Source organism: Macaca nemestrina, chromosome 11 (assembly GCF_043159975.1).
Source record: "Macaca nemestrina isolate mMacNem1 chromosome 11, mMacNem.hap1, whole genome shotgun sequence".
NCBI lineage: Eukaryota > Metazoa > Chordata > Mammalia > Primates > Cercopithecidae > Macaca > Macaca nemestrina.
Window position 1 is genome coordinate 72650515 of NC_092135.1, and position 288358 is coordinate 72938872.

At 38.8% G+C, this 288358-nt stretch overlaps 2 protein-coding genes and 2 non-coding genes across 15 annotated transcripts in view; 2 read left to right on the forward strand and 2 right to left on the reverse strand.

The window, feature by feature from the left end:
* LOC105483205 (cholinergic receptor nicotinic alpha 1 subunit) overlaps positions 1–8988 on the reverse strand; it is a 17921-nt gene extending 8933 nt beyond the window's left edge. The window contains exons 1-5 of the mRNA XM_011743926.2: positions 8833–8988; positions 8022–8143; positions 3159–3304; positions 3002–3046; positions 1232–1341 (exon numbers count right to left, since the gene is read on the reverse strand). Of these exons, the coding sequence (XP_011742228.1) occupies positions 1232–1341; positions 3002–3046; positions 3159–3304; positions 8022–8143; positions 8833–8888 (479 nt within the window). The 5' untranslated portion in view covers positions 8889–8988. The remainder of the gene's footprint in view (positions 1–1231; positions 1342–3001; positions 3047–3158; positions 3305–8021; positions 8144–8832) is intronic.
* Positions 8989–43431: 34443 nt separating this feature from the next.
* LOC105483204 (chimerin 1) lies at positions 43432–242627 on the reverse strand. Of its 12 annotated transcripts, none has more exons than XM_011743917.2 (14): positions 242440–242626; positions 242116–242314; positions 191683–191721; positions 184075–184130; positions 159923–159954; positions 156437–156550; positions 121206–121494; positions 89149–89226; positions 67032–67116; positions 56093–56266; positions 55294–55371; positions 52757–52894; positions 45632–45737; positions 43432–44242 (listed from the first exon to the last, which is right to left on the reverse strand). In XM_011743917.2, exons 2-14 carry the CDS (start codon positions 242132–242134, stop codon positions 44071–44073), a joined length of 1380 nt encoding a protein of 459 aa, XP_011742219.1. In that variant the 5' UTR covers positions 242135–242314; positions 242440–242626; the 3' UTR covers positions 43432–44070. The 12 variants fall into 12 exon arrangements, with proteins under 12 accessions (XP_011742219.1, XP_011742220.1, XP_070929070.1 ...); XM_011743918.2 differs by lacking the exons at positions 242116–242314; positions 242440–242626 and adding exons at positions 164645–164671; positions 169057–169109 and having other exon boundaries at positions 191683–191726; XM_071072969.1 differs by lacking the exon at positions 159923–159954 and having other exon boundaries at positions 242084–242314; positions 242440–242627.
* An 18183-nt stretch (positions 242628–260810) lies between these two features.
* On the forward strand, positions 260811–260916 carry LOC112426972 (U6 spliceosomal RNA). Its single transcript, XR_003018379.1, has one exon. It is a non-coding gene; the product is annotated as a U6 spliceosomal RNA (small nuclear RNA).
* An 8121-nt stretch (positions 260917–269037) lies between these two features.
* On the forward strand, positions 269038–269146 carry LOC112426990 (U6 spliceosomal RNA). Its single transcript, XR_003018393.1, has one exon. It is a non-coding gene; the product is annotated as a U6 spliceosomal RNA (small nuclear RNA).
* The last annotated feature ends 19212 nt before the right edge of the window (positions 269147–288358 follow it).

Genomic DNA, 288358 nt, shown 5'->3' on the forward strand with positions numbered 1-288358 from the left:
GCACATCATAGCATATGTTGGTCCCTCATGTCATAAATCAAGAGGTTTTCTTCCCGTTGGTTTTTCCTTGGGACTGAAGTGGGCTCTGTACCTGGAAAACTGTGTGGCACTGGACCCACCCAAAGCAGCCCGAAGGGCAGAGTCATAGGATTGTCTCAGTCTCTCCCAGTAAGCAAGTAAAACAGAGTTCTCTCCTCACCAGGGTGTTCCTCAGTGAGTTTGGCAAAAGAACCAAAGGATTTTAATTGCTCTTCTCAGATTCCTACTGGAAGAGGAACTGAAAGATACTTTATCAGCCCATTTGTCCAAAAAGGTTACACAAATGATCGAAAAATTTGGCTCAAACTTGAACCCCAGGTATAATTGGACAACATGTGGCAGAAAATCGAAGCTTGAAAGGGCCTGCCTTAAAGGGTATGGTTTTCATCCACTAGCCCTGTCACCTTCCCTGAGTCTGCTAGGACACACAGCTTGTAGACCCCCAACACATGTTGTATAATGTCAGACCATAAATCCTCCGGGCCGGTGTCGCATGCTTCTGCCGGGGAAGTATGCTTTTTGAAAATGAGCATTTCCTGACAAATGAAGGGCGTATGCTAATGAATGTGTCATTAGACTAGTACGTCTTGAATAATATTATAATTTCACAACATGCAGTCTGTCGTGGGGCCCAGTGGACAGGCAGTGAAGGTATCCCAGGCCAACAGCAGCAGTGGGTGTCAGGAAGGCGTTCAGGATGTGATGAGTAACAACCCCAGTAGGCTCAGAAATATTTGGTAGGGAGGACACTGGATTCCAAGGAACTCAGCGATAGGGCATTTGGGTGCCTTGGAAAGTTGCCACACGTGCTTCAGGGGCTCTCAGGGATCAAATGTCCCCCACGCTCAGCCTGGATTCAATTTGGCTGCAGTAATCCTTTCTCTTTAAGTCATGAGACACCGTATGGCATCCCTAGCCCATCAACTTGGCTCTTGGTTTAGAGTGATTTATTTTTTTAATTTTCTAGAGACGTTGTCTTGCTACGTTGCCCAGGCTGATCTCAAACTCCTGGCCTCAAGCAATCCTCCCACCTTGGCCTCCCAAAGTGCTGAGTTTATAGGTGTAAGCCACCATCCTGGGTGATTTAATATTAGCAGTGGTGAGAAGCATTCCGAGCGCGCAGCCCTTCCATTAGGGCACTTTACTCCACCTGCCCCAGGAGCGCCCTCCACCACCCATGCAGTTTGCTCACTTGTTATAGAGAACAAAGTCTGGGCGCCAGATCTTTTCTGAAGGAATGTGAATTTTTTTCACACCGCCATAGTCATCTGGATTCCATTTTAGGTTGTAATCCACCCATTGCTAGAAACAAAGACATACAGCTAATTAAAAAGTCAAAAACAGGAGATTATTAGATTTATTTTTAAAATCTAAGATTATCAAGAGCCCTGATGTGCATGGGAATTCAGTATTGACAGAAATTGTGCTTCCATAAGAAAAGTTGGATTCAGAATTCAGCTTTCACTTCAGTAAATAAGAACAGCAAACAGCACTGATGATGTGCTCACCCTGTTTCAACCACCTTACCTATATTAACTCATTTAGTCCTCACCACAGTCCCATGAGGGAGGGTGATTACTGACCTCATTCTACAGATGAGAAAACAAAGGAACCCCCCAAGTCACGCAGCTGGGAGGTGGCAGATCTACCATGTCACCCTGTCCACCCCCAGGAAAGGAGAAAGATCCTAGTGTGAACATTTTCCTCAAGCAGGCAGCATCATTTTTAAAAAGTACCATATATTTTTCTACATTATAAAAGTAATGGCTGGGCGTGGTGGCTCATGCCTGTAATCCCAGCACTTTGGGAGGCTGAGGCGGGTGGATCACCTGAGGTCAGGAGTTCGAGACCAGCCTGGCCAACATGGTGAAACCTCATCTCTACTAAAAATACAAAAATTGGCCAGACGTGATGGTGCACACCTGTAATCCCATCTACTTGGGAGGCTAAGGCAGGAGAATTGCTTGAACCTGGGAGGCGGAGGTTGCGATGAGCCGAGATCATGCCATTATACTCTGGCCTGGGCGACAGAGTGAGACTCTGTCTCAAAAGAAAAGTAATACAGGTTGAGGATCCCAAATCTGCAATCTGAAATGCTCCAAAATCCAAAACTTTTTGAGCACCAACGTGACACTCAAGGAAATGTTCATTGCAGAATTTTGAATTTCAGATTTTCAGATTTGGGATGTTTAACTGGTGAGTATATGCAAATATTTCAAAATTAAAAAAAAATCCAAAATCTGAAACACTTCTGGTCCCAAGCATTTTGGGAAAGGGGTACTCCACCTCTATGTGCCCATTGCAGCAAAACTGGAAAGCACAATGCTATGGGTTCAGTTGTGTCCCCCTAAAATTCACGCTGAAGCCCTAACTCCCAGTATTTCAGAATGTGACCTAATTTGGAGATAGGTTCTTTAGAGAGGTAATTATGTTAAAATGAAGTCATTAAAATAGACTCTCATTCAATATGACTGGTGTCTTCATAGAAAGGGGGAATTTAAAGATATATACATGTATTTAAATATACATATATATCATACGTATATGTATTACATACACAAGAAAAACGCCATCTGAACATGAAGACAGTCATCTACAAGCTGAGGAGAGAGGCCTAGGACAGATTCTTCCCCACAGCCCTCAGAAGGGACCAACCCTGCCAATACCTAGACTTTGGACTTCTATCTTCCAGAACTGTGAGATGATAAATTTCTGTTGTTTAAGCCACCCAGTTATGGCAGCCCTAGCAAACTAATACACACAGAAAAAGCCCTAAAGTTTTTTTTAAAAAAAAAAAAAAAGCAAAACTGAAACCAAACAGGATCCATGCTTTCACCATCTCAAAATATCTACTTTCAACATTTTGGTATATATCCCTGTTACCCAGATTGATTTCCTCTGGGTCCGGGTTTAATTTCAGGTGAATAAAAGTGACATATATGCGATTATCTGGCTAAGTTACCTGTTTCAGACGCACATTGGTTGTCACGATCTGATTTACTTCATCCTGGAAAAAAAAATAAGGCATCATTTTTTGGGGGGAGAGAGGGGACCCAGGGGAGGAAACCCAGGGGTGAGAGGTCCGGGTGTGTGGGCAGCCCCCAGTGCTCTTGTCTCACCACATTGATGAGCTGTATCAGCTGCAGGCCCACGGTGACCTCCACGACCTGGTGGTGGTCTTCCACTGGCCGCACCACGCTGCTGTAGTCTTTAAATAGCTTTGCCACCAGACGGGTCTCATGTTCGGAGCCCAGGACGAGGCCAGCTGAGACAGCAGATGACACCCACACTGTCAGATTCTGCTCCCCACCCTCCAAACACATGAACATGAGGAACTGAGGCATGAGCCTCAGTTCCTTCTAATGGAAGGCACACAGCCCTCCTTGTTGAAAGGCTCCCAAATGCAGCCGTTATTGCCTTAAGTTGTTTTCCAATTACAGTTACTGGTGCAGTCCCTTACCCGGTGACAGTGGGGTATGCCAGATAATCACAACACTTGTACTTTGGACAGGTGACATTCCTAAATACAGCATGGCTGAATCAAGTTTGCCAGGTACACACACACACACACACACACACACAGGCACACACACACACGAAAAAAAAGCCCACAAAAAAGCCAATCTTGGTGTTTCAGAGCAGTGTAATGAAATCTTGTACTGGCTGCGTCAGATCTCATGATGCCATGAACAGCCAAAACTGATGCTGGTTCAAACCCTCTAGAGTGGCCATAATTAACAAGTGGAAAATAACAAGGGTTGGGAAGGCTGCAGAGAAACTGGAACCTCATATGTTGCTGGTGGGAATGTAAAATGGCAGTTCCTCAACAAGTTAAACACAGTTACCATACGATCCAGCAATTCCACTCCTAGGTCCACACCCAAAAGAAGAGCAGCATTATTTACCATAGCCAAAGGGTGAAAACAGCTCAAGTGTCCATCAACAGGTAAATGGATGGACAAATTATGGTATACATATGAACTATTATTCAGACAAGTAAAAGGAATAAAGGAATGATGTACTGACACATGCTACAACATGGATGGAGCTTGGAAACATTTTGCTAAGTGAAAGAAGCCAGACATAATGGGGCAAATATTGTATGATTTCATCTACATGAAGTATCCAGAATAGGTAAATCCATACAGAGAGAAAGCAGAGCAGGAGTTACCAGGGACTGGGGGGAGAGAGGGATGGGGTGAGACTCCTTAATATGCATGATGTTTCCCTTTGGGGTGATGAAAACGTTCTGGAAATAGATAGTGGTGATGGTCATATAACATGTGAAGGTACTTAATGCCACTGAATTGTATACTTTAAAGTAGTTAAAATGGTAAATTTTATGAAATGGGTATTTGACCATGATTTTTAAAAAATACCACTGCTGGCAGGTACACGTCCTAGTTAACTTGTTAAAGTAGAGTGAAAACTGTGCTTTGTTGACCTGGGTTTGGGGCTCCTACTTGGAACACGAGCGATTCCAAGGAATCTTTACTACATTTCCTTCAGGATAGAGAGCAATATCATCTAATACTCTCAGAACCCACGGCCCCCTTTTCTATCTACAGCTCTTTTCAATCTTCATCAGCCTCAGATGAAGCAGGCGGGCAGATATCCTCACCTGAGATTCAGGGAGGTTGGACCACTTGTCCAAGGTCATGTGATCAGTAAGGGCAAAGCTCGGTTTAGAATCCTGTCATTCTGCGCTGAGCTCCTGCACTAACTCTTGATACTAACAGTGTGTTGTAAGCTGTCCTGGAAACTCACAACTGCAAGTGCCACTATTCCTAGGAGAAAATGTGTTCCAAATCCCAAGTGTCTTATGAAGGATCTTTGTAACTCAAGCCTTCCGTGCATTGGGGACTGTGTGTTCAGAGCTGGGAGAGGAAGTAGACACATGATGCATTTGCCTTCATTCACGTAACCAGATCTCCCCTTTCCACAGGTTATTGCTGAGGCTGCAGTGCAGTAGCACAATCACAGCTCACTGCCGCCTCGACCTCCCAGGCTCAAGCAATCCTCCCACCTCAGCCTCCCCCAACCAAGCAGCTGGGACCCCATCTCTATAAAAAAATACAAAAATTACCTGGGTGCGCACCACCACACCCAGCTAATTTTTGTATTTTTTATAGAGACGGGGTTTTGCCACGTTGTTCAGGCTGGTCTCAAACTCCTGAGCTCAAGCCATCCACCTACCTTGTCCTCCCAAAGTGCTGGGATTACAGGCAAGAGCCACCTCACATGGCTAGTTTCACAAATTTTCTGAACCCAAAATGTTCCAAGGGCACTCAGTGCCCAACCATGCAGAGATTTCACATGACATTTCCCCAAAACCATCTGCATCTGAGGACTCTTGAAGGGAATATGTTGTTTGAAGATCCAGTTTTTGCAACCACCCCATTGAGCCCCTGGGACTTGATAATCCTTCTGTCCTCCATGCATTTTCTATCCTGGGCCTCATCCCTCCCACGGTGGGGTTGCAGACTGGAATGGATTACTGAGCGCCTTGGCCACTGAATTTGAAGCTGTTGCTTTGGCCTTGCCTTGGGCTGCTTATTTTTAAATGACTGTTCACTCCAGTTTGACAGGAAGAACATATTAGAAAGCAGAGGACAGAGCAGATGGTCAGCATTATGTAGCAGGAGGACTACGCAGAGCAACCCTATGGCCCACTAAGAGGAAGGGGAGGATGACAGAAGCAGGCATAATCAGCATTTCAGCGACAGTCACCTCCTCCTCTCCCACCCTAGCCAATAACAAGGTGTCTGTTCCTTCCTTAAGGAATTTGTAAGGAAGGAGGGCTTCATTTCTTAGATTGGTTCACTGGTATTCTTTTCTTTTTTCCTCCCCAAAGCAGGGTAGAGTGATAGAAAACTCACAGGACTCAAAGTCAGAACTCTATGATTCCCTTCCCAACTCCAATATGGCCTGGAGAGTTGGATTAGTTCTTCACGGATTCAGTGAATCACAGTAAATACTTTTGTAAAAAGGTAGGGCATAAATAAACAAATATGCAGATAAAATATTAAATAATGTCAAATCTCCCTTTTTAGCAAGATTATATTTGTAATCTTTAGTCAGATGATGGTAACATTAATTTATTCATGAACTATTTATTGAGCGTTTACTGTAAGCAAGGCATTGTTCTGGGACCTCTGAGATATTCAAAAGTGAATCCTTCTTCCTACCCTCATGGAGATTGACATTTGTCATTTACGTAAATAACTGTGAACAAGTTGGAAAGTGATATGCCATAAGAAAGATGGCAATGAGGTACTTGGGATTCCAGAGGCAAAGAGAAGAAAAAGTTGAAGTGAAAAGTGCTGTATAAATAGAACAGAGATCATGCTGTGTTAAGCTAACACAAGAAAAAGGTCCCTGATATAAATGACAATTTTGTCCACAAAGGACTGATTCTAAGAAGGGAAACTCAACCACAATTTCAAAGTGTTCCTTTTGTACCACACTGGTTCCGTTTGTATTTGTCTGTAGGAAATAGCTCCCCGGGCTGGTCAAAACAAAGTTTGAACTGTTACTAGTCCTTATTAGATCATTATTATCTTAGATCATTATTATCTTAGATCATTATTATCTTAACCTGATCCTGTATCTCTTGCTACCTTTGGCTAGTTCAGGCTGTGTTTTCTGACTGTGAATGTAATAAACCGAGTCTCCAACTGACCACATTCCAAAATGTATAAATTAAGTGACCTTGGGCAGGTCAGCTTTAGCTTCCTTGTAATAAAAAATTGAGGATGTTGGACTGCCTGATCTAGCTCTAAATTTCTGTAAAACACCCATGGAAATCAATGCCAGCAAACTCGAGATTTGCCCTAAATACATATCACATACTTCTTTAACAAGCTAATCATGCATTTTTGGTTAGCAATAACCAAAATCCTAAGAGCTCTCTTAAGGATTTTTACATTAAAGCATATCATTTAAGAATTTTTCAGTGAGTGTCGTTTTGCACACACACACACACCAAGTCAGCTTTGATTGGACAGAGTCCAAATCCCACAGGATATAATTTATCTGAGTTTAGGCTCTTTCACTCAACTCTGCTATTTGAAAAAATTAATAATAAAGCTTTTTGCCTCTTGCCCAGAAGGCCTGTGTTTTTCAGAGCAATATTGGAAATGAAAAATCACAGGATGTCAGCCACCTTGTTTCTCAGTTGGGATGATATCACCAGTAAACTTTTATGTGAAGCAATCAGCAAACATCTCCTGTTTCCCTCTAGCGGAAGTCTGGGATTCAGGATGGTGTTTCAGCTGCTGTGTTAGGACACATTCCAGAGTAGAATGCAGGTCAAATGCCGTGCAAGGTTTTATAGTTTCAATTCAAACCCAAACCTATATATAGTAACATCCTTTAAAAAAAAAAAAAGTAGATAGGAATGCATTCATATGGAATTTCTTTTTTATTTCACAAATTCAAAAAAATTACAAAATACTTCTGTCTCTGTGGAGAGAGTTTAGTTACGATTATTAACTGGTTTCTATCTCCAGCACATGTAGCTGTCAATCAGTCCTCTTTATTATTAGAATTCTCCTGGGGCAGTAAAAGGACTTGTTAATTCCATTGTGTGTGATTATAAGGCACTGTTCTAAGTCTCTGTCGTTGTTTAAATATGAACCCCAGGACACTACCATGGTCCACAAGTGGTCCAGGTCCTACAAGTGGTGCAGAGTGTTCAGAGGGATGAGTTGGCTGCCAGGCATGATGGAGGGAGAGACGTGTGTGTGTACCTTGAAGTCTTTGATCAGGCAGTTTCTATTTTAATTAGATAACGCAAACTAAAAATCTTTATCCAAAAACTCAATCAAGCTAACATCAGGAAGAAATTGACAGAGCAGCCTCTGGTTGGGGAGGATCTGCCGTTTTGTGGTCTCATCAAAGAAGCAAGACTTTGATTGGGGGCCTCCAGGACTTTAGCCTCAAAGGAGAGCCCTCCCCGATCCCCTGACCCCAGCACTTACCTGAGCAAAGGCTAAAGAGCAGGAGGAGAGGCCAGGGCTCCATGGGCCACCGGAGCTGGTGTGGACCAGGGCAGAGTGGTGGCCTGTACTTCTCACTGGCACTCTGACTGGGCGCTTGGCTGCTGGAGGGTTTGGAAAGCAAGTCGGCTCACTAGAGCTATTGTTTTACACCACCTGTTTGCGGGAGCGACAGCTGGGCTGCCCTCAGCCCTGGAGCCCAGGGAGTTACTGGCACTGTACACCATTACAAATGTGCCTCGCTTTACACAATTGCTTACCCTTGACAAGCTGAGTATGAACTGCGTTATATTTTAAATGCACCAGGAGTCAGATCTTAATGAAAAAAAAAAAATGTATAGAAAGGAAGGAATTATTTTGAATGGTGAGCAAACCGCCTCCCTTTTGTGTAAACCAGAACCTCCTCTCTGTGGGTTGATTTGATTAGGGACATTTGGTCTGAGTAGATAGTCAGCTGTTTGTCCTAAACCACAAAAATCCACATTCTGCAAACATGGCTTCAGTTTCATTTCCTCTGCCTCAGTGTTAGGCTGAGGGTGCCGGGGGGCTTTTGTGACTGCCTGGATTTCAGAAGAGTGTAGCTGGTGTTGAGTCCGCTGCTGGAGAGCCCCCATGCTGATTGGGTTTGGTTTTTAACAAAGACGGCTTCTTCCATAAAACTGACTTTACTGGCCCCCAGAGTGGCTGTTCCAACCCCTGCCTCTGTATCAGGCAATACCTATCCCACACGAACCATTAGCTGGAGCAAATTGCCCACGTCCTGTGCACTGTGATTCAAGTGAAGAGTAATTACCGGGAAAAAGTGTCCCACCGCATCAGCAGTTGTTCCGGGTCCCTGCCTCCTTCCATCCGTTCCTCTGCCCACTCTCTCACTCAGGGAAGCAGAGAGCAGAGTGGTTCCGCTTTTCAATTCTTTTGCTTGAAAAACATCCTGAAAACCAGCAGTTAGTAATTTCTCAGTCTGAGAAGTATTGTTACCCGAGCTGCGCTTCTTTGCAGGGCGTGAGGTGGGTTCACAGAAGGAGACAGTTATTTAAAAGTATCCTGCCTGTCCTTCCAGGCCTCCTTCCCACATGGAACTAGGTGAGAAAGGTCCTCTCACCTCAAGCCCACGACAACATCCTGACAGATCCTCTCATTCCAGTGGATTCGAACAAATCATTAGAGAAGGGGCTCGGAGGGCAGAGGAGAGAGCTGCAAGCTCATACTATTTATATTTTTTGTTTAAACTGTGGGAGATCAGTTAACTGTTTGCTAAAACAAATTTAGTTCTCTCCCTTCCACGGAATAGCCCTGTGGGAGAAATACAACCCCCACCCTCTGACCAGCCCCTTCCATCTAAATGCAGCCATGAGACTGACCTCTGGCCAGTGGCATGAGTGGAAAAATGTTCTCAGACTCAGCCCTGCCCTTCCAGCTTTCTGACCGGCTAGAATGGACATGGTCCCCGGGGCAACCTTAGAAACCATGTTCTGAAGGTGTGTGTTGCTTTTGATATTCTAAATCCTTGAACGACTGCATGGAGGGGGACCCCCCCTACCCACCTGGTCACCACCCAGCACTATTTCAGTGAAAACAAAACATGTATTGTGTTGAGCCATCAAAATCCTTGGGTTTATTTGTACAGCAGCTAGTGTTCCATAATTAATAAAAAGTTTAGCCCTTTGCACTAGTATCCTGAGGTTAAAAATAAATTCTAAAATATGTAGCACTGCAGCAGAAGGCAAGAAAATTAATATTGGAGGCTGAAAAGATGAAGACCCACGTTATATAGTACCAAATAATTTCATAAACTGTTGTCCTCAATTACTTGGTGAACAACGTGTCTACTGAGCCCGTAACTCCCGGAGAAGAGGTTGGTAAACCCAAAGTTAGTGCACGATAGCTCTTTCTGGCTTTGTTTAGCAAGTCAGTACAAGGAAGAGCTGAGCTGAGGCAAAAATGTGCTGGTTCAAGAGCAGAAATGAAAAGAAATAGAATGAGTCCAGAAATGTGGAGTCTTCTGTTTTGAACTTCAAAGAGTAAGTGAAAACATGGAATAAAGGCTTTGAGCAACCAAAGCCCTTTAAGATTTGTGTTTAAACAGGCAGCTTCATCACAACAGCAAAGATCACTTTAAGGATGCTTTCTTCATAGCCTAGCTTATTTTTTTCAGATGGCTTCACGATGGCTGCTATTAAGTTGAAGGAGAGAGGTATAGTGGTTAGGATGCAAATAAATACATCCGATTGGAAAGGTGTGTCCAGGAAAGAAGCCCATGTGTATATAGGCACGTGGGAATGTTGGAAACAAATATTGCAGAAGCTTACTCAGTATTTGAAGGAATTATATTGCCAAAGAATTCACTAACCCAGGCTACAAAAGTTTTGGTTGTTCAAGGTTTAAAGCAGTCCTTGAGTTCCCAAACACGCACAGCCTGAAAGCAGGCTCCAAGATCTGCACAGTCTTCCAAAAAGGGTGCTCTCTCCATCCCCTCCTTCAAATGTGGCAGTGAGTGAGGGAAAGTGGGCAAGGAAGAACCTCCCAGGGGCATAGCCAGGAACCTCAGACAGCAACGGACACGGGAGTCTCACCCACACAGCAGAACTGGGTCGAACTGAGGAATCTGTTGAGAACTTTTCTGTGCCCACCCAGGTGCCTCTGGCTTTCTGCTTACTGCCAATGCCTGCAACCTTGTAACTGAGGGATTTTTTTTTTTCTTTTTTTTTTGGCGATGGGAACACATGAAACAAGCCTGAGATGCAGAAGTGTTACTGCCTACAGAAACAGGCCTCAACCAATGTTGGAGTATAAATATCCCCTCTCCCTCACCCCTTGGACTGGGTCACCCCCAAGCGTGCCCTACGATGTCTCTCTGTGGGAGTGAGTCCCTGTTGCCCATGACAGACATGCCTCAATAACCCTCCCTGTATTAGCTTCCTCTCCTTCTCTGTCTCTTCTCTCCAATCTGCCACCTCTCAAGTCAACTCCCTACAGGGTCAGGGGAACCTCAACTCAGGACAGAATTTCTCCCACTGCCTGGCATGGGGTCTTCACAGTGATATCATTGGAGGCTTCCCCCCTCATTGCCACTAGCTTACCAAATTTCTTCTAAAGGTGAACAGTTGAAACCGTAGACTAAAATAAATTACTAAAACTGCTATTAATATTATCCTCAGGAGTAACCTATTTTTTATTTAAAAGTTTATTATTCAAGTAATTTGAATTTATTATAGAGAAATTAGAGAACAGATGAATGAAAATACCTGCTCTCCTTCTACCCAGAATATTTATTTTAATGTTTTAGTTTGTGTCTGTTCAGACCCATTTTCCATACATTCCATTCATTCACTCACTAAAAATTTTTTCACTGGGTTTTGCTATGTGCCAAGCAGTGTTCTAGGCGTTTGGAATACATCAATAAACCCAGCAGACAAAGATTCCTGGTGCTCAGGAAAAACACATTCTAATTGGAGGAGATGGAAAATTAAAAAAATATATATATTTTACAATTTATTTATATATTATATGTTATATAATATACAAATAAGATATATATCCTTTAAACAATTTTATATATCATGTTATATAATATATGGCTATATATTATATATCACATATGTTTATATATGTTTACATATATTATGTAATATATGTTTATATATTTATGTATATATGTTTATATATGTTTACATATTATGTAATAATATGTAAGCATATATAATATATAAATGGTAAAAAATATGTATATATCTTTTTTATTTATATATAAATATATATCTTTATATATCTTTTTCTTATATGTTACATAAATAACATATATGTAATTTATATAAGTAAATTGTTGTAACTAGAAAGTAAATTGTTTAATGTGTCATCAGGTAAGAAATGCTACAGGAAAAAGAAAAAGCAGAGCGGGATAAAAGGGGACCAGGACAGCTGGAAGAGGATGGCTATTTTAAACACAGCAGGTAGGGTGGGCTTCACTGAGGAGGTGGCATTTGAAGGAAATGCAGACAGGTATCTGTGGCAGGAGCATTGCAGGCAGAGTGAGCAGCAACACAGTCCCTGAGGGGAATGGGACTGGCGTGCTCGGGCATAGCCAGGAAGCTGGCAGGCTGGAGCAGGGCGAGAGTGGGGAAACTGCTAGGAGATGAGGTCAGGGAGCAGCCCAGGGAAGGGGGACGCAACATGCATCCTCGACTTTCATTCTCTGTGAGATGAGAAGCCTCTGCAGCGTTTTGAGCCAAGGGGTGACACCATCTGACATATGCTGTCAAAGGTCGACTCTGGCTGCTTTGAGGACACCAGGCTGTCGGGGTGTAAATTAGGAGCTACTACTGCAGTAATCCCTGAGGTAGATGGTGATGAACTGGACAAGAGTGGTTGCAGTGAAGGTGGTAAGAAGTCGTTAGATTTGGGAAATGTATTTTGACATGAGGGTTAATGGGATTTCCTGAAGGATTTGATCTAGGATGCAAGAAAACGGCAGGTGTTTAAGATGATTTGCAGGGTTTTGGCTTGAGCATAAGGAAGGATTTAAATGCCAACAAGTGGATTTAGGAAGACCGTGGATGAGCAGGTTTAAAGGGGGGGAAATTGAAGGGTTCTGCCTGGGACGTGATCAATCGGAGGTGCCCATTAGAAATGTGAGCAGGCAGTTGGATTTCTGAGTCAGTAGTTTGGGAGATCTAGAGTAGATGTTGCTTAAAGCCACAACAGGATAAGGTCAAAGCAATCAGTATAGGCAGAGAAGAGAAGAAAACTAACATTAAAAAGTTGGAGGACGGGCGTGGTGGCTCATGCCTGTAATCCCAGCACTTTGGGAGGCTGAGGTGGGCAGATCACCTGATGTCAGGAGTTCAAGACCAGCTTGGTCAACATGGTGAAGCCCCGTCTCTACAAAAATACAATAGTTAGCCAGGCATGACGGTGGGCACCTGTAATCCCAGCTACTCAGGAGGCTGAGGCGGGAGAATCGCTTGAACCCGGGAGGTGGAGGTTGCAGTGAGCCAAGATCATACCATTGCACTCCAGCCTGGGCAACAGAGTGAGACGCCATCTCAAAAACAAAAACAAAAACAAAAACAAAAACAAAATACAGTTGGTAAGTAACTTGGGAGGCTGAGGCAGGAGGATCACTTGAGGCCAGGAGTTTGAGACCAACCTAGGCAACATAGTGAGACTTCATCTCTATGAAAAATAATAAAAAAATTAGTCGGGCACTGTGGTGTGTGCCTGTGGTCCCAGCTACTTGAGAGGCTGAGGTGGGAGGAGCCCTTGAGCTCAAGAGGTTGAGGCTTCAGTGAGCCATGATCACACCACTGCACTCCAGCCTGAGCAACAGAGTGAGACTCTGTGTCATTAAAAAAAAAAAGTTGAGAAGAAGAGGAGAGTGCAGCGAAGAAGACTGAGAAGGAGGACACAGTGAGGCAGGAGGAGGTCCACAAGAGGGTAGAGTTCTGGAAGCCTGGTGAAGGCCAGTGCAGGAGGTGGGGGTAGGGGTGAGCCCATGAGATGAGGACAGAAACGGCTATGGGGCTTAGCACGATGGAGGCCACTGGCAACCTCCTGTGTGTGAAACCTGACTGAAATCGGCTTAAGGGGGCAAAATTGGAGGTTTTACTGCAAAAGGTAACAAAGAAATTAGGTGGGAGCTGGTGGGAGCAGAGTGAAAAGAATTTTGTTGTTGTTGTTGTTTTGTGCCTTTTTCTGAGTAGAAAAAATAACAGCATACAGCATATTTACATGATGAATGTAATGAGCTAACAATAATATTCAACAATAATAAATATATAATGTTTTGATCCAATCAACAACATTACAAATGTTCCAGAGAGGGCTGGGCCCAGTGGCTCATGCCTATAATCCCAGTGCTTTGGGAGGCCGAGGAAGAAGGATCACTTAAGGCCAGGAGTTGGAAGTTACAGTGAACTGTGATAGCACCAGTGCATTCCAGCCTGGGCAACAGAGTGAGACTCTGTCTCGAAAAAAAAAACAGTTTCAAATGGGATTTACTATATATGCTTTTCTTTTCTTTTTCTTTTTTCTTTTTTTAAAATTGAGGCAGGGTCTTGCTCTGTCACCCAGGTTGGAGTGCAGCAGTGTGATCTCAGCTCACTGCAACCTCTGCCTCCCAGGCTCAAGCAATTCTCCTGCCTCACCCTCCCGAGTAGCTGGGATTACAAGCGTGAGCCACCATGCCTGGCTAATTTTTTGTATTTTCAGTAAAGATGAGGTTTCACCATGTTGGCCAGACTTATCTTGAACTCCTAACCTCAGGTGATCTGCCCACCTCAGCCTCCCAAAGTGCTGAGATTACAGGTGTAAACCACTGTGCCCTCCCCATTTTCATTTTTAATGCCTGAGAATGTTCTGTTTTTTGAATGTATCATAATTTGTTTAGCCAATTTCTTATTGGACGTTTTCATTTTTTATTTTTAATTTTTGCTTTTATAAATAATCATGCAGTGGACATCCTTATACATATAAATCAGCCCAATTTCCTAACTATTGCCTTAGGATGAGCTTCTAAGAGTAGAAGTGCTGGGTCAGAAAATGAAAACATGTTAAATAATTTTAACGCATATCATCAAATAGCTAAATCTCCATTTTAGAATCAACCAAAGTCACTTAGACCTGCTCTTCTCACAGTTATATTTTTCTATTATACCTGTCATGGGTGCATATGTTACATTTATTTGTGTGATTATCTGATTAACATCTGTTTCACCCACTAGATTGCAACCCAGTGAGTGCAGAGATGGCACCTGTTTCTGCTCACCGCTGTATCCTTAGCTCTTGGCTGACAGCTTGTCATAGAGTAGGCAGTCAGTAAATAACTGCTGATGAGGGAATGAATGGATGTAAAGCTTAATTCAATGAATAGGGTAGAAGATCACACTACCAATGAATAGGGTAGAAGATCATAATGTCATTTGGGGATAAAATAAAATGTGACTATCAATCACCCCCAGTGCCATGCAGGGTACCTGGCATGTAGCTCCAAAAGTGTTTGCAATTGACTGATTAATGCATGAATGAAGTATATCTCTTTTATAAAATCCACCTTCTTGTGTGGCTTAATGAATGGAATAATTGTGGATCCTCCCAAGGTCACTTCTTTGGAGAAAACACAGTCTGTCTACATTTGGGTGCAGCTCCCTGGGGCCTGGCTAACGCTTAGCCAAACTCCTGTTTCCAGCATGGAGTGCCTTGGTCCAGTGGCCAGCAGGTGGCAACAAATGGTTATTAAAGCAGCAGCTGAGCGCTAGAGGCTCTCTCCGGACGAGGTGTCTCTCCTGCTGTGCCCCCCAGGGCCTGTGTTTTGGAAACTCCAGCAAGCCAGCCCAGCAGGCCGTTTCGGGTGACGAAGGCACCTCAGGAACTGCAGGTGCTCCTCAGAAGAGTCAAGAAAGGGGGTGGGCCGCGGTGGCTCAAGCCTGTAATCCCAGCACTTTGGGAGGCCGAGACGGGCGGATCACGAGGTCAGGAGTTCGAGACCATCCTGGCTAACACGGTGAAACCCCGTCTCTACTAAATAATACAAAAAACTAGCCGGGCGAGGTGGCGGGCGCCTGTAGTCCCGGCTACTCGGGAGGCTGAGGCAGGAGAATGGCGTAAAAACCCGGGAGGCGGAGCTTGCAGTGAGCTGAGATCTGGCCACTGCACTCCACCCTGGGCGACACAGCGGGACTCCGTCTCAAAAAAAAAAAAAAAAAAAAAAAAAGAAAGGGGGGTCAACTTTCAGCCCCTGAAAGAGCCTGACTTTGCATTTCTATTTCACAAGCTTACAGTTCTGAGTAATTGTACTGGAGGGCTGAAGAGTCAAAGGCAATTCATGTGCAAATCTAGGCTTCTTCGGGCGTGAGATTTCATCCGGTTCACACCAGATGACCTGCCTCTGTCATGTCTCAGCCTGTCTGCAATGGTCAGTTTCTTTTGTTTTTTTCAGCCAAGCTCAGTGCCATGCAATCAGGCTGACAGTCTGTAGTAATGATTGGGTTTGTTAGCACTAGATTATACAAAGGCTTCTAACTACATACAAAAAGGTTACTTGGCCGGGCGCGGTGGCTCACGCCTGTAATCCCAGTACTTTGGGAGGCCGAGGCGGGCGGATCACGAGGTCAGGAGATCGAGACCATCCTGGCTAACACGGTGAAACCCTGTCTCTACTAAAAATACAAAAAATTAGCCGGGCGTGGTGGTGGGCGCCTGTAGTCCCAGCTACTCAGGAGGCTGAGGCAGGAGAGTGGCGTGAACCTGGGAGGCAGAGCTTGCAGTGAGCCGAGATCGCGCCACTGCACTCCAGCCTGAGCGACAGAGCGAGACTCCGCCTCAAAAAAAAAAAAAAAAAAAAAGAGGTTGCTGACCATCATTATGGGTCCCCCCAACCTTGGTGCTGTTTCTTCCAGGGGCAGGAATGGATTTGCCCCCGTCCTGCTTCACACTCTCCCTTTTCCTTTGGGTCTAAGGGTAGAGGGGAAATCACCCTGTACTGCAATCCTATTACCTATCACCTCATTCTCGCAACAGCTCAGCTGTGCACGTGACATATGTCATGTGTCTGAGCTCACTTAGGTACAAGTACCAGGAGGGGAATCTGATATTTCTGACCCCAAACACGATGCTCTCTCCACTACACTCATGGTTCAAATTGTGCTCCAAGAAACTCTTCTGAGGTGGCCTTGAGAGAAGGGAAGGAGGAGAGATAGCAGACGGGGAGGAGTGGCCAAAAGGGTGGTGCTCCCTGCTTCCCACCCTTCCTTCATCTAGAACAGCTGTGCTTTGATTTTTAAAATATACATGTGTGTACATTAAATTATATATGTAATCTTTCTCTTAACTTTCCTTTCAGAAGGAGGAGAAAAATCTGCGCCTCTTCCTCTCAAGGGATAATTTGCCTCTGGGGTACTTTCTGACCCAGTGGACCCCTGGCAGAAGTAAGCGTGGACTGTGGCTACACTTCTGCACAGAGTCAACAGGAACCGAAGCCAGGCCTTCGCCACGGCAGCTCCGGGGTCCAACCACTTGATCAATGCAGGAAATGCTTTGATGAAAGAATTCTTCCATGGCCAGCTTCTCATATTCTCTGGGACAGACACAAACCAAGAAAAATGAGTGTGGTGCAGAATCCGATGTGTCCTTCCTGTACCCCCTGCTGGTAGCAAAAAGTATGTTTTGAACTTTTCTTTGTTATACACAGTCTGGGTAATAACAGACTGAAGGAAAATTAAGGAAGCCTGGGAGGCTAAGTTCAATGAAAAATGAACTGAGGCAGAGAAAAAAGAGAATTGGAAAGTATCTGGGTGTCTGGAGAGGTTGGGGGAATAGAGAGGGAGGAGATATAATTGGCCAGATAACTTGAGAGTGGGAGAGGAGTGCAAACATTATTTTTGAGGCGCTTTGTTGGATATTTAAAATGCACTCCTACCTTTGGCATTTTCTCAAAAGGCAGGAAAGATTTGTTTTCAATTCTATTTTTCTGCTGGACTGAACCAGTGCCAAGACTGGACCATGTAGGATCCTGGGTTTATTTCAATTACATAAGCAAACGTTACTGTGATTTGGAATAGTCAAAGCCATGAATGTTTCTCAACTTCCATTTTGTCAGCTGCTTGAGTTTCTATTCTGAGAGGTTCTAACTGTTAACATTGTTATTCACTTGTGTTCCCTAAATAAATTTTAATTAGTTTTAATTTGAACCAAGAATGTTCTACTGTTGACACTATGTCAAGAATGATCAAAAATGAAATTAATAAAGAATTCACTTCAGAAAAAAATTTGCACTAATATTACAGTATTTTATAATATCTATTTCAGCAGAGTCACAGATAATTTAGAAATTTTAATTTTGTTTTTAAGTGATTTTCCTCAAAGCAGTAATAGCCTTGGTAAAGAGTTTAGTTAAACATTATTTTTCACCTCTCATGCATTTTGTATAATGAAATTTTTCTATCATCTTCCAGTGGAATTAATTGCATTGGTGCAAAAAATGCAATCGAATCAGCGACTGAATTTAGCTTTTGAAACCTCATGTCTAGCTGGGATAGTTACTATATTCATTACACACTGAAAAATGATAAGCAGTAATCTTTTCTCCTAAAAAACTGCCAAAGATAAGTTTTTCAGGGCTCTCAAAATATCATAAAGCTGACAATACAAGAAATGTTAAAATATTGTTGGAGTTTTTAATGGACTCTTCCCTCTCTTCTTTTCCTGTTCTTTAAGACAATGGTAGTTAGTTGTCCACTAATCGTTAATACATGATTTTCTAACAAAGACTTGCATATCTTTTTGGCTAAAAAGTGGCCAAATATCAAAGAGCTGGAAACTTGGGAGACAGCCTTTAGTCTTTTCCAAAGCATGTAAACCATTTTGAATCCTTTTGGGTAAATGTCTGATGAAGATCAAACAGAATTCATAAAGGGTTTCTGATACACAGTGAAATGTGCCTGTGAGGACTCTACACATGATAATAATCTAAGCTGCTCTCTTTTAGTCCTAAAATGTGTAGAGTAATGTTACGTGACATTGATAGGAGGCCATTGATTTGGACTGAGCTCCCGCACTAGGCCTAGCCGACCAAACCAAAATGGAGTCACTCAGGCTGAAGTTCACACCCACCAAGCCAAAACTAAGTTGTTTATCTGATCTTCCAAGAAATCAAGAAAGAAAGGGAGATAACAGCCCAATCCCCAAACAGGCCAGTTTTAGCTGGCATGACAAGGAAGGCCCCTCTGCTTCAACCTTTACAAGGAAAGTAACTTTGAAACAATCAATCTGCTTTTTGTTCTCCGTTTCTGCTTTCCTCAACCCTTTTCTGACCATAAAACCAACATCCTCTGCTCGGCTCACGGGAACACTCATTCTATTTTGTAGAATGAGGTATTGCCCGATATTCTAGATTTGCAAATACAAGCCAATTAAGATCTTTAAATGAAATCTGTTGTAACTTTGTCTTTTGACACTAATAAATGCACGAACAGGTTTCTTTAGAGAAAGTCCGTGATATGCAGGGTACATTTGACAAGTGCTGTGGTCAAATGTGATATTGTTTACATTCTCATTTTCATAATTTTCTTAAGTACTATGTAATTTGGTCTTGGGAATGCTTCGCTAATTACGGGTGAGGAGGATGGGCCTTGTATGTGACAGAATGATTTAGTGTTCTGCAGTTCAGTGGAAAGAGTGTAGATGTGTTCAATATTTATGACGTTTTACCTTCTCTCTTTGTTACAGAGGCCTTACAACAAATTAAAACATGTGTGTCAGCTCCCTAATTATCTAGCTAGACTTTTAAAGATTGGCTAGTTAAGGCTGAATTTTATTCAAACACTACTTCATCTGTCATACTATTTTAAGTACATTAGCCTTGTTAGCCTATTATATGGCCATGATCAGTACTATTTAAACTGCCAACTTCTACGAGTTCCTTCTGTGTGTTCTGGCTCAGTCAATGCATTAGTGGCACTAGCTTAGTTTTGTCACAATTCTGGGCACATTGGCAGTCCCTGGGTGGGAGGCCTGGAGCTCCTGGGTAAACATAGTGCATCTGCCCGGAGCTTCAATTTTACTTGAGGATTTGGAAAAATATAAATTAATCGATTTAACCATTTATATAATATGCTCCAATTCTTTATTTAATTTGCTGCAAAGCAAACAAAATTATTGCATTAGCTATCTTATGACTAAAACCCAAATGTTGTTGAATACTTTCAGGGATAGAATAACAACTTGTAAACCCAGAAGTATGGCTGCTTAGCTGTTGGAGTTCCAGCCAGAAACCGGCTGAGAAAAAAATGTGCTGACACTCATCCTGAGAAGTGTTGGGACAGAGCCCCACCTGGCTTCCGGGTGAGGCAGTCCAAAGCCTATTCCTATCTCATGTCAAAGTCCCCTGTCATTGCACAGGAACTCCAGGGACTGTTCAAGAAGGAACAGGAAGCCTCCAACCCAAGGGAACGGGACTCATCCTGTTGTCAGGTGAGATCCTGAGAAGCATGGGTGAGCTCAGCATGGGCAGGGCCATTGAGGAAGTTCCTCCTTCCTCAGCTAAGCCACACTGGCCAGGAGGTCCCCGAGTCCTGAGAGCATCCTCCCAGAGCTGTCCTCGTTACTCTCCAGACCTGGCCGTGGCACCTCCCAGCTCCTGGTGCCTGAGTCCCTGCCTTTGACTGGGATTACCATTTATCACCCCCTACTGCACGCTTTGCCCCTCCCTGCCCACTGTGGTGACACAGTCTTGCTTAGGTCCAGTCCTAGTCCTGTGAGAGAGTTTCTGCCCTTGACCTTGGTCCAGATTTCCAGTTCCTGTCTTTATGTGGTCCATTGCCAGGACTATAGATGAGTTCAACCAATGAACAATATAAAGTTTGATTTTTCTGTGAAAATAAATATGAATGCAAAATGCACATGAATGCTTAAAATACCAGACCTCAACGATGAGTGCTGTCTGTCTGTGGCCCCTTTGAGCAATCCCTGCGCCCCTGGGGGATGCATTCATCCGCTGCTGTTACAGCGCCACCAACAGTCACTTTTGAGGAGTGCAGCTCCAAGGGACGACGGTACAAGGGAAATAATTCCGCCAATGTGAGATGTCCTCCAGCAAAATCAGAGACAGTGTCCTTCAGAGGGCACGTGTCCTGCTGGAATCAGGGGAAATTCCATACGGTTCCGGATATTCATCCTCCTAACTGAACTCTATGCAATGCCTTTATCCCCTCCTCCCAATCTGTGCAACATATCAAAGGAATAAAACCTGTTTTCTTTCTTAGTGGTTGCGCCAATTTTGTGCAGTCTGGTTCTTTTCTGTTTTTCCATAAAATTGTTTTCAGAAGTACTTAAAGTTGTTTTGGTGAAAGTTGACTTTATGATGCTTGTTTTTCGTTTCAAAAACAACAAAGGCAACTTTGGCTGGTGTTGAGAACCTGAGCTAAGAGAGCAGGAGATAGGATTCTGGGGACTTTTAGCCTTGGCTCTATCCTCTTGCCACCCTGCACCTCCTTTCTTAGAAACATGGGGAGCCCAGGCAGGCATGAGAAACCTTTCTGAGCATGAGACTCTCACTGAACTGAAGGCTCAGAGGATGACTGGGCCCCCCTTGTCCTGGACGAACAGCTGCTGTCCTGATGTTTTCCCCCTTGCTCCTAGGATGGGGGCTTTCAGGATACATTCTGGGTGGGAAGAAATGCACCACAAGGCATCCCTAATTTGGGTTGGGACTGTGACGGTCTTTGTTTTAGCCAGGCCAGTTCCAGACCTGATGCAGTTAAACCTGCATTAAGGTCGGAGCTGCTGACCCCTCTCAGAGGGCCCCTCAAGTTCTGCCTCTTAAAAATATAAATATCAGTCCCGGAGACTGATCTTTGGCTCATGTTTCCTAGAGAAAAGTACTTGAAAAATTTGTAGGCATGTACTTCTGTGCTCATTTCTATTCCCAAGGTGAATTGGCATGGTGCTGGTTAAGGAGGACCCTGTCATTGATTAGAATGGTCACCTTAAGAACTTGTTCCTAGTGCCTGACTCTGTGACAAGCATCCCCAGCCTGCCAGTGACACAGCATTTGTGTATCCCTTTTTGTCCTAAACCAGAGCTTATTCTTGTACCATATGTATAAAGACCGATACTTTGCAGATGGAAATTCCTCCCTGAGACAGAGACAGATCATCTGCCCCCTCCCATATGGCTTAGGAAGGGCACAGAAAGAGCCAGAGGAAGCAAGCTTAGAAAGTGAGAACAAGGGAATAGGGAGAGAACAATTCAAAGACAGAACTGGGAAGCAGGTTTTAGAAATAGGAGGTTGTTGTCAGAGACCCAAGGGAGACATTCCAGGGAGCTTCCTGGGAGTTTATGTGGCCTGAATCTTTACACTGGACCTGGTGTCTGGGAGAAAGAGCCGTGCCTTCAGGGACGAGAGGCTGAAGGAAAAAAACTGGCTGCCTGCTGTGGGGATGCAGTGAAGATGTGGGGTGGGGTGGGGGCTAGAGAGAGAAAGCAAATTGGGATTAAGGAGCGAAAGCAAATTGGGATTAAGGAGAACATTCAGCCAGCCAGGCAATGCTGGGCTCTGCAGATCTGGGACCATCTCTGTATTTGGTGTCTGAATGTTCTCACACTTTAATTAGGCAGTTCTTCCCCCTGTATCGGAATAGGGTAAGTGCACACCCTTTCCTTCTTCCCTGCCACCCCCAAGGAGATGGCACAAGGATACCCCACTTTGGGACATAAATTCTAACATGTTTGATTTTTTAAAGATCAGTGTCATTACCCAAAAGTTATGCTTGTTGCGTTCACGGTCTGCATTTATGCTCTCTGAATTTCCCTTTTCAAAGCCTGGCTTTTCTCCAGAATCCCACTATGGCAGGAGATCAAGGGAGGGCCTCATGCTCTCCAGCAAATGATAAAATTCCACAGCGAACCTTTCCCAGCATCACCCAGAAAGAACCCAGAATTAGCTGGGTCCTGACAACCATAGCACATGTCCCCACACAGGCTGTGCACCTTGACTGAGCAACACCCCTGTCCTTGGCCAGCAGAAGACTCGCTTGGCCTGGTGTGGGCAGACAACACGCCCCAGGCTTTTCTCTTGGCACAGCTTGCTTGGAGACCTCTTTGCTCCCCCAGAGCCACAGCCCTGCCCCTCGCCCCAGTGACGGTGCTGTGGTTTGCTTATTTTGACATATTCGTTCCTAACACGCTGAAGATGAAAGGCAGGAAATGTGCAGTTCCAGTTCCCATGGCAGGGGCGGTTGGACCACGTTGCATCACATTTACAGAAAGGTCATGGGATCCAGAAGGCAAACACAGCATAGGCTGACCTCAGGCCCAGGGGCTGGCCTGGCAGAGCACATGCTGGGTGCTGCCCACCCCTGGATGGAATCCCTCCTCACCACAGACTGACCACAGCCTGGCTCACTCCCACCACTGTCTGTGACTGAAGCCACCTCCTCACAAGGTCACTCCTCTTGGGGCTCCCCACTATCCCGGAGAGAGCCCACTTCCTCTCAGACCACTCCCAGTCCTGGCAGTGTGACTGCTGCTGAGGGATGAATATGGAACTCTCCCTGCCTTTCCGCTTCCCTTCGAGCAGGAAGTGCCTCCAGATCTTTGGGGCAGAGATTGGAGACTCCCAGTATTCTAAAAAAAGTGGCAGAACTTGACCCACCAAGACCCAAAGGGGAAAAAAGCTAAGGCCTTGCTGGTTTCCCTCAGTGGCCATTGGCCCTTCCTGCAGTCCCCAGCCAGCTAGATGATTCTTCTCTAAAACATGCCATCTTTTCCATAAGATACAGCTAAGCATCACTTCCACCCACACTCAGGTTGTTAAGACATTTGAAGAATAATTTGTTCTAGACCCAAAAAAAACCTTGCAGGAAGAATTCCACTTCCCTTCCTCCAGGTGTGTGCCATGTGGTTGGGTTACGGGGGCAGTGGGGGTTGTAACTGGCTTTGTATGTGGTCATTTCCTGCCTTTGGTGCAGTTAAACCAAGCCCTCGGTCATTAGGCTGCAGGAATACCATTTGTGCATTTCATTTCCTTGGGGATGATTTTTAAAAGTGGCTCTAATGCACCTGATCACATTCAGATGTGTTCCCAGGGAAGCAGGCGATTTGAGAGTGCAGTAAAACCAGCTTGCATGTGCCCAGATTCAGCTCAGTTTCTTGTTCAACAGAAGCCACTAAGGACAGGCACTCAGGCATGATAATGTTCTTCTGTGCCTTTGTCTGGGGCAGTTCATTAAGGCAGAGACACCTCAGCGCTGACAGGACAACGCCTTCCTGTGTGTTCCAGGGAAACCTAATTGACTACAAAACCTTTTTTTTTTTTTTTTTTTTTTATGTCACCACTGCCAGATACAAATCCAATTAGCAGCAGAGTTAACTCAGATGAACCCTGGGAACATGGAAATACCATATTCTACAGCTAATCAGACCCATGGAATGCTGACACATCTGGATGTCGTCAGGAAGGTGGGATTCTGAGGACAATAGGGGGCTGGATGCTCTCAGAGCCCACATGTTCCACTGATTTCAGAGCCCCCCTCTGTGGGTGAATTACAAGGACTTCGAGGTTTAACAATCAGAGGCCAGCTTCTGTCTGCTCAAGGCCTCTGGGCCTAGGAACATCATCGCTTTATTCTGAGGCCAGAGATATTCAAAAGAAGTCACTCAGGTCTTATTTCCAGGAGAGCCCCTTGGTCCCTCCGCAAGTCCCTCCCCACAAATCTAGATGGATTTGAGAAACGCTTTGTTTCTTGTTATGTGACCTTCTCCCAGAGACTCGGGAATCCTGTATTCTGACTCTCCTGAGAGTAGAAGCAAACAAGTCATTTCCAGGCACAGAGGGATGCTCTGGCCTCTCTGACCTCCCTTTAAATAATTAATGTTGCCAGGCAGGTGCTAAAAGGCTAGGCAGAGAGAAAAATGCCAATGCAAAAGGGCAAGTGCAAAAGGAAGTACTCGCCTGACTTTTGAGTGATCATCATGGTGATTATTCATCATTGCAATGTGGATTGTAATGCTGGAAGACACTCCAGGCTCTGAGAACCTTGCTTTTAGTAATAAAAGCTCCATTTAGAAATAATCAGGTAGCTAGAACAGCAGGGCTAGAATCAAACCAATCAGAAGCCATGCAGGAGGCTTGTATGGGGGCTTCTCAGGACATCAAGTTTCATCATGATTGGTGGCCTTGCTGTTTCAGAAGTCCTCACTTGCCCACAGAACAGGTTACTCCTCGACCTACTCGCCTGATTGGTGGGAAAACCCCCACTGGTAGAAGTGGCAGCTGTCAGGGTAGGAGGGCAGGGGCTGGTGCAAGATTTGGAGGCTTTTATCCTTTTTATTTGGCATGTGATATGCTTGGTTCATCTAAGCGTAGTGGGTCTACTCTGGCCTCAGACAGGCGGAAAGCATTTGGAGATAAGTAGGGTGGAAGTCTCTGGAACCAAAGCCCAGGGGCCTGGGAAATCAGCTGGAGCTCTCAGATGTAAGCAGCAGAAATGAACAAGGGCTGTTTCCAGCAGGCAGTGTCCATCACAATTACCTTAGGTATTTACTTTACCCTTCTACAAGCCTCAGAATATTTCAAGGCCCCCTTTACTATCACTGGTGGACTGTATGGCTCAACATTCTTCATAGCCACAGGCTTTCATGGACTTCATGTTATTGGATCAACGTTTCTCACTATCTGCCTTTTCAGTGGAAAAGGAGCGTATTGAATGGCTATGGGGTGGCTCAGAGTCAGTGAGGGCTGCAGTGTGAGCTTGGAAAACAGCAGGAAGCCTCTGACACAGGTTCATGGGCAGAACCACACCAGAAGCCTAGGGCCGGGAGGGCTCTGGGACGCCTGCTGTGGGTTGCTGAACATCACAGTCCCCTACGGGTACCACTGGTGCTTGGCCTGGCCACCATGGGGGAATAGCTACCTCCAAGGCCACTGAGGACACAGGGTTCCACCCCCCGCACTCCCCTGCCATGGTGATCTCTCGTAGCTCCTACCACTATCAGCTCTGGCACCTCTAAGTCTGGGTGTCCCTAATTGGCCCAGCTCAACCATGTGCCTATGCCCCACGGCAAGGTGGTAAATATCCACCATGCCCGAATTCCGATGCAGATCCCACACTCTCCAGGAGGAAAGCTACTGATTGCTCCTTGTATCACCAGCGGAATACAATGAAGACCAAATGAGACAAGAGCCTGACCCTCGTGAGGCTGTCCTTCCCTGCCCCTACCACCCAGCTCTTTTGGTCCAAGCACCATATTCTGCTTGGTGGATATCCAGGCCCTTCACTTCACTTGTCTTTCTTCCTTAGTCTGTTGTCCCTTCTGTATCTCTCCTTAGGGCCTCCATAGGGAGGGAAGGGGTTATGAGGCAAAGTTCAGTGCCGCTGCTCGCCAGTTTACAGCGAGGCAGGTGCAGGTAGTGGCCAACTGATGGCCACAGCAAGGATAATAACTGGTTAGAAAATGCCAAACACCTGCCTCAGAGCTCAGTCCCCACCTGTGAAATAAAGCTGCAGCCAGGGTCTGAGGCTCACACGGAGGAGGAGGGTCTCCTCCAGCAAGGTCACCCTTCAGCTGCAGAACAGAGCGGCAGAAGCCAGGCGGAGTTCCACCCTAAGCAAGGTAGGAAGAAAATGAAGTGGGCTGTAGAGCACTGGGAGATTTTTGAAAAATTATAACAAGACTTCTTTGTTTATCTTCTCCCTGGCTTCCGCAGCCGGTCTGAGTCGGGATAAATTCAGCACAGGAGGAAAATGTAGCATTTCCTCCCCCTCTCCTCCCATTTTAGGTGAGAGGAGGAGGTGGCATGGGGGATAGAGAAAGATCTGGCAAGCTCGCCAGCTGGCACTGCGGCTGGGCTGAACACAGTGAGCTTGCTCTGCGCCCCCACAGAGCGGGGCCCGGAGCAGAAACGTGGAGGTACCCTCTCTCTTTGCTCCCCTTCCTCCAACCCCTTAGAAGTCAGGTTGGTCTCAGGCATAGAGGGGTTGGTAGCCCCTTGCCCAGTATAGTCCAAGGGTCCGCACACCTGCAGGCCCCAGCAGAGCCCCACCAATCAGGCTTACAGCATGCAGCTTCAGAGGCGACATGTGTTTAAGAGCGTTGCTTTCAGAAAGACCCATTTACAATGCAAACCTGTAGCCTGGGAACAGCAATATATGACCAGCTCAATCCCCTCACAGAGTTGACAACCACATTACTAAGGGATGGCTCAAGGGGCAGTTCTAAGGATGGGAGCTGGAGAGATTTTGATGCAAGTGAGGACATGCAGTGGTGGGTGCCCTGGGTGTAGGGATCACATGAGGGGCTTGGATAAGAAGGGGCACTAGGAAAATTAGAGTGAATAAGGAATGAGATTGGAGACAGGGATTGTGAGCACGAGGCCTCTTCACCCCTTAGGCTTACACTTACAGAGCCTCGCCTCTCCCTAGCATAGGGAAGAAGCTGGAAAGCTTTGGATCCTGTTTTCCAAAACCTTTCACAAGAGCCTGGGTCTGGACAACATGTCTGGTCTCCTGATCCCTGTGCTGGTGGTGGAGAAGGTGGTGTAATGCTGGAGGCCAGTGCACTCTGTAGGGGAGAAGAGACTCCCCTAGGAGCTGGATCTAGGGACAGAGTTAAGCAGCATTTTATTTTTTGTATCAATTTCATGCATGGTTTGTTTTAAAATCTGTTTCAAGGCATTGTAGCTATGGAGACTCAGTTATTATTGAGCCGACCCTGGGTGGGAGGATGGGGAGGCCTGCGGGGCTGCTGTTGCCCTTTTGAGTAGGTCCATCCTGGTGCCCAGAGGCCGGCATCACAGGGAGTCCTTGGCCCTTGGCCACTGAACAGAATAAAGACTGAAAAAGGGACCATGGAGGTAGGTGACATAGGTGCATTGCTAAATATTACATTGTATTTTGTATTAGTCTGTTTGGGTTGCCATAATATACTACAGGCTGGATGGATCACACAACAGATGTTTATTTTCTCACAGTTTTGGAGGTTGGAAGTCTAAGATCAGAATACCAACAGGGTTAGTTTCTGGTGAGGGCTCTCTTCCTTGCTTGCAGACGGCCACCTTCTCACTGTGTTCTCACACGACCTTTTCTCTGTACACACATGGAGAGAGAGAGAGAGAGAGAGAGAGAGATAGAGCTCTGGTGTCTCTTCCTCCTCTTATAAGGATATCAGCCGTATTGGATTAGGGGCCTTATGACCTCATTTAACCTTAATTCTTTAAAGGCCTTGTCTCCAAATACAGTCACGTTGAAGATTAGGGCTTTGACACATGAATTATGGGGTGATATAATTTAGTCCATAACATACCTATATACATACGTATGCATATATGTTAACAATAATCTTCTGGTGGTGGAATAGGAGTGCATTTTTTTCTTTGTGTTCTATGATCTCCAGGTTTCTTCATTAAGAATATCTTACTCCTGTACTTACAGGAAGAAAGCAACAGGTAATAGTTTCTAAAGAGAAGGAACACATTTTCAGTTCAAAATAACATGTGCTATAGGATTATTTCTAGAATTACATCTATAACTTGTGTGCCCATCTACGGACTCACCCGCCTACCCATCTGTCTGTCCATCCGTCCATCCATCTACCCATCCATCCATTCTTCAGTTCGTCCTTCCTTCCATCCTTTTTTCCATCTGTATATTTGCACTGAGAGATATATGGAATGATAATGAACAAATGTTTGTGATGGTTGTTTCCGTATGGTGGAGTTTTAAGTGATTTTGTATTCTTCATACTTATCTCTTTTGCTTGAAATTTGTAATAAGGAGGTACATAAAATTTTTTCTCAATACACGACATTGAACTTTTTATTTGCTTACACACATGATCCGAATCACTTGATTCCAGAACAGCAGTTGGTCTAACACAGCAGCTCTGCTCTATTCATAGGGTGGGTCCTAATCACCAAGCCTAACTGAGCGCAACTCTGACCCCACAGCCCTGGTCGTGCTGAGGTTGCCAAGCTCAGCGTGTAAAGTGGAGGTGTAGCTCAGTGGGGGAGAAAAGAGAGAGTTTGCAGGCTACACCTGGGCTCCATTTAAACCCACAGCCGGGCATCTCAAGCCTTTGATGTATGCTGTGCAACTGGCTGGCGGGTCTGTAGCGGGCGAGGCCCTGCCATTTACAACTCCAGGGTGGCTGCTAAGTGCCCTCAGGGCCTTCCTGCCCAGCTGCAATTGTCATCTCTGTTCCAGTCTCCCCTGACTCTCACTATTCTGAAATTGGGACAGGAGCTCCTGTGGAAAGATCTCCAAGGTCAAGGATGTGACTGTTGAACATTTTTAGCTCCAGTAAAAGAGATAAGCAGCCTTCTGTGTTCATGGATTTGCAGAGCATTTTCTGAGTGTTGGAGAGCAAAGGAGTAGTAGGCACTTTCCCACCTGTGGTGGGAGTGAGAATGACACAACGGTTTAGGAAAACAGCCTAACATTCATTATCTAGGAGAGGCGAAGATACACTGGCACCGTGACCTAGCAACCCTGCTCCTAGGCACATGCTTTGCATATGGAGATGTGTAAGGATGATCACGAGAGTGTTTTTTCTAATAGCCCCATGCTAGAAGCAACACAATGCCCATCAACAGTTATAGACGGCCTACATAAATTGAGCTATATTTGCACAGTGGAATGCTATCCATCTGTAAAGATGAACTAATTACAGCTAGGGCAACAACATGGTCGTAACCCACAAGCATGAAGTCAAGCGAACAAAGAAAATCGAAAAAGAACATATACAGCATTATATTGTTCTTGTGAAGTTCAGAAACAAGCCATATTTTTTTTAGGGATGCATTAAAAAGTAGTAAAAATATGGAAAAAAAAATTTATAAAACACAGGATAGGGATACCCAGGAGGAAGGAGAGGAATCAGAATCGACCAGACTTTCTTTCCCAGGGTGGACAGGGACTTCTGGGGTGCCTGGCAATGTTTTTTTTCTTAACCTGGGTGGTAGTGACAAAGATGTTTGCTTTATAAATTATTCATTAAACTCTTCCGTTATATGTCTTACTTTGAATATTTTATATTCACTATGAGAATATGAAAAAGAGAAAAGCAAAATCCAGTCTCCATTTCTAGAAATGGCTGCTTCCTTTACCCCAGGCTTCCTTCTGGGACCTCAAGCAGCATTGGTCCAAGTCTATGACCAGGGTCATAAGTCAGTGTGCTCTTACTTTCCAAGTTCTATGATGAGCTTAGCCTTCTATCTGGGACTGTTGTATGTGTGGAAGTGGGAGGGATGGGAATATGCTGGCCCAAGAAGACAAAACATTAGGAATAACAGTGAAAACACGAGAACACGGTGTAGAGACTTCCAGTGTTGTGGAAATTTGGAGAATGAGTCCAGAGAAGGAACACTCCACTGGTACTGAGGATGGACTGGGGGAGACAGAAGCTGGGAGTGGGGAGGGTGAGAGAGGATGTTGTGATGAAGGCCCCTGCGAATGACCAGTGGAAGCCAAGTATTGCTGGATCCACAGGAGGGTTTGGAAAAGCAGGAGGATGTTTGCTCCACCCCACCTTGTGGCTAGTTTTGGTTCACCAATCAATCAATTATCAATTCAGTGGTGCCCCCAGATATGTTATATCTAACAGTCAATAGGAGAATCTTGGACAAAGAAGACATGCAGAAACCTTCAGAGAAAAATAGAAAGTGAATAAGAGAATTAAAAAAATAGATTCCATTGTTCTCATTGCCAAACTCCATTGGAAAACAATCCTCAGCTGCTCCAGGAAACGCATTCATCAGAAGTCTCCGGGGCTTACTGTGGAAAACAGTTTGGTAGTTCCTTACAAAATGAAGCATAGAATTACCTTAAAATCCAGCAGTTCTACTTCGATTATACATCCAAGAGAACTGAAAGCAGGGACTCAAACAGACCCTTGTGCACCATAGCATTATGCACCATAGCCGGAGGTGGAAAAACCCAAGTGCCCACCCACAGATGAATGAATCAACAAAATGCAGCATGTCTATATGATGGAATATGATTCAGCCTTAAGAATGAAGTATTGAGACACGCTACAACATGGATGCACCTTGAACCCATGCCAAGGGAAATAAGCCAGTCGCCAAGGGACAATATTATAGAATTGTTCCATTTCTATTAGGTACCTAGAATAGGCAAATTCACAGAGGCTGAAAGTAGAACAGTAGTTAGTGGGGGCTAGGAAAAGAAGAGCATAGTTATTGTGTGTGTGTTGTTTGTTTGCTTCTTTGGGACAGGATCTCACTGTGTTACCCAGGCTGGGGTGCAGTGGCACAATCTCTGCTCACTACAGTCTTGACCTCCTGGGCTAGGGTGATTCTCCCACCTCAGCCTCCCGAATAGCTGGGACTACAGGCATGCACCACCATGCCTGGCTAATCTTTGCAATTTTTGTAGAGACTGGTGTTGAACTCCTGAGCTCAAGTGGTGATCTGCCTGACTCAGCCTCCCAAAGTGCTGGGTCTACAGGTATGAGCCATCATGCCCCTTGAGAGTTATTTATTTATTTATTTTTTGAGACAGAATCTCACTCTGTCACTCAGCCTGGGGCACAGTGACATAATCTCAGCCCACTGCAACTTCTGCCCCCTGGGTTCAAGCAATTCTCCTTTCTCAGCCTCCTGAGTAGCTGGGATTACAGGCCTGTGTCACCACCCCCTGCTAATTTTTGTATTTTTAGTAGAGATGGGTTTTACCATGTTGGCCATGGCTGGTCTCGAACTCCTGACTCCAAGTGATCCACCTGCCTCATCCTCCCAAACTGTTGGGATTAGGGGCATGAGCCACCACGCCCAGGTGAGAGTTATTGTTTCACAGGTACAGTTTCTATTTGTCATGACTATAAAGTTCTGGAGATGGATGGCAGTCATGGTTGCACGATATTGTAAATATAATTAATGCCACTGAATTGTACATTTAAAAATGGTTACAATGGTAATGTTTATGTATATTTTACCATATTCCAAAAAGAAGTCCACAGGAGCTCAAAAAGTTGTTCCTGTGTGTTGAGATAGAGGAAAGAGGCCTGGGCTGCGGAATCATTTACTGAATAGCGAGAAAGATAGAAACAAGGTAAACTTTCCTTGTTGAAGGTTGAAGAAGAAGAAAAAAATGCTTTCCTTGGCCTATCCCTAGAGCTTCTGCTACTGTTGGGCCAGCCTCTGGCAGCAGCACGGAGATGTTAAACACTGCGGGTAGACCTGGGTGCTTCTGGAAAAGTGGACCCTGCCCCTTCCTCCTATCCTCATCCATCCCTCAACAAAGGCTGAACCCTAGCTACCCTCCAGAAGGCTGTTTTCTGGGAAATTGCCTTTTAGAATTTTTCTTTTAATGTATGAATCCACCCTGAATGCTATTTGAAAAAGAAGAGGAATTTAAAAACTAAAGATGTTGCAGTATGCTTACATATACACAATGGAAAAATTTGCTTCTCAAACAGCCTGAGTAGAAAACCTCGCATTGCCATGGCAACCAGATTCCACTGTGACCACACATCATTGCCAGGTCACCCACCCATTTGTAAGCCTGGGCTTTTCAGCCCTTCCCTGAGAACATATGGGGCCCAGATGATACCACCCACTGCTGTAGGGTGCTTGAAGCTCCAGGATGGCTGGCTGAGGGCTCTGTTCTAGTCACTAAGGGGATATTCCTGGAGACCCATCTAACCTGGGACAGGGAATTGGCTCTTCCTAAAAATCATAGAGGGGGAGGAGACGCTCCCTCAAGCCATTGCCCCAGGGAAATGCAAGACCCCTGTGGCTACTCAGGGGCTTGGAGTACTAGGATGAGTGGTTGGGATTTAAAACAATTGTGTGCTGCTGACCAGAAAACCAGGCCCTTGGTAACACAAGAACTGCGAGTCCTGGATCAGTTAAAAACCTAAAGAATAATCAGATCCTTAATGCTTCATTTCCTTGAACAGACATCATGACCTTTTTATAGAGTTTCTGTGTCATCTTGCCCTTTGATCATTCGGAACAAGTACTTCTTTCCAAACTACACTCTCAGTCCCTTTTTCAATAGCATTTTGGAATGGCTAGCCTATGATAACGCCACCTTTCTTCCTGTTGAGCTTCCTAATGATACCGAAGGGAAGTGCTGGAGGGAAGAGCGTGGTCCCTTTAAACGATACGGAAGGCAGGGGGAAGGGTGTGGCCCCTGGCTAGGGCTCCACCCCCACGAGCCTAGGTGAGGACAGGCATTTTTGTTTTCCTGCTCAAATGTAGCATTTCCCAAGACCACTCTGGCCTGCCACGCCCCCATCCTGTGCCTGTAAAAGTCCTGAGGCCCTCGCAGGCGGACATACAGATGGCAGGAGGTGGAGAGGAGCACAACGGCAGAGGAACACACTGGCAGCTGGACTTCGAGAGGAGCACATCAGCAGGCACCAGCAGGCCACTGACCGGCATAAGCAGAATGAAGCTGGGGCGGTCCAACTGCAGGGGGAAACCTTCCCACTCCACCTTCTGACTTCCCCCATCTGCTGAGAGCTGCCTTTACTCAAAATCTTGCACTCATTCTCCAAGCCCAGGTGTGATCCGATTCTTCAGTTACAGCAAAGCAAGCACCCAGGAATACAGAAAGCCCCCTGTTCTTGCAACAAGGCAGAGGGTCTAATTGAGTTGGTTAATACAAGCTGCCTATAGACAACAAAAAACTAAAAGAGCGCAGGGTAGCGCATGCCCACTGGGGCTTCAGGAGCTGTAAACATCCACCCCTCGACACTGCCGTGGGGTTGGAGCCCCATAGCCTGCCCATCTGTATGCTCCCTAAAGGTTTGAGTAGTGGGGCACTGAAGAAGCGAGCCGGTCCCCGTGTCGCACGCCCTGCAAGGGCGACAAGTGAACTTTTCCCATTTCACTAAGGTCTTTAACGAAATTGATATATAATAGTTGTACATGTATATGAGGGTACATATAATATCTTGATACCTGTATACAATTTGTAATAATCAAATCAGGTGATTGGGAAATCTATCACCTCAAACACTTTTGAGCTATGAGCGTCACAATTCTAGCTATTTTGACATAGACAATAAATAATTGTTAATTATAACTTCCCTGCTATACAATCGAATACTACAACTTATTCCTTCTGTGTAACTAACTGTATTTTTGTTCCCATTAATAAACTTCTCTTCATCCTGCTTCCCAGCCTCTGGTAACCACCATTCTTTCTCTACTTCTATGAGATTCACTTTTTTTTTTTTTAGCTCCCACATGTGAGTATATAAGTAATATATTATTTTACTTAATGTCCTCCAGTTCCATCCATGTTGCTGCAAATGACAGGATTTGTTTTGTTTTGAGATGAAGTCTCACTCTTTCCCAGGCTGGAGTGCAGTGGCTCCGCCTCTCAGGTTCACACCATTCTCCTGCCTCAGCCTCCTGAGTAGCTGGGACTACAGGTGCCCGCCACTGCGCCCCACTAATTTTTTGTATTTTTAGTAGAGATGGGGTTTCACCGTGTTAGCCAGGATGGTCTTGATCTCCTGACCTCGTGATCCGCCTTCCTTGGCCTCCCAAAGTGCTGGGATTGCAGGCGTGAGCCGCTGTGCCTGGCCAGGATTTCATTCTCGTGGCCGAATAATATTCTGTTTTGTATACATCACATTTTATTCATCCATCTGTCAATGGACACTTAGGTTGATTCCATACCTTGGCTATTGTGAGTAGTGCTGTGATAAACATGCGAGTGTCTTTGACATACTAATTTCATTTCCTTTGGATGTATATCCAGCGGTGGGATTGCTGAATCATACTGTAGTTTAGGTTCTTGAGGAATCTCCGTACTGGTTTCCATAACGGGAATAATACTTTACATTCCCATCAACAGTGTGTGAGTGTTCCCCTCTCTCTATCCTTGCCAGCATTTGTTATTTTTTGTCCTTTTGTCTACGACCATACCATGTTCAATGTGGCGATCCCATCTGAGGTCTTTCCTGTGGGAGTGGTTGGAAGGCCATCATCCTTGCAATCGCCCTCCCCTGCTGAGGGAAAGCTTTGCGGGGCTTGTAGATATCAAAGCAAGCCCTCGATTTTGATATTTCAGGGGCCTCAGCCCCAGACTGGCTAGCATTCTCATCTCTCCCACAATGCGGTTTTTATAATTGGCAAGGCTTGTCTTTACATTCCAAGCCTGGAGTCTTTTTCCACAACACTGTAGAAGGCCTTGGGCATTCTGAGAACTAAGCAGCTTGCTTTTGGCATTGTCTTTGATTGGGCCAGGCTTTCAATGAAGGAAAACACATTGGGAAGAAAGGAGCTCCCCATGTTGCTGACGGATCACAGATATTTTTTTTCTTTACTAATTTTCTTTGTGTTTGGCCAGGTATAGAGTGAGGGTGGCAGTTGGGGAGGCCTCTCCTAGCAGACTGAGCTTTTCTGCATCTTAGGCTAAGGCTGAGCGGGTCCAGTCCTCTCCTGGCCATCTCTGAGACTTCTTGACTCCCCACTATAGAGGAGTTCAGGGGCGTTGGGCATTTCTTCCTTGTGTGAAATTTTCAGCTCCTGTCAGAATGACCTTCCACCAAACCCTTCGCTTCTTCCCATCATAAAGTTGGAAGAAGAAGAAAAGTGGTTCATGGCATGTAGGCAGGTAAAATATTTGATATTTTAAGTTGTTGCAACTTTGCCATAACCCATGTTCAGTTCAGTAGACTTGGAACAGCATGAATTCTGCAAAGTGAAAAACTCTGGCTTCTTCTGTAGATGCATCGCTCTGCAATCTGAAAACTAGCAGCAAGCCAGAGTAATAAGAGCAGGGAAGCGGGAGAGGGAGGAAAAAGGGAGAGGGGAGACCGAATCAGTGTCCTAGGGCCTAGCCTGAACAATTTAAGGTAATGCCTATTTATTAATATATTTTCTCCTTCCTTCCTTTTTTCCCCTTCCTCCCTCCCTCCCTCTTTCTTGCTGCCTCCCTTCCTAGTGACATGATGCTGCTTCCCTCTGGCAGCTCTGTCTTATTTGGCTATACCCAGCCAGAGCTTATAAGGATTCAAGCCTGTCTTCACAGATGTTTCCTTTTAATCACTGTAATTACTATTAGTGATTAATCCTTAATGGGGACATACTAAGAAACACACTTGCAAAATGCTCACTGGCAATTGGAATAACCTTGATTTTGTGAGCCATGCATCGTCTTTGCTTGGCCACCGGTTCCACAGACAATGCATCAGATCCTAGAATTATCTGATCATTTATTATTTTCTTCTCCCAGACCTGGGACAAAACCAGGGGGTTTCCAGAGTAGAAACAACAGGGAAGTCAGCTGTCCTGACTGAGAGACTGTGAAGGTTCTCAGTGAGGATTTCCTCTGATCTCCCGGCATTACCATCTGAAATGGGAGTGGGTATCGGGTGGGTGTTCACTGAGTGCTGGTTCCGGGCTGGGCCTGTGTTAGTGGGCAGGCTGCTCAAGTGGCTTTGGGAACTTGGGGCAAGAAGGCGTCCTGGCTCCTCCTACTCTGACAAAGTGGGTGGGTGCCTTGCTGAGGGTGCCTCAGCGAAAGGCCATATGTTGACAGATCCAGGGATTCCAGTCAAATCGAACTTATTAAACACATGGAAACTCGCGGCATAGGGCAGGCCCAGCAGAGGCTCTGCTGGTGGACTGGGGACGTTCTCAGTGTGGGGAGCCTGGGCATCTTGTCACTTCCCATTAGCTGCAGGATGCCAGGATCCTTCATTTCTGATAAATCATTCATCCATTGACCTAAAGTAATGTTTTTAAAACTGACGTTAGGAAAAATAATGTTCTTAGAGAAGTTAGTAAGTTTGCGGGAACAACAAGGCTTCCCACACACAAGTTGCCAGTTTGTATAATCTCAGCTTTTTAAAATGCAGAACTTCTCAGAAGCTTTATTATGCTAACAAGATCATAATTTCCCACACAGGTGGAATTGGTATACAGTATTTCCCAAGCTCATTTAACTGTCAGTCTCTTTGCTCTTGGGATACCTGTTGAGCTATCTAATGCATCACCAAACCACCTGCTGATAAAGCAAAACTAAGTTAACAGAACTCAGGAAGGGAGAGAACCACAGCATGTAAGCCATGTCTCAGGATGAGGAAGACAGGAGGATTTTATAGGGTCCCCATTGGTTAAGAAGCTTTTTAAGGCAGGGCATATAGTAGTTAAGACTAGCCAACCTAGCAGGGTCTGGCAGGGACTTTTGATAGATAAGCTGTTGTTTGGTAAGCAAGCTGTTTGCTCAGGTGAGCAGCGTGCTGTCTCAAGTAGATTGCTCTGTAGGGAGTTTCTGAAGCAAAAGTGAAGTTATTGCTTCATAGTCTTATCTGCCTTGGGCAAAGATTTCGTGGACCAAACAACTAAGTCATGTTGACACAGGTGGTCTCAGTTCTTAGGACCTATAGCTGTGTTCGATTGATGGAGGTTGTCGTAGTTCTCAGAACAATTCGTATTTCTCACATGTACAACAGACTAGTACATGGGATGCTAGTCTTTTCAAATGCACTCTGAGAAATACAGAATCTTTGAAGTTAACATTTCCAACAGAAAGTCCTTGAGTTTAGTGCCTATTGCATAAAAATGACTTTCTGTGTTTCTAGGGAACCTCCCTGGTCTTCCTAATTAAGGATTTTAGTTAATAAGTGTTCATATGATTCATTCTCCTTGTGATTTGTGATTTTTATAAAATTTGATAAAGTCCCATTTCCTTTTTCTAAGAACAGCTAATTTAGGTTAAGTTATGCAATTTAGAATAAAATTTGAATAAGAAAAGAAAGTATTGAGGACAGAGTCAGATTTGAGTCAGAAACTGGGAGGTGGCTTTGAAGGGAAGTAGGAACAATCAACTGTATGGAATATAGTTTCCAATTTTTTGTTTTCTTAATGCTCTGGCATTTGAGGCCTTGATGGTGGAGAGCCTGCTCCTCCCAGGGCTAGCTAAGTCCTACAGAGCAAATCCCCCTTTGAGGACACCTTTGACATATAAACCAACCCATCCAGCGCGCGCATCCCCAATCATCTCCTTTGTCAAACTCACATACCAGACAACATGCTCCCTGCTTGAAATCACCCCAGGACCAGGTACCCAGCAACTGGATACCACTCCTGTAGCCCAGAGCCTGCTGAAATATTCAAACTAGCCAATGTAGCTTACTCAGCTACCTACCCTGCCTCATGCATCCTTCCCTGGAGACCCCAATAAAGGTTCTGGCCATGCTCTGCCCCCTTCTTCTGCCTCCTGAGTGACTGTGGTTCTTGCCATGTAATCCTGCATAGTCTACCGTGCCTCCTGTTTCTGGGGTCTGTATGAACTTCTTCCTTCATGACAGTCATTTCCACATCTGCTGTCTTACTATCTCTGATTAAAACAAATTCCAGGAACATTTTAACGCACCAACAGGAAACAAAGCGTAATGTAGTCGGTACAATGGCAGCGCATCAGAATCACCTGGGGCGCCGTCTGCCCAGGCCTTGCCCAACAAGTATTTGATTTAATTGGCCTGCAGTAGGGACTCAGGTGGTTCTAATGGACAGCCAGGGGCAAGAAACACAGTCAGCGATCCCCAAAGTGTGATCCTGGGACCAGCAGTGTCAGCCATCACCTGGGAGCTCGTTAGAAATGCAAATGTTTGGCCCCAGCCCAGGCCTCCCAATTCAGAAATTCTGGAGGCAGGGCCTGGCAAGCTGCTTTATCAAGTTTTTCAGGTGATTCTGAAAGATCTAAAGTTTGAAAACCACGGCACAGACCTAAAGCAGAGTAGAGTCAGAGAAGCAGAAGCAGGTCACTAATGGATTAAGGGCCTGGAGCTTCATGGCTACAGTTTCTGCTCTCTGCTAGTGCTGATCAAGCTTCTTCCGGTTCTAGAATCTTAGGACAGAAATTCTGCTGCTGATGTAGCTAAACATTATTATTATTTTTGAGACAGGATCTCACTCTGTGGCCCAGGCTGGAGTGTAGTAGCATGATCTCGGCTCACTGCAACTCTGCCTCCCAGGCTCACCTGATCCTCCCACCTCAGTCTCCTGAGTAGCTGGGATTACAGGTCTACTTGGCTAATTTTTGTATTTTTTGTAGAGATGGGGTCTCGCCATATTGCCCAGGCTGGTCTTGAGCTCCTGAGCTCAAGAGATTTGCCCGCCTTGGCCTCCCAGAGTATTGGGAGGCATGAGCCTCCACCCCCAACCTGAACTTAACCTTTTTTATATGCCCGTGTCATCGCCTGCTCACAGTTTGGATACCGTTTTTAAAGAACGTGAGCAAAGTATTCCTCCCTATTATGTATATTCACTGGTAAGAACTGTCTTAGGGAAATGTTCACTCATATATAGAGGCTTCCAAACATCAGGCTGGATTTTTTTTGCACGGACAAGCCTAGGGTTGTGCCCCAGTTGTACCTATACACACATCAGAGGAAACCAACCGGTCAAAGCTTGAGGTAATGGCAACCAAAGATTGGTGTGTTTTAAGAACATCCCAAATTTATGGCATTTTACCTCTAGAAGGCCCTTTTTGCTCATTTCCTTCCTGGAGTCTTTGTAATCTCTAAAACATGACCTCCTCGGCTTTTTGTGTCTTACCACAGTGGCATGGGCAGCTAGGTGGTTATGTTTCAGAACTAGAAAAAACAATCCTAAGATTTCTAGCCTCACATGCTCATGTTTCCTGCTACGATATAATTGAGTGGATCTGAAAAACTGTAAAACCCCCAAAACTTCCAAGGGTTCGCTAGAGCTCCAAAAACTAGGTCAGCCACGTGGCACTTATACTTAACTCTTGGTGATGTTTTGTGCTATTGAGTTGAATAAGCAATAGAGGAAAACATTTACATTGTGAAATAGTCTATGACCAGAAGACTGTATGAAAATATAATCTCTTCAGTAGAGAACAATGAAACTCATAAACCAGGATTTTCCTTCCAATATGTAGTGATGAATTATAATTTTTTAGCTTAGCTCTCTCTTGATTTGGTTTCAATATGTATAAATATCAATTGAGCAGTATCCTTGTATGAGATACAAAACTAGTGAAATATACTTTAAAAATTATTTAAGCATTTGCTGAGATACCTAATGACTTTAATAAGGCAGAACAGTGATGAAACCAACAAATGTTTGAATTTGTAATGAAAGTATTAATACAACCTTCATTAACAAAATTGATAAGGATTTGGTGTTTTAATTATAACTTAATTCCCTGATTATATAAAACAAAGGGAAAACAGCAACTTTAGTTTTTTTCCTTCATTACTATTTGGGAAATGTCAAGATGGTCACAGCCTGTTTTAGATAAATGGTGAGTGGGATATTTTTACTCAGAACACTTCTAAAACCAGATGTGTGGGTTTTTTCCACACCAACTTCTCTCTCCAGACGCCAACTAGGTGTCCTACAATTCAATTCCGTTCTGACGCTCTCTACCTCAAGTTAGTGTCAGATCCTACAAGTTACAAAACTCAATGCCACAAAACTGCCCCAATGCAGACACCAGTTGCAAGTCCCAGGGAACCACCCATACTTGTGCTGAGCTATGACTCAGGAGTTCCTATAACCTCCTCTTCTGGTTTGATAATTTGCTTGAACAGTCCACAGAACTCAGGAAAATACTTCGCTTATGTTTACCAGTTTATTAGGAAAGATACAACAGGAACAGCAAATAGAAGAGACGCATAGGACAAGGTATGGAAAGAGGTGGGGGGCCTTCTATGCCCTCTGGGATGTGCCCCCTCCTGGCGCTTCCATGTGTCCACCCACCAGAAAGCTTACCAAACCTAGTTGTTTCAGAGCTTAATCTCTGGACCTCCGCCTCCCCTTTCTGGTGCTCAGTGGAGAGAAAGTTCCAAGCCCCTAATCACTTGGTCTTTCCTATGACCAGCCCAATTGTGAGGCTATCAAAGGGCCCCAGCCTAAGCCACTTCATTAGCATACAGTCTGGTGTACTTACAAAGGGTCATTATAAATAACAAAAGACTCTTTTCACCCTGGAAATTCCAGGGGTTTTAGGAGATCTAGGCCAGGAGCCAGGACAGAGACCAAATATATATATATATGCCATGGAGATTTTGAGCTGTCAGATCGAGACCATCCCTTGCGTCAGAACGACTGCCAACTGCATGGGATTGGTTAAAATGATTAAGTATGCCAGAAGGCAATGGAACTGATAGCATCATCATCTATCCTCATCTGATGCCTGGAAGTTAGGGACTAGTGAGTCCATGGCAGAGAATACTGTAGCTCTTTCATGTGGTGGTGTCCCATCCCAGATGACACTCACCCAAAGGCACGGGCAGCTAAGCATTAGGCTTTTGATTTTTCCAAATAGACTTACACTGCCTCTGTCATTTTATTTCTGTGTTTTCCTTATTGGTCAAATGAATGTTTAAGGTCAACTTCAAAGTATCAAATGGAATTTTAAGGGTATGACTTGTGAGTTCACATTTTTCCAAAGAAACGCAAATCCATCCACGCTGTCTTGTAGCTTTCTATTGACATCTAGCACTGAGGCTTACAGTACTTTAAACTCTGCCTAGTCCAAATGGATCTCGTGAGTTCCTCAAGAATCAGAACCAATCTTGTTCCAAGTTCTAGCATAGTGCTTGGCACACAGGATCTGTGTATGGAGTAAGTAGCAGAGATGCTACAAGGGATGCAGTTTTCTTTCTTTTTTTTTTTTTTTTTTGGAGAGAATGCAAGTGAGAACTAGATCTCTAAAAATTAGGCTGACAGATCCTTGCTGATGCCAGACTCCTTAGCATTCCCCTCTACCACAATGCATGCCAGCTAAGGGGCAGAACCAACTTGGATGTTCAGTGGGCGTGTGATGCATGGTGATGACATACATGAAGGGCACTACCACTTCGGCTCAACTCTAATGGACCAATGTGAGTGCCAGACAGTTGTTACGGACAAATCAAGCTATAAAAACACTTTTTGCTCTTTAAGTGGACTTGCCCATAATATATAATCAGCTGTGGGGCAGTAGCCTCTAAATAATTTTATTTAAAATGATCAGAACCCAAAACAAAAGATATAAAAAACAAAAAACTCACAAAAGGAAATAAAAAAAAAAAAAAATGATCGGAACCCTGAACCTAATTTATTCAGAGGGCCTCTATTTGACCTTATCAAGTAACCAGAAACATCTTGATAAATATCCATTCTTCCAATTACAGAAACGTTTTAAATCTCAATTCAGTGAAGGACTAGTTCTTCTGGTCAGCTGATATAACTGGCATTTAAAGACAAAAAAATGTAAAAGGGAAGTCTTTGGTTTCCCAATATATAAACAAAAATGATATCCAGAAAACTGAGATGATGTAGAACTTAGCATTCAGGGCAAAGTATCTGTAGTGCTGTCAAACCTGTGGGTGATGGTGGAGTGGTTTATTGGTTCCTTCTCTCACTCCTGATTGTGTTAGAAATAGAAACATCTGCCTCATCATAAAAAGTCATGATTTAAGAAATCTCCCACTGGTCATAGAAAGATATGTGTAGAAGATCCTGGTTAATCATTGGGCAAAACCCTCCCTAGGCAACTGGGAATTGTTTCTTCAAGGAAGTGTCACCCAACAGTCCAAGCATGTTCACAGATGAAGTAGCTGTTATTTCTTTCTATACATCCTGAGGGTATGAACCACGCATCCTTCTGTGTAAAAACATACTAAGCACATTCTTCACAGAGCCAGTAAGGAATAACTGTCTGAAGACTTGCTCAGAACTTTCTCTGAACATCTGCTTCCTATTTACTATGACCTTCTGCTCCAAATATACCTCTAATTCTAGTAAGTGCCTGCTCTAAAGTCGAACATTTCTCTCAGGAAAAAATGGTGAATCCATTCTAATAAAGTATACTCCTTTACAACCAAATTTCTCTTTTAAAAGTAAAACTTTGTAGAAAACTGACTTCAGCAACGAACACATAGCAGTCCAATTGGTTTACTTAACCCAGGGACAGATTCGTTTGATCAGATTTCTCATATGAACTGTGTTTGATGAAGCACTGCCTTGCTGTTTAGTGCCTTTTAGTGGCCTCCATTTAAAAAAAAATTCAATGCTATACAAATCTCTGTATATTATCAATCCATGTATTTGATGTTGCTCAGTGCAGTGGTGTTCTTCACAGGAGACTGGCTGACTGGAGAGTTGAGTTGGAATATCTACTGAATAAACCATATTTTTCTCAATATCAAGATTAATGAAAGCATACTATCAATTTCCTACTATAGCCTAGGGGCAAAAATATGGAAACAGTCCATATTTTCATCAGTTCCCATTATTTTTGGAATAATCTTAAAAGTTTGAACATGTGTCTTTTATTGTTAAAAATCTGAAAGCAGGATGGAACTTTTGTTCTAGAAGGGCGTTCATCTGATAGGCACAGAAACGTTGGCTCCAAGCCACACAGGTGGCCAGTGACAGTACCAGGCCCAGAATCCGGGGTCCTGGCCCCTAGCTGCAGACCCCTTCTCTGGCCACCAGGCTGCCCTCTGGGGCTTATCTCTCAGGCAGCCTTGTCAGCTCAATGCATGTTGATGTCGTACATTTTTGACAAATCAAATGTTTAGAAGAAGTCACTCTTTTTAGTTAGCCTCTTTCTTCTTCTGAGAGCTCTGGAAGGAACTCCTGCCCAACCCCTCGTTAAAAAGTGTGAAGAAAATATTTTCTAGATTTCTGCCAGAGTAATACAAGAAGAAAAATAAATATAATTAATGATTGTTCTAACTGTAAGCAGTTTTAAATGATTATTTTAGGAGCTTATCACTTTTAACAGTAAACAAAAGAGGTCAGAAGAAGTACTCGGTATTTAATAAATGGCCAAACACATTTTCCCGAATATTCTTCCAGAAAAAAGTAAGCTATCAATATTTTTGATTTCTAAAGGCCAATTTAATAAATAAATGCATGCCAGAAAAAATACAAAATTACAACTGAAAACCAATAATAATTTAACAGAAAATGCTGTGTTGTACACTTTTTATTGGTATGGATAACTTATTAAAGTAACAAATCTGAAAACACCTTTTGCTTTTGCTGGAAAGAAAGTACTATGTTAGAGAAGAACTAAGAGAAACCAGAAATCATTTGCAAAATGTAGGCATGTGATATGGCCTATGGTAATGCAACAGCCAGAGGTGCTGTTTTATCCATTTGTGTGTGCATGTTTGTACAAGCATCAGAAACCAATGACATAGACCCCAAAAGCAAAGTCACAACAGGCTTACTCTGTGAAACATGCTGGATTACAAGCACAGACTACCCAGGACGCAGAGGCGGTGCAGGCGCAGGTTTGTTGTTTCTTCTGTATGGGGTTTCCTTGCCAGATAGGGGGCTAATCATGCAATAGCTTGAGTTTCTCTGAACGTGATAAACACCCAGGATTACTAGAACCGGAAAGCGTGTGTTCACTGTTTTACAAGACAGCTGAGCGGTGCTACAAAAACAACAGAAAGTTCCTTCACTTTAATCTGGTTATATGCCCAAACCTCTAATCAAGAAATAATGCAGCTACAGGAGCAAATTAAATTACTATAAAACATTCCTTCATCTGTAAAACATTTCTTTTCCCCTCAAATTAAAAATTTAAAATAAAATGTCTTCGTTTTTGATAAGCAGCTCCACCACCAGTCTCTGATATCGTATATCATTCAATGCAGCCATGGCATCTAGTTCTGGAGATCTCATAAGGGTGGGTCCAAAGACGATTCCAAGGTTCTCTGCATTCATAAGATTCTCCTTTTCGTGGAGGGTCACTCTGAAAAATGCAAGTATCAGGAATAAATGACTTTGTGTAAGCCATATGTTCTTCATTGTGCTTGAACACTAAAACAACAAGATTCACAATAAAAGTTTGCATCTACTTATCAACAGGTTATTTCTCTAATATCAAAGTACTGACTTTCCCTAAAGTAAACGATGTTAAGAGATAATTTAAACTTGTGGTGATCACTGAGGCTCAAGCCTGTGTTAATGTGCTGGACTGTATGGATTCAGTTCTATCTATGGATCCTCCTGCCACAGCCCACAGCCCACAGCCTATAGTTCTAAACCTACATTTGCAAATAGCTGAGAAGGAACTGGGTCACCTTGATTTAATCCACCCACTCTCCCTTCACTCTGGCTGTCTTTGCTATAGAGTAGTTTTACAAGTAGACAGTTGAATAAGTGTCTAGGGAGAGAACAGCAGCGACAGTAATAAGCAATGGCTATGGGTAGGCAGCATCGTCAGGGAGGGTATGTGTTTATATGCTTTTTACCACTGCGCAGTAGCACAGAGAATATCATTTGAGAGTTAGTCCTTTGTTTTAGCGTGGAACACTTAATTACATCCCAATAGGAAGCAAACCTGAATTTATAAGTGAAGTTGTAAGCACATTAAACAAAGGTTTTAAATGAGAGGAAAAATTTAAACATTCATGAGTGACTAAAATATCATTTTTGTATAACTCATGCCTTTGGCCACAAATGTATTTTTGTTTCTGATTGGTTTTAAATTTTGAAAACCTAAAACTACCAGAACTTGGTCATATAATCTGGAAACCTTTGCTTCAACTGATAGAGACCAAGGGTGACCGAGTAAGGGAGTAAACTGCATGACTATCAATCGCCTGAAAACATCAAACCACAACTAACTGAAATACTTTTTCTTTCCTCCCTTTATCCCTTACTTCTTTACTGCACCACTTTTTACATCAGTTTGCAGTATTGGCAACATTAATTCAATAATCAAAAAATCCCATCACCAAGTTTGAAGTGCTTTCTTTGGAGCAATAAGACAGGAAAAGTGAGCTGCCTTGCAAGTTCTAAGTTGCTTTCTTCTTGCTTTATTATGCAAAGGTCTCTGCAGCCACAACTCTCTCCACAAAAATTAGTGCACGTCCTTGGCAGAATATTGGTATTTCTAGCATATCTGCAAACATATACTGAAACTGCAAATCCATTCATAACAATCAAGTCTGTACTCAGCATTGTAGTGTAAAATATTTTTAGCATTCCTTCTCAACTAGTACAATTTCGCAAAAGACAATATAGCTATGCATTTATTCATTCAATAGATCATTTGTCCTTTCTTTCACCCTTCATTTCATTTTGTCCTTAAAATTTGGATGCAATACAAGTATAAGACTCAAAGTCTGTAACTTGCCTCTTTAGATGTGCCATGAGGTACCGGAGGGTTTCGCAGTGAGCAGGTGGCAGTAGTTTCAGTGCTTCATGAAGGGTTTCCAATTGCTCATCAGGATCCATAATTTCTAAAATGGCAAGTTGAATACCAAGAAGAAAAGCATTAACACAAAATTGATACAAATGGTTCACTGAATTCTATTCTTGTGATAATCCTCTGAAACTGGTAAGAAATGCTTTCTTATAATTCCTTGTCCAACAGCTTTGGAAATTATTTTTAAGGTTCAAGTCCAGATTTCCAAAGGCTCTTAGTTTCAATGTGGCAACACTATTTACTTGGACTTTTGGGGATGGAGGGAAAATCTAATTTTGTCACTTGAGTGTCTTGGAGTCTGACAACTTCAGAAATTGGACATTGAATACAGGATGTAACTACAAAAAATTCAGACATGTCGACACAGATAAAAACTTATACATGCAAATGAAGTAACCTTAGAATAATACTTACGGGATGGTACACTGCTTAAAATATCCATTTTCAGCAATGGTATACTAACCATGTCACTCCATTACCCACTCTGACCCCAGGAAAGTCTTATTGATATTCATACTTTTTTCTTTTTAAACCAAAACATGTACCATCCAACATTTACTTGCTTTATTCATTATGTTTAATTTTAAATTACTTTGTATAGAAAAATCAAATCTACCTTCAAAATGCAAAATTTTCTATGACTCAGACATTCAGAAGAATGCACGGCAGACTTTGAAGGCACTTCCAAGTGTTTTGCCTGATGGCGGGAGCCCTGAAATAAATGTGACTCTTCCAAAGGTGTAAATTTTGAAGGGAACCATCTACATTTGAATGTTTTAGTTCCAAATGAACAAAACCCCAGCACATTCCTTTGAGGTCAGACTGCATTCAATTCATTAGTCATCTATATAACTGAAAACAACGTATTTGGAATTCTGTAATCTCAAAAAAAGAGCACCACAGTACATTCCTGCTTCTACTCAAATGTCAAAGGATGGGGTGCTTTTAAAAGTTGGGTTAGGCCGGGTGCGGTGGCTCACGCCTGTAATCCCAGCACTTCGGGAGGCTGAGGCGGGTGGATCATGAGGTCAGGAGTTCGAGATCAGCCTGGCCAACATGGTGAAACCCCATCTCTACTAAAAATTAGACAGGTGTGGTGGCGGGTGCCTGTAATCCCAGCTACTCGGGAGGCTGAGGCAGGAGAATTACTTGAACCTGGGAGGCAGAGGTTGCAGTGAGCTGAGATTGTGCCACTGCACTCTAAGACTGGGTGACACAGCAAGACTCCATCTGGTGGGGGAAAAAAAATTGGGTTTCAAGGTAATTTCAATGAGACTACATGCTGCTGAGTCCTAATCAGGATGGCGGCCTTGAAATGCTATGAAGACTACATCTGACCAGAATGCAACATCCAAGACACAAGACCAAAAATCCTAGTGTTTCCAACTTATAAAACAAACCAACTCAATGGTAATGAATTGAAGTCAGGTAAAAATTGGTGTAAGATGAATGTGAAAATTTCCTAGCATTGGTAAAGCAGATGTGATAAATTTCAGAAACTGAACAATGACTGAAGCTTTTTAATTCAAACAAACTTTGACCATTTTACAATCTCTACCCAAAATTTCCTCATAGTTCCTGGCTCATTTCTTTGAATGAAGAATGGATTTGCTTTTTGCCATGATAAATGATGTATGGTCTCTGAACTTCGGGGCCTTTAAAGTGCCAATTTATAACAGTGGTGCCAGCTCAGATACTGAAATGTAATCATCGAATTTCTAGAATAAAAGAATACTCCACTTACTATAGCAATCACTAGTTAGGGTTTTTGTTTGTTTATTGAGACAGCTCTGTCACCCCAGCTGCAGTGCAGTGGCATGATGATGGTTCACTGCAGCCTTGACTTCCTGGGCTCAAGTGATCCTCCTGCCTCAGCCTTCCAAGTAGCTGGGACTGTAGGTGTTGCCACCACCATGTCCAGCTAAATGTTACTCTTTTTTTTTTTTGGAGACGAGGTCTCACTATGTTGCCCAGGTTGGTCTCAAACTCCTGGGCTCAAGTGATCTCAGCCTCTCAAAGTGCTGGGATTACAGGTATAAACCACTGCACCCAGCTCTAGTTTTTACTATAAGATAAATTAAATTAATTTGAAACTACACAAATCTGGAAATTAAAGAATAACCGTTTCCTTTTAATTTCCACAGTTAATCTCTGTAGGGAGAACTGTGAGACAGTGTTACCGGGCGAGCAAAAAAAAAATCTGCGCATGGCGAGTTTACTTGCTACTGAGGGTGACTGACAATAAACCATGAATATGACATATTATAGTTACACGATTGGAATGAGGCAAGTGCGATGGGAAATACAGCAGGATAAAAGCATCGGAAGTATTGGGGCGTTGCAATTTTAAGTGGTGTGGTCAGGATAGACCTCAATGGTAATGAGCCATGTGGAGATCTGGAGAAAGAGCGCTGGTGGAGGAGCAGCCATGCAGCGATCCTGAGGGGAGAGGATGCCTATAATGTCTGAGGAAAAGCGGGGAGCCAATTGTGGCTGCCAGTTGAGTGAAGAGGGGGATATTAGCAGGTATGGTCAGAAGGGCAACAGGGCACTTGATCATGTCAAGCAATGCAGGCTATTTTAAGGATTTAGCATTTACTAAGATAAATGGGAAGGTTAGCAACAAAGAAAGGTCATGATCTGACATGTATTTTTCAGTTATCTGTACTCTGGCTGGCCAATGGAAAACAGACTGGAAGGCAAAGAATAAAAGCAGAAAGACCATTCCAGTAATTATTAAAAACATCCAGGTGAAGAATGACAGTAGCTTGGACCAGCGGGTATCAGTGAAGGTGATAAGAATTTGTTGGATTCTGGGTATATTTTGAAGGTGGAGTTCATTGGATTCCTGACGAAGGATGTATGAGAAACAGAAGAATCATGAATGATCCGAGTTTTTGGCTTTGGCAGCTGCGAGGACGAGGCCTCTTAACTGAGATCGGAAAGACTCCACTGGGTGGAGGAGGTTTGGTGGAGAAAAGTTCCATTTGAGATGTTTGTCAGGCATTCAAATGAACATGCTGACTGTGGATTAATCTGGTGTTCAGGGAGAGGACATTTACATCTCCAGGCTGGAGATATACATTTGGAAACAAATGACAAAATGCACTGAATATACTGAGATCAAATTGGCAGACATTCTTCCCTGGAACTCATTTCTCCTTTTCTTCCACTTACTAAAGTATTACCCATTACCATTTTTTAGAGAACACAACTCTTTAGCCGTAAGAAGCATAATTTAAGAGAGAAATAGACAAAACGGAATGTATTCAGAGATGAATGACCATCAATTGTCAAATATACAAAATACACATGGAAAAGGGTGAGGCCAAGAACACTGCTAATGGGAGGGAGTTATTAAATAAAAATAGGCAGATTTCTGTTGTACACAGAAGGGCTTCATGACTGTTACATCTGTCCACCAGTGAACTGGCTGCCTCTGGAAGCAGTGAGTGAGCTTGCAGGAACTAAATATTTCAAAAAGAATGTTTTATAGAAGAGAGTCTAGCTGCATGACCCCTTAGAATATGTTCAAACTCTAACATCCTACAGTTCTCAACATAAAATAAGTTGACTTATTCAACAAATATTTATTACACCTATTATGTAAGTAAGGGACTATCACAGGTACTGTGGGAAAAGGAACATGAGCGAGAACTCCTCCCTTTAAAAGGGATTCCTGTGAAGTAGGAAGACAAAACGTAATTATAACCTTCCAGCATGAAGGAAGGAGGCAGTAAAGATATCCAATTAGAGGTGATGGGAATCAGAGGAAAAAGACGGTCTGCAGCTGAGAGGTCCAGGGAAGAGCAGATGGCATTAGAGGACAGCCTGGAAGGATCTGGAAAATGTGAACACTGTCGGAGAAGGAAATAAAGACTCTAAGCCCATAAAGATCTAATTAAAAGCTCTTCTACAGTATGTCTAGTTAATTTTACATAGAGAAACTTGAATACAAGAAGATTAAAACTTAGCAAAAGGGGTGGCTCAGTGGCAGGGCTGAGGAAACACTAACAAGTTCTCCTTCCCAGGCTTCTCTTCCAGAAATTTTAAGTTGCTTGGGACCAAGAACCCTGGGTTTTATTTGAGTTGATCTGACTCACTCAAGGTTACACACTGAGACAAGTAGCTTTTCTAAGATGCTCTGGGAACAGAGCTCTCAGAATCCTTGGCCAGAGGAAGATTTCTCCCCTCATTACCATGAGCGCAACTTTGGTAGTGCTGTTTCCATCGTGACCAGGAAGCATCCATAATGCTGGGTTACTGGAGGCTCTGTGAGAAGCACCTGTCTTTTTATGCTAGGGCAGCAATGTCTTAACTGATGGGGAGAGGGAATGAAGAACGGGGGGGTTAGTGAACCCAGATTTCAGGTGGGTTTATCATGGAGTTTCCAGGGGCTTTGGAAGAACTTCCAGCTGTAGCATGGGATGATCTGGCCTTCTCCACCCTTGCTTTCCTTTTTTCATTTCCTGCGGTCACTCCCTTCCAGCTTTAAAGTTGCAGGTTCCTCCAAGAAGGCAGCAAAAGCAGAGCTCAAACAGCTTTTGTAGAAGAAAAGTTTAATGTAAATTCTGTTTTTTTTGTTGTTGTTGGCAAAGGATGCTAATAAACGCCAGAGACATTTTTAGGAGCTGAGAGAGAAAAAAATTTTGGAGACTATATCTGCATTAGGAAGGATCATTTAACCCTGTCTCTCATTTGAAAGGGGTTCTTTCCTTCCTTCCTTCCCTTGTGTAAGTCTCATTCCCTGTTCTATCAAGTGAGCCAGGCAGTGTGACAGAGTGGGTTAAGCAAGGGCTCTGACCTTGGAAATGTGTGTGAATGCCAGTGCCACCTCCCCTAGTGAGCAATGTGACCTTACACAATTTACTGATACTCCATCACATCTCCTCCTTTCTAAAATTACATCATGGATGTAAAGCGCTCGTCTATGGCACCTCGTCTATGCTCTATAAATGTTAATTTCTCTCATCTTTCTTATCTGCCTTTTAAGAGAATGGCTGTATCTGCACATCTAAAGAAAGAAACTTACTCTACTGCCAGAAGAGAGTGTACAAGGACACAATGTTCCACAAACAAGATATTGCTATCAAACATGTACAACAAACATTTATATTATATATCAATATTATGCCAGGGTTTTTGGTGTCACATAAGACATCCAAATAGCTGAAATTATAAGGAGAAATTTCTACCTTGATTTCCAAAAGTTTCTTTCTTATGATGTGGTTTCCAGAGTTCTCTGAGAGGTGAGATAAGGGGTGCTAATTTTGGACGGGAAGGCTGTTTCAGAAACAAACTCCACAGTGATGACAAATGATTTGGAAGGACAATAAAAAGAGATTTTTTTCAGCAGCTAAGGTGGGTGTGAGGAAAGGAGAGGTCATTTGGAATTGTGGGGGCAAAGGCCTCAAAATCCAAGAGGAAGCTTGGCTTTTACTTCTTCCTAGATATGGCGGTATGTGGAGTTCAGAACCTGGGTTTGCATCACTGCTTTGTCCTCTGCTGATCGTGTGCCCTGGAGTTAGGCATACAGCCAAGCTTCAGTTTTACTTCCAAGCAACAACAGAGTGGGAACTCACCCACTTTCAGTGGGATCAGAGTCCTGGGGATCACAGCACACCGTGGACCGCACAGCTTTTCACAGGCTCTGTGTGTGTGTGTGTGTGTGTTGCTTTCTAGATGAGTGGCAAAGAGACTTACCCGTCTGGAGAGGAAATGTCTGCCCCATGAGACAAGGATGTGTGAGATCCCTCATACAAATTTTCATGATCAGCCCTGAGTCCATAAGAGACCTAGAATTTGTCATGCTTTCTAACCTAATGCTTTGAAAGAATTCAGTGTAATTCTCATGGCTGTTCTCTACATGGGAGCTTGAGCTGACCCACAAGAAATCAGGGCTCCATGGAACTAACCACAAAAATCCTCCATAAAAGCCCTGAAAGGGAAACTAAAATTTAGAACAAAGAAAGACTGTACTTCATGAAATTCCCAAGTCAAAAAGCAAATTAGTGTTACTAAGGAAGTGATGTTATCATTTAAAGATGAAGACAACATATGGTTTTAAAGAGAGAAAAGCAAAGTGACAGAAATAGCCTATCTTTTCCAAAAAAACTGGTAATGCTAATACTTAAAACCATTAAGAACTCCCTTCTTTAAAAAATGAAGTGTGAATTACAGGTACGATTTTTACAGCATAAACTTTGACAAATAAACCTTTGCTTTTTCTCATTTTCATTTCAACTAGAATTTAAAAAAACTTCTTGATATAAAATAGTGCTTTTCAAAGTATGATCTGTGGGCCAGTGCCAGTGCCAGTTTGCTGTTAATAGTCTGCATTAACTTATATGAGTACAGAAACTGAGAATAAGAATTTAGAAACATATAGCAATCTGACAAATCTTATGCTTGCTGAATTTAATAAAAGATAGTTGGGTTTTTGTTTGTTTTTATTTATTGAGACAGAGTTTTGCTCTTGTTGCCCAGTCTGGAGTGCAGTGGTGCAATCTCGGCTCACCACAACCTCCGCCCCAGGTTCAAGCAATTCTCCTGCCTCCACCTCCTGCGTAGCTGGGATTACAGGCATGCACCACCACACCTAGCTAATTTTTTGTATTTTTAGTAGAGATGGGGTTTCACCATGTTGGCCAGGCTGGTCTTGAACTCCTGACTTCAGGTGATCTGCCTGCCTCGGACTCCCAAAGTGCTGGGATTACAGGCATTAGCCACCACCGGCCTGGTTTTAATTTTACTTTTCCAGTTATTCATTTTTATTTTATTTTACAAAAGCATTGGCCTACGTCTAAAGAGCACTGGTATAAGCCTTATTTTGGAAAATGAGGTTTAGCACATTACAAAGAAGCTTCTCATGGTATTAAGTTATAAAATAATCTATGTTACAGAACAATGCAAAATTCTTGTGAGTATATTAACCATAGAGAGAGGCAAAGGGGAAATATTTCAAAAATGCATTCAAGTTAACCAGAAAACCAGGAAGAGTGATTACCAAGAGGAGGTTGTCAGGTTATTTGAAATACATGCATTCATACTTACTGGCAGATTCTATAAACTTAGGGTAGGCATCATATGTAATGAGTGGAATTGGCAAATCCCTGAAGTACAGTTTAAGTGCACCAGTGATAATGTTGATATCTTCATACATGTTCACAGAAATATCTGCCTTCTCACCATCTTTTAAGGATGTTGAAAGAAACAAAAATAAATATCTGGATTCACAGCACTGTTTTAATGAAAGACATATCTGTATATAAATCAGATTTTAAAGATTAGCAATGCTTCAGTTTTTAACATAAAGTTTAGTGTGCTACATGTCACATATTAATGATTAATTTTCTGTGAAAGAGCCTCTTCTGATCTCCAGCATGCCTCACCTGCCCTACCAGACAGGTTAAGCTCCCCAGTTATTAATATTTTCCTTTATAGCCCTTATTAAAATAAAATCAATAGCTACTGTGTGATTATTATTTAAAGTGAGCCCTCCATGAGTGCAAGGACCAAGACATGGTTAACCATCATATCTAAAGTAAAGAACATGGTGCCTGGCATATAGTAGCTGCTTAATATTTTTGAGTTAACGAATCAATGGAAAATAGATTTAGACAAGCTAGGAGCCTAAAAGAGTAACATGCCGGGGCTTCCTATGTATGTTGTTATTAAACTGGTTCTTTTAAAACCTGCTTTTTAGTAAGTATACACAAATACACAAATACATTCTTCCACCTGTATTATCTATTTACTTATTTTCTGTTTTGAAATAATGCAAACAAATCCTGGAATCTGATATCTACGTACTACATTCTAAGTAGGGCTATACCATATCAGCACAGTCTATAATATCTGTTTCCTGATTGTTTCTTTACTTTCTGCTCTTGCCACCACCAGACTGGGGCTCTTCTGGGGTAAAGCTCATGAGATTTTATTTGCTTTGACCATGGATCTCTCACTGTACACATAAGTATCTGTGATTCCACCAAAGGACAAAATGTAGCAGAGGTATAATGGCAGCTGCTGATGTCAGAGTAGTCAGCTTTCCATTCAGTGACTAAGCTGGGGAAGATTTTCCCAAACTTGCCTTTTTACCTTGGCTCTTAAATGAGTTCATTCCAGCATCCTAAGGATATTGTCTTCTTTCTTGGATCTCATTACTTGAGGTTTATGTCTCTCAGAAGTGATCATCCTTAATTATTCCAAATTATTTTGCTCTGTTTATTTGATATCCTATTCCTTTGAACATGCATGGAATTGGGCAGTATTTATATACAGAACTGATTTTAATGATCTGAGTCACTGGCTTCCTGTAACTCTTGTTAAAATCCTTTGCATCATTCCTACAGATCTTGCAGATGAGTGCTGGTACACTCATCTGCAAGATCTGGCCTTGGGAGGCCAAAGACTGGCCCCCAGCAGTGTGGCTACAGGGAGCCAAGGTGAGCTCTCCATGAATTTTAAAATCTGTCACTGGTGTTTTCAGGTCACATAATGGTTGTCTTATATTTTCAATAGAGGAAACTGTGCCATTTCTTTGTTCTCTGGGGTCCATAGGAACATTCAATTTCTTTGTCAGTGTGAATTTAGTTTTGAGACTCGTAGCCAGAGGCTGGGAATGGACATGCTCAGCTGTAGAGCTTCCAGAGTAAAGAGATGCTTCTTCCCGTTCAACCTGTCAGGGATTCAGGACTGCTCTTCCTGATGCTTATTCGGAGTGAATACACCATTACTTCACCTCCCTTTCTTTGCTCTTAATCAAGTACTTGGGCTGGCCTTGTTTCCCTCAGGTTGGTAATGAATATTTAATTATTTTTGCTTTCTGCCTCTGTTGCTTACAGGAGGTCTGTGAAAGGGAGAGGTTTCTGTGATAGAACTGGAATACGTACTTGCAAAGGAAAGTGGTTCTTTAAAAGATCACTAACTCTTACTCCTTTACTTCCTGTATTCAAGGCTACAGGTCTTCTTTGGAACCACCTTGTTCTAGTCCTTAAAGCAAAGACAAATTGGAGAACCATGGAAGCAAATCTTAATTTAAATGTTAGCTAAGAAAATTAAGCTCCACTGAGCTTTTCTTTGACTAGGCCCCTTCTCCTACAGTGGCGGATGGGAGCCCCACGGAAGGCCACTAAAGCTGCTTTCAGCTTTCTGGCCCCAACACACGAGTCCGGGCTTGGGTCTCAGCTCATCGAAGATGGTGATGAAGATGCCAGGGGGGCATGGATGACAGGCAGGGTGAGGTGGGTTAACTCAAGCCTGAGAAGCCTGAGATCTGTAATGGTATAGATCCTACTCTTTATTCTATGGTTTTTAGCGAATGTAATTGCTCTCTATTTTGGTGAACATGGACCAGCCTTGGATACTCAAATATTGGTAACATAGTTTTATTTTATACTTCTTTTGCATTCTGAAATTTGACTGTTTAATAATTACAACTCACAAAAAAGAAAAAATTATAAGCTAAGTTTTAAAATTTGGTATAATAATCATCGATGATTTAGAAAAAATAATGCAAAAAATACCTCATAAAAAATCTGGCAAAGAGTATTATTGTCTTAAGTTATGGAACATTGTGAAAAACATACCTCTGTCGAAAGCCATCTTGACATCTTCAATTAGGTCACTAAATCCTGATACTCGGTATAGTCCTTCAGAATTAAGACCTGACAAATAAAACTAGTTAGTTTCTCTGAATTATGTCTTTTCTTCAGATTTTAACTTTTCACACTTTAAGCTGGGAGGTAATGTGTCAGAAGAAATAAAATATACATGTTTAGAAATCTTTTCACACTCTTCTCCCAAAATAAAATGATTTCACACACAGTTCTTTAACTCTTACCTATTGTCACCTGAATATCATCTGGCTCATCATTTGGTCTAATTAAGTCAAATATATTAAGTCTTAAGGGAAATAATTCATCACCCCATTACATCATAAATTCTTTTACATAACAGCAGACTAAGATAAAATATAGGCCTGTTTTTCCCAAGTGGGAAAGAATAATTAGGATGCAGCTCTGTTTTTGGCTTTAGATAGTTTCAGTAGAGCATTTACACTTTTGCTTCTTGAACCAAAGAAAAATATAAAAACTGAAAAATGAATTTGTCTTTACCTGTCAACTTTTGCAGACTGGAAGCATCATCTATAAATATATGTTTATATAAGCATATTTGCTATACTTGGTTAAATGTACCTTGAAATCAAGCTATTTAATTACTTGTTAAATTAATTCATTTCAGTCTTTGAGATCATTTGACATATGAAACCATTCCCCTCCAAATTACAGAAGACAACCGTATTGTGCAATGAGGTACCCAAAAGGCATCAGGACTGGTACTGGTAGTGAAAGGAGACCACTGCAACCCACACTGCAAATGCCTCACCTCTAGACTCAATCTCTCTGATGCACATGTCTACTACCATTGGCCGCTTAGTGGTGTGTGCTTTCACGAGCGTTGTAAGGTCACAGCTGTACACCTTTTTGACATGCTTCAAGTCTGGTTTACAGTCATTTGGGACCATCTTGGAACACTGCTTATGAACATTCAAACCACAATCTAAGAAAAGAATAAAGAAAGGAAACATTCAATATTATTTTCAGAGTTTTGAGCATTCTGGAGTGTTAATTTGAGCAAAAGGCACTCCAGCTTGAATTAGGTTTTAAAGTGGACTAGACTCCAGCAGTTCCTTCTGGGTGGGAAAACAATATTCTCATCTTTTTTCTTGGAACGATTTGGTTATAAGCCAGGAGACCAGAATTCTTGCTCATGCTTCATCATTTAATTGCTATATGATCTCAGGAGAATACAATGAAAAATCAAAATTAGTAAGTGTTTAATTCAAAGTCCACAAAATATGTCAAATAGCCAATAAAAAATTAACCCATTTCTTTAAAGTTACATAAAAAGTTTATTTAATGTGGGGTATAATTGTATTCTAAGTATATGTGATATAAAGTGGAATTGGACCTCCAAAAGTAGGAGTATCCAGGGCCCTCTTAAAATGGTGCTGCTCAAGTTTATATCTATCCGTAATCCTCTCTATATATATGATAACTAACATATAAATTCCTCTAGTAGCTGGAAATAGCTGTAACTATTATTTATTGCTATACTATTACCAGCTAACATTTATTGAGGGCTTACTAGTGCCAGGCACTATTCTAAGTGCTTTACATTTATTATTTCACTTAAACTCACAAAGCTCTATGAAACAGGTACTTTTTTCCCTCATATTATACCTGAGAAAACCAAGCACACAAGTAATAAGTAATTTACCCAAGGCCATGCATTTAGTACACAGTGCAGCAGAACTCAAGCCTATGGATGATTCTAGAGTCCACATTTTAAAAATGTTTACTGTTTAATTACAAAGGATATAGCTGAAAAGATGTACAGAATGAGGAATGGGGAAAGGAACGTGGTGGTTCCAGCCCTCCCTGGGTGCATCACCCTCTAGGAACCACCGCATGTTCAGCTATCTGGAAGCCCCTAGAGTCAGTCTACAATTTTAACACCTAGACACATACTGCCTCTACTGAAGTTACTCTTTTGCTTTGTAATTTTACTTAGTTATAACTCCTAAGATGCCAGAAACCAAACATTTTCTAGTTAATATTGTGAGACACTTTATTTTTCAACAAGAAAAGCACAAAGACATTTTAGATGGGGTAGAGAGGAATACAAATATTTTGTTAAATTAGACTGCAGAGTGAGAAACCATACCTAAATAATTCAACTAAAATAAATGTCATTTTTATGTTTTAAAAGAACATAACCTATTTGTTTTTAAGTTCATAAAAACTCGATGTTGACCTCTTGTAAATCCAGTCCAAGTGGCGAATATATGATTTATAGCCAGGTCTTAAGGAAGTCAATTTGAAAATCGTACAATGCCATTCAGTTTTGCTTGCTGTTTCTGGCAGAAAAGGGATCCTAATATTCACCTCACAAAATTGTTATGAGAATTAATGAGCCAATGCATTCAGGTGCTTTGAATGTTATAAAATGCTAGACAAATGCTGGTGATCATTATCATGACTTTTGGTAAAAGTTATTAGCTGTGATCTAGTTATATATAGCGGTAACAGTTAACAGAGACAAGGAAAATTAGCCAAAACTTACAAACAATATCATTGTTTCATTAAATGTGTAGACACTGACAACTTGAAGTAAGAACTTAAGGCCTGTGGCAACTCTAGGGAAAGAATTCATATGAACTGAACACCTCCAGGTACAAAGAAAGGCTAGGTGTCAAGTGAAGCTGGGTCTCTGCATATGTGTGGAAGATGGCATCACCAGTGCTAATGGTGCCAAAAGTTATCACCCCTAAGGAATGTCAGCTTGTGAATACAGAATGGCTTCCAGAACAAACAGCTCAATCTGCACTATCTGAACAAATGACCCAACACTATTCCATATCATTAATGTCCAAATGACTTCAGAACCAAGTCCCAAATTCTTCTTTATCTCTGTATTAGAGAATACATAAGAGATCTGATTCAATCATAAGGCAAACCAACTGTCCACTTAAAAGATCTCCTGTCTCCTGAATATTTTAATGTTTTGGGTAACTTTTATAACTTAGACTTCAGTCTAGAATTTATTAGCTATGTGATTTTGAGTGAGTTGCTCAAATTTTCTGTACCTCAGTTATGTAAAATGGGAACAATAATAGTATTTATTAGAGTTCATGTGAGGCTTCAATGTTAATATATGTAAAATGCATACCTGCAGTAAACTGTGTTTACCATAACTATGTTGTTGTTTAGAAAAATGAAATAACACTTTGAGAGGCTTTTTCTATGTAGTACCTCAAGGTTGTCAATCAGCTTAAGGTTAGAAGCTAAGTTGAACTCAAGGCTAAAAATTTCATATTTGTCAGATGTGAAGGCCAGGTCCTGAAAAGGAACTGGATAACTGGGGATACAGATGCTTCCATATCTACACTGTTCTTAATGTATTTCATTTCAATAAAAGGATCCCCAAGTAAGTAATGCATCATTTCTCTCTTGACTGCTTTTGCCATATTTGGGGAGTTTTCAGCTATTAATTTTTTCAAATATTTTTTCAGCCTCTCATTCTTTATCTTCTTTTGGGATTCCAACAATACAAATGCTTAAAAGTTTTGTTATGGTCCCACTGGTCTCTGAGGCTCAGTTCACTTTTTAAAATCTATTTTCTAAGCCAAGCATGGTGACTCACACCTGTAATTCCAGCACTCTGAAAGGCTGAAGTGGGAGAACTGCTTAAGGCCAGGAGTTTGAGACAAGCCTAGGCAACATAGTGAGACCCTGTCTCTACAAAAATTTTTAAAAATTGGTGATTGTGGTGGTGTGTGCCTGTAGTTCCAGCTACTCAGCGGGCTTTGAGGTAGGAGGATTGCTTGAGCCCAGGTGGTCAAGGCTGCAGTGAGCTATGATCACACCACTGCACCCCCGTCTGGATGACAGAGCGAGACCCTCTCTTAAAAATAAATAAATAAATAAATAAAAACTACATATTTTCTCTTTGTTGTTTGACTTGGATAATTTCTATTGATCTTCACTTCAAGTTCATCTTCACTCTGTCATGTCTGTTCTGCTACTGAGCCCATAATCCAGTGAGTTCCTTTTAGTTATTATATTTTTCAGTTCTAAAATTTCTATTTGGTTCTTCCTAATATCTATCTCTTTTCTGATATTTCCTTTTTTTTTCATTTGTTTCAAGAGTGTTCATAATTGCTTGTTGGGGCATTTTTTATGACAGCTGCTTTTCTTGTCTGATAGCAACATCAAGATGACACAGATATTGTAGTTATTGGTGTCTGTCAATTGTCCTTTTTTATTTAAGATTTTCCTTGTTATTTCCAGAGTAACTTTTGATGAGTAATTCTGAACTGTATCCTTGATATTTTGAGTATTATTTGACTCTCGTTCCTACTAAATCTTTAAAATTGTAGCCTGTAGTCAATCTGTTTGGATTTAGAATGCCCTTGTGTAGCCCGTGATCCAAATGTCAACCTAGTTTACAAAGTTTTTTTTAATACTACTGCAGTGCTATTGTTTCTGCCCCACTTGTCTATTACTCAAATGGCAGGACTCTGCTCCACATTCTCTGTGGCACTGGGTGGGAGGGAGAGTACTGCAGGTAGGGTTGAAGTCAAAGCTGTGCCCACAAACTTGGTTGGGGAATAGTACTATTTTACATGTAACTGCACGGTGGGCATAGATGATAGAGTTCTCACCACTCTCAGCTGCCTCATTACTGCAGGTTAGGGATGAAGATACAGCTCTCCCCATAGACTTGGGCTGAGAGGGTGCTGCTTCTACTATAGGGTGGGGAAGAAAGTCAGGATCCCACTCTCAAGCTCAGCAAAGGAGGGATACCAGTTTCTGCAAGGCAGGAATGGAAGGAAGCTAGGGTTCCACTCACAGGTTTGCAGTAGAGTGCACCACTGCTATTGCAAGACAGTGGTGGAAAACTAGGTTGTACCTACAGATTCTGCTGCTGCAGCATCCACTGACAAGGTGTAGCAGAAGGGTCTCTGTTTACCTAGAGAATGGAAGGTATGGCTGAAAGGTTTCTGTGTTGCTGGGCTGCCCTTTTCCCACTGCGTTAGGTAGAAAGAACAGCCTTTTTTGGGGATTATTTTTAATCTCTGCCAGTTGGCATTTATGGTTCGTGGGCTTCTCTGGTGACCAGGCTGGGATGCATTGGAGGTTAAAACAGACAAAATTAGCCACCAAGGAACTCACTGCTAGGCTGTGGAATCCTGAGGTGCTTAGTCTGCCTTTCAACTTTTACAGTCTTCTGATAGTTGATGTATATGTTTTGTCCAGTGCTTTTTGTTATAATTATCGGGAGTAATAAAAGCATATTTATCCACCTTGTCCAGAACTGGAAGAACTCTTATAACAATGTTTTAGAAGCATGAAATTCAACAAGCTTCAAAATCTAATAATAGTGTTGATATACTTCATACTTTAAGTGTAATACACACAGGTCACAGATTGAGTCAGAAAGGGCTCTTGGTAAAAAGCTATCCCAATATGTTCATTTCAAGCTGAAGACAATGAGGTTGAGAGAGGCTAACTGACTTGTTCAGGTTACTCAGCCAGAAAGTGCTAGAACTGACTTTGAAATGTTAGATTGCTGATTCCCAGCCTGTCCTCTTCCCACTGGGTCATACACACCACTTTTCCCCACGTATACCATACAGTATATCATGTACTCGTGGTTATATTTTCCATTATTGAAGATGAATTTGCTATTTTCAACCTCTTATTCAAAAATGTATATTGTACTCATTATTCATTGTATAGATTTGAGTTTAAAAAACCCTGCTATATTTTACCCAAATGTCCCCTTATAGATATCTATATATATAATTGATCTGGTAGGGTTTTTAAAATGCAGTGATAAAACTTGTTTTGTTATATTCTTTCCCTATGTATAAAAATCCAGTAGAAAGCAAAAAAGTAAAATTGTGATGCATATACATAAAACATCTGAATGGCACTAATGGTTTGGTATTGACTTTTTTCCTTTGAATGTTTGGAGTCATCCCCCAATTTTTTTTTTTTTTTTAAACAGGGTCTCACTCTGTCACCCAGGCTGGAGTCAATGGCGCGATCTTGGCTCACTGCAACCTCTGCCTCCCGGTTCAAGTAATACTCATGCCTCAGCCTCCTGAGTAGCTGGGACTACAGGCACGCGCCACTATGCCCAGCTAATTTTTTGTATTTTTAGTAGAGATAGGGTTTCACCATATCAGCCAGGCTGGTATTGAACTCCTAACCTCAGATAGTCCACCTGCCTTGGCCTCCCAAAGTTCTGGGATTATAGGTGTGAGTTACCATGTCCAGCATTCATCTCCCATTTTAAACATCAGCAGGTTCCTAAGTTTATTTGTGACTCAGTGAAGACTGGATAAAGTGATGAGTGAGCTCAGATTTAGGTATTTAAGAGGAGGGAAATGTTTTTTAAACTGATGTTCTCTCTTTTATTTAAATAAGATAAAACTATGTGAAAATATTAGTATGTTATGCTCAATTTTAACAATATATCTCAAAGGCTAAATTTTTGGTGGACTGGATATGAAGTCTTTGCCAAAGACGGCAAAGTCATTAAAATCTGCTTTTTATACACTTACATTCACAGTGCAATTCACTAGCCCTGAGCTTGCTCTGAAAACTACTGCTTCAGGGACTAACAGTATATCAAGATTTCAGCTTGCCATTAAGGCTTTATTTGGTTTTCATACTTATTTATTAAAGTCACATAACTCTTATATAGTTCCATTTCTCTCAGGGAAGCTCTATACTACAAATAATAATAGTAATCAAAGGTCCATAAATGATTTCATTTGTTGAATCTCTTGGTTTGGTAGGTTATTTTTATGTTACTATTAAACCACATTTCTCTCTTCCAATTTCTCAAGTTAATAAGCATAGAATAAACATATGAAAGGAGGAATAAAAAATTCAAGTCACATTTTATTCTATACTTTCTTAAAAATATTTCTATTACTTAGACTACCAACTTTAGGTTACTTTCAAATCTTCTGGGGCTTGATTTTGCTAAAACACAGGTTTTATATCTAGAGAGCACAGAAATCAATTTTTTGAAAGGAATAGCTGATATTTACATTCTATTGACAGGATTAAAGGATAATATAATTACGTTAAGATTTGAAATTATAATCATTCTCTCTGAATGTTCATATTTTAAATAATGGCAAAAATTTGTTTTGAAACGTATCTGTTTTTTTTCCCCCAGGAAAGTGGAATCGTTTGTATTTTAATATGCATCAGAATTATTTTCATAAGCAAAATTAAGCAGAATGCTTTATTCTTTGGGATATTGATGAAAATATTGTTTCCAATTAAAAGGGACTCCACGAAACTTAAGCAAGTCTTACCAATTTCTCACTGGCTTACAAGGACAAACGTAACTCTTTAGGTACAATCAATCAAAACCGTAGTTAAAATAAAAAACATTACTTCCACTTATTTTCTTCAACCTAAAAGGGCTTGTATACCTGAAGTAATAAATACTTACACTTTACTATTAGGAAAACTCCTGCCATTTCCCTTTGGAGGCAGCAAAGATAATGATACACTGAAAATAGGAAGTCACTTTCATAAACAACCCACATTAAACTGACATGTCTGATTTGAAATAATTATCTTTCTTAATTTCTTAGAATATTCTGGTAAGGCTAAGATGAAAACAATTCAGGAACGCTGCTGGAATAATCTTTTTTTAAAGACAAATGTTTGACAGTCTCAATGATTACATAATAACCTATAAGCTTTCCTTTCATAAATTAAAAAAAAACTATTCAAAGGAATTATTCTAAATGAACAACGACCATCCTTTGAACTTGATTTTTAAAGGCTAGCTACTCGGGTCATAAATATTCTAGCCGGAGGAGCACCGTTTCCAATCTGCAGTTAGCTATGCCCTTGCAACATCACTTTCTTCACTTCAGAGGAGGCTACAGGAAGGGTGACTTCAGTGGGTCAGACTGTGTAATGCCTGCGATGTCACCTTGCACTGCGTGGTTTTGAATAGCCCATGTAATGTAATGATTAGCATTCTCAGGATTGTCCCTGCTGCTCCCTCAGTTGTCCTTATCACTGTGGTGTGCTTAGCAGCAAGCCAGCGTTTTCAGTCCTGAAGGGACAGCTTGCCTGGTATTAGCTGGATTTAGTCTGACTCCTACAGCAACTTTGCCAGCCTGGTGGTTGGAACATTACCCAATACCTTTACATGATGTTTAAAAAAGGGCTGTGGTGAGGGCTACAAAATTGCTGCTTTTGGCAAACCCTCCTTTAAACATTCCTGACAAACTCTCTTTTGCCTTGGTGGATTTTGAAAAAAGAAGGCAGAACAAACCAAGCTGTCTCAGGAATCAAAGGCAGATATACACATTTCTTTTCTGACAGCCTGCCATTTTTCTTTGGAAAGAATACCTTTAGTGTTTAGTGGTTAGTGCATTAGTTTACAATTGCTGCTGTAACAAATTATTAATACCACAAACTCCTGGCTTGAAACATCAAGCATATATTACAATTCTGGAGGTCAGAAGTTCAAAATCACTTTCACTGGGCTAAAATCAAGGTGTTAGCAGGTCTGCATTTCTTCTGGAGGCTTAGGGGAGAATCCATTTCTTTCCTTGCCTTTTCCGGTTTCCAGAGACCACCTGCATTCCTTGGCTTGTGACTCCTTCCTGTCTTCAAAGCCGGCAGCATAGCATCTTCTCTTCCCTTTGACCTCTGCTTCTGTCCTTATATCATCTTTATCAACCTCTCGCTCCCTTTTTTTTTTTTTTTTTTTTGAGACGGAGTCTCGCTGTGTCGCCCAGGCTGGAGTGCAGTGGCCGGATCTCAGCTCACTGCAAGCTCTGCCTCCTGGGTTTTTACGCCATTCTCCTGCCTCAGCCTCCCGAGTAGCCGGGACTACAGGCGCCCGCCACCTCGCCTGGCTAGTTTTTTGTATTTTTTAGTAGAGACGGGGTTTCACCGTGTTAGCCAGGATGGTCTCGAACTCCTGACCTCGTGATCTGCCCGTCTCGGCCTCCCAAAGTGCTGGGATTACAGGCTTGAGCCACCGCGCCCGGCTCACCTCCCTTTTATAAGGATCTTTATGATTGTGATTATACTAGACCTCCCTTGACAATCCAGGGTATTCTCCCTGCTGTGGTTTGAGAGTGTCACCTCAAAAATTCAGGTGTTGCCAATGTGACAGTACTAAGAGATGGGACCTTTAAGAGATGATTCGGTTATGAGGGCGCCTCCCCTGCGAATGGGATTAGATGCTCTTATAAAGGGGCTTGACAGAGGGAGTTGGCCCCTTTTATACTCTTCTGCCACCTCCTGAGGACACTGCATTCTAGGCACCTCCCCTCTGGACGACACAGTTTTCTAGGCACCATCTTGGAAGCATAACTTGTACCCTCACCAGACACTGAACCTGCTGGCAGCTTGATCTTGGACTTCCTGGCCTCCAGAAATATGAGAAATAAATTTCTATTACTTATAAATTACCCACTCTGTGGTATTTTGTCATAGCAACCCAAAACTCCCCATCTCAATATCCTTAATTTAAATGACATCTGCAACATTCTTCGTGCCATGAAAGGAACAAGGAATGTTGTTGTGGGAATTAGAAGTGGACATCTCTGGGGACCTATTTTTCAGCTGATCACAGCTAGTGTACACTCTCTCTTTAAATTCTCAATTCTTTGCATTTGGATTTAGATAGTCAAAGGCCAGATGAGCCTCAAAGCCACTTTAGACCTAAGAATCCCACTATCAATCCAAATATAATTAGTTGTCATAGAAAACAGAACGAATTCAAATCCCAACCCTCTGTGTTTTCAAAATGAGTTGATTCATGCTTGTATTACACATTAATATGGTTCAAATCACACTGAATATAATGCTTTTAAGGACAAGATATAACATAAAATGAAAAATCTCAAGGCTTTTCTTTCAATTCCTGACCTTTACTCACACACAATAAGAGGTAGAGGCTATTAATGTGGGTGGCTGGGGAGATGGGGATGATTTTTTTCTCCTTTCCCCCATATTATTGTCATGATAAATGTTCCAAAACATTTCTTTCCAACATGATTGGGGTTGTAGCATATTCCCAAAGATTATTCATAGGTGCTGTACCTGTTCTGTATTAATAGCTAAGAATTCTTATGTAGATGGCCTTCACTTTTTCAAAATGGAAATGATATACACCCTTACTCATGAAAGAAAAGCTTTTGTGACAGCCATAAAACATTTAAAAAACTGTTGCAGAGTATCAGCTGGTCAAGACAGTCTCATAAAGGCAAACTAGGCTCATTAAGGTCATTGTTCTCCAGTAGGTAATTTGTGCTTTGGAAAGAGTATTCCATATGCCTTTGTGAAACTGCAATGCAGACTGCCTCAATACCTCCACTTTACCAACACTTTCCATTCTACTGTTTCCCTCCAGAGCAAAGGCACAACCATAGCCTTCTTCATGATGGTTCCTCATCCCAACTCTGGATAACCACCAGCCACAGCAAGGCTTTCCTCATACACTCTGAGCTTCGACTCTGAGCTGAGGCACTCCCTGACGAACACCTCTGCACAGCTCCAAGTCCACACATGTAGGATTCTTATCCCACTCCCTGTGGCAGGAAGGTCCTTGAATGGTGATATATGCCTGGAAACTTATAACATTTTAGTGATACTAAGGGAATAATAACTGAAAGAAGAGTGACTTGGAACATTTTCATGCAACACATATACCTTACTATTCAAAGGAAATGCAATTTAGAAATAAGAACCCAGAAATTCCTGCACATAATGGACAACAAAAATATTCCATTTAAAAATCATGCCACAAAAGAATTGATGTTTATAGTGATAAATCTGACAGTTACTATAGTTACCATTTTGAAATACTTAGTATATTTTTTAGTGTAAAGCTTCATGCTAAAAGACACATAAGAAGACATTTTTTAGTTTTACAAATTAAATAGCAGAAGGAAACTTTTATGACCAAATACTAGACATTTAAAATTTACATGATTATTTTTAAGCCTATGTCAGAATTTAGAGTAGTTTGGATAAATGGCCAGTATTCAGTATAGTTGCTCTATACAAATGGATTTCACGTATATAAACAAGTACTTTATTTCACAAAGTATCTCAATACATCCTTGTGTTGGTTATTTCTGTATGTGTAAATCTCATGGTTTCTAAATTTATATCTAAATATTCATGGTCATATTTTACAAAAAGTATTGGATGTATTTGATTTCAAAATGTCACACAAAATATTAGTGACTAAGTGGTTTTTCAGAATTTGGTAACCATCTTTGAAGATGAATTCACAGATTTTTAAAGCTTCAATCTGATTTCACAAAAATTTAGTAAGGACAATCCAGCTTAACAAGTTATCTTTAAAATTCAGTTTCCAAGGCAACAATCATAGGTCCCTGTACATTGCTTTAAAAAAATCATTTTTATAAATTTAGTTACTGCAACATCAAAGGCAAGTATTAAATATAACTGCTTTACTTTTATCTCCTTTTATCAGACTTTTTGAACAAGCTGACTTTTCTCTTTTCAGTGGACTAATGCCAGATCCCTAGTGTGCTGTCCATCAAGAGCCAGAAGGTTAAGAGCAGATAAAATATCAAATTTCCAAAGTGGCTGCCTGAAAATCTGGCCTACTGCATGTGCATAATACCAAACCAGGATCCAGCCTACTGGATATGTATAACAACAAGTCTCCTTCTATCTTACCTCTTATAACTTCACAGCTGACTCAATCCAGAGACAAGAGCTCTTACCTGCACATTTCACTCCCTGAGCAATGAGACCCCACATAAAGTTGGCACAGTATTCACACCAGTGTGGCCCTCTGAATGTATGGACCTGAAAAAAAAAAGGGGCAAATTCAGGACAGGGAAACACATGGATGAGAAGACTGTTTCATATCAAAGCACTACTACACAAGCCACATATTGTATATATACATGAGAGAGAGAGACATGGGGTCTCACCGTTGCCCAGGCTGGGCTGCAGTGGTGTATCAGCTCACTGCGGCTTCCCTCAAGTGATCCTCCCACCTCAGCCTCCCGAGTAGCTGGGATTACAGGCACACACGACCACACCCAGATATTTTTTGTAGAGACGGGGTTTCACCATGTTGCCCAGGCTAGTCTTGAGCTTCTGAGCTCAAGCATCTGCCTGCCTTGGCCTCCCAAAGTGCTGGGATTACAGGCGTGAGTCACCGCACCCAGCCCACAGTTAGTAATGAAGGGGCAACATGGCTGCATTTAGAAGAATCTTGGTTGAGTGAAACTGACAAGCAGTTAACATTTTTCTCAGAGCTTGATTTCTTCTTTGTTTTAGGAATGATAAATCAGACCAATATTCTGTAACTTACTTTTGAAAACTATATAGTGGAGTTTTCCAATGTCCCCTCAGGTGCAAGCACCCTAATCTATACAAATACTGGCATTTCTATGTACTATGCTATTTCTACAGTACTATGACATGAAAAGGCATCAGCAGCCATATAGAGTATGTCTTGGGTCCTGTCAGGAGCTTTTCAGATAATTTACCTTCTGTGACCATGAGTAGGATCACAGATATTAAAGGAGATAATTATTGATGGGTCACATCAGAATCATTAAAGGCCCAATTTCTGTTTAAAACTTTTGATATTTATTATGTTAGCAAAGAGAATAAATGTATTTTAGAAACTGCAGAGCTACAGTTTATCAGAAACATTGTTTAAGTAATTACTCGCTAACCATTCCAGCTCACAAAGGTTCTTTCTACTGTATTTCTTTTCCTTGAAAAAGAAAGGAATCCCCAAAGAAGAAAGGATTCAAATGTTAAGATACCTATCTCTTTTAAATACGGGAAAGAGAAGGCATTCTACGTTAACTCCGATGAAAAAATATTGGTAGAATATTTTGCAGAAGCAATGAATCCAAACTCTAAACATTAAAAAATGAAAAAAAATTTTAATATTATCAGTAAATTACAATTTGATTCTAACATAAATATCTGCCAAACCACTACTGTACATAATAAAATTCACAGCTAAGATTGTCATTTTTACAACTGCTGTATTAATGTATTGACTAAGTCTTAGAAACCAAGTAAATGATTTTTAAGATACGAAACTTATTTCTTCAAGTGAAAATACCATAAATGTAAGACATACCATTATGTATTGCATTTAGAAAAACCATACCAATTAAATTATGACAAGCCATTGGTTGTAAGATAAATCCCAAATTCAGAGACATTAAAATGGAAAATAAAATGTGCATATAAGAATCAATGAAATATAGTATATCAGAATTCAAAATACTACATTGGCCCAAATATGCATATAAAGCTGCAATGGATAGCCACGGGTTCACTCAAAGCAGGTATGTGCTTGTGACTCTTTGTTCTTGCCAACTGAGTCTGAGTACAAAATTTTATGTTGATTTTGAAAAGAAGGCCATAATCCCTTCTATGTGTTTTATGGAGGAGGGTCAGGAATGCAGGCACAGTTGCCTCTGGATTGTTCACGATGTTCAGAGCCTGTAAACTCAAAGTATTTCCTGGAGTTGCTGAAGTAGAGCCCAAGATCAACATCCAGATACTCTGTAATGTCCCTGTGTTCTTCCAAGTGGATAAAACTGGATAAAGCATGCAATCGTGCTTTCTTCTTATGGGAATGAGTGAAGTAGACAGTGCTGATTCAGAAAGAGAGTTATATAATCATGAAACAGCAACAGAATTGTGAAGCTACTTTTAGAGAAAGTCTTTGGGATGCAAACTCACTTATAGGTTGCCAAACCTCAGGATAATCAGTATCATTTACTTGGTAAGGTGACTAAAGATGCAATGAAAGTATGAAGGAAGTCCCAGGAATTATTTTGTGCCTATCAGTTATCTCATGAGAAAGCGTCTGAAAGTTACACAGGGAGAGCAAAAAGAGTAGATGGTGTTTTGTTTGTTATTAAACAAACAGGCATTTGGGAAACAGCACTGGCTACTGAGCTGTTGTAACAGAAGCAGTCCTTTCCTCACCTTCGGGAAAGTAGCAGTGAATGTGGCGTTTCAAAAAGCCTGGGATATTTCTTTGTATTAGATACGCTGAAGGGAGGATTTTAACTGTTTAACTGTCCGAGCAGACCCATGTTCTCCAATGAAAGGGTCACACATTGATCTCAGAAAGCAAACTTTAGGAGATTGTTACTTATTTACAGTTCATTCTTGGGCAGCTTTTTAATGAAGGCATCCTGAGTCATTTGAGGCTGGGTTTTTTTTTTAAATCGTTTAGAAGGTAGCTTATGTAGCTCTCCATGAAAACGTTCTAGAAATAGGCCTTGCAGAACCAGCAGCTTACAAAACTGTATTTGTATAACAGGGCTTAACTGGATTCCCTTTTGAATTTTTATATCTAAAACTCACTAGAATTTTTATATCTAAAATCCATATATCTCAAGTTTCCTTTGTTCTGTAACCTTTATGACTCTATGACACTGGATTATAGTTGTAAAAAGTTGATTACTGTAGCCTTTGAGTCTTTTTTTATTCCCCTAAAGGTCATCAAAACAAATACTGATTTTATTCATTAATTAGTCATTTTTATTCATTCATAAACATTTATTAAATGATGGCCTACACAAAAATAAAAAGGGGTTTCTCCTATTAAACACGGTGTGAAAATACTCTAAATCAAAGTATTTGCAAAGTGTGAGAGAAGCTGGGAAGAGATGCACCCCGTGAGCTAAGTCCCGAGTTGAAAAGCAAAGATACAAGGCATGAGAGAAACAATGTGGTGTTTAGAGAACTGCAAGGAAGTTCAGTCTGGGTGGAGTGGAAACGACTGTCCTGGCAGGAGACAGGAGAGGCAGACAGGGCCTTTTCAACGCCTACAGATTTGTATTCTGTCCAGTGAACAATACAGAGCCACTGAGGATCGTTAAGGAGAGTGACACGGTGAAGGGGACAAGGCTGAGGGAAGACAGACTAGGTAGGGTGGTGCTATGGCAGTCACCCAGACAACGGACGATATGGATCTGAATTCGGGCACTGCTGACTGAGAAAAAGGGACAAACTGGAGTTATTTAGGAGGCAGAATCAATAGGGCTTGGTAACCAATTGAATCAGAGGCAATGGAGAGGGAAAGACACTGGTCTGTTAGGGTTTAAGGTCTGGTGACTGGGGCAGAATGACATTAACAGAGGTACAAAAGTAGAGAAACTGGTTTGGAAGTGAGGTGGGGAGGACTGTGGAAGGGAAAGGGAAGGCTGACTCATAAGAAAGAGAGGGTCACTGATGGAGCAAGGCTCTGGAGAAGTCAAATGTTGGAGACAGAATCCAGGGCAGAGCAATTAGGTTTGAATACAAGGAAAATCACTTTCCTCCTCCCTGAGTTGGAAGGGAAGAGGGTAAGAGGAGAGAGGGCTGGACTCTGCAGGACTGGTGGTGGGGCCTGGGGTCAGAAAGCTACAGGAATTCATGCCTGGCAGTCTACAATCTCTGAGAATCAGGAAGTAAGTTCAGTTGTGGAGCAAATGAGGAGTTTTGGCAAAGTGGGGAATAGGAACTAGAGCTAAAACTGGCCAGGAATTCAGAGAAGGGTTGCTGGACATGAAAGCAAGTTTCCTTTTTGGGTGATACATTATAAAATCATACTATACCAGCCAGCGTCAAGCACATTAAAGAAAAAGTGATGAATATTTTCTTTTTAAGTGGGTGGTTATGCTTTATCTAAATGTTTCACTTTATATGCAGTTTTACATGATCGGTGATGTTTACATCACATACTTTGCCAACTCAGAAAAAGATATCTTTAAAAAATCAATTGCACAAATTATACAACTTAGAATAGCTTTTCAGTTGTACTGTACCATCTAGCACGATGGTAATAGGTGCTGTTTCCTATAGATAATTCTACAGGCACTGACATCTGCAGACAATTTTGTTTACTAGACATTGTTGTATTTTAATTACCTCTTTTAAAAATGATGAAATCCGAATGTAATGAACATTCAAAATATAATTAAAAGGCCATAAGTTGCATCTTGAAGACTATTTGTGTGTCGCAGGATGCTAAGGAAGAACTAGGTGGGATATGTGGGAAAGAAGGCCTGGAGGGGCTCACAAGGGTGCAGGGGCTTGGGCCTGAAGCTCTAGATCACAACAGAGAGCGACTTTTGCCTAGAATTGCCACACCCCCTAGAAATCTGCAATCCATTCCTTTGGGTATGGTGCCTGATAAGACATAATTCAAAAGAACAATCAGTTTCAGCATATTACATTATTAGTGAAGTCAAAAATGGTCCCAAGAAAAGCAACCTTATAAGTGGGCCACATATTTTTTTCTAGGCCACCTCCAAAGCTTTTGGTCCATCTTGACAAATGAAAGTGACAGAGTATAAGGCATGAATTACACTTTAATGAATAAAGGGCAAAATGAACTAGTTTTAAAGCCCCCTTATGCAACTGGAAAGAAGACCATTTTATTACCATGACATTTGAGGTTGCTTTTAACCTGTGAACAACTCCTTTCACATTAACCTCTCTGTGAAAACAGAGATGAAAGACTGGATTAATTAATTGATCCCCAGTACAGTCTTATCAGTGAAGGCATTGGTCAGAAGCAGGCTGCAAAGGACAGGGTGGGAGAGGGTGGGCTATTGAGGGGCCCATATGGCACAGGCCAAGTGTCATGTGTCTCTTGGGCAATGACTCAGGTAAAAACTGAAGTCATTCTCAGTTGGGCCTGCCATTATTCAGACTAAAATCCTGGCTTACACAAGGGAACAAACACCCTGCTTCTCATCATGTTTATAGCATTCATATCTCCAGTTTGAATGCCAGTAACAGAAACTGAAAAAGAAATCCATGATATGGGAAGATAAAGAAAAATTCACCATTAATCTTCATTATTCCTTTCAAGTCAAAACAGTCTCTTTAGAAATAAGCATGGATGCAAATAGCCAAGAAGCATGCCAGGAAAAGCTTGCTGCAAATGTAAGCCACGTTGGAGGTGATATGATCATTATGGGAAATAAAATTTTGCTTGGGAAGGTGGCAATGACATTTCAGCTGCAGCTTCTCATTTGGGACTATGATGAGTCAGTTCTCCAGCACACTATTGGGCAATGAGGGGAGAGAACAGATGAACAAAATCGAAACAAAAGGAATGTAGGTAGGCAGGCAGCTGGGCAGCAAAGTTTTTTCTTCCCTCATTTTTATGTTTAGGGTAACCAGAATGCACTCTTTTAAGTGACCAATGTTTGTCTCACCAAGATGGTCTTAAACTTTTTGGTCCATATGATATGGAATTTAGAAATCAAACCTTAATTTTACTACTTCAGTTTAAAGTACTTTGATTTATACTATTATGCCATGAAAAGAAAATACATAATACTGGCTACAATCATTAGCAAGAAATACATAGAGGAGTACTTAAATTGGGAGGAATACTTACTATAGGAGTATCTTTAGTATCAAGGTAATACCTTCTTGCCTTGTTGTTTAGTTATATCTAGTCAAAACTACTAACCACTCTATAACTCTGGAGTAATAATTTATAACAAAGAGCAAGGTTTTGGTTCAGTTAATCACCATGATAATGTCAGTTAAGCACTGACATTATGCTGGCCATTCCTAGTCTTCTTGTCCTGATCGAACGGATGTGTAATTGATGACCATGGCAGGAAAGGCAGGAGAAATGCATCAGGCACTTGCTGAAACATAGCTTTAAGCATTGGCCAAGGCTAAGTGCCTGGAATAGAGGGGCATGCCCACTGGCCAGCAGCAGGCAGGAGTCAGAGGCACTAGGCAGCTGGGGAAGGGGCCCAGGTGCTAATGGCCTGTACAACCAGCTGCTACAGAGGTGGTCACACGGGGGAGAATGTGCAGGGTCTTTCTGAGCCACATACTTAACCACACAAGTAGTCAACACAGAAGCATCGTTTCAAAGAGAATGACAAATGACAGAAAATTGGTGACCTAATTTTAAGGGTAAGAAAATTGTTCAAAATTGAGAGAAATACCATAAAATCCTACTAGACATACACTGACCTACCACAAATAAACGATGTCCCTTTAACTGTGAGCAGTAACTACAGGAAAAAGCTAGTAAAATATGGTCATACTACAACAAGACTGACCATTAGTAGGACAGTCACCAGGGCAATATAGTAATTTAGTTCTGCTCTCACATGAATGTTATAAAAATGGTTTATGTTAATTGGTATACAAAACAATATTTTAAATATGTGCAGAAAAAATAAATTATCAATTCTCATAAAAATACATTCACCACAATTCAATATAGGCCTTATTAACAGAGCTTAAATTTTTTTAAAGTTTCCTTTATGATCTATACATTCCCAATCACCACTATGTTTTTGAGTGAGAAATATATCTAAAATTACAGAATGAATGCAAAGCTTGCACAGAACTTGCTTAGAATCATAAACAACCACATTAATGCTAGAACACAAACACAACTTCTGGTGTCAATGCTCTGTGCTGAGCTGAAATAGTGGCCCCTCGCACAGAACCACCAATCTGAAACCCAGGAAAATATCAAAGTTCTCAAAGCAATCCTTTGATTATTATATGCTACAAGGTATAGTTTGTATAATAATAAAAAATATAACCATTAATTCAAAGACACTTTCCATTTCAAAATATGAGTAGAGTATTATAAAATACACAATTTTAATGTTTAGGCTTCTTTTAAGTTTCAGAAGCAACTTTCTTTTTAATTTCTTTTCCCCTGATAGCTTTCCAAAGTGAATCACGCTCAAGGTTCAAAAATGTTAAATGCCATAACCTAAAACACTTCTACTTAGAAAGTTAGCTTCATTACTTAGATGAATGAGTTTGTATTCAAATATCAGTAGTAAAAATCAACTCTTTGAAATACCAGTCCCCTAAGGTTATATTATGTAGGTACAATAGGAAAATAAGTAAATGGTTGTGCAGTAAAAACCACTTACATTCCACAGCTGAGTGACAGAAAATCTCTATACCCACATTATAGATAGGTAACTGAACACTGACATACAGAAAACCCTCAGACCAGTGTATAAAATGTGATCCACAATTCTTTGAAGTTAAGTCTGCATTAATAGATTATTTCCATACAACCAGGTTTCAATTTCTTTTTGAATTGGTTATAAAAGTAGTCATCTAAAGAAGTACTGTTAACATATATTATAATATGAATGCAAGTATTCCTATAATATACTAAGAAAAAGATCTGACTAAAATGCACAGAAAGTTATTAAAGTATGTAGTTAAAACCTTTTTTAAAATCCCAGTACATTCTTGGATTTTAAAAATTGTTTTTCTTCTGTTTCACTGATTGCTGCTTTTACCTTTAATACTGCCTTTTCTCAAGTACTTGGTCTAATTGGTTCTTTTTCTAGTTTCTTAAGGTGGAAGCTTAGCTCTTTGACTTAAGACCTTTTCCCCCCCTTTCTAAATATAAGCATTTAATGATATAAATTTCCTGACAAGTACTACTTTAGTCACATTCCACGAATTTTGATATGTTGTATTTTTCTTTTCAATCAGTTCAAAATATTTTCTAACATATCTTGTGATTTCTTCTTCAACCCATGTATTTAGCAGTATGTTATTTAATTTATAAGTATGTGGGAAAATTTTCAGATATCTGTTACTGATTTCAAATTTAATTCTGTTGTGGTTGGAGGATATGCTTTGTATGATTTTAACCCTTCTACCTTTATTGATACAGTCATGTGTCACTTAATGGTAGGGACACTCTCTGAGAAATGCTTCATTAGGTGAACACTATAGAGTGTACTCACACAAAATCTACATGGTAAAACCTACGATGTGTTAGGCTCAATGGTCTAGCCTATTGCTCCTAGGCTACAAACCTGTACAGCATGTTACTGTACTGTACTGTATGTAACAGTAACACAATGGTATTTGTGTATCTAAATGTATCTAAACATAGAAAAGACAGGGTAAAAATACAGTATTATAATCTTATGGGACCACTGTCATAACTGTGGTCAGTTGTTGACTGAAACAGTTATATGACACATGGCTATATTTGTCTTATGGTCCAGAATATTGTGTATCTTGGTGAATCTTCCAGTTCACCTGAAAAGTATGTGTATCCTGCTGTTGTTGAGTGGAGTACTCTATAAATATCAATTAGGTCAAATTGGTTGATACTGTTGTTCAAGTCTTCTATATTCTAATTTTCTGAATATCACTGAGACAGAAGACAGACAGGTTATAGTTGAAACTTCCAACTATAACCGTGAATTTCTCTATTTCACCCTCAGCTCAGTTGCTGCTTTATGTATTTTGCACCTTTTATTAGGTACATATAAATTTTAAACTGTTATATCTTCTTGATGAATTTTACCTTCTTCATTCCTAACAATATTCCTTGTTCTAAAAATTATGTTTAAAAAAGTACAGTCACTCCAATTTTCTTTGAATTATTGTCTACATATACATATTATTTGCTAGATATAGAATTCCAGGTTAATAGGTTTCTTTTCCCTCAGTTCTTTGAAGATGTTGCTCCATTGTCTTGCATAGTTTTTGATGAGAATTTTGCTTTTTCTTTCACTTCTCTGTGCCCTTTATATTTAATGTGGGTTTCCTGTACACAGCGTATCACTGGATCTTGCTTTTTTATCCAACCTGACAATCTCTGCCTTTTAATGGTGTGTCTGAGTCATTTTCATTTAATGTAACTATCAACATGTTTTCTATGCATTCCATTTGTCCTTTATTCCTTTTTTTTTCTGTTACATACTCTGAATTAACTGCATATTTCTTATGATTCCATTTGTCTCCACTGCTAGTTTAACTATATCAATTTTAGTTTTGTTCTAAGGTCTAGAACATACACATCTTTTTTTTTTTTTTTTTTTTTTTTTGACAGTGTCTCACTCTGTCACCCAGGTTGAAGTGCAGTGGCACAATCATAGCTCACTGCAGCCTCACACTCCTGGGCTCAAGTGATCCTCCCACCTCAGCCTCTTATGCAGTAGGAATCACAGGCATGTGCCACCATACCCAGCTAATTTTGTCTCTCTCTTTTCTAGATAGAGATGGAGTCTTGCCATGTTGCTCAGGCTAGTCTCGAACTCCAGGGCTCAAACACTCCTCCTGCCTCAGCCTTCCAGAGTGCTGGAATTACAGACATTGGCCACCATGCCCAGTCTACAATATACATTTTTAACTTGCAGTCTACTTCCAAATAATATTATGTCACTTCATGTAATGCACAAGAATCCTATACATGAAGTATACTTCCACTTCCCCCATCCTCTACTCTACATTATTGTTGTCATACATTTTGCTTGTATAAACTACATAATATATGACCATTTTTGCCTTAAAGAGTCAACTATTTTTTAAAGATACCAAGTCAGGAAAAATATCTTTTAAAGTTACCCATGCTTACTATTATTTCTAGTGTTCTTTATTCCTTTGTATAGTTCTAAATTTCCACCTGATATTATTTGCCTTCTGACTCAAAAACTTACTGTAATATTCTTGTAGTACCAGTCTCCTGGTGATGAATTCACTCAGCTTTTGTTTGTTTAAAAAATAAAAATTTATTTTATCTTCATCTCTAAAAGATATATTTGCTAGATATAGAATTCAACGTTAATAGGTTTCTTTTCCTTCAGTTCTTTGAAGATGAAGCTCCATTGTCTTGCATAGTTTTTGATGAGAATTTTGCTGCCATTCTTTATTTATTTTTATGTAATGTGCATCCCCCCAACTGCTTTTAAAAAAAACTTTGTAAGATGTGTGAGTACCAGTGAAAAAGGAAAAGAATTTGTTTCCTCAAAGTTGACGTATTTGTCCTACACTAAAGTAATCCTTAAAGATATTAACAGAGAAGAGAGTATAAAAATAATTTCTATTCTTTTAAACAAATGTGCATTTATATTCTTGAGTGTAAGTGTGCACATTTAAGATTCTATAAAACCATAAAACTATAAACACATTATGAAACTGAAATGTGAAAATAAAACTTAAGACAAACCAAACGTATGTATAATTTCTAGATCTAAGAGACATCCTCTATACACTGTGTGGGATGAACAATCTTGACTCTTAGGCTGAGGCAAAGTATAGATTCTCCTTGACATATGATGGGGTTACATGTCAATAAACCCACCATAAGTTGAAAATATCATAAGTTGAGAGTGGGGTGTCTACTTGTGATATTTTTAATTTATGATGAATTTATCCAGATGTAACCCAATCCTAAATCCAGGACTGTACTGAATGAATATTGCTTTCAGACCATCATAAGGTCAAAATCATAAGCTGAGCCATTGTAAGCCAGGGGCCATTGGTATCACTTTACAGTGAAAACTGTTCTTTCCCCAAATTTTCTCACTCTCTCTGGCTGCTTTTACAATTTTCTCCTTAACACTGGTTTTCAGCAATTTATCATGTGCTTTGATGTTGCTTTCACCATATTTTTTTTCTGTTTAGTGTTGACTGCACTTTTGGATCTGTGACTTTTCATCAAATTTATACAATTTTTGGTCACTATGGCTTTAAATAATTGCTCTGTCTCCTGGTTTCCCATCACTGTTCCTTCTGTGACCCAAATTACACTTATGTTAAGACTGCTTGCTATTGTCCCACTGGTCACTGATGTTGTATTCATTTTTTTTTTTTTTAATTCTCTGTTCTTCATCTTGGATACTTCTATTATTGTATTTTCTGGTTTACTAATCTTTTCTTCTGTGGTGTCTAATATGCTGTTAATATAATCCAGTGTATTTTTCATTTCAGATACACTTTTCACCTCTAGAGATTCAATTTGGATTTTTTAAAACAGCTTCCATTTCCTTCCTCACTACAACCTTTAGTCTACTGTTAATTTTGGTCACACTACTAAGATGATACCCTCTTGAAGAGTCTTAACCAATGCTCCATGTGTTGTGACTTCTTTCTGTTTCTACTAGTGGGCAGAATGAGTCTCAGTCTTCAGTGAGTTTCAGCCATTGTTTAGCCTATTGCTTTCTGCTGGTTTCCCAATAGTTTCTTCCCACGTATATACAGGTAAGTCATCAGCAAAAGACTCAAGAAGGCTCCTCTGCAGATCTCCAGAATGCTTTTTGTGTGCAGCTGTCTCCTCAGGCAGCCTCTGCCCCATATATATGAGCTGCTTTACACCTCCCCCACAACCCCACCCTAATCTCTTTGTCCTTAACTGGGGTAGACCACAAGACTCTGGTTCGACTCCCCCTCTATGTGTTGTGGCCTGGGAACTGCCTCCAAGCAGTAAGAGTGATCTTAAGGATAATTTTTTTTTGTGTTCCTTCTTTCAGTTATCACAGTTTTATACTACCTATTGATCAATGTCTGGCTGTGGTTTTTATATACTTCTTCTGGTTTGCTAGTTGTTTAAGATGGGAAGGTAAATGTAGTTCTTCCATCATGACTGAAAGTAGAAATTTTGTTTATATTCTTGGTTCTATTGATTCGTTCATGTGAGTGCCAACCAGTGACTTCACTAGGCTTCAGTTTCTACACATGTAAAATAAGATTAACTTAATCAGTAATTTTCAACCCCCTTTATACAGACTGAACTGCTTCAGGATTCTTCTGTAATCCATGTTCTATGAGCACATCTCACCCAGCAAAGTGTTACATTAACACTGTCATATTCAGTAGGCTGTTCACTAAGATGTTGCAATGGGTGATTTCATTTGACATTTAATCTTGTAGAGGGCACTGCTTATTTTTCAGTACACAGAACAAGTTTCTTATTTTTGCATAAAAGCTCCCAATCCATGTGAATTATATAGAGCTGACCTCTTCCCCAGCTGCAGGGGAAGACCTGGATCTAAGCCAGTACATTCCCTTCTCCTGACTGGAGCTACTGGTGCAGAGATGGGTATATGATATAATTGGTCAATGACTGCCAGGCCCAGAACCTTTGTTCCAACAGTCTGTCTTTGAAGCTGACTAGAATCTGGGAGGATATAGAGCTGAAGATTTTGACAGTCATCTTCTTACCAGAGGGAGCCTAAAAATGAAGAAAGAGTTGGGAGATGGGGTTCTAGTGGCATTTTAAGCCCCTAAGTCAAAGGATATCTTCAATTAATGCTAGACTTTTTCTACTATGCGACACAACAAATTTCCTTTTTTCTTAGTCCAGTGTGGGCTGGGTTTTCTGACACTTGCAATAAAAGTCTCTCAACTGTTCCATCAAATAGTAAATGTATTCACGGTAACAGATCAAGAAAAACACACTGAAGTAATACAGTTGTGGAGTAATGAGCTGTAACAGCAACCATCAAAGCAAATTAGCACGCCCCCTAGAGATGGACTTCTCTTTAAGAACAAGGGCATGTGTACCAGGCAGAGCACAAGCAGAGATCAGTGTTGTGTCACATGCAAGAGGTGAAGCTCCAAACAAAGGTAGTTCTAAAAAGAGAAAAAGGGAATATGATATTTTAGGCCCGATTTGGGGAAATCCATTCACACGGATAGCCAAAACGTCACCTCTAATACAAAAGACAGGAGGGTATCACCTAAAGTGACAACAAACCTCTGACTACTATGACCTAAAAATAGATGTGTTCTTTTAATTTTTAAGTCTGGATAATATCTTACAAAACACGGCAGTTCTATTTTTGCTCCCCAAAGAACATAAAAATATAGAAAATAAGCAGCTGATGATATAGTGGTTCTTCAACTGCTGGGCTACTGGCCTTTTCCTTTATAGTTTTCCTATTTTGTAACCAGAAGAATCTCAAGATAATTTAAGAAGAGCGATTAGAAAACTGAAAAAAAAAAAATCTATTAGTATGTTGCTTGTCAAAAAAATAATTTACAGTGGTTTTCAGCTACCAGGAGTTCTTGTGTAGCAAAAATATTTACAAAGAAAAATCATTGCTTATCTTTTCTCTTCACTTACTTTTTAACCTATATATTCCACTTCCTTTGGTGTACAAGGAAGTGGAATATATAGGTTAAAAAGTAAGTGAAGAGAAAAGATTCTATTTTTTTTTTTCTATTCTCTATCTCTTATTTTTTTTTTTTATTCTCTATTCTTTGGGATATTTGATGAAGGCAATGGTATTTTTGTGTCATGTACTATTACATAACAAATGATGAACACTGACTAATGATACTAAGTTTACTGAGATATGGAGTACTTGACAACATAGACAATAATTGAGGCAAGATGATAAGACATGTACGTTATTCTTTAGGCACATGCTTTAACTATCCTACTAACAGTCACGGTAAACCTTACTCTTTTTTTTTTCTTTTTTGAGATGGAGTTTTGCTCTTGTTGCCCGGGATGGAGTGCAATGGCATGATCTCGGCTCACGGCAACCTCCGCCTCACAGGTTTAAACAATTCTCCTGCCTCAGCCTCCCAAGTAGCTGGGATTACAGGCAAGCATCACCATACCCGGCTAATTTTGTATTTTTAGTAGAGACAAGGTTTCTCCATGTTGGTCAGGCTGGTCTTGAACTCCCAACCTCAGGTGATCCACTGTGCCCAGCCAAACCTCACTCTTAATAAGACTTTGTCCTCTAGGGAATGTTGACACAGTGGGTCACAAAAAAGATGAAGTGTGATAGCACAATTTGTCAGTTAAACAAGGCTTGAAACAGACATGAAATATTACATATGGTATTTCTCCTATTAACTTACAAAATAAGCAAAAGAGAATTATTACCCAATCCTCAGTTAAATTTGGAAAGGGTGAGTGAATATAAGATAGAAGAGACTATTAGAAGGGGCATTAGAGTAGCAACATATCTCAAATGGGGGAAAAACCAACCCCTGAAGGTTGGACTATTGTATGAACATGTAAACTGAAGTATTAAGAATTTTACAGGCCAGGTGCAGTGGTTCACGCCTGTAATCCCAGCACTTTGGGAGGCTGAGGTGGGCAGATCACCTGAGGTCAGGAGTTTGAGACCAGCGAAACCCCATCTCTACTAAAAACACAAAAACATGGTGTGGGTGTGGTGGCAGGCACCTGTAATCCCAGCTACTAGGGAGGCTGAGACAGGGGAATTGCTTGAACCCAGGAGGCAGAGGTTGCAGTGAGCCAAGATCGCACCACTGCACTCCAGCCTCAGCGACAGAGTGAGACTGTCTCAAAAAAACAAAACAAAACAAAACAAAACAAAACAAAACAAAACAAAAAACAAGAAAAGAAAAAAATTTTAGAAGAGGTTACTTAAAAAATTTTTTTCATTTTTAATTGACAAATTATATTGACTGTCTACAACATGATGTTTTGAAATGCAAATACATTGTGAAATGGCTAAATTGAGCTGATTAATGTAAGTATTACCTCACATACTTATTTTCTGTGGTGAGAACACTTAAAATCTACTCTCAGAGAGACTTTCAAGAATATGTTGTTAACTGTAAGAGATGACTTTTAAAAATTGTGTGTTTTTCCTATGCATTTATATCCTTAAAGAAAGTATGGTATATATGTACAATAGAATATGTATTCAGCCTTAATAAAGGAAATCCTGCCATATATGACACCATGAGATGAACCTGGAGGACATGATGTTAAGTGAAATAAGTCAGTCACAGGAGGACAAATATTGCGTGATTCCACTTATATGAGGTATCTATAATATTCACACTCAGAGAGAGTGGTTGCTGGGATGGCAGAGGGAGAAATGGGGAGCTGCTGTTCAATGCATATAAAGGTTCAGTTATAATAGATGAGTACCTTCTAGAAACTTGTGAGCAACACTATGTCTTTACTTCACAATACTCTGTTGTGCACTTAAAGATTTTTTTTTTTTTTGATGTAGGGTCTTGCTCTATTGTCCAGGCTGTTTTTCAGTGGCACAATCACAGCTCACAGCAGCCTTGACGTCCTGGGCCCCAACGATCCTCCTGCCTCAGCCTTTTGAGTAGCTAGGACTACAGGCATGTGCCACCACACCCAGCTAATTTTTGTATTTTTTATAGAAACAGAGTTTTGCCATGTTGCCTAGGCTGGTCTCAAACTCCTAGGCTCAAGTGATCTAGCCTATCTCGGGCTCTCAAAGTGCTGGGATTATAGGCATAAGCCACTGCACCTGGCCTTACTTAAATATTTAAGAGGGTAGATCTCACGTGACATGTTCTTATCACAAAAAAAATCTCTCCCCAAAGTTTAAACTACCCTCTGCTGAATTATACTTTGCATACTCACTTCTGACTGTCATTCCATTTCAGGCAGAGATGTCTTTTATATTTGTATATGAAATATTTGTATATGAACCATGAGGAATATGGCATTATTATACATATGTGGCACATAAAATTAAAGGTATTTTGCCAGTATTTATGCATAAAACCATTCTTTCTTTCTTTTTTTTTTTGAGATGGAGTCCTGCTCTGTCTCCCAGGCTGGAGTGCAGTGGTGTGTTCACAGCTTACTGCAACTTCTATCTCCTGGTTCAAGCCATCTTCTCACCTCAGCCTCCTAAGTAGCTGGGACCACAGGTGCACAATATCATACCCAGCTAATCTTATAATTTTTTTGTAAAGATGAGGTCTCTCTATGTTGCCCAGGCTGGTCTTAGACTCCTGAGCTCAAGCAATCCTCCTGACTTGACCTCCCAAAGTGTGGGGATTATAGGCATGAGCCACTGTGCCTGGCCCCAAACCCTTCCTATGTCCTTCTGATCATTCCCATTATATTGACATTTGCTTTCTTTTCAGTCAGTTTGCATATATCCAGCAGTCAAGGACTATATATTGCATATTACTGTGTCTCCTCCTATATCTAACAGAGTGGTCTGCACACAACAGCTGCTTGATAAATACTTAACGGATGAGCAAGGGGGAAACGGAGTACATGCATGCTAGGAAAGCCTGGAGAGTCTTGTTTTAGGTTAGAGAATACTGTGGGCAAGATGTTTCAACACTGTTAAGGGATTTTTCTTTGAAAAGATTGAGTTAATATGTTCAACAGCAACTTTTCATACGTATATTGAAAGAGCCAATCTCTTCAGGGCCCACATGGACATGAAACAAGAGGCTAGAAAGGAAGGTGTTTCCGAAACATGTCTTCCTTATTTAAAACATTAAAAAAAGATATAGTAGAAAGCTTGAATGGAAGACATTAAAAACATACTGTTAAGTAAGTTGTATAATGGGCAGTATAATAGAGAGGCAGTATAATAGAGAGATGCCAAATTTGGAACTTGGGGAATAAAGACAGATTATAAAACATCTCCAGAATAAAGGGCCATGGTCTGTGAGAATAATATGGGTTTCTCTTAAGTATAGCAATTTAAATTCTCTAGTCAGCTACAAAGAAGTATATGCAACTATGTGCAAACCAACAAGAACCTTGTGAAATGTTTCTTTTCGGATTATTAGTGGCAGGTAGTAACCTTTCTGATAACCTTAATGATCTGAATGACTTGCACTCGGGGTGTCATACCAGTTCCCCAGCCTGCATGACAAACTATAAGAAGGCCAGGCAGGGTGAGGCCGAGAGGGCCGCAGTGCTGAGGGGCAGTGCACAGGTTCTGTGGTCCTCCTCACCAGCAGCATTGGCAGAAGCGGAAAGCGGAGCAGTGGCTGTCATTTTTGACTTCCGCAGCATCAGATATGTACTATACTAGGCAGCAACAGAAATACAGGGACCTTAAAGATGATTCTGACCAATTTCCTAGCTTCTCGTCATTAGTCCTCTCCATGTCCGATTGCCTTAGGCAGACAGAACCTACACTACATACTGATCTGCGCTATTTTTGTCTTCTCTTGCAAGTGGCCCACATTAAGAACTGGGGAAAGAGAGTGAGTGTGTGTGTGTATGTGTGCACGCGCGCACGCAAGGAATAATTCACATTATTCCTTTAAAATGTTTATGTTGGACACTCCTTGTTCATATCCACAGGAGCATAATGAAGCATTCTAGATTGTCATTTCCATTTTGTAATATTGCATTTACCTTCATTTATAATACCATTAATTCAAAACACTATTAAAATTCCTGAACATTTAAAATACATAGATTCTCTAGTCAAATATCAGATAACATGATGGTATCTTGGGTTTTATTTCATTTTTAAAACTCACATAAATCTGATTAAAAGAAAATGTAACAATATAGATCTTAAGATCAATAGAATAATCTATTTTTGTGTTTAATATCCTGCTGTCATGAGAAGAGGTTTTCAAGTAACAACAACCAAGGTCCCTCCCATGTCACACTGTGTACTCATTTAGTCATTTATCAAATGCTTCTTGAGCATCTGTTAGTTACAGGCATTTTACCAGACATGGGGAAAGGGCAAGGAAGAATGGAGGGAGGCAAGGTGTGGTGTTGTGAGAGTTGGTGGGGATAATATGAAAGAGGTGACAGGTACTGTTTCTGAATATTACATTTCACTGCTGTTAATATAAACAGTTTTAAATACTCTTTCATATATAGTTAATTTTAGTTCCTTTTCAAATCAACATATTGAAAATTTGTCTCTATATGAACTTCAATAAAATTTTAATGAAAAATGGAATAATTCAATCTGAGAATTTTAGAGCTGTAAGAGAACCCTTAGACTATGTGGTTTAACTTCACAGTTCATATTAAAATTATTTTTATTTGTTCATTCACTTTGTATTTATTTTATTATAAATGTGAATCAAATAAAGACCAAAGGGGGCTTGGATTTGCCCACGTCCTTGAGAGGAAAGGAAGGACTACCCTCAGCAGGAGTGCCGGCCACTGCCGCCCTTCAGTTCATCAGACCGCACAGCGTCCAGTCTGTTGGCCAGGATTGCTGGGTTCAGTATGATCTCTTTTTCCTAGTAGGTCTTGAATCAGTAATTTTATTAACTATTATAAGGTTCACATGACAGTGTTATTTTAATTGCAGTATCAATTCACATTTCAGGATTCACTGTTTGCCTGTTATCTTGGCAACATTAAATCTATTAATATAATATCTCATATCTTTCATTTATATGAAGAATGCAAGTACCTGAAATGAAAATTGACAACTAATTCAAGACTACCTTAAAAAAATTAAACTCATATTTTTAGTATCTACTCACTATAATTCTTAATGTTGTTTTCTTTTAATTACTTAATTTGCCTAAGTAGCCTAGCTTCTGTTGTTATTGTATTGTGCCTGCTCTTGATTTTATTTTACAGAGCTATCTGAATTAAGCAACAAACCAAACGAAACATTTAACAGTTTAATTTGAAAAGAGTAAAATAAATATAGAGGATTTCACTGTATTCTGTAGTGCATGAAAAATGTAGCTTTTATTTATTTTTGAGATGGAGTTTCGCTTTTGATGCCCAGTGCAGTGATGCGATCTTGGCTCACTGCAACCTCCGCCTCCTGGGTTCAAACGATTCTTCTGCCTCAGCCTCCAGAGAAGCTGGGACTACAGTTGCATGCCACCACACCCGGCTAATTTTGTATTTTAGTAGAGACGGGGTTTCCCCATGTTGGCCAAGATGTTCTCAATCTCCTGACCTTTCGATCTGCCCACCTCGGCCTCCCAAAGTGCTGGGATTACAGGCATGAGCCACTGCGCCTGGCCAAATGTAGCTATTCTTATGCAACATCTAACTCTGCCTGAGAACTAGGCACAGCCCCCACAATCATGCTAAGGTTTTCAATCACATCATAATCTCTACATCATAATCTCTGCAACTGGACAGGAAGAAGAGGATTCAGATGAACCCTTAAGTATAAATAAATGTCAGTATGGATTCAGGAAAAAAAAAACCACTTAGGGGTATTTGTAGTAACAAAAATAGTGGCTACCATGTATCTACATGTACAGGGAACTCAATTTTTCCGATGTAGAGAGAGATTAAGTAATCGGCCCAAGGTGGTGCATACAATAAGCAAGCTCCTGAGGGCAAAGGTTGGGACTTCTTTTATCATTTTACTCAGAAGGCCTCAGAATGCAGGGCACAATCATTGCTGGAGGGGTGCCTGAGTTTTATTTTTAATGTTAGAGGTTGCTTTGTTTTGTTCTCTGTGTGTGTGTGTGTGTGTCGTATGTTGTATTAGGATGAGATAGTTCTTAAGAGGTTGATCCAGGGGACAATTAAAATTATTTTCTCTCTAATTGATGTATATAACTTTTAGTGTAATAGTTTTTAGAGGATTTGGTGCATTTATCTGTAAAATAACCTCCCTAAGGGATATAAGTATCCTTTTTGTGATAGAAGGTTTCTCAAATCCTTATAAGTAACAATAGAAAAAAAAAAAAAAAAAGACTGTGTTACATAACATAGCAAAATGGAAGCCTTTCTGTTTTATTCTACTAAAAAAAACCCCAAAACTGAAAAACAAACGCCTGTCTGTAGGCTGAGGTTAGGTCCAGTTGGTTTGTTTGGCTTTCACCTTGGTGAGTGCTTTCACCAAAGGTAGAAGGCATTCTTGGCTTCACTCCCTGAAATAAGGTTTGACAGCTGTTCGACTCCACAGAGCACTATTACATAACAAGGCAGTTCAAGAAGCAAAAAGAAAACCACCTTGAAATGAGGCTTTGGTGAGTGGGCTTGTGACAGAATACACTTTTACCACCATAGAAAAATAGTTAACAGCAAGGACACATGAATGATTATCATCATGGAAATGCTATGGTTTTTCCCCACATAAATTTCCGAACTGTACACATATAGATGTGTGTATCACAGTGACCTTCTAAGCGAGCGTCTGTGTGGGAGAGAACTGCGCCTGCCACAGAGTCTGGGATGTTCCTGGAAGTCAAGTATGACTTTCGTCCCTTCTTTCTTTTTTTTTTTTATAATGCCACCCCACAGAAACAATTTTTAAAAAACAGAGTAATTTCAACGGAAAGAGTCAATTCTGAGATTCCTGACCTTATTAGCAGCTCTAAATAATATGTAATGCAACTTATTGTCTAAAATGAGCTCTTTCTTGAGCATACTCTTTTTTAAAAAGTCCAAGCTGGTTTTCATCATTTTTCAGCTCCAGAGAATGAAGAAGCTTTCTATTTTTTAAGGCTTAAAAAAACACACAAGTATCTTTAAAGCAGTTTAGATACCAAGGTTAAGAGTCACAATTGATTGCAGGGTCAGAACTTTCTGGCTATACAGAATTTATTCATTAAAGTCATGTGTTAAAATTGAGAAACAACTGGAAGATACAACCACAAAAAGAGTTTGTTTATGCAAATTCTTGAATAGACCTCCTAGTTGCTCTTAATCAATATTGATAAAAAGTATGTGTAAGGAACTTGACTTAGTACTCAAATGGCATTCTTAGTAGGTTTTTGCTGAACAAATCAGAGTACATCTTTGGAGATATATTTAAGATCTCAGCCATTTCTAAACAGTGTACCTATAATTTCTTCTTTATTAGTAACCTAAAGACTTCTTTTGTGGCATAACTTCATACTGGCAAAAGGATTTATTTGGGGTCATTTTCCTGATAAAAATCCTGTCAGACCAGGTTGTATATCATGCAAGAAGAAACTGAGGCCTAGAAGCCTGCATGTATTGTTTAGGTTCCTAAATGAAAGATGTAGTGAAAGCTAGAGACACATATGATATCTGTTTTCTATCCGGTATTTAATTTACTAAGTTGCCTCTTTTTCATTTTAAATCAAGATATTGCTTGAAAGGTAAGGTCCTTAATATGTTTAAAGAAGAAGAAAATGTTATTTATTTTAAAATATTAGCAATTTTTACATAGCCCACATACTTAAGAAACATTATTAAGTAATTTCTCCTTTATCCCAAAATGATCTGAAGAGCACAAAAAACCTATTCCTCACTATGGAAAATGCAGAGCATATGGGTGGGTGGGTGGGTGGGGGGGTGCTGGTACTTAGCAATTGAGTAAAATAAATACTGGTGTTAAAAATCAGAATAAATTGTAAATGTAGAATGAAATTATCTAGTTCAGAGCCTGGTGCATTATAGGTGCTGAGTAAATGTTGAATAAATTAATAAATAAATGAAAGATCACGATTTCCAGCTTTATCACATTTTGAAACCAAATTATTCCCTTTCTAAAATAAAACCTAATGATATTTTGTCTAAACTAAGAACATTCATGTCTCAAGAACCGCATCATAAAGTTGTCTAACTATTGGGAAGTTACTGTAGAAATGCCAGTGCATCTACCTATTAAATGTAACTGGGTCTCCTTATGCACGACCTCACGTTGTTTAATCTCTGAATTAGATTGCAAAGGACAGAAATTCAAGGCCTTATATCATGCTATAAATACAGACAAGATCTACATACAGCTCGAATCAACACACATATCACCTTGAAAGAAAATTCAAGTATAGTTGATAAACCACATTAACACAATAATTAAAAACTACACATACACACGCATACATGGTGAAAGCAAATACTCAAAAAGTGAAGAGAAGCTGCTAGTGTCAGCAGCATCAACAGTCCCATGGTAGCCATCCTCCTTTCATCATGGTCAATTCATTAACAGGGGAGAATAGACAGAAACTATGAGAAATGCAAACCATCTGCTCAATCCAGATGCAATAGCACATGCCTCTTATATCCAAAGCTCTTTACCAGAAACACAGATAAGATCTAATCCTCTCATAAGATCTCCAACAGAGGTATTCAGACACATTTGTATCACAAATAAAAACAATGCCAAAATCATCATTAACTGAGACCTTTTAAATATCGGGCAAGACTTTTACCAGTGAGTACACATTGATAAAACAGTATTAAACAGCATTAGAGAAAAACGGGGTTGGATTTCTATTAGCTTTATTCAGCTATTCCTTAAGTAAAATCAGGCTGAAAACATCTCACTCCTTAAATAGCAAGAACATTTTAGTCAAGTCATCCTAGTTTTAAAAAGACATAAGAAGATATTCCTTTAATATTATATATTGCAAGTAATGTGTATTTCTTAAAAGACTAAAAGCAAATATTCTTACCTTGAAATTGTGAATCTTTTCATATTTTGGAATTTGCTCGTTTTCTTTCAGAGTTGCTCTTCTAACAAGTGATGTCAACTGCGAATAAGCAAAGAGTTTCAGAGGTTGCCAGATTGTCACAGACGACTTTGGAGAACCCAGTTTCATTCCCAAGGCTGCTATCAATAAATCTTGCTGACGGCCCTCTTGTTTTGATTTGTGAACTGCAGCCCTATTAGTTTTCCTCCCCGACCAAGACTCTTTGGATGGCATTTTGGAATTCACAGGGAAAGAAAACCTATAGTGGTCTATGTCTGTCGATGAAATCTATTCAGCTAACACATGAGCATTCTGCCAGGCAGCACGGAACCCTAACCTACAGAGAGCTGCAGAGAAACACCACGGAGAGGTGGAGGAGGAGGATGAAGCACTTCTTAAACAGAGGTCGACTAACCAGCAAATTCTTCTTTCTTCCTTTTTTTCTTAAAGGGATCTATATTCTAGCTTCTAAAAACTTGAGTATGAACAGAAATAAAAAGAGTCGATGCTAACATACAAAACACTCAGCATCTCTCTCTATCGCTTTTTAAAAGGCATGCAATTTTGACAAATGATACATTTCTAAAAGCTTTCTTCTCTATTCAAGATATTAATGTCCATTCTGAATGAAAGATGCCTACATACTGCCTGCAATCAGTTTCTAGCAACAGACACCCTGTGAAGCCCCTAGCAGGGAAGGTGGGGGGAAGGGAAGGATTTCACAAGGAAGGCTGCATTAGACTGGCCACCGTAAGAAAGGAGATAACCAATGAAAATCAAGCAACAGTATTTAAGTACTGTATTCCTCAACTCACTCTGTCTCTCTGTTTCTCCCTCCTCTCATGTAAGAGTTTCTTGCTGGCTCAAGGCAAAAAAAAAAAAAAAAAAAAAAAAAAAAAAAAAAAAATCAGTGGGAAGGTAATGAGAAATGAATGAGTCATGCATTACTGCAAAATGGAATTTTTTTAACCTATTAAAAGCAGAGGAAAATTAACATACATACAGCACTAGGTTTTAGAAATAATGCACCACTGCCACGTAAATTATGAAAGGCTAATCTGTATCCTTTGCTCATTATGTTAGCTAACCAAAACCCAAGTTTATTAAAGATGAGGAAAAACTGGTGAATATTTTGATGAAAAATATTTAACTAGGTATCGTACTATTTTCATGCAGAACAAGGAGCATGCATATCACATTGCTAATAGCTTGGAGTGGTCAGTTTTGTCTGTATTACGAGTAGTTTTGTTGTGGGCTATACTTACATAGAAGAAACCATTATTTTAATTCTCTAGTCTCAACATTTTTTTTTTTATTCAGAGAGCTTGAGGCCAGGTCATAGTGGAAGCCAGTTGGGAAAAATTCCTTATTTGCACAGGTCCCAGTTGTAGTGTAACTACTTATAGGACTCAGATATATTTTGTTTGCTGGTGTAGCAACAGGGTGGCTAGGTGAGAGACTTAGCACAACTTGATTTAGGAGCAATACCCACATTTTTTCACTAAGGTGCTACAGGATGCTTAAATTTCCCATTTTTGTTCCCTAACTACCTCCCATCATCTATTTCTCATGCTATAATAATAAACCAATAATCATGCCAATGTTACACTGTATTTAAAGCATCTAAAATTCTCTATACATTTAAATGGATTCAGTATATTTATAGTGTAAACACTTTAATCTCAGATTTCATAATCTACAGGGGGTATGTGCCCAGTGCATATTCTAGTTTAATTAGGGCATGAAGTGGTTCTTAAGATATGCTAGACATGGAAAATAACAAATGATTGATTTTCTAAACATCCTCAAATTATTTTTGTTTACTTGAGTCTTTAGTCCCTTTTATTCTTCTAAAATTATGTCTAAGTAAATAAAAGGCAAAATGTATTTACATAGGAGTTTCAATTTCACAAGTTTGTATACTTAGATAATTCATATGAGACATAAAATGCTCCCACTGCAAGAAGAAATGCAATGGAAAAAGTCTCCTTCCCTAGCCTAAATTGCTTTTCAGATTGGACCTATTTTGTCACATGATGACTAAAAATATAAAGGCCAACCGACTCTAGACATGTACAGCCTAAAGTGAAGTTTAACTAGTTCTCAGTAGGAACCAGAAAAAATAGCTCCAAAGGCAAGTTGAACAGTAAATTTTTTTCTTCAACAATGTTTGATATCAAGTTACTAAGTTAAAACAATCACACATGTAACCAAAGTAGCATCTTTTTTCTGAGTATTTTTGATCAACATCCTATTTTGTAGATCATTCCTGGTTCTTCAGCTAGAGTTACTAAATTCAACCAAGCATAAAAATATTCATGATAGTTACCCAGAAAATTTATAGCTAGGTAAAAGTAAACATTTTGTCATTCAGAGGTAAGGTCTACTGTAGACTCCACAGATTGTACTGTATTTCCTGAGTAATGTTCTATTTAGTCAAGAAATACTGGATTAACTGCAATCTGAACAGCTACCTAGGGCAGTAAGGAGATAGAAAACAATAGCTCAGGATGAAAACAGCATTGGCTACTCTCAAATGGCTAAGGGTTTGGTCACTATTATGCCTTCAACATGGCAGTAACAGCACTTCTGCATTAATTTTGGTGAAGAACTTGTAAATAACAAAAATTGCTAACTCTAAAATTCAGAACCAATATAATCAATAGTCTGACATTCTAGACAAATGTGTATCACTCATGCTTACATTATCTAGTACATTTCCATCTACTTAGATATAGAATCTATTAATTATGGTTATCACTTATTAGTTATTGAGCACATATATTCCAGATACCCAACTAAGCACTTTATATATAGAATCCCACTGAATCCACAGATAAACCCTATGAGGCATAAATTATCTTAATTTTACAGTTGAAAGAGCTGAGACCTACAGTTTACTTCCCAAAGTTGCACAGCTAGTATGTGGTGGGCTTGGGCTCATAAATACTATGCTATATTCACCCAGATGAGAAAATGGGAGGAAACCATGGAGTCTTCTGATTCTATTCAAGGTGGTTTCTCTAGTTACGTTCTTTCAATTTTGAGGAGCTGCAATAGATGGTAAGACAGACTAGCGGTAATTATCAAAGGATGGTAAGAAAAATGTAGTAACCGAACTCATCGTGCGCTCTCTTGTTCCTTGGGCGCTCTCCTCTCTCGCCCTCTGGCTTTGCCATGCCCTGCTCTGAAGAGACACCCGCCATTTCACCCAGTAAGCGGCCCCGGCCTGCAGAGGAGGGCGGCATGCAGCTCCGCTTTGCCCGGCTTTCCGAGCACGCCACCGCCCCCACCCGGGGCTCTGGCGGGCTACGACCTGTACAGTGCCTATGATTACACAATACTACCTATGGAGAAAGCTCTTGTGAAAACGGACATTCAGATAGCGCTCCCTTCTGGGTGTTATGGAAGAGTAGCTCCACGGTCAGGCTTGGCTGCAAAACACTTTATTGATGTAGGAGCTGGTGTCATAAATGAAGATTATAGAGGAAATGTTGGTGTTGTACTGTTTAATTTTGGCAAAGAAAAGTTTGAAGTCAAAAAGGGTGATCGAATTGCACAGCTCATTTGCGAACGGATTTTTTATCCAGAAATAGAAGAAGTTCAAGCTTTGGATGACACCGAAAGGGGTTCAGGTGGGTTTGGTTCCACTGGAAAGAATTAAAATTTATGTCAAGAACAGAAAACGAGAAGTCATACCTTTTTCTTAAAAAAAAAAGTTTTTGCTTAAAGTGTTTTGGTGTTTTGCACTTCTGTAAACTTACTAGCTTCGCCTTTGAAAAGTACTGCATTTTTTACTTTTTTTTTTTTTATGGTCAAGGAAGAGATCATAAAAAAATAAAACACAAAGCTTTTTGTGTTTGGATCAAAAAGAAACTTTGTTTTTCTGCAATTGATGGTTGTATGTAAATCTGCTTTGTGGTGACCTGATGTAAAGTGTCTTCTTAAAATCAAATGTCAGATTTAAAAAAAAACAAAACCTGTATTTAACTCAAAAAAAAAAAAAAAAGAAAAATGTAGTAACCAAGATCTTATGATCTCAAGTTTAGCATGTAGTAGGAAATGCAGACTTCAAGGCTCAATTCAAACACCCCCTCCTATGTGATGGCTTTGATAATCCACACCAATTAGAAGTGATCTCATCCACTTGTGAACCTCACAGTCTTTCACTGGTTCATTAGTTATGAGACTACCACGTTCTACTTCATATCAGTTATCTGTGTAGCTGTTTATATAGAATTAGGCTTTATGTATATTTCTACACACCTTGAATCTAGCATACAGCTTACACAAAGGTTCAATATATATTTAGTTAAAAAATAAAACCAAATGAAGGCAGTTATTTTTATTGTGGGGCAGTGTGGTATGAAGAAGAAAATATGATTTAAAATCAGAGAAACTGAAGTTTGAATACTGACCTTGGGAGTTCTGCTTTGTTTCTTGGTTACCTCATCTACGTAATATGAATAATAATACCTGTCTCACAGGTTTCTGGGAAGTTTAAAGAAATGACCCAAAAACAAAACAAAAACAAAAACCACTCCCTGCAGATACAGGGAGTAAGTAACCAATAAATGATAGGATTACAGGGTTGCTGAGCCCAATGTTAGCTGTAGGTATATAGTGTAAGTATAGGACACAAGTGCCTGCCCTCAAGGAGTCTGTAATCTGCTTTAGGTCTATACCACATAAGCATGCCTGGAAACGCTGCCCTTCCCATTGTGTTTTGTCCCTACCCAGTTACTCATACTCTGGATCTAATCCTAATTTTTAAAAGGCATATAATGACATGTATGCCTGCTGAGGAAGCAGGGTTAGGCGGGAAGTGGAAAGCGGCAAGAAAAGGAGATACTCAGTATTGTTAAGGATCCAGGAACACTGCTTGATGCTTCCCAAGGCTGTCTTATCTATTGTTCCCACAGCCATCCTGGGAAGTATGTTGCATAATGGTCACTTTAGAGATGAGGAAACTGGGGCTCACAGAATGAGTTGCTCAAGGTCACACAGTCAGGATGTGGAGGTCTGAGCTCAGAATCCCCATCTTTTGTCTTCAAAGCCTAACAGCTCTTTCTGCTACCTTATGAGAGTAGTATATAACATAAGGTGTTAGGCATATAGTACCTCTCATATTCTGGCTCTACAAAACAGAAGAAATGGTTTAACTGGGTGGGAGCCTAAACTGGTTGGGCACATATCTCACAAGGTCATTCTTGATAGAAACATTAACAGTATCTAGCTTGTTATTTTGACTGGGAATCTTTGACCTGTTGTCAGACCTGATCCTGCCCATCCTTTTTTTTTGAGACAAGGTCTCACTCTGTTGCCCAGACTGGAGTGCAGTGGTGTGACTACAGATCACTGCAGCCTCAACCTCCCGGGCTCCATTGATCCTCCCACCTCAGCCTCCCGAGTAGCAGGGACTAGAGGCACATGCCACTACACCCAGATAATTCTTGTATTTTTTTTTTCTAAAGATGGAGTTTTCCCATGTTGCCCAGGCTGGTCTGGAACTCCTGGGCTCAAATGATTCATTAGCCTCAGCCTCCCAAAGTGCTGGGATTATAGGCGTCAGCCATTGCAACCAGTGATCCTGCCCATCCTTGACACAGATATCAATTCTGTAGGTTCATCTGAATGAGGCCTGGAAAATGGGATGGAGAATGGGTGAATTCCACAATCCTCTGTTTCTACCTTTGTCCATACCATCTGCAATATAGAGAGGAGGACTATAAAAATGGCAAGGAGGAAGTCCTAGTCAGAACAATCAGGCAAGAGAAAGAAAGAAAAGGCATCCAAATAGGAAAAGAGGAAGTCAAACTATTTCTTCATTGACGATATGATTCTATACTAAAGGAAACCTTAAATTAGACTCTGGCAAAAGGCTACCAGAACTGATAAATGATTTTAGGAAGGTTTCAGTTTACAAAATCAATGCACAAAAATCAGTAGCATTTCTATACAGGAATAATGTCCATGCTGAGAGTCAAATCAAGAACATAATCCCATCTGAGCACAGTCGCTCACACCTGCACTTTGGAAGGCTGAGGTGTGAGGATCACTTGAGGTCAGGAGTTTGAGATCAGCCTGACCAACATGATGAAACCCCGCTTTTTTCTCTACTTAAAAAAAAAAAATACAAAAATTAGCTGGGCGTGGTGGCGGGCACCTGTAAGCTCAGCTACTTGGGAGGCTGAGGCAGGATAATCACTTGAACCTGGGAGGCGGTGGTTGCAGTAAGCCAAGATTGCACCACAGGACTCTGGCTTGGGCAACAGAGATTCTGTCTGCAAAAAAACAAACAAACAAACACAAAAAAAAACAAAAGACACACACACACAAAACAAAACCAATAACGAAAACATAATCCCATTTAAAATAGTCACAAAGAAAATAAAATACCTGGGGATACGGCTAACCAAGGAGGTGAAAGATCTCTACAAGGAGATCTACAAAACATTGCTGAAAGAAATCAAAGATGACACAAATAAATGGAAAAACATTCCATGCTCATAGATTGGAAGAATCAATTCATAAAAATGGCCATAATGCCCAAAGCAATTTATAGATTCAACACCATTCCTGTCAAATTACCAACATCATTCTTCACAGAATTAGAAAAACCTATTCTAAAATTCATATGGAACCAAAAAAGAGCCTGGCTACGCAAAGCAATTCTAAGCAAAAAGAACAAAGTTGGAGGTATCACACTACCTGACTTCAAACTAAGTTATAAGGCTATAGTAACCAAGACAGCAATGGAAGAGAACAGAATACCAAGAAATAAAGCCTCACACTTAAAACAATCTGATCTTCCACAAGGCTGACAAAAATAAGCAATGAAGAAAGGACTCCCTAAGAAACAAGCAACGAGAAAAGGATTCAATAAATGGTGCTGGGATAACTGGCTAGTCATATGCAGAAGAATGAAAATTGGATCCTTACCTTTCACCATATACAAAACTTAACTCAACATGGATTAAAGATTTAAAGACTTCAAACTATAAAAATCCTAGAGGAGAACCTAGGAAATACCCTTCTTCATATCAACTTTGGGAAATAATTTTTGTGTAATTCCTAAAAGCAACTGCAACAAAACAAAAATTGGTAAGTGGGCCTAATTCAACTGAAGAGCTTGTGCACAGCAAAAGAAACTATCAATAGAGTACACAGACAACCTACAGAATGGGAGAAAATATTTCAAACTATGCATCTGGCAAAGGGCGAATAACCAAAGTCTGTAACAATCTATAACAAATTTAAACAAATCAACAGGCAAAAAACAACCCCAATAAAAAATGGGCAAAGGACATGCACACTTCTCAAAGGAAGACATATAAATGGCTGACAAACATATGAAAAAATGTTCATCATCACTAATCATCAGAGAAATGCAAATCAAAACCACAGTGAGATACCATCTCACACCAGTCAGAAATGCTATTACTAAAAAAGTCAGAAAACAACAGATGCTGGCGAGGCTGTGGAGAAAAGAGAACACTTACACAATGTTGGTGGGAATGTAAATTAGTTCAGCCACTGTGGAAAGTAGTTTGGGGATCTCCCAGATAATTTAAAACAGAACTACTGTTTGACCCAGCAATCCCACTGCTAGGCATATACCCAAAGGAAAATAGATCATTATACCAAAAAGACACATGCACTTGCATGTTCATCACAACACTATTCACAATAGCAAAGAGATGGAATCAACCCAGGTGCCCATCGGGGTAGACTGGATAAAGAAAATGTGGTACATACACACTATGGAATACTATGCAGCCATTTAAAAAAAAATCATGTCCTTAGCAGTAACATGGACAGAGCTGGAGGCCATAATCCTAAACAGATGAATGAAGGAACAGAAAACCAAATAATGCATGTTCTCACTTACATGCAGGAGTTAAATGCTGAGCATGCACGAACATAAACTTGGGAACAATAGCTACTGTGAACTACTAGAAGGCGGAGAGTGGGATGCATCTAAAAACTACTTGTTGGGTACTACGTTCACTGCCTGAGTGCAATATACCCATGTCACAAACCTGCACATGTATACCCTGTATCTACAATCAAAGCTGAGTAAAAAAACAAATAAAAATTTAAAGTACTGTTAATACTTCAAAAAATATGATCAAATTTTCATAGCAGATCTTTGCATTTTACAAGAAAGTGTTTAAAATACTATATTCTATTTTTCTCATTTTAATACTGTTTTGTGATTATAATTACAATGATCAATTTTACTCAGTGCCAACCTGAGAACCACTTTTCACCTGTTTGTGAAGAGACATGCATTTTAAGCCACAATGTACATTGCCTATGTCACTGAAAAGAAAAAAAAAAAAGGTAAGGGGTGGGGTAGAGGAGCAGTGTGAGGAATAAGAAATAGAAGGTGAAATAGGTGACCTTGAAAAGGAACACATTCACTGTTTTTCAAATAAATTCCCACTGATCTTACTACCCTGTTGTTTGTCCAATAAACAAAAATCCACAAATACTGGATTTGCATTGAGCTAGCCTCTCATTTTCACCAAGTGTGGTAAAATAGGAAACTCAAGGGCTCTGGGGCCAGACAAAAGCGCTAACCTTAACTCTGTCATTTACTCGCTGTGGCACCTCCTTGGTCAAGTAACTAATTTATTTCTGTCTTTGTTTCTTTATATGTAAAATGAATTGAAAATACTTATGGTATAGAATTATTAAGAATCAAATGAGATACTATGTGGGAAGCATTTTTGCATTATTTCTGGCACAGAAAGTAAATCAATAAATGGAAGTTTGCCTCCCTTCCCTTGTGTCAAAGGACCTACATTTCCAAGATAAGAGTTAGCATAATTTGTGACTATGATATGGATTAAAGACCTACGGTCATTGCTCTATGCAATGTGAGCTCAGGTCGAATTATAACCAATAGTTTAGGGACACATTATCACATTATAAGCATCACTGTTCTGCAATTTTTACCTTACCTTATTTCTGGCAATTTTATAATTAAAAGAACATCCATTCTCAAACTCAGTAATCCCATCAAATCCTGCTTATAGGAAAGGGTCTTATCAATTCACACTAAACTACAAATGACCGATTATACTCTCTTTTCCACAAATATCTAGTTTTTAATGTGGAATCGAGACTTAAGCCAAAGAGATAATTCTCCAACTATTGAATGTCAGTACTTATTTATAGTAAGAATGTTCTCTAGGACACTGGAAGGACCTCATGTAACACAAACAGCCACCTCCTTTGTAACATCAAGGTGATACCATAGAATCATTAGCACAATGCTCCAGTTATCAAAGCTAAGTCAACAATCCATCCAAAAAGCACCACAGAGGAATGTTCTAGCTGGCATGACCCTTATGACTCGGAAGGTGCTGAGTAACTGGATTAACTCTTGGGTAATATGAGTTTCTGGTTCAGGTTTAGCGAAATCCTGCAATTTCTATAAAATGTTAAAATTGAGGCACAAACACAGCTTTCCTGAAACCTCCAATATCAAGTTATAATATAAACATTTATGGATTCAAGCAAATTCAACTCACTTTAGATACACAGATTATTCCTACCTTCATCCCCTGAATTATAATTTGTAACCTATTTTTTCTCCATTAGAGTCAAGAGTGAAATATATTCCAAGGTACTTAACAACATGTCAGCTTCCATTAATTAACTGACAATTGCATAGCACTGTACTAGTAAATGCTTTACATGTATGATATAGTTTAGTTGTCAAAACAACCAGTAAGGTAGTTATTACAATTCTCTTTTTATAGATGAGAATTGTATACTTAGAGACTTTTAAGAATTGTATACTTTAAAGACTTAAAGAAACACTATTGTAGATGAAGAAACAAAAGTTCAGATAAATTAAGTATCTTGCTGAAGGTCACCTAACTATTACATGATGAAAGTAAGACTTGAACCCATGTCTATTTGATATCAAATTGTCTCCCTCCTCTAGACTATCCTGCCTCTCATATTATCTATTGTTAACACGCCATTTTTGAAAGGCTGCCATTTGAATAAATTTCTGGAGCATTTATATTCTAGTGCCTTTCAGATCACTAGGCCTTTTACTACTGCTGTATTTGAATTTATAGTAACTACCAGATTCAACAATCAAGCAAAAATTTCAAATGTATTTTAAGTCAAACATTAGAGACTTCTGTATCAGAACTCTATAAATTCCTTAAATTATGTTGGGATAAATAAATGTTTATGTTACACAGAAAACTCTTAACATTACGCTAGGACTCAATTTTTATGCTACTGGCAGCAATCACATAATAATTCCTAACTCAGTTTTCATTACATAGCTCCTCTAGCATTAATATAATATCCATCTAAACAGATAACAATAAGGCACACCAGTGCATTCATCTCCGTATATAATAAATTTAAATCACACTATACTAACACTGCCACTACCAAATGTTGTATACTCTGACCGATTCACATGCTCCCTGACCGATTCACATGCAATAAGATTTAAACATAAGACATTTGAAAACAATGCAAACAAAAAAGGATAGCCCTTGCATTCTTCTTTCAAGAAACAACAGAAATATGAGAAATTCTCCAAGCACCAGCTGAGCTGTGAAGGGAGCTTTTTCACACTACATGAAGAACATTATGCCCAAGGAGGAGGGGGTGGAATAGCACACAGCCTGGCTTCCAAGCCTTGTTCTTACTGCTATTAGACAAGCCACTTAGCTTTTCTAAGTCTCAGGCCTGGGGACTAAATGAGCTCAATGGTCTTCTCTATATTTTTAATAGAAATTCAAAAGAAAAGAAAAGGTTCATACTCATTTAGTACACAAGTATGTGCTGAAAGATCTGGGGATGTCTATGAGAGAAATGCCTGCTGGCTCTTTGATCAAGTGGATCTTCAGAAGGTAGCTCTGGCAAATTTACAATGGGCTTTTGGCTGGTACCCAATCAGACAGGCTCAGAAATGGAGTTTGTCAGCACAAGGAGATTATATCTATTTCTTAAGGGGAGACTAAAAATACCAAGCTCATGAAACTCATAGGTAAATCAAAATGGCATTCGTCTAGTTTATAACAAAATACGAGATATAGTTATTAATATCATAAAGTAGTGACCAACATGCTCTTTTTGGTAGCACACCTACACTGCAAACAAAACATAATTAGGAAGTTGGTGGGAATGGAATTGGAGCAAGTGGAGTGAGATAAATTGAACACTTAATATGTAGAGTTAGAACAACCTTTACAATTAGGATGACCTTGCTGATGGACTAGAATACTCAGCATCCATTTCATGGGTCTCCCCTCACTTTAGGTCTGTGCTTGAATGGGCATAATCAACTTCTACCTATTTTAGTCTCCTCTTTTAATTATTTCTTTATGATTTTACATATCATTGCTCACATATCTTAGGTAATCTTAAAGTTAATTCATAAGATACAGTCTTATTTTTTCACTTATAAATTCTTGGAGGGTGGCAGATTGTGGTCCTGATGTATTGGTAACAACTTATACAATAAATCGAAGATGTCCTTATTCTGAATTATGTAACAGTATGTAAATATAAACAAAATTACATAAGAATAAAACGTTCTAATCTAACACTATCTAATGTTTGGTTACCAGGAGTGATGGTTGTATAACAACATTCTTCCTTGGCTCTTCCTAATGAAAAGCTGAAACTGGGCTTCATGAGAAGGTCTTCTTGATCCTCCCCCCAACCCCCATGAATCTCAGGGGATACTCGGGGAAATGTGTCATTAAATTTTTATTTTTGTAATTTTTGTCCAATTTTTGACACCTATTACCTGCGAGACTTAAAGAAACACTATTATTGTTATGTAACAATAGAGAAGGTGAAATCAGAGAAGGTCTAACACTTTGTCAACAATGAGGAACTTTAAATCTAGTGCAAAATTCTTTAACCATAAACATTTTCACTTTTTCAAAAAGCTTTTGGATATAATATACATATAAAAATACAACTAAAAGGCAGAATCAGATTGATATTATTAGGAGTGTTTTCTGATTTTAAACTGCTATATGAGGTTATTTCAAGTTATTGCATCTCAGCGAACATTCCATACTGACTAATTTAATGGAGGCAATCTAGTATATCAAAACAAAAGCTAAGTGTTATATTTTTAGTTTTCTCATTCTTTTAGTGACTTCTGTTGATTAGGCTAGGATGAAGCCTAAGTGATTTGGTTATTTTAAAAAGGGCCTGTTACAGACTTCTATAAACTTCAGTTAGAAAAGCTAATTTCCTTTATATGGCAAAAATTAACTACAGTTTGATTAGAATATGTCAATTGTAATTTATTTAAAATATTCACTTTAAGCCTCAATAGAGATATATATTGATTCATGGTATGAGGCAGATTTGTGATGTTCAAACATACTTTTGAAAATTTGCTTTTATTTTGAAAATGGCAACAGTGGCCTGAAGACAAAAGATTTAACTTTCATAACTTTACCCTGGGAAGAAGTACAAGCATGGGCATAATTCACAGATGTGTTAATTGTCCACTGTACCACCACACATTCAATTTTCTTTGTAATGACTCTGCTATGCAACTCACGTTTTATAAGATGATGATGTTTGAAAAGTAAAAGTAGCTTGCTTTTGGGCATTTTCTAAAACAAACTTTTTATATCGTGTCCATAGCATTTCACTTATAAAATTCCTGTTGGTTCAAAGGATCCTAATAAAACTAATAGAGAACTTAACAACCCCTAACTTATATGTTCTTCATATAAGAGATAGTCATTAGGTTCTTATTTTTATACATACTGTGTCTCACATGGAACTCGGTATATTAAAAGTGATTTGAGGCCGGGCGCGGTGGCTCACACCTATAATCCCAGCACTTTGGGAGGCCGAGATGGGCGGATCACAGGGTCAGGAGTTCAAGACCAGCCTGGCCAACATTGTGAAACCCCATTTCTACTAAAAAATACAAAAAATAAGCCAGGCGTGGTGGTAGGTGCCTGTAATCCCAGCTACTCGGGAGACTGAGGCAGGAGAATCGCCTGAACCCAGGAGGTGGAGGTTGCAGTGAGCCAAGATTATGCCACTGCACTCCAGCCTGGGCAATACTATGAGACTCTGTCTCAGGAAAAAAAAAAAAAAAAAAAAAGAGTGATTTGAGGCATCTGGACAAGGTCCACATGTGGTCAGTATGTTAGAAGGAAGACACAGAAAGTCAGACTGCAACAAGTGGCACTTGTGAGGAAGAAGAAAGATTAAAGGATGATTTAATATCTTTCAGTGACATTTTAATGGACTGAGAAGAATCTACCATGCTGATTTCCTCCTCCACCGGAAAAAAAAAAAAAAGGTTAAAGTGAGACAGCAATTGAAGATTTTAGGTTGATAAGGTCAAATGTTATCTCAGAATGTACCTAGGCTTGTTTAATATAAAAATATTTTCAGTCCATTACTACTGAGTAAAATTAATGCTCTAGGAAGATATGCCATATTTACCTTTAGGTTTAGCATATCCCCGCCAACTAGCAGGAAAAACACAGTTTCAGGAGAACAGGCTTGGGTGCCCAAAGGAGGCCTTAGAAAACCTCATCCAGGCCTAGGCCTGATTCTATAACCATGTGGCATATCAAGAAATAATCTGTGAGGTAACTGGTTTAATAATCTGGTACTAATTCTACTTCACAATAATTTTAATTACTGTAGTCTTCTGCCAACCTGGCTAAAAAGTAATCCAGGCACACTTACACTGCCCCCAAATCGGTAGCACTTAGAAAGAGCTTTCCATTCCACAAAGTGATCTGTCATACACACTATTTCACTGTAACTTCCTATCCTTGTTTTTCAAAAAGGAAATTCACTGATGTTAAGGTATTTGTTCAGGGCAGATAATCAGTAAGCAAAGCAGCCAAGATGGAAACCAGGCCTTCTGACTTCACACCCTATCCTCTCTCCACTTCACACCCTATCCTCTCTCTACTCTACTGTGTTTGCCTGAGACATAGGGATATAATCACTTAACAGGCTGACTCTTAACCCTAAGCAAGGCTCAGCTGTCACGAAGACCCAGAACCATCAGCAAACAGAAACATTCACAACTAGAAATGACCACTCTTAATTCACTTCTCAGCCTGACAATTGGTTTACAACATATAGAGAAGTAAAGTCAGCCTCGGTGATTGACTTGAGAATTAAAAAAAAACTTTTCCATTATTTTGATGGTGGGGGATAGGGGGTAAAGTGATATGTTGATCTCATTTAGATACATGCAGTTCTTTGTCAGATAATGTATCAGGGCTTCAAAGAGAGTCATTGAGTAGCATGTCTTTTTGTTTCTGTTAATTTTGCACTGGCTTTTCCTGATCCTTAAATTAAAAACAAACAAAACTACCTCCAAACCAATGAAATGAGAGTGTAGTCTCTTGAGCAACTAATTAAACTGTTTTTAGAAATAGCTAATTAAGCTTTCCATTAAAATCCACCAAATAGACATACATAATTTACAAGGTGGAAAGCCATTTCAATCTTATGGGTAAAACAATTAAACAAGTCTTAAATTTATAATAGAGATTGCAGATTGGCTAATTCAGTGAGTAATTATATAATTAGGACACATTTTATCTTTAAAAGAATATAATGTAAAAAAACAAAAATTTCTGGGTGCTAGACATGTGGCCAAAGTGTAAAAACTTTATAAAACCCACAAATTCATTAAATGAAACTACTGAAATGCTCAAAGTATATATGTACAATACTAAGTGCTCATAGTTTTCACTCAACATACATTTTATTGAGTATCTACTATATGCTAGGCACTAATCAATCTACAGCTTCATACCGGAGACTAGGGTGGTATACTATTTTACAAGGACCAAATATTAAATACATATTTAATAAATAAATTATAATTGAGATAAGTGCTACATGAATAATGTATTTTCCCACCCTATTTTAGTCCCATAATCACATTTTCTAACAAAAGTTGAATTTGTCTATGAAATCTATGACCACGCCCTCCTTCCAAACTGCTCCCTCCTCTCACGGGCTTTCTGACACTCTCACAGGTGACTTCTACACCTCTCTCCATCCCAGCTTTCTCGCTCTTTCCAATAGGGATGTGTTTTTAAAGAACTCTGAAGTCCAAACCACAGGGTAGTTTTTGACCATCTCATACAATCCTTTTATCAGAAATAATACAGACAGGGAGCTGAAGTTTATAAACTCTCCTCTTCAATATGCCTAATCCCTCCTTCCATAAAGCGTTTAAAAAATTAAATTGTTTTAAATTTAAAAATTTAAAATTTTTAAAATTTAGTGTTAGGTGGTTAAAAGCTTGGCTCTTGAGTAAAGACTATCTGTAAAAAAATCTTAGCTCCATTTACTAGTTATGGGATCTTAGGTAAGTCTCAGTTTCTTTATTTGTAAAACTGGAATGAAGACAGTACCTATACTTCATGGGGACTGGAAGGATGAGATGAGATAATATAGGTAGGATGTATGGAATATACATAAGGCATATATTTTTAGTACCCAGCATGCAGAGAGCTCTCAAAACTCTCAAAGACTATGTGGTGATGCGATGTTGATATTGTTATCATCATTAGCATCAGTCTTATAGCCTAACACAAGACTTGGGACAAAGTAGATGCTAAATAAATGTTAAAAGAATGAGCAAAATTCATGGCACATTTGTAAGCCTCACTGAATTCTTCAGACTCATAGATGAGTGCCTGTCTGAATGATTTCAGTCTCCTGCCCTTATGCGGTCAGAATAGATTTAATACAAAGAAATGTATAAACCTTTTGTCTTTTATCTAGGTTATTCAAAAAGTAATGGCAGGTGAGAGGTGCTAAGAAGAATGGCATTTTAAATAATGTTTCTTCATTTGGCAGTCAAAATATATGCAGAATATGAACTAAAAACATGTTAGAGAGAAAATTTTGATAACATAGGTATCTTAGCAACATAACTGACTAAAGGAGACACTGAATTGAAAACATTTGTTTTGCTGAGAGAACATGTGCCACCTGAAATAAGAAGGATGTTTAGGATTCATGAACTGTAGTTTTCTATTCCACAGGTTGTTGAATCATTGTGGTTTAAACTAATCTGCAGGACCAAAACAACTATTACTGGAGGAATAATGTAAAGTGCCATGAAAATTTTGGATAAATAAAAACCCTCTGCAATAAATTCCAAGAAAATATTAGAAGGAAAAGGGAATTTAGGCAGTATCTACCATTCTTAAGCCTAAAGTCTGATCACTTTTCCTTCTATGAACTCAAACCCATAACTTGCTATAAAATTGCAAAATGAAGTTATTTTCATTATTTTAAAATGCATGTCTTAATAACAGAGACATGAAAATAAGAAGTATGTTGTTTTAAAAAAAACTTGCCTAAAATATCTCCTCCTGCAGGATCAGCTGTAGAAAGGTTCTTAAAGCATATGCTTTTGTTATGTTTTCACTATCAAAATATCAAACCATGTCCTCAGTTGAATAATGTTTCTTTGTTGGTTTCATTTTTCAGGGTCTTTGAGATACTAGGTATAGAATTTAATACATTATGTTATACCAATGATACTTTTTTTTTTTTTTTTTTTGAGACGGAGTCTTGCTCTGTTGCCAGGCTGGAGTGCAGTGGCGCAATCTTGGCTCACGGCAACCTCCACCTCCTGGGTTCAAGCAATTCTCTTGTGTCAGCCTCCCGAGTAGCTGGGACTGCAGGTGCGTGCCACCACGCCTGGCTAATTTTTGTATTTAAGACAGGGTTTTACCATGTTAGCCAGGATGGTCTCAATCTCCTGACCTAGTGATCCACCCACCTCGGCCTCCCAAAGTGTTGGAATTACTGGCGTGAGCCACTGCGCCCGGCCACGATACTGTTTTTAATGAACAATAGCATATTAAATTAGTTACTGTAGGCTTTTTGTTTGTTTTCATTGTCTCTTCTCCTGTAGCTTACATTAAATTTAGAGTTTTACACTTCCACATTTGAAAACCTCTCCAAAAGAGAAAGTTAGGTTCACATCACATAATATAAAAGGTATTTCTGGGTTCCCTTTAGAGCTGGTTGTCTTGAGGAAAAGTATTCTTTGTTTTAGTAGTAAGCTAAGCTAGCACCTTTCTCCACAGAAGTACCATTTTTTACTTGAAAGAAAGTGTAAAACAAATTTTGGTTGTTCAGACTTGGATGTTTGGCATTTTTTTTTTTTGAGACGGAGTCTCGTTCTGTCGCCCAGGCTGGAGTGCAGTGGCGTGATCTCAGCTCACTGCAAGCTCCGCCTCCTGGGTTCACGCGATTCTTCTGCCTCAGCCTCCGGAGTAGCTGGGACTACAGCCGCCTGCAACCATGCCCGGCTAATTTTTTGTATTTTTAGTGGAGACGGGGTTTCACCATGTTAGCCAGGGCGGTCTCGATCTCCTGACCTCGTGATTCCCCTGCCTTGGCCTCCCAAAGTGCTGGGATTACAGCCTTGAGTCAACGAGCCCCGCCAGGTGTCTGGCATTTTCTATAAAATGAATGAAGTGCTTTGGCTACCTCAAGGAAAACAACTGACAGTCAATGATAACATTAAAACTTTCAGGTAAAATTAGAATTTTGGAAAATCTGTATCTGCCACCCTAAACTTGACAGCTTCCAGCTACTTAAGTGAGTTTTCTGAATATTAACAAATGTGACTTTTTTATATTGTATAAAATATGTCAACATTTGGAAGACCTACATAACTCAGTGAACCAATATTTTCCAAGTGACCAATGCATGATGTTTCAAAATCATGCACAGTTGAAAGATCCAAAATTCAATAGACCAATGGGTTTCAGTGTAACAAAGTAAAAAAATGGCTATTAATAAGGTTTCAGACTCCACATTACAAGTAACCTTTAATAAATTACCACTTGTCTAGTTTTGGCATGGTATCAACGAGGAATATCACAATTATTTGAAAAGGCTATTAAAATACTCCTCTCTTTTCCAACTGCATGTTTATGTGTGGCCAGATTTTCTTCATATACTTCAACCAAAACAATCTATCACCACAGACTGAATACAGAAGCATTTATGAGAACCCAGTTTCATTTCCTTAAAATTAAGCCATTAATTAAAGAGATTCACAGAAATGTAAAACACTGCCACTCTTCTAAATTTTTTTGTTTCAAAAATTGGTTATTTAATAATATTGCTAACATGTAATTTTTATTTCTTAAAGATATTTTATACAATCTATTTTAATTTCCCATATAGTAAACATCAATAGATATAACCCACATAAACAAAAGCTCTTTAAAGTCTTCTGTAATTTTTAAAGTGTAAAGGGGTCCTAACTCCAAAAAGCTTCAGAATCACATATCTAATCTATTAGTTGTAAATTCTACTGAGCAACAGAATCACACATGTGATATAGATGTGTACATAGAAAGATAAATACACTAATACAGATGTTTAGGCTCCATGTTGATTATACTGAATCAAAATTTCTGCAGACATCTCAATTTTATAGAAAGCTTCATTGGTGAGAACGTTGATCTGACTTAGCACCTTAATAAAAAATTATTTATCATTGCATGTTTCAGAACTTCCCCCAAATTTAAAGTTTTATTCTACTTATTTTATTTTTCATAAGTACTGTCATTAGTAAGACCATCTTTAATTTTTTTCTTTTATAGTTATGAAATGCTAATCCTTCAGTGTTATTGATTTCTCTTCTTCTGAGAGGTAACATAGAAAATGATAAACTGACAAACTGTGTTAAAGATCTGAGAGGGTTTTTGTTTGTTTCTGTTTTCTTTTCCTTTTTTTAACTTCTAAATAATAATAAACTCTCTAGAGTAAGTGTTACATATAGACTCTAGAGTATTTATTTGGAAAGTACTTCAACTGTCTTAAAAATCTTGTTTATTTGGGAGGTAACTGTCAACTCAGAGGTCTTTTGTCAGTTTCAAAGAGCTAGGTATGCTTCAACTATGACAATGAAATGCTAATAAGCACCTTGAAGACTGAAACGATGAAAACCTGAAACTGTCAAACTGAGTTTAAGTCAACTGTTGAAGATGTAAATGTAAGCTGACTTATCTAAAATATAATAAATGCAATATGCATTATATTATACATCTTAGTTATCAGATTTCATTAATATGCAAATAAATTAGGTTAATCATTTAATATGGCTCAATTATTTAAAAAATTTAAAAGTTTACCTGTATCTATCCTTATACTGCTATTTAAAATTCACATGTTCTGGCTGGGCACAGTGGCTCATGCCTATAATCCCAGCACTTTGGGAGGCGATGCGGGCAGACCGCTTGAGCCCAGAAGTTCGAGACCAGCCTGGGCAATATGGCAAAATCCCATCGCTACAAAAAAAATTAGCTAGGCATGGTGGCGCATGCCTGTAGTCCTAGTACTTTAGAGGCTCAGGCGGGAGGACTGCTTTAGCCCAGGAGTTCTTGAGGCTACAGTGAGCCATGATCACACAACTGTAGTCCAGCCTGGGTTGACAGATGGAGACCCTGTCTCTAAATAAATAAATAAATAAAAATAAAATAAAATTCACTTGTTGAATTAGTGCACACTTATGTGTAAATTTACACAACTACTAAGTCTAAATCCTTTCTTATTTATTTATTGTTGTTGTATGTTGTATTTATTTGTTTATTGTATGAAAGGAACAAGACTATCTGAATCTGTACATCTGTGTGATACTTAATGAAGAGAGGACAGCATTTGACATAAGCAACTAAGAGAGAACTAAGCTACACTTTAAGAAATGATATTTTATTTTTCTATATTTAAAATTCGATATCATAGGTTTTCTTATTCAATGAATTGGAATCTTCGTTCCTTCACATTTGGTAAGAGTTTATTTAAAAAACTGAACATAAGAGATGCAATTCTAGAGTGACATTCTTTAATGATCCGTCTGAACCATGCTTCAACTTCCTTTGGGCAGCTCTAGAGGTACTACTCCCTTTTGGTAACCTAACTACTCAAAAGATAGTGATCTACTTAGTGTTGATTCAGTCCAACAGTAAGTCTCTACAGTGATACTAAGGGGCATTGTGTGGAAGGGTCTGGCTGTTCTCTATGATTTCATTCCCAAAAATAGAGGATGCACTATTAAGACAGCCCCTAAGAATATCTTGATAACTCACCATAAATCTATCACCCCCAAAGATCTCCACGTTAATACCTATCCCTAAAAGATTGCATTAAAGATTAAAGGAGATAACCTGGTGAAGTACTTCGCACAGCTTCTGATACACCATGCTCAATAAATGTTAGTTATTTCTGTTACAATTCTAAGCTTTACAATTCTTAGAAAAGTACAGTAGGGAGCTAGAAGAGACTTTCAATTTCTTAAGGCCAAAGGGAATGGTTTGATTGGCTCAAAGATTTATAATCCTAGTCAGTAGCACATTTAAGTATTCATGTCTATACTTAAACATGTATATGTTCAGCCTATTCTACCTCTTGGAGTAAGTTGTCAGAAGTACAGAATCTTTAATCGGAAAAACCTCTTAAGGGTTAACGAAAAGAACATATGGGTAGAAAATTATGGCAGTTAGAAGGGACCTTGTGGTCATCTATGAAGCTGAGTCCTTCATTTTACTACTGAGACCCAGAGAGGTTATTAAGACATGCTTAAAGCAAAAATCATTAGCTAAAGTGACAGACTAGGATCCAGATCTCTTCTTCCAAGTAGATGCCCAATTAAAAAGTTGGTTATTTTCTGTGTGTGAGGGAACTGCTGGATAAATAGGACATAACATGTAATAAAGCTGCTTTTGAAGTGTTTCTGTTTAAAGAGTAAAGGTGGATCTTTATGAAAAACAAATCTCAAAAAGTTAAGAAATTAAGGGAGGAAAAGAATAGCAGAAAAAGAACCAGATACTGTGGATCACTCCAAGCTATGACCAAACACTTAGCATACAGGATATAGAAATTCTTTTAGGAGTCTTAACACCAGATAAAACATTAAAGATCCATTACTATTTAAGTACCTTGTTCTAAAGAAAAATAAATTAGTTTAAAAGTTTAAAATATTTTTGTACAAAATCAAAAGTGATGCAATATTAAAAACATTTATAATCAATGTCGGTATGATTTTTAAAAACAAAATATAGAAAAATCCATCCCTTTGCAGTAACACTGCTTCCAAAAAAAAAGCATTTTCATATTCATTAGTTAGGGAAAGGCATTTTGGGGGGGGGCTTTATCTGTAAGGGGACAAAGGGAATTCACTATTCACGTTGAAATACGTGGTAATTAGAATGTTATAGCCACAAGATAGCAAAATAGTTCTGGTTTAAATAACAATTTCAGCTAAGCCCCTCTATGCATGCTGCAGATGGAAATTATGGAAATCCTTTCCTCTCAAAATACTTGGTGAATTTAGAACTGGGCAACTCTAAAGTGTAGACAAGCTTGACTATGATTACATATGAAGCTAATGTACAAACTTTCTATATTCAGCAAACTCAGAAAAATGTTTCTCTCATATAGAAGTTTTATAATTTTAAAGATACAGACTATTTCAAGAAAAACAATTTGCACAAGTTTTTAATTATCTCCAAAGGAAATTAATTTATAAATTTAAATTTTTATTAGTTATCCTTATTTATAAATAAATGCTGATTTTTAGAGCATTAAATATTCTGGAAATACATGAAAAAGCCATTTTACAAGAGTAAACAAAATTCTAAACTTACAAAGACTGTTAAAATGACAACTTTTTTTTTACTTAATTTTTCTTTTTTTTTAAAGATTACTTAAGGACCAGGCACAGTGGCTCATGCCTGTAATCCCAGCACTTTGGGAGGCCGAGGCAGGCGGATCAGTTGAACTCAGGAGTTGGAGACCAGTCTGGGCCACATGGTGAAACTCCATCTCTACTAAAAATACAAAAAATTAGCTGACTGTGGTGGTGCATGCCTGTAGTCCCAGCTACTCGGGAGGCTGAGACATGAGAATCACCTGAACCCAGGAGATAGAGGTTGCAGTGAGCTGAGATTGCGTCAAACTGCACTCCAGCACAGGTAACAGAGCGAGACTGTCTCAAAAAAAAAAAAAAAAAAGATTACTTAAGGAAGATTATTAAACATAGAGAGCACAGGGAAAAAGAGTACTGATTACCAATCACTAAAGAACAAAATGTCCTGGCAAAAAGAGTCTCTCTCTCTCTACTCGTTTCCTCATCTTTAAAAATGATGCAAATAATATTTAAGTTTCTTTTTTTGTATTCTGGGTGTGAATGACAAAAATTAACTTCATGAACAGAGCCATGATGGTCTTGTTAATTACATAATGAATATTTAAGTAATGAATGAATAAAAAAAAGTAAGGGACTAAATTCCTGCATATAAAGGAATATTATACAGGCATTTAAAACATAAAGCAGAAATATATATGTATATTCACATGGAAAGATTGTTCATAGCCTAATGGTCAATAAAGCAAATTACAAAGTAGTTTATATAGAAGAAAGATTCCTTGCCCCACAACTCTGGAAGGATAAACAGCAGAATATTATTAGTTATATTTCTGTCAATGGTGTAATCTGGGGTAATTTATATATTCTTATTGTTTCTCATAGTTTTATTATTTTTGTAAGCAATAAACATGAGTTACTTAAAATTAAAATATAAAAGTGTACATTAATCTATGCATAGGAAGACAGACTGAAAGGAAATTCATCAAAACGTTAACATAAAGTTGTCTTCGAATGGTGGAGCTATAAGTAAGCCCCTTCCTTCTTTCTCTGTTTTTCATATCTTTCCAATTTTTTTATAAAGAGCTTATATTTCTTTAAAACTTGGAAAAATATCTTAAATTTATTAATTAGATATATTAGATAATATGATTGGACTTGCTCACAAATATCACCTATACTTGTTGGCATAACATGATGAGTTAGTCAGTGCAAATGAAATATTTCTACAATTTTCTACTACTTTGGTACTCTGGTGCCCTCCGCTCTGCAATACGATTCCTGGTGCTCCCAGCCTTAAGAAACACTACACGTCTAGAATGTGGCCAACAAACCATGCAGAATTCTAAAGGTAGGTCACAAGAAGAGATTGTTGAGCTCCTAATGGCTGCTTCCTTAGAGAACAATTCCAGATCACCGGAGGGCCTACTCCAGTCAAGGTGCATTGAAATCAGTTACTAAAACTAATATGCAAATGATTTAATCTTTTTTAAAGAAATTAGAATGAAGTCAAGGTTCTGCCTATATTAACATTCCTCAAACAATTACATTCCAATAAGTTTTCCTAAAGGTAACAGAAGAAAAGTTATAATCATTTCTCTAGGAATTTTATACAACCCACAATCTACCCATAGGAGGCTGTTACACAAGAGAATGTCATTCTTCACCTGGGACTCAGTAAAGGAGAACTCCATTCTACAGGGCAGTTGAGTGGGCTGCACCCTACATAGTTTCAAGGAGTATAAGGAGAGAAATCTAAATGTTGTAGTGGTGTTCCATAGGAAACTCTGAAATCATACAACTGCCATAATTTTCCCATTTGAGTAAGACTGGGAGAGGGAAATGCAGAAATGATAGTTTTTCTCACTGTGGTACCTGGTACCATGAGGTACAGTTCACACTCAGAGAGTAGGGGGTGCTCTACTTTCCCATCAACTGTGATCATGAGTATCACCTTCTGGGAGACCGGTTCAGGCCAGAAAGGAAGAGCAAAGGTATAGCCAATGATTAAAGGAGGGCTGGCTGAATGACTCTGGCTCAGGTCAAAGATCCCAACAGAGCAGAGAGGCTCTTCCTCCCTGCACCCAGGTATCCTCCCTCATTGGTGTACTCAAATTTATTGAAGCATTTATTACTGATTAAAAGGTGAAGACTCCCTAATGATAAGACAGAAAGATTCAACAAGTTATACTGCCTTGTAATCACTACTATACACCTCTAATTCCTTCGTTGCTCACATTTCCCTAAGAAAAATGACCTGAGAAATTTTACATTCCAAAATCGGAGTTAAGGAAGGTAGATATTAAAGATAATTAGATGATATGCTTATAATAAATAAAAAGAGGAAAAACAAAGAAAGGAGTACTTCAAATATAAGAAACTAAAAATAAGATGTCACCTGTTATGTCAACAATTTAAAATTTTTCTATAAGAAGGCATGAGGGAACTTTCTGGAGTTTGGCTGTAAGGTTGGTTATACAGGTGCATATAGTTGTCAAAACTCATCAAACTGTACATGGAACTGTGCACATTTTACTGCATGTAAATTATACCTTAAAAAGTTGACTTTTTAAAAATTCTTAGAAACATGGAGATACAGGGTCATTTGTAGAGTTTCCACATTATAAAGAAAAACAGAACTTTCTCAAGGGATGAGGACTATAGCTCTTTTTCTCACTATGAACTTAGGCGGCAGCCCAAAGCCATTCTAAAGTTAATAAGCAAACTATACCCAGAACAGAGATCCTTTCCTGTTGAGTGGGTGAAAGGAAGAGGGGTGTAAAATCTCTTTAGAAGGTGCTAAACAATCTGCAGCTTGCATAAAACCCCTGTTTTGGAGGGAAATTTTACCATAAAGATGATCTTCTACTAAACATTGTTAATAAATAAGTACAAGATGAAGTAATGTAGATATTATCAAGGAAAATGTTTACACTGGATGAGATGTAAAATTTAAGAATGTAAATGAAGCCATCAGCAAACCTACAGCATTTAGTGAATGTTGACTGAATGGTGTTAGAAGCTAACGAAATGAAGGTTGATTCCTTCAAGTTACTGACAAACCACAGTGAAAATAATGCAGCATACTTTAAAAGGGACATAAAGACAAGGATAAGATTAGTAGCCATTATAGCTGCCTATAATTTCCTGTTGAAAGAATCCAGTTATTGCAATATAATGTTATGGTTAAGCATTTCTGACCAGTTGTAGTGATTTGAAAGAGGCCCCCAAAGAGTTAGGGACTAATTTATGAGGCCATATAAAAACAAGCGTTTTCATAACTTAAGTAAAGGCTCAGAGGTATGGCTATTGTTTTCCAATCTCTGAGAGGTACAAATATTAGGAGAAAAGAGAAATGATTCCAAACAAAAAAGGAAAATACGATGGAGCAAAACGCATAAGATGAAAATTACAGATCCGGAGCATGTGGTCTAATGTGAGGATTTACAACTGGAAAGCAGATTCTTTTAGAACTGCCCACAAAGTTAGTGAGCAACGTGGCCAAGACCAGGTTAACTGCTTGATAGTCTCATCTTGCTTTGTACCCCAAACGGTGATACTCTTCTATAAGCTACCAGAGTTGATTCCTTTTGAAAAGTTAGATGAATGAAGATTTTGCCACCAATGATTATTTCCTCACCAAAATAAAGACTTTGAAATAGCAGTTGTGTTCGAATTGCTTTCTTTTCTAACCCTCAAATCAGTAATTTAAGTGATTTTGTTTAGTTGGCCCAGATACAGAAACCTTCCAAAACTGCAGCTGGCTTGGAAAATTACAATTTGGTCTTCTGTTGGCCTGGTTCTTTGGAACTGGGAAACTGATGTTTATCTTCCATCTTCCTCTTTCCATCTGGTTTTCCCTACTGGCCTTCAATTACTAATCTTTTCTGTGGGTGATAAGATGGAAGGATGGATGAGATTAACACAAATAATTTCCTGGGCCCCATTTGAGTTTTCTTTAATCATTACAGCATGGGATTCTCTGTTAAGGTATACATGGTCCCAGTACACAACTGACAGCCATGAGCTTGGCCACTTACCATCTTAGCTGCTTTGAACATATCCCTAAAGAGGAGCATCTAGCCACCACCCTCACAAATTATTTCATGTCACAAAAGACAATTGTTTTCTACCTCTGATGCTTTAACCATAGAATGAAGAATGACCCTCTCCACCTCCCAAGGACATTCTAAGGATTCTGAATTCTTTAAGGGAAAAATATATAGTAGCAAATCAAATTGAATGACTGTTTTTCTTTCTCAGTCTCAGGACTGATTTCTATTAGGACCTTGGATTTGGCTGAACTCATTTTTAAAAAGTCATTTATTTAGTCAGTCAACAACTGTTCAAACAAAACTCAAGGTGTCGAGTCACAAATGAAACAATACTGGAGGACGAAAGCCTTGAAACTGGGGTGGAATGCCAGAATCTCATATTAATTTCTTATTCATGATTCTGAAAAATCAGTTTTCTTATCTACAAAAGTGTTTTCTGTGGTCTGCTGGGCTATGATAATGGCAAACTCAAATCAAAGTGAGTCCAACTTAATATTTATTTAATGCCTGTGATAATATAGAGATGATAAAGGCAGCTTGCCTCCTGCTTTCAAGATGCCTAAGTGTTATTAAATAGGTAGAAATAACAAAACATGAAAATGTAAGTTCTTTGAGATAGGGCTTAAATCTTAAACATCTTTTATTTCCTCCAGAGCCTAGCCTGGTTCCTTGCAAATGGGAGGCATACAATAAATGTTGAATTAAGTGCAATTAATTTTGATAGGAGATAAGTTAGTTCAGGAGACTGAAGAAGAGATAGAGATAATATTCCTGCCTTGTTCTTAACTTGTTTAAATTCCAACATAAGGCCAGGCACTGTGGCTCACGTCTGTAATCTCAGCACTTCGGGAGGCTGAGGTGGGAAGATCACTTGAGCTCAAGAGTTTGAGACCAGCTTGGGCAACATGGAGAAACCCGGTCTCTACAACATATGCAAAAATTAGCCAGCTATGGTAATGCATGGCCTGGAGTCCCAGCTATTCAGGAGGCTAAGGCAGGAGGACAGCTTGAGCCCAAGAGGTCAAGGCTGCAGTGAGCCATGTTTGTGCCACCACACTCCAGTCTGGGTGATAAAGTGAGACCCTGTCTCAAATAAAAAAGGATCCAACATAATGTCTGAATATCAAGAAGAAATTATTTGTGTAGATGGCTCATGAAAGACTATTTAAAGAAAATGAAATATAAAGATATTAAACAGACTTACAGAAAATCTGAAAGATTGTAATGGGCTCAACATGGAGTGCAGGTTTAATAAAAGTTCACTGACAGGCATAGCAGCAGAAAGTTTGACTTGTATTATGTTCAGGGAAAGGAGAGTTAAAATACTGTTCAATACTAAAATGCAAATATCACAGGAAAATAATATATTTTGGCCTTAAAAGTCATTAGAGAATTATTGGACAAAGGCATATGTTTCCTGAGCAGAGATAGAGCTATCACCATATTATTAAAAGAGAAACTCTGCTTTCTTGATAAAGCAATTAGGAGCCCTTTGCTCCTAATACAAGATAACAATCTTGTGAACTTAAAGGGCAGTTCAAGCACTCAAAAGATGAATCTTAAAGAGAAATCTGAACATGCTATTCCTAGCAAAAGCTAGGGGGATAGTACTAAGACTAAGGAATGGGCACCTGGTTGGGAACTACTCTGATCCCAGAAAGCAATAATTCTTCATGCAATGCTTCACATTTACTAGGAAGGCCACATTATAAAATCCTTGCAACACTCCTGCCCACCAGTGTAATGGTATCCATAATCCCCATTTTAGAGACTGGGGCAACTTGAGACTTGGGGAGGTTAAGGACTTGTTCAAGACCACACAGACTAATATATACTTTTTAAAAATTTAACTTAATTTCTGAAGGAGGCTGTTTAGAGAGGATAAATGCACTATGAGAAGTTCTGTGCAGAAATTGTAGTCTCTCTCATAAATTACTAAACTGGCTTTTTAATGCAAATCAGTAACCCTGGGCACAACTGGCAATCTCTAAGAGCCTGTTCATCCCAGAACAACTGATCTTAACCTTGAACAAGCCACACTGGAGACTAGAGCATGTAAATTTGGGGGACAGCGAGAAGTGGATTTTAAAAGGCAGGGTTAAGAGGGAGAAGAACAAAAAGAGGAGCACAGCTTGAGCATGAACAAGGAATGACAAAAAAGGCCCAAAAGACTGGGAAGGTACAAAATCAAGAAATCAACAGTTTTCTGCAAACTTCTTTGTGCCATGCACTCCTCTGGTATTGTTACTTTTATTCGTGATTAAGTATCACCTTACTGCTGATTTGTACACTGAGATTACATGGATACAGGTAACGGCCTATATATATATTTGAAGCAAAGTAAAAACATTTAGAAGACTTGCTTTGTGAGAGACTAAGTCAATCAACAAAGCAGACTGACCATGCCCCTTTTGCTATTGCAGGGAACAAAGACTCCTAGCATTTTGTGGAGATATCCAAAGAATTCAAGTAGTTATGGCAGTTTTGGGCAAGGACCCCACTTACATTTCAACTTAAAATTTCACAAGGCTTTTTAATACAACACACAGTCTGGTGATCGCAAAAGAATTCTTCAAAAATGGAACTTAAATGTTAAAGAAATTCCTTAAAAATAAATTAATATGACAATGTATCAAGCATTGCATTCATTCTAAGCTTAGAGGGGAAGAAAAAAATACACAGAACACACATAGGTTATGTAGTGTGTCAAAGTTCCATAAAATAAAAAAATTCATTTTGTACACCCTTGACATCGCAGGCACCCTTACACATGTGTGGGACAGGTTTAGATCTTAGATAACAAAATCCCAAAGTAAGGACATTCTGCCTAGATTCAGAGATCTGGCTCACAGTATGGCTTCTGAAATGTAAATTATATCATGTTTGATAGTTTATATTATTAACAATTATATGAGACATTTTGAAAGCATGGCTTGGGGGAATTAAAATTATTAAGTGTAAAATTATCATAAAAACTATTGCATTCAGCCATTGGTCCAGTATCTGTTGACGTAAACATATTGTATTCACCACTTGGAATACCAAACTATTCAAATACAGTTCCAAGATAAATAAAAAGAAGTAACTAATAAAAGTTGGGTTCTTGGCCAGTCTGGACTACTAAATTAAGCCATTTTAGAAGGGAAGAAAGTCTGGCTTCTCAAGATGCTGCAATTTCATGATTAAATATTTTTATCTGTTTCAGTGTTTTCCAATCGATATTTCAAGCTGAGGAAGCAACTTAAATAGTTAATGAGGAAAATGACATAGCTATCACTTGGAAAAAAATATTTTTCCCTCACAACAGGCTACCAGATCCTAGGGACAAGTAAGAATCTTCAGGATTCACTCTTCATGGTAAAAACCTTCACGGCCATGAAACCATCCTGCCAGCCTTTCCCAAAAGCTCAGATGCACAACTTACACCTTTAGGATTGCAACAAAAAAATAAAAACACTTGGAATTCTCATCTTTCTATTTTAAAACAAAGAAAGACCTTAGGAGATTAGCTGGCTCAAAATTTCCCAAAGTGGGTTTCATGAAACATTATTTTTCAAAAATGTTCTTAGTAACGGCAGGGTGATCAAATAAGTATGAGAGCATTCTTAGAGAGTCATAATCACATTAGGTCATGCATAACGCAGAGAAGGCCTACAGAAAGGATCAGACTTTTAAAAAAACTGAAATTTTCATCAAACCTATTTGAGCATAGAACCCTTTTTGCAGTATTTATTAAAATCCTGTGTAATTAATGTTTTGTAGAAAATACCTTATCTCATACAAAGAAACTGAAATCCAGACAGGTGAGGTGACTGTCCCAAGGTCACACAATTAGTTGGTGAATAAGCTAAAAACAGACCTCACCTCTCAGGACCCCATCAGGTATTCCTTTTGGTACGATGTTGTCTTTCTTCTACAATACCTACACTCCTAAAAGGATCACAGACTAAAAGAACCACATCTTGGAGACCACCTAGTCCAAAGCCCTCCCATAAAGCTAGGGAAATACAGTCTCAGAAAAGTAAAGCAGTTTGCCCAAAGTGACATATAAAATTCATTCTTGTAGAACTAGAACATAGCTCTTAATTCCAACACTAGTATCTTTCCACAACAGCATGCTAATTCCTGCAAAGCCAACACTTTTGGCCTCTGAGGTAAAGAATTCATGAACAAGAGGGGTTTTAGCTATTAAGGGCCCATTAAATATTTATTAAACCATACTTGTGTCAATAGATACTTTAAATCAATTAAACATGATTGTCTTTACTTACAAATGTCATCCATTGTGACAGGGAATCAATGTTTCAAGCTGTTGAACAGGTCATCAACCCTGTCCTGTTGGATGACACCTGTAAATAAAATAAATCTATTTTTGAGTGAGTAGATTTTAAGCCAGCTAGATTTAAGATGCATGCGGTTTAAAGCAAAGAATAATTTTAAAAATGATTCTTAATTATGTACTGCCGCGGAGAGATACTTCCCAGCGCCAGCAGTTTCACTCTCAGTAGCTATTGCTGTCCACCAGCACAAAACAATCCAGGGAATTCAGCACAGAAAGTTGCTAGAATACATAGGGAACCATGACTCCTGGAGCTACAAGGGTCTTCTAGGTATCTACCTCAGCTTACTATCTCTGTGAATATCACTTCCACTTTGATGGGGGGACAACCAAGGCCTGGTGAAGTCAAATGACTTGCCTAATGTTAAACAGCTAAGTGTCTTTAGCTGAAGTCCCTTGGTGTTGGAAAGCACGTACAGAATGCATTAACAAAGGTTATCACTAGGCTGATCAATTTTGAAGACTCACATGTACACATTTTTAAACATTTCACAAATGCTGACTTAGAATGTTCTAGCAAATCTGCAAAGAATATAATGTCAGTATTATTCAAATATAAGCATTACTGAAAAATGCCATAGATGGAAAACCAACTAATAGTGAGAAAATAGGAACTAGACCATGAAAAGAACAATATTAAACACAACAGGTATTTAGGATTTTAAGCTCTGGCTACTTCCAAACAAGATTTGTGATTCCTAGCAAATATGAATATATAAAAAACCATTTTTACATATTTTCTACAGTTTATCCTTTTAAATGCTGATTTCTCCGTAGCCACAAAATGCCAATGTAAGATCTGCCAAAAGCTAAAATTTGAGCTGGACACAAACTTTCTCATTTTCATTCTGTACCCAAATACTCTAAGGTAATGGGAAATTATTTGAGGATGCTGCCTTGAGGTAAGATGGCTGCTATATAATAACATTACCACCAGACTTACACTGAGTGTCTACATGTGCCAAGTGCTGATGGAGCATTTTACACTAGCTATCTCACTCACTCCTCACAGCAACTTGACCATTATCACAATTTTATAAATAAGACAATCAAAAGCAGAGACAAATCAGGTATTACAACTTGCACACAGATCTATTTGGTGATAGAATCCAAGCTCAAGACCTACTGCATTTCTTTGATTTAGCAGTTGAAGATACTTAAAAACATAACTATGAATTAACACAGTTCCAATTACAATACATAAAATGCCCCCAACTAAATGTCACACACTATAAAACATCAGGAAAATCTCTTACTTTTTTCTTAGGGGTGAGTAGGAGGCTGGGGACAATTTTCAGAAGTAAAATAATCTTAATGCCAAGAAATTAAAACTTTTATGTTAACCTGAAATATATCACAATTAAAATATGACAGCTAAAAAACTTAAATTGTCTTTTATAATTAAAGAAAAGTAAAAGTAAATCATACTCATTCAAATACTTCTTAACAGATTATAAAGAGATAAATCGTCCTCCTACTCAAGAATGACTGACTCCCAAAATGTGTGTATATATACACACACACACATAACATCTTGCTAAGAACACAACTATTTATAAAGTAAATTATCTTTAAGGAAAACAGAAAAGTAATTTTGTGAGACAATGCAACCCCCTCAATTACTTATGTAATAGTAGCTATCTTTTCTTGACCAGGAGTTATGCTTCTGACCAATTCCCTGAACTATTTTTTATTAGGGGCCATTTTTCCAACATAGTTTTTAAATTGTGAAACGGATAAAACAGAACATAATGAGGAATATAAAAATATACCTGACATATTTTAATAGAACAAGAATTAGTTATATGCAAAGCTCAGCATCACAGAAACTAGACATTAAGAAAAATGCATATACTTTCCAAAGCACTGTAGAGAAATCAATCTCTTCTGGCAATAATGGCTTTCTTAAAAGAACCCCAAACAGAAAAAGATAAAGTGTGGTTTCATAGTAGCTTACCCTTTTCTCTGACACCCCATCCTGGCCTGTAGAATCTCTCTCATCATGTGTCTCTTTCAGGACTGGCATATGTTTTTTGTATGCTGGCTCTCTGCTTAAGGTTGTGTATCCTATGTGCTCATATATTGGGTTTATCGTCATCTTGGCAATGTATTCTGCTGCCTTGGTTTCAATATAGAGAGTAATCAAGCCATCAGTCACCAGATCGTGGATGGACTCAAAGCGTTTCTCCCCAACAAAGTGCTTGCCATCGTAGTAGAGCCTGAAGTTTCTGGTTTGACTTCCAAATCTGCCTCAATGAAATGGGAAAGATGTTTTTAAGAAAAGTAAGCAACTGAATTCTTTCTGAAAAACAAAACAAAACAAAACAAAAAACTATTGCTTTGTTTTGTGTGTATCTTCTTTGTTTAAATAAGCTGTGGCTAATCTCTCTGAGTCGTCTGGAATATATAAAATTAAACCTTTGAACACAAAGAATGAACTTGTAATAACTAGGGACAACTAGTCAAAAGCATGCCTACCATAGAAGGAAGAATTTTTTATTTATTTATCTTTTTAAACCACTTTATTGTGCCTGTGGAAAAAATGGGAGAAAATAAACCTCACACCACATTAAAACATAGTCAATATTCAATAGGGCCAACTCCATAATAGATGACATTTCTATACTAACATTTTTTCTTCAAGTTGATCAATAAGAATATTCAATGTACTTTAGACCTCAGCAGTCATGTCTTTTAAAAGGAAAGCTCCATTTAGGGCTAACCAGAATATGATGCCAGCAATCAAAGTAGAGCTGACTCCAGAAACCTGAGCCATGCAAGGCAGCATGGCACAGAAACACACTTTTGCTACTTCTAGCCACAAGCCAAGGACTTATTCTTTCCTTTTTAAAAAGTCATTATTCTGTCTGCTGGTTAGGTCTGTGCAAGAAATGTTTGCAATATATATATTGCACATATATGGCACAAATATGGCACAAAAGTCATAAGCTACTGGACTATAGAAATTCTGTTTTCAATTTTATGTTCTGATGATGTGCTCTAACAACTGAAGAATAATGGTTTACTTTTATGATAATTTCAGTATTTTGTTTCCTGCAGCAAGCCTCAGAAATGGATCCAATTTGGCATGATTAACATCAGTGTCCTTGCAGGAAGACACAGGCAAGAAAATGCACTGACTCTAATGAAAGCAGACGTCAAAAGGCAACATGGTAACAAGAGCTGCCAATGTCATGGTCTCCTGAAGGTAACCCTGAGTGAGACTAATTAAAAACTAAACAAGTCACAAAGGATATATGGAAAGGAAATAAAACATTTTTAAAAATAATGGCCAGAGGCATGTCTGTTTCTTTGGTTCAAATTAGACTTTAATAACGATTTAATCTAGAATCCAACATACTATCCATGTTGGCCCTTCTAAAGTATAATTTATCCATCCTTTAGTAACAATCAAATTTTGATTTACACTTAAGTGAACTATCCATATAATTAAACTTTCTTATTCTCCATTTTCCTCTAATGTTAAAGACACATTTCTCCCAAGCAAATTTTCATTATAAAGCCTAAAAAATTAGAAAGGTGAAATTTCTACAGCAAAGTTAAATACAAAAGTTTTTCAGTTTAATATACTGCTTTCATCATTTCCTTTTTTTTCTAATATACAATATCTGCAACATGGAAAGTAACTTCATAGCTTTTACAAGACTCTTACAATAATAAACACACATAATACTGAGTCCCTTTATATTTCAGTTGTATCAGAGACATTTCAGTGAGGGCTCAGACCATTTTACTCCTGCTGGGACTTAAGATTTTACAGTGGGCATTTCCACAGTGGATATAGCATTTAAAAACAATTCAACAATGGTGTCAGTCATTTAAGTACTCAATTGCCTTCTGAAATCTGAGAAGTATAGGGGGCACAGGGCATGAAGTGAAGATGGCTGCACTGGGAATGGTTTGACTGAAGAGTGGAAGTCTATCTAGAGTTAACTTTCTTTCCAATGGACGATGCCTAATTCATCCAAGAAGAGGCCTGGCTACCTGAAAGGAGCTGTGCAAAAAACCCCATTTGTCCTTTTCTCTTTCACAACTCAGTGACTTCAGAAGATCCTGCCCACAATTTCCAATTCCCGCTCCGCCTGTACTTCAGCTCCAGGCTTCCAATTCAATAAAACTTTCAGTCTAAAGGGAGATGATCAGATAACGAAAAAAATTTATAACATGGTTTGATTAAAACTTGGCTTCAAAGGGCAAAAAAAAAAAAAAAAAGAATTTCCATTTTGGAATTATGATTGATCTTTTTAAAGAAAAATTGCATTATATTTTACTAAGAGAACTGTCAAGCTTTCGTTGCCTACTCTGAGCTACTCTCTTTAACTTGGGAAGTTACCTAGGAACAGCACCACAGCAGACTATCAGAGACTTCTCCACTTTATCTGAAAGGCATATTGTGCTTTGTGGGATTAGAAGAAGAGAAAGAGGACAGAAAATCTTTGAGAAAGGTGGGAATGGATGTGCCTATTCTACATAGGAAGAGCCATAAAGGGGGAGATTCCAAATCTAAGGTCAAAGAAAGACTCTTTCCTTGAAGTTCACTGCTTGCAGATTGTCATTTATTCAACAAATAGTTAACAAAACACCCAGGTACTTTACTGTCAAGTATTAGGTGGTTCACAATGAAGTTCCTAGTCCCTTGGTAACCCCAATGGTAAAAAGATAAACATAAAACAGGGTCAATACAAAGGCACAAAATGCTAAATTTAAAAAAGTCCATCTTCAGATTGATTTATTTTAATAACTATATACATATAGAATCTTGCTCTTATGTAGAAAGATTCTGTAAAGTGATTCACAAAACCAAGTGAATTCAGTATCTCCCTCACACCATAAAACCAAGAAACTCACTGCCTAGTACAACAGAGCACAACAGTTAAGCTTACATAAGATCTCAGAGCTACTGCTTATGTCCAAGTACAAAAGCACCCTTGCAGTCTTCTCCTGTAGTCTTGAAATACGATTTGGCCAGGGGCAGGCAAATGTGGGTCCTATATGTTTAAGAGAAAACCTTAGGCTTTGGCATCAGACAGTTGTAAGTTTAAATCCTGGATCTGCCACTTCCTAGCTGGGTGACTTTGGGAAAATCATTCGTCAGATTCTGCATCTAAAAAATAGGAATAACATCACCCTACCCCAGATGGCTGGGAGGATTACATGAGGATATTTAAGTGAAAGCTAAATATATATAGTAGGCTCAAATGGTAGTTTCCTTTCTCCTTCTCTGTTAGCTTAGGCCCCTGCAGAGAATGACAGAATGAGTTACCAACACTAAAGTAAAACAGCAAAAATATTCAATAGATATGCATGGAAGATGGCTAAATAAATAACTGGCAACACTGGCTGTACAGAAACATCTCTGCACTGATTTACTTTACAGTTAACAAAAGGCAAGGAGGGGCTCTTTGTGAAATTTTCTTCTGGATGTCTCTGAATAAGTTTGTATTTGCCACTTGGTTAAATAGAGTGGGAAGACAACAGTGTGCAAAGCGGGGAGGAGAAGCAAGCAAAGAAGGTCTTTCCACTGCGTCCTGGGAATGAGGCCTCTGAATTCAAAGGCGAAAGCCGAGAGATTTACATATATTGAAAGCAGGACATATTAAGTGGACCTAGTGACAACTACTGAACCCTTGACTGCAGAGCACTGATTTGTAAAAACTATTGAGGGCTACTCATATTGCCTATGAGTCCTTAAGAATTGGTTATTAGTTTTACTTACTTTAAAGCACCAGAGACAGGCATAGTACTTGGCATATATCATGTCTCCTAAGTAAGTGGAATAAAATTAGTAAAGACTTCATAAATGGTTTCCCCTAAGTTAGCTAGCTATATGTAATAATAAAAAGAATTTTTAAAAATATACAGAAATTACATATAGCTGCCAAAATCATTTCCCTTTGACTTTTATAGGATAATTTTCTTTTCATCTTTTCCTTTTATTATCTGACTCTGCCCTTGCTTAATAGCTGTTTATTCCTTGGTGAACATACTTGAAGCTGAATAGGCCCAATTCTCATCTAGGTAGAGTTCAACAAGATGAAAATTCATTTTTTCCAGAGTGGTACTATAGTAAACAAATAGAAAAGAAAGGCTTTTAACTGCTACTGTTGTACATAATACCGCTTTCTAGAAAGAACATCTTCCTCCAGTGATTCCAGGTTTTGGGTTTCCTATTTTAAAAAGCTGTTTAATGCTGTGCCCAGATGCATTCAGATGCCTTTCAAGATATATAATTCTAACATCTTTTCCAAAATAAACAAAATCCTTAATATACCATATTTTCTATTTTTCAGCAAATAAATCATATCGGCAACAAATTCAGTCTAGAAGAAAAAAATGATGAAAAAATGTATAAAGAATAGCTTTCAGAATTTTACTTTACTTTGTACAAAACCAAGAATTAATTCTAATTTGAGGCCAAAGTGATTTGAAAGAATCTCTTTGAAGGAAAGCTCCAAGCTAACAGATGTTTTGTGTTAACAAACAGAAAACAAAACACATACAACACACTGGTCTAAGCTAACAATAAAATGTTAGAAGTATTTCCCGCAACCAACATACAAAAACACTTTTATTTATCATAAATATAATTTGTGTGTTGTTTGCCAGAGTCAAAAAAGCTAATCTAATGGTGAAATATAAATATCTCACACATTCATTGAATCATAAGATACTCTTGGAAGAAAAGTTGAAACAGAAATAAGAATATGATGATGCATTCAATTAAATACTAAAAAATAAATTTAGATGAATTCTATAAATTAAGGAAGGCTATGGAAGACAAAGCCTTAAATGATCTCCCATCCAAAACTTTGTTAAGCTATGACTTTTGTCTATCTTGCTATATAATTTTGGATTATGGGGAAAAGTATTAAATTATGTCAACTCATAATGATATTTCCTTGGCCAAATAAATCATTTTCAGAAGAAATCCAATTTGCCTAATTAAACTTCCAAAGAAGCTATCTTCTGAACAGTGGAACTGACATAGCTCTGGAAGGATTAACTTGAAGTCTGTTAAAGAAGCAGTTAGATATTCCTCCTGCCCTCCCCAATCCTGTCCCCATTGTTATCCCTTCCCCACCATGGCAGAAGACTTAAGTTCTGTTTTCTAGGCAGGATAAAACATGGAGATAGGGAACTAAGGGAATACAAGCAGAGGTATCATCTTGAAAACTAAGTGAAAGTTTTAAATACCTAAAATTTAAATACTGAGGAAACTGATACCTCCATTTCTCTTCAACATGAGGTTATCAGAAGGCTTGTACCTTCCCTGATAGGAGACTGAAAGATTCTACTCTTGGAAATCTGATCAACTCAACTAAAAAGACTTAAGAGTAGAGACCATCATCCTATAATTGTCAGGCTTCCCCCAAGCTCTCATAACTACAAGCCAGCTTTTTAGTGTCCCATATGCTTGAGTATGAGCAGACAGCCAAGGATCACCTGACATCCGAGGAAAACTCTCATGAAAGACAAAGACTATGATAAACAAACAGAATCAAGGCAAGTTAGAGGAAACAAAATCATGCATGGGAATGAAAATACGCTCAAAAACCCAAAATAAGATGTTTCCTGTTCCTGTTCTTGAACAGAATTTAACAAAAAAAATTAGAATGCTATAAAAAAGGAATATAGAATACATAGAAAAATAAGTAGAAAAAGGAATATAGCATAAATGAAAGTCTTTTTTAAAAAAGATAAAGTTGAGAAAATTTTAAAGAACAAAAAGACAAAAAGATAAAAATAAAAAAGGAGAGAAAATAATTAAGATAGAGAATCAATCCAGAAAGTCTAACATTTATAGAAAGAGAGAAGAGACAAAATGGAAGGGGAAGGAATCAAAGTAATAACTCAAAAATTTTTATTATAATGGAAGAACACACATTTACACAATGGATGAAAGCACACCCACACCAAGAACTGGTCCTCACAAAATAGTCCAGTAATTGCAAATAAATCCTCAGACTGGCAAAATTTAACAAGCTTAACAATACTAAGTACCAGCAAGGATACAGAGTAGCTAATATTATCAGTACCTGCTATATTGTTTAACGAAGGAGTTTTATATTATTTACTAAAGTTGAATATATACATACCCTACAACATATTAATCCTACTCCTAGGTAATATCCTAGACAATATGTGTGATTATATGTGCCAGCATATATATACATCTGGCAGCAACATCCATAAATAGCTAAACCTGGAAACCACATTAAGTATCCAGTAAAATAGAAAAAGTTATGGGACATATACTGTGATAATTACTATTATGCGTTTGAGGGATCCTATCACATGCTTTTTCCTTCTCGAAAATTGTTAATGGTTTGCTATTACCTGTGAGTCCTTAAGAACAGGTTATTAGTTTTACTCACTTTAAAGCACCAGAGACAGGCATAGTACTTGGCATATATCATGCCTCCTAAGTAAGTGGAATAGAATTAGTAAAGGCTTCATAAATGGTTTCACCTAAGTTAGCTAGCTATATGTAATAATAAAAAGAATTCTTAAAAATATACAGAAATTACATATAACTGCCAAAATATAATCAGATTACTGTAGTTTTGTTGGACATAATTTAAAAAGTGATAATTACCATGATAGAGTGTTTGCCATTTACGCAGCCATAATGGTCTTAGTGTGATGACCGGTATAATATGAAGCTGCTTTTTCTATTGACAGTTGGGAGTAAATAAATGATAAACAACTTGTCTTTTTTTTTCTGAGACAGAGTCTCCCTCTGTTACCCAGGCTGGAGTACAGTGGCATAATCTTGGCTCACTGCAACCTCCACTTCCCTGGTTCAAGTAATCCCGAGTAGCTGGGATTACAGATGTGCACCACCAAGCCCAGCTAACATTTAGCAGAGTTGGGGTTTTGCCATGTTGGCCAGGCTGGTCTTGAACTCCTGGCTACATGTGACCTGCCTGCCTCAGCCTTCAAAAGTGCTGGGATTACATTAGTGAGCCTGGCCTACAAACAACTTTTTTAATGTAGTGAGCCAATTATAGTAACTTCTGCTACCTACTATGTTTCATTTTACTGCTAAACCATAGGACCAATATTAAATATTGTGTCCCGCTACTACATAAATTTATATTTGTACTTACAGAAAGGTATTTTACACATATTCCAATCATTTAAAAACTAGAATAGGCCTAGAAATAATCAATATGTTTGAATAATTAATAATAGACTTGGCTTATTCAAGAGTTGGTGTTTGGTCCCACTAAAAGCTAACTGAAATCTTACTATAAATGAGGCTACTACTATGTCAGGATAAAAAGTCACACTGTGACAGAAGTCTACAAAAGCACAGAGTAATACATAAGTGTGAGCGTGTGTACAAACACAAACCCACAAATTCATATGTAGATTTTTCAGATCCCTATTTAATTCTGTTAAACAATACAATGCTTTCATTTAATCATTTCTATATAAATTACACCATCCTAAGTATCATATGTGGAATACAATTTAACATTTTTCTTGATGACTCAAGTTTATTAACATATTACTGTTTGAATACAGAAACATCCCAGAGACTATTGTAGTGTATTGAGTTGCCTTTCTCTAACCTAAATTGACCCCAATTATTGAACTTCTAGTTCTTAGATCTAGTTTTATATTTTTAAGTCCTCCTTGCAGGTTATTAACTGTGTTCTCCTTCCAATTTGCTTTTTATCCACTGTAAGCTTGGAAACAAGACAAAAGGATTTATTAATTTTTATATAAAACTGTCTTAAATAGACTCTGATTGGGATTATTGAGCACTCTTTTGGAATAAAGGTATGGGTTTTGTGATGGGTATTTAGGCATTTCCCATTTATTTCCAGCTTCAGGACCATATTTTGGAGGTCTGACGCTGCTAACAGTCTGATTTCCATATGGGCAGGATGCTACTATAAATGAGCAGACACAGACCTAAATTTGGTCAAGTACATGCCTTTAGGTTTAGGACTTAGTATTCATTAACAATCAGCAGAGTACCACATTTTTCTCAGAAAAAAAGTCTTACTAAAAAAAAATCCATTTATTAATGTATAATTTACATAGAATAAACTGCTTCCACTGAAAGTGCACAATTCAATGTGTTTTGGTATATATTATTATCATGGTCAAGATGTAGAACATTTCCAATACCTCCAATGGCTTCCTCATGCTTTTCTGCAGTTTGGCCTTGTCCTATTTAACCACTTAATCTGTTTTCTGTTGCTTTAATTTTCTATTTTATATAAATGGAATTATATAACATGTATTATTTTGTGCTTGGAGAGCTAAGTTTTTAAGATAAAAAATTACATTAAGCTGCTGGCTATTCTTATCAGACTTTAAATACAACTATACTAGGATTTCTGACTCTGGAAAAGCAATAAACCATATTTGTATTTGCTACTTAGTTTCTGGGGTTAATTAGCTTTTCTCTCTAATGAAGATATTAGGCATCAGATATAATCAACCTATTAGATGAAAAAAATAATTATCAACATAACAATAGTTACCACTTGTTGATTTTTAATGGCTAAGAAGCAAAAGGCTTAAAATGTAACACAGAATGTATCTCTGTGTGTTTATTTTAATAATACTATCTAACACTTTTTTAGTGTTATATCCTAGGCACCACGTATGTATTATCTCAAATAATCCCTCCAGTATCTCTAGGAGGTATTATTATTATTATTATTATTATTACATCCTCATTTAATAGATAAGGAAACTGAAATTTAGGGAGATACAGTAACTTGCCCAAAGTCATATAGAAAATGTAAAACAGAATTTGAATCCAGGACTGTCTGACTGCAAAGGCATGTTCTGAATAATCAACCACCTATATTTATTTAAAATCACAAGGCCAAAAAGATTATCAAAAGCCCCATAATTAGGCTATGTATTTTTTAGAGCAACATAACAAAGAAATCATAAATATCTGTCTACTTAAGAGGTCCTAAGACAAGAGTGGTAAACAGAATGAAAAATGGATTTCTGCAGTTTCTTATTTATGCCAAGAACTGTATCATAGAAAAGCGTTCTAAGTCTGACAATTTATTATTCAATGCAATTCTACTAAATAAGCCCAGTATATGCCAACCACTGCACAAGGTTTAAGGAAACCAAGATGTACAAGATGTCATTTCTGCCCTGGAGGACCTTAGTTCATTTTTAAAGACAGATAGACTTATAAATATTTACTATAGGTAGTGCCTGCACTTAGGTATATTTATAGAACATGTGAAGATATTTTCAGAAAATAAATTAATAACTATATGATCAAAAGCACCAGGAAAAACCATATTCAATAGAGACTCAAATATAACCTTGCACATTAGGTACCATCTCTAAAAATCAAAACACCTGAGTCATGAAGAGATTTTTTTTTTTCAGTGAACCTAAAAGCCTGGCAGCAAACAGTTATTGGAACCCTTGGCGAAATTTTGAAAGTCCTAGCAGGAAAGGTCAATCTGCAGCTTGGAGAATAACCATAATTGAGAGCAGAAGCTGAGCCAAAAGCTACACAATTGTCTGAAATAAGAGCAGATGGGGAGCAAGAGGAGGGAGAAACACTCACTCGGAAGGATGACAAGAACCATAAGGTGGCAATTGTAGCCTGGGGATAACATGAAGCATTCATAGATCTGTTCTATACTCAAGGAAGAAAGGGAAATATGGGGTGTTGAGGGGAGACAAATCAAAACAAACATTCAGTGCATTTAATAAGATAAGGGTAATATATCAATAAATCAAAATACCTTTATGAGAACTTCAGAAACCAATTAAGAAGTTGCAGTACTCCAGGTAAGTGCAAAGCCCAGAAGAGGTGCATTGAAAGGTAAGAAGAGCCATTTCACTTTATCCACAATAACCTCTTCCCCAAGCTGGCATAGTTAAGCTCTTTTTGCAGCTTCTGGGTGATGGGGGAGAGTAGCAGGAAGAAGAACATGCATGCAATGTTGGCTTTTCAGAGGGTTTCTTGAAGGATTGTTTTTCCTCTTGCCTCACAGAACTCAAAGCAATAATGGAACTGGTAATGTAAGGATGGCGTGCAGCAGCAAAAGAGGTCTTATGGTGCCACAGAGAAGCCAGTGCAGCCCGGTGTGAATCCACCAAAGGTGGGAGGGAGAAGACTGGAGTGTGAATATGGTGTTCCAACTTTTCAGGGAGCCATTCAAGGGACTAACGTCTCACTTGATTCAGGGGAGAGTGGGACAGATTGCTGCTGCAGACCAAGAACCTGCAAAACTACCCACAGATACCAGAGGGAGCAAGAGATTAAAAGCTCCTGAAAAAGAAACCAGCAAATCTCTCTAACTGGGAAATTACACACACAAGGCCAGAGAAAACACATCTCCCCTAAAAGGTTTTAGAGGCCCCTAGAATCTCTACATAGGTTAATTGATAAAGGTTTTCTCCTGTATGAAACCAGTCCATAAAGGCTGAAAAAGGTGGTTATTTTTTTCAAACACACTCAGCTAAAAACAAGAATGAACTTATAAAGCATATGAAGAAACAAGGAAATAGCACAATCAATGGAACAAAATAAATATCCTGAAACTAAAGCCATAGAAATGGGTATCTATGAAACATCTGAAAAAGAATTCAAAATAAATGTCTAAAAGAAACTCAATGATCTACAAGACAACACAGATAAGCAACTAAACAATGTCAAGGAAAAAAATGCATGACAAAATAAAATCAACAAAGACACAGAAACTATAAAAAAGAAACCAATAAATTCTATAGCTGAAGAATACAATAAATGGATTAAAAAGGGGTTCAACAGCAGACTTTATATAGCAGAAGAATCAGCAAACTTAAAGACAGGTCATTTGAAATTACTGGCCCCAAAGAATAAAGAGAAAAATGAACTTAAAAAAGTGAAGAAATCCTAAGGGACTTACCGGATACTATGAAGTGTATCAATATACACATTATGGGAATTCCAGAAAGAGAAAAAGCAGTAGAGCTAATTTGAAGAAATCATATCCCAAGTTTGAGGAAAGGAAATAGAAATCCAAATTCAAGAAGCTTGAAGAATTCTAACCACAATAAATTTGTGTGTGTGTGTGTGTGTGTATGTATATACATGAAATATACAAAAGAAAACGAGAAGGGAATCAAAGCACATAAAAAAAAAAAAGAATGAAACAAAAATGAAAGCAACCAGAGAACAGTGACAATAGCTATAAGATAAGCAGAAAACAATTAACAAAATGGCAATAGTAAGTCCTCCACTATCCATAATTAGTTTAAATGTAAATGGATTAAACTTTCCAATTGAAAGATAGAGAGTGGCTGAATAAATATACAAGCAAGATTCAACTATACACTGTCTACAAAAGACTCATCTTAGACGTAAAAACACACAGGCCAAGAGTGAAACGGTGGATATCTTTATATTCCATGCAAATGGTAACCAAAGGAAGGCAGGTGACCATACTTGTATCAGGGAAAACAGACTTTTACTAAGTAAAAAACTGTTACAAGAGGCAAAGAAGAACATTGTATGATAATAAAAGGGTCAATTCACCAAAAAGATATAGCACGTATAAATATAAGGATACAGGCACCTAGCCAGATGCATAGTGTGTACCTGTCCTAGTCCCAGCTACTCAAGAGGCCAAGGCAGAAGCATCATTTAAGCCCAGAAGTTTGAGACCAGCATGGGCAATACAGCAAGACCATCTCAAACAAGAAGAAGAGGAAGGGGAAAAAAAAAATATATATATATATATATATATATTCACCTATTAGAGCACCCAAATATACAAAGCTAACACTGACAGAATTGAAAGGAGAAATTCATAGTAACATAATAGTAGGAAATTTCCATACCCTACTTTAATAATGAATAGAAAAACCAGATAGACAGTCAACAAGGAATAGGAAGACTTAAACAGCACTATACCCCAACTGAACCTAACAGGCATACACAGAACACTCCACCAAACAGCAGAAGAATGCACATTCTTCTCACATATACATGGAATATTCTCCAGTAGGCCTCAAAACAAGTCTTAAAAAATTTAAGGAGGCTGAAATCATACCAAGTATCTTTTCTGATCACAATGAAATGAAACTAGATATCAATAGCAGTAGAAAAACTAAAAAATTCACAAATATGTGGAAATTAAATAATATACTCTTGGAAAAACTATGGGTCAAAGATGAAATCACAAGGAAAACGAGAAAATATCTTGAGACAAATGAAAATAAAAGCACAACATACTTTTGGGATGCAGCAAGAGCAGAACTAAGAGGCAGTTTATAGTGGTAAATACTTATATTAAAAAAGAAAGATCCCAATCAAATAATTTTATACCTCAAGGAACTAGGGGGAAAAAAAGGTCCAATAAAACCCAAAGTTAGCAAAAGGAAGGTAACAGCAGTGATTAGAGCTGAAATAAACAAAATAGACCCTAGAAAAACAACAGAGGAAAAAAATCGACTATGAGTTAGTTTTTTAAAAAGATCAACAAAATTGACAAGCCATTAAGAAAACTATAGCAAAGACTCATATAAATCAGAAGTGAAACAAGAAACATTACAACAGATGCCACAAAAATAAAAAGTAAAAGAAATGACCATGAATAATTATATGTCAACAAACTGGATAACCTAAAAATGAATTAATTCACATAAATATAAAACCTACCAAGACTGAATTATAAAGAAACAGAAAATCTGAACAGACCTATAACTAGCAAGGACATCAAATCAGTAATCAACAGCCTCCCAATAAAGAAAAGGCCAGGACCAGATGGTTTCAGTGAAAAACTCTACCAAACATTTAAAAAAGAATAATTGTCATTCCTTCTCAGACTCTTCTAAAAATTTGAAGAGGAGGTGTTATTTGAATGTCTGTGTCCCCTGCAAAATTAATGTTAAAACTTAATCTCCAATGCGGGAGTATTAAGAGGTGGGGCCTTTATGAAACAATCGGTTCACAAGGGCTCTTACTTTGTAAATGGAATTAAAGCCTTTATAAAAGAGGCTTCACAAAGGGTTTGGCCCTTTTTCCCTTCTGTTCCTTTCACAATGTGAGAACACAGTGTTCAAATTGCCATCTTGGAAGCAAAGTCTGGGCCCTCATCAGACACCAAATGTGCTAACACCATGGTCTTAGATTTACCAGATGCCAGTACTATGAGAAATAAATATCAATTGTCTATATATTACCCAGTCTGCTGTATTTTGTTACAGCAGCACAAACAGACTAAGACAGGAAGGAATATTTCCCAACTCATTTTATGATGCTAGCATTACTGTGATACCAAAGCCAGACAAAGATTACTACAAGAAAACTATAGACCAATATCCTTGATGAATATTGAAACAAAAATCCTTAACAACCTAGTGAACCGAATTAAATAGCACATTAAAAGAATTACATACATAAAATGAAATTTACCCCGGGATGCAAAATGAGTCACCATACAGAATCAATAAATGTAATATACCACATTGACAAAATGAAGGGCAACAATCACATGATCACCTGAATTGATGCAGAAAAAGTATCTAGCTAAATTCAGCACCCTTGCATGATTTAAAAACAAAAATCAAAAAACAAAAACACCAACAAACTGGGAATAGAAGGAAATTACCTCAGCATAAGAAGGGTCATAGATGAAAAGCCCTCACCTTATATCAAATTTAATGCTGAAAAACTGAAAGCTCTTCCTCTAAGATCAGGAACAAGGCAAGGATGGCCACTCTCACCACTTCTATTCAACCTAGTACTGGAAGTTCTTGGCAGAGCAATTAGGCAAGAAAAACAAATTAAAAGCATCCAAATTGCAAAGGAACAAGTAAAATTACCTCTGTTCACAGATGGCATCATCTTATATGTAGAAAACCTCAAAGACTCCACAAGAAAACTATTAGAACCAAAAAAATGAATTCAGTAAAATTGCAGGATATAAAAATCAAAACTGAAAAATCAGCTATATTTCTATGCAGTAACAATGAACAATCTGAAAGGGTAACTAAGAAAACAATTCCATTTACAAGGGTATCAAAAAGAATAAAATACTTAGAAATAAACTTAAGAGGCAAAAGACTTCTATACTGAAAACTACAAAACATCACTGAAAGAAATTGAAGACGACTCAAATTAATGCAAAGACACTCATGTTTACGGGTTAGAAGACTTAATATTGTTAAAATGTCCATACTATCCAAAGCAATCTATAAACTAAAGCAATCCCTACTAAAACCTCCATAGGATTTTTAAAGATATAGAAAAAAATCCTGAAATTCATATGAAATCTCAAAAGACCACCAACGGCCAAAACAATCTTGAAAAAGACAAACAAGGCTGGAGGCCTCAAATGTCCTCATTTCAAAGTATATAACAAAGCTACAAAGCTACAGTAATCAAAACTGTATGGTTTTGGACACAGACCAGTGAAAGAGAATAGATATAAACTCTCATGTGTATGGTCAAATGATCTTTAACAAGAGTACCAAGACTACACAACAGGAAAAGGATAGTCTCTTCAACAAATAGTGTTGGGAAATCTAGATGTCTATATGCAAAGGAATCATTTGTATACACCATGTACAAACATCAACTCAAAATGGATTAAAGACCTAAATAGAAGACCTGAAACAACGGAACTCCTAGAACAAAACACAGGGGAAAAACTTCATGACATTGGAATGGGCAGTAATTTCTTCGCTATGACACCAAAAGCACAAGTAACAAAAGCAAAAACAGACAAATGGCACTATAGCACAAAAAACTTCTGCACAATGAAGGAAACAATCAACAGAGTGAAAAGGTAACCTAGGGAATGGGAGGAAATATTTGTAAACCATATTATCAGATATGGGGCTAATATCCAGAATATATAAAACATATAAAGAACTCCTACAACTCAATAACCAAAAGGCAGTAATAACCCAGTTAAAAACTGGCCAAAGGAATAGACATTTCTCCAAAGAAGACGTACAAATGACCAAAAAGCATATGAAAAGATGTTCAACATCACTAATCATCAGGGAAATGCAAATCAAAACCATAATGAGATATCACTTCATGGCCATTAAAATGGTCACTATCAAAAATAAAAAGCCAGAAAATAACAAATACTGGTGAGGATGTGGAGAAAATGGAATGCTTGTGTACAGTTGGTGAGACTGTAAAATGGTGAAAAACACTATGAAAAACAGTATGGGGGTTCCTCAAAAATAAAAATGACCCAGCAATCCGACTACCGCATATCTATTCAAAAGGATGGAAAACAGGATCTTGAAGGTACTTGCACACCCATATTCACGGCAGCATTGTTCACGATAGCCAAGATGTGAAAGCAACCAAGACGTCCATTGATGGATGAGTGGATAAAGAAAATGTGGTACAGTAGTCCACCTTATCCATGGTTTCGTTTTCTGTGGTTTCAGTTACCTATGGTCAACCACGGTCTGAAAATATTAAATGGAAAATTTCAGAAATAAATAATTCACATGTCTTACATTGTGCGCCATTCTGAATAGCATGATGAAATCTTGCCTCTTCACTCTCTGTCTCTCCCAGGACATGAACTGTCCCTTTATCCAGCATATTCATGTTGTATAAGCTACCTACCTGTTAGTCACTTAGTAGCTCATTATCATCTGGAAAAAACATAGTATACACACACACACACATACACACACACACAGACACACAGGATTTAGTACTATCCACAGTTTCAGGCATCCACTGGGGTCTTCAATGTATACACCGCAGATAAGAGAGGACTACTGTGTGTATACACACACACACACACACACACACACACACACACACACAGACAGACACACAGGATTTAGTACTATCCACAGTTTCAGGCATCCACTGGGGTCTTCAATGTATACACCACAGATAAGAGAGGACTACTGTGTGTATACACACACACACACACACACACAATGGAGTATTATTCAGCTTTTAAAATGAAGGAAATCCTTTCATATGCTACAACACGGATGAACTGTGAGGACATCATGTTAAGTGAAATAAGCCAATCATAAAAAGAATCCACTTATATGGATATCTAGAGTAGTCAAAATCATGCAAACAAAAAGTAGAATGGTGGCTGCTATGGGGTAGGAGGAAGGTGGAAATGGGGAGTTGTTCAATGGCTATAGAGTTTCAGTCACACAAGAGGAAAAAGTTCTGGAGATCTGTTGTACAACAAAGTGCATAGAGTTAACAATACTGTAATTGCACTTAAAAATTATTAAGTTAAAAAAGATAAATAAGCAACTTCAGAAAAACAGGGGTATAGATTAGAACCAAACGGACAATCCATTGAGACAAATTAATAGCTGCCCTTCCCTCTGTAAATCCAAACACATCTCTTCATGCAAGACAACAGAAGTCATTACCCTTAATCCAAAAACTGAATGGACCATCTGAAAAATTATGCTATTCACAGCAAAGTAGGTCTCTGAAATCTCAATCCCTTCAGATTCTACCATAAGTATTAATTATATATATGCAAAGTTTCCATTTTCTCCTCAGCTCAACTCACAAAAAACTGTTCACAGAGGAGAGCTGAAGGTTCATCAACAGTTTCAGTGAGCAGAGAGAAGTCAATGTGCTTAAAATCAAGACATTGAAACATTTCTGATAAAAGAGGAAAGTGACTTCGGACCAATTAATTAAGAACACCCAAAACACTTATACTGACTCTAAATCCACATCTATGTATGCTTATATGACATTTATAAAGTTCTTAATAATTTTGGGCTTCAGTTTTTTTTTTTAATTATAGAAGCTGGAAAATGAGAAGTCACAAAGACCAAATCTAAAATTAAAAAAAAAACTCCTTTATATATGAAATCTACGTATGTTCATTATAAGCCCCAGTACAGTATAAAGAGCCTGGTGTGTATTCCTGAGATAGAACTGGATACTGCTACATAACTCATTAACTTCTCTAGGTATTAGATATGCTAAAAGTTAAGCTTATAAAAGAGAAAACACAAACCTCTTAACTTCACATATTTATCTGTATTCTCCTCCCTCTAAAAATCAAGTTCCTTATTTTATTTCATACTGTTTTCAAGGCATGTTACCAGCCTGTCACCTCTTCCTTAGCTTTGCTAATTTCTTAAAAACTAAACACTTTTAAATCACAGTTTTCTAAAAAGCATATGGTGACATCTGGCTGGGCTAGAGAGGACAGTTTAATTAGGTAGGTAACTATATGAACTTAATATATATCTTTCAATAAAAGTATTTTAGTAACCAATACATGTATTTGTGCTGAAAATTATGTCAGTCCAATTCAGTTTGTCACATCACGCTTTTACACAATTTTGAGAAAGACATGCAGACAGCACTACACAGAAGCCCACATTTTGTGTATATCATATTCATCCTCTTAACCTGCAAAGTAAATGAGTAAATTCAGATAATGACTACATTAAACATTTAACCTTTAATGGTGATGGGTATTGGTGCTTCTAGTTTTTCTGTTTCCAACACCACTGTACTTAATTCTGTTTATCAACAAATCTTCAAAATTTGTATTTGTTGGTTAGTGAATATCACCAACCATATATATATATAAAATATACATATATTATCTAATGGTATAAATTACCTTTTTACCTATGCTGTAAATATCATATCAACGTTCAAATTATATATATAAATTTAGTGAAATGGTTTATAATTAAATGTGAAAGAGTACAGAGAGGAGGGAAGCAAAGAAAGAAAGGAATTTCTCCTCCCACCTTCTATTGATACATTCTGGCAAATTCTAAAATTGGTGTATTCCAAAATCTGTGTGTTCTGGCAAAATTTGGATATAAAATGCTGGATAACCATTTGCAACCTTGTTCTCTTATCCAGTTTCTGAAATTTGCTGATTTTAAAGACTGAAAAGATGATTATTCCTGAATAAAGCAATATCTTATTGTGTACACTTACTGAATTTTTATTGTTTGGCACATTATAATGTAAGAGAAATGCATTTACTCTTTTGTATTTTGGCAGAGCAGAAGCCTGTCCTTGAACGGTTGTCAGCATAAATGACAGAAGATCAACATTTGCCTTAAGATCACAACAGAATTATCAACAGAGAAAATAAACCTCTGTGTGCTTGTGTGTGTTATACATATATACACATATATATAAACATATATATTTTCAGATACGTCTTAGACGTGTTAGTTCTACTGGCAGGATAGTTTAAAAAAATCAAAATACTCCAAAGTTTAGCTCCATGTAATAAAGTATTCCCCTCAGTTCCTAAGGTAGTTCAAAGAAGCAATGTAGAGTTTCATCAGCCCATCTAGTGGCTAGTTAAGCTACCTATATATGTAAGTACTTTTATTTGGAAAACAAGCAAACTCATAACTCGATAGAAAACACAAAAATAAATACAATGAAAATGAAAGTTGGCTAAGCAAGACAGTTCAGACAACACAGAAATAATAGGTTCCTTAGAACTGATTCACAATCTATTCTCTTCTGGGACTATTAATAAAAAAAGGCCTGCGGTGAAAAAAAGAGGCAGAGAGAAGGAAAGAATGCACTTAAAGTATTTCTGCAACTGAATGACTTGCTCCTAAATCTGACAGAAATCCATCTTTTATTTCTGCTGCAGAGACTACTGATAGCCTCCCAATAATCATTTCTCTCTTTTTTATTAGTGATAGAGTTCTGGTTTTCAGGTGTGAACACGGCTCCCTAAACTAATGACTACATTTCTCAGCTTCTTTTACCTTGCTGGTAGGAGTGACAAATGAGAATAAATCAAAATGGTATCTTCACCCCTCTCCGTCTCATTAGCTGGAATGTGCATGGTGCCTTGCAGCTACCACGAGATAAATTTGGGTGCCACACACAGGAAAAGCAACAAAATGGAACTAGTCTGGGCCTCTCACCTTGTGGAGAGCCACACCAGCCTTGAAGTCACTCCCAATTCTTTGAACATGGGAGAAAAATAAACAACTATTTTGGGAAAGAAATTGTCACTTCTGGCCGTGTGCGGTGGCTCACACCTGTAATCCCAGCACTTGGGAAGCCGAGGTGGGCGGATCACGAGGTCAGGAGATTGAGACCATCCTGGCCAACATGGTGAAACCCTGTCTCTACTAAAAAAAAAAAAAAAAAAAAAATACAAAAATTAGCTGGGTGTGGTGGTGCGCACCTGTAGTCCCACCTACTTGGGAGGCTGAGGCAGGAGAATCACTTGAACCCAGGAGGCGGAGGTTGCAGTGACCCAAGAGGGTGCCACTGCACTCCAGCCTAGCAACAGAGCAAGATTGTCTCAAAAAAAAACAAAGAAATTGTAACTTCTTACCGAGTTACTTGTAGTCAAACCTAATTCCAGTTCTCATTCCTTACTGCAAAGATAGAATAATTTCATTATTTCAAGAGTTTTTTTCTACAAGATCATGTCTCTCTGGGCATACTACGATAAATTTTTAAAAAGGTGATTCTATGTTAACTTTCTCCCCAACAGTGGCAGAAAATTCTTGTCTAAGAATTCTACCATAATAACAAAATTAATAAACTAAAAAAATATATAAACAGGAAGTCCCTAAAATATTCTCAATTACCTATTATTGCCACCCCAAAATATGCTCTTGTCTGTCTGTTACAATGATATAGGAAAAATAAAGAGTACAATTTTAGTTATTTTTATGGGAATTGGGCTTGCTTGGAAAATTCCAAGAAAATCCTGGGGGAGTCACAGAGCTTTAAAACTCCTTGGCTGCCAGTGGGACAGGCTCCTTTGGTTCCTAGACCCCCACACAGCCTTGTTACCTTCTCAATTCCTTTTTTATATACATTTATACCAGTTGATGCTTTTTGAATGAAAAAGTGGTTTAAGAAGCCTAGTCTAAGAAATATTTTGGTAATTGAAAAGGTAGGGCACTCAGGAGAAGACAGACACAATACATATGAATTAGAAAGAGTCACAGTATAGGTAAGTTTAAAAATCATCAGTAAAAAATAATAGCAATTATATGAGAACAACAAAAGCAAAGTGAAAAAAAAAAAAAAAAACACTTACATCCTGTGAATATCTTCTTGTCCCTGTGTTTGCGACTGAGTAAATATGTCAACTCTAGATTGTGTAAAGAGGTCAAAGATTTGCCAAAGATGGTAGCAGTAACAGACAGAGGTCGCCAAACTTTAACTCTAGAGGGAAATCTAGGCCACTGCCTATTATTGTATCACCAACAGGTTAAACATTGGTTTTAAATTTTTCAGTGGTTACATTTTAAACAGCTACACAAGTATCTATATAACATAATATTCTCAATTGGTCTGCAATGCCTAAAATATTTACTATAGGATCCTTTACAGAAAAAGCTTGCCAAAACCTGATCTATGTACCTAGCCATGTCTTTTTGACTAAAATTAAGGACAGGAAAAATAAATGTAACCTCAATTTTGAGGAACTTGTCAAATTCCAAAGTAGAGTTGACAGCAATAAGACGTTAAGAATAATTCCCCAAAATTGGGAAGGGGGACAGAAAGGCCACCAGGATTGAATTTGAACCACTGCTTGGCTATTAGCAAACAAATCTTAGAATTATACCATGTGAAATTCTGTGAGACATTAGTGTAATCTATCTTCAAAAAAGTTAGGGAAATAACAAACTGTCAGTTTTTATGTGTATATGTATGTTCATTTTGTTTCATTGCAAAACTTCTCAGAGTCTTTAAAACTATCCCCAGGTTGGCCAGGCATTGTGGCTCACACCTGTAATCCCAGCACTTTGGGAGGCCAAGGCGGGCGGATCACAAGGTCAGGAGTTCGAGATCAGCCTGGCAACACAGTGAAACCCTATCTCTACTAAGAATACAAAAAATAGCTGGGCATGGCTGTGGGCGCCTGTAATCCCAGCTACTCAGGAGGCTGAGGCAGGAGAATCTCGCTTGAACCCAGGAGGCGGAGGTTGCAGTGAGCTGACATCACGCCACTGCACTCCAGTCTGGGCGACAGAGCCAGACTCTGTCTCATAAACAAAAACAAACAAACAAAAAATATCCCCAGGACAGGGATACAGTATGCAACAATCCCCAAATATATTCTACTTTACTTCTGTGGTACCTATTAATATTTTGAAGAAAGTATTAAATACAGTTGGGAAAATATTTATCTCATATAATATATAATATATATAACATAATATCTCATAAATTATTGGTGGATAAACAAGTTACATGTATAAAACACACCACAAAATCTAGAAGAGAATAAATGTAACTACCAAGGCCAGGGGCAGTGAGTCACAACTAAAATCACAGCACTTTGGGACCCTGAGAAGGGAGGATTGCTTCTCGGGCCAGGAGCTCAGGAGGCGGCCAGTTCAAGACCGGCCTGGTGGCACCCTGTCTCCAGATAAAAATGAAAAAATTAGCCAGGTATGGTGACATGTACCTGTAGTCCTAGCTACTTGGGAGGCTGAAGCAGGAGGATCACTTCAGCTAAGGAGTTCCAGGATACAGTGAGCTATGATCACACTCCAGGCTAGACAATAGAGCGAGGAAGGCCGTCTCATAAAAATTTTTAAAACGTAACTATCAAGGCCAGGTGCAGTGGCTCACGCCTGTAATCCCAACACTTTGGGAGGCAAAGGTGGGCAGATCACCTGAGGTAAGGAGTTCAAGACCAGCCTGGCCAACATGGTGAAACCCAGTCTCTACTAAAACTACAAAATTAGCCGGGTGTGGTGGCAGGTGCCTGTATGCCCAGCTACACGGGAGGGTGAGGCAGGAGAATCACTTGAACCCAGGAAGCAGAGGTTGCAGTGAGCTGAGATTGCGACATTGCACCCCAGCCTGGGCAAAAAGAGTGAAACTCCATCTCAAAAAAAAAAAAAAAAGTAACTATCAAACCTCTTGTGGAAGTGTGCTATCTAGGGCAAAGAAAAATGGAATAAATTTTATAAAATAAAATGTTCACTTAGAAAAAGATTCACTAAAGTGTAACCAGGAAACACTAAATTATGTCAAAGACTAACAAAAATAGAGAAAACTTGCATGGTAAATATAATAAATGGTTGCATAAGTACTATACACAAAATATATAGGGCAATGGACATGAACAGGTTACTAAGAAAAAAGGTAACAAGCAACTTTCTTGTGTTCATCCACTATTGATCTACTTCAGCTGTTTATTCTTCAGAAGCCAAAGGGAAATTCAAACTTGGGTCATGTCACCCTAGCTCTTAGAATAAAGAGCAAAATTCTTAACGTGGCCTACAAGAAGCAGATGTGCAGCCTCACTTCTTCCCTCTCCAACTCACTGTGCTCCTGGCCATCCTCTTCTTTCAGTTCAGAGATGTGCACTGCAGCCCTTGCATGGACATGCTGGTCCGGCTTCTAGGCTCTTTTTCTTTGCCCTCTCACTCACGCTCTTCCTTTAGATCACTCTAACAACCCTTCAGTTCTTAAATCAGATTTTCCTTTTCAGAAAAGTCTTCCCTGACTGCAATTTAGATTTAGAGTTGAGACTCCAGGTTTAGATCAGCTCCTCCTTTATGCACTCATAGTTCCCTTGCTTTCCTTCCACAGCAACTTGCCTCAGTTTTTAGCTTGGCATTTGTGGGACAATTCATTAAAGTCTAATCCTCTCTCTACCTAATAAACTGTTAAGCTCCATAAAGCCAAGGATCTTGACTGTTTTGTTCTTCCTTGTATCTCCAGCACCTAGAAGGAGACTGCAGTTTTCTAAAAACAAAGCAACAACAATAACAACAAAAATACATTTAATAAATGCCAAAAAATAATGTTTGTCTTTGAGGGCCATGAGATTATAGTATTTTTCTTTTCCTACTTTTCTGCATTTTATATATAGTACATTTATATAGTACACATGGTAATAAAAACAAAGTTACTGATAGACCTACATTTAAATAAGTAAATATAAGTGAAAATCAGAATTTTTAAAAAGGGGAGGTGAAACCTGACCTTATGAAGAATTAATTCAAATAGCAAACTTCCCATATATTTATCAACATGGAAAATATTCATGATACACAGCTAACTGAAAAAAAGCATACCATAATATAGTGTACCTGGTATAAAGTCATTTCTGTGTAACTTGGGAAAATGCTAGAATTTCATACAATAGAGTTTTAACAGTGATTATTTCTGGATGGTAGAATTAGGGGTGCTTTTTGCTTTTGTGTTTTTCTACATTTTTAAATATTTTTTGTATTGTATATTTGTCAGGGAAAAAATACTAATCTTTTTGAATAGCTATCTCCTCTTGTGCATTTACAATACAGTTCAATTTGCAACACATTTTCAGGAACATACCAATTTTTTCAAGTAAGGGATGCCTTATGTTAAACTACCCATTTCCTACTGTGTCATATTAACTACTTTCTATAGTTTGCTTTATTAAAGAACACCTGAGCAAGAATACCTTACATAAACTGGAATTATTATATCAATGTTTTTTAAAAGCTTTTTAGCAATAATATATTTTTAAATAAATTGTGCTATCCCCTTCATCAATATTAATTTTCCAATACTGCAGAACTAAATGTTACTGTCATCATGTGTTATCACTTACTCTTACATCTTAAAATTTTCTCATAAAATGATTCATAATCTAAACTAAGAGGAGAAAAACAGTTTTGAAAAATTTTCTACAGAACATTATTTTTCATTTATTCCAAATAGCACAACAAGAAGGTTTGCAGGAGATGGAATGAAACCATGGTAACCAACTGAACCTATCATGAGCTATCAGATCAAAAGAACACACAGTACATTACACGTCAACGCCTACTAGCAGCATAATCCTTCCCCAGTTCCTTTTGATCCTTCTTCTTTAACATGAAAAATGCTTTCAACCAATTTTCATATTTTAAAACTGCAAAAGCCCCTTTATCAATATCTACTATGATTCTCTGGCTTTACTCAGGAACTCTTTGGCTAAGCTCACTTTGTAAGTCAACCTAATGTTTTGAGATTCAGTTATGAATTGTTGGGTGTTTTCAATCATTAGCAAAATTACATTTTTTATTTCAGTGCATTTTATCATTTTCTAATATAGCAGCAATAGTTTCTTCACACAAAATCTTCAGAACTGTAAAGATTATATCACCCTCTCACAGAAATCCCTTGCTTAACGGAATCTTATCAGTATTTTAAACTCAAAGCTACAATAAGTTTAGTTTGGGCACTGAAGCTAAACTCACAGAATCTGGCTCAACATGATCTTAAACTACCAATCAGCCAAAACTAAATAAACAGGTAATGATGGCTTTTGTCAGGCATTAGCTGTTTATTGCACAACTATATAGTCAGGCAGACAACAGGGCAAACCTCCGCAAAGACTAGAGATCATCTTTGCTGTTATGGTTGGCCACTCCTTAACAATTTTCACTTAAAATAAAGCACGATATGCATATATGCCATAAAAACAGAAGTATATTTTATGCATGACCAGTTTCTGGAAGGATAGACAAGTAATTGTGAATGGTGTTATCTCTAGGGAGTGGAATTAGAAGTATGTCACGGTGGGAAAGTACTACAATTTATCATTCTAAACATTTTTATTTCAGTTTTTTTTTAACCATATCTATGTGTTGCTTTTATAATAGAAATATAATAAATTACATAGATGCAAATATGCTGTTATTTTTATAAAGAATTATTGCTGTTTTTCTTTGAAAAAATATACAAAGTTACTATAAAATTATTTTTATAAGTACAAATAACTACCAAGTGATCTTATAATGGGATTTTTGTTTAAATTATTAAACTTCAAATGCACTTAATTTGGCTTTTCTCTTTTGAGAGTGGTGGGGGTGGAAAGTGAACCCTTGAGAATAAGTTGGAATAAACCTTATCCTTAAAGGCTTTAAACAAGGTATATCTGTTTATAAAAATAGTAATGTGCTGATAACTTTAAAATCTTAATTACTAAAATGGCATTGATTTAAAAACTAAGAGTTTACTTGTGTGTCACACCTCTTGACAACTTAGAAGAAGTGCTGCATGTTTTTTGACATATATATATATTTTTTTGTTTGTTTGTTTTGAGATGGAGTTTTGCTCTTGTTGCCCAGGCTGGAGTGCAATGGTGTGATCTCGGCTCACCTCAACCTCCACCTCCCAGGTTCAAGCGATTCTCCTGCCTCAGCCTCCCGAGTAGCTGGGATTACAGGCATGTGCCACCACGCCTGGCTAGTTTTGTATTTTTAGTAAAGATGGGGTTTCTCCATGTTAGTCAGGCTGGTCTCGAACTCTCAACCTCAGGTGATCCACCCACCTTGGCCTCCTGAAGTGCTGGGATTACAGGCGTGAGCCACCAGGCCCAGCCAGATATTGTTTTTAAACAAGTTATATTTCTCAGTTTTTTTGCTGTTTGTTCTTGAGCAAGTTAAGCCTTAGTTTTCTCATCTGTAAACTGGGGAAAATAATAGTATCTACCACATGGTCTTATTTTATAGATAAAACTTAGTTTTCCAACCTGTTGCCAAGAACAGAGGTTACGGGTTATAAGACAGCAAATCTGTCCAGCCCTTTCAGAGGCCAGAAAGCATCTGATACACTGAAGTCCTTGAGCCAGTCACACTGGCCCATGATCAATCTCATACATTTACCTTAATGTATCACACAACATTATCACTTTGTATGGGTGTGGCAGTATGAAAAAAGTTTGGGTTATCTAAAAGATAATTCACATAAAGTATTTACCGTAATGCCTGGAAGAGTAAATATTTGGAAATGTTAGCTATTATTATATTTATAAAACTGTTAAGTCCATTAATAAAATATTTGGTGGCTCCAAATCATTCACAGAAAAGGAATCACATTATCCACCTATGCTAGGACTGTATCTAGTTACTAAAAAACAGATATTAAGAGAATCTAGCATGTCTTCCACTGTACCTTAAAGCAGACACACAAATGAGATTCTAGCTCTTCTCTGCAAAGTAGATAACTGGAGAGACAGCCATCCTCTTTATGTAAAAGTTTCTATTAGCCCCAAAATGTACTTGAAACTCAACTCTACCCTTAAATAATAAAATTTGCTTTATACCATGCCTTAAAAATAAAAACACCAAAAAGACCTTGAAATCAGCTTTTTGGCTTTCTCTGCCTTCTACTTTAAATCCACTGCTATGTATGCATACTTTTGAGAGAGAACTGAAGATTGAATAGACAGAATACTAGTCAATAAAAACCATGCTGGGGATAAAATGTTTTTAAAGATAGCACTTCACATATACTAGGATGTCTATATTCAAAGAGACGTAACACAAGTGTTGAAAAGGACATGAAGAAACCGGAACCTTCATACACCACTGTGGGACTATAATGATATAACCACTTTGGAAAACCATTCCATGATTCCTCAAAGATTCCTAAAAAGGTTACTTTTGAGTTACAATATGACCCAGCAACTTCACCCCTAGGTATATACCCCAAAAAATTAAAACATATGTTTATACAAAAACTTGTACACAATTTTATTCTAATAACGTTGTTTACAGCAGTATTATTCATAATAGCCAAAAAATAGAAACTCAAATGTCCATCAACTATTGGAATATTTTTCCAATATTATTCATTAGTAAAAAGGAATAAAGTACTTATACATGCTACAACATGGATAAACTTTGAAAACATTATGCTAAGGGAAAAACGTCAGTCACAAAAGAACGTATATTATATAATGCCATTTATATGAAATGTCTAGGTTGTTTACATCAATAGAGACAAAAGTAGATTAGTGGTTGCCTAGGGCTGGGAGAGCTGAGGAGAAATGGAAAGTGAGGGTGAATGGGTATAGAGGTTCTTTCAGGGTGATTAAATGTTCTAAAATTGATTACGTCATAATTTTGTGAATGTACTAAAAACCACTGAACTGTACACTTGAAATAGGCGAATTCCTATGCTACATAACTGAAGAAACAGTTTTTAAAAAGTAAGATATGAGAACACGCAAAAGCCATGCTTGCAAATAGAGTAAGAAAAAAAAAAAGGTGCAATTTTATAATACATAGAAACAGTGCTTGGTTGCCTTCAGTAGATGTTTCATGACACTCTTTGGATAGGAGGCAAGTCTTTTTTGGTCCAGGAAAAAAATCAGAAAACAGGAAGAAAAAGGATCAGTGAGGCAATTAACCCTTAACGTTTTTTCTCTATCAAGTTAACACTTTAATAAGCAGTGGTTTTAGGTTCACTGATCAAAAAAGGGTGTCTTTTAAAAAGGGGGAAAAAATGAGGGCTGGGGAGTACATGTTTATCTGAATTTACCAAACAGAAGAAACCTGGTAGATTTTCTTCCTTCTTTTCCTCCCGGTAGTACCAGCACTTAATCTTAATTTGTTAATTGAAAATGAGAAATAATAACTCAAAGGCTCTCAGCACTCAGCCTATATATTTTAAGTTTTCCCACTCTGTAGACAGACAACATGGGAAACCATGCTTGGTGAGCATGAGGTCCAGAGCAAGAGGAACTGAGGGATTGAATGTTGAATGGAACATTTCTCAAAGTGTGTTCCACTGAGAAAGTCCATGGAAAGGGGGTCTCATGACCAAATGAGTTTGGGAAATGCAGTACACTCCTATTAACAATACTCATAGGCTCTGGGAACTACTACTGGAAAAAACATTCAGTTGATTACGTTTAATGGCAGAGAGACCCACATGGCTCCTTCTTCCTCTCCATGCCAGCGACAGCACTGCCAATGCTGGTCAAGACTCCCTTCCCATATAGACCTTGGATGGAACAGAGGCCTCTATGACTTTTCCTTCTATTGCCCCAGGGCTGACCAATCCTTCTTCCAAGGAATTATTTAAATAAATTGATACATTCTGTTTAGTGTCAAATCTTTGGAGATTTAGGAGGTATCATCTTTTGTTTTGACCCAAGGTTACAACTAATGTCTTCATTTCTTCTCAAAATAAAAATAGCTCTTTTGTTTTTTTCTGTTTATAAAATGATACATGTTCATTGTAAAAAAAAAAAAATTAGGTAACTCAAAAAATACAAAGAAGTAACAATCGTGTTTAAGTTAGTCACTAAGCAATAAACACCAAACATTTTGATGATCATTCTTTTAGACACTGTTCTACTTAAATATACACCTATAGGTATGAAATTTTATATAAGTAATATGATACTATATACATACTATTCTGTATAATAAATTTTATTTTTCAGATTGATAAAAGTTATGTTTCTGAATTTATGAAATGTGACATATTTTTAAAAGAAAATATAATTTTCCCAAACATCATGTTTTTTACAGGATTTATCATTTGTTCTCAATTACTAAAATTTTTCCAAATAATTCTTACATTATTGTCAGCATAAAATCAACAGGAAAGTGCCAAGTATTGTAGGTATAAGGCATTCTCTGGAGTATGTCCAAATATGCCCTAAAATATCCAGATACAGAGTTTGGGGATTATCAAGACTCTTGCACATGTCACTTTGTTCCTCTCCCAATTTAGAGAAGCTAAAATGAGTCAGACTAACAGAAATGTCTCTGGAGTTGCCATATTTGGAGTTAACAGTTCTCCTCAAAGTGAACTCTTTAAAATCTATATGGTATACAGAAGACCTTTTAAATATCAGTTCTCCATAGCCAAAGAAAAACTGCTTACTAAATTAATCATCTAAATAATTCTGGTAAAACATAGTTCCTACCACCCTTTCCACTCAGCATTCTAATTCCTCCAGCAAATCTTTCTAAACTGTAAATGTAACCCTTATTGTCTTCTACCAAAAGCCTTCAATTTCCTACAGATAAAGTCCAAATTCTTAAGCATGAAATTCTAGGCTCTCCTGGCACACAAAGTGCTACAATTTCCCCTGCTCCCAGTCCCTCAACAGACTGCCATACACGAAATGCTCCATGGTGTTCTACATTCTGGCACCATTTCTTCTTCCCAAAATGCTTGTTTTTCATCATATTCTACCCTTTTACTTGGTAAGCCAGTCTACCTTTAAGAGTTAGCTTAAATATCTTCTTTCTTGACCCACTTGAATAGTATCTGGCACAATATAAAAGCTCAATAAGTGCTGCTCTTTTGATAATTCAGAATCTGGAGAATTATTTCAATTGTCCAATTTAACAGTGAAGAGCAAGCCCCTTCAATTTCCATGTAAAGGCCTTGACACATATTAGTGACATACCAGGAATAAATTTTTTAGATATTAATAAAAATCTATGGATTTCATTATGCTAAAATTATTAATATAATTAGGTTTTCCATATGACCTTTAAAATATTGACCTAAAGTCAGTTTGGAAAACAACATTTCAAATCAAATTTCTAAAATATTATAGACAAAAGAACATTATCAAAACATGTTTTACAAAACTCTTTGATGCTTGCCCTCACATAAAACTGTCTTTGGAACTCACACCTGATTTTCTTACTACAGTATTTACTAAAGCTAAAATTAGATATACAACTTTAGTAAGAGATTAACCAGAGCTAAAATATTTGAAAAATTACACCATGGGTTGATCTGCCTAACAAAGAAATTGCTTTCTAAGTACAGCCTGTACTTGGCTATGGTTAACTATCTAAACGGTATACACGTTCCCTTCCTTCCTCCAACCTTCTTCCTTCACTTAAAACAAGAAAAGAAAACCAGATTTTGTTTGGTCATTCATTCTTCCTTCCAAAGCCTTATCTTCCAGAAGAAGCTGACCCATTTCCCAGTTCTAGGAGCAGGTGCTAGGTTAGACAAGCAATCAGTACATGCATTTCCCTGAGATGTTATTGGTCCAGGAATGGGAAAGGCAGACTCATGCTAGCCCTATCAACCTGAAGGAAAGGATGCATACTGCAAGAGAGAAGAGAGGTTCCCTTACACTCTCCTGCTGGGCATAAACAAAAAAGCTTACAATTCTGATTGCACTGGCAGCCACCTTTTGACCGCCAGGAAAATCAACCTTAGACTGAAGCTGATGCTGTGACTAGCCATGAATACAAACAGAAAGGTCACAAGTCCCTCACAACATCACTAGAATACTGACCATCTATGTTATTATTACATTTCTGAACTTAGTATGTGAGATATTACCTTAAATAACTTATGTTTAAGTGGGCAGAGTTTGCTTATTTTGAATGTCAGGTAATACTTGCGGCTGAAAGCATCTCAATTGATACAGAATATGATTCTTGAAAGTCAGATGCTGCTAATAACAGAATTTTAAAGGGTCTATTTTGAGATATACTGGGATTATTATCCCCATTTTATAAACAGGAAACTACAGCATGAAAAGGTTAAATATACAAAATAAGGTCAGGCAACTAGAATGCAGGTTTGTCTAATTCTAAAGTCTACACTACAACTTCATTTCCAAAGTGCTAACAGTGAGAGTGGGTAACTGCAATTCTTTTCTGATAGTTTTTTTTAAAATCTCAATTCCTTATTCTCTCTGATTTTCCTCTATTCTTTCAATCTATACATTACATAGAAAGTGTTCCTGTTTAAGTTGTTAACATTTTAAATGTTCCTTTTTCCAGTTTTAGTAAAATACACACAAGATTTATTTTTCTTAGTAAAAATGAACTAATTTAGCAGCTCAAGTCATTGTGAAAAAGGGGTATTTTATATCAAAGGGAGCCAACATTGACAGAGGGCCCAATAATAAGTCAAAGTTAATGCAAAACTTTAGTCTTATGCCATATTAAATGTCCAATAGTGATAAAGAATTCTTTTTTTTTTTTTTTTTTTAATTTCCAAGAAAACTCTTGGAGAGTCTAAGCAAATGTGCTCTGCAATACATGGATGACTTAGGAGAAATAATAGAAAGATCTTAATTTTAGGCTATAATTCACCTATTTGCATTATTTTTGTTAAAGGAGGAAAAGTAAACAGTCATTAGGATAAAAATGATACAAATTTGTTGAGTTAGTAAAGGCCTTTTGGCATTTACAGCAATCCCCCCAAAAATAAAATGTTTAGATAAAAACAGCAGGAAAAAAATTAGTTCTGAATGGGTTATGATTGCATTTATGCCCATAAATTGTTTGGGTTTTTATCCAGGACAGTGGTGACAATGAGAAAGTAGATATCAAATATTTAAAAGATTTCATATATTCACTCATATTAGCTCTCCACAAGGTTTTTCACCTCCTTAAACTTCACTATTTCCAAAAATCAAATGAATATTCTGGAACCAAATAACATAGTATTTGACATTAAAAACTCAATGGATGGGTCTAACAGCAGATCAGAAACAGCAGAAGTCAGGAATAGTAAACCAGAAAAATGGCCCATAGAAAACGTCCAAACTCAACCTAGTATTTTTTTCTTTTAGTGAGAAAAACTAGAGTGCCTTATAAAACATATCTTTTAAATAATTAGTTCTAAAATGATGAAAGCCATGTGTTTTCAATCAAACTGCTTAAATTATTTTAGGTTACTTGTAACTGATATTTGCCATATCTCATTAAACTACAATGAATACAAATGTTGTCAAAATCAGCATACAGAAAATTTGAGAATCACTTTGAAACACTTCATGAGTCATAACCAAGTGCCTGGCTAGCATCTTCTTTACAACTACACACTCTGAACATGCAAATGTCTGTCTATATGCTTCCCTTGTGTGACAAACTTTCACTGAGTCAAAATCATTTTTCCTGAGTCAAGAGATGAATATGAGCATAGGTAGGAAAGCCAGACAAGGCTCAGCCTAAAATTTAGGCTGGATGGGGCATGGAAGAAGATGCAAATGAAGAGCAAAAAATATCTCACCCATAGAACACCTGACATGCCACATGGTGAAAACTTCTTTTCTGACTGCAGATAGTTGGTATTGTGACAGCACACATACAATACACACTTCCCTAAAGAGCACCTCATAGCATTCATTAGGGTCCTCAGTGGAGGGCTAGTCCCTTTTAAGTCAAGGAGAGATGCCAATGTGTGAGGGAGGTGTGTTCTTTGAAACTCTGTGCCTTCCTTAACCTTACAACCTCGCTGATCACACCATCGGATTTTCAGGTGGATCATTTATATTACTGGGGAGGATACATCAGAGGGATGAAGCTGGACACACAGGTATTTCTTAGGCAGTTACTCAACTAGTCCAGGAAGTGGCTTAGGGTTGAAAAGGAGGGGTAATTTTGAGAAATACTTAATAAATAAGATTGTTGGACTTGGCTGTGTGACATGAGCAAGAAAGAAAAAGTCCTCTTAATCATTATCATACAGGTACAGTACCCAGGGCTTGCCAGGGTCTAAGAAAAGTGAGAAATACAAAAATATAAAAAATATGAAACATGAAAGATATGGCTCCAAAACACAAAAAAAGAAAATTATAAAACTAAAGCTAATTTCAAAAGCAATTTACATAAAATCTTTACACAATTTTAACAGCAGAAAATATGTATTTGATATGAAGTACAGTGTGTGGTATAATGTAAGGTAGGGGCCTCTAGATGAATAGTGCCAGGCCTTACAAATATACAATAAAATATACCTAAAAGAAAAAGTGAAAATAATTTCTTGGTTTCTGTTTTATGGAATCGACTGATAATAGTGTCACCAGCTAACAAAGGAAATATAGATACCACAGCATATTTGGGAGAAAAGCGTTGAGTTCAGTTTTAGATATATTGAGATTGAGGTGTCTACGAGGAATCAAGTTCAAGGACTTATTCCTAATTTTAGAGGCCCCAGTTGACACAGTAAATGCATAAAGAACACTGATGGGTATAAAATAGACAAACTGGATACCCCTTAATGGATTATGTGTAGGTTAAAAACAAACTGATGTGAACTGGGAGAATCATCAGGTGAAATGCGAGTATCAGATAAGAATAATACATATATCAATACAACTTCTATTTCAGATTTTGCCTAACACTTCTCAGCCATACAATAAGTTTAAAACAAGGAAACTGTCAATCATATTTGGGCACATAAATTACTCAATGTATATTATGAGTAAAATTCCTCTATCTATGACCATTACAGCCCCCTTTTACTCACTATTATTTCTTTTCCAAGTAATGATTTTATGGCAATTTTCAGTAACAAAAGAAAGGCTGTAAGTTACCCCAGAGATATGAATTTGAAACATTACCATCAAGATTTACTGGGCCAAAGTGGATGGGAAGTGATTATAAATGTAAAGCCATGAGTAGAAAGAGAGAGGGCAAGAAGGCAGGAATGAGAAAGAGATAGGAAGGTCCGGGTGCTACTTTTCTCCAAACTAAATCCTTAGCCTTCAAATATTTGCTGGTATCAGCTGGTGAAAACTGTGTGACAGATATAAGATGATAGGCAATGTGGTGTAATGTGGTGAAAGTACCTGAATTTTGCAGTTAGGAAAAATTGAGTTCAAATTAAAGTTTTATAACTTCTATGTGATCCTGGAGAAATGCAGGGGAAATGGCAACCAAGGGGAAAGAAAGAGAGGTTTCTGTTTCTCATTTTACCTCACCTTCTTCCTTCCTTATTCTGGACCACCAGCATTTACATCAAGGCTGTTTACCATAGACAATCAGATGACCAGACTATTTGGAAATACAGTGGTGAAGAATTCCAGAATTATAGTATGTTAGGAGTAGAAAGATGAAGAAACCAACTTCAAGAAATTCTGTGATTTGCCCCAAATCAGTCTTCTATTTCAATTAATGATAAATTAAATAGGTATTTGAATTACCATACCAGAATTTTTTTTCCTATATACCACAATTTAAACCTGAAAAAAACAGTATAATTAAGTAATTGAAGGGGAATTTACACTTTATAATTTACCATAGAAAGCAAATTTCCATGAACTCCTGTGGCAAGCTCTATTCTCCAAGTATTTAATTATTTCAGCATTCAGTATGAAATAATACTGAATTACATCATTCTATTTAACAGAAAGATTAATATCAAATCTTGTGGACAGGAATCAGAGCAGGCCCTGCTCATTCACACAGGTATAAGTGATTAGAGAAAGAATTAGACATGTTAGTCCTAAACATTAACATCAACTTTCTATCCTCTATTTGTGACTACCAAAAGAAATTTCATATATTTGATCTCTGTCTTCAGAAGTCTCTGCTTTTAAGTGTTTTCCAAATAGATGAATGTATACATGAATGAACAAATAAAGGGATGAACAAAGACAACAGATAATTACTCTAAGCCTTTGGTGAGGCAGCAATGTAGAAAAATTAAGAGCAAAGACTCCGAAGTCAGACAATCTGGGTTCAAATAGCAGCAGTACAACTTATTAAATGTGTGACCTTCACCAAGTTACTCAATCTCCATCCAGGTCGTCTGTTTCCTCATCTGTAAAATGGGGGGTAATAACAATACACAGAGTTGTTGTGAGGATTAAATGAGGTTAGAGGCCTGGCATAAGGTAAGTACAATGGATAAGTATGCTCTTGTATTACTGTTCTTACTGTTGGGTTATTATTGCAGGATTAACAGGAGTATTTGTTTCTGGGCACTGTACTGTAAGCTAAGAACAGCCAAAACACTAAGTGAAGATCAGCTGATAGGGAAGAGCCAAGAGCTCCCAAGAAAAACTGCTCCAACCAAAAGGCAACCTAAGAGAGATGGCACTGACTTTAGCTTTACAAGTTATGAAGATCTTTTCTCTTGGTCTCTTTCCTTATTCAAGAAATTGATGGAAGCTGACAAGCTAGACAAACAGTAAAGAAGGGGTAAGATGGAATGGAAGGAAGCAGCTCCCACAAAATGCTTTAAAAGTTGTTCAGGCCAGGTGTGGTGGTTCATGCCTATAATCCCAGGACTTTGGGAGGCTGAGGTGGGTGAACCACGAGGCCAAGAGATCAAGACCATACTGGCCAACATGGTGAAACCCCGTCTCTACTAAAAATGCAAAAATTAGCTGGGAGTGTTGGCACACGCCTGTAATCCCAGCTACTCAGGAGCTGAGGCAGGAGAATCGCTTGAACCCGGGAGGCGGAGGTTGCAGTGAGCCGAGATCATGCCACTGAAAGCCTGGCAAGAGTGAGATTCCGTCTTAAAAAAAAAAATTTTTTTTAAAGTTTCTCTATTCTTAATCACTGAGTGCTACCATTCACGAGGAATTTTTAAAGGGTCTCAAAGCTATTAAAATGGTAATTAGATCCCAAGAAAACAAGAACCAATTAAATTACATGCTGGATGCTTTTAAAATTGAAAGCCCTCTATTAAGAGAGTTTTAAATAAAGCACAGTAGTAATTGCAGGCCCATGACCAACCTTAAAGCCAAAGTGTAGGTCCCTGGCTGCCGCTGGCTCTCCCGGATGAGGTAGCTCCCCTCAGCCACAATCAAGAGCTGGTCGGCTGCTTCTCTGGAGATCATGCCATGAAACCTAAGAAACAAAGTCTATTCAGAAACTGTGCTTTCTACATTTTTCAATAAAACAAGATAAAACAACATCCCACTACCACCACCTTCTCCTGTTGTTTTCTAGACAAGTACTGCCACATAATGGAGGGGAAGCACTTGGGTTTAACTATGCTTGTGTTTCTCTGGGCCTGGCCCCCAGCCAGCTTCTCTGTGGTGATAAGAGCAGCACCAAAGGACTACCCAATCCAGTTAACAACCATGGAATCAAAATCCACAACCATCTAAGGGAAGATCAACCACCTCTCTCAAGAGGACAATTCCTTTCTTATGTATCCATTTAACCATACGGCTTTCTTAAAAAAAAAAAAAAAAAAAAAAAACACCCAGAAATGTATCCTATTTTCCTTTCTTCCCATTAGTAGCACTGCTCCAAAATTTTGGCTCTGAGTCCATGTTGGCAATTTTCCAGGACCCTGGGTTGTCCTTAATTGGCATGATTGCCCAATAATGTGCATAATCTGCGTTACTGAACACTCAAGCCCAAAGCAAACAAGTATAATACTTGTTTTCATTCCCTGCTAAAACCTTATCTTTGATTAACACAGAAAAATAGAGAAAGAATAAACATAAATAACATAAATAACATGCTCTTTACACAAACACAGATGAATCTATAACAATCTGGCATAAAATACTGAAAAAAATGTCGGTGACACATATTAAAAATAAAAAACCATCTTACATTTGTATAGCGATTTACAATTTACAAAGAACCTATATGTCCTTGTATAACTCAAAGATAATGAAGGAATTCAGGGCATGTCACCCCAAAATATGCCACTTTGCTGTATCAAGTATTTTGAGCTGAAGGCACTTAAAAAATATCAAATGCAGAGACAGGCTTTCTCTGACTCTCCCTATCTACCTAAAGACAGATCATCCAAAAGGAACTCAATTGTTATCAATGCCCTCCCATCAGTTTCAGCAACCAGGGAAGACTGACTCTTATAGAGGAGAGGAGACTAAAAGTCAACAACCTACTCAGACAAACTCTGTCACAAACTACCATTTACCTTCCCGTCAATGGCCAGAAACTTCCCTCCCATTCCCGTTATGATGGCATACAAACTCTCAAATCTCACTTTTTGGAGTGGTATTCACTTTATTTTTTTCTGTGATGCCCCTGTGCAAGTAGTATTAAAAATTAATAAATTTGTATACCTTCTCTCCCGTTAATCTGCACATTGTTTGCTTATTTCGTAGACCCAGCTCTCAAACATAGGAGGTAGAGGGAAAGTCTTCCTCCCCTACAATAACCGCAATGACCCACTGCTCAAAAGAAATTTTGCAGCTTTTACTGGTACTAAAGAAACAATAGTCACTTGAATTTGGAATGATACATTTAAAAGGCGTTGAAATGGCACTTTAAGAATTCAGGAACATTATGAGGGACAAGAGGAAATTTTCTGGAGTTTTTCCTGATAGGGATGGTTCAGTCTCTCAATTTAAGTCTTCAAACAGTTCACAGTAGGCATGTTCAAATCATGACAGCTAGGTTTACAATGGGCTCCTGAATTTCTTATCTCCATAAATTTCCCAATCTTTGAGAACTAGGTCCAAAGGCTAATGCTCTGAATCTGCTGGAAGCAAGGAGATGGTAACCTATCCCTTGCTATTTAGCACATTGGTATATATTTTAACTTTACATAATATCAAATAATACAGTTGGTAAAATATAGTTATCTATTTGTTTAAAAATTCAATTAACTGGCCAGGCACAATAGCTCATGCCTCTAATCCCAGCATTTTGGAAAGCCAAGGCGGGTGGATCAACTGAGGTCAGGAGTTTGAGACTAGCCTGGCCAACATGGTGAAACCCCGTCTCTACTAAAAACACAAAAAATTAGCCGGGCGTGGTGACAGGTGCCTGTAGTCCCAACTACTCGGGAGGCTGAGGTAGGAGAACCGCCTGAACCCAGGAGGTTTTGTAATTTTTAAAACCTCATTGCAGTCGCTCATGCCTGTAATCCCAACACTTTGGGAAGCCGAGACGGGTGGATCACCTGAAGTCAGGAGTTCAAGACCAGTCTGACCAACATGGTGAAACCCCGTCTCTACTAAAAATACAAAAAATTAATGGGGCGTAGTGGCGGTGCCTGCAATCCCAGTTACCCGGGAGGCTGAGGCAGGAGAATCGCTTGAACCCGGGAGGCAGAGGTTACAGTGAACCGAGATCGCACCATTACACTCCAGCCTGGACAACAAGAGCGAAACCCCATCTTAAAAAAAAAAAAAAAAAAAAAAAAAATTCAATTAACTTAAAAGAAAACAAATTCTGAAACAAAACTTGACAATATATTTAAAGAATTTTAAAACTATTTGCACAAGTTAATCAAAAATTTCTAACCCCCCAAGACCCCATGTACTGAGATGTTTCCTATGGTGTTACTTCCAATAGTATAGTTTAAAAGCAACCTATAACACCAAAAGCAGAAGAATGACTATATAAATTACAATACAACTGTACTGTAGAATACCAGTGGTTCTTAATTTTGAAATCACCCTTTCATCAACTCATAGGTGTGCATCTGTAATCCATTCCTACGTCCTGAAAACATATAGAATTTGAAATAATTTAAAAATATTTGTTACGTATACTTTTATCTGATATGATCTCCAGTCATAAAAAACAATTTTGAGGAATGATGAGATTATGAGTGATTTTTATTCTTTTCCTCAAAGTGCTACATTTCTGTTTTTCAATAACCTGAAAAATTAAGGACTTTAAAAATCATTGCATTTTTCACAAAACAGAAAAATGCTCGTTGTCAATTTTAAATGGTAATAATCAGGCTATAAAATGGTATGTATAATATCTCAATTTGGTTCAAATCCATTGGGAAAATATTTCTTCAGATAGTAATACTTCAAATTGTTAACATTAATTGTTTCTCAGTAGCATGAATTATATTTTTCTCATAATAAATGCATACTATTTAAGAAAATCTGAAAAATAAAAATATATAGAATAAATCACTCACATCCCACTGTACATACATGTGTGCATATGTACATGTCTATATGTCTGATATACATGTACAGAAAAACACAAATATGTACATTTTTCTCATATACATCTAAGATTATTTACTTGTATGGTTTGCATCCTTAACATTATTGCATGTACATTTTCCCATGCTATTTTCTTTTTTATGCTTGTCTTTATTGTCTATATTGTTCACCAATTAGATCACATTAGAAATTTTTAAGAAATAAATGTCACTCCACCGAACTTGAATACTTCTTCCTCTTGCTTTCATTTAAAAGCATCCATTTACCCTGTCTCTTTTACATATGCCAATCTATAAAATTATTTCTAATAATTCATACTTACTCTCTTCCATAATACTTTGGTCTGTTTTCTACCTATTGGGAAGGGGAAAAAAGGCATATTTGTAAAAATGCAAATGTGCAGAACATAATTCAACATTTTGTGCATGTGACAAACTAAAGCATATATTAAAAAAAGAATTCAAATAACAGAGTATGGAGTCCCAGTTCTACCAGCAGGTTACCTGTGCCATTTGGACTGGTCACTTCATCTCTCCAGACCTATTTCTTATTTATAAAATGCTGTGTATGTAGTTGGACTAAACTATCTTTAATTTCTAGAATCTAATGAGCTGAAAAAATTTCACTTTATTCAAGAGTAAACATAACACCCCAAAACATATAGCCACAATTGTGACACACTCAATTGTAGCTTTTTCCCCCATCCTCCCCTGCTATTCCTCTCCCTCTTGCTCCAGACTCTCCATTCTGTTAGCATCTCCATAGACTCTTGCCCTTCTGTTCTCCCATCATCTCTTCCCTCACCACAGCTTGTCAGGGCATGCGTGCTGGCTATAGCTAAGAAAAGCCCCAGCAAGATAAATGCCCAGGAATTTTCACAGGAAGATTGAGGGCATGTACCCCACTCATTCAAAATACACTCACTGAACAGCAAATATGTGACAGGCATTGTTCTACCTGCAGGGACACAGTACTATATAAGACCAAAATTCGTTCGGAACTTACATTCTAATAGTGACAGACAGATAATAAAGAAGTTTAAAAAACAAAATAGAAAGTAGTAGTAAATACTGTAATGAAAATAGGAGTGGGTAACAAAAGGGAAGACCAGTGAGGTACTTATTAAGCTGGGTGGTTAGCAAAGCTCTCTCTGAGGTGACATTTAAACTGAGTCCTGAATGACAAGATGCCAACTCTGACTACAAAATCACAGGAACAGCAAAAAAGCTTTTCCCTAGTAGGTATTTTGATGACACCACGTACTATGTTATTGAGCTCTTGCTATTTGCTACGCGTTTAGTTACATTTAAAGATCACTGAATCCTCAAAATAAGAGGAATTATTCTACTTTTATGAAATAGTACTATCATCCTCATTTTATTTATTTTTCTTGGCAAAATTCACCTTTTCTTTTAAATGTGCTTATAATTAACAAATAAAAGGGGTATGTGTGGTGTATTATGGTATATGGCATGATGTTGTGATATTTGTATATATTGTAGGATGGCTAAAACAAGCTAACTAACACACATTACTTCACATACTTATTTTTTTGTGGTTAGAACACATAAAATTTACCCTCAACAATTTTCAAGTATATAATACATTGTTATTAACTATAGTCATTAAGTTGTACAATAGATCTCTTGAACATATTCCTCCAACCTAAATGAAATTTTGTATCCTTTAACCAGTATCTCCTGAATTCCCTCCCCAACCACATTCTTTCCTTCTCCTTCCCTCTGCCACTGATAACCACTATTCTACTTCTTGCTACTACAAATTAAACGTTTTTAGATTCCACAAGTGAGATCATACAGTATTTGTCTTTCTGGGCCTGCCTTGTTTCACTTAACATAAATAAAGTCCTCTAAGTTCATCCCTGTTGTTGCAAATGACAGGACTTCCTTTTGTATTCAATTTGAAATAAACAGTATTCCACTGTATACTGAAATGGAATATACAGTATTCCATTATGTATTTATACACCACATTTTCTGTATGCATTCATTAACTGATGAACACTTAGGTTGGTTCCGTATCTTGGATACTATGAATAATGCTGCAATAAACATGGGAGTGCAGATATTTCATCAACATATTAATTTCATTTCCTTTGGGTATACACCAACTAGTGAGATTGCAGAATCATGGTAGTGGAGAAACTGAGCATCCGAGAGATTACGTAACTTATTCAAGGTTACTTGTTCAAACAGTGGGACTCAAGGCACAATTGGGATTCTTAAGAATGGCAAAAAGGGAACACGCCCTCTGTCTATTTAACACTGACTCATGTGAATTTGGTTAAATATGGCAGTTCCCAAAGCAACTCAAAGCCTATCTTTTCAGTGATCTTCTCCCTTAGTTCTGCATATAGCTTGCGTGCCAAGTCTGGTATTGTTTTCAGCAAACTTGATATATTTACTCACAGCATAGAAAAACTTTTGTTTCAATAAAAAATTGTTCTTCATCTATAGCAGTGATCCCCAACATTTTTAGCACCGGGGACTGGTTTTGTGGAAAACAAATTTTCCACGGACCGGGGCAGGGGTAGGGGTATAGTTTCAGGATGATTCAAGCACATTGCACTTACGGTGCACTTTATTTCTATTATTATTATATACTCACCACAATGTAGAATCAGTGGGAGCCCTGAGCTTGTTTTCCTGCAACTAGACGGTCCCATGTGGGGGTGACAGGAGACAGTGACAGATCATCAAGCACTGGATTCTCATAAGGGGCATGCAACTTAGGTCCCCTGGCATGTGCAGTTCACAATACGGTTCATGTTCCCATGAGTCTAATATGGCCGCTGATCTGAGAGGAGGCGGAGCTCAGGCAGTAATGTGAACAACGGGGAGTGGCTGCAGATGAAGCTTCACTGGCTCACCTACCACTCACCTCCTGCTGTGCAGCCCGGTTCCTAACAGGCCACACAGTGGTACTGGTCCATGGCCTGAGGACTGGGGACACCTAATCTATAGCATACCCTACTGGTTTATCAGATTCTAGCCCAGTGCCTTGTGTCTGAGCTATTTTGGTGTTGCCTAAGTTGTAGGTAACTAATAGATACATTTTCTCCTGCATATTGGTGGTTGAACTGACTTTTCCCCTACCCTCTCTCCCAGTGGAAAAACTAGTTTTGTCTCCATGTGCAATTCATCTCAATATTCCTTGACTCCATATAAGAGTTTTTGGCATTTTCCTTTCAACTGATTATAACATCTGCCTAGTTCTCTCCTATCTTACGAGTAAAATAAATTTTTAACATGTGTTCATTTTCATATCTATAGGAGAGTCATGATTTTAACTTTTCATAAAAATTATACTGTATTAGTTCATCCTCACACTGTTAATAAAGACATACGTGATGAAACTGGGTAATTTATAAAGGAAAGAGGTTTAATTAACTCACAGTTCCGCATGGCTGGGGAGGTTTCAGGAAACTTACAACCATGGCAGAAGGGGGAGCAAACAGGTCCTTCTTCATATGGTGGCAGCAAGGAGAAGTGCCAAGCAAAAGAGGGAAAAGCCCCTTATAAAACCATCAGATCTTGTGAGAACTCACTCACTATCACGAGAACAGCATGAAGGTAACTGCTCCCATGATTCAATTACCTCCCACCGGGTCCCTCATCCAACACATGGGGATTATGGGAACTACAATTCAAGATAAGATTTGGGTGAGGACACAGCCAAACCATATCATATACTTAAATAATACTTTATCCCTCATGAATCTTCTGTTATCTGTGAGGTTGTAGTCAGGTTATTTATTATCTTCCCGAGGTGAGTTCCACCTGATTTGGCCTTGTTCCGTAATAATTTCTCTGCTCATAAAACTCAATGTACTAAGAATATGCCAGCTGACTCCTACAGCTACAGATGATGGCTATTCTAGTTTTAGTCCAGAGCTTATAGAGTGGGGTCAGGCAACTGCTTGAGAATAAATCTTTGCTTACGAAGATGAAACTTCAATGTTTAAGTCTTAGAGAATTAATTTTCTATAGCATTATATGATAAAATGTTACTCCAAAGAATCATTTAGCAGTGTTCTTTCCAACTAAAAATGTGAAGATGCTCAGTATTTACTCTAGAGGAAGATATACGTGTACATGTACACATGGAAACGTGAATAAGAATGTTCTCATATGCACTCTTCATAGTCATTTTTTTTTGAGACGGAGTCTCGCTCTGTCGCCCAGGCTAGAGTGCAGTGGACGGATCTAAGCTCACTGCAAGCTTCGCCTCCCAGGTTTACACCGTTCTGCCTCAGCCTCCCGAGTAGCTGGGACTACAGGTGCCCGCCACCTTGCCTGGCTAGTTTTTTGTATTTTTTAGTAGAGACGGAGATTCACCATGTTAGCCAGGATGGTCTCGATCTCCTGACCTCGTGATCCAGCCGTCTCGGCCTCCCAAAGTGCCGGGATTACAGGCTTGACATAGTCATTTTTAAAATGGGGCAGTCAGACATGGTGGCTCATGCCTGTAATCCCAGTACTTTGGGAGATCAAGGTAGAAGAACTGCTTGAGGCCACAAACTCAAGGCTAGCCTAGCAACATAGCAAGACCCCCATCTCTACAAAATATTTTAAAAATATTTTTTTGGTGGTGGCACGTGCCTGAAGTCCTAGCTAGTCAGAAGGCTGAGAGGAGAGGATTGCCTGAGCCCAGGAGGTTGAGGCTGCAGTGAGCCATGATCACATCACTGCACTCTCAGCCTGAGTGACAGAGTAAGACCCTGTCATTCATTTATTCATTCATTCACTCATACATAAACAAACAGAAATATTTTAAATATACACCAATAGGGCAATAACTAACCTGATTTATAATATAAATAACATACACAGTTTGAAGCAATAATATAGATCTATCAGGACTAATATGGCAAAATCATTAAGACAAACTATTGAATACAAACATAAATTATGAAATAACAATACAGAATGACACCATTTAGGAAAAAGCACATATACACATGATATGTATTTACGGCATAAATAGAGATCTGGAAGTATGCATACTAAATTCAAATTGTTACCTCAAGGAAAGTGGGTGGAGAACAGACCTGAGGGGGCCAAGGAAAAGGCATAAAAGGAACTTTAATCTTGACCATAATATCATAACTCTTCAAGAAAAATGTATTCATACATTAATTATATACCTAATATTACCTTTAACAATATAAATTAAGATTAGCTTTTGTGTAACCTAATATCAAAGCTGGAGACACATTAGAATGGGGTCTCCCAACATTTTGAGAAGAGATCATGGCCTTTCCTTCAAATCATGAGAACTTTGAAGGTAGTTGAAGGTATATGGCACTGAAGTTAAAGGAGAGTTTTTGAAAATACTCTACATACCAAGGAAAATCCTGGGCAAGTACATGTAAGTGGTGACAGTAGTGAGATTGGTGGCTGCAAATGGTGTGGCAATCCACTACATTTCCCAATCTAAGAGAAATACTGATTATTTATTCAGTAGTCCTACAGTAAGTCCATAGTCTGCTTCCATTAATTGCCTATGTAATCATCTTCAGAAAACAATTGATTATGGCCTTATGTTACTAAATAATTATTTGCTTTACCCAAAATAATTCTGAATTAAAGGAAATTAGGTAAGCACTGATAATTAAGAGCATTTTATATATAATAAGCACTATATCAGAAATAAAATTCACACACCAATTTCATCTTTTCTGTATTTTTATAATTGAAATGTCAATCAAAACTTAAGTTTAGATTTTTTTTCTCTCATGTCTAGATAGTAAAGGGGATCACAATACATTACCCTAAAACATGGTATATTGGCATAAGAATTATTTTAGCTGGGCGCAGTGGCTCATACTGTAATCCCAGCATTTTGGGAAGCTGAGGCAGGCGGATCATGAGATGAAGACCATCCTGGCTAACACGGTGAAACCCTGTCTCTACTAAAAATACAAAAATTAGCCAGGCAGGGCATGATGGCAGGTGCCTGTAGTCCCAGCTATTCGGGAGGCTAAGACAGGAGAATGGCGTGAACCCGGGAGGCAGAGCTCGCAGTAAGCCGGGATCATGCCATTGCACTCCAGCCTGGGCGACAGAGCGAGACTCCATCTCAAAAAAACAAAACAAAACAAAAAAAAGAATTATTTTAAACTGAAGGCAATTTAGAAACATCAAACATAGATGCTTTCTGTACTCCCCCTTTCTGTCTAAAAACACAGCATAAATTCCCTTTTGTAAAAGAAATTTACATTTGTAAAGAAATGTAAAGACATACTCTTCCACCATACTAGGAAGAGGAAACCAACTCCAGACAATTCTAATCTCCTGAGATGACCTGAGTCTGCATAACAAATCTTACTAAAAATCCTTATCTACTACATATTTCCTTCCCACAACTTACCACCCTGCCAAGCCCAAATCCCTTTTTCTTTGTCTAGTCTCTTATCTCTATCACCCTTTGTTAAAATGGTATATAACCCCCAAGTCTAACTGCCTTCTTGGTGTTTTCACTTATTTTCTGTGATATCCCCCTTTCCATGTGCATATGAAATAAACCTTTTCTCCTGTTAATCTGCCTTTTGGCAGTATAGTCCAAAAATCGCAGCTACTGAACCTAATAGGGTAGAGAAGTTTTTCTTCCTCTACAATAGCATTTAGATGTTTTGCTGATATCTAAGGTATGATTACTTCAGTGATTTGGAATCATCTTTTCAAACTCAGAGACAATATAACATTACTTGGATAATTAAATTAAGGAATTCATAATATAAAAATGATTATTAATAACCCCAAATTAATTTACTTGCAAATACATCAAATGAGGAATTTCAAGTGTTACATACTATAGGAAAAACATCTTTATGCTTACACAAACATTTATATGCTTGTTTCTAAGTTTTATAAATTAATAAGAAACTATTTACAGACTAAAACTGGTTGAACTCAATGTAACTAAGATATGTTTTAAAATGAGTACTTGTACTGAATTATATGCTTCACTTTCTCTAATTTTCTGTATTTAGTAGTTAACATTTTTTCATGATACCATAAAATGGGTAGGAAAAATGAGAAGAAAAATGATTTCTAACTGAAAATAAAAGGTACCTATAAAATGTTTTACCACACAAACAAACAAACAAACAAAAACCCTAAGGTCTCCAACCACCTAAATGGACTCCCTCTTGACCAAACGGGGCCCCAAAGAAACCTGAAAAACTGAATTTCTAGCCATGATGGGAAGAGACGTTGAACACACCTCCTCATACCCCCCTCCCTTTTGGTGTTTAGGCACAACTGACCAGCATTAACACTGAAATAGAGATCATAAGGCTGACAACACAGACTGTGGCAATAAGATACCAAATTCCAATCCAGCTCTGGTATGGTATCATATGACAGATAGCAGATTCTAAAGGAGATACAAATATTTTATCCCAAAATATATTTCTTTGACATATTTTGAAAAGGCCCTGCAAAGCCATCCCTTGTGGGGGAATTTGCAACTGTGGAGAATTTCCATTAATACATCCAGGCCTTCCCTTTCTAGGTCTTTCCTGGACCTAGGAGTGATTAAATGAGAATGTGACACCTTTAAGGTCTAAAAGAGACATTTACCATCTTTTCTCTCCAAAGGCTACTATCCAGAGGCTTCATCTACATAACAAGAACCTTGGTCTCCACAACTCCCTCTACCTTAACTCAAGCATTTCTTTCTATTGACTTCAAGTCTTTAAGCAAAGTTTAACTCTTTCAACCAACTGCCAATCAAAAAATATCTGAATCCACCTATGACTATAACACTTCAAGATATACCACCTCTTTAGGCTGAACCAATGTTCTTCCATGTATGGATTTATGATTTTACCCATAATTTCTGTCTCCCTAAAATGTATAAATGTGAACTAACCCAGCTGCCTCAGGCACATTTTCTTACAAGCTCTTGAGAGCTCTGGGCCTTAGTTACTCATATTGGCTCAGAATGAATTTTAAAATATTTTACAGTGTTTGGTTTTTCTGTTAACAATAACATAGTTTGCATAAATGCTACATGCTATTTCACTGGAGAAAAAAACCTTTAAGTTAATCTACCATTATTGAATGTGGCATAAAATACATAGTACAATATAGGAATTCAATAAATAACTGAACAGATCATTTTACAATATTTAAAATATCAATGAAATTCATTAAATTAACATTTACTGTGCAGTTTTACCCACAATGAACTACTTTCATTTTTTTTTTTCTTTTGTGAGACAAGGTCTCACTCTGTCACCCAGGCTGGAGTGCAGTGGGGATCACAGCTCACTGCAACCTTGAATTCTGGGGCTCAAGCAATCCTCCTACCTCAGACCCCTGAGTAGCTGGGACTACAGGCACATGCCACCACACCAAGCTGATTATTTTTTTAAATTTTGTAGAGATGGGTGTGAAAGAAAAATAAATTATCAGGACCCCCAAATCACTAAGCCAAAGGGAAAAGTCAAGCTGAGAACTGCATCAGGCAAACCTGCCTCTCATTTAATCCTCTTGACTTTCACCCTGGTAATGTAAATTGATAGCTTATTTTCACAAGTACTGGACAAAGGACAGAACTCCAAGTCATTCCTGTGCCAACCTGAGACAAATGCATGTCTGACTGCTTGCTCTGATGGAAAAATGCAGATTCACTGAGCTAGACAAAGGCATAAGTGACTATTGCCCTATTCCCCCTCGCAAGGTAAATTGTGTATTTGGTGAAAGTCTGATCAAAGACTCAAGAATGCAACCATTTGTCTCTTGTCTACCTACACCTTTTTGAAATTCCTTCCTCCTTCCTCAATATCTGCCCTTTCCCCTTTAAATACTGATGCCCTCACAATCATCTTTAGAGAAAGGCACAGACTCCTGCCTCCCAAGCACACGACCTTAACTCTGTCAAAATAAACTTTCTAAATTAATTAAGACCTGTCTCACATACTTTTGGTTTACATGGGATTTTGCCACATTGCCAAGACTGGTCTTGAACTCCTGGGCTCAAGCAATCCTCTTGCTTTGGCCTCCCAAAATGTTATGATTACAGGCGTGAGCCACCATGCTAGGCCTATTTTCCTCATACATAAACATTTTAATCTAATTCACTACATTATATTTTTTCAAATTAAAGTCTGACTTCTTATATCTTATTTTCAACAAAGACAATAAAAGCTTTTTTAATGTAGAAGTATTTTGCTCTCCACAGGAAATTTGAAAACAGTAGAAATAAACAATAAAAGTATTATAAATGTTAATTCCCTTCTCTTCTCCCTAACAATGTTATTTCTTTTAGTAAGGAAACTTTTCCAAGGCTACAGTTCAAGACAGTAGTCCAAAAAAAAAAAAAAAAAAAAAAAAACCCCAAAAAACCACAACAACAAAACTCTGCAGGTAATGCCACTAAAACATTTATAAAATTTCAAAAATGTTTAACGTTGTTCTTGCCTACAGCAGTAGTGATCTGGTCAGAAATCAAAGGAATCATTATCTTCTTTCTTCACCCTGTGAAAAATGATACACATAGGCAGGCAATTCAGCATTTTAAACCTAGTCTGGAAGTCTATATGATGCTTCTTAAAAGCTAGCACATTACATACATAAAACAATATGACTACACTGACAAAATAATACTTTTTTTCAGGTAACAATCTAGAGAATATGTATATAAAGATTATACATTAAAAAAATAAGTATTCTCAACTGAAGATTTGGTTCTGCATTGTACTTCAAAATGGCTCAGTTGTCTGGAGAGGGAGAAAGGGAAAAGGAAGAACAATATGCACTTCATATTTGCTATCTACAGAGTTATATTCCGAATTAAAGGCTAGTAAGTCAGTCAGCATTCAACTCTAGCTTTGGATCTATTTTAATTTCTTATACTAAAGTAAGGAAGGAGGAAGGGCAGGGAGGAAGAGAAACAGAAGCCACTGCCACTGCCTCGTGGCTTAGGAAAATAATCATAGTAATTCTATATATACACTGCTATCACATTTTAAATCAAAATTAGAACTGAATAACAAACTTTACAAGTTTCTTATAAATTATTCATCATATTAAGATACAGTTATATTTAAGTGAAAAAATCAAAGTAAGGGATCTGTTGTTTAAAGAGAATTCACAAAGGAAAATTATGACTCATACGTATATAAAAATAAACACATTAAAGCTTAATTGTAATCATTAATGAGGGGATCAGGCAGATGATATAATCAGTTCAAAAGATAATCTGAAGAACAGACACATTTATAAATTAGAAATTTTGAAATGAATGTGCAAATAAGGGCAAAATGAGTTTTTCCACAATGGTAGGCATGGCAGAGGTATATGACTGAAACTTCGCTGAACAAGGCAAAATGTACATGTCTATAAATGCATTACTACCAGTTATCTACAAGTTACAGAGTTTAAAATAAGCCAAAGCCAATGAAAGACTAGAAACAGATAACCTGGGAAAATGTGCTGCATGCAGACAATGCAGTTCTCCATTGAAACACATATTTCACTATGTTTTCTAAATTATTTTTCTCACTGCACTTTAAGCCATAGAAAATATCAATATGGTAACAGCTAAGCTTCAACTTACAATAAATCAATAAAGTTTAAACTTACAAAATCTTCAAGAAAAAAACTGAGTAGCAGCAAAGTGGAGGAATACTTATCAAAGAGCTACATAGAGTTGGAAGTGACTTACAGGTGAAAAATCAGGAAAATGAGAATCAGATATGTTATGAAACTTACACAGATTGTTTTACTTTTATTACTCCATTTGTAGTAAGCAGACTTTCAGATACCTGCCTTCCTACTCAGTGCTATATCATTCTAGTTACCAGAACTAGAAATGCAGCTTGTTTTTCATTGTGTTTTCCATTTTCTCAAAGAAAACCATTAACCTTCAGCATGCCAAGTAAGTTAGCTCACTATGATCAAATTTTACTAATTCAATAAAGAATATTTAAAAGTTTTTTCTTTAAGACTCTATAAATACTACTTAATAACTTGCAGAGTCCAGACATGGTGGCTGATGTCTATAATCCTAGCCCTTTGGGAGGCCAAGGCAGGCAGATCACCTGAGGTCAGAAGTTCAAGACCAGCTTGGCCAACATGGTGAAACCCTGCCTCTACAAAAATTAGCCACGCATGGTGGTCCGTGCCTGTAGTCTGAGCTACTCAGGAGGCTGAGGCACAAGAATCACTTCAACTCAGGAGGTGGAGGTTGCAGTGAGCTGAGATCGCGCCACTGCACTCCAGCCTGGGTGACAGAGTGAGACTCTATTTTAAAAAAAGGAAAAAACTTGAGAAAAACCTTTGCGAAAAACTCAGCTTCTTAAGATTACTTTTTTGGTTTTCAGTTTTCAAAAAATCAGACTGCATTGGAAAAGGATAATACATAAGTTTGATAATTCAAACGTCTTTGTATTCACTATTTTCCTATCTTAGATTCAAGTAACCAGTAGTGGTTAAGGTGTGGAAACTACTAATCTGTTTATTTAACTGGTAAGAAGTTCCTTTTGGAATTGTCACTGTGATCTTCAGTTTTACAAATGTGTGTCTACATTAGGACACTACAGACTTTGACTCCAATGCATATCTTACTACTTGTTTGTGAACTCTGATGTGTGTTTTCCTCTTAGTGATGGGGTAGTCTCTCTCTGGAGAGTGGCTATAAATTCAAGCCTGGCCCTAACAGGGTTCCAGGGGAAGTGGTGGTCACGGATGTACATAGCTTGTCTTTCACAGGATGCTTTTTTATCCAGTTGATGGCCTAATGCCTAAGTCTCTGACCCATGACCAGGTGTCCCTCTCACAGGAAACTTGTTTATACCAGCAGATACACTTGTGGCTCTTGTCTGACCTGTGTCCAATTTATTTCTCCCAAGATAGCCACTTTCTAGGAGAGCCCTGACCAGGAGAGTCAGGTATGGATTAGTCAGGTGAGACACAGAGAAGGAAACACAAAAAAGCAAAGTGCATGACACAACAGAAGCAGTGTATTACTCGGTGATTATTGCAGAGAAGAGGACAGCACACCTCAAAATGCCAGAAAAGTGAGGAAGCCACCTGCATGCTCAACCAGCAGGTCAGATCACAAGAGAGAAAAGAAGAGATCAAAGCACTTTATTACGACCCAGGGTGTTACCAGCGGGCTTACAGAAAGCAGGCATGAGCTCCATGGAGTCATGCTATGGCTCAGAGGTGGTCAATGAGACATATCTGGGCAGCCCATGCAGGGTATGGGGGTTAGAGGGGGCAAGTCAAGTAGGTTGCACCTAGCTGGCCCGAAGGGAGGTCAACAAAGGAGGCTGCATAAGGCAAATATCTGGATCGGCAACATTAAGAAACTGGCAGGGGGAAGGGAAATAGAAACTGTGTCAAGGGTGACTAAGCCCTGTTTCTGGTATGAAAAAGTCCAACTTAATATTCAAGATGGATGCCTAGGTAGCAAACAATTATAGGAATTTACTACAGCTGAATTTTAAACAGGAGCAAAAGACAGCACTAAAAGACCACTTCAAAAGAAATATATAGCCAAAAAAAAAAAAAAAAAAGCCTTTGAGTGATAGGATGATTTTTAAATAAATGGTTGGTTTCAATAATTCACAGCTATCACTCAGCATTCATATAAAATGCTTCTATCTGCAAAACATATTATAAGTGTTAAATAACAGATTATCACAACACCAAGATATATGAGCATGTGAATCTATTTTTTTGGAACCAAAATAGGCTGTGTGAGCACATAGTGCAACCAGTGGCCAAATTCTAATTTCAATTAGAGTGCTTTCCTCCCACTCCTGTGCCAAACTCAATGCTCCCACCGAGCAGAACATGTCCTCTAAAAAGGACTAAGTATAAAACAAGCACACTGTACCTCCCATCCATTCAATTAAGAAGTCTTTATTAAGCACCTACTATGTGTCAAGCACTGTTCCAGGAACCTGGGAAATACTGATAAACAAAACAGACCAAAATTGCCACCTGCATGGAGCTTCCATTCTATTAAGAGAAAACAGCAATAAACAATAATAAGTAAGTGAACTATATAGCATGTAACAAAAGGAAAAAGTGTTGTGAAGATAAGACGAAGTAGAACAGGAAAAGACTGGGAATGCTGGGGGGATGATAAAGTATAATTCTTAACATAGTGGTCACAATGGGCCTCGCTGGGAAGATTTGAAGGATATGAACGAATGAGCCAAGTGTGTATCAGAGAGAACATTCCAGGAAGAGGAGTCAGCGGGAGGGCTGAGAAAGGATCACACCTGCTGTATCTGAGGAGCGTGAAGACTGGTGGGGCTGAAGCAGAAAGGGGGCAGAGAAGAGGAGGCAAGGAAGTAGTAAGACATGAGTTAGAGATAACTTTATAATGCATTGTGAAGGTTTGGCTTTTACTCTGAGTGAAAGGGAAAGCCAATGGAGAGTTCTGAGCAGATGAGTGACATGAGCTGACTGTGGTTTCAAAAAGATTACTCTGTGCTGGGAATAGACTATCAGGGGAAAGATCAGTTAAGAACTAGCTCAGTAATCCTCCTGAGGGATTACTGTGTGGTAAGGTAGGATAATTTACTATGACAAATCAACCTAAATATATAATAACTAGACACAACATAAGTTTATTACTTGTTTATATAACATTCCTGTATATGTACTCAGGTTGGCAAGACAACTGTCCTACATCCATATCCCCTCCATCTTGTAGCTACACCGTCTCCTTGTGGAGATGTTTTTATCTGAATGCAAGCAGGATTTAAATTGGCAAAAAGTTTTAATGGGTCCAGCATTAAAGTGAATGTCTGTTCCACTAGAGAAAACTGTCAAATTGACATAAGTACCTAAAAGAGGCTGGGGAAATTTAGGCTAGCCAGGTTTCCAAAGAAAGGAAGACTGGATTTTGCTGAGTATCTCACAGTTTCCACAGTTCATCCTCAACTGGTAGCCATGAAAACAGGTAACTACTAAAAGTTAGTGATATGGTTTAGATCTGTGTCTCCACCCAATCTCCTGTTGAATTGAAATCCCCAGTGTTGGAGGTGGGGACTGGTGGGAGGTGATTGGATTACGGGGGTGGATTTGGATCTCTGGTATTGTTCTTGTGATAGAGTTCTCACATCATCTGGTTGTTTAAAAGTGTGTGGCGCCTGCCCGCTCTCTGTCTTCCTCCTGCTGTGGCCATGTGAAGATGCCTGCTCTGGCTTTGCCTTTCACCACAAGTAAAGGTTTCCTGAGGCCTCCCAAGCCATGCTTCCTATACAGCCTGTGGAACTATGAGCCAATTAAACATCTCCTTTCTCTGTGTATTACCCAGTCTCAGGCATTTCTTTATAGCAATATGAGAACAGACTAATACAGTTAGGATTCTGGACATATTCTGAAGGTAGACCCAATATGATCTCCTAATTTTGATCTGGGCAACTAGAATTAAGTAACTGCCATCAATTGAGATATGGAAGGCTGTGGTAATAGAAGGTTCTGTTCTGAACATGCTATTTCTGTTTGAGATGTCTATTAGACATACGAGAGGGGATGTAGAGTAGGAAATTGGATATATATGTGTGTGTGTATGTGTGTGTGTGTGTGTGTGTGTGTGTGTGTATGTGTGTGTGTCTGGGAGAAAGGACTGGACATATAAAGAAATGTAAGTCACATTAAAACCTGAAACTGGTAAGATCATAATAAAGTAAATATAGGTAGAGAAGAAAAGAGGAGAGGATTTGGGGGCACCCCAAAATCAAGAGATCAGGTTGAAGTAGCACCAGAGAAATAGACTGTGGGGCAAGAGAAAAAACAAAAGAATGTAGTATCCTGGAAACGAAGTAAGGAAAATGTATCAAGGCAGAGAAGGTCATCACTTGTATCAGATGCTCCTAATGGGATGATGAGAGAAAAACCAACTATTAGATTTGTATGTATGTGGAAGTCAGTGCTGACCTCACCAAAGCAGTTCCGCTTGGAGTGGCAGTTGGTAAAGGTCTAAGTGCAGACAGCAAGTACAGACAACACTTTGAAATATTTTCTACAAAAGAAAGCAAAGAAATTGAGCGAGGCAAATAGAGAAAGCAGGGTCAAGAGAACTTTTTAAGATAGGAGAAATAATAGGATATTTGTGGGCTGACAAAAACGATCTTGTAGAAAGGGAAAAGCTGTCGATGGTGGAGGAAAGGACAGAATTGCTAGGATTATGTCTTTAAGCAGATGAGAGGAAATGAGGTTCAGTATAGTGAAGAGCTGGTTATCTTCTATGAAGATAAGCAAGAATGCAGAGCATACAGACACAAACGCTGATGGTTGGGTGGATGTGATGGTGGGAGTTTGTGGAAGTTCCCTTCTGATGGCCCAGACAACACAGCAAGATTCTGTATCTTAAAAAGATATTAAAAGTTAAAAAAAAAAAAAAAAAAAAAAAGCAGGGGTAAAGTAGGATATAAAATTATGAGCTGAAAATTAGGAGAGGGAGTCAGGTATCAGAGCAGTGGTCCCCAAACCTTTTTGGCACCAGGTACCAGTTTCGTGGAAGACAATTTTTCTACAGACCGGGGTCAGAGGTAAGGGGATGGTTTTGGAATGATTCACACACATTACATTTAGTGTGCACTTTATTTCTATTATTATTACATTGTAATATATAATGAAATAATTATATGATGCATCATAATGTAGAATCAGTGGAAGCCCTGAGCTTGTTTTCTTGCATCTAAACAGTCCCATCTGGGGATAACGGGAGACAGTGACATATCATCAGGCATTAGATTCTCATAAGAAGTGTGCAACCTAGATCCCTTGCATGGGCAGTTCACAATAGGGGTCACACTCCTATGAGAATCTAATGCCACTACTGATCTGACAGGAGGCAGAGCTCAGGCAGTAATGTGAGCGATGGGGAGTAGCTATAAACACAGATGAAGCTTCACTTGCTCACTTGCCTGCTGCTCACCTCTTGTTGTGGTGCCCAGTACCTAACAGGCCACAAGACAGTACCAGTCTGTGGCACGGGGGTTGGGGACCCCTGTATTAGAGGTTTGAGAAGAGAGAAAGGGTGTGACATGAATAAAGGCAGTACAGGGAGCATTAAGTACCAACTTGAAGTTCAGAAATTCTGAAATATTTCATTGTCCTCCAGCCATACTGTTACTTGGCAGAATGTACAGAATAGGCAGAGACAGCAATAGGGTTGCAGTTTTGCCAAGCAAGTATGACATGAGAGAAGATTAGGAGAGTTGACTGGTTCCTGAAAATCTACTAGACTCCCATGCAACCCATGACCATCTTGTCACCAAGTCCTGAGAATTCTACTGCTTTAAATATTCCCGTTTCCTAATCCCTCTTGACTATTCTCAGAACCAGTGTCTTATAGGTTCTTTCCACTTATCACAAGGACTATCATAATAGCCTCCTAAACTAGTTTTTTTGTCTCTAAAATATCCATCCTCTTCCCTGAAGCCAGATGTTCTTTCTAAGCCTAATCAATCATGTTTTTCTCCTGCTTAAAATACTTTCACTTCTATAGTCTAAACTCTAAGCTTAGGACATAGAACCCTTTATTACTAATGCCTGGTTAGCTTTCCAGACTTATCTTTTACCACTCTCCCACAAGTACTCTGCCCTTGGCCAGAGAAGCTGCATACATATGTATCAAGGTAAGTACTACCAACTCTGTGCTTCAATGCTAAGTAAAGGTTGAGCTACTGCTCCATTCCCCACCTAGATTGGAAGCTCCTTCAGGACAGGGATCTTGCTTTATTTGATTTGAAACCTGAGGGCCTGGGAGATGGCAGCCCCTCCAAGAATTTTGATTGAATAAACAAATACACACGTGACAGAAAGAACCAGAGCATCTCTAACAGATATAGGTATTAATGCACACATTTTGTAAGCCATATTATAAGAACATTGTATTGAAAAATAAATTAGACAAAGATATCTCATTCATTCATTTCACTCTACAAGCATTTAACAACCTATACTACACACCAGTCAGCATACCTAGGTGCTGAACATAATCTGCTTGCGGGAGACAAGTGAGTAAAATGATTACAGTCAATTTCCTACTTCTATAAGTAGGTCTGAAGAAAAATATTTTTAAAACATGTGTTGGCCTGGCACGGTGGCTCACGCCTATAATCCCAGCACTTTGGGAAGCTGAAACAGGAGGATCGCTTGAGCCCACAAGTTCAAGACAAGCCTGGGGAACATAGTAAGACCTTGTCTCTACAACAAAACAAAACAAAACAAAAAAACCAGGCATGGTGGTGCACACCTGCAATCCCAGCTTCTCAGGAGGCTGAGGTAGAAGGATCACTTGAGCCTGGCAGCGCAAGGCTGCAGTGAGCTAAAATTGGGCCATGGCACTCCAGCCCAGGCAACAGAGCAAGAATCTGTACCTAAAAAAAATATTAAAAGTAAATAAAAATAAAACATGTGCTACCAAAATACATACTCAGTATTCCTCTAATTGGTATTGTAATTAGAACTTGAATACAGTGTAAATTGTGTCATTTTATCTACATTTCTCATTACATTAATAGCACTGACTTGCGTACATTTTGTCCAGCCTCAGTCTACTTTACCCATTTAGCCTAGAGAAAGACAACCTCATTGTTACCATAATGTGCACCTGTACTCAAAAATGCTATCCAGGCCGGGTGCGGTGGCTCACGCCTGTAATTACAGCATTTTGGGAGGCTGAGGTGGGCAGATCACAAGGTCAGGAGATTGAGACCATCCTAACACGGTGAAACCCCGTCTCTACTAAAAAAATACAAAAAAATTAGCCAGGCATGGTGGCGGGGGCCTGTAGTCCCAGCTACTCAGGACGCTGAGGCTGGAGAACGGCATGAAACCGGGAGGTGGAGCTTGCAGTGAGGCAAGATGGAGCTACTGCACTTCAGCCTGGGCAAAAGAGCGAGACTCCGTCTCAAAAAAAAAAAAAAAAAAAAAAAAAATGCTATCCAACTCCCTGTAATACTATCTTGAAAAATGTATCATAGGGAATAGAAATTTGGTTTTATGTGTTTAAAAAAAAATCACTACATTTCCCACTGTGTGGATAGCAGGAGAAAAAATGCGTCCACTTTGAAGGTCCATGTTTAATAATGGTCAGATGCCAAATACACTGTATTAATATCAGTGAACAAAAGATATGGAGCTTCTCTCATATCTCCATCTGAATTAGATAGATTTTATACCTATGTAATAAATAGATATAGTTTATACCTATGTAATTTATACCTGTGTGTACTCGGTCACTCTATACACATACACGTGTGTGCGTGTGTGCACACAGACACACACATATATATACATATATACATTTACTTGAATTCAACCAGGTGCTTAACATGAAATAACAAACAGACTATAAGCTGTGAATATGTAAGGATAGTTACAATGTACAAGGAGAGTCAGTCACAGTAAATCTTTTCATTCTGAACAGCATTCCTTGCCCACCAATTTAGTCATTAAAACATGACGGCTATTTTTTGGAGAAAAAAATATAAATATTTTAAAATATAAACAAACATAGAATATTTACAAAAAATTTATATTTTTGTGAAACATAAATATTTCACAAAATATTGTGAAAAGTTAATACAATAAATATTTTTTATATTACAAAGTGGAAATGATGAATACATTGCTCAATTTAAGTAGGAAAACGTCACTTGTACAATTTGCTTTTCTGGTTTTTCAATGCTTTCATGCCTGCTTTTAACCAAAGGAGAGAATACAACTGGTCTAGTTCCTCAGGGGATAGCAGCATTCAATCAATCATAGAGGAAAGGTAAATAAAAAGAAATTATTTTCAGAGACTCTAACATCCATCTATTCCTCCAATATCTTATTCTATCTTGTGTCTCTGCATCAGGGTGAATCACCAGAAAGCAATCTACTTTGACCACATCAGCTTAGCCCTTTAAAAGTCAGTTCCATTGATTTATCATACCTTAATGTCATGCCAAATGAATTTTTTTAAGAACAATTTAATTCAGGAAAAAACTGGATAATACTGGCCTTCAGAGTTTTATATACTTTATAACTGTGAAACACTTTTCACGCAATTATATTGATCCTCAATCAGCATTGCAATCTACTGGCATTTTGCTGTTTTTATTTCCTCAACTTTTCTTTATTCTTTTTATTACATCTTCATTTGTGTGGTTTCAAATTATTTTAAGAAAGGAATGATATAGCTGTTTTTCAATAAAGATAACAGTCTTACTAATAAATACTTCAGGACTTTCCAAAGTACTGCCAATTTCTCACCTTCAGTTTCTCACATACTTAAAAGTATGTCTGAAGAGAACATGAAACAAAATGAAACATCTTATTAAAAAGCATTTTTAAAATTCCCATTACATGCAAATTGTTTAATCATCCTTGATCACAGCATAGTAGCAATGAAAGGCAATAATCAAGTACCTCATACTTATTCTATGCTTACAAATACACAGACTGGAAATCTACATATATCTAAAATGCAACTGGACATTCAAAAGACAATCCCATGAAACTCCTACCTAATTCTCTAAATTGGTTCTCTTTGTAACTAACTATATATTTTCAAAGCTATATTGTGTTTTAAAACAGATGTCACAATGACAAAATCCATTTTAACATTTTTATCAACAGAAAAATAATTATTTTATTACTTTTCTTTTATTTATTTAATATATATATATATTTTTTTTGAGAAAGAGCCTTCCTCTGTTGCCCAGGCTGGAGTGCAGTGGTGCGATCTTGGCTCACCGCAACCTCCATCTCCAGGGTTTAAGCAATTTTCCTGCCCCAGCCTCCTGAGTAGCTGGGACTACAGGCATGTGCCATCATGACCGGCTAATTTTTTGTGTTTTTAGTAGAGATGGGGTTTCACCATGTTGGCCAGGCTAGTCTTGATCTCTTGACCTCGTAATCCACCCACCTCGGCCTCCCAAAGTGCTGGGATTATAGCCGTGAGCCACCACGCCCAGCCGAGAAGTAATTGTTTTTCAATAATGTGTTGTCTAGGAAAGTTATTATGATTCCATATTGCCTAACACAGTCCATACTCAAATTTATCCAATTGTACCCAAAATTTATAGCTTTAAAATATATGTATAAAGTTGAGGACCCGATCAAGGTCCTTGAATCTGATTGCCATGTCTCTTTAGTCTCCTTCAATTTTATATCGTCCCACCACTGTTCTGTTTTGTGTGTGTGTGTGTGATAACGACATGATTTATAAACCCAGGGCAGATGTCTTATGGAATGTACGTACTCTGAACTTGTCCGATTCATACTTTATAATTAGATTTAAGTTAAATAGTTTTGGCAAAAATATTATACAGGTGATACTGTGTGTTTCACTGCATCACTTTAGTAGACACGTGTCAGTTTGTCCCATTACAGGTAATGCTAAGTTTGACCACCAGATCTCTCCACTATAAAGGTATATTTTTCTCTTTGCAATTAACACATAATTGGTGTTGTCATACCTTAAGACCATGTAAATATCCTGTTCACCTACAGCCTTTCACCCAATGGTTTTAACATCCAATGATTGATGATCCTTGCCTGGAGTCAATCATTAGTGCAAATCAGTGATTTTGTAATTTTGTATTTTGTCTACATTTTAAGTGTCATTTCTTCTGTAACGAACAACTTTATATTTCCCCCTTTTCTCTCTTAGTAACAAAGTGAGTTTTTTTTTTTTCAATTTTAAAGTACGATTATGGACTTACAAATTCTCTTTCACATAATGTGTTATAATCCATACCTACCATTATTCTTTTAGATGTTCAAATTGTTTCAAGTTTTGATGGTAGGAAACTTTCAAATAGGCTCCTGTGCCTTTTTGACATGTCCCCATCAGTTTTTGAGCACGTTCTTGCTTTCCGACACAGTATGTTCCAGGACCTCTTTGCCCCCCATTAAGAAATCAGGAACTTCTCTAAGGAACATTGCTTCCTTTTGGTAGGAAACCATATTTGGAACCCAAAATGTACACCCTGGATATATTCATTCTTACTGGGGCTTCTAGGCCCTTTCCTTGGACTGAGATAGAAAACAAATTTTTTAAATCTATGAGTTAATATTAATGCCACCAATTCAAAACTAATACCACAGTACACTTTCTAATTTCATCCCATTCTCCTAATTAATATCTCCTAAGAACCCTGGTTCCCCCTAATCCAGTAAAATTATTTCTTTGCTCTATCCTATATTACAAACAAAATAATTTCAAGATACATGTAGTTAAGGATGGGAGTGAGACTTCTCTAAGTCTGTTTTTATATAGTTGTGACTTTTGAACTATGTAAATGTTCACATGTTGAACATCTGATCATCTACTCCTTATGATAATTGTTTTACTGGTCTCTGGTTTAATCCTTCGGTGCTTCTCTTTTGCAAAAATAAACTATTTTTTTTCTTTTTTGTGGAGAACAGTATCTCGCCATATTGCCAGGCGGGTCTTGAACTCCTGGGTTCAAGCTGTCTTCTCACCTCTGCCTTTTGCAAATTTTGTCCTTAGAATATTTCCCTCTGAGTTTGTACAATCAGAATAATATGTTTAAAAGTTACTTAAGCCAAGAAGTATATGGAAAAACGCTCAGTATCACTAAACATCAGGGAAATGCAAATCAAAACCACAATAAGATATTTTATGTCACCCCAGTTAGTATAGCTACTATCAAAAAGACAAAACAAATGCTGGCAAAGATGCAGAGAAAAGGGAATTCATACACTGATGGTGGGAATGCAAATTAATACAGCCATTACAGAAAATGGTATGGAGGTTCCACCAAAAAACTAAAAATAGAACTACCAATCTCATTACTGGGGTTATATCCAAAGAAAAGGAAATCAGTATTTCAAAGAGGTGTCTGTGTTCTCATGTTTATTGCAGCATTTTTCACAATAGCCAAAACATGGAATCAACCTAAGTGTCCATCCACAGACAAATGGATAAAGAAAATGTGGTTTATTTACACAATGGAATACCATTCAGTCATTAAAAAGAATGAAATCCTGTCATTTGCAGCAACATGGATGAACCTGGAAGACATTATGTTAAATGAAATAAGAAAGGCACAGAAAGATGAATACTGCACATTCTCATTCATATGTGGAAGCTAAATAAATTGATCTCACAGAAGATGAACAAGACAGTGGTATCTAGAGGTTGGGAAGGGTAGAGAAAAGAAAAGGATAGGGAGAGGTTGGTTAATAAATACAAAATTATCCTAGATAAGAGTTACAAATAATTTATTGTATATTTTCAATTAGCTAGAAGAGAGAATTGTGAATGTCTCAACACAAAGAAATTATAAATATTTGAGGTAATGGATATGCTAATAACCCTAATTAATCATTACAGTGTATACATGTATCAAAATATCGCTCTGTACTACACAAATATGTACAATTATTATGTGTCAATTTAAAATATAGTTTTTAAAGCAACTTAAAAGGCCAGGTGCCCTGACTCACACCTGTAATCACAACACTTTAGGAGGCCACAGTGGGTGGATCCTTTGAGTTTAGGAGTTTGAGACCAGCTTGGGCAACATGGCGAAACCCCATCTCTATAAAAAAAATACAAAAATTAGCCAGACATGGTGGCACATGCCCGTAGTTCCAGCTACTTGGGAGGCAGAGGTAGGAATATCACTTGAGCTCAGGAGGTTGAGGTTGCAGTGAGCCAAATCACGCCACTGGACTCTAGCCTGGGTGACAGAGAAAGACTCTGTCTCAAAAAAATAAAAAGTTAAATAAATAAATAAAAGCTATTTAAGTTTATTTTTTTGGTGATTACGTTGTGAATTTGTAAGGCTCATTTGTTCTTGTTTGTTTTGAATTTTAGGGTTCGCTTTTGTGTGTGTGTGTGTGTGTGTGTGTGTGTGTGTGTGTTTGTTTTTGTTTTGAGATGGAGTCTTGCTGTGTTGCCCAGGCTGGAGTACAGTGGTGCGATCTCGGCTCACGGCAACCTCTGCCTCCCAGGTTCAAGCAATTCTGCTGCCTCAGCCTCCCCAGTAGCCGGGATTACAGGCGCCTGCCACCGCAACCAGCTAATTTTTGTATTTTTAGTAGAGACAGGGTTTCACCATGTTGGCCAGGCTGGTCTCAAACTCCTGACTTTGTGATCTGCCTGCCTCAGCCTCCCAAAGTGCTGGGATTACAGGCATGAGCCATCATGCCCGGCTGGGTTTGCTTTTTAAAAATCATTTTTCTTTACCTTTTTTGTTTCAATACATGACCATTTACATGGGTCAAAAGTCACAACTATAAAATCAGAGTTAGAAAAATCTCACTCCCATCCCTATTTCCTCCACAGTGCTCTTCATCCGATCCTTATCATAATTATTTTACTGGTCTCTGGTTTAACCCTTTCTGTGCTTCTCTTTTGCAAAAAATAAACTATATCTATAAATATACTTTTCCTTTTTGTGGAGAACAAGCTCTCACTATGTTGCCCAGGCTGGTCTTGAACTCCTGGGATCAAACTGTTCTCGCCCATGCCTCGCTAAGTGTTGAGATTACTGGCATAAGCTGCTTTGCCTGGCCAGACTACATATTTTTTATTTTCTATTCTTTCATATGAAAAAGGGACCATACTCACTATATCTATATACATTGTATATCTGGAAATCTGTCCATATCAGTACATAGAAATCTTCCTTATTCTTTTTAGTATTCTATTCTATTCAATCCGTTTCCTCTGGACAGACATTTAGGTTTTTTCTGCTATTACTAACAATCCTATAATGAAAAACTTTGAGCATATGTTATTCTATATTTGTACAGGTGGTTCATCAGGATAAATTCCTAGAATTTGGACTGGTAAGTCAAAGGTAGGTGATGGTATAATTTGGTAGATACTACAAAATTCTCATAAAATTACACTGTCACATTCCAGTCAGCAACATAAGTGCCTGTTTCTTCACAGGCTTACCAATTAAGTATATTCTGAGCTTTTAACTTTTGCCAATCTGCAAAGTAAAAATGATCTCTCTGTATATTAATTGGCATTTCTCTTATTATCAATGAAATTTGAACATCTTTACAAATATTGTCATACATCATATCTTTTTTTCGGTGAACTATCCATATCTTTTGTTCATTTTTAAAATCATAAGTTAAACACTTATTTCAATGTAAAAAAGAATTCAATAATCCTATAATGATGGCTTCAAACTTTGTTCTAAAAAAAGAATATTAAACAATGAAAAAACAATGTAAGAACTAACTGAAAAGAATACGAACAACCCTTAAAACTATATCGTCATATTCTATACTGTGTTCCAAACAGTCCACTAAAAAGTGGAAGTTAAATCAAATGAGAAGGATTAAGAAAAATGTATTCAAGTTATAATTTTATGATATCAATTAGTGTTAAGTGGTTTATCTCACAAACAACCAAGTCACTGAAGAAGGTGAAAGTTTGGGAAACAGATGGTTGAGAGACATTTTTTGGTAGCAGTTTCATTACACCCACCTCGCAAGTACAGGTAATTCTTCGAGGATGAGGGGCTTCCTGTTGTAGCTGATATACTGTGAGAAGGTAGAAACAAAAAGTGTCAATGTCCCTTCCATAGAACTTATCAATATATTAGAAATAAAAACCTGGCTGCTTTTTATGTTCACAAGAAAACTGGTATAACCTTATTTATTAAATGGTGTTATGAACAAAACAAAGAAAGTAAACAAAACTACATTTAGTGAAAGCCCAGGAGCAATACAAACAGAAAAATCATAATCCAAATAAGTGTCTTTTTACCTTGTAACAAGTCAGTGCTGGATATTTGGCTCTGTTCTCTGAAATCTGGTCATTTATTTTTCCCAATTCTTTGTGGGGATATTAAAGGATGTCTTTGATATAAACCAATAATGGTTATATATACATATATTTAAAGCATGTTATTGTCAAGCTTGAAACTAAAATCAAGATTTACAGGCTAAATGTAACGGATACACTGTTTTTCTCCCCTATTTATATTGCAAACATCTACCTTCAAAGATAATCTTCCTCTTTCCCTAAAAACAAAAGTTCTGAGCCAAAGTTACCACTGCTTATTCAACTAGGGCAAATATAGCAAAAGAAAGAATTCAGATATTCAAATAACTTGCCAAAAGAGTGAATCATTTTCAGGGCATATGAAAATGTATCAGTGAAAATTATACCGATACCATGACTTCCTTCTAGCCTCACTTCAGACTTTTTTATTTAAAATGAAAAAAGAATGAATAGGATGTGTGGCTACATATGTCTAAGTTTATCTCTTAGAGATTTTTTTCTATTTCTACATATATAATCACATATAATTTAATATTCTAAATACTTAAGATATTTTGTCAACATAACATCAAACTACCCAGTAATCTGGGACCATCAGGTAACAGATGACTCAGATTTCAAAGGGATATCATTACACAGACTCTACTTCTGACCACACTGATTCATCTACATCATAGGAACATATATAGAATAAATGCAATTAGACTATACATATATACACACATACATAATTAGCCTGTGTGTGTATATATAAATGTGTATGTATATATACACTCTCTCTCTCTACACACACACACAGTGAACACACACAGATACAATCACCATGTGTACTTCTATGCAAAGGGGATACAGCACTGTAGTTAAGAATTTGAACTCTTGAATCGAACAATCTGGAGTCTGAACACTGGGGCTCTGTCACTAACACTGCATTCTGTGCCTTCATTTTCCTTATTTGCAAAATGGGATTAATAATAATTTCTACTTCACAGATTACTTAAGGATATAAATAATTTATGTAAAAGATGTAAAATACTCCCTAGCTCACAGTAAATGCTCAATGAAAATTACTCATTATTATGCATAGGTGACTGGTATTAATACATAAAATTCTTTATAATAATACTTGATTACTAGGATGCATCTTGAGTTCCTCACTAAAACATAGTATCAGAGCAATGCTATAATTTAAAAGGAACTGAGAAAATACAGCTTTATTGTTTAAAAATCAAACACAAAGCCACTTCATCAGTAATGTTTAAATTCTACTGGTAGAAATGTGTTCCTTTACCTTTTTCTCCTGATGGCAAAAGTCCCCAAGAGAAGTAATACATTAAAATAGTTTTAGATACTCATATTTCATTGAGAGAGTTAATAAGAAATATTCCTGTGGATACAGTTTTATATATTGTTACGAGATGACACAAAGAGAGTTAATTCTGAGGTAGAAAAGGGAAGAAAAAGCACTAAAGTCAAATTTGTCTGGCCCTGATAATGAAAAGTACATGTGTATCACCCCATGGTATGTGTAAATCTCCACCCTCCTTAAAAGCGGCCAAAACATGATTTGTAAGAAAGAAGTGTTCTTCAAGGGCCAGGCACAGTGGCTCCCACCTGTAATCCCAGCGCTTTGGGAGGCCCAGGTGGGAGGATCATTTGAGCTTAAGAGACCAGCCTGGGCAACATAGCGAGACCCTGTCTCTAAAAAATGTAAAAAAAAAAAAAAAAAAAAAAAAAAGATTCTTCAAGTCCATTCCTCCATATTGGTAACCATAAGGTAAAAATTCAGTTCACATTTCTACTTTGATCAGTAATTCTCAAAACATTGGTATTTCCCTTTGTCAAGAAAATGCTCTGGAAAGTGCTGCCATCTATGAAAATCCAATTCTGAGAACTGAATGATAGTCAAGAAGAACATTAAAAGTTAATACAGAAAGTAAAATGTCGATTTTGACTCAAAGCACAAATACTGTAGTATCTGGTTATCAGCAGTAAGCATTTGCCTGTTCAGTAAGCATACATTAAGATGAGCCACTATGAAAAAAAGGGAGACAATATTGTCATATGAGAATTGATCTGGGTTTCAAATTTGTTTCATCAGAGTTTCAAAGGGTACAGTATTTTCTTAACATTAAGTCACATAAGGTTATTTACTTTTCAGTTTCTTTCAAATCCTCCTAATTGTCTCAAAGGATAAAGCTCTGTTTCATAAAGAGAAACTTTTAGACAAATGCTTCCTGATTGGCTACCAGTGGTTACCAATGGTTAATCTACCTTTAAGACTCGCTTTTTTTAATTCCTGGGTTTTTTTTTTTTTGTTTTTTTGTTTTTTGAGACAGTGTCTCACTTTGTCATACAGGCTGGAGTACAGTGGCACAAACACAACTCACCGCAGCCTCAACCTCCCGAATTCAAGCAATCCTCATGCCTCAGAACCCAAGTAGCTGGGACTACAGGCACACACCACCACGTCCAGTTAATTTTTTTTTTTTTTTTTTTTTTTTGAGACAGTCTCGCTCTGTCACCCAAGCTGGAGTGCAGTGGCATGATCTCAGCTCACTGCAAGCTCCACTTCCAATGTTCATGCCATCCTCCTGCCTCAGCCTCCCGAGTAGCTGGGACTGCAGGCGCCCACCACCATGCCTGGCTAATTTTTTGTATTTTTAGTAGAGACAGGGTTTCACTATATTAGCCAGGATGGTCTCGATCTCCTGACCTCGTGATCTGCCCGCCTCGGCCTCCCAAAGCACTGGGATTACAGGTGTGAGCCACCACGACCAGCCTAATTTTTGTATTTTTTATAGAGACAGGGTTTCACCATCTTACCCAGGCTGGTCTCAAACTCCTGAGCTCAAGTGATCCTTCCACCTTGGCTTCTTAAAATGCTGGGATTACAGGTGTGAGCCACTGTGCCTGATCAAGTCTTGGATATTTTATAACAAATATAACAAATTTGGATTCAAAAAACACCTATCAAAAAGATCATTAAAAAATTATACAAAGTAATGACGTCTAATTCAGGCCCTTCTCTCTCAGTTTAGAATTTTTGATAATTTGAATTGGAACTCAGCTGAATTTAAATCAGCACAATCATTAAAAGATTCACCAAAAATTAATAGCTAAATTCAAGATGAGGGAATATATGATTAAAGTACTTAATATCTTCAATCACCTTAGAAGTGTCAATCATATATACTTATTAATGAAATTCTCAATCCCTACAGACAATAAATTGTTCATCAAGTCCAAAGATCACAATTGGTATCTTGAAGTCAAAATTGGCCCACATGTGTTTTGTTTGCTGTCTTTTAAATTTGAGTAGGTATTTAACATCAAAAAATTAAGAAACTTCAGGACAACAAAAGCAAAAGAGAATGCCAGCCTCTCTTGAAAACTCAGATCTAGCAATATTGAACCCAGAGTCTAACAAGACAATAAAAGATGCTAATTTTGAGCTACTCTCTATAGACAGGGTCTCCACGGTCTACTGTCTCAGAGTCCTAATCTGGCTTGCTTGCCTCATTTATTACATGTAAGGTTCCTGGTTTAATTCACACAACAAGTATTGAAAAGCAATAAAACCATATTTGTTTAAAAAGAGTCCAAAACTTAGACTTCTCGCTAATTTTATTTCCCTATTGGTTTATATTTGTAAGACTTCAGAGTTACATTTTAACAAGATCAGTGGAACTAACAGTAAGAAGTACAAGATAGGCATGGGTAAAATAAGTTTCTTTTAGAATCAAATTGTGAAATGCTGTTCAGATTCCACCATGCCAAAGATAGAAAAACAAAACACACTAACATGTAGCAACTTTTGACATTAAATTAAATCATCTTGTTTACTTTTATAGATCTATTACAGAAGTGAACAATTAGAACTTCTTGAGTAGCTTTCAACGGGTGTACCGCCTTACATGAATTGACATACCTAATTATTTTTAAAATTTCAGCCCATGTCTATTTCATTACCATTTTAAGAATTTTTTAATAATTAAATTTAAGTCACATTACGGAGATGCTGAAGCATTACAGTTTGTCGGTCCCAAAGAGTATTAGTAGAAAATATTGTCAATTATCAATTCTAAACTGTATACATATATCTGGCCTAAGATTGTCATGGCTCAAATATTAAGGAAACTGAACAATGCCTCCTACCTCAGTTATTTAAAATTCCAGTCTCTATTTATGACATCAGGGTATTACAGGCCTATCGGTCTTTAAAATTTTTCCTACTAAAATGTAAAGACTCCTAAGAGATGAAGTCCTTAAGGTACAATTAATAAACATCTTACTGAAGATTATTTAGAGCTAGTTGTAGAAACTGTAAAACTGCCTGAGTGGTAAAGATAATATAAACAAAAAGTTCAGCTTAATCACATTTTTTTCTAAGATCGGAATTTGACAAACACAATAACCATCTATATGATCATAAAAAGTCATCATTAGAATGCATTTATTTATTTAATATGAATGAATAAATGAATGAGACAGGGTCTGGAGTTCAGAGTCCTGATCAAAACTCACTGCAGCCTCCACACCCCTTGGGCCCAAGTAATCCTCCCACCTCCACCCCAGAAGCAGTTCCTCCCACCTCCACCTCCCAAGCAGCTGGGACCACAGGAGGGCAACACCATGCCCAGCTAATGTTTTTATTTCTTATTTTTTGGTAGAGATGGGATCCCCGTATATTGGCCAGGTTGGCCTCAAACTTTTGGGCTCAAGAGATCCTCCCACCTCAGTCTCCCCAGACTACTAGGATTACAGGCCTGAGTCACCAGGCCTGGCTGCAATTTTTGTTTCCTCATTTGTTAAAATTTGTACATACTCAAATCTTGGAAGATTAATATCATAATCTTATAAGAAAATTTCTAAAAAGGATTTTTCCACTTGCTTTTAATATAGTTTTATTATAAAATTTCCTTGAATCAGAAGTTTTTTTTCCTTTGACAGTCAAAAGATAAAATATTTATTTTAATAATTTCCTACATATTTCTACTATTAAAATGATTATGGGGAGTTCAGACACTGAAGTCATTAAGAGAAATGATAAAACTCAGTAACAGAATTATAGTCTTATTAAAGAAAGATTCAGCTGGGCACAGTGGCTCACACCTATAATCCCAACACATGGGAGGCCAAGGAGGCAGGATCACTTGAGGTCAGGAGCTGGAGACCTTCCTGGGCAACACAGTGAGACCTTGTAGTCTACAAAATAAAATTTTTAAAAATCAACCTGTGGTCACAGCTACTCAGGAGGTTGAAGCGGTAGGATCACTTGAGCCCAGGGGGTCAAGGCTGTAGCATGCCAAGATTGCACCACTGAACGCCAGTCTGGGCGACAAAGTAATAGCCTATCTCTTTTTTTTTTAATTTTTTTTTTTTTTTTTTTTGAGACAGAGTTTTGCTCTTCGCTTTTGTTGCCCAGGCTGGAGTGCAATGGTGCGATCTTGCCTCACTGCAATCTCTGCCTCTCAAGTACAAGGGATTCTCCTGTCTCAGCCTCCCAAGTAGCTCGGATTACAGGCATGCGCCACCACACCCAGCTAATTTTTTGGTATTTAGTAGAGACGGGTTTCACCATGTTAGGCTGGTCACGAACTCCTGACCTCAGGTGATCTACTCGCCTCAGCCTCCCAAAGCGCTGGGATTACATAAATGCCATTTTTTAAAACAAATGATAGCTACTGCAAGACATGCAAGATATGTGAAGCTACAAAAAATACCAATTGCATATACTACATTTACTAATTGATATTTTTCACAGAGGAAAAGATCACCACAAACTCAATAATAGTCTGAGGCTTCATAAATGTTCTTACATTAAAAATGTGCAGGGTGCAAGTCAGAGTCAGAGAATAAAGATAAACTGAAAACCAGAAAATGCAGAGAAGTTTTTGTTGTTGTTGTTGTTGTTGTTTTGTTGTTGTTGTTGTTTTGAGATGGAGTCTCACTCTGTAGCCCAGGCTGGAGTGCAGTGGCATGATCTTGGCTCACTGCAACCTCTGCCTCCCTGGTTCAAGCAATTCTCCTGCCTCAGCCTCCCAAGTAGTTGGGACTACAGGTGTGTGCCACCACACCCAGCTAATTTTTGTATTTTTAGTAGAGCTGGGTTTCACCATGTTGGCCAGGCTGGTCTCAAACTCCTGACCTCAGGCAATCCGCCTGCCTCAGCCTCCCAAAGTGCTGGGATTACAGGCATAAGCCACAGTGCCCGGCCAGAGAAGAATTTTAAATAGGCTTCCAGCCAATGAGATTACGAGACAAAATCTTTAGGAGGTAAAGAACATTAGTCATTTTTACATATCCGTATAACTATACTCCCAAGGGAAAAAGAAAAAGGCACCAGCAGCGTTGGGGCAAAGCATCTACGGCAATATTTTTAAAGATGGTTCATGTTTTACTTATAATTAGCCCAAAGTGGCAATCTATTAAAAACAAAATTATCTCTTCTGAGAACATAAGACCAATGAGAATCTGAATTGCTGTTCCTTCAGTCGGCAAATTTCAGCAACCTACAAACATCAAATTTATAATAAACCTCAACATTTACAAAGATGTTAATCTATAATTAAAGTACAGGTTTCTTAGGCTGCTAATTCAACTACAGAAACAAGAACTTATAGTGCTTTTCCATAATAATGCATTCATAAATTTTAAAAAACCATTTTGATTATATTAGCCCTATTTCAACTCTTAAAATCTGAAATATCCTTTACTTGATGAAATAATATTCTCTAGAAAACAAGGAAAGGAAAACAAAGAACTAAAACCCTAGACGTTTAAAAAGAAATATTTATCCTAACGCAGTTTAAAGAGCAGCATGGAATCAAGTATCTCCCTTATATTTTGGGAAAGTAATTATTTAAAAGTTAGATCACCTTTTTTTTTTTTTTTGCCTCTTTTCACTTATTCTTTCTGTCAACATAGCCTCCTGAATTATTGTCATTTAAATATTCCTTTCTTCACATAAAGAAACAGGACCTGAAAATAATTAGACTGTTTGAATTCTCAGTGTCTCCTTGTATTAGCTTTATTAACCACTCTTAACAAGTGGTCTCAAGTTTCACTACATGGAATTCATGCAAGCTCAGAGGGATGAAATGCATTCCAGACAGAAAACCATACACTGAACAGACTTTGTGGAAACACTTACTTAACCACAATTACTTCTATGCTATTCCCAAACCTTGTTGTAAATTAATTTTTCAACAATGGATACAAAATGGAATTTCTATCTAATAATCCCATACTTTTATATTACTTATAAAGCACTATAACCCACACGATTAAATTTATTTGTAGACTTACAGTAAGATTTCCAAACAGGAGGTCTATATTCATCTGTATCTGAAAGAAAAAACATCAAATTAACATTACCGAACATTTAAATTTTAAATGAGACATTTTAATAATTAACTCATTTAATACATATTTGAGATCTATTTGTTCTAGGTATTGTGCTAGGCATGAAGGGGCATTCAAGGGTTTTTTTTAGCCTTGGTCCGTCCTTAGTTGGAGAAATTTTCCAAAGATGTTTAAAGAAAGTTATTGTATTTATTCAACTGCTTATTACATAAAACATCAAGGTTAACTTTTACTGCTGGTACTCATTTCTTACTATCACTGAAGTAATAGTCAATAAAGGCTTTGTTTCTTTGGGCTTAATGATTATTTCACTGAAAGATCCCTAAAATTATTGAATTTTTCTTTTTCAGTCAAATTTACCAGATTAATAATTTTAATTACCCCAAAAGTTAAGTATTTCTATTATTTTCCCCCATTACATTTAGGGGATTCCAATGTACATGGTTTTACTAACATGAAGAGAGAACAGCAAGATTCAGATCTCAGTCCTCACACATCCTGGACAATCAAAACCAGGAAATGAGAAACACTTCAATGGAAGAGAGTGTATCTACGGAACGACAACGAACATGAGGTGAACATCTGCTCTTCAAGTCCATTTCCCCTCACGTTGCCTGAGTGCAGATGTAGGAGATAGTATAAATAGGAAGTGGAAAGAGATGAAAATACAAACACATGAGGGACGTGAAGTAATCAGAGAAAGGAGAAGGAGCCAGTGTGGTCTGGCTTCTCATCAGGAAAGTATAGCTGGGGGCTAATTTTGCCAGCCAAAAGCTCTGCCTGCAAGACTATATAGTCAAGACTGCAGAAACATTTTTTGGTATAAAGATATGGGCCGGGTGCGGTGGCTCAAGCCTGTAATCCCAGCACTTTGGGAGGCCGAGATGGGCAGATCACGAGGTCAGGAGATCGAGACCATCCTGGCTAACACGGTGAAACCCCGTCTCTACTAAAAAATACAAAAAGCTAGCCGGGCGAGGTGGCGGGCACCTGTAGTCCCAGCTACTCGGGAGGCTGAGGCAGGAGAATGGCATAAACCCAGGAGGCGAAGCTTGCAGTGAGCTGAGACCCGGCCAATGCACTCCAGCCCAGGCGACAGAGCGAGATTCCGTCTCAAAAAAAAAAAAAAAAAAGATATGGCCAGCCACATCACCTGGCTCTGCTGGAAACCAACATGAACTCATTAGGCAATCTGATCCTAAAATCTTCATCTTCAAGGAAGCAAAAAAATCCCTGGAAAGTTTATTGAGAAAACTAAACAAGTAGCTCAGGTAAAATGGTCATAGACGAAAGACATTCAGCCTCCAATTTGCAACCTTTAAACTGCAATATCACACTTGGTTTATAATGTGTTATCAAAAATCACACAAATACTTTGAGAAAAAGGGTTATAGCAAGACTACTAATAGTAGGCATATTAACATAACATGGAAATTTTAAATCATGTGGAAATTGCTTGGGACCCCATAGGAGTGTTCAAATATGTCTGCTTCAAGATGCTTCAATGAGCATCCAAATTGGTAAGGAGGAAGTCAACCTGTCGCTGTTTGCTGATGACATTATCGCACACCTAGAAAACCCTAAATACTCATCCAAAAAGCTCCTAGAACTGGTAAATGAATTCAGCAAAGTTTCCAAAATTAATGTACACGAATCAGTAGCTCTGCTATACACCAACTGTGACCAGGCTGAGAATCAGGTCAAGAACTCGATCTCTTATACAAAAGCTGCAAAAAACAAACAAACAAACAAAACAAAAACAAAAACAAAACTTAGGAATACACATAACCAAGAAGGTGAAAGACCTCTGCAAGGAAAACTGCAAAACACTACTGAAAGAAATCATAGATGACACAAACAAATGGAAACACATCCCATGCTCATGGATGGGTAGCATCAATATTGTGAAAATGACCACACTACCAAAAGTAATCTACAAATTCAATGCAACTCCCATCAAAATATCACCATCATTCTTCACAGAACTAGAAAACACAGTCCTAAAAATCATATAGAACCAAAAGAGAGCCCGCACAGCCATAGCAAGACTATGCAAAAAGAACAAATGTGGAGGGATTACATTACCCAGCTTCAAACTATACTATAAGGCCACAGTCAGCATAGTACTGGTATTAAAATAGGAATATAGGCCACTGAAACAGAATAGAGAATCCAGAAATAAAGCCAAATCCTTACAGCCCACTAATCTTCAACAAAGCAAACAAAAACATTAAGTAGGGAAAGGATACCCTATTCAACAAATGGTGCTGGGATAATTGGCAAGCCACACACAGAAGAATGAAACTGGACCCTCATTTCTCACCCTATACAAAAACCAACTCAAGATGGATCAAATACTTAAATCTAAGACCTGAAACCATAAAAATTCTAGAAGATAACATTGGAAAACCCCTTCTAGATATTGGCTTAGGCAAAGACTTCATGACCAAGAACCCAAAAGCAAACAGAACAAAAGCAAAGATAAAGAGATGGAATTTAATTAAATGAAAGTTTCTTCATAGCAAAAGAAATAATCAGCAGAGCAAACAGACAACCCACAGAATAGGAGAAATCTTCACAATCTATACATCCAGCAAAGGACTAATATCCAGAATCTACAAGGAACTCAAATCAGCAAGAACAAAACAAGCAATCCTATCAAAAAGTGGGCTAAAGACACAAATAAACAATTTTTAAAAGATGATATGCAAACAACGTGAAAAAATGCTCAACATCACTAATTACCAGGGAAATGCAAATTAAAACCACAAAATGGTATCACTTCACTCCTACAAGAATGGCCATAATCAAAAAATCAAAAAATAATAGATGGTGTGGATGTGGTGAAAGGGAACACTTTTACACTGTTGGTGGGAATGTAAGCTAGTACAACCACTATGGAAAACCATGTGGAGATTCCTTAAAGAACTAAAAGTAGAGCTACCATTTGATCCAGTAATTCCACTCCTGGATATCTACCCAGAAGAAAAGAAGTCATTATATGAAAAAGACACTTGCACACGCATGTTTATAGCAGCACAATTCACAATTGCAAAGATACGGAACCAGCCCAAATGCCCATCAATCAACAAGTGGATAAAGAACATGTGGCATATATATCTATATATCTACATATAGAGAGGGACAGACATATATATACACACCATGGAATACTACTCAGCCATAAAAAAGAATGAAATAATGGCATTTGCAGCAACCTGGATGGAAGTGGAGACCATTATTCTAAGTGAAGTAACTCAGGATTGGAAAAGCAAACATTGTATGTTCTCACTTACAGGAGGGAGTTAAGCTATGAGGATGCAAAGGCATAAGAATGATACAATGGACTTTGGGAAGTGAGAGGAAAGGATGGGCGGGGAGAGGAATAAAAGACTACACATTGGGTACGGTATACACTGCTCAGGTGATAGGTGCACCAAACTCTCAGAAATTACCACTAAAGAACTTATTCATGTAACCAAACACCATCCAAAAACCTATTGAAATAAATAAATTGAAAAACAAATGAAAAATAAAGAAAATGTGGTATGTACACACCATGAAATACTAAACAGCTATAAAAAAAGAATGAAATTATGTCCTTTGCAAAAATATGGAAGCAGCTGGAGGACATTGTCCTAAACAAACTAACACAGGAACAGAAAACCAAATACCATATCTTCTCACTTATAAGTGGAGCTAAGTATTGAGCACATAAGGATATAAATATGACACAATGTCTACTATGGACTACCAGAAGGTGAGGAGAGGGGTGAGTTAAACTACCTATTAAGCACTATGCTCACTGCCAGGGTGACAGGACCTGTACTCCAAACCTCAGCATCATGCAATATTCTCATGTAACAAATCTGCACATGAACCCCCATATATAAATAAAAGCTGAAAATTTAAAAAAAAAATTGAGGAAAACTTAAAGACAAAGAGGAAATCTTGAAAGAAGCAAGAAGAAAAATAACTTTTCCATTGAAGAATAATGGTAAGAATTACAAGCAGACTTCTCATTAGAAACCATAAAAGCATTAAGAGAGAGGAGTAAAATATCCGAAATGTTGAAGAAAGAAAAAAATAACAGCTCCAAATTTTATATCCACTAGAATTATCCTTCAAATGAGAAGGAAAGATAAAGACTTTCTCAGACAAACAACAAATGAGAGAACTCATCACAACAAACCTGGCAAAAAATAAATGTTAGAAGAAATTCTTCAAAAAGAGGGGGAAAAGGATGTAAGTCAGAAACTCAAATCTACATAAAGAAAGAAAGAGCATCAGAGAAGGGATAAATGATAAAATGAAAAAACAAAACATACACACAAATATGTCTGCTTGAAGAATGAATAACAGGCTGGGTACGGTAGCTCACACCTGTAATCCCAGAACTTTGTGAGGCCAAGGTGGGCTGGTCACCTGAGGTAAGGAGCTCGAGACCAGTCTGGCCAACATGATGAAACCCCATCTCTACTAAAACTACAAACATTACAAACATTAGGTGGTGGGTACCTGTACCCCAGCTACTCAGGAGGCTGAGGCAGGGAGAACTGCTTGAACCCAGTGGGCAGAGGCTGCAGTGAACCGAGATCACACCACTGCTCTCTAGCCTGGGTGACACAGCAAGACTTCATCTCAAAAAAAAAAAAAAAAAAAAAAGAATAACAGATTACATGAATAAATGAATAAAATGAATAATGAAAGAAATAATGCAGCAAATACAGTCATTTCTCATTATTCACAGTAATTATATACTATGAAGTACCTCAAACACTGAATTTAGCAGCATTTACTGAACCACTGCTCCTAGGGGCAACACAGGGTTAGGTTCCTTGGTGCCTCTGGTCACAACATTTTCATCAACCATTAAATACATAAACTTGTGTTGTATGTGTATCTCTTTAAAGATACCTTATTTAGTATATACCGTTGATTCATTAACACTGAACTCACATCAACAGCACTATAACCATGCCTGTATGAAGTTTATCTAACATATGCATATTCTCCAAAAGATATATCACAGCCTTCTAACTCTTAGGAACACTGTCTAGACAGCACTTCAGCACGAGGCTTGGGGACCATTTTAAATGGCAAAATCACTAACAACAACAACAAAATCCCCACAAAAACGTAAAAAGGTGTGCCCCTGAAAAGACCATGAAAAGAGGACTTGTTTACAGCATGAGAGCTGAAACAAGGCGGAGCACTGCCTTGCTTGGCCACAGCCGGGAACAGGCAGGTCATGTGACTCAAATTTTTTGCTGCTCTGTGATTATTTGCAAGTGACCACAAAAATACCACAATGATTTATTTTAGGGTTACAAATAAATGTTAGAAAGGGGGCAAACTTGCAACTACGGAATCCATGAATAATAAATAAATAATAAGCAATTATTTAGGAAAACAGCTTGCTCAGGTGAACTTATCCAGTGATGATAAAAAGTTAGAATGAAACACAACCTTAATGCAGTGATGATACATACATCTTTCCTGTGCTAGAAGGTGTGTGCATATGTGTGTGTGTGTGTGTTGGGGGTTAATTATATTGAAGTTTGTCTTAATAAGTAAACCATAATTAATTCAATTGTAGTTTTAATACCAGAAAAAATTTGCCTGTAAGTATTCAAGTCATGTTATTATTTCCTTGATATTTTGTTATTATTATTCAATCCTAAGGAGTATGACATGTAGTGAGTTTCCAGTTTATAACAGGACACCCATACTCTATGCATGTTTCCACTTCCTTGTGGGGCTCCAAACTATAAGAGGAAGTGACCAGGCACCTCCTGATCCACTATGGGGGACTAGGAAGGGAGGAGATACTCAACCAGCCTTGGAACCTATGTAGTAAATAATTTAATCTTGTCTCAGAAGAGGTCTAGACTTTGCCTTCAACTCCTGGAGATAATTTTTGTTTGCCTGGGGCTAGCCAGAGAGTAACTTGGGGCTTTGGGTCACTGGTATCAGTTAAGGAACCATATGGACAATCAACCATGCTTATGCAATAAAGCCCCGATGAAAGTTCTGAACACCGAGGCCAGGAGAGCTTCTGTGGTAGGAAATATCCCACGTGGATCATCACACATAAATGCAAGAAGGAGCCAGGGACATAACTGTAATCCCAGCTACTCTGGAGGCTGAGGCAGGAGGACTGCTTGAGCCCAGCAGTTTAAGACCCGCCTGGGCACCAAGGAAGGAACGAAAGGGAAGGAAGGGAGGAAGTAAGAAGGAAGGACAGGAGGAGAGAAGGGAGGGAGGGAGGGAGGGAGGGAGGACATGTGTCCTGACTCCAAATAGAGAGGGCAATGGAAGCTCTGCGTTTTGCATTTCTCCTGGACCCTGTCCTATGCACATCTTCCCCTGGCTGATTTTAATATGTATCCTTTCCCGGCAATAACCATGACTGTAAGTAATGTTTAGTGAGTTCCGCTGAGTCCTTCTAGTGAATTTTAGTCCGTGAAAGGTGGTTGGGGAACTCCCCCCACCCAATTTGCAGTTGGTGTCAAAAGTGAGGGAAGTCTTGGAGACTTTGTAGTTGGCCCTAACGCCTCACAGACCTTGTGCAAAGCTGCACCTACGAGTGGTGAAGGCCTCCCGGAGGTCATTCTGACTTTGGAGAAGGTGAGAGAGAAAGGCTAATTCTCACAGTCCTTACTCTGAGAACTGTGTACTTAGTGCTAGGTGGGGCTTTCTTAGGGAATATCAACCTTTACTTGCTCTGTGACTTTAGAAAATTTACTACCTCTCTGCATCTTAATCTATTTATTTATAAAAATGGAATAACAATATCATCTAAAATGGGAATAGTAACAACATAGGTTTGTTGTTGGGAATTAAATTAGGTATCATCTAAAAAGCACCTTGTACTTAGGAGACCCTTCAGTAAATGAGTACCCTCTCCCGCCTTCACCAAAAGTGATTCTGAAAACACAGTATTACCATATTAGCCTCAAGCCACTGTTAATGATTTCAGCCCTTCTTACTATTTTGGTCTTCCATGTACACCTGCTCTGTTATAAAAGACAGTATTCAAGATGCTACAGATCACAATCATGGCCAAACAAATTTAGTATTTGTCAAAAAAAATAAGAAATATTAGGCGAAAAGCTTGAGTTTCTTTTAATATTAAAACAATTCTAAATGACATTTAAGAGCACTGTTTAGGTTTTAAATATATTTTCCTATTTTTTGCTGGTGGAAGTGTAAACTGGCATAGTCTCTTTGCAGAGCAATTAGCTATATATACCATAAGCTTAACTGTGTAACAGGTATCTGTTACGGCAGAGATTAGATGAGATGTTCTTTGAAGGAGAACACTTAAAAATTATTTCAGCCTTTCTTATGTTTATGTGTAGAGACCTTAGATCACTGGTGTGGATCCTTTTGCCGAGAGAAAAATGGCTTGAATGTTCCTTTAGTTGACCAGTGGGTAGGTGCCACTGTCCTTAGGACTCAGAGGAGGAGGGGACACTGGGAGGGGAAAGTTGAATGGCTTAGGAAAAAGTGCCTCAATCTCTTGATATGCAGAATTAGTTGCTAAAGGCAGGAAGACCAATTTTCCAGGACCCTAAATCTACCTGGAAAGGAAGAAACATTACCCCAATCTTTGATTCCTGAGATTCAAAAATTAAAGAGTTCTGTCACAGAAGACACGCCTAGCTCAAGCCAAGTCCCACTGGCAAGAAGAGGCAGAGACATTCCTGAAATAAAATGGCCTTGAAGAAGGAATAACTGAAACTGGTGATCTAAGGTCACACAAAAAGCTTCTGTGTTTATCAGGGAGGACAGACTCTGGCACAGCCTAAGGTGGATGCTGGAAGTGTCTCTGACCTCAGCCTCCCTGGTACACTAAATCCTTGAGTAAAAGAAAATGAACTTTTAAAAAACTGCAATCTTGACCTTTAACTGGGGTGACGGCTGTGACCTGGGCCATGGTCTGACTAGAAACGGGATCCTAGTGGCAGTTCAAGCAACTATTGTTCAACAGTGTGGGGCTGGTCTTAAATGCTGACAGAAGATGATGATGGAAAGGAAGAGCAATAGTGTAGTCAGTTCTCCTTCTGGCATTTGGAGGCAGATGAGACAACTCTTGGACTGGGAAAGCCTCCTGGGGCTCAAACTTGGAGGTGGAGAATGTCTAAAAAAGAAGATACTAAATTTCCTGCTGATTAATAGAAAAAAATATGAGAGTATATTTGGCCCCTGAATTTATGTAACACGTCATGCCAGTTCCTTCTGCATACCTCTTGACCCAACAGTTCTATTTTTAGAAATTCACGGTAAACAATTAAGGATGTTAGAAAAATATTAATACAGAAGAATATGACCACAATATTACTTTTAAAGACTAAAATACTGCACTCAACCTAAACGTCCAACAACTGAAAACCGGCTTAATCAATTATGATTAAGTATGATTAAGTATTCCAGTTTGAAGATACCTGGACTACATGAAAAGGACTTTACCTTTTAATCTATTAGAAAGTCTATTCTCTGTTATCTTAAATATTTAAAAACTTATAAATCAGTGGCTATCGATCTTTTGGGTCTCAGAAATCTGGATTCTAAAGAGTTTTTAATATTTATTGATATTAGCCACATTGGAAATTAAAATACGGCTGGGGCCGGGCGAGGTGGCTCATGCCTGTAATCCTAGCACTTTGGGAGGCCAAGGTGGATCACAAGGTCAGGGGTTCGAGACCAACCTGGTCAATATGGTGAAACCCCATTTCTACTAAAAATAGAAAAATCAGCCTGGTGTGGTGGTGCGCAACTGTAGTCCCAGCTACTCGGGAGGCTGAGGTAGGAGAATCACTTGAACCCAGGAGGCAGAGGTTGCAGTGAGCCGAGATCGTGCCACTGCACTCTGGCCTAGGTGACAGAGCGTGACTTCGTCTCAAAAAAAATAAAAATAAAAACAAAAACACAGCTGGGCACAGTGGCTCATGCCTGTAATGTCAGCACTTTGGGAGGCTGAGGCAGGAGGATCACTTGAGTACAGGAGTTCGAGACCAGGCTGGGAAACAAGTGAGACCTTGTCTCTACAAAAAAGACAAAAAGAAAAAAAAAATTAGGTGGTGCATGACTGTAGTCCCAGCTACATGGGAAACTGGGGTGGAAGGATCACTTGAGCCCAGGCACTGGAGGCTGCAGTGAGCTGTGTTTGTGCCACTGCACACTAGTCTGGGTGACAGTGACAGAGGGAGGGAAGGAAGGGAGGAAGAGAAGGGAGGGAGGGAAGGGAGGGAGAGAAAGGAGGGAGGGAAGAAGTGAGGGAGGGAGGGAAGGAACAGAGGGAGAGAGGGAGGCAGGCAGGCAGAAACTTGAATCATATTTTTTGTTAATTCATTTAAAAATAATAAGCCTATTACATCTTAACATTTTTATGAAAAATAACTATATTTTCGAACAAAAAATGGTTTTACATTCTGCAAATCTCTTTAATGTCTAGCCTAATATAAGACAGCTGGATTCTCATATCTACATCTGTTGTTATACCACATGCCATGTAGCTTCTAGAAGATTCAATTAGATACTTGCAACAGAATGAGAGTGATGAAAATAATGTCTCAGTATTATTACAAAAATAGTCTTAACTTTGTAAAAACTCCCTCAGGAGTCCCTGGACCATGCTTTGAAAATGAATATTTTAAACCATAATTTCCTTGGCATATCTAAGATATGGGATAAAGTACAGGTAGTAAACATTTCATCTAAGGCCAGGCACGGTGGTTCACCAATCCCAGCACTTTGGGAGGCCAAGGCAGATGGATCACAAGGTCAGGAGTTCGACACCAGACTGACCAACATGGTGAAACCCCGTCTCTACTAAAAATACAAAAATTAGCTGGGCATAGTAGCACACGCCTGTAATCCCAGCTACTCAGGAGGCTGAGGCAGGAGAATTGATTGAACCTGGGAGGCAGAGGTTGCAGTGAGCCAAAATCACGCCACTGCATTCCAGCCTGGGCAAAAGACCGAGACTCCGTCTCAAAAACAAACAAATATTTCATCTAATAGAAGAAATACAAAAATTAGGAAGAGAAAAGAGAGAAAATCATGTGTTCTTTTGGCAGAAAACAGCAGCTTGTTCAAAGTTATCCAGGGCTAATACTCCGAAAATGTTTGTGATCGCCTTCAGCTGAAGGTCTCAAGAGCCCACAACACCTCTTTTTGATTCTGTCACAAAATCTGCCCAGACCCATCATACGAACACGTCAAACTCCAGTAGAATATGACTGAGAATGAGAAGCAGATAACCTATGACTCAGGAACAGCTGCTTAAAATATCTTTATCATGGTATGGCTGGGCACGGTGGCTCATGCCTATAATCCCAGCACTTTGGGAGGCCCAGGGGGGCAGATCACCTGAGGTCAGGAGTTCAAGACCAGCGTAGCCAACAGGGTGAAACTCTGTCTCTACTAAAAACACAAAAATTAGCCAGGCATGGTGGGATACGCCTGTAATCCCAGCTACTCAGGAGGCTGAGGCAGGAGAATTGCTTGAACCAGGGAGGCAGAGGTTGCAGTAAGCCAAGATTGTGTCACTGCACTCCAGCCTGGGCAACAGAGTGAGACTCTGTCTCAAAAAATAATAATTATTATTATAAACTTATATCCTTATCATGATATGTATGACTATTTAAATTAAGTATATACCCATAAAATCTATTAAAAGGTTTTCTCCATTGCCATGAAGTGTCAGTAATACTTTTCATACCTAATATAAAAGATAATTTTATAAAAATATCAGTTATGGTAGCATACAGAAATGTTAAAACAATCAGAAAGTTTCACTCATTCAGTAATTACACATGAAACACCTTCTATGGGTGAGGGTGTCAGTTACGAGGTGGGTCCAGATACAGTTTGTGCCTTCAATGGCAGTAACAAAAATATGATGGATATTATTTACAAACAAGGTAATAAAGTAAGAGCAACAGAAGTTTTACAAACCATTGTCTTGTCTAAATGCCTGGCAAGAATAGGTCTACACTATTTGCTGAATTGATGAATGAATGGAAGGAAAGAAGGAATCACTTTTGCCCAGAGTGTCAAGAAACACATACCAGAAGAGGTATTACCTGACAAGGCCCTTAAAAGATAGACGGTTTTTAAAATAAAGGGGCTGAGAAAAGGCAGAGGGACACTAAACAGAGGAGAATGCATGAATAAGAGGGCAGAAACAAGAAAGTTCAGTATATGTTTGAGGAACTGTAAACAATGCAGAGTGGCTGAAATAAAGATATACTGAAGAAAGTTTGTGACTTAGGCCCTGCAGGGAACCTGGGCTGAGTTGTCAGGGGGCATCCATAAATAACGCACTGCGAGGTTTTCTCTGCTTTGTACGTTCTTCCAATTAAATACTGTTATTTGAGGATAGAAGAATGCTATAGTCAGGTCCAGCTCACTTCTCAAGAGTTGGAGAAAGCAAGCCAGGCACCAGGAAAGCCAAAGGCAGAAGATAACAAGCACAACTCATGGAGCAGACTCACAAGAGCACAAAGTAATGAACTGAAAATCGCAGGTGGCAGCAAGGCCTGGGAAAGGGGAGAGACAGCTTCGTGTCTAAGCTAGGTTCTGTGCGAGACATTCTCCTCGAGACTTGATGTAAAAACATAAACAAATTCATGAAAATGAAAGAAAAAGATGAGATCAAAATAAGCCTAAGTTAATTCATATGTACAGTACAACCTCATCAGTGAATTTTTTCATTTTTTTAATAAATGAAAGAAAAGATATTTCTGTGTGTATGTATGTGCATGTGTACATAGAGGGAAGAGAGAGGATGAAAGAACTAGACACACACTAGAAGGGTAACAGTCATCTCTAGATCAGCCTTTCCCCTCTTCTAAAGCAAGCCTGGATAATGTTTCAAGTGACTGTTTTCCTAGTTCTCCCAAGTATGGGAGATAACAAACTCTTTGTGGAAGACAGGAGAGAGGTCACCTTACTACATGTAATGGATGCTCTATGGTCTTGGGGTGTTATTCTCTCCCAGAACCAGGAGGAGAAAGGCCTCTCTATTATACAACGAATATATTACATTTGTGCTGAGAGAACTATTAAAAACAAAAAAGTGCAAGTAAACTATCTATAAGATGAAGAAAACATGGAAACTGAATCAGACAGAGAAAAGTCCTCTTTAATAAACTCCACAGGAGGCTCTAACTGTTTTAGGTGGGTCCTTGAACTGCATGTACTACCAGAGAAATCCCAGTCTGAGAGGCTTAGAAATCAACTATAGCTTTGTGGCAAACTTATCCATAATAAAGCACCATATTCTTCTAAAGTCTTTGAATTTCCCCTCAGAATCCCTGTGGAGGTCTTCATTTTACCTGTTCTGCCGGTTCTAATTGAATTTACTGAATGTCAAGCATTCGTTATAGGAAATGAAAAACAGTTTCTTAATTAAATTTTCTTTCATTTTTGGTTAACTGCTAGAATTGCAAGTCAAGAAAACTTTACGTAAACATATTTTTACATATTCTATCATGTTTATAAAAAGTGATTCCAATTTTTCTTGCTTTTTTAAGCTCAAACTTAAATTTTAAGCAAGATTTAGTGTTAAACTCATTGTTGCCATAATCGTTTGTGCTGCTTTTTCTCTAAATATTAGTATTGTCAGGACATTCATTTTTCTTTAAATAACAAAACTTTCAGGATATTTATCTGTGCCTTTAGGCAATGATTTAAAAAATCCCTAGTTAAATCCATCTTTGATATAATTTATAACATTATGGTTATTTAGGAGATACTCAAAAGTATTCATTTACTGACTGATAGGATTAAATTTACTTATAAATACCTTAATGTGCTGATTTTTTGGATTAATTTATAACATTTTATGACTGAATACATCTTCATGTTCTCTCCAATTAGATCCTATTTACATCCACTACATCTATAGAAGTTGTTAAAAATGACCTCTGAAAACAAAAATTATTTCTTTTTATTATATATTCTTTTTGTATCATTATATAATCTGTATCTTATGCATTCTTTGGTTTAGAATAATATTCCTCTGGTGAAGTTTAAACCTGCTTAACGTTTTACTTTTAAAGTTAAACAGTTCATTCTGGAACAGACTAGAATGTTAAATTTAAGCTGTTTATTGTTTTAGGGTCAAGCCAAAGGCTGTTACAACTTTTAAACAATATAATGAATTCTCAAAAAGGACTATATTGCATTTTAAATGAGGTTTAGACAAATGACCTATAAACATTCAAAAATTGTGATTTAGGTTTTAAAGCATATTAGTTTCAGATTGCCTTTGGTTTGAAAATTAACAATTTTGAATTGTATAACCAGAATGACATTTATTGGCAAGAAAAAAGACCATTTCTTCCCTTCAAATGACGAGTCGCCTTTCAACCAACTGGTGAGATTTCCTGTACTGCTTTAATCCAAAAATGTAAGGCAATAATAATCCCCACCTGTTGCTGTTCTGTTTCTGTTCAATATTTAGACACACCAAAATAATGACAAGCTTAAATTGTTATTTTACTATAAAGTGATTTTTAAAAGAACAAGGGCATAAACAGTAAATACCAAACAAGTACTATAGGTAATATGTGAAAGAGTCACAAAGAAAACATCCAAGCTCTTTAATAAAAGAAGTTTCTTGGAAAACAAAAATTTGCAGTGAAAATGAAAAGGCTCCTAATAACATACATGATTCTAAACTAATGAGAAACAAAAATGAGCCTTGCTAGGTTTCTAGGTATCTCACATCCTGACTAAACTTCTTTCCTAGAAGATGCTTCAAAATGTGGAAAGAAGGCATTACAACTAAGATAATTAAAATTCACCCTGCAAAGTCATGGCCAAATCAGGTCAGTTAAATTCACCCTTAGAAACAACAAAGTCATTTAAAATTGTTCCAAGTTGAAAACTGATGTGTCATGATTCAACTCTGATGGAAATAAACTATTTTTAAAACCAAAGACAATTATTTTTAATTCTTCAGAGAATAGTGACCCAGAACTGTTAATACTAAGAAAAAAAAAAATAAAACTTCTGAAACTGTGCAACTACAGTGCTCACATGTAACTTCATCAAAGATCCCCAGAAACAAATATTTTGCAAGTGCAGTGCTCAATTCTTCACCATGGACCCACAGCCTGGGCAAACAAAGCCTCCTAAATGAAATGTGAAGCAAACTTGGAAACCTCTCCTATTTAAAGCTTGGTCTTCAATAAAAGACCTAAGCAGTTTCCTCTAACCAGCTTGGCAGACCTAGCAAACAGATTACACAAAGTCCTTCTGCTTACTCAAATCTTTCACTATACTCTTGAAAATGAAAAGTTATACACAGGAAATGGGTCGCTTAACTCAATCCAAAGGTAAAGAGTGTCACTCTCCAACCTACTAATTAGTCTTCTGGACAAGTAAAATCTGAGGTGAGAAGAAGAGAACTTCTGATAATGTTTCTCCTAACATGTCGGCATAATTACAGAAAGTCCTCAGACAGGCCTGTTTATGTACAGGTTTTCCAAAAGGGAACTCCAAGATGATGTTTAATTCCTGTCAATCCTCTCAATGACATCTCAACATTCCCAACTGGCTCCCATTTGGATTTTGCTGGGTACATTTCAAAAATTCACCTTTAATAATATAATACATTTCCTAAAACCCTCTGCCCCAGAAAATAGAATATGCAAAACTCAACAACGACAATAAAGTAGATCCTTCTACTTCTCGGCATCTCACGTCTAAAATTAAAATGCGGCTGGGTGCAGGGACTCACACCTGTAATCCCAGCACTTTGGGAAGGCAAGGCGGGGGATCACTCGAGCTCAGGAGTTCAAGACCAGCCTGGGCAATGTGGCGAAACCCTGTCTCTACAAAAAATACAAAAATTAATCAGGTGTAGTGGCATGCATCTGTAGTCCCAGCTACTGGGGTAGGGGCCAGGAGTGGCATGCAGGGAGGATTGCTTGAGCTAGGAGGGTCGAGACTGCAGTGAGCCGAGATGACATCATTGCACTCTAGCCTGGGCAACAGTGTGAGATCCTGTCTCAAAAATTAAATTAAATTAAATTAAATTAAAATGCAATATGTTTATGAAGTCTTTATAATTCATCCTTAAAAGAATATACTATCAGGAGATCGAGACCATCCTGGCTAACACGGTGAAACCCCGTCTCTACTAAAAAAAAAAATACAAAAAAACCCCAAAAACTAGCTGGGTGCGGTGGCGGGCGCCTGTAGTCCCAGCTACTCGGGAGGCTGAGGCAGGAGAATGGTGTAAACCCGGGAGGTGGAGCTTGCAGTGAGCTGAGATCCGGCCACTGCACTCCAGCCTGGGCGACAGAGCGAGACTCCATCTCAAAAAAAAAAAAAAAAAGAATATACTACATGTTATATATGTTTTACTACAATAAAATAATATATGCTTGATGAACATTTTTTCCAATGTTCATGTTCCAATGTTTCAATTTTTTCCAATTCAACAACTTAGACTTTTAACCATTTATAACACTTGAAGTTCCAGATATTAAAAAATGTAACCATATGAACATTCTTTGCAGAATTTTTACTTTTTATAAGTTCTGGAAAATAATTAACTATACTTTTAGTGGAGATTTTCCTTGTCAGTTACCTTTCCAACTATAATTCAGTGGTCTCAGATAACCCTCACCTCCTTCAGCAGACCCAGTATATAACCTCCTCAACCTTTTCTTAAAAATTGCAAACGATGTTTTTCTCCTTGCTGTTATTCATTCTTTGGCACAAATTATTCCTAACCCATGCTTTCCCCATACTCCAACATAGTTTTGTAGCACTGACCTACTTGGATTCTTGCCCTAGGAACAGGAATCGATCATCATATTCCCTAGCCTGGGAGTATTTAAAGTAATGTGTTTATTAGAATGTGCATTATTCTGTAATGCGGATTCATAGCATTTTCCAACGATGAGAGTCAATATGTCATTTTGCCAGCAGGCATTAAAACAGCAACCCTTCAAAGTCTTCCTTACATCCATGTTTTCAAGCTTTATCAAAAGGACAGCTGCTCAGAAAGTAAGATAAACTAACACTTAAATGAAACTACTGGGAAAAAAGAGATAAGGCCTATTACTAATACTCACATCACAGGTAAATGAGATGGGAAAAGATCACAACATTTCTCATCTTATTTTGATCATTTCCAAATGCATTTCTTTTAAACTGGATACCTCTGGGAAAACCACTCAGTCACTAAGGAAAAAAAAAGTGGATTCTGCACAGAGAGGTTTGCCTTAGATTATAAATTGTAGAGCCAAATGTGGAATAAGGCAGCTCACAGCTGTAAGGAAGAAAGCAAAGTCAGACATGGAAGTAATACTGTGGCAACCACAAATGAGCAGAGTTGGATAATTCTAAAGCACGTTAACTATCCTAAAGTATAGTAAAATGCTTGGCATCTTTTAATTAACTACGCTTTTATGGCATACACAACAGAATAAGTTGCCAAGGGGTAAAAACTCTTTATAAATGAGAACCTGTGTTTCAAATTGATAGGTACTTGTTTTTCTTCCTGAGAGCAGAACCAGAACATGAAAGACTGTAATGTTTCTTGCTGACACTTGCATACAACAAGGCCTAAAATGAACGTGTAATGGACTGGTTGTCTTAAAGAAGTTCCAGCAGTGTAGGGATATGAATAACTAACAAGTATAATACCAACAAAGGTCCGTATTTTCTCCATTATAAAATCCAAATGCCTTAAAAAGTGAAAGTATTTTTATAACGCATTTGGCAGCAAAGCCTGGTCTGACCTGAACGTCAAAGTATTTTAATAACTATAACTCATTTGGTGCCAAAAACCTTACCTGATCAATGTGAGAATATTTAGTCTTTATTTATCCCGTTGAGTGTGACTATTCATTTATTTCATTGCAGAAATACTAATGTGTGATTACAGAGTAATGCCTCAGACACTGTTGCAACTGTTATAAAATACACTATATATATGTGAAATGTACTACCTTTCTGAAGTCTGAAAAATCCTGCATTCCAGCACAAATCTGGTCCCAAGGGTTGTGGATAAGGGATTACAGGCCTGCTACTGTTATTAATATTTATAGCTGATCATGTTAAAACATAAGTCAGAACATGCCGCTCTTCTGCTGCACTCTCTCCAATGACTTCCTGTGTCACTCAGAATAAAAGCCAAACTCTTTACAACTGCCTACAAAGACTGCTATTTAAAGAGGACCACAACAGTGCCATCGTCTTGTAACTTGGAAATGCAGAAATACAGAACCCAACTCCCAACTACAAATCAGAATCTGCATTTTCACAAGACCAAGTGATGTGTGTGCACACCGATTTTTCAGAAACACTGACCTACAAGACCCTGGGTGATCTGTCCCCACTAAGCCCCCAAGTTCATCTGCTTCACTTCCTCTCACTCACTCTTCTCCAGGCTCTTTATTCCTCTGCCATTCATCAGACATATAAGACACACTTCCACCTAGCTGTTTCTTCGGTCTGGAATGTTCCTGCCCAGGTGTCTCTATAGTTTGTTCCGTCACCAACTTCAGTTCTTGACTTAGTGAAGCCTTCCCTGTCATTTAAAAAGTTCAAAACCCCCTGGCACTTCATATTCTTTTTTTTTTTTCTACTTAGTACTTATTGCTATCTAAAATGCTATATATTTTATCAATTTTATATTGTTGTTTGTCTCTCTACACCACAAGGTAAGCTCGATGAGGGCAGGATATTTTTGTCATCTGTTGTTCACACTGCTGTGTTCTTACTGCCTAGAACGGTAATTCTCAGTGTGGTCTGTAAACACTTGTGGGTCACTAAGACCCTTTCAGGAGAGGTCCACAAAACCCAAACTATTTTAATAGTAATCCTAAGAAGGATTTTGCCTTTTTCACTACATTGACATTTGTACTGGTGGTACAAAAGCTATGCTGGGTAAAACAAAGCTGCGGCAACTAGGCTGTCACTGTACTTCACCAGTACACACTCATAGTAAAAAGAAAAATCGTTTAACCTAAGAATGCCCTTGATGAAGCAGTTTTAAAGTATTGGTTTTGTTAAATCTTGATCCTTGAGTACACTTCTTTTGGGCATTCTGTTAAAAAAGTGTGAAGTGTGCATAAAGCACCATGTGTTGTTGCATATACCAAGTATGATGGTTGTCTTGAAGAAAAGCACATCTGAGGTCATTGGGGTTGTAAGCTGAACTAGCTCCATCTTCATAGTAGCCATTTCACTTGAAAGAAGGACTCAGAAACTATGATTAATCAGACTTGGGTATTTAATAGATATTTTCTCAAGAATAAGCAAAGTGAGCTTGCGACTCCAACAAAAATAACTAACAGTATTTACTGTCAGTCACAAAAATTTAAGCTTTCAAGTGAAAATAAGAATTCGAGGAAACTTGTATCCACCACCATGAGTTTGACAGTTTGTTAATATTTAAAGACTTTTCCCATGAGATCGATGGTGATATTAAAGAAGATGATTTAAGATATATTGCATGACGAAACATGTTAACATTCACAAGATTTACATAAATCAATGAACTAATATTTTTGAAATGATGAATGTATGATAACACAGTATCATGTGTGGGCAAAAGATCCAGTCAAATACAAGATAGAACAGTAGATTATAACGTACTAGAGTAAAAATGTCATTGATATGGTTTCAAAGTCTACGTTGCAACTGACCTTTAAGAAACTACCACTTGTCAAGTGTTAGTGTCAAGACAGATATCCATAACTATTTGAAAAGATTATTAAAACACTGCCCTTTTTTCCAACTATATATCTGTATAAGACCAGATTTTCTTCATATATCCCAAACAAAACAATATATTTCAAAAGATGACTGCAAATAGAGAATCTAGCTCTCTCCTAAGCCAGACATTAAAGAGTTTATAAAAATGTAAAAGAATGGCTCTTCTTACTACATTTAAAAATATAGTACTTTTCATAAAATGTGTTATCTATGTTAACATGTAATTATTTTTTAATTGATAATTTTAAAAAACTTCTCAATTTTAGTTTCAAATTCAGTAAATAGCAACACATATAACCCACATAACAAATGCACCTTAGGATTCTCAATGTTGAAGAATATAAATGGATCCTGAGATTTAAAAGTTTGAAAACCACTGACCTAAAACAATAACTAGAACACAACAGTAAATTATGTCGCACTGAACACTTACAATGTGCCAGTCTCTTGTTAAATGTTTTTATACTTATTTCATTTATGTCTCAAAACAACGTTATAAGGTATTATTACTATTACCATTTTATGAATGAGAAAACCAGTAATTGAGAGGGATCAAGGCACCTGTTTAAAGTCACGAGGAGCAGAGCCAGTCCTTGAACCAAGATTATGTGCCTCCAGATCACATACTCCTGACCAAAACTGATAGTATAATAAAGGGATGCTAAGTTAGAAACAAGGCAAAAAGTGCCATGCCAGGTGACTACATGTAAAAATATCAAGGCAATAAGTAGCCAAAATACAAAGCCAAATGAATTGGGGATTGAAGGGAGATAACCTAAGCAAGCTCATATGAGCAGGAGAAATGCCAGGACAACTTCTCAGAGGCAGATGCAGATGCTTGAGGAAATGCTTCAAGTACAGTCCACAAGGGCCAGACAACTATCACTAGGCTAAACAATGAATAATAATAACCCTGAGGTATCTGGCTTCAAGCGTAGCTTCCAGGACAACAAACTGGTATCCCTTATAGTCAGGTTCATTCGTGATGCCATTAAAGTATTCTCCTTGCTACTACTGGTTTCCTTGTAGCTCAAGCTTAAGTATAACCTTCAATGAAATGTTTAGGATGTTTTCTGGTTCCCATGTCCAAAAAGAGTTGACATCTCATTAAAACCATCAAGTCCAAGAAATATCTTCTCTCTGACCCATGGCAGGGTGCTATCCTGATGCTTCATCACTCCAATAAGCTTAGTTGACAAGACAGACACTTACTGTCTGCATCTCAAGGAGTCCTGTAAGGTCAAGAACAGTAATCCCTTACCCAATTTCAAATTCCCCTAAGCTAAACATTCCTGCTAGAATATGCAGACAGACTTTCTAAAATCTTGGAATTTACACTTCCTGTAATATTTAGTCTATGAATCACTTTGTTGGGGATGATTAATAAATGAGTGATCTAGGATTGGGAAGAAAAAAAGAAGGTGAAGTGGGAGGCAAAGCAGTAGTCGTAGTTTGAGCTATGCAGCATTCAGACAATGGAAGTTGGGGCAAAGCAGTAACGTGAGATCCTGGAACTGTCCTCCTCACTCATTCTATTAGGAGGGAGGGAGGGAGGCCATAAAGTCAGGTTGATTCAGTGCCAAGGCTAAGTGTTATCACGTAAGGAATTATACTACATAACTCTATCAGAGAGAATGTTTTAAAAATTCTGACTCAGCTATGCATAAGGAAGATCGGAAATAGAAAATATAACCCCTTAGTAAGCATAATATCTGAATCCATGGAAAAAGTGAATTTATAAACATATTCTCCAAATTTTAAATGAGGGAGATCCTGAAAAGTTCCTAATATAATCACTGATATTCTCTTTTTCTAGTGTTCTATTCTCATTTTATATCAGCAGATACAAAAAGAAAATTAAGAGGGCTTTCATAGCTTTACTAGTGACCCAGGATCACCCTCACACTGTTTTTGCCTTGAACCCTTCAGTAATTCAACCACAAATTCTTCCATACTGGGTCATCATAGTAAAAGTCTGAGAGTTAGAAAGAGAATACTGGATAACAATGATTATGCTCACTGGTATTCTCCACAGTTGAATGGGCAACTGGGCAATCTGCATGCCTCCTTCCTACTATAGCCCATGCTTCAACATATGATATGCAAAATTACCTTGACAACATTTTGCCAGATCATGAAACAGAAAACATACATATGAACACAGTTATTCAGTGTTTTAGATGCCACAGAGCACTGGAAATCTTCCTGATGATATCAGTAGGCCAACTCAGGCTGCTGGAAGCCCATTCACAAAACACGTTTTTTTCAGGAAGGGCAGAAACCTAGGCAGGAGGTGACAAAATATACATCAAGGCCAGGGAAAAAAACTAATGACTGAAAGTAAGTTCTGGGATATTTCTCCATGCACAAGCAAAACAAGGGAAGACAAAGTGATGAAGAAGCAGCAGCAAAAGCAAGCAAAAGATGAAGGATGCCTGGGCACTTCACTTCTGGGTGCTCAGGAGGAAGACAAGTTACACATTTTCAGCCAGGTTGATGTGAGTTTCAGGACTGACAATGTGGACCCACCTCACTTTGTGCTGCCAGCTTTGGCAGTGCAGGACAGCAGTCAGAAGTGTGAGCCCTGGAAGTCTGGAAACCTGCCTGTACCAAACCTGCCTGGAAACCTAATTGTGAGTCTGACCCCGGGCATGTCAGTTGGACAAATGAATATTAGCTATTGTTGTTATTATTATTATTACCATCAAAAAATCTTTTAACTTTATTCCTGAAGTATCTGACAGTAAGGAAATTTCCAGGGAAAGAAATATAGATGTAACTAGAAAGCAATATGAATAAATATGTGAATTAAAGTAGTGCAAGGTATCTCTTATATGAACATATGTAAACAGAATACCTAAAAATCTCAAGATATCATACTTTAAAGAATTTTCCAAAATGCCCTTATTTAGAAAATATTATTTCTTTTTTTCCCATTTCCACTTCAGGACTCAGAACACTGTGACAATGCCAAACATACTTCACATATGAAATGTTATAGTCCAATAGGTTTACCAAAATGGAAAGGTGGATAATCGGTTTTTAAATATTCAAATAGAGTCTTCTTTTGTTCAACTCCAGACTTGATGTGGACTTCTAATAAGCAATATTATTTGTTATTCAAAGAGCATTCTGAGTGATTTATGTCATGCAGCTGTGAACAAGCATTTTGTTGAAAATATCGTCTGCATGCTTTACTGCACTAACATTGTTGGAATGCCCGCAAGGATGTTGAATACTAGGAATTGAAAAGCAAAAGGTCATTGTCACTGGAAAATGAAAAAAGTTATCTGATTCAAACCCACATCAGCACAGACAAACGACAGCAATGAAAAAAAATTTTCATGTGCTTTTATCAGTCTATAAGAGAGAATTATTTATCTCTAATAAGACTTTTCAAATTCCCATAATATACCCCCAAAAAATGAATTTTTACTGTTCACAAGTGACAATTAGATCAAATTGTTTTCTCATAAATTTTTAAATATTGGACTACTCTTCAAAGTCAAGGCAAATATGCTAGTAGTAAATGTTTTCCCAGCACCAATAAAATGTTCAAAAATAAGGGTAATAATAAAGGTAGATAAAATAAAGGTAAGAGTAATATACTTTTGTTCATATCATTAATAAACACACAAACATGAGCCTGGTTTCCTTCATGCACATATAACATATATGAAATAAATTCAGAAAACTTGAGTTCTCAGTATATATGCCTGTAACTTTAAGTTCTGATTTTCTGCAAATAGGCCATAAGAAATGATTTAAAAAAAAAACAAACACACACACACACACACACACACACACAAAGAACAAATTGACACAAGTAAGTCGCCCACTGGGGTCAACTGTTGTAGCAATCTTGCCTAACAGACAAGGAAAATAATTTATGCATTTTACTGCTAAATGTAACATTTTCTGAAAGCATAAGAATTTCTTAGAAAACCCCTGGTGGCCAACAACTGCATATTATTAACTTCACCATTTTATTCCTCTACTGCTCAGTAGCAAAAAGCTGACACAATCATAATTAAGCTAAACTAATAATTTAAAAATATGTATTTATAGTATAAATGCAAGTACTTCCTCTAAAAGGGACAAGTACTGGGGGGAAATGGTTCTTTACATGTGTTTGAGAATCAAATTTTCATTTCTTAGATTTTATTTCATTTTTAATTTTTAAAATATCCAAGCCTACAAAAACATTGAAAGAATAGTATAAGAAATCAGTATTTTTTCATCTAAATTCACTAACTGTTAGTACTTTGTCCTATTTGTTCTCCCTTCTCTACATTACGCCCTCCCCAAGCACTTCAAAGTAAGCTGCAGGCATGCAACACTTCACCTTTAAATCTTTCAGCACTTACCTACTGAAAAAACAAGAACCTTCTCCTATATAACCACGAAAACATTATCACACCCAAGAAATTAACCCTCTGTGCCTGGAAGAGCAGTCATTACCATTTATCAACGAGGTCCATAAACTCTTTTAATTTATATAAATTTTAGCCAGGCAAAAAAAAAAAAAAAAAGAAAAAACAGAAGCAATGATAAGCTAGAATCTATTTGATATAAACTAGATGTATTTGAAGCCTGGAATCAGTATTTACATAAATGGATATATCCCAGGTTCATACATGACAGAATTAATGAGTAGTTAGTTGATGAGACTTCAAAGAATGCTGCCCATCTGGGGTATGTATCTTTAAAACAAACAAAAAAATATAAAAAATAAGATTTCGGCTTTCCTGTTTAAATTTTTATTAAAATTTCTGCCATGTTATGTTTCACTATCCTTTTATTACATCAGTAAATCATTCATAAAATGACTTCAAATTTATATAAATTTCACCCAGGTTGGAGTGCAATGGCGCAATCTCGGCTCACTGCAACCTCTGCCTCCCAGGTTCAAGCAGTTCTCCTGCCTCAGCCTCCCGAGTAGTTGTGATCACAGGTGCCCACCATCATGCCGGGCTAATTTTTTGTATTTTTAGTAGAGATGGGGTTTCACCATGTTGGCCAACCTGGTCTTGAACTCCTGACCTCAGGTAATCTGCCCACCTCGGTCTCCCAAAGTGCTGGATTACAGGCATGAGCCACGGCACCCAGCTGCTTCTGGTTCTTCTGCTTGCACTTACCCTGTCAAAATGCAATCAAGATTCCAGACTTCAAAATTAGCTTCATTAAGTTCTAGCTTATCATTACTTCTGGTTTTTCTTCTTGCACTTGCATCTTCAAAACAGAATACCTTAAAGAAATCAGATGGCTCAAAATTTTGTTGAAGAAAGGACAGCCATCTTCTTTGCTCCATAATTGCAAAATATTTTCATTTTTAGATTTATAAAAACCAATTTAACTGATCAATCCAATAAATTTGTTCATTTCTATATCACTCATTTCCTTCCAGTCATTGTTATATACATACCTGTCTTTGGCATTTGTCCACTAAATAACTGCATCAAGTATATTCTGGCACACAAACATCATAAAAGATGAAAAAATACTGTCAATGGTCCTATTAGCAAACGGGATGGTCCAGCATCTTGCTGCAATAAAATCCTTCCTGTTGAATGACTATGTGAGTTTGAATACTATTTCTCCTTCTGTTCTTCGACACATTGTTCACTGTCAATTCTTCAGTTTGACGAAATTCACCTTAGACAAGTAGGTTGGCAAACTTCTATGAAGTTTCAGAAAGTAGATACTTTAGGCTGGCAAAACAAACCATCTCTGTCTCAATGACTGAACCCTGCCTTTGTAGCAGAAAAGCAGCCATAGATAATATGTAAATGAGTAGGCATGGCTTTCCTGATAAAACTTTGGCCGGCTTGTCAATCCTAGACCTAGGATATCATCATCTGGTAATTTATATTGACATTTCTTCTATATAATCAATTTAACCATTATCATTAGAGTCTAGAGTACCATTATCAGTTCATCTGATTTATCTAATAATTAGAAAAACCTTCCTCTGTCAAAGAATTTCTGTTTGTCAATATGGGCTGAAAATAAACAATTACAAATTTTCAACTGTGTTTAACAAACTGTATTCAATGAAAATTTAACAAACAACAAAGACAGCGTCTTCGGGCTGCTTTTATACCTTGTTGAAGATGATGCAATACCTTAGCAATGCAATAAGAAAACTGAAGGATGACACAATCGGATCATGTATTTCACAAATATGCAATTCTTTTGTTTGATTTTTATGTTAGTCTTTTTACTTGTAGTATAATTGGGAGTAATTGATAAGCAATGAGCAAATAATTCCTAGGATGATGGAGTGGCAAAATGTTTCAGGATAAGATCACTAAAATCCCTTCATGAGACTTACATTTCTAAATGGACCCGTAGGGTAATTGCTAGATATAATGACTTTTGGCTGTTCCAATGGTAGTGAGTTATCAGAATTTATTAACATTTGTGTCACTAAAGTTGATATATAACCCCCCATTGCTAAATTTGACTGGCTTTAAAATGAATAAATAAATAAAAGGTTTAAAAGATACAATACTTTCATTCTATTAAAAACAGGTAAATTGTTTTCTTTGTTCTATGGAAGACCTCTAAGAAAAAATAAAAGTAATGAAATGTCAAACTATATAAAGATTTAGAACTGTTCAAAAAAGAAACTCAAAAATTAATATTGGGCAAAAAGGACCCTAATGGTATATTAAGGTTTAAACGTATCATCAAGTATTTCCAATTATGTGAAAAATGTTGTTTTATTTTGTTCTTTGATCCAGGATCCAATCAAGGTTCATGCATTGCTTTTGGTTACCATGTCTCCTTAGTTAGTGTTCATTTCCCACTCGTCTAGGTTTTAAAAATATCTTTCATGACAATGACATCTTTTTAAAAATCTAGACCAGCTGTCTTGTAGAATGTCCACATTCTGTATTTCTGTGATTATTTCCCCACAATTCAGATCAGGATCTGCTAGATAATTTGCAAGCCCCTTGTTCAAAAATTATTAAAAATTTCAAAATGGCAGCACAGGGCATTAAACAAAGAATGAGGTTCCTCTGCGTGTGGGCCCTGAGTGACTGCATAGGTCACATGCCAATGAAGCCAGCCCTGATTCAGGTTAAACATTTCTACAAACCTACTTACTACTCAGGTAATGGCTCATACTTTCCCCTGCATCACACTGAGAGACTAATCCATTTTGTAAACACTAATTCAAGGCTCCAAATGCATCTCTAATCAATTCTAGTTTATTATTACTTCTGGTTCTTTTTTCACTTACATTTGTCAAAATGCAATAAAGATTCCAGATTTTCAATATATCTTTAATAACTTTTGATAGTGTGAAATGGAGTTAATGATACACAATCATTTTAAACTGCTCTTAGCATGTTATCCTTTGTCCTTCCAGGCTGACCAAACCAATAATAAAATGTTTTCAAAATACTCTGGAAATCAAAATGATAGCCAGACCTTTAGTGACTGAAGAGAAAAAAAATCTTAGATCACCATCAATCAGATAAAATCTCACCCATTCAGTCCTTCATTCATCCATTCATCAAACATGTATTAAGTACCAACTAAGGCTAAATTGCACAGAAAAAAACATGAGTAAAGCACAGTCTCTGTATTTGAGAATTCCATAGTTTAGGGTTGAAGAAAGACATTAAATAATCACAATGCAGCATGAGAAAAGCTGGACGAGGGTTGCTAATAGATACCAGAAGGAGAGCCAATTTCAAGTTGAGGCATCATCATTTACTAAATTTTATGAACAGTTGAGATATTTTACAGTGGAATTACAATGAAAGAAAGTACTTTGAAAATAAAATTATTACGTAATACAGGAAAATGAGAGGTGTTATCCTTATCAACCATAACAACTTGTTATTGGAATTTTTACACGGAATAATTATTCCACTTGATAAAATACTCAAGAGCAATGGAAGGTTTTCTGGATTACACACTTATCTATTTTAAAATAAAGAAATATCAGTTTACTAATATATGACTTAAGCCAGAATCTTAGTCCTCTATTTTCTTTCTCTACAGTCAACCCAGGAAACCTGCTTATTGGCAGGCTCTGGTTATGTGTAACCCAAGGGGTACAAGGCAATATTTAAGATATACACAGGCTCATGCCTGTAATCCCAGCACTTTGGGAGGCCGAGGCGGGCAGATCACGAGGTCAAGAGATCGAGACCATACTGGCCGACATGGTGAAACGCCATCTCTACTAAAAACACAAAAATTAGCCAGGCATGGTGGTGGGCGCCTGTTGTCCCAGCTACTCGGGAGACTGAGGCAGAAGAATCGCTTGAACCCGGTAGGTGGAGGTTGCAGTGAGTTGAGATCGCACCACTGCACTCCAGTCTGGTGAAAGAGCAAAACTCCGTCCCCTCTCCTCAAAAAAAATATGTACACAGTATTAACATGGCATACCTTTTTAGAACAATTTCATTACAAGACTGAAAATTTAAGAATGTTTATATATACCACCTGACTCTCGCTTCTCTATAGAGGAAGGAGAAGTTGTTAAAGTCTTAAGAGCAGAAACGCTTCTGTAAAAAAAATAACTAGAACTGTTGGCATTTTTATGTTATTAGCATATTCTTTTCCTCAAGTGTAAGTGAACAATAAATGCTAATGCTTTGAGAATAAGAGAGGCCATTAATACTGACCAAAACAACCTCTGCTATCTCTAATTCACCCAGGGAATTACTCAACAGCAAGACTTACGGAAAAGAAAGTTTTCACTCTAGAAACCAATGTTTGGTTTCCTTGCTTGTTTACTTGAAAACAAAATACAAACAAACTCCACAAACTCCCACATATCAGTTTAATTTCCTGCTGTAATTGCATTTGATCAAGTATTTAGTATATAAACACTGTATTTAGTTCCACTTCTTTGCCACTGTGAGCTCCTCAGAACATAAAAATACCCAGAGTCCTGTTTATACATGTGAAAATTTTTTCCCCTTTTTTTAAATTATGATTTTAAAATTGTTTTCAAATAGGAACATGCATTATTGGTTAAAAACAATTCTTTGATTCCTAATTGAAGATTTAAGCTTAAAGTAAAAATGGAAGCACAAATTATTTAAAATTCAGGTGAGATATGCCTGGTTTCCTAAGAGTGATGAAGATGCTCTGTTCTTCCTTGACTACAACCAACCAATCAGTAATAATTAGCAGCAGACATCTAAAAAACATGAGAGACAATTTTTTAAATGGGTAGATTGTCGCAAACTTGCAAATGAATCTAAACTATGATATTCTGTATGTACGAAATACCTGAGTAAAAACTACATTGAAATTATTACTCTTCCAGTGACTTGTAATCATGTAATTTTGAAGGAAAAGCTCCAAAGATAGTTTGCCACTAAACAGAAAAAACAACTTAGCTAGAAACAATAAAGTAAGACACTCAAGCTAATTTGCAAATTTAAAAACTGCTTAAAGCTTCCACAAAGAGATCAGGTTGAGAATTAACCTTAGATGTAAAATTTCACCGAATTTTACACTGTGGATATAATGTAATCCACATTTAGCAAAAAGAAGGAAATCAAATTAAAGAAAGGTGCCACAATCAAATTATATTTTTCAATGTGCTCAAAGATCTATTTACTGAGGAAGCTAACCTGGATCTTTCACTTTTTTTTTTTTTTTTTTTTTTAGACGGAGTCTTGCTCTGTTGCCAGACTGGAGTGCAGTGGCGCAATCCTGGCTCACTGCAACCTCTGCCTCCCTGGTTGAAGGGATTCTCCTCACTCAGCCTCCCGAGTAGCTGGGACTACAGGCGTGCACCACCACGCCCACCTAATTTTTGTATTTTTAGTAGAGATGGGGTTTCACCATGTTGGCCAGGATGGTCTCGATTCCTTGACCTTATGATCTGCCTGCCTTGGCCTCCCAAAGTTCTGGGATTACAGGCGTGAGCCACTGTGCCCGGCTGTGTTTTATTAGCTTTTAAAAAGAGATCTTCTGCAAAACAGTTCATATAAATGATGGTAACCTGAAACTGAACACTAAACCCTTGACAGAAGAAAGGGCAAGCTAACAAAGGAATAGTTTCAATGTGCAGCCTCCCCACAGAACATATTCATTATGCAAGCTTAGCAGCCAGTACATACAAAATCATTTTTAAAAAGAAACCTGTATTGATTCTTTCTTCGTATGTAATAGATTCTTTCTTCAACAAACCTTCACAAGAATGATGAAAAAAATGAGTGCTTTCACAACTCTCTAAAACATGTGGTTATAAGCTTAAATTTAGATTTTTGCAAGTCTTAGTTTTCAAGAGAAAGTGGGTTTTTCTTATTCTGTGATATGTCTTTGATATTATTTGCTTGATGATTTTTATGATGAGGCTGAGAAAAATCAGAATGCTATAGACATAAATCTAACTTGCTCTAGATTTTAGTTGATACACTTTACTGTTTTAGTCTTCTACGAACATGTAGCTCTTTCCACTGAAATTACTGACAGGATTTCAGAAAGCAATAAACAATATAAAACTTCCCTACCAACCTCAACATAATTTTAACATCATTCCCTTCCCTAATGACAATGTTAATGTAAACAGTAAACATGTAAAACGGTATTGTTAAATATACAAGAGTAAAAAAGAAGCCCAATTTAATTAACACTGTGATTGGATTCCTGTTGTCCTTTATTACCACTGCACTTATTAAATTTCATTCATAATTAAAAATTATATAATATAGTCCAACTACATCATCTTGTTTTTAAATAGAAAATAACAATTACTTTAGAGCAATTACTAATGCCCACTATTCTAATAAATGTCCATATTTTAAGATGTCCAGAAATGAGGCATATAGACTACAAGTCTCATAAATCATATACATTCTTTTAAAAGTAAAGGCAAACACAGTGAATGCAGGCAGCCCTTTGTATTCTACAGACCCCAGTGTGTTTTACAGATCTTCAACAAAGGATTTTGGCTCCTATACCAGAAATGAACACTGTTTAAAATGTTGAATTGAAGCTCATCAATTTCAAGGAGTCCTGACTAAAGCTTCTAGAAATCTAAACTTTAGCATTTTAAGTGCATAAATATTTAGATGTTCCTTCTTAAATTTTGCTGCATTTCCGTAAGTTAAGGAAAAACAGAGGAAACAGGTTGGCAAGTGCCATCTTGTGGACTCTCTGGAAAATGTTTTCACCTATTCAGCAGTATAATTCGAAAAGCAAATCATTATAAATGTTCAATCCAATATTCCCAATATTCAAAATGTTTCTTTAATTTAAATTAAAAGGTTAATTTTCCAGGGTCCAAACATCAATAACTGTAATAAATTGCGATTGTCGATTTGAGGTAAGATTATTCTAAATTACGTGAAATATTTATAGCCAAACCATCACACTGGATCCATACATTATCTTCAGGAGTTATGCCGGAGAGATATATTATGCAATGAAGCTTGAGAATCTGATATACCAAAGAAATTTAAAAAGCATCTACTCAGCAGAGAAGTTAGAATTACTCTCCTAATTTTATAATATAGCGAACATAGCTATAGAATACATCTTGCAAAAAAAAAGGGGGGGCCCTTTGTTTTTCATAAAAACTAAACCAAAAAAGTTACCAATAATTCTAAAATATAGTGAAACTAATGAATAGACACATCAATAGATCCACCATGTGTATATGCCTAATAATCAAAAGTTTACAGATTAAGAGTTAAGATACATAGTATGTAAAGACGAAAACAAACACAAGACTAATAGGAAAGAAAATACCCCAGAGTCACAATGTTCATGATTCTCTTTAGACTTTAGAAATACAGCAGACCCTTAAACAACATGGGTTTGAACCACGTGGGTCTACCTATAAACAGATTTTCTTGCGCTTCTGCTACCCCTAAGACAGTAAGATCAACCAACCCCTCCTCTTCTTCAGCCTATTCAACATGAAGATGATAAAGATGAAGACATTTACGACGATCCACATATTTTCAGTAAATATTTTTTCCTTATGATTTTTTTTGTTTTGAGACGGAGTCTCACTCTGTTGCCCAGGCTGGAGAGCAGTGGTGCGATCTGGGCTCACTGCAACCTCTGCCTCCCGGGTTCAAGCGATTCTCCTGCCTCAGCCTCCCCAGTAGCTGGGACTACAGGCACCCACCACCACGTCCAGCTAATTTTTTGTATTTTTAGAAGAGATGGGGTTTCACTGTGTTAGCCAGGATGGTCTCCATCTACTGACATGATCTGCCCGCCTCGGCCTCCCAAAGTGCTGGGATTACAGACATGAGCCACCACGCCCAGCCGATTTTATTTTCTTTTTTTTTTTTTTTTGAGATGGAGTCTCGCTCTGTCGCCCAGGCTGGAGTGCAGTGGCCGGGTCTCAGCTCACTGCAAGCTCCGCCTCCCGGGTTCACGCCATTCTCCTGCCTCAGCCTCCGGAGTAGCTGGGACTACAGGCGCCCGCCACCTCGCCCAGCTAGTTTTTTGTATTTTTAGTAGAGACGGGGTTTCACCATGTTAGCCAGGATGGTCTCGATCTCCTGACCTTGTGATCCGCCCGTCTCGGCCTCCCAAAGTGCTGGGATTACAGGCTTGAGCCACCGCGCCCGGCCGATTTTATTTTCTTAATAACATTTTTTCTAAAGCTTACTTTATTGTAAGAGTACAGTATATAATACATGTAACACAAAATATGTGTTAATCAATTGTTTATGTTATTGGTAAGGTTTCCAGTCACCAGTAGGCTATTAGTAGTTAAGTTTTGGGGAAGTCAAACATACGTGGATTTTTGACTGACTAGGCGGGGTGGGGGGCAGGGGATGATATCTGCCCTCCTAACCATCATGTTCAAGGGTCAACTCTAGTATGCTTTTATTATTTCACATAGCATGCAAGAGGAAATATTAACATTCTAGATTTACATGGCACTGCCATATACATAGAAACTCAAATTATATTACTGACTCTTGGTCATAATACTTTTTTTTTTTGAGACGGAGTATAGCTCTGTCACCGAGGCTGGAGTGCAGTGGCGCGATCTCAGCTCACTGCAACCTCCACCTCCCAGGTTCAAGCGATTTTCCTGCCTCAGCCTCCTGAGGAGCTAGGCTAACAGGCGCCTGCCACCACTGATTTTTGTATTTTTGTATTAGCCCGCCACTAGCTAATTTTTGTATTTGTAGTGGAGACGGGGTTTCACTGTGTTGGCCAGGATGGTCTCAAACTCCTGACCTCGTGATCCGCCCACCTTGTCCTCCTAAAGTGCTAGGATTATATGCGTGAGCCATCACACCTGCCAGGTCATAATACTCTTTTACAGAGGTAAGTAAGGAGAAACTGCTTTTATTTCACTTTTAGATTGAAGGGAGACAAATTTTAATAACTGTTGAGACTAAATATTTGATGATGGCAATTTTATATAGATGTGTTGTCTTCTTAGACCTGGTTATCGACAGTCAGTTTTACCTTATCCAGGATGAGGGAGAGGGAGATGTGAGTTTTAATTATTGTGAGGATAGTCTAAACTGAGAAAGACCAAAAAAAAAAAAAAAAACCTCCAAAATTTTCACATGCTAAAGAACACTAACATGCCCGTACATAATGAGACTTTCCAAGTATGAGTAAAATTGGGCCATAAAAAGTGACAACAAACAAGTATTAGGTGAAAGGCATGTTTGATAAATATGTAGTCCTCCTTGAATAATGAGAATATGTCCCTTTTTAAAAGGTACAATTAACATGGGAGAAAGCACAAAATATAATGTATTGTCAACAGTCTTCTCCAGACCCTGCCAATATCTCAACTGTAGAAATCTTCAACTCACTATCTACCCTACCTCTCCCCTCAATTCAACTCAGCCATCATCTTTAGGATCATCTTGTCCTCCCTAGTTGCCTCATCAAAGATTCGTACCAGGTCAGTCAAGGTTCCCATTTTCACAATATTGAGTTTACAAGTGAAAAGTCATCAACTAGTGGCCTGGGGTCACTTTGCTGATGCATTTTCTTTGGCCTATCAGTGATTTTTTAAAGGCCCAAATTACCAACATTTAAAATCAGGAAATGCCTCAGCATTCCCTATTGTCTATGGTACCTGTCTGCCCACCATAAACATCTGAATTGTGGCCCTGGTTTATACTCTTCTTCTTTCTAACTTCCCAAATTTTTTCTTCAGGGTTCTTTCTCTTGGTATTCTTTTTTTTTTTTTTTTTTTTGCACAGACACAGGACAAGACATAGGACAGTCATAGGACAAGATCATGTCCTATGATGTCATGGAATAGTAACTACTTGAGGATTCTTCACCAGTGTTCTTCTTAAATGGTGCTTAATCCCAAGTCTGCTACTGGTTGATGATGTAGCAACACCTAAGTTTATACAGTATTCACCTTTTTAAATTTATGTTTTGAAATGTAAAACTTTGAGAGGGCTTTCTGCTTTGCCTGCCTCTGGACGGTAGATCTGAGGAGATTTTTGTTATACTTGACATTTTCTTTATGAGAAAAAAAAAAAAAGACCAAATACTTGAGAAAAAATAGGTGAACTTAAGCCACACCTAAGTTAAGCCAAGTCTAAGTCTAAGTTGGCTTAAGATTTGATGGCATTTTTAATTGTCTACAACTTCCCAACTCTGTTTCAATAAAATTAGCACAGAGTGTACCGTTTTGCAAATATTGCTAATATCTTTTTCTTAGTGCTTTATTAGTGATTACTTATAATATAACAATATATTTAGTTGCCTTGAGACAACATGACAGATAGTATTCTATGGCAGCTTTCTCAGCGGCTATGAATCTTCTTATCATAAGGCACTGGAAAATAAAAAGAGCCTATAAAACTCATCACTGGTTTGAGCTCTTTAGAAAACAGACAGTATGTAAAGTGTTAATAAATACAGTATGAAATATACCAGTTCATCTCAGCTTAATATCTCAGCATTAACAATAAATTATTTCTATAATTTGAAAAAAGGTGTATATTGCTGTAATTTAGGGAAATAGATTTGAAAGAACACAAGGGTTTAAAGTAGCTTAGTTTTATTTCAGTTCACATTACCATTTGTCTGCATTAAAATTTTAAGTCAGAAAAAGTACTGCTTGATAGTATTTATTATTAAAAGCTGTCGCATTTTTTCAAAAAATAGTAGTGAAATTAATCTATTATAAAGTCTTGATCTCTCAATCTGCTAAAAGTCCTATGAACTATGTACTTTAACTGTATTACCATAAACCTGTTTAAATCTTAAAATAAAAGATAAGGCCGGTTATGGTGGCTCACACCTGTAATCCCAGCATTTAGGGAGGCCGAGGCAGGCAGATCACAAGGTCAGGAGTTCGAGATCAGCCTGGCCAACATGGTGAAACCCCATCTCCACTAAAAATACAAAAATCAGCTGGGTGTGGTGGCGGGTGCCTGTAAACCCAGCTACTCGGGAGACTGAGGCAGGAGAATGGTTTGAAACCAGAAGGTGGAGGTTGCAGTGAGCCAAGATTGCACACTGCACTCCAGCCTGGGCAATCAGAGTGAAACTCAAAAAAAAAAAAAAAAAAAAAAAAAAGATAAATATGTCAACTTTTAAAAAGTGTGCCTTGCCACCTAATTATGACAGCTGAAAACACATAGTAAGCAACATATTAAAGTTGCATATTAGGCTGGGCATGGTGGATCACACCTGTAATCCTAGCACTTTGAAGAATTACACTTTGAAGGCTCCTCCTAAGGTGGGAGGAGTGCTTAAGCCCAGAACTTCGCGACCAGCCTGGACAACACAGGGAGACCCTGTCTCTACCAATAATTTAAAAATCAGCTGGGCATGGTGGCACACACCTGTGGTCTCACCTACTTGGGAGGCTGAGGTGGGAGGATCGCCTGAGCCCAAGAGGTCAAGGCTGCAGTGAGCAGTGATCACACTACCACACTGCAGCCTGGGAAAAACAGCGAGATCCTGTCTCAAAAAAAAAAAAAGAAAAAAAAGAAGTTGCATGTTTATCTTAAATGTACTCTTACTAATGAAAAAAACACTATTTTGGGACAGAGCTTTTACAAATTATCTAATATTAATGTAAATAACATATACCAATTTTCCTTCTTCCCCTGGTACAAACAGATAAGACCTGAAAACATTGGACTTTTTCTATTAAGATTTTGATCAACCTTTAACTAAAAATTATTTCTAAAAAATAGTTTAAAAATGGTCATAGGCCTGTTTTCCTGAAAATCAATTATTGTACTTGAATAAAAGTAAAAGAAGAAAAGTTTGGATTAGAAGAGTGACATGAGAAGGCATCTTGAGCTCAATGAGGTCTCATCCCAAATGAGTAAGTTCTGGGATCTGTGTGTTTGATCACTGCTCTTTCCTTCCCACTGCTCCTGACATTGGCAGACTTGGGGAGGGGGGTGTGTGTGTGTGCGCGCGCGCGAGAGAGAGAGAGCGAGCAAGAGCAAAAGTGCGAGGTCAGAGCGAGGGGGGGAAGATGGAGAGTCAGGGAGAAGAGAGGAAGAAATAAACACTAAAAGAGAAAGCAAGAGCTCCTCTGTCTGGAGAGACCTAGGAACAGCAGATCTTCCCCTACCCACTCCTATCCTCACCAACCTGTCCCACTCCTGCAAGAAAGGGGCTTGTGGCTCTCCAGAGAACTGCAGAGTCATGTGTCTGGAAAATTCAGGATGACAAGCCTTTAAGTATTCTGCAAGTGTCCCTACTGTATAGCGATGTCTGTTGCCCCCTTTCTTTTTACCACTGTATTATTAATCCATCTTGTTCCTTTTCTTGTCCTTTTGAAATAATCTATCCTTTTAACTTCAACTAAAAAAAAATGAACTGACATGCCCAGAGAAGCATTTCTCATTCCAGGAATATACAATAACTTTAAAATCTCTGGTTAACTTTTAAACATTAGGATAAAAGAAACATGAATTGCATTTTTATGGCTCTCATCTTTAATTACATATGCTGTACACATACACAATGAGCATCTTTATAACATCCAAACCTGAGATCCAAATCTCAGAACAGTAACAAATACCATCCAAAGACTTAATAGGCAAAATCATCTTATAGGAACAACTTACAGGAGTAGCAAAGTCAAATTCATCAAAACATTTTTTTCACAATTAAATATTATAATAAGCAATATGTGAAATGTCCTATAAACCACTGACTGCATCTTTTTCAAGGGTCACGGTTTAATATATTCCATTCTGTAAAACAATCATTAGTGTGAGCTTTTCGGTCTACTACTTAGTGACATCTATTCAGCAACCTTCAAAACACAAACTAGTTTTTAAGTGGAGGACTAATATGCAAACGTCCTATGCACTTGGCTAACCCACCGGGGTCTGAAAGGGAGATCTGAACAAAGAAAGGCTGCCCTTCACAACTCCTTGCCATCAGCCTAGAAAAGTCTAAAAGAAGAGAAAACAGCTTTCAGAGCAGAAGAACCCATCATTTTTCTTACCTTTAGCACGGTCCCTCCAGAAGGTTTCTGTTTTCAGTTGACTACTGGACCCATGACAACATTAAAGGGGCCAGAAAATCAACCTGGATTATAACAATCCCTGTGTTTATAGATACTGTTTAGTGTCCCTTCTCCTCTGGTTTGAAAGTTAAAAGACGGATAAAGAGGTTTTTATAAAATATAACACAGTATAAATGTAACTGTAATTTCACAGGAAACTTTTGAAGAAAGAAAAGCTAGCAAAAGGAACCAATCCCAGAGTAAATAATATACCTGCCCTTGACATGAAACAATACTGCAGGAATACATCTATTTTTTTCTGTTAAAGCCTGGAAAAAAGATAATTAGTTAACAAAAACAATATTTAAGAAATCTGGAAATGTTAACTGTTGATAACTTGATTAAAGTATTATAATGCAATAGAATAACTTTAAAAATGCTTTATATTTCTACCCTGGAAATTGTTAAGCTACAGGAACACCATGGTTTAGGGGAGATATTTTTTTCATTTAACAAATATTTTCAAGCACCTGCTATGTATGAAGCACTGTGCTAAGTTTAAGAAAGGTGAGGAATACAGAAATGAGAAAGAAATAAATCTTACTTTGGAGAAACTGTCAGTCTAGAAAAGATGACAAAAATAAGATACATAACTATTATGAAAGAAATGCATTCACAAATGTTATGAGAGATTCACAGAAAAAATGATACAGAATTCAGAACATGAAGGGACTCCTTCTGATGGGTGACAGGGGGCAGAGGAAAAGGTTGCAGAACTGAAAGGAAGGGCAGAGCCACAGAAAGAAAGAGGTATGAAAGCCATGCAAAGACCAATCTGTAAGAGTTAGCAGCTAGTTGGATATCAGAGGCAAGGAAAGAGAGGATGGAAGAATAAACACTAAGAATGTGGGGCTGGAATATGTGGCATCTGAAGTGTCTATAGGAAATCCAGACAGAGATGTGGAGTGTATGGTAGGGCAGGCTGGAGATAGATAAAGACTTGGGAATCATCCACACGGTGTTCACTGTTGAAGCCTACAAGCTTCCAAACGAGAAAAGAAGGTCAGTTCTTCAAAAGCACTGACATAGAGGGGATCAAACAGAACAAACTGAAGCATACGAAAGGCAGGAAAAGGAGTAGCAGCAGAACACAATGTCTCAAAAGACGAGAGAAAAAAGTTTTAAGAAGAAAGATGTAATCAAAGACATCAAATAGTGCAGAAAGAACAAATATTCAAACAAGCCACTGGATACTGGCTCCTAAAGGATAAAGCACTTCCAGTTGATCAGAAGCAAATGTAAGACGACACTTGTGGCAAGATGCTCTCCTTGACCAAACTTTAGTCAGGCTTCTCCTAGGCCCTCTTCTCAACCAGGCTCCACCTTGGCCCAGGCCCCACCAGACCCGCATAGCCCAGTTTTACCAAGAAGCCTGCTAAGTCAGTTTAGAGAGAATCCTTCCACCTTTGATAGCTAATCAATTTTTTTTTTTTTAAAGAGACAGGATCTGACTCTGTCACCCAGGCTGGAGTGCTCACTGAAGCCTGGGTTCAAACACCTGCGCTCAAGCAATCCTCCAGCCTCAGCCTCCCCCGAATAGCTGGAACTACAGGTGTGTGCCACCATGCCAGCTATGTTTTTACTTTTTGTAGAGATGAGGGTCTCGCTATACTGCTCAGGCTGGTCTTGAATTCCTGGCCTCAAGCAATCCTTCTGCTTCAGCCTCCCAAACGGCTGCGATTACAGGCATGAGCCACCACCACACCTGGCTCCAATCACTTGTTAGCTAATGGAATTCCTCATCCCCCTACTCTTGTTATCTGATCACACTGACATGCCCTCAGTAAGAATCCTGTTATGTCAGTTTAGCAATAATTCCCCCCACCCTTGATGTCTCCTCTTAGTAACTGTCCATCGACCACCCCACAACCTGCTTCATGGTTATAAATTCCTGCTTGTTCTTGTTGTATTCAGAATTGAGTCCAATATCTCTCCCCTATCACAGCAGTCTGGACACCTGTCATGATCATCTTAAATACAATCTTCTTTGCTGCTTTAACAAGTGTTAGAATAAGTTTTTCTTTAATGGTTGTCAATCTCTTGTTTTTCACTAGAGATGAATGACATTCACAAACACCTAAAAACTAATTATTATCTGTGGCACTGTGGCTGGGAAGAGATGAAAACAGACATGTAGAAGTGGAAGGGGACCATACAGAGACTTCTCTTTCAAGAAGTCCTTGGTAATGGGAGGAGCACCAAAAAAACACATGACAGTGCTTGAGAGGGTACCAAAGTTTTAAAAAAAAAAAGGCTTTACCATATGGAATGACAAATCACGGCTGCAGTCAGAGAGAAACAACCCAAGGGAGAGGAAGACTCTAATGACACAAGACAGAGAAAAACAAATTCCCATGATTATTGTTTCAATCTCCTTGCACTGAATCTTTTTGTAAATTGCCTCAAATTCTTCCTAGAAAAATAAGAGGCATTAATAAATAAGAGAAATAAAAGGTTTTTTAATCCATCTAAAAATGTTAATGTTTAACCTGTTGTTTATATCTGCTCTTCTCACAACCATCTGAAAAATAATAGGAATGTTCATGTAGCAGACAAATTAATGAAAGATTATGTTGTTTTTATTTTCAGACCTCTAAAAGGTTAAATTAGCCATTTTCATACTGAATTCATATTCAATTTAATTATGTTCCCTACTGTGAGGGTAAAACATGAACAAACCAAGCTAATTTATGTACAATCCCTTTGTACTATTGAAATGAAAATGAACAATAGTTTAATGAAGTGGAATTTGTTATCTAATTATGCCAAATAATTTAAAACATCTGCTGGTGGTTAGTAATATTATAGTTAAACCTCACAGAATTTGATCCAGAGAGATTTCTATTTTATTCAAGCTTTTGTGAGCTTACAGTTGGGGAATCCATATTAGAATATAGAACCAAGGCATGACAGAATGACACATTTACTGAATTTTTTAAAATGCACAGAAAATGATGAAAGGAAAATAGGGGGTCCATGTCGTATGGATCTGGGCCTTACAGTTAACTCCCATATTTAATAAATACAGTAGACTCCATAACATGCAACATTTATTGAGTAGCTAGTAGGCAGCAGACACTGTAACGGTTGTTAAATATACAAAGAAAAAACCTATAGCTTTCCCATTAGGGAACTTCATCCAATGGGGAGACAGGAGACTATAAACTATTATGTTACCACAATAACAAGTGCTAGGGCAGAGATGTTTAGTATAGGGCACTCCGGATGCAGAAAAGGGATAATTCACAAATGAAGGCCAGGTAGAAGAGATGATTATTCAAGCTGAGTTTTGCAAGATGTGTAGAGGTGAGAGCAAAGAAGAGATAGGGACATGATGGTGCCAAAGGCTCATTAAGTACATTTTTTTCTGGAAAGTAGTCCAGTATGGCTAAAGCACAGTCTCTAAGTGGGAGACAGTGAGAGATGAAGTCAGACAAGTAATCAAGGGTCCTATCTTGATAGTCTTATACACAAGCTAGGGAATTTGGACTTAATGGTGACAAGGAACCACTGGAGGATTTTAAGTAGGGAAGTAAATTGTGAACTAACCAATTTCTAAGAGGCAGGTTTAAGTTTCCGATTACAGACTCTCATATAATAAGCAAGGATAATGTAAAATAATAAAGGAGGAAAAAACATAAAAGTAAATGTTTAAATTGATTGAAGGTGATTCACAAGTTACAGATACACAGTGACAGTATTGTTATATGTTTATTCTTTCTTTCTTCATTTACTCACTTAACTTAGATTGAGTACCTATTACGTGCCAAACACTGAGTTTACAGTCCTTGACACATTTTAAGTGTTATGAGGGCAGGCATATAACTGATTACAGAAATCCTTATCCACGGTTTCACTTTTCATGCTTTCAATTACACACAGTCAACTGCAATCTGAAAATATTAAATGAACAACTCCAGAAAATAAGTAATTCACAAGTTTTTACACTGCATGCTGTTCTGAGCAGCATGATGAAGTCTTACACTACACAGCTCCATCCCACCAAGCAGTGGTCCCCAATCTTTTTGGCACCAGTGACCGGTTCTGGTTTCATGGAGGACAATTTTTCCATGGACGGTGGCGGTATGGGGGCATGCAGAGGGAATGTTTTGGGATGCAACTGCTCCACCTCAGATCAACAGGCATTAGATTCCTTAAGGAGTGTGCAACCTAGATCCCTCACATGAGCAGTTCACAACAGGGCTCACACTCCTGTGAGAATCTAATGCCACTGCTGATCTGATGGGGTGGAGCACAGGTGGTAATGCTCACTCACTTGCGGCTCACCTCCTGCTGTGTGGCCCAGTTCCTAAAAGGCCACCAACCAGCACCAGTCCATGGCCTGGGGGTGAGGACCCCTGCTGCCAAGAATGTGAGTAATTCCTTTGTCCAAGATATCCACGCTGTAGACACTACCTGCTTGTAAGTCACTTAGTAGCCATTTTAGCAGTACCACAGTGCTTATGCTCAAATAACCTTTATTTTACTTAACAGTGGCCCCAAAGTACAAGAGTAGCAATGCTGGCATACTATCATAATGGTTCTATTTGATTATTAATTACTGTTAATCTCTTACTGTACCTAATTTATAAATTAAAATTTTACCATCCTATGTTTGTATAGGAAAAAACATAGTAGATAATAGGGTTCTGTAGTATCCAGTTTCAGGCATCCACTGAGGCTCCTGGAACGTATCCGCTGAGGATAAGGGGAGACTACTGTATCATCTGGGTTACCTCCCAAAGGAGAAGTAAGCATTGCCTGTTGAACAGGATATTGTTTAATTTTCAGAGAGTAACAGAAAGTGTCACAGTGGCCAGCACTATCACAGAAATCTACTTGATCTTCACTGTAAGCCCCCTGAACCAGGTCTGCAATGGCACATGGCACTTATTCAGCCACACACACAAAGTAGAAATATTACAAAACCATTTTTTCAAGTGGGTCAACAGACTTGTTAAATGGAGAAATTGTTCTGGTATCTTCAACCTTTGTTAATATTTACAATAACAATATTGGTGACAATAAGAGCTACTATGTATCTTCAACCACTGTGCTAAGAACCCTACATAATAATCTCATTTATTCCTGCGCAGATGGGATAAGGGAACAGTCCCTGTTTACCTATCAAGAAATTGAGACTAGAACATATAGCTGACCCTTGGCAGAGAAAGGACTAAACATAGCTCACTTACCACCAAATCCAAGCTCTTTCCACTACACTACATGCTACAAAAGTACCATCCTCCATGAACCTCCCATCTCACTCAGTAAAATCTCAAGTCCTTACCAGGCCCTGGGGGATACACCTCAGTACTCTCTATCCCCCAGTTGCCTCTCTCCTCATCTCCTCCACCTTTCCCCTTGCTGACTCCACTCCAGCCACACTGGCCCTTCTGTTCCTGAAAACTGCCCAGCACATCCTTGCTTCAAAGCCTGCTCCATGAGGCAATTTCCCAATTTCATGTAATGGGTTTCTCACTTCTTTCAAGCCTGCTCAAAATTCACCTGTCTGTGAGGCCTACTCCCCCTCCCCCTACATTGTGAGACAGGTAACCCCTTACCCCTCACTCTCCTCTATTTTTCTTCAAAGCATTTGCCACCTGGCACACTATACATGTTTTATTGTCTGTTTCCCTCCACTGCAAATATAAATTCCTTGATGGCAGGAACGAATACGTACTTGGCACATATTAGGCACTCACTAAATATTCATCAGATAGATGGATAAACGAATCACAAAATAGGAAAACACATCCCAAGCCTCAAAGCTACTCCTTGGCAAAATTATAGAAGAGTACTCTTCTAGTTTCTACACCCTTCTCTCACTTAACGGTATCATCCACTCCTTCCCCAGACCTCAAATGTCCTCTGCTTTTTCATGCACTTTTGCTTATGACATCACCTCCTACAAACCTTTTTAGTAAAGCCCCACCCTCTACAACTTCTACTTTCTCTTACAGTATAATTCCCTCAATCAAAATGCCTGCTCTATGTTTTTACTACTTTAAGACTGCCCATCCATAAACTGAAATAATTCTTTCATGCTAAAAGAACGTATTTATCTATATTTAGCATGTAATTCCTCATAGGTAACATGCTAAAAAATCATGCTTAATAGTGTAAATTTCACTTACCATGGGAGGTCTGCAGGAAAAAATATTTCAGTCAAACAGATGTTTCCATATCCCTCAAATGGACATCCACACCACTCACCTGCTCCCTGCCTGACCTAGCATCAACTACTTCAAACCCTAAAATCATCTTTACCAGAGTAACTTCACAGCCATTAAAGAGCTAGAAAACAAGAGCAAAGTTCTATATAAAAGATACAAAAGGCCGGGCGTGGTGACTCACATCTGTAATCCCAGCATTTTGGGAGACCGAGGCAGAAGGATCATGAGGTCAGGAGTTCGAGACCAGCCTGGCCAACAAAAATTAGCTGGGTGTGGTAGTCCCAGCTACTCAGGAGGGTGACGCAGGAGAACTGCTCGAATCCGAAGAGGCACAGGTTGCAGTGAGCTGAGACCACGCCACTCTACTCCAACCTGGGTGACAGTAAGACTCTGTCTCGGGGACAAAAAAAAAAAAAAAAGATACAAGATAGGGCCAGGCACAGTGGCCCACACCTATAATCCCAGCACTTTGGAGGGCCAAGATGGGTGGATCACCTGAGGTCAGGAGTTCAAGACCACCTGGCCAACATGGTGAAACCCTGTCTCTACTAAATACACAAAAATTAGCCAGGCGTGGTGACACACGCCTGTGGTCCCAGCTACTCAGAAGTCTGAGGCAGGAGAATTGCTTGAACCTGGGAGGTGGAGGTTGCAGTGATCTGAAATTGCGCCACTACACTGCAGCCTGGTGACAGAGTGAGACTCTGTCTCAAAAAAAAAAAAAGATACAAGATTAAAAAAACAAAAAAAAAAAAAAAAAAAAAAAAAAACCACAGACTTTAAGAGCTGAAGATATGACAGAAATGGGAAAAATCAGGAAGAATTTGCAGTTTTAAAAGCCTCAAAGACTCATTCAGTTTTGAAATGTCAAGTCTGTGGTCACAAAAATCTATTCAAGGAGAGATATGTCTGACACATCCCTGTGCTTGCCTTACACCACGAACACATGCAATCCAAAGGAATCGAAAGGTCAAAGTCAGAGTAGAAAGAGAAAGGAACCACTCTCAGTGCAGCTGGATAAAAAACAATGAGGTGGCTCTATGCCAGGCCACTGAGCAGGTGACATGCTGGCCTGACTCATCTTCCCTTCTCCCCCATTCTCTCAACTGTGGGTATTAGCTCTTCCCAAGAAGTGCCTACTTTTCTAACTGTAAAACAGGTAGGAACAGTTTTACCTATCCATTTTTAATTTTATTTTTTGTTCTTTGAGGAAGAAAAGTAAAAAAAATTCTAAAAATGTAAAAAGCTCTTAAAGGTTCTTAGATATAAAACCATTCTTTTCCTCTATTTAATCTTTATTTTTAAAGCTTAGGTGGTTTTTTAAATTAATATATCTCAGCTTTACTGAGATATATTCCCATACCATAAAATTCACCCTTTTAAAGTATACAATGTAGCGGTTTCTAGTGTATTCACAAAGTATCTATTCTTTTAAAAATAAGCAGCCAAGCTGGGCGCGGTGGCTCACGCCTGTAATCCCAGCACTTTGGGAGGCCGAGGCGGGCGGATCACAAGGTCAGGAGATCGAGACCACGGTGAAACCCCGTCTCTACTAAAAATACAAAAAATTAGCCGGGCGCGGTTGTGGGCGCCTGTAGTCCCAGCTACTCGGGAGGCTGAGGCAGGAGAATGGCGTGAACCCGGGAGGCGGAGCTTACAGTGAGCCGAGATCGCGCCACTGCACTCCAGCCTGGGCGACAGAGCGAGACTCCGTCTCAAAAAAAAAAATAAAATAAAATAAATAAAAAAATAAAAATAAGCAGCCAAATTAGGAATATACATTTATAACTTTATTTTGTCAGGCTTTTTTTTCTATTCAATATGACTTTTCAATGTAAATATGGTCATACTGTATCCTCTTTCCTTAGTTTTGTCCTATCCTATTTTTAAGGATAGTAGGATTATATTAATAAAAAAAATCAAAGTTCATAGAAATTATTTTCTATGTAAGAATGACTTATGGCTGGCGATTTGGTTACAAGGCCAGGCTCAAGGACTTGTCCTGAATTGAGTTTGCACAGAAAGTTCTGTGATTTCATTTAGTTTACATATTTCAGATAAATAAAGTCTTCTAAAGATGCTGTAATTGATACTTTCTGTAAGACTGAGAAAACATCAATTGCCCACAGAAAAGGACCTTGTCTTTATCAGAGGGACTCTGAGAAACGCTACACCCTCACCAGCCCCAGCAAGGTACTCTTTGTCATGGCTGCTCTCAAGATGATGGTAAATTCCTAGGTTAAAACAATCTTATGAAAAATCTGTAACTTATTATACTAATGTCATTCCTTTAAAACTATTATTATAACATATAAAACATCACCAAACAGTATTTTTCTGCCTATTTTACGATTGCTTTAAATTAGTATAAAACATGTATTCTCAATGAGTTGGGGAGACGGAGAGTTGGGTTTAAAAAGTACTATATTTATATTATGCAGAAAGCAGATATATCTACAGTACATAAAGAGATACACGGTATATTTCTGGTATTAAATTTTCATGGGGAGAACAATTAGAAAACAGGCATAAAAGGCTGGGAGGGGGAAGATTTTTTAAAAGGTTGAGAAAAAGTAATCTAAAAGAAACTAAAACTTTTATTGAAAATATGTCAAATTTGTACAATTATACATATCACTATTTTCTATGTTCAAAAATTAGGCTGCTTATAGGATGGTTATCTGGAGAGCCAGATGTGACTCAAAAGACTGCAGCACCAATATTCCTTGTACACAGATGGTGACTATCAGAGTTATAACAACTATAATTATTTTATTGTTCTTACATTGTACCAGCTCTCCACACATTAAAAGACAAACTTTAAAGCTAAAATATTAGAACCACAGGCATGCATCACCACACCTGGCTAATTTTTCTTTTTTTTTAATTGAGATGGAGTCTCGCTCTGTTGCCCAGGCTAGAGTACAGTGATGTGATCTCAGCTCACTGCAACCTCTACCTCCTGGGGTTCAAGCTATTCTCCTGCCTCAGCCTCCCACGTAACTGGAACTATAAGCATGTGCCACCACGCCAGGCTAATTTTTGTAATTTTAGTAGAGACATGGTTTTGCTATGTTAGCCAGGTTGGTCTTGAACTCCTAACCTCAAGTGATCACCCACCTTAGCCTCCCAAAGTACTGTGATTACAGGCGTGAGCCACCACACTCGGCCTGATTTTTTTTTTTTTTTTTTTTTTTTTGAGACAAAGTCTCCCCGTGTCTCCCAGGCCGGAGTGCAGTGGCGCGATCTTGGCTCACTGTAACCTCTGCCTCCCGGGGTTCAAGGGATTCTCCTGCATCAGCCTCCCAAGTAGCTGGGACTTCAGACACCTGCCACCATACCTGGCTAATTTTTTTATTTTTAGTAAAGGTTGGGTTTCACCACGTTGGCCAGGCTGGTCTTGAACTCCTGACCTCAAATGATCCACCCACTTCGGCCTCCCAAAACGCTGGGATTACAAGTGTGAACCACTGCACCCAGCCTTTTTTATTATTATTATTATTTGTAGAGATGGTGTCTCCCTATGTTGTTCAGGCTGGTCTCAAACTTCTGAGCTCAAGTGATCCTCCAGCCTCGGCCCCTCAAAGTGCCAGGAGGCATGGGCCACCCATTACAGATGTGAGCCACTATGCTCAGCTGGGTTTTCTTATTTTTACTCTTTAGAGACAGGGTCTTGCTATGTTGTCCAGACTGGAATGCAGTGGCTACTCACAGGCATGATCATAGTGCAACCACAGTCTTGAACTTCTGAACTCAAGCAATTCTCTTGCCTCAGCCTCCTGAGTAGCGGGGACTACAGGCACATTGCCACCATGTCTGACTAAAATATTAAGTTTTGACACCAGTGTGAGAAGGAACACGGAGAAAAATTTAAATAAGGATGATTATTTAAATGACAGCTGAAAAGAATATATTCTGAAAAAGGCAGATGAGCTCACACCACTGGGCCACCCTCTCATATTCTTTGGATAATTGAAAAATAAAAATGTCAGCAGAGAGTATAGTTGAGTGGGAATTTCCTATAAAATTAGCTTTCAGTCAAATAAAGCATACTGAAAATGTTCAATTGACTTGTCTTTTAAAAAATACATTTTAATTTCAGGACACTCATTTGGGAAATCAGAAGATTTCCTAACTATATCACAAAGGATATGCCATTGCTATTTAACTGCTCCAAAAGATGTCCATAGGAAGGTTTGTCAGGCTAGTGACAGATGCTGAATAAAGTGAGATAATGAAAAGGTTTCCATGGCAGAAGCGTCTGAGGAAAGATGGTATAAAAATATAGCAAAATTGTAAGTATTATTAGAAGTGATCCATGGTAGTAACGATGGTGACTAACTGATAACAAGAATAGAAAAATTAGAGGCAAGGAGGGTGAGTGGCAATGCTAGAGGTGACTATACCCAGATCGAGGAGCGTTATTCAAGGTTCAGCCAGCCCAGTGGATGGTAACTGAGTTCCCAATCTCATCAGTTGGTCTGGGCTATAAACCACAGCCCCATTAAGCTATAAATGACAGAAATTCCTGCCAAGGCAAGAGCTGGCAGAATGCTTATTCACCCAGCTCTGCCAACTAAGACTCTATTGGTGTGGCCAATCAGGACATTTTGTCAGGTACACCAGCTACAAATTCCCACATTCAAGGATCTGAGACTTTCCTTTTATCCCAGTAATTACTAGAAAACATGTGCTCTCTACCAAGGAAGTTCTCACAAAGCCTATATGGAATTAGTTAATAGTTAAGTGCCACTCACTATATGGAATTAGGTAATTAGTGAATTAGGTGCATTTGCTATAGTTCTAGAAAAGACTCTGGAGTGCCACTAGAGGACCATGTCTCTTGTACACTGTGACAGATGTTTGCTGAACAAATGACAGGGTGAGTGAGCAGAGTCTGTAATACATATGGATAATTTTTGAAATTGGGGGATTTAAAAACTATATCGAAGCTGATAATGAGATGTGAGTTCATCTGAAAGGAGAAGAAAAATGGGTGCAAATCCTTAAGCTTTCAAAAATGCACATTTTCAATTCCCAAATGAGACTGTAAAATCATTCAAGATTGGGGTCTGGTTCTTCTATCCCAAAATAAAACAAATATGCATTAAAAATATCATTTTAAGCGGCAAAGGTGATTAACAGTGAGGAGGAGAGATAAGACAGTCTTAGCCATTCAGCTTAATTTAACAAGTATTTGAGTTCCTATAACATACTTAACAAGTGAAAAAAATTAAATGTATGCAAATGCAAAATCAGGTAATGTTAGAGGTTCCACTTTTTAAAACTAAGTCACCAACTCCCTATAAAAAGAACATTTCTTAAATTTATAAAAAGCCTGAAAGAAAATGTAAAACACAAAGCTAATAACTAGTCTAGACTCTACTGCTGGACTGGGCTAACTGATTAACCAAGATACAAAAGATAGGGCCCTGACAATGGTTACTCTGGGGAGCCTCAGGTATAAACTCTGCTGAGCTCTGACTAATTCCGTTGATCTGGTTAGGTCCCTGCCTCTAACTCTTTTCACTACCATCTCACAGAACTTTATTGCTCCATTGCTCTTCTGTTCTAAGTCATTAAGAGTAAATATAAAGGGACGTGAGGCACTTCTGACTAAAACCAACTAGTTAAAGGTAGTAAAATCTAAAATAAAATCCATTTCTTCTAACCCGTGGGTATGTCTCTCAACATACACAAAAAGTTATTCTGAATTGGGCAAGTTTGACCCAATCTCCTAGTATCTATCTTTAATACAACAGTTCTCGGCCGGGCGCGGTGGCTCAAGCCTGTAATCCCAGCACTTTGGGAGGCCGAGACGGGCGGATCACAAGGTCAGGAGATCGAGACCATCCTGGCTAACACGGTGAAACCCCGTCTCTACTAAAAACACGAAAAAATTAGCCGGGCGAGGTGGCGGCGCCTGTGGTCCCAGCTACTCGGGAGGCTGAGGCAGGAGAATGGCGTGAACCCGGGAGGCGGAGCTTGCAGTGAGCTGAGATCTGGCCACTGCACTCCAGCCTGGGCGACAGAGCGAGACTCCGTCTCAAAAAAAAAAAAAAAAAAAAAAAATACAACAGTTCTCAAACTTCAGTGAGCGTAAGAATCACAAAGGGAGTCACTTTAAAATCCCCTTCCCCCATGTCTTTGGGCAAAAGAATCTACATTTTTAACAGACATCCCAGATGACTGATGAGTCGTGTACAATCACTTTTAAAAACAGCTGCTGCTCTATCACTACTTACCAAATAGCCTCTGCACTCAAGAGTGGTTTGTTTTATAACACAGAAACGTTCACACTGTAACAAACTGGATTTTGTGAAGTGAACTCTATTTTCCCACAAGTAGACTTTAACATTTTAAATATACATTATTCATTTTGAAGGCTGGGAGTGATTTCTTATACTTTCTTCTACAGGCCACATTCCGTACTTTTCCCTTCCTCATCTTCACCTCAGTGGTTAAAGATTTAGAATTTAGAAATCCTTTAAAAGAGCATTTTTCACCCCAATTTATCTTTTTTATTCATCAGGAAAGCCAGTATTTGAAAAGTTGACTTGTAAACCTTACTTCTGAAATCAAACCTTGAACATGCTCAATATCTCTTTAGGAAACAAAATTTTTGTACCAAAAAGTTCCACATTTAAGGAAAATGCTGCTATTAAATAATGCTTAGATACAAAGTACTAAGAAGCAGCGAGAATTTTACTATTTTTCAGAAAAAGAATAAACTTTTTTTAAGTACCTATGGAGGATCATCACCAAGTAAGAAATGTCACTTCTAGTAACGTACTTGGGCACAGTAAATACAGTGCCAGAGTGAAGCCTGGTGAAGTGAATTCTATGCTCAGTTTTGCCACAAAAGAGCCCTGTGACCTTGGGAAACAACCTCTCTGGATCTAAGTTTAATTTATAAAATAAGATAGTTAAATAAAAGTAACATTTTGATTCCAGCAGCTTAATTCACTGGGAGGTATTTACATCAAAAAGCATTTGAGGTATGTAACACCTCTAACGTGCTTGAATCAAATGACATAATTAAAACTGAACTGGAAACTTGATATTGTGAATAACTTACTGAGGCTGTTCTTGTAGCTATCAATTACATATCATTGTACTTTGCTTCTTCGAAAAAGCTGAATACTTTGAACGTCTAAATGTTCATATACTGAGTTTTCTTAAAGTCAGGTACATATGTACCATAGTCCAGTTTTGTAAAAGGAAAGAATGTATCTTTTCAGTCCTTTTTCCCAACCCATTGTCATTTCTCATTGTCACTGAGAAAAAAACACCTTTAAGTCTTAAACACTAAAAGCAACAGTGTTGCAGTAATTACACCACAAAAATAACATTTCTTTCTTAATGAATACTCAGTCTCCTGAGATTACAGTTACCTTCCGGTAACCAACTTTCCTCTGTCTGCTCTCAGTCGTTAGCGCAAACATTTTCAATTTTAACCCATATTCAGTTCACAAATCATACTTATTTCCAACGGAATATACTGAGTCCAAAAAAAAATTCCCCAATAGTCCAACAGGAAGCAACACATGCATTTGGCAATTCCAAGGAGGCCCTGGGGATGCACAGATACCTCGTTCAAAATAAATAAACTTTCCAAGGACCTTTATTTACCGACGGGAAAGGGAGGTTTGAAAACAACCGGTTAACTTCACTCCCAAGTTGGCATCTTAAAGAACCGTTGTGCGTTTGCAAAACACCCAGGACCTCTGAGCCTCCCAGCCGAGAATTGGCCAAGGGAGCACACGCCCATCGGCCGTGCCTGGAGAGGAAACAATGGGAGAGGCGCGAGGGAGCGAGCCGGCGCCCCGGGCACCCCAACTCTGCGGCCCCGGCCCGCTCCGACCCCACGCGCCGCGCCCCCTCCCCGGGCACCCAGACCCCCCAGGTCCCCGCCCGCCAGCCCCGGGAAGCGGCCCACCTGCGGCGGCGCGGGGAGACAGCTGCACTTACCAAACAGGGTCAGGGCCATTGTAAAGGCGCTCGCCGCCTGCTCGCCGCCGCCCGCCGAGTCCACGCGCTCCTCCCAGGCGGGCTAGGGATCACCTCATCGGCCCGCCGCACCCACACCTCGGAGGGAGTGGGGTGCCCGATGGTGCGTGCTGGGGGCGCCGGCGCCCGGGGAGGCTGCAGGCCGGGACGCGGGGGACCGCTGCAAGAAAAAGTTATTCACGCGTTATTGTCGGGCGCAACGGGCCCAGGGAGCCCCGCTAGCTCTCCTCGAGCCGGCACTTGTCGCTGCTATCAGGCGCGGAGCGTGCGCGCGGGAGGAGGTACCTGCGAGGCGGGAGGCTTGGCCGCGGCGCAGTGGCAGGCGGAGAGGCGGCGCCGCAGTGGCGGCGGCGGCGGCGGCGACTGGGAGAGCAGCAGCCTCGCACAGCCCCCGGCGGGGCGCGCTCACTCCGCATCCCGCGGCCTCGCCGACGCCATCTTGCGATAGCGTCTCCCACGAGCTTGGCCGCGCCGCCGCCTCCCGCCTCTCCCTCGGGCTTCCCGGCCCAGTGCGTTCCCATGGCAACGGGCGCGCGCGGGGGCGCGGGGGTGCGCCCTCATTCACGCGGCGGCGAGGAGCCGCCCGCGCCCCCCTAGAGGCGGCCGCCGGGAGCGGGGATGGAGCGGGGCCGGTGTGCGTTTTAGCTGAAAGCCCAGGTTTTTTCTTGAATGGAATTTGAGGAGGCGCAGAGAGGAGAAAAACGGTGTTACTCGAAAGAGGAAGAGTCACAGGAGGATGCTGCGTGAATACAGCGTCCGGGCAGGGTCATCTGGGGACCTGGTGCGTGTGAGGACATATTTCTCCTTCTGGCGCCCTCCGGGTTCACTGAGGCTGGAGCCAGTGACCTGAAGATGCAGGGCTCTGGAAGGAACGGAGGCACTGAATGCTGCTTTCCTCTCCGTTTGGACTTAGGAGCCGCTAGGAGTAATTCTGATCAAATTGTCACACATTAGGAAACAGGAGTCGCTTAAAAAGCATCAGAGATTACCTCAGATAATTTGTTAAAATTACCTTACACCTGATTTTTTTCCCTTTACATTATACCTCTTTGATATTGTCTCAAGGGAAAAAAATATCAGCATGTGTCACTGACTGGCACTTATTTGCCACAAAAGATTGTTCCCCTGAGCTTCTTGCATTTATCTGATAATCACCGGCAACGTCCTCCTTTCTGTGATGTTCTCTCCTCACCTCTGTCTCTGCCATGAGGAGCCATACAACGCCTTGAGATTGTCAGCCAAAAGATGTTCTTGAAAAGCTAGGTTATGATGTTTTCCGTCGTTGTCGTTTAATGTATTCAAAAAGTCATTCTTCTCTAGTTGCTATATGTGTGCCCTGTTTAAGAAATTCCTTCTTTTTCCTTGTTTCTCTGCTTAGGGATTTGGTACTGTTTTGGTATCTGATCATGTAGATCTTCTCTTTGGTTCTCCTTTCTTTCTACAGGCGTCTTTGCTCTTAGTTCCTCAGGTTCCCTGGTGTCATTTCCCTCTTCTCTTCGATTTTCAAATAATTATTTAAGAATATTATAGAAAGATCTTGTATTTAATGTATCTTAGAGACCGAGTCGTGATGAAGTGGGGGATTACTACAGTACTTCCAATGGAACCACAGTTAATTCACCATCATTATTTCACAACTGACTTAAGCATCAGAAGAAAAGCAGGTTGGAAGGAGGAGCCAAGCCTTTTGTTTCAAGTCAGTTAACTCAGAAAGAAAGAAATATTAAAATGATTCTACATGAATGGGCAAGTGTTTAAGATGCTATATGCTTGGAATTTTGTGATGTAAAATGGCTCTCTTTGGCCACTAATCAAAATAAATCTTTAAAATCCCCAGAATTTAAAATCTTTCATGAAAATGAGCTCTTGATTTTGAACAACCTTTCTGCTCATGAAAAATTACAAACACACAGCTCATAAAGATAAATGAGAAACTCACGAAAGCTTTGTGGGATAGATTTTATAACAATATAAAGATTGCTGCTAATCTACTTTGCAGCCAAATAAATCAGAAACTGAAGACTCCGTTTACTATTTCAACCAGTGGTCTTCAACATTTTTGGACCTAATTTCCTTTTGAGGCTCTCATGAAAATACTGTTCCTCCTCTTAGAAAAGTGCTTGCATACATACACACATTCACCGGAAATTTTTCACATAATTTCAAGGGGATTATGGGCTCTTCAGGGACCTTAGGTTATCCCCTGGAAGTGTTTTTTGTAATCTCAGAAAGCTTTTGCCCTTATAATTTAAAAGAAAATATTTTCCTTCAGAATAGAACCATTGAATTTTGAATAGGAAAAGACCAAAACTCCCATGATTTACAGATAAGAAAATTGAGTTCCCCATTGTTAAAAGATTTTCGCAAATGTGTTCACCTATTTAGTAGCAGAACCAATGGGAAAATAGGTTCTGGTGTTCTCACCGACCACCTTCCCTACCCCCATCCCGCATCAATTTAGACGTTGCATGGTTTGAATTTCAAAAGAAAAATCTGTTTAGTATTAGAAACAAAATAACAAGAGTATTTTGTCCTTAGCCATTTTGCATAGAGTTTGGGAAGTTGCATTTCGTCTCAAAGAGTTTTTATTAACATGCCCTTCTACTCAGAACTATGTGTCCAATCATGCTAAAAGAGAAACAATGCCTTTCTCACTTTGTTGAGCTCTGTTAGAGCATCAGGGTTTTGGTGCTGCAGCTGGGCTTGCTAGTAGCTCTCTCCATCCCTTGCCAGGTTGTCCTGGGAGTGAGACAGAGGGAAATGAGCTTCCATATGCTCAGATTTACCCTCCCATCATACAGCCAGCCTTTGGTTACTGGACCAGCTTTCCTCTCACTAGTCTGGCCAAGTACAGCTGAATCCTAGTGACACCCTGCTTAAACTCAAGTGAAGATCCTTTTCCTCTCCCCTTTCTACTCACACACCCACATACACACACACACACACACACACCCCTGTTTTTAAGGTACACTTTGGAACAAAACAGTGTGAATGTTGCTATGTTTCCCTTTAAAGCATCCTGCTTTCCACAAGCCATTCCTTTCAACTGACTTCCAAATGGTTTGATGCTCTAACAAAATGCTCTCTATACTTGATCAAAGTGCCTGTCTTGGAAATAGTATTGGTTTTTAGAATAGTGTATTTTTTTCACCAGGCATGGTGGCTCAAGCCTATAATCCCAGCACTTTGGGAGGCCAAGGTGAGTGGATCACGAGGTCAGGAGTTCGAGACTCAGCCTGGCCAACATGGTGAAACCCCATCTCTACTAAAAATACAAAAAAATTAGCCTGACATGTTGGCGCCTGCCTGTAATCCCAGCTGCTTGGGAGGCTGGGGCAGGAGAATCGCTTGAACCCAGGAGGCGGCGGTTGCTGTGAGCCAAGATCGCCCCACTGCACTCCAGAGCTTGGGCAACAGAGCGAGACTCCATCTAAAATAGCGTATTTTTTTCAATGAGCTATTCCTATTCTATTGCATGTGCTTCTTTTCTCACTTAGCTGAAAATAAAGCCACAGCCTTTCAGCTACAGATTCAATGCAAGGAAGGGCGTTAACTACTTGGAGGTGATTATTACGGGTGGTGACTTAGATTGTTTATAAAAGGAAGGCAAAGAATGAATTGACTTCTCAAACTATTTATGTTTTCATTCAACGATTTCATTTTGTGCTTAACATGCAAGTGCTTAGAAGAGCCAGATTTGTTTACTCGTTACTAACTAGCTGTCAGATTTTTAGACAAATGTTTTACTCTTTCTAGTTCTTATCTTTCTCCTTTGTAAAATGAAAGGATAGTACTAAGTTATCTCTAATATTCCTTTTAGGTTTATCTGTCATTCTGTGATATTTTAAAATCTTTAAATTAACTGGTTTATGGATAAAACAGGACATTTTTATTTGAATCTTCAATATATTTAAAGTACTGTTATATCTAAAGTTCATACATACCTAATGTAATAAAGAAGTCATATTTTATTAAACCACTGGTACTGCTATTTCTTCTGCAGTGTGTTGTACTAATAATGTTACATTAATCATGTAGAAAGCAACCTTTTTCTGGTTTAACGGGATTAAAATTAAAAGTGTGCGCTGAACAACCCATTTCAAATTTACTAAAACAATTTCTCATTTTTATTTAAGTTTTGTTGACTAAACAGAACCTAGACAACCCTTTAAAATGATTTTCCTACATTTTAAACTAATGACTTATCACAAGTGTTTTGAGTTTTCTTTTTGTTACCTATTTAGCTTCATTCCCATTGGTAAACATTGATTTGTTCCTCATTTTGAATGAAGCAGAAATTAACGAGGCGGTTTCTGCCTCACAATAACAAGTTAAAATTATAGCACTTTATCATGTCAGCACAGCTTTAAACACTAGGAATACCAGTGCCATTAGCACAGTTCCCAAAATAGTGCAGAAGTTTGCTAGTGAAGAGAAAAATTACACAGTATATTTCTGCTAAAGATTAAGAAAATTAAAATTATTTATTTAGATATTCACAATATGTGACATTCTCTCTATCCCATATTTATGTTGCTAGTGAAAGTGTTTGTTTCCATTATGTGAATTTGTTTAAAGTGGATTTGTTTTTGGTTTTGTGTTTGTTTTGAGACAAGGTCTCACTCTGTCACCCAGGCTGGAATGCATTGTTGCGATCTCAGGTCCCTGCAGCCTTGACTTCGCCTGTTCCAGTGATCCTCCTACCCCAGCCTCTGGAGTAGCTGGAACCACAGGTGCATGCCACCACACCTGGCTAATTTTTGTATTTTTAGTAGAGACAGGGTTTTGCCATGTTGATCAGGCTGGTCTCGAACTCCTGAGTTCAAGCAATCCACTCCTTTCAGCCTCCTAAAGTGCTGTGATTGCAGGTGTGAGCCACTGTATTGGGCTATTTGGTCTGTTAGGTGTTTTTTGTTTTTGTTTTTTTTTTGTTTGTTTTTTGTTTTTTTGTTTTTTTTTTGACAGAGTTTCACTCTATCACCCAGGCTGGAGTGTAGTGATGCAATCTCGGAGCTGACTGCAGTCTCTGCCTCCCAGGTTCAAGTGATTCTCCTGCCTCAGCCTTCTGAATAGCTGAGATTACAGGCATGAGCCACCACACCTGATTAACTTTTTGTATTTTTAGTAGAGATCGGTTTCACCATGTTGATCAGGTTGGTCTTGAACTCCTGACCTCAAGTGATCCACCTGCCTTGGCCTCCCAAAGTGCTGGAATTACAGATGTGAACCACCACGCCCAGACTATTTGGCTTGTTTTTAACAACGTTTTCCTTAAACACTTAATTCCGATGATTTTTTATCCCCCTTCTTGTTTTTTATCTCAGACTTTCTGAATTAATACCTTACCTGTAATTTGTGTGGCATTCCATGATTTACAAATAGCACTTTCACAGGACAAAGCCATATGCATACAAGTAACTAAGGCGGCGCTTGCCTCAAACATAAAGATTTAGACTATAACACTATTTATTTATTTATTTATTTATTATTTTTTATTTATTTATTTTTTTTTTTGAGGTGGAGTCTCACTCTGTCGCCCAGGCTGGAGTGCAATGGCCGGATCTCAGCTCACTGCAAGCTCCGCCTCCCGGGTTTACGCCATTCTCCTACCTCAGCCTCCCCAGTAGCTGGGACTACAGGCGCCCGCCACCTCGCCCGGCTAGTTTTTTGTATTTTTAGTAGAGACGGGGTTTCACCAGGTTAGCCAGGATGGTCTCGATCTCCTGACCTCGTGATCCGCCCGTCTCGGCCTCCCAAAGTGCTGGGATTACAGGCTTGAGCCACCGCGCCCGGCCGTTATAACACTATTTATTTTTTTAAAAAAACCTATGTTCTAAACTATAAAATTGCCCATTAAGCTTAAAAAACTCAATGTTTAGAAGAATTATTTGTGTTCTGTTCATCACACCTAAATTATAGTAGTAATATTGGGCCTTAGAAATGAAGTAAAACTCAGTTTGAGAAATACATAAGAAACCTTAAGAATTTAAAACTTTCTCAGTTCCCCTACACAGTGTTTGCTATATTAGCAGAAGATACTGTCACCAAAAATATGCTAAAATGAGAGGTGGCTATCATCTGGCTAGGAACAGATTAGGAATTGGATTATTACTGAGGAAACACTGCTTAGCCCTTATTATATCACTTTCAAAGTAAAAAGAAAATGTGTTTGTAGGAGCTGTGTGTGTGTGTGTGTGTGTGTGTGTGTGTGTGTGTGTGTGTAGGTGTGAAGGGAAGGGAAATTGGAATTGAAAATCAGAATGAAAATAAGGTTTTCTATCCTTGACCCAGGAGAATGGAGTTCTTGTTCATTGCTCAGCACCAAGAGGAATTCTTAGTTCAATAGGCAATAAAACTGCATGTATTACTGTAAACCCTAGGTTAGAATATTCTAAAAGATGTGGGTTCTAGTTTTTTAAATTTTGTGATACGATTTATTTTGATATAATGTCAAAATCACTACTGGTTTGGAGTGGAACAAAAAAGGAAGGGAGTGGGTAAAGAAAAGGTCTGTTTTCAATGTGTTTTGAATACATGTTTTAAAAGAATAGTTATTTCCTGGTTAATAGTATAGCAGATCTTTTGGAATTTTTTTATAGGCTTAAAGTCAAATACATTTTCAAATACACATTAGATAACAGAAGAATGATTCTGGCTGCTCTTAAGTAAAAGTTTTTGTTCTGAACTACAATCATATTATAGTACTTTAAGCCAGCATTTCTATTCAAGTGTATTTTTCTGAGGTCACCAGGCATATCTAATGCACAGTGTGGCTAAATGTCTATTTGACTGGAGCAGTTGGATTTCTGCCAGATTTAGTTTTCAAGAGGGTATAAGTAGATTTGGCTACAAATCAAATCTCCCTAACATGGCCATGGTTTTTTTGGTTAACGTGGGTGTTCACAATAAGAATGACTTATTCAAGTTGATTACATTGTGAGTTATAAATCAGGAAAATAGCTATGAACTCTGGATGAGACTTACACAATCTCTAATTAGAAAACAGAACTGAAAAACAGGACAAGTGAAATTCCATGATTAAAATCACAATCTGGATTGGAAACTCGTCTACTGCTGTGATGGAGTTTTCATAAAGCTCTTTTGTATTCTGTTGTAATATAGGACCTGTGTCAGATATTTGAGACAATGCACATATTTAAAATCATCCATCCATCCTTCATCCATTCAACAAGTATTTGCTGAGTACCTATGATATTTCAGGCATCATGCTAGCTTCTGGCAAAGAAGCAAAAGATGAATCAAACATGTATCCAGATCTTAAAAAAAAAATAGTCTCTGGGGAAAATGGGACAATGACAGAGGCCATAACAGGAGCACAGATTAAATTTTGTGGGAGTTCAGAAAAGAGAAAGATGATTTCTAGCTGATGAAATAGGTAAAATGTTCATGACAGATGAAGCTGTGCTTTGAGGTCTGAACAGGAATTAGGCAAACAGAAAAGAGAAAAAGGGAAATGGAGTTTAGGCAAGAGGAGAGAGCATGAGGAAAGTCTGAGACTTTCTAGTGAAAGTCAGAACATGAGGAAAATCATGAGAGAAAATTTGCTGGCAGGACAGTTTGTAGCAAAGGACTCGTGAGAGGAAGAAATGGAAGAAGAGGCTACACAGGCAAGTTTGAGGACAGACATAGAAGGCCAGCCTGTTGAGTTGATGCTTATTACGTTGTCTGAAGCCTGCTTTCTACAAGTACTTAAGGCAAATAGGAATTTGGATTCATTATGTAAAACTCTGGCCTCAGATTATTTGTAGTGCCCTATTTTCCAGTAACACATTTTTGAGTTACAGTAAAACTGTCGAATACACACACACACACACACACACACACACACACACTTGCCATTATTGTAAGCTAATAACTTAAGGCACAATATACCCTTGAGATTAAGCTCATCATTTCATCTGCTACTTCCCTGGGACTTCTAGAATGCCACAGTCATCTTGAAAAAACACTGGTCAGAAAGACTTGGATCTGAATCTTGGCTTCAACTCTCACTACCTATGTGATTTGGAGAATGCTTAAACTTTTCTGGATTTCAGTTTCTTCTTCTGCAAAATAAGGGTATCTTCTGTATCAGTTTGCAATATTTTGGTTGCAACTGATGGAAAATTTAACTCAAATTGGCTTTGAATTAAATGAACAAAGAGAATTTGTTTGTTCTGTAATGGGAAAGAATAGAGTCAAGGTGAGTTTCAGGGGAGGCTGATCCAGCTGTGCAAAGAATGTCCCCAAGGACTTAGTTTCTTCATTTCTGTAGTCACTGTATCATATACCACAGGGCATCCCAACTCATGGCATCTCCAGACTCTCCCCTTTTGGTAGAAGAATGGCTTCAGAGCTTCTAGACATCATATAGTCCCACCTCTCCATCCAAGGGAAGAGAGTTGTGCATACATCTTGGAATCTTTCTCTCTCTCTCGCTCTCTCTCTGTCTCTCTCATTGGCCTGAATTGGGTTGTGTGCCCATCCATGACTCATCACTGTGGCCAGGGGGAAGAGGTAAGTGCAAGCCAATCACGAGTCACCCTGAACCTGAGGGGAATAATCTCAAACCACATGGCTGAGGTGAATTTCCTGTAGAAATACCAGGCAACAGCTAGAAGAACGGAAAAGGAACTAGGCAGGCAACTAGCACATGTCTGCTTCTAGGGTCAGTCTGAGGAGTAAAAGCACAGAGCGGACAGTCAACGAATATTTTTCTTCCTCGCTCCATGTGGGTTATCTTCCTCAGTATTCAGTAAAAGCCAGTTTCTTATAAAGTCTTAAATATTTTCATTTATCTTTTGTTTACTTATTTTTTCAGAGACAGAGTCTCACTCTGTCACCCGGGCTGGAGTGCAGTGGCACAATCATAGCTCACTGCAGCCTCACACTCCTAGGCTCAAGTGATCCTCCCGCTTCAGCCTCCCAAGTAACTGGGACTACAGACGTGAGACACCACCACACTCAGCTTCAAGTCCTCTTTTTATGAAACAATCTCTTGAAATGCCAGAGCAGTGCCCTTCTCCTTTAACCCCATAAGTATTTGCTTCCCAGACTATATACAGTCATGGCAGCATCACCAACACAACCTTTTGGAAATAAAAACTTAATCAATTATTTCACAAAGTGTGTTTTCTACTATGCAATGCCATCCAAATAGTTGGATTTTTTTCATTAAATCAGCCATTTGTTTTGTCATATTTTTCAAATTCAAAATAAGTTAAACCTCTTAAAATATAATTTATTCAACATCAGGAACATTATTTTGTATATGTTTTAGGATTTCCAGTTGAGCCTCAAATGGAATTTCACATCTGCCTGTATGTGATGAACCAGTAAGCTTTATAGGAGCATACTTACATAAATTGCTATACAGGGATGGGTAAGTATTAATTATGTTCATAACTGGCTACCAACTATAGAGTTTATAATAAGATAAATAGATTCCAGGACCCCAAATGGCCTAGTGTCTGCAGAGTTGCATTCTAAGCAAGAGTCTATGTAGCAAAAGGAATTTAAAAGGAATTGTAGCCTTTACTTGCATTTCACAAGGAATACTATAGTGTATAATATATAGACTCTTCTTAAAATTTCCTTCCTCCTTTTCTGCCATACCCCACAGAACACTCCAGAGTGTTCTGGAGCAGAGCACTCCCAAACCCCACAAATTCTCTCCTATACCTCAGCCTATATGACTTTCCTGCCCCTCTCTCCAGCCCCTATTTCTTATTATGTAGATTTGTTCCCCTGGTTTCTGTTTACTTTCCTTAACCTTCAAGTATTACCTAAATTCTCCTATGTAAAGGGGACTCAGGAACTGGCACAGCAACCAAGAATCTTCCTCCTGGTCTTCCTGCCTCCAGTTCTAGTTTCTCTGTGCCCACCGTATTGATTCAACACTGCTAAAAAAAGCTGAGAAATTTGATGTGGGAGGGTGAAATAGTAAGAAATATGGCCTAGATAAAATTCTAATAAATATTGTCCCCAGCTTAAAGTGAATGTTAGGGATTGTGTGGAATGCTTTGCATACATTTTTTTTTTAATCTCTCAGCAACCTTATAGGGTAGATCCTGGAATCCAGGACTTTCAACTCAGAACTCCATTGCACATCACCTTTCTATAGGAAAGGATCTAGCCACAAATTTTTATCATTGGCATATTCACATACATTGGTATAGTTTGCTCATTCAGTATCCTTTACTGTAAAAGTTAGCCTAATACCATAAACAAATATTTTGTTATAAAAAATTGAGTTTAGAGTTGATGCTCCAATTAGAATCCAGTTTCGAAATTCCACCTTTATTTTCATTTGACAAAACATTCATTGATGATAATAATGTACCTGTATGAGTCTGTTCTCATGCTGTTATGAAGAAATACCCCAAAATAGGTAATTTATAAAGAAAAGAGGTTTAATTAATTCAGTTCCACAGGGCTGGGGAGACCTCAGGAAACTTACAATCATGGTGGAAAGGGAAGCAAACATGTCCTTCTTCACATGGTGGCAGGAAAAAGAAGGGGGAGGCCCCTTACAAAATGATCAGCTCTCGTGAGAACTCACTCACCATCAGAGAACAGTATGGGGGAAACCGCCCCCCCCAATTCAATTATCTCCACTTGGTCCCGCCCTTGACACATGGGGATTATTACAATTCAAGGTGAGATTTGGGTGGGGACACAGTCAAACCATGTCACTACCAGAAGTTCAGATATAAAAAAGATAAACTCCAAGTAATAAAGCAAATAACAGGTATTTATAAAATATTGCTTATGAACTTAGTATTCTGCAAAGAGCTTTAACAGAAAATTTTTACATAGGATTTGAATAGACCGACTGAAAAAAAAATTATATAATTGGAGTAGATCTAAATTGAAAAACTGCTGGGAGAGAGTTAACCTGCAACTCTTGCCCTTAAATCTCTCTGGATAATTGTAGCTGGTGAGACAGCTGGCTGAGAGCAGAGAGGGAAAGGAAGAAGGGAAGGGGCTCCTGAGAACCTGCCTGTCATTGGACCATTAGTGTCACTGGAATGCCCAGATATTGCTGGCCCAGAAATGACAAGATAATAGGTTCTTTAGCAGTTGAGTGACAGGATGAAATTTATTTTACTGAAAAGTAAAATTTTTAAATTCCACTCTAAGGTAGAACCAAGAGTTTTCTGTTGAGTTTCTATTGTCCCCATAAGTGATTTCATTAATACCCCTTTCTTTCTGAGCTTGGGTCAGAAAGAAGTCTGATTCTTTGGCTTTAAAAGTGTTTTAAGTGCCTGGTACCTCTTAGCTGTGAGGGGAAGCCAGCTGTCTTAGGGAATGTCTTCCTGTGTTTCCTGTGTTTCTTCTGAGGAACAATGCAAATTGGAGAAAGATAACCTCCAGAGACAGGGTGAAGTAAAGTGCTAGTTTCAGCCCAAAGAAGAAAACATCCAGAATGAGAAAAAGCTTCTCATGTCCGGTCTTCAATCAGCCTGGCCACACCTTTGTGTTCTCCACCTCTTTTCTGTCCTCAGTGCATTAGGTTAAGTTTTTCCCTCCACATTAAAGCTCGGCCTCCTTTCCAACTGTAATGGGAAACATTAGGCTTTCTACCATCCAACATACATTTGTATCCCATTACTTAATGGAGCAGCTAATTCATTTCTCCAGCTTATATTTTTTAATACAGGACAGTCTTCTTAGGGAAGAGCTGGTGTTTGCTTATCTTAGGGTAATCAGTCTCAGACCCAGGCATTTCTTAGCATAAGGGAATCAGCCTTGACAGCCTCCACATTCCACAGTCCTTCCCAGTCTCCCAGACCCTCAGGGCCTTAAAGCTTCACCCTTCTTTTCCCTCCTTGAAACTTGTGAGAGTTTAATTTAATCAAAAACATTTAATACTAGTTCTTTAGGGTCCCACCTTTGTTTAAAACCTGTGCATCCCACTGGTATGGAGATAATCCAGATGCTTGGTTAAAACAAAATGAACAACAACAACAATAACAACAACAAATATATATATACACATATATATATATATTTAGATAGATAATGACATTGTTCAGCTGAAATCTCAAAACAATCATTTAAACTGAAATTCTCCATGAAGCCAGCCCACCCAGAAGTAACTCATCCTTTTTTTAACACTCAGAGAACTGTTCAAGATGGATCTTAATGCATTTAATGTTTCATACATTTTATTATAACTATTTCAGTATATATGCAAATATATATTTTGTACACACACACTCACACACATATTCTACCATTCTGTCTGCTGGATCCTTAGCTCATTCAGAGTAGGGTTCTGTTGTTGTTTTTTGTATTTCCCAGCATATAGGTACTCACCAACATCAGTTAAATGAATGGATGAATACATTAATATAAACGTAAAAGCGATTTTATGTTTCAAATAGTGATTTCAAATAGGCCACTGCTGTGCTGGACCTCCCAGCAGGTAGCGTGCTAGGATATTGAAGACATCCTTGTCAATGGTTTACACTGTCCTGTTTCAGCCTACATTTTGGCAAATGCAATGGATGGTTTTGTTTAAAGTTTGTATTTATTGCGGGGTCACACCATAGAGGATTAAGGAGCACCAGGATGTAAGAAGGTGATACAGCCGGGCGCGGTGGCTCAAGCCTGTAATCCCAGCACTTTGGGAGGCCGAGTCGGGCGGATCACGAGGTCAGGAGATCGAGAACATCCTGGCTAACACGGTGAAACCCCGTCTCTACTAAAAATACAAAAAAACTAGCCGGGCGAGGTGGCGGGCGCCTGTAGTCCCAGCTACTCGGGAGGCTGAGGCAGGAGAATGGCGTAAACCCGAGGGGCGGAGCTTGCAGTGAGCTGAGATCCGGCCACTGCACTCCAGCCCGGGCGACAGAGCGAGACTCCATCTCAAAAAAAAAAAAAAAAAAAAAAAAAGAAGGTGATACAGTTGGGATGTTTTGTCCCCTCCAAATCTCACGTTGAAATGTGATCTCCAGTGTTGGAAGTGGGCCTGGTGACAGGTGAATGGATCATGAGGGCAGATCCTTTATGAATGGCTTGGCACCATCCCCTTAGTGATAAGTGAGTTCTCACTCAGTTAGTTTACATGAGATCTGGTTGTCTAAAAGAGTCTGGGACCTCACCCTTCTCTCTCTTGCTTCTGCTCTCACCATGCTTGCTCCCCCTTTGCCTTCCACCATGATTGGAAACTTCCTGAGGCCCTCACCAGGAGCAGATGCTGAAGGCATGCCTGTATAGCTTGCCCAACTGTAAACCTGTTAAACCTGTTTTCTTTACAAACTACCCAGCTCCAGGTATTTCTTTATAACAATGCAAGAATGAGCTAATAAAATTGATAATGGGTAGTGGGACTTTGCTGAAACGATACCTGATGATGCGGAAGCAGCTTTGGAACTGGGTAACAGAAGCTAGAGGAGTTTGGAGGGCTCAGAAAAAGATAAGAAGATGAGGGGAAGTCTGGAACTTCTTGCAAACTGGCTGAATGGTTGTGATCAAAATGCTGATAGAAATATGGATGATGAAGGCCAGCTTGATAAGGTCTCAGATGGCAATGAGGAACTTATTGGGAACTGGAGGAAAGGTCACCCTTGTTACTCCCCAGTTAAAGAACTTGGCTTCATTGTGTTCATGTCCTAGGGCTTTGTGGAAGTTTAAACTCAAAAGTGATTACCTACGGTATCTGGCAGAAGAAATTTTTAGGCAGCAAAGCATTCAAAAAGTGCCATGCCTGCTTCTAACACCCTAAATCAGATGCAGGAGCAAAGGAACGACTTAAAGTTGGAATTCATATTTAAAAGGGAAGCAGAGCATAAAAGTTTGGAAAATTTGCAGCCTGGTCCTGAGGTAGAGAAAGAATCCAAGTGGTCTGGATAGCAACCATTTGCTAGAGAGATTAACATGACTAAAAGGGAGCGTGACTAAATGCGAAGGCATTTCAGAAATCTTTGATACAGCCCTTCCCATCACAGGCCCAGAGACCTACAGGGAAAGAATGGTTTTGGGACCAGACCTGGGGTGCTGCTGCCCTGTGCAGCCTCATGATACTGCTTTCTGCATCTGAGCTGCTCCAGCTACAGCCAAGGCTCAAAGGGCACCAGATACTGCTTGGGCTGTCACTCTGGACAGCACAAGTTATAAGCCCTGGGTGGCTTCCACGTGTTAAGCCTGCAGGCACACAGAACGCAAACAAGGAGGCTTGGCAATTTCTGCCTAGATTTCAGAGGAGGTACGGGAAAACCCTAGGTGCCCAGGCAGAAGCCTGCTGCAGAACAGATCACCCATAGATAAACTCTATTAGAGCACTGCTGAAAGAAATGTAGGGTTAGAACCCTCACACAGAGTCCTCACCAAGGCACTGCCTAGTGGAGCTGTGGGAAAGGGACAGCTGCTTTCCAGACCCAAGACTGGTAGAGGCACCAGCAGCTTGCAGCCTCAGTGTGGCAAAGCCATAGGTACCCAGCTCCGACCCATGACAGCAGACACAGGAGGTGTACCCTGAAAAGCCACAGGGGCGGAGCTGCCCAAGGCTTCAGGAGTCCACCCCTCACAGTAAGATGTGGGACATGGAGTTAAAAGAGATTGTTTTGGAGCTTTAATATTTAATGTTTGCCCTGCTGGGTTTCAGACTTGTGTGGGGCCTATTGCTCCTTTCTTTTGGTCAATTTCTCCCTTTTAGAATGGGAATATTTACCCACTGCCTGTACCACCATTGTATCTTGGGAGTAAGTAACTTGTTTATCTTACAGGCTCATATGTGGAGAAACTCACCTCCAGATAAGACTTTGGACTTTGGACTTGAGGCTTTTGTCCGAAGTTAAGACTTTGGGGGACTATTAGGAAGGCATGATTGTAGTAAATGTGAGAAGTACATGAGATTTGGGAAGTTAGGGGCAGAATGATATGGTTTGGATGTTTGTCTTCTCCAAATCTCATGTTGAAATGTGATTCCTAATGTTGGTGGTGGGACCTGGTGGGAGGTGACTAGATCATGGAAGTGGATCCCTCATTAATGGTTTAGCACCATCCATTGGTGATAAGCAAGTTCTTGCTCAGTTCATGTAAGATCTGGTTGTTTACAAGAGTCTGGGACCTCCCCCTCCTCTCTCTCTTGCTCCCGTTCTCACCGTGTGACATGCTTGCTCCCTTTTCACCTTCTGCCATGACTGCGAGCTTCCTGAGGCCCTCACCAGGAGCAGATGCTGGAGGCATGCTTGTACAGCCTGCAGAACCATGAGCCAATTAAATGTTTTATTTAAAAATCACCCCTGTTTAGTTAGTTTGCAATTTGATGAAATAAGCTTGCAAAGTTAAGCCAGAATTTTTTTTTCTATACCAGTTCCCAGAACATCATACTTGATATGAATATTCTTCCTACAGCCTATAACTAGTGGATCTTTCATGCAGAAGACAGAAACAGGTATCTACTTTTTCCTTTTTAAAACCATTTGCGGCCGGGCGCGGTGGCTCAAGCCTGTAATCCCAGCACTTTGGGAGGCCGAGACGGGCGGATCACGAGATCAGGAGATCGAGACCATCCTGGCTAACCCGATGAAACCCCGTCTCTACTAAAAAATACAAAAAACTAGCCGGGCGAGGTGGCGGGCGCCTGTAATCCCAGCTACTTGGGAGGCTGAGGCAGGACAATGGCGTAAACCCGAGAGGCGGAGTTTGCAGTGAGCTGAGATCCGGCCACTGCACTCCAGCCTGGGCTGAGATCCGGCCACTGCACTCCAGACAGAGCGAGACTCCGTCTCAAAAAAAAAAAAAAAAAATTTGCAATTACTAAAATATGATTCTACATATAACAATGAAAAAAAGGTATACAGAAGGAAAAAGAAACCATTGTCAATTCTACTACCAAAAAGTAACTACTGTTAACACTTTATATTCTTTGAGATTTTTTTTCCTGACTCTATAGATGTGGCACATGCAAGTATGGGTTTGCCCCCTTTCTCTACTTCTTTGAATACAAATAGTTACAGCAGGTGCCATCGTATTAATACTAAGTAACAACATTACCCTCTACTAGAGTTATGTGGTTAGGTCCATGGACGGACAGTGACCCAAACTGGACCATTCAGAGTTACCCTGTCTCTGAGGATGAAGCTGCTGGAAATAATCTTTGACCATGTGAAATAAGAAACTGGGAAAACAGTCCAGAGTGAGAGAGATGCATAGAAAGAAATGGTCGAGAGAGAGCCCTGGCAGCATCCAAGTATTTGGTTCCAATTATCCGAAGGCCTGGAGGAAACTAAACTTTCTTTAGTTTTCCTGGTAGAGCAGATGCTATGGTATGCTGCTTTCCAGATCCTCCCCATCAGGCCCAAGGTATCCACTGCCCGAGATGCCAGGAGAGTCGGTTACTGATGGCTCAAAGCTGAGTCAGTTCCTAGGATTTGCCCTTGTACTAAGGCAGCTGTTTGGACCAAGGCTGCACACTCTTTCCAGGATTATCCTACAAGCAATTATTGGTTAATATATCAATATAAAGGTCTGAGTCCCTTGCCTCAAAAGGGAACAATGCCAGAGCTGACCATGGAATTAACTGTAGCATGGGTTGCACTGGCATCTTAGTTCAACTTTGCCCTTTGCTCTGTCCTGCTTCCTTCACTCTGTTACAGGTATTGATTCAAAGAGCACTGCCTAGAAAACTTTCCGTCTCCATCTGTTTCCTGGGAAGATTAACTTAAGCCAGTGGGTTTGGTAGAGCAGTCTAAATGTCCCGTATAATGCATTCTTGCTTTCTTCCTCTGTAATGTGGTATATAATGTATCATAATAAATCACTCTGGCTGGGTGTGGTGGCTCACACCTGTGATCCCAGCACGTTGGGAGGCTGAGGAGGGTGGATCACCTGAGGTCAGGAGTTTGAGACCAGCCTGACCAACATGGAGAAATCCCATCTCTACTAAAAATACAAAACTAGCCAGGTGTGGTGGTGCATGCATGTAATCCCAGGTACTCGGGAGGCTGAGGCAAGAGAATAGCTTGAACCCGGGAGGTGGAAGTTGCAGTGAGTCGAGATCGCTCCATTGCACTCCAGCCTGAGCAACAAGAGCTAAACTCCATCTCAATAAAAAAATAAACAAATAAAAAAATAAACAAACAAACCACCCACCATGAGTACTTAAGTTAGCACAAGTGCTTCTTCCTGTTATTTGCAACCAAAGCTCTAACTAACATATTATTTGGTTATGATAAGTTTCTCAAAGTAACTGATGTTACACAAGAGCGATACAGTTTTAAGATTTTAATCCCCATTGCCACATTATCCTTCAGAAATACTGCACCAGCTTACATTCTCATTAATAGTATGCCAAAGTAACCATTTCCTAGACTCTGTCCAACTCTGATATTATCCTTTTTTACTTTTTCATTCAATAAATCTCTATTGAGTGTCTACTATGTGCCTGGCTATGTACTAGGGGCTGGGGATAAATCCTTGCCACAGTGGAGCTTCCATTCTAGGTGTGAAGAGATAGACAATAAACAAAATAAGTAAGTGGTATTGTACACTAGAAGGTGGCAAATGTCATGGAGACACATGACACAGGAGGGGACAGGCAGTGCAGGAGGTGAGGGGCGTCCATGTTATGTGCAGGGGTCAGGGATGCCCTCTCTGAGAAGATGGCTTTTCGGCCAAGATTGGAAGAAGGTAAAGGAAAAAGTCGTAGGCATACTGGTAGGGGCAGAGGGGTTTGGGCAGGAAGAGCATCTGGGGCAGAGAAAACAACCAGGACCAAGTTTTGGAGACTGGAGTATGCCTGTTATGTTCAAGCAGTAGCAACAAGGCAGTATGCAAAGGCAGGGGCAAACGGAGCAAGTGGGAGACTAGGAGATGAGGTTAGTGAGGTAATGAGGGCTGCCACGTCATCTTGAGGAAGGTGGCTTTTTCTTGGTGAGATGGAGAGCCACTAGAGGGATTTTAGTAGAAGAGTATGTGGTTCCCATTTATGATTTGAAGGGCGCACCCTGGCATTAAGAAAAGACTACAGGACAGATGCAATGGTTCACACCTGTAATCCTAGCACTTTGGGAGGCCGAGGTGGGTGGATCACTTGAGGTCAGGAGTTTGAGACCAGCCTGGCCAACATGTCTCTACTAAAAATACAAAAATTAACCAGGCATGGTGGTGCATGCCTGTAGTCCCAGCTACTCTGGAGGCTGAATCATGAGAATCACTTGAACCTGAGAAGCGGAGGTTACAATGACCGAGTTGGAACCACTGCACTCTAGCCTGGGCGACAGAGTGAGACTCTGTCTCAAAAAAAAAAAAAAAAGAAAAAGAAAAAGAAAAGAAAAGACTACAGCCATGCATCACTTAATTGATGGGGTACTATTCTGAGAAACGCATTGTTAGGTGATTTCATCATTGTGTGACCACCATAGAGTGAACTTAGACAAACTTAGATGGTGTGACCTACTACACACCTAGACTATACGATATGGTCTATTGCTCCTAGGCTACAAACCTGTACGTCATGCTGTTGGACTGAATACTGTAGGCAATTGTAACACAATGGTATTTGTGTATTTAAACACAGAAAAGCTACCGTAAAAATACAGTATTATAATCTTACAAGACCACTGTAGTGTATGTGGCCTGTCATTGATTGACACATTGTTATGCAGAGCATGACTGTATAGTGAAAGTAAAATTGGAAGTAGGATGTGCTGGCTCTGCCAGTGCATACACTAAAGTTGGAACTATATAGAGAAAATTAGCATGATCCTGTGCAAGAATGACATGCAAGTTCCTGAAGTATTTAATATTTTTAAAATACATTTTTAAAAATATTCGAAGTAGGAGAGCAGGTAGAAGACTTTGCCTATCTGCTTGACCAAAACTAATATTTCTTTGTTGTTTATTTTCCATCCAAACATTTTATATATAAATTGGTCATTTGTATTTCTTCCATTGGGAATGGCCTATTTAAGACATTGGATGATTTTTCTATTAGAATATTTACCTTTTTGTATGAATTTTCAATGATATTTAAAATGTTGCTGTTTTTCATATATGTATAGTTCTCTGTCCTCAGTTGTTCTTTCAGTTTAGTGCTGTTTATGATTTTTTTAGATAAAGACATTTTTAATTTTTATAAGAACAGATTTTTAAAAAACATTTTCTTTACAGGTTCTATGTTTAATATCATACTTGGTATTTTGCCAAGATTATTGCTTCAGTCTAGGCTTTTTTGTTGGCAAGCAATAGAAGAAGGCTTAATTAAAGGGAAATTCATTGTAATACAGGGGATTTGAACTGGAACCCAGATGCAGAAGATTTAGCCAGGCTTCATGAGATATTGGGAACCAGGAATTGAAACCTTGTCCAGAACCAAAACATCCTTATCCATTTCTCTAAGCTTGCCTTCTCTCTCCTCTGCTTCTCTCTAAGCAACTGCTTCATTCTCCTTTCCTCCTCTTTGATAAGTTGTTTATCTATACACATCACTGATGTGGCCACCTCAGTTCCAAAACTACTGACAAGTGGACTGGTATCTCTGTGCCCCAATTTCAATTTGTGGGAAACAGAAGCTGATTCACACAGTTCATCTAGTAGATTGGCTGGTCCAGGGATCAAGTTCCCATCTCCGCCCTCTCCCAACAAATGAACTGTGGCCAGGGAGTATGGAAGTCACAAGATACGAGGGGCTTATCTTGACGAGGGCATGTACAGAAAGAGCTGTTCTCACAGGGCATATGGGATATGTGTTGAGTCTTTGCCATAAAAGAATATAATCCACATTCATATATATCTTAGTCTAGTACTCTTATAGTTTTTAAACTTTCCATATATCTAAAATAAATTTTTATATTAGGTATGCTTTAGAACTCTCACATTATTTTATTTTGTATTTTATTGCAAAAGGTTAGCCAGTTGTCCCAAAATGTGATTGAAAAATAAATTGAACATGTGCCCAAATTGCTATTGAAATGAACTAGACGTCTTAATTTTTAGACTATTTAAAATACTTTTGACACCGGGCTCAGTGGCTCACGCCTGTAATCCCAGCACTTTGGGAGGCCGAGGTGGGCAGATCACCTGAGGTCAGGAGTTCGAGACCAGCCTGGCCAACATGGTGAAACCCCATCTCTACTTAAAATACAAAAAATTAGCTGGGTGTGGTGGTACACACCTGTAATCCCAGCTACTTGGGAGGCCGAGGCAGGAGAATTGCTTGAACCCAGGAGGCAGAGGTTGCAGTGAGCCGAGATTGCGCCACTGCACTCCAGACTGGGGGACACGAGTGAGACTTCGTCTCAAAAAAAAAAAAAAAAAATACTTTTGACAACTACTGCTATTGAAATAATGTTTACCTAATTGTTGGAAATTTCTCATGGTTATATGTTTGTTGTTGTTCCTTACCAGTTAAAAAACAGACCAAAGGCTAGGATCATACCAACAAGATTACTCTACCTAATGGCTCATCAATACAAAAAGAATATGGGAGCCTCCCCGAGGCCACCATGTTTACAAAATCCTTCTCTAGAACTTGGTGAAGAAACAACTGTTGATCACAGGGTACAAACTTTCAGTTATAAGATGAAGAAGTTTTGGGTATCTAAGGTACAGCATGGGTGGTGGTGGATATGTTAATTAATTTGATTGTGGCAATCCTTACACCATGCATATTGTACACCTTGAATATATACAATCTTTGTCAATTAAGTATTTTTAAAAATCACCCAGAAAGTTTTAAAAGTAAAGGTTTCCCATGTTGAAAAGAAAAGAAATTAAAGAGAGAAAGAAAGAAAAGAAAAGGAAAATCCAGCTGAATTCAGAAAGGCACCATCAGGCAAGTGACAACCATGTCTTTCCCATCCTTTTTTACCTGTGAAAAAGCAAGGTCTCTACACTGAAGAAATCAGAGATTGTAGAAGCAGAAACCATTCAAACAAATTTTAAGGTCTGACAAGATTGTTATTATTTATTTCTAGGGGGTGTGTCATTGCCCAGCAAGATCCTTTTAAAATTCATTATATCATAAATTAAAAAAAAAAAACCTAGTCAAATAACTGTAGCCTAAATGTCACAGTTGAAGTAGATGATTTCTAATGTTTCCTAATGATTTTTAATGTTCCTACAAACGTAAAAATCCTTTATAAACATAAAAGTTCTAGTGAATTTACTGATTTACCAGTTTCCCATGTAAAAATGCATTGGGCTGTATGAAACCATTAATCAAATATTGTATTCCCCAAAGGCATTTAAAATCCACCAAAGTCAACATTCAAAGACTAATTTACCAAAGGCTCATTAAGAAATTAGCACATGTTAAATAATTATTTCAATAGAAAAGCAAACTATTTCTGTATAATGTAAACCACGAAGTGGACACTGCACATGAGCGCACTATAATATGATTTCCAAGAAAGTATTATCTTAAGACTGGGTGGTGACTGAAAGAGGAGAGGGATGGTCATCTCTTTTCCAGTTCTATAATGGAGACTAGAAAATATTTTAAACAGCTTATTAAAAACCTTTTTAGCAGTTTTTTTTTTTTGAGATATAATTGACACCTGGTTGACTCTGCATATTTTAAGTGTAGAATTTGATACACTTAGACATATGTGTATACCTGTGAAACCATCACCATAATCAAGATAATAAACACTTTCATCACTCCAAAAAGGTTTCCTTTTTTTTTCTTTTTTGAGATGGAGTCTCGCTCTGTTGCCCAGGCTGGAGTGCAGTGGCACGATCTCAGCTCACTGCAACTTCTGCCTCCTGGGTTCCAGTGATTCTCGTGCCTCAACCTCCTAAATAGCTTGGACTACAGGCGCATGCCAGCATGCTCCGCTAATTTTTATACTTTTAGTAGAGACAGGGTTTCACCATGTTGGCCAGGCTGGTCTTGAACTCATGACCTCAAGTGATCCACCTGCCTTGGCCTCCCAAAATGCTGGGATTACAGGCGTGAGCCACCACGCCCGGCCCCAGAAAGTATTCTTTGTGTTCATTTGTAATTTTTTTCCTCCAGCACTCCCCATCCCCAGAAAACCACTGATCTCCTTTCTGTCACTATAGATTAGTCTGCATTTTTTGGAATTTGATATACATGAAATCATACAGTATGCAATCTTTTTGGTCTAGCTTCTTTTATTCAGCATAATTATTTTGACATTCATCCACGTCATTGTGTACATCAGTACTTCATGCTTTTTTATTGCTGAGTAGTAATTTATTGCATAGATATAGTAGTTTATCCATTCACTTTCTGATGAGTATTTGGATTGTTTCCAGTTTGGGGATATCATGAGCAAAGTACTATGAACATTCATATTCAAGTCTTACTGTGCACATATGTTTCCATTTCTCTTACATAAATACCTAGTAGTTGAATGGTTGGGTCAGATAATAAATGCATGTCTAGCTTCTTAAGAAACAACTAAACTGTTTTGCGAAAAGGTTGTGTGCTATTTTACATTTCTACCAATGGTATATGAGAGTTCCTGTTCCTCCACATGCTCATCAACACTTGGTATGGTCAGTCATTTTAATTTTAGCCATTCTACTAGTGTACAGAGATGCCTCATTAATCTTCAGTGAAAGAACACAAGGAAGGCCAGGCGCAGTGGCTCAAGCCTGTAATCCCAGCACTTTGGGAGGCTGAGACGGGCAGATCACGAGGTCAGGAGATCAAGACCATCCTGGCTAACACGGTGAAACCCCGTCTCTACTAAAAAATACAAAAAAACTAGCCGGGCGAGGTGGCGGGCGTCTGTAGTCCCAGCTACTCGGGAGGCTGAGGCAGGAGAATGGCGTGAACCCGGGAGGCGGAGCTTGCAGTGAGCTGAGATCTGGCCATTGCACTCCAGCCTGGGCGACAGAGCTAGACGCCATCTCAAAAAAAAAAAAAAAAAAAAAAAAAGAACACAAGGAGAGAAAAAAAATTATTAGTGTTGATTCAGTCTAGCAAAGATTACTTGAGTGAATCTCATGCTCCTTGGATCCCTAAAGCTGCCCTGGTTCTTGCTCCTGGTGAGCCTGGCTCTTTAGCTGATTTTATGATTTTATGAAAATCAGGCTTTTCCTCATCTTGTACTGGTAACAAATTTCACCCATCCCCCTTACCACAGCATCTTTGTCTCTAGATTCCATTGCCTCTAAACCAAACTCTATTCCTCTAATAATTTGGACATATGAGCCAATAACTCTACTTTTTGGCTTACTCTAGTTTGAGTCATATTTCTCTAAGTTACAATTGAAATCACCCTGTGCCCAATCTTCCCCACATCTGTTCTGTGTGTCATGTACCCAGTGCCAAGCATAAGGTCTGGGAATCAGCAAGTACTGAATAAATAAACTAGTATCCTCTTAAAAATAAAAGACATTTTAGGCTGGGCATAATGGCTCACACCTTTAATCCCAGCACTTTGGGATGCTGAGGCAGGTGGATCACTTGAGCCCGGGAGTTTGAGACCAGCTTGGGCAACATAGTGAAACCCCATCTCTACAAAAACTTTAAAAATTTGCTAGGGGCATAGTGGCATGCATCTGTGGTCCCAGCTACTCAGGAGGCTGAGGTGGGAGGATTGCTTGAGCACAGGAGGTTGAGACTGCAGTGAGCAGAGACCATGCCACTGCACTGCAGCCTGGGCTACAGAGTGAGGCCCTGTCTCAAATAAATAAATAAATAAATAAATAAATAAATAAATAAACAAACAAACAAATAAATAAAATAAAAGACACTTAAATCTATAGATGACAAAAAACTAGAAGGGTTGCTTTGAGAGGCATAGTCCTTAAGCACACCTCTTCTGGAGTCAGACTGCTGTGTTTGAATCCTAGCTCTGTCATTTATTATATTACCTGTGTGACTTTGGGCATGTAATTAGCTTCTGTGTGTCTCAGCTTCTTCAAGCTTAAAATATTGTTGATAATAAGACCTGTCCCATAAAGTTGTTATGAGGATTACATGAGTTAATTTACAAAAAGCACTTAAACAATGCCTGACACATGCAAGTATTTTTTTTTATTTTTGTTTTATTTTCATGCTTTTTTTTTTTTTTTTTTTTTTTTTTTTTTTTTTTGAGACAGAGTTTCACTCTTGTTGCCAGGCTGGAGTGCAATGGCGCAATCTTGGCTCACTGCAACCTCTGCCTCCCGGGTTCAAGAGATTCTCCTGCCTCAGCCTCCCAAGTAGTTGGGATTACAGGCATGTGCCACCATGCCTGGCTAATTTTGTATTTTTGGTAGAGATGGGGTTTCTCCATGTTGGTCAGGCTGGTCTCGAACTCTAGACCTCAGGTGATCTGCCCACCTCGGCCTCCCAAAGTGCTGGGATTACAGACATGAGCTACCGTGCCTGGCCCGTGCTCATAATTTTTGAATGATAGAGTTGAGATGGAAAAGGTGTTGATACGCTATCAAGGAATGATATGCTAAAACCTCAGTTACTCAGTTACTGCATGAAATGCCTAACTTCCCTGAGAAGCAGTTTTGTTTTTTTTTTTTTTCCACTATTTAACCAGGCAAATATAAAGTCTCATATTCAGGCTCAAATACCTGGAAATAAGACAGTTTAACAGAAGTTCATGGATTAAAGACTCTAAGTCTTCCTACTCCGTATCTTGCTTTGAAAAAAGAAAATATGAAAAAATTAAAAAAATTTAAAAGACCCTGAGTTAGGAAGTTGACATGAGATTAGCTGATGTCAAGTCCATTTTGAGCTGTTAAAATGGCAAGGCTATTATAAAACTTGCAAAGATGAGACTCCATTGCTAGAAGTAGTGTGTCTTGATTATGGAAGATTATAATTTTTGAGTTCTCTCCTCAGCACCCATCAAAATAGAGTATGTACTCAGCACTTTGAGGGGCTGGAAAGCCCTGGAGGAGGGTGAGAAGAGAGACAACCATGTAATTTGAAGGACAGTTGAGAGCCTTTAAAAGGCTTGTTCTGAATAACACAAGATGCAAAGCAGATGAAATAACAGTCTTCAGATACCAGAAGTGCCGTCCTGTAGAAGAGAGATGGGACTTCTGACTTGCTCCTGAAGCCCTGCGAGGAAGGGCCTGGTGCAGACTCCCGCCCAGTGGGAGGCCATGCTCTTTCCCAGCGCCAGCTGCCTGGTGATGGAGGGCCACAATCCACTGGTCCCAAGAGGAGCCAGGTAAATGTCATTTCAGGGACACATGAACAAGGAATTCTAAATGGAAGATAGGTGGATAATTCAGGCCTGCTCTGTTTCATTTCATATTCTAAAAATGCATGACTCTTTTTTGAGATTTTTGTTTAGGTTTAAAGGAGGATAACCAAACACTAGACCAATGAATTGCAGTTTGTAAAAAGTAGAAGCAGCTGCCTGTTGGCTTTGGCCCTAAAAGTCCATGGGAATGGAAAGAGGCATGACTGCCTCCCGGGACAGATTGTTCCCAACTGGTCTCACTTTCAGGATTGTGCCCACGTGGTCAAAGTTGAGTCTACTTTCTGTATTGCTGATGCCTGTGGCAATAGCCATGGAAGGATGCGGAAGAAGCTGTGGTCCTGCCCCTGTGTAAGATGAAGACTTGTGAAACCACTGGGTCATCGTTTTTCATTCTGGTCACTTGCTGTCAGCCTTGGAGGCATAGGAGACAGAGTAGATGGTGCAAATCCATCTGCAAGTGCATTTTCTTTCTAAAGAAGGTGTTGCCAGACTATTTGCTCATAGAACAACCACTGCCTAGATGAGCCCACACTAAGTAAACACAAAGGAATTAAAACAAATCAGGGGGATCTGAATTCCTCTGTTTATTTACTCCACAGTGAAAGTGGCTTACTTTTTCTTTAAAAAAAGAACTTTGTTCTCAAAAGCTGCCCCACCTCTAATGCTACCTTTTTAAAAAGAAAAAATATACATATAAGAAGATAGCATATTAAAAGGCTATTGTTAAAAAAAAAATCTATTTCTTCTATATTGTAGATTTAAATAGCAGTGAAAAACAGCCCATGGATACTTTGATATACATGTGTGTTTGTAGCGGGAAAAAAAGTAAGTATCAGGCTGTGCGCAGTGGCTTATGCCCGTAATCCCAGCATTTTGAGAGGCCGAGGTGCAAAGATCACCTGAGGTCAAGAGTTCGAGACCAGCCTGGCCAACATGGTGAAACCCTGTCTCTAAAAATACAAAACTTAGCCGGGCGTGGTGGCAGGCACCTATAATCTCAGCTACTCAAAGGCTGAGGCAGGAGAATTGCTTGAACCTGGGAGAAGGAGGTTGCAGTGAACTGAGATCACGCCATTGCACTCCAGACTGGGTGATAGAGTGAGACTCCGTCTCAAAAAAAAAAAAAAAAAAAAGAGAGTAAATATCTTGCAATATGAAAAACCTTAATTAAATACAGCTTGTTTAACTAAATAGAGGCAGCAAGAGGGGTGAGTCACCCTGGATTATTTTTTTTTGTTTTGGGTTTTTTTTTTTTTCTGACTATAAGAGCAATATACGATCATAATAGGAAAATCTGGAAAATTATGAAGTTTTCTATGTCCACAGAATGAATATAAAACAAAAAAGCACATATTTTAGGTGGTTAGTTTTACATTTATTAAATGTATTACTTTGTAAAAATGCTTTAAATGCCCTAACGATAAGTGCTGGCTGGTTAATCTCCCTCTGAGGATCTCAGAGCAATTTACCAATACCCCTGCTCTGACTGTAAAAAGGGTATGATGAGTCTTCCAGTCTTTAAAAGCATATTGATCCTTTCAAGCTCTTCACATACTCAGCGCTGATTAATTCATTGGAAAGTAGTCTCAAAAGGGCATTGTTCTGATGCAATCTATGCTTATAACTTTGTTGACTCCTTTGCTGGCAACCAAGACGCACTCAGAAAATTCTGGGTCAGAAAATAGAAGGCTAGCCTTTAAAGATCCTCAGTTAAGTATATGGCCAATTCAGTTTTACTAAAATTGTGTTCTCTTGGACAGCACATATACTAAAAAATTGGAACAATACAAAGAAGATTAGCGTGACCCCTGTGGAAGGATGACACACAAATTCATGACACATTGTATATTTTAAAAAGAAAAATTAGTAACTAAAACTATTTTGCTAATGGGGTTTCCTTCTTTGTAGGACTATGAATTGGAGACAGTTTAGAGCTTACTAGCAGTCCTGAGCCCTGGGATTCCCTAAGGTGGTCCCTGAACAAGCAGCATAAATATTACCTGGGAATAACAATCTGTGTTTTAATAAGCCCTCTAGGTGATCCAGAAGCATACGAAAGTTTCAGAATCACTGTCTTAGGTGTTTTCCCCCTAATGTAGAAATTAGCTCTAATTGACTCACACTCTCAAACTTCATTTACATGTATACATGGATTTGGGTGATGGTTATATGGGGACACATGTCCATAAAAATTCTCTGAGCTTTACACTTAAGATACATACATTTTACTGAATTTAATTAAATCTATTTTAAAAAGAAAAAACACTGCTAAATTACATTTCTAAGAAAGTTGGCTGGGTTCAGCTTGTCTCTTGAATAAAGGTGGTGAGATCCAGGGGCCTTGCCCACAGCATCACTGCCATGATAAAGAGATTCCATGATACTGACAGCCAAGGACATCTGTGTGTAGCAACCCCAAAGACATTTATTGGCATTGTTTAGTAGTAAGTCAGTCTCCAAGCAATAACCTCAATTTGTTTGACATCATCCTGGGTACATCTCTAAGTTGTGGGGCACAGTCACAGGAAACCCTAACATGAAACCAAAAGGGGCAGGTGGAAAAAAGTGCTGGACCTTTAAATTGGAGAAGGAAAGTATGAGAAACCTAGGAAGCAGTGATTAAATGCAGCCAATCAGGTGGTACGTACAAGTGTTGGGCAAGAGAGAAGCCGTGGTCAAAGGCCATAAGAGACACAGCAATGAGAGCAGAGCTGCTCAGGCAGCCTCTCTGCTGATATAGTCCGTAGAAGAGGGTTGTGGGAAAGAGGGAAGAAGGATGACGCATGAACCAAGAGGGGCTTCACAGGGCCACAGCTCTAGCAGGTGTCTGTCTGCTATCTTGGCCCTAAGGATGAGGTGGAGACCCCTAAGAGCTCTGGTGTCAATTGGGCATCCAGTCTCAGAATCACAGAAATTCTGTACCTCAGTACTGAAATGTTTTGTGTGTCCCTAAATGAAAAGCACTCCCGGAGCTGGCAGGTCCCCATCCCGACCCACGAAGAACTGTCTTCTTGATTAATCACCCCCTCTTTCACTGTCATGCAGGGAACTCACATTAGACTTTGTATCTGGGCCCATTTTTGCTCATTGCCACACTGCTGGGAAATGTGAACCATCCAGTGAAACGCTCAGGGAAAGAAAAGTTGAAGAAAAACTGCACCAGCAGGTGGACCCAGAGTCCCAACTATACTGTGCCCATGTGCCCAGCTGCCTGGCTGCTGCTCCCAGCCAGCTCCTGAGTCCTCAGAGTTGCTTCTGCTTTTCCTAGGCTCCTTACATGAAATATGACTTTTTTCATGGAAGTATCCCCCATAAGGTATTTCCCAGTCCTGCCCTGCTCAGCTGAAATGTAAACAAATTCGAAATTGTTCCTACCTAAATCAGTGAAGTGTCCCTAAATTTCCTAGGCCATTTCAACCTGAAAAGCAGTTCTAGGCATTTTGGGTTTTAGCTCATACTCAGTTTTGTTTCTGATGCTTCAATTTCATATTTCACTATGGTGGATGTTTGTTAGTTTCCTTGGCTACTGAGCATTCAAACTTCATTTCTCTGTTGGGTGAGTCTTCTATTGCATAAATCTTGGTGGGAAAAGGTCTCCCTCTCACTACAGAATTTCAAGGGGAGGGTACCCATTTCACCATCCCTAAGGAGTTAGCATGAGGAGCTTGGGGGCTGAGCTCAGCCAATCAGATGCTACCACTTGCAGCTTTAACTCTTGAGCAATAACGCAAAGATTGAGGCATCATTAAGAAATTATTCACTGGCCCGGCGCGGTGTGTCACACCTGTAATCCCAGCACTTTGGGAGGCTGAGGTGGGTGGATCACAAGGTCAGGAGTTCAAAACCAGCCTGGCCAAGATGGTGAAACTCCGTCTCTACTAAAAATGCAAAAATTAGCCGGGCGCAGTGGTGGGCACCTGTAACCCCAGCTATTTGGGAGGCTGAGGCAGAGAATTGCTTGAACCCAGGAGGCGGAGGTTGCAGTGAGCCAAGAAGGCACAACTGCACTCCAGCCTGGCTGACATAGCAAGACTCTTTCTCAAAGGAAAAAAAAGAAAAGAAAAGAAACTATTCACAGGGCTAACAGCGCAGAGTCTAGTGTGTAGGGTCAGTGTCCACGGGCAGGTGAATTAGTGGCAGCTTCCTAGCTGCACACTCTTTGGATGACAGCTCCTGGAACTTCCTAAAAATTCTTGCATGGCATTTCTTCTTAGTTCCTTGCCCCAAATTCTAGCTTTTCTTCTCAATTGTAGGCTAAATCAGACTCTAAGCCCATGTTTCTCTGTTTTTAGTCTCTGAGATACACAAAACCAGGCATGGCAGCTGTATCAGAAGCACTTGAATTAGATGTCAATTAGTATCCTTTTCTTTTCAGTAGTGCTTTTACTGTCAATCATTAGAATAGTTCAGATTAGTTTGTGTTTTAGTGTTAAGCCATTCATTTATTATTTTTAAAATTTATCCTTTAATTTTAGATTCAGGGGTACATGTGCAGATTTGATACAAGGGTATATTGCATAATGCTGAGGTTTTGGCTTCTACTGATCCCATCACCCAGATTGTGAACATAAATACCCAATAGGAAATTTTTGAGACCTTGTCCCCATCCATCCCTGCCTCTTCCTGGAGTCCCCAGTGTTTATTATTGCCATCTGTGTGTCCATGTATACTCAAGGTTTAGCTCTCACTTATCAGTGAGAACATGCAATATTTGGCTTTCTGTTTCTGCATTAATTCGCTTAGGGTAATAGCCTCTAGTTGCATGCAAGTGACTGCAAAAGATATAATTTTGTTCTGTTTTATGGCTGCATAGTATTCCATAATGTGTATGTACCACATTTTCTTTATGCAATCCACCATTGATAGGCACCTGGGTCGATTCCATGTCTTTGCTATGGTGAATAGTGCTGTGATGTCCTTTTGGTAGAATGATTTCCTGTCCTTTGTGTATATAGCCAATCATGGGATTGCTGTGTTGAATTGTAATTACATTTTCAGTTCTTTGCAAAATCTCCAAACTGCTTGCAACAGTGGCTGAGCTAATTTACATTCCCACCAACAGTGTATAAGCATCCCCTTTTCTCTTTATCCTTGCCGTCTGTTTTTTCTTTTTTTTTTTTTTAACTTTTTAATAATAGCCATTCTGACCGGTGTAAGACAGAATCTCATTATGATTTTGATTTGCATTTCTCCAGTGATTAGTGATGTTGAGCATTTTTTCACGTGTTTCTTGGCCCCTTGTATATCTTCTTTTGAGAAGTGTTTGTTCATGTCCCTTGCTCACTTTTTAATGCAGTTATTTGTTTTATTCTTGTTGCTTTAAGTTCCCTATAGAATCTGGATATTAGTCCTTTGTTGGATGCATAGTTTGTGAATATTTTCTCCCATTCTGTAGGTTGTCTGTTTACTCTATTGGTAGTTTCTTTTGCTGTGCAGAAGCTCTTAAATTTAATTAGGTCCCATTTGTCAATTTTTGTTTTTGTTGCAATTGCTTTTGAGGACTTAGTTATAAATTGTTTGTCTAGGCCGATGTCTAGGAGGGTATTTCCTAGGTTTTCTTCTAGGATTTTTATAGTTTGAGGTCTTACATTTAACTCTTTAATCCCTCTTTTTCTAAAACAAAATTATTATTTTTAATTTTTGTGGGTACATAGTAGATATTAATATTTATGAGTTGTATGAGGTGTTTCAATACAGGCTTGCAATATGAAATAATCACATCAAGATAAATGGGGTATCCATCACCTTAAGCATTTATTCTTTGTGTGTCAGTCTGATTATACTCTCTTAATTATATTAAAATGTACAATTAAATTTTTTTTACTATAGTCATCCTGTTGTGCTATCAAATACTAGGTCTTATTCATTCTTTCTAACTATTTTTTGTACCCATTAACCATCCCCACTTCCCCCTACTATCCTTTCCAACCTCTGGTAATTATCCTTCTACTGTCTACCTTCATGAATTCAATTGTTTTGACTTTTAGCTTCCATAGATAAGTGAGAACATGTGACATTTGTCTTTCTGTGCCTGGAATTCCATCCATGTTGTTGCACATGACAGGATCTTTTTCTTTTTTGTGGCTGAATAGTACTCCGTTGTGTATGAGTACCACATTTTCTTTATCCATTTATCTGCTGATATACACTTACGTGGCTTTCAAATCTTGGCTATTGTGAATAGTGCTGCAATAAATATGGGACTGCTGATATCTCTTTAACATACAGATTTCCTCTCTTTTAAGTATATACCTCGGATTGGGATTGTTGGATCATATGGTAGTTTTATTTTTAGTTTTTTGAGGAACCTCCAAACTGTTCTCCATAGTGGTTGTACTAGTTTGCAACCCCCAACAGTGTACAAGAATTCCCTTTTCTCTACATCCTCACCAGCATTTATTGCAGTCTTTTGGATAAAAGCCATTTTAACTAGGGTAAAATGATATCTCTTCATAGTTTTGATTTGCATTTCTCTGATGATCAATGATGTTGAGGACATTTTCTTTTTTTTTGAGACGGAGTTTCGCTGTTGTTGCCCAGGCTGGAGTGCAATGGCGTGATCTCGGGCCACCCACAACCTCTGCCTCCCGGGTTCAAGCGATTCTCCTGCCTCAGCCTCCCAAGTAGCTGGAATTACAGGCATGCACCACCACGCCCTTTTAATTTTGTATTTTTAGTAGAGATGGGGTTTCTTCATGTTGGTCAGGCTGGTCTCGAACTCCCAATCTCAGGTGATCTGCCCGCCTTGGTCTCCCAAAGTGCTGGGATTACAGGCTTGAGCCACCACACCCGGCTGAGGACATCTTCATATATGTGCTTTCCATTTGTATGTTTTCTTTTGAGAAATGTCTATTCAAGTCTTTGGTCCGTTTTTAAAATTAGTTTGTTAGGCCGGGAGTGATGGCTCACACCTGTAATCCCAGCACTTTGGGAGGCCAAGGCGGGGGATCACCTGAGGTCAGGCATTCGAGACCAGCCTGGCCAACATGGTGAAACCCTGTCTCTACGTAAAATACAAAAATTAGCTGGGTGTGGTGGTGGGTACCTGTAATCCCAGCTACTTGGGAGGCTGAGGCAGGAGAATTGCTTGAACCTGGAAGGTGGAGGTTGCAGTGAGCTGAGATTGTGCCATTGCACTCCAGCCTGGGTGACAAGAGAGAAATTCAGTTTCAAAAAAAAAAAAAAAAGGTGTATTAGATTTTTTTCCTATAGAGTGTTTTCAGCTCCTTATATATTCTAGCTACTAATCCCTGTTGATGGTTAGTTTGCAAATATTTTCTCCCATTCTGTGGGTTGTCTCTTCACTTTGTTGATTGTTTCCTTTACTACAGAAGTTTTTTTTAACTTGATATGATCTCATTTGTCTTTGCTTTGGTTGCCTGTGCCTGTGGGGGCTTTCTCAAGATGTCTTTGCCCAGACCAGTGTCCTGGAGAATTTCTCCAATGTTTCTTGTAGTAGTTTCATAGCTTGAGGTGTTAGATTTAAGCCTCTAATCCATTTTGATTTGATTTTTGTATATGATGAGAGATAGGGGTCTAGTTTCATTCTTCTGCATATGGATATCCAGTTTTCCAAGCCCTATTTATTGAAAAGACTGTCTTCTCCCATTGTATGTTCTTGGAACTTTGTTGGAAATGATTTCATTGTAAATCTGTGGATTTATTTCTGGCTTCTTTATTCTGTTCCATTGGTCTATGTGTCCGTTTTTATGCCAGTATCATGCCATTTTGGCTACTATAGTTCTCTAGTATGATTTGAAGTCGGGTAATGTGATTCCTCCAGTTTTGTTCTTTTTGCTTAGGATGCCTTTGGCTATTATGGGTCTTTTGTGATTCCATATAAATTTTGGGATTGTTTTTTCTATTTCCATGAGAAATGTCATTGGTATTTTGATAAGGAATGTGTTAAATCTGTAGATTGCTTTGGGTATTGGCTATGTCCCCACCAAAATCTCAAAAAATCTCCATTTGAATTGTATCCGCAAGAATTCCCACATGTTGTGGGAGGGACCCAAGGAAAGATAGTTGAATCATGGGGGCCGGTCTTTCCCATGCTATTTTCATGGTAGTGAATAAGTCTCACGAGATCTGATGGGTTTATCAAGGGTTTCTGCTTTTGCTTGCTCCTCATTTTTCTCTTGCCCCTGCCATGTGAGAAGTGCCTTTAACCTTCTGCCATGATTCTGAGGCCTTCTCAGCCATGTGGGACTATAAGTCCAACTCCAGAATGGTAGAACCACTGACAGCCTGCACTGTGTGCCTGGAAAAGCCACAGATGCTCAATGTTAGCCCCTAAAAGCAGTCAGGAAGGAGGCTGTACCCTGCAAAGCCACAGGAGTTGAGCTGCCCCAGATCATGGGAACCTACTTCTTGATTCAGTGAGACTTGAATGTGAGACCTGGAGTCAAAGGAGATTATTCTGCAGCTTCAAAATTTGACTGCCCTGCTAGATTTCAGACTTGCATGGGCCCTGCAACCCCTTTGTTTTGGACAATTTCTCCCACTTGGAGTGGCTGTTTTTACCCAATAACTGTACTCCCATTGTATCTAGTAAGTAACTAGATAGCTTTTGATTTAACAGGCTCATAGGCAGAAGGGACTTGCCTTGTCTCAGATGAGACTTTGGACTGTAGACTTTTGGGATAATGCTGAAATGAGTTAAGATTTGGGGGGACAGTTGGGAAGGCATGATTGGTTTTGAAATGTGAGGACACGAGATTTGGAGGGGCCAGGGGCAGAATGATATGGTTTGGCTATGTCCCCACCCAAATCTCAATTTGAATTGTATCTCCTAGAATTCCCACATGTGGGAGGGTCCCAGAGGTAGGCAATGAATCATGGGGCCAGTCTTTCCCATGCTATTCTCATGATAGTGAATAAGTCTCATGAGATCTGATGGGTTTATCAGGGGCTTCCGCTTTTGCTTGCTCCTCATTTTTCTCTCTCTGCTGCCATGTAAGAAGTGCCTTTCACCTCCCGCCATGATTCTGAGACCTTTCCAGCCATAGGGAACTGTAAGTCCAATTAAACTTCTTTTTCTTCCCAGTCTCGGGTATGTCTTTATCAGCAGCGTGAAAATGGACTGATACAGGTAGTACGAACATTTTAACAATATTGACTCTTCTAGTCCATCAACATGGAATATCTTTCCATTTTTTTCTATCCTCTTCAATTTCTTGCATCAACATTTTATAGTTCTCATTGTAGAGAGCTTTCTTTCTTTTGGGTTAATTGGTAGGTGTTTTATTTTATTTGTAACTATCGTAAATGGGATTACTTTTTTTTTTTTTGAGATGGAGTCTTGCTGTGTTGCCCAGGCTGGAATGCAGTGGTGTGATCTTGGCTCACTGCAACCTCTGCCCCCTGGGATCAAGCAATTCTCCTCCCTCAGGCCCCCCGAGTAGGTGGGATTACAGGTGTGTGCCACCATGCCCGGCTAATTTTTGTATTTTTAGTAGTGATGGGGTTTCCTTACGTTGGCCAGGCTGGTCTCAAACTCCTGACCTCAAATGATCCTCCCGCCTTGGCCTCCCAAAGTGCTGGGATTACAGGTATGAGCCACCGTGCCTGGCCATAAATGGGATTACTTTCTTGATTTCTTTTTCAGATTGTTCACTGTTGGCATATAAATATGCTACTGATTTCTGTATGCTGATTTTGTATCCTGCAACTTTACTGAATTTATCAATTCTAAAAGTTTTTTTAGTGGAATCTTAGGTTTTTCCAAATGTAAGACTATATCTGCAAACAAGGATAATTTGACTTCTTCCTTTCCAGTTTGGATGCCCTTTCTTTCTTTCTCTTATCTGATTGATCTAGCTAGGACTTCGAGTACTATGTTGAATAACAGTGGTGACAGTGGATATCCTAGTCATGTTACACATCTTTGAGAAAGCCTTCCAGTTTTCTCCATTCAATATGATACTGGCCGAGAGTCTGTTGCACATTGCTTTTATTATGTTGAGGTATGTTCCTTCTTTTTATGTGTGTGTGTTTTTCAGACAGGGTCTTAGGCTGGAGTGCAGTGGTGTGATCATGGCTCACTGCAGCCTTAACCTCCCAGGCTCAGGTGATCCTCCTGGAGCCTCAGCCTCCCAAGCAGCTGGGACCAAAGGCATGTGCCATAACACCTGGTTATTTTTTTGTATTTTTTGTAGAGACAGACTCTCATCATGTTGCTCAAGCTGGTCTCGAACTTCTGAGCTCAAGCAATCTGCCTACCCTGGCCTTCCAAAGTCCTGGGATTACAGGTATTAACCATTGCACTCAGCAGGTATGTTCTTTCTATACTCAGTTTTTTGAGAGTTTTGTTTGTTTGTTTGTTTGAATCACGAAGGGATGTGTCTCCCATGTAGCTGGGATTACAGGCCCATATCACCATGCCCAGCTAATTTTTATACTTTTATTAAAGATGGAGTTTCACCATGTTGGCCAGGCTTGTCTCAAACTCCTGACCTCAGGTGATCCACTCACCTCTACTGTATGGTTTTTGACTTGCGGTTATGATGAAGCTTGCAAATACTATCTTATAAGCCATTATTTAAAGCTGATATCAACTTAACACTGTTTGCATAAACAAACAAATGCAAAGAAAAGTAATAAAAATGCTATATCTTAACCTCATTCCCCTGATTTTTAACTTTTTGTTATTTCTACTTATATTTTATTATATTGCCTGTCTTGAAAAGTTGTTGTAGTTATTATTTTGACTGGTTCGTCTTTTTGTTTTCCTGTTTAAAATATCAAGAATAGTTTACACGCCACAGTTACAGCATTATAATATTCTTTTTCTTTTTTAATCTGTGTAATTATCATCATCAGTGAGTTTTGTACCTCCAGATGATTTCTCATGGCTCATTAACGTCCTTTTCTTTCTGATGGAAGAACTTTCTTTAGCAATCCTTGTAGGACAGGTCTGGTGTTGAAGTCTTTTGGCTTTTGTTTCTGTGGGAAAGTCTTTACTTCTCCTTCATGTTTGAAGAATATTTTCACTGGATATACTATTCTCAGGTAAGTTTTTTTTCCTTCAGCACTTTCAATATTTCATATACTCACTCCTGGCCTGTAAGCTTTCCACTGAAAAGTCTGCGGCCAGACATACTGGAACTCCCCTGGATTTCATTTGCTTCTTTTTTCTTGCTGCTTTTGGGATCCCTTCTTTATTCTTGATTTTTGGGAGGTCAAGTACTTTTAAAAATTATTTTATTTCTTCCATGATGATTTACAGGCACTATCTTCAAACCAGTACAAATATTTCATAAATAATATCTGGCCACTTTCTAGTGAATTGAGTAATTTTTTGCACAGTAAGTCACCTCACATTTTTCAGCAAGAAGAACATTAAATTTGAATAGTAAAGACATTACATAATGAATTAGGACACAATTAGAATTTACTTTAAATTTTTTTTGGGGGGAAGGGGACACCAAATTTCTGCTCAATGAAGAGAAACATTTTTACAGTCCAGAGGTCTTTTATTTATTTATTTTTTAACACCTATTACACCATGAATTCATAGGGAATAAGTTCCAGCAGCTTGGGCTCCTTCCCATTGGTTCTCACAAAGTGTGCTTCTCTGGGTGAAGCAGGCTGGCGCTTCAGTTGAACCAAATACCTTTCTCTTTGGCTTCCTTCCTTATCTGATAATTTTCCTTCATATGTTTCAGGAAGCTATCACGTTTCGTAGAGTGCTTAATGTGCTCAATACACATATTAATTCTCTTGGCAAGAATCTTGCCCTAAATTGCTTGTTTACAACAATGCCAACAGCATGCTAGGGAACATCATAGACTCTTCCAGTTTTGCCATGATAACACTTGTGGGGCATTCCTTTTTGAACAGTACCCATTTCCTTGATGTCTACAATATCATCTTCCTTACAGATTTGCATATACATGGCCAAAAGAACAACTCTATGTTTTCTAAAAGACCAACATACATTGGGTGCCTCTCTTCTTTCCCTTTGTTTTTGTCATTTTGGTGAATTACTGGAAGATGGCAGCTCCAGCCAAAAGGAAGCAGGAGTTTGATTATTAAATGCCTTGAGGTAGTCTTCTTTGGGTTAAATCTGCTTGGTGTTCTATAACCTTTTTGTACTTCGATATCAATATCTTAGGATATTCCTTAGGATATTAATAATATCCTAATGTTACTCCTAATGTCACAGGGGTTGTACACCATGTGATATTATTAATAATATCCTAGGGGAATGTTACTCCTAATATCACAGGGGGTACACACCATGTGTGTACATCCCCTGTGATTTTATTTGTAATATCCTAATGGGATGTTACTTCTATAAATTTAGGAAGTTCTCTGTTATTATTCCATTGAATAAACTTTCCATCCCTATCTCTTTCTCTACCTCCCCTTTAAGACCAATATCTCTTAGATTTGCCCTTTTGAGGCTATTTCTAGATCTTGTAGGCATGCTTCATTGTTTATTCTTTTTTCTTTTGTCTCCTCTGACTGTGCATTTTCAAATAGTCTGTCTTCAAGCTCACTAATTCTTTCTTCTGCTTGATCAATTCTGCTATTAAATGCCTCTGATGCATTCTTTAATAAGTGAATTGTATTTTTCAAGTCCAGAATTTCTGCTTGATTATTTTTAATATTTCAATCTCTTTGTTAAGTTTATCTAACAGAATTTTGAGTTCCTTCCCTATGTTATCTTCAATTTCTTTTGAGTTTCTCAGAACAGCGATTTTGAATTATCTGCCTGAAAGGTCACATATCTCTCTTTCTTCAGGACTGGTCCCTGTTGCCTTATTTGTTCATTTGGTGAGGTCATGTTTTCCTGAATGGTGTTGATGCTTGTAGATATACATCAGTGTCTCGGCATTGAAGAGTTAGGTGTTTGTTGTAGTCTTCTCAGCCTGGGTTTCTTTGTACCCTTCTTTGTGTCCTTCTTCGGAAATCTTTCCGGTATTCAAAAAGACTTGGGTGTCATAATCTAAGCTGTGTCTGCATTAGGGGGCATCTCAAACCCAGTAACCCTGTGGCTCTTGTAAACTCATAGAAGTAAAGTACTGACTTGGTGGTCTTTGATTAGAGCCATAAGAACTCTCTGGATTACCAGACAGAGACTCTTGTTCTCTTCTCTTACTTTCTTCTAAACAAACACAATCTTTCTTAATCTATGCTAAGCAGCCTGGAGCTGGAGGTGGGGTGACACAAGCACTGCTGTGGCCACCACCACTAGGACTGTGCTGGGTCATACCTGAATCCAGCACAGCACTGGGCCTCTTCCAAGGCCCACCGTAACCTCCACCTGGCTACCACCTATATTTTCTCAAGGACCTACTGCTTTACAATCAGTAGGTGGCAAAGCCAGGTAGGCTTGTGTCCTTCCCTTCAGGTCAGTAAGTTCCTCTAAACCTTGGGTAGGTCCACAGAGGCTGTCCAGGAGCCAGGGACTGAAGTCAAAGACCTTCAAAATCGACTTGGGGTTCTATTGTACTGCTACTGAGCTGGCTCTCAATCCGGGAAATACAGTCCTTCCCACTCTTTGTTCGTCTTTCCACAGGTAGAGGAGCCTCAGCCTGTGGCCACCATCACCAGAGGCCCAAAGGGAGTACTGCACCCCCTCGTGATATGGTTTGTATCATATATGGAGAGGGTGATACTACTCCCCATATTGTGGGGGGTGTACACCCCCTGTGATATGGTTTGTAATATCCAGGGAGATATATCCATGTGTGTATAACCTGTTGTATTTTTCATAGTATCCTAGAAAAATGTTACTCCTAATGTCACAGTGGGTGTACACCATGTGTGTACACTCTGTGATATTATTCGTAATATCCTGGGGGGATGTTCCGTGGGTGTATGCTCTGTGATAATATCTAGGGGATATTACTCTTAATGTCACAGTGGGTGTACATGACGTTTGTACATCCTGTGTTACTATTCATAATATCATAGGGGGATGTTACTCCTAGTATCCTAGTGTCACAGTGAGTGTACACAATGTGTGGGTACTCCCAGTGATACTAATTGTAATATCCTAAGGGGATGTTACTCCTAATGTCACAGAGGGTGTACACCATGTGTGTACACTCTGTGATATTATTCATAATATCCTAGGGGGATGTTCCGTGGGTGTACACTCTGTGATATTACCTGTAATATCCTAGGGGATTTTAGTCTTAATGTCACATGGGGTGTACACGATGTTTGTACATCCTGTGTTGTTATTTATAATATCATAGGGGGATGTTACTCCTAGTGTCACAGTGAGTGTACACAACGTGTGTGCACTTCCAGTAATACTGGGAGTACACACATGATGTGTGTACACCCACTGTGATATTATTCATAATATTCAAGGGAGATATTATTCCTAATATCACAGTTGGCGTACACCCTGTGATATTATTTGTAATATTCTAGGAAGATATTATTCCTAATATTACAGTGAGTGTACACACTGTGATGTTATTCATAATATCCAAGGGGGATGTTACTTCTAATGTCACAGTGAATGTACATCCTGTGATATTTTTAGTAATATCCTAGGGGGATGTTACTCCTAATGTGTACACCCGGAGATATTATTCATAACATCCTAGGGGGATGTTACTCCTAATATTACAAGGGGTGTACACACTGTGATATTATTCGTATTATCCTAAAAAAATGTTACTCCTAATGTCACAGAGGGTGTCCACCCTGTGATATTATTAATAATATCCTAGGGGAATGTTACTACTAATGTCACAATGGATGTACACCCTGTTATATTATTTATAGTATCATACTGGGATGTTACTCCTAACGTCACAGGGGGTGTACTCCCTGTGGTATTATCCATAATATCTTATGGGGATATTATGCCTAATGTCACAGGGGGTGTACAACTTGTGATATTATTCATAATATCCTAAAAAGATGTTACTCCTCATGTCACAGGTGGTGTACATGATGTGATATTATTCGTAATACCTTAGGGGGATGTTACTCCAAATGTCACAGAGAGTGTACACCCTGAGGTATTATTCGTAATATTTTGGGGGGGGCGTTACTCTTAATGTCACAGGGGGTGTACACACTGTGATATTATTCATAATATCCTAGGGGAATGTTACTTGTAATGCCACAGGTGCTGTACACCTGTAATATTATTCATAATATCATATGGGGATGTTACTACTAATGTCACAGGGAGTGTATACCCTGTGATATTTTTCCTAATATCCTAGAGGGATGTTACTCCTAATGTCACAGAGGGTGTACACCCTGTGATATTATTCATAATATTTTAAAGAGACTTTACTCCTAATGTCACAGAAGGTGTACACCCTGTGATATTCTTCCTAATATCCTAGAGGGATGTTACTCCTAATGTCAGAGTGGGTGCACACCCTGTGATATTATTCGTAACATCCTAGGGGAATGTTAATGTCACAGCAGGAGTACATCATATGTGTACACCTCCCTGTGATATCATTTGTAGTATCCTAGTGGGATGTTACTTTTAATGTCACAGGGAGTGACACCATGTGTGTATACCTCCTATGATAATATTCATAATATCCTAAGGGAATGTTACTCCTAATGTCACAGGGGGTGTACACCATGTATGTACACACCCTGTAATATTATTCGTAATATCCTCGGGGGGTGTTACTCCTAATGTAACTTGGGGTGTACACCCTGTGTTATATTATTCCTAATAAACCCTGGGGATTTTACCTTTAATGTCACAGGGATTTTACACCATGTGTGTACAACCCCTGTGATATTATTCATAATATGCCAGGGAGATATTATCCCTAATATTTTAGTGGACGTTACACTACAAAACAGGTTTGTACATCATGTGTGTACACCACAGGGAGTGATATCATTCCTAATATCCTAGGGGGATGTTACTCCTAATGTGTGTACAAGTCCTGTGATATTATTTGTAATATCCTAGGGGGATGTTAATCTTAATGTAACTTAGGGCATACAACATGTGTGTACAACACCTGTGATATCATTCTTAATGTTTTAAAGGGATGTTACTCCTAATGTGTGTACAAGCCCTGTGATATTATTTGTAATATCCTAGGGGGATGTTAATCTTAATGTAACTTAGGGTGTACAATATGTGTGTATACCACCTGTGATATTATTCCTAATATTTTAAAGGGACATTACTCCTAATGTCACATGGGTTGTATAGCATGTGTGTACAAGCCCTGTGTTATTATTCATAATATGCTAAGAGTATGTTTCTCCTAATGTCACAGGGGGTGTACACTGTGTGTGTACACCATCTGTCATATTATTTATCATATTTTAGTCAGATGTTACTCCTAGTATTACAGGAGGTGTACACCATGTGTGTACACGCCCGTGATATTATTTGTAATATTCTAGAGGGATGTTACTCCTAATGTCACAAGCGATGTCCACCATGTGTGCACACCCCTTGTGATATTATTCGTAATGTCCTAAAGTGACATTACTTCTAATGTCACAGGGGGTGTACCCCATGTGTGTAATACGCCAGTGATATTATTCGTAATATTCTATGGAGATGTTACTTCTAATATCACAGGGGGTGTACACCATGTTACTCCTAATGTCACAGAGGGTGTATACCCTGTGATATTATTCATAATATCCTGGGGGAATGTTACTACTAATGTCACAGTGGGTATACACCCTGTTGTATTATTCATATATTCATATTATATTCACCATGTGTTTACACCCCGTGATATTATTCATACTATTTTAGGGGGATGTTATTCCTAATGTCACAGGGGAAGTCCACCATGTGTGCACACCCCCTGTGATATTATTCATAATATCCTAAAGCGATGTTACTTCTAATGTCACAGGGGGTATACCCGATGTGTGTAAACCACCAGTGATATTATTTGTAATATCCTCGGGAAATGTTACTGCTAATTTCACAGGGGATTACACGATGTGTGTACAACTTGTGATATTATTTGTAATATTTTAGGGGGATGTTACACCTAATGGTACAGTGGGTGCACACCCTGTGTGTACACTGTGTGATATTATTCCTAATATTCTAAGAGTATGTTACTCCTAATGTCACAGTGAGTGTACACCATGTGTGTATGCCCTGTGATATTAATCGTAATATACTAGGGGGATGTTAGTTCTAATGTGACAGTGGGTGCACACCATGTGTGTATATCCTGTGATATTATTCGTGTTATCATAGGGGGATGTTATTTCTAATGTCCCAGTGGGTTCACACCCTGTGATATTATTTGTAATATCCTGGGGAGGTATTACTCCTAATATCACAGTGGGTGTACATGCTGTGTGTACACACTGAAATAGTATTTGTTTTCTTTTGTTGTTCTTTTTTTTTTATTTTTATTTTTTAAGACGGAGTCTCACTCTGTCGCCCAGGCTGGAGTGCAGTGGCGTGATCTCAGCTCACTGCAAGCTCCACCTCCCGGGTTCACGCCATTCTCCTGCCTCAGCCTCCCGAGTAGCTGGGACTATAGGCGCCCACCACCACGCCCGGCTAATTTTTTGTATTTTTAGTAGAGACGGGGTTTCATCGTGTTAGCCAGGATGGTCTCCATCTCCTGACCTCGTGGTTCACCCGCCTCGGCCTCCCAAAGTGCTGGGATTACAGGCGTGAGCCACCATGCCCGGCCGAGATATTACTCTTAATACCACAGCGGGTGTACACCCTGGGAAATTGTTCATAATATCCTGGGGTGATTATTACTCCTAATAGCACAGTGGGTGTACACCCTGGGATATTGCTCATAATATTCTGGGGAGATATTACTCCTTATATCACAGTAAGTGTATATCATGTGTGTACATCTGGGATATATCTGGGGGAGATATTATTCTCCTAATATCACAGTAAGTCTACACCATGTGTGTATACCCTGGGATATCATTTGTAATATCCAGGGGAGATATTATTCTCCTAATATTACATTGGATGCAAACCATGTGCATACACCCTGGATATTATTCCTAATATCCTGGGGAGATATTACTTTTTTAATACCACAGGGGGTGTACACCTGGGATGTTATTTGTAATAACCTGCAGATATATTACTCTCCTAATATCACAGAGGGCGTACACACATGGTGTATTTGTAGTATTATTATTATTCATAGTATTTTAGGGAGATATTACTCTCCTAATGTCACAGTGCGTTCACACCTCATTTGCACATCCTGGGATATTACTCATAATATCCTGGGGAGATATTACTCTCCTAATATCACAGTAGGTGTTCACCATGTTTGTACATCCTGGAATATTATTCGTCATATCCTGGGGAGATATTACTCTTCTAATATCACAGTGGGTTTACACCATGTGTGTCCACTCTGGGATATTATTTGCAATGTAATGGGGAGATAGTAATATCACAGTGAGTGTACACAATGTGTGTACAACCTGGGATATTATTTGTAATATTCTGGGGAGATATTACCCTCCTAATATCACAGTGTGTGACATTACACCCAATATCACAGAGGGTGTATACTATTTCTTTGATATTGTTTCTAATATCCAGGGGGAAGAAAATGATATTGCTCCTAATATAGCAGAGGTTGTACACATCCCTTGTAATATTGTTCCAAATATCTAGGGGGAGAGAGAATTATATTACTCAAGATATCACAGGAGGTGTACATTCCCCAGTGATATTGTTCCTAATATTCATGAGGAGAGGATGACATTACTCCCAGTATCGCAGGTGGTGTGCATCCCTTCTGAGATATTGTTCCTAATATCTAGGAAGGGAGTGGATGATGTTACTCCCTATGTCACAGGGGATATACACCCCCCTGTGATATTGTTCCAAATATCCAGAGGGTGAGAGGATAATATTACTCCCAATATCACAGGGGGTGTACACCCTTTTATGATTTTTTTCCTATTATCCACGAGAGGAGAGGATGATATTACTCCCAATATCGCAGTTGGTGTACACCCCTTCTGTGATATTGTTCCTAATATCTTCAAGAGGAGAGGATAATATTACTTCCAGTATCATAGTGGGTGTACACCTTTCTTGTGATATTGTTCCTAATATCCAGGGGAAGAGACGATGATGTTACTGTCAATATTGCAGAAGCTGTACACTCCCCCTGTGATATTGTTCTTAATATTTAGGGGGAGAGAGAATAATATTGCTCCCAATATCGCAGGGTGTGTACCACCTCTGTGATATTGTATCTAATATTCAGGTGAGAGGAGGAGGATATTACTCAAAATATCATAGGGTGTGTACACCCCTCCTGTGATATTGTTCTTAATATCCAGGGGAGAGGAGGCTGATTTAACTCCCAATATCGCAGGGGGTGTACACCCCTGCTGTGATATTGTTCCTAATATCCAAGGGGAAGAGACTAATATTACTCCCAATATCACAGGGAGTGTACACTCCCCAATGATATAGTTCCTAATATCCAGGGAATCCGAATGTGATATTACTCCCAATATCGCAGCAGATGCACAACCTGGATTTTTTGTTTATTTTCCAAGGAAGGAGAGAATGATGTTACTCCCAATATCGCTAAGTATGTACACCCGCTCTGTTATATTGTTTCTAATATCCACAACGCAAGAGGATGATATTACTCCCAATATCTCAGGGGGTGTACACCTCTCTGAGATATTGTTTCCAATATGCAAGGAGGGGAAAGGATTTTCTTACATCCAATATCGCAGGGTGTGGACACCCCGTTCTCGTGATATTGTTCCTAATATCCGGGGGGGGGGGGACAGGATGATATTACTCCCAATATCGCAGGGACTGTACACCCCACCTGTGATATTGTTCCTAATATCCAGGAAGGGAATGACACTACTTCCAATATCTCAGGGGATGTACATCCCTCCTATGAGATTGTTCCGAATATCCATGAGGGAGAGGATATTACTCCCAATATCGCAGGCGGTGTACACCTTTTCTGTGATATGGTTTCTAATGTACATGGGGGAGAGGATGATATTTCTTCCAAAATCGCAAGGGGTGTGCACACCCTCTGTGATATTGTTCCTAATATCCAAACGGGTCAGGCTGATATTACTCCCAATATCGCAGAAGGCGTACAACAATCCTGGGATATTTTTTCTAATATTGGGGTGGGGGATGATATTACTGCCAATATTGCAGATGCTGTACACACACCCCCCCGTCATATTGTTCCTAATATCCCAGGGAAGAGAAGATAATATTACTCCCAACATATCAGGGAGTGTACACCTCCCCTGTGATATTGTTTCTAATATCCGGGGGGAGGAGAACATGATATTACACTCAATTTCACAGGAAGTGTTCACCCCCACAGTGCTATTGTTCCTAATCTCCAGCGGAGGGAGGAAGATGTTACTTTCAATATTGCAGGGGGTGAACACCCACCCTGTAATATTGTTCCTAATATTCACCAGGGGAGAGACTATTACTCCCAATATCGCATGGGGTGTACACCCACCCTGTGATATTGTTCCTAATATCCAGATGGGTGCAGGATGATATTACTTCCAATATTGCAGAAGGTGTACACCCCTGCTGTGAAATATGTTTTAATTTCCATGGGGGGAGAGAATGATATTTCTCCCAATATGGCAGAGAATATACACCTCCCCCAGTGATATAGTTTCTAATATCCAGAGGGCCAGAGGATGATTTTACTCCTGATATCACATAGGTGTACAACCCCCTGTGATTTTTTCCTAATATTTAAGGAGGGAGAAGATGATATTACTCCCAATATCCCTGGAAGTGTAACCCCCCTGTGATACTGTTCCTAATATCCAGGGGGGTCAGGATGACATTACTCCCAATATCACAGGGACTGTACGCCCCACCTGTGATATTGTTCCTAATATCCAAGAGGAGGGGGATGATATTACTCCCAATATCACAGGGCATGTACACCCCTCAGTGGTATTGTTTCTAACATTCAGGCAGGGAAAGGATGATATTACTCCAAATATCTTAGGGGTGTACACGTCCTGCGTGATATTGTTTCTAACATCCAGAAGTGGAGAAATGATATTACTCCCATTATCGAAGGGGGTGTACACCCACCCGGTAATATTGT

Excerpts from the sequence above, each read along its gene's own strand:
- LOC105483204 (XM_071072967.1), bottom strand. The coding sequence starts at position 224,699 with ATGACTGTCCTATGTCTTGTCCTGTGTCTGTGCAAAAAAAAAAAAAAA. Across the intron at positions 67,117-89,148 it reads AAAAGATTCACAATTTCAAG|GTCCATACATTCAGAGGGCC; the intron begins GTAAGAATATTT and ends TTTTTTTTTCAG. Across the intron at positions 55,372-56,092 it reads CAGAGAGATTGAGTCTAGAG|GTCTTAATTCTGAAGGACTA; the intron begins GTGAGGCATTTG and ends TTTATTTGTCAG.